The 283,756-nt window shown below is 58.7% G+C and overlaps 1 protein-coding gene across 1 annotated transcript; it reads right to left on the bottom strand.

Annotated features, from left to right (window-relative positions):
• Positions 1-110,162: 110,162 nt before the first annotated feature.
• On the bottom strand, positions 110,163-272,160 carry TAFA5 (TAFA chemokine like family member 5; the record flags this gene model as incomplete). The annotated part of the gene is made up of 5 exons (XM_082850477.1): positions 110,163-110,207; positions 110,336-110,494; positions 110,704-110,831; positions 150,288-150,437; positions 272,049-272,160. 5 exons carry the CDS (start codon positions 272,158-272,160, stop codon positions 110,163-110,165), a joined length of 594 nt encoding a protein of 197 aa, XP_082706603.1.
• Between the last annotated feature and the right edge of the window lie 11,596 nt (positions 272,161-283,756).

The following is a 283,756-nucleotide window of genomic DNA, read 5'->3' as shown; positions in this document are numbered from 1 at the left end:
ATGGCTGACCGTCAATGTCATAGCAGTCAGTTCTCTCTAGGGTCTGGAAGCCAATTCATACAGCGTCTCATGTCCACAGTTACTCATAGGCTCTTGGTCAAGGCTTTGGATGGGGTGGTCCTGTTCACACACACCCGCTCACACGTGCTTCGTTTCTTCCTTCAGCCAAGTCACCCACTTAAAAACTGTATTTCAGGGCTTCCCTGGTGGCGCAGTGGTTGAGAGTCCGCCTGCCGATGCAGGGGACACAGGTTCGTGTCCCGGTCCGGGAAGATCCCACATGCCGCGGAGCGGCTGGGCCCGTGAGCCATGGCCGCTGGGCCTGCGCGTCTGGAGCCTGTGCTCCGCAACGGGAGAGGCCGCAACAGTGAGAGGCCCGCGTACCGCAAAAAAAACAAAAACAAAAAACTGTATTTCAATTTCTTTCAAACTGATCCATTACCAATACATCCCCTAACTTCTATTACAAAAATAATCATCCCAAGCTCCATGAATCATGAACTTACAACGATCATGGCAATCACACAGGTAACTGGTGTTACATGGAGATGGATGGCCCCCTGATCACTGCAGCCTCTGTGAATGTCACGGTCCCTACAGATGACGCGCTCCAGGACTCGGGTTTGTCCAGCGCCTGCAGGGCCACCAGACAGAGGCCCGCCACGCCCAATGGTGAACCTGGGCCTCACGCCCTTCTCCTCCCCAACCCCCCAAAGCCCACCCGGCCACGCTGGGCCCACGGTTCCCATCTGGGCCGGAGCTCCAGGGGGGCGCGCTCTGCAAGGCTCCCAGGAGGCTGAGTGCCCTGGGCCGGCACCACGCCCCTGCCCGTCCCTGCCACCCCAGCACAAAGTGCACCTGCTGCCCCCTTTCTGCTTCTGGGTCGAATCTGCGCCTGGCCCGTCTCTACCGCCAGCAGTGTCCAAGGAGGGAAATTGTGCCCCAATTCAGCCAGAACAGCCTCTTCTTTCAGATGGTCCGAGCTGGAAGGGACCCTCCCACGTGGGCGGCAGCGGAGGGGAAGCTCTGGCGGGGCTGGTGTGGGTTGGGACCGGCCACGGGGGGCAGGGGCATGGGAAGACGCCAGCCCAGCGACGCTGGTTGCAAGGAGGTCACGGCCAGCTGGCTCTGTGCCTTCCGTGGGCTCTGCCATGGGAGTGCATACGCTCCACGGCCACCAAGCCTGTAATTTGGATGATGTGTTACGATATTAAAACCCTGTGATTTTATAGAACTCAGCCCAGTCAGAAGTGCGCGCCTCATACACTCAGCGCGGTTTCTAAGTCACTTGTAGAGGCTGACGGGGCTGTGGTCACTGCCACGAGAAGGGGGCTTCGGTGTTTCCATGAGGCTGCCTCCTCCCGCTGCAGAGGGTCCAGGATAGGATCAGGGGAGGTGCAGACTGTGGGGCAGAAGCCGGGGGATGCAGGGTAGTGAAGGGGAGAACCACGGGGCCCCGGGGGTCTCAGGACCAGGCTGTCGGGGCCTGCCGTGCCCACGTGGAACTGCTGAAGCCTTGCCCAATGCCATGAGGGTCTCGGCACAAACCAGACCCGTCCCTGAGGCTCAACACAGGCTCCCCGGGGAGAAAGCACGGGAGTGACTCAGAGACGCCAGGCTGAGCTGTGGCCCAGGAGGCCATCCTGCCTGCTTCCCTTTCCAGAGTGGGTCCTGCTGTCAGCGGAACCCTCCCGCCCACATACACCCTCTGCTGTCATGGCCCCGGGGCTGGGGTTCCGTGTGCACGTCGGTGGCCACCACCACTCACAGTGTCTGTCTGGGTCATTTCCGGCTGCTGTAGAAAATGCCACAGGCTGGCGGCTGACCCAACAGACACTCATTCTGTAATAGTCCTGGAGGCTGGGGGTCCGAGGTCAGGGTGCCCAATGGCCAGTTTCCGGGCGAGCCTTCCCTGTGTCCTCACCTCGCAGGGAGACGGCTCTGGCATCTCTCCTTATAAAGGCTCCCCCGTGTCCTGTTGGATGCGGCCCCACCCTTAGGACCTCCTCCTACCTGAGCTGCTTCCCTGCAGCCCCATCTCCACGTACAGTCACCTGGAGGGGCGGTCACAGCCCCTTCCGCGTCTCACACTCTACAGGCCCCGGGTGTCCACAGCCCCCCTTCCCCCTGGCAGTCATGATCTGCTCTGCATTTCAGAGAACGGCCCCACCAAGAGCCCCACTGTGTGCCCGGCACCGTGCCAACCTTCCCACGACCTCCCCTCCCTCGTCAGGTCAATGGCCCACGTGCCGGCCTGCTGCCCCGGAACAGGACGGGCATCCACCTCCCTCCCTCCGTGCCCTCGTCTCACCTGAACCCCTGCGATTTCCCCCTAGTGTGTCCACACCAGTCCTGGCCTGGCAGAGTCCCCCCTCACCAGACGGGTCTTTCATAAAGATGTGCTCATCTCACACCCCACGCAGCCCCTGGCGGGCTCCACTTCACCATTGGATCAAGTCCAACTCCCCAGCAAGACTGCTGAGGCCTCGAATGGTCTGACCCCGCCAGCTCCCCTTTGCTGTCCGTGGGCCCAGGTTCCTGCAGACGTTGCTTCTCTCAGACGCTTTCCCTCATCTTCACCTGATGTCTGCTAACCCTCAGTTCAGATCCAGGGAGGGAGGTGGCGCTTAACCCCGGGCAGGCGCGCAGGCTCACACGCACCCACCAGGGGCTCAGTCCTGAGGACGCCGCGAGTCGCTCCTGCTGAGCAGAGGACAGAAACCCCGTCCTCCGCCAGACCGCACAGCGCGTTGTCTCCTGGGGTGAGAGGCAGGGAGCCCCGACACCCAGGGGTCCCCTCGGCTGGGCCAGGGCCCCCTTGTCTTCCTGGTGCCCCGAGGGGCCGTGTGCTCTCAGGGAGCGGGCAGCGCAGGCAGGACCACCGGTCCGTGGTTGGGAGCAGGCAGCTGCCGCGGGCTGAGCCCCATTGTTCGACTGGCCACGGACAGCTGGGTCCTTTGGAGGAGCTCGGTGCGGTTCTCTCTGGGCTGACCCAGGACCTGGTCCAGGTGCCCCCCACCGCAGGGCCGGGCTCTGCTGGGTGCAAGGAGACCCACCCCCACTCTGCCACAACCGTGATGGGAAGACGGGCGCTTGATGAGGCCCCAGAGCTGCCAGTCTCGTCCCCACCTGCCCTAGAGGGTCTGGTTCCTGCTGGGCAAACCTCTGCGCAACATGGATGCCTTGGGCTTCAGGGGTGGCGCTGGAGGAGGGCTTTTCCTTCAGGAAATGCCTAAAGGAAGCTGTCAGGTCAGGAGATCTGGACCCTGGCTGGGACAGGAGCTGGGGAGGGAAGGTGGTAGGGATGCTTTTGGGGGACGAGCCCAGGCGCCCAGCAACGCCAGGGCCCTTTGCTGTACGCGCTCGGGGCTTGGCATGCCCTCCATGCACAACAGGGGCCAAGCTCCACGCAGTTCTGCCCTCTCCCCTCCACACTCCCCAGGAGGGCTGTGGGCCTCGTGGCTCGCCAAGAGGTCATGAGCAGTGGCCCCGTGTGGTCCTGGGTGCCCTCCGGTGGCCGGAACTGGCCTGGGGAGGGCTCTGCAGGCCCAGCTGGGCACGAGTCCCGGAGGAGAGACCACGTCCTGCTTTCCTCCCCACGCACCTTGCGCGCTTTGTCTAATCCCCGAGCTCCTCTCCTCTGTGTTTCGAAGAAGCCACAGGACACCTGCCCGACTGGCTGGAGGGCGCTGCCTGGCTGGGGTGATGTAGGGTGGGGTCTCTCCCGGTGAGGTCCCCCCGGGGAAGGGGGGTGGGGGGTCTGGGGGGCCATGAGTGGTCAGGGGCTGCCAGGTCCATCTGAGGGGTCTTCGGTCAGGGGCCTGTGAAGCTTTGAGGGGAAGCCCACCCCACGGAGGCCCTGGATGCCCTCTCCCTCCGGCGTCCCGGCCGCCATAACAATGGCGAGGAGACATTGATTTCTGCTGAAAGGACATTAAGATCTATTGACGGGGAGGTTTCCGTTGATTCACTGGGAAGCAAGGTCGGGGGGGCCTCCCCCCGCCAGGAGGTAAATCGGCCCCTCGCCTGAGGTTGGGGTCAATAGCTGCTCTTTTCAGGCTGTCACTACTGTCCATTCTCAAAGTTAGTCCAGTGAACGAGGCTGGGGTGGGGAGGCGCCAGCGAGAGAACAAAGCAGCTGCAGCCACGGCCACGAGAGCCAAGAACACAGGCCACGTGGGCGCCGGCGCCGGCGGCCGGCCCGCGGCAGACACAGCTGTGCTGGGCCCGGCTGGCGTGTCGTCTGCAACGCAAAGAAGCCCCTTTGGCGACCCCGACGTCCCTACCCCGTTGCCCTGCGCTCACTGCCCACCAGCTGAGCAGGCCCCGTGGCCACAGCCGACTCCGATGGCCGACTTCATGCCCACCTGCCCCCCTTAGGCCGGCACAGGGCCCTTCTACCCAGTCGGGGAGACGTGGCCGTCACCTCCCTCCGCCACTCCCATCACTCCCGTGGGACCCCTTGGGATGCTTGGGTGTGAAAGGAGAGGCGGCGGGTACGTGACGGTAGATGCGTGGCAGCAGGGCCTCAGAAACGTCCTCTCCTCCTCCCTTTCTCCGTCTGGGAGCAAGAGACCCCAAGGGAATAGTAGCCCCCTCCCTCCAGGGTGCGCCCGAGGCTGGGCCTATGAGACTGGGAGCGAGTGTGGGGACGGGCGGCCTGCGACAGGTCTAGCTGGACACCCCCCAAGACCAGGGGGCCCCTCCGCCCTGCTCCCCTCGCCCTGGGGCTCTTGGGCCCCCTCCCCTTGACTCACACAGGGGGGTCCCGCAGCCCTTCCCCCCCTCACAGTCTCCTGTGGCTTTTCACCCAGCCCACCTCTCTCCCCGAGCCCAGCATCCGGCAAGCGTGTCTGCTTTGGAAGTGTCACCCGCATCTCCAGCGTCCCACGTCTAAGATTCTCTCTCCACCTCTGCCCCTAACCGGCTCTGCTTCTGTCTTTCCTGTTACAATAAACACCCTTCCACCCACTCACCTGTTTAGCCACCGACCCAGGAGCTGCCTCCGCCTTCACCTCTGGCTCCACCACGGGGCTGCTGTTCTCGCTTCTGTCTCTGTCTCTGTCTCTGTCTCCCTCTCTGTCTCTTCCTCTCCCTTCCCTCCCTCCCTGCTTCTCTCTCTGTGTCTCTCAATGGCTTCCCCCTGCCACATCCCAGCCACTTTCTCAGACCTCTAACTATTCGTCCCTCTTCCTTTCTTTGGGGTCCCCGTGTTCTTTGCTGCCCAATACTTGTGGAGGCCAGCGCCCGGTAGCCCTTCTGAAGTTCTGGGCACCTTCCTGGAGAGGCCGCTCAGGGTCACCTTTCTGCACTGGGCACAGAACTCAACTCCCCAGCCGGCTGGTGGGGACAAGCCCGCACCTGCGCCTCGGGCCTCCCTGGACAGCACAGACTCCACAGCACGATGGCCCTGGGGCCCAGGGAGGCCAGTGCGCCCTCCTGGCCGTGAGCTGGTACCCGGCGTGGCTGCCTGCTCGCTCAGCTCTGCCGCTGATGCGATCCAGCCTCCTCCGCAGCCTGCGCACAAAACTCCCTGGGAAGAAGTGGATGCCCCAGCGCCTTCCCGGGACCGGCTCCAGAGCGTGTGGTGGGGTCAGAGCCTCTGGTGCTGCACCTGCGGGCACTCCCTCCAGCCCAGTGAGTCAGTGAGAAGGGGCTTAGTGGGTTAGCTGGCCCGACCCTGGGGTGGGCGCTGCTCGCCAGAACAAATGGACCAGATTGCACAGAAAACCCTGCTGGCCACAGCCGCTGGGGGCCGAGCCCTGGGGACCTGGGAGCCGGTGAGGCCAGGTGGGCACAGGGCTGCCTTTGGGTGCCGGGGGGGGGCAGCTGGGTTTCCCCACCCCTGCCTGGCTCGACTCCCGCCCAGCTTCGGGGCCTGAACGTCAGCGACCTTTCTCTTTGCTCGTCTGCCTGTAATTCTCCCCCCGTCCACGTTCCCCACACCCGGTCCACATCCCCTGCCAGCCCCCCGGGCACGTCACCCCCGGGGCCCCCGTCACACAGAGCCTCCTGCCCCCGCTCTGCCCTGTGCCTCCTACAGGCCCTGCTGTCCCCCCCGAGCGGCCCCAGGCTCCCCCGCCGGGGCCCCTTGGCCACCCTCCCCCCAGCACGGGGGCCCCTCCTGCCTGGCAGTGCTGCTGGCCACGTCTATCACCGCTGCCCTCCCTGAACGTGTGAGCCGCCTCTAACGGGGGCCCCCACGGGCACGATGCACACCCAGGTCCCGGCCCCCGCTGTGCTTCTCGGCTGCCCGCTCCGCGCCTCCTCCCCGGGAGCATGGGCTGCGCCCTCCCTCCCGCGGGCTTTGGGGAGGCTTGGATGCAGGAACCCACGTGCTTCCGGCGGCTGGCGGTTGGTTAGGCCTTTATGGATGGCTGCGCCCCCAGTGAGCCCACACCCACCTGTAACCCGCCCTGGAGGGTGGGAGGGACCCCAGGACCTCTTTAGACGTGGACGTCACCCCCGAGCCGAGGTCACAACAGGACGGGGGCTTCTGCTAGGCTCACGCCTGGGGTCGGCTGGGTGTCCAGGGCCAGAGGGAGCCCCAGGCCTCTAGCTGGCAGGGAGCTTGGAACCAGGCCCGCCCTCCAGGTGAAGCTTCAGATGAGACCGGGCTCAGCCACCCCAGGGTGGGGTGTGCGCAGGGCCGTGCCGACTCCCAGGTGGAAACGCAGGGGCCCTTTCACCCCACGAGTCCCGTCCTGGGAAGCAGACATGGGGTCCAGATGGAAGGACCGCGGTCTTCTGGCCCCAGGTCTTCCGCCACCTCCACGCTTGTCTCGGAGTCGCCCCGGGGCAACGAGCCCAGGGGAAGGGCTAGCGCAGGGAGCACGTGTGGCCCACGGACAGCCGCGCCATCCCCCTGCCGTCCCCCTGCCACCCCTCCGGACAGACTTGACCGGCCGGGAGCAGAGGTCAGCCCTGAGCACCCTGCCATGTCCCCGGGTCTCAGACGGGCCCATCTGGGGTACAGTGACCACACACACCCTCAGAGTGCATTAATGTGCCCAGAGGCCGCGTTCCCCGGATGAGCTGCGTTTCACTGCGGTGTTCTCCACGGAGCCATCTGGATGACAGGTGGACCAGGGCATGGAGGGAAGGAAGATGTCCCCGTGGCACGATAATAACCGCGCTCTCCCTGTGGCCTGGTGACAGCTCACAGCGCATCTCAGGCCTTAGTAACAGTGGATGAGAACCTAGCCCACGAGGCCAGACAGGCAAGGCTGCAGGGTTGCTGAGGGCGCCCGGCCCCAAGACACGGGGGGTGGGGTGCTGCAGGTGCTCCACAAGCATGGATGAGCGAAATCCTTGCAGAGACGGGCTCACCTTGGCCGAGAGCAGAGATGAGAGGATTCGCAGAGCAGACACACATCCTTACGCATCAAACGCACTATTTTGCCCCAACCCACCCGCCTCTGCTCTACAGTTCCTGACCCACGCGCTCACTGTGTGTCCTGCCCCACCCGGCGCCCAGCCTGGTTGGGGGGACCGGGGAGGGGGCTGCCTGGCCCCAGCAGGCACGCAAGAAGCCAGCGTCACGGGGGCTGGAGATGAGAGTGACGGGCGACGGTGGCCCAGCAGGTCCCGGGAGCGACTGGGCTGGTGCTGGGGTGGGAGAGACAGAGACAACGCGGCGAGGGGCTCGGCCGTATGGAAAGAGGAGGGGCTGGTGTGCGGACGGGTGTACACAGAGGAAGGCGCTCGTTTGCTGGTTTGGTCTTGAAGGTGGAAGAGATGCACGTCGGCTCAGCGTCTTGGAGGCACGAGGCACCAGAGTGGTCGGTTTGAAGACGTAGATTAGAAGACTGAGGAATGACCCCAGGAGACAGGACGGGGCGGGGCCAAGCCTGTGCCCTGGACTCGTCCTTCCTGGGAGGGCAGCCTCCACGCATGGGTAGGCCCTGGGCGCCCGGACAGCACGTAATCCAGCTCTGGTGGTTGGTGGGTGGGAAACCAGGCATGCGAGCCACAGGCCTGGTGCAGCAAGGCCCGCAGACGCTTAGGGATAGTGGGGGGGGGGGGGGGAGGGGGGAGGGGAGGGGTGGGGGCGGGGGAGGGGAGGGGAGGGGAGGGGGAGGGGGAAGGAGACCCTTGGTAAATGGAGCTTTGTTCAATGCGCCCTGGCTTTCAGGGAAGGAAGGAGCTACTTCTGCTTCAGCAACTTGCAAACACCTCTTGGGGAATCAGACACACTTTGTATGGAGAGGTGAGTGGGGGTCACAAACGTCAAGGAAGGCTCAGGACACCGAGGCTGCAGGACAGCTGGTCCACAGGCCTGGGGTCACTGAGACGACCTCTCCCTCCCAGATCATGTCCAGGATGGGCAGTGTGGCTGGAGTCTGGTGGGGAGAGGCCACCCAGCGTCCATATGGAGGACGGGCCAGGAAGGGTGAACCTGGACGCAGTGTGGCCCCTGCCCGGCCTGTCCCCCGGGAGGCACACAGCTGAACCCCTCGGGGTCTCCAAGGGCCAGCTCCTCCCACCCTGACCTCAGGGGAAGAGCTGTAGTCATGGTAACCTCTCCATCTTCTGACTAAATTTCGGAACTGGGAATATTTGAGTCATCAGGAAATTCAATCAGCGGAGTGACATTCTGTCACGCACGGCTCTGCACACTGATTCCCGCTTTCTGGGAGATAATTGGTGTATTTGTGAAAAGCTGCAGTTTAAGATTTATCAGCCACTGCTTTTCAGTAAATGAATACTCTGTTAAACTCCCTCCCCTAGTGACTCGGAGACGGGGTGGGCGAGTCCAGGAGCCCCTAGAGGCTCAGGGCCAGTCCCGACTCCCGTCCCCCCCCCGACCAGACCGAGGGAGCCTGTGTCCCTGAGACGAGGGGACGGGCAGCACCGGCTGGTCACCCCCAGGAAGGCTGGCGCCCAGGGGCGCGTCAAGGGCCCAAGGCCCAGCTCCCGCCCCGTCCCCCTCGTACCCGCTGCACTGAGAAAAAACTACCTGCTGACTCAGAGGCACAGAGAGGAGCCTCGGCCGGCAGGGGCGGGGTCAGGGCACCAGCTCCCAGTTATAAGGCGAGTTCTGGGCCCTAGTGCAGCCTGTGGACGATGGTTCATGTTTCTGTGCACGGACTTGACAGCATGGATCTTAAATGTTCTCCCCACACACACAGGAGCAACCACGAGAGGGTCATGAACTCGATCGTGGGGGTCCCTTCACGACAGCGCGCAGGTAGATCAGAGCGTCACTTTGCACGTGCTAAATCTATTGCAGTTTTATTCGTCAATTATCTCGTTATAAAGCTTGATAAAATAATAATAAAAATTCAAATCGCCGGTGGGCCGAAGACTGTGAGATCACCTCGTTTGCTAACGAGGTCCCTGGGGCTTCATACCCACTCCTGTTCCCCCTGCCCTGGGGCGGGAGCCCCCCAGGCCACTCCCACCCTGCATCCCTCAGCCCCATCTCTCCTCCACGGGGGTGGAGAGAGAGTGGGAGATTGGGATTGACATATATACACTAATAGGTATAAAACAGATAACTAACAAGAACCTGCTGTATAAAAATAAAATAAAATTCAAAGAAAAGAATAATTAATTAAATCAAAAAAAAAAAAAAAAGAACAAATCCGGACGTGAATGGGGGGAGACGTTATGCAAGTCTGTTACAGGAGAGAGGACACCTCCATCTCGGGATCCGCGAGCATACCAGCACCAACAGGAAGAGGCTTTCCCCGCAGGGGGAAGCCAGGCTCAGCAGAAACTTGTAGGGGGAGGTCGGCAGGCATGGATTTGGCCGACAGCAGGTGAGGGTCTCCGATTCTAAGGGGGTGCTCCCCACTCGGTCCCACCATGGCAACCCTGCATCTCCATGCTTTGCCTGGTTTTTGTTTTGCTTTTCTCTTGTTCCTACTGGGGAACCCCCCTGGATGTCCCCCGACATCCACCTGCCCAGTCGTCCTTCAAATCCAAACCCCGACACTGCCTGGGGGCGAGGAGGACAGCCTCCCCCCGGAATTCCCACGAGGTCACTTCCTCTGTATCTCCGTCTGATGGCCTGTTGCCCCAGTGAGTGTGCCCAGGTGTGTGCCTGGCCCCCAGTTCTGGAGGAAGGGAGGGAGTGGGGGGTCTCCCGTATCCCCCAAGTCCTGCTGCGCCCCCCATGGGCCCCTCAGAGCCTCCCTATCCCCCAGAGCTGTAGTGAGGGCCACACGCTCAGACACTCCTGTGATTCTCAATGTTCTAGGCGCCAAGTTAAGCAAAATTAAAGCAGAAACAGGTGAAGCAGACGTTACTGATGTCATTTTAAGCTAATGTAGTGTGCACTGTCATTTCAACATGTCAGCGGGGGGGAAGCATCGGGACAGCTCGCTGTTTTCACACTCGGTCTGAAGTCTGGTGTGTGTTTCACCTCCCGCATATCTCACTGTGGGCGTTTCAGACGCTCGTGAGCTGTGCGGTCGCAGAGGGTCAGCCTCCTGCCCTGCGAGGGCCGGTGTGGCTGGACGGTCCTGGCGGCCCTCCTCCCGCGCCGCGTCCTCAGGGCCGGGGACCCGTCCTTCTGTGTCACGTGCCCCCATGTGACATGCCCCGTCCTTACACGCACTCGGGTTTAGGCAGAAGGGACAGAATCTGTGCTCCACTGGCCTGTTTGCAGAAGTTCTGGCCCCAGGGTCCCAAGCCCCTTCCTGGGCAGAGGCCGGTTTTCCTGGGGCTGCTGTGAATCCCTCCGGAGTTGGCACCCAGCGGGCTGGCCCGGCCTGGCAGAGGCTGTGCCTTCCGCAGTGACATGGGGGAGACCGTGAGAGGCAGACCTGGCCTGGACGAGGGGCGCTGAGTGAGAGGGGCCTCCTCTGTCCCCACCCAGAGGCACGTCTGCTCCAGGCCCCTGTTCCCTGGAACCTGTATTTCCAGTTTCCCATCCCTGCCCTCCACTAGAACGAAGGCCCGCAGTGGTCAGGCCTTTCTCATTCCTGCTGGTGCAAGCCCAGCTGACACGAGGGGTCCAGGGCCAGGGAAGCGAGTCCCCCACCCCTCTATGCTAAGTCCCCAGGGACGCAGACCAGGACCGCTCCCGGCGTCCAGCCCAAGTGACCCTCAGGCATGGGGGGACACTAAGCGTTGTGAGTCCAGAAGTCCCCCCACCCTGCGCCCAGAGACGTTTAGTCACGAGAGCAGGACCCAGTCCATCAGGGACCCACCTGCTCTCATCAGACGAGGCTCCCAGGGAGCGGCGGACTCTCCCACCTGGGGGCCTCCCCCCGGGGCTATTCCACAGCCCCAAATCAGAAACAGTCATGGGAGGGGGCCCTCCAGAGTCATCTCCTCACTGAGCAGCTCCCTGAGATGGTGGCCCCAAAATGAGGGTGGGAGGCGGACAGGGTTAGGGGAGGGTGGGAACCCCAGGCTTCCCTGCCCGCTCCCCTCTGGAGTCACTTGTGTCTGCCCCGCTGGACCCTGGAAGCCCAGGAGGGGGCTGCCCAGCTCGGCAGAGAGGTGCCAGGACGACGTGCTGAACGAGTGAGCAGGTGAGGGGCTCCGAGGGTCCTTGGGCACCTGGGCCTCTGACGGCTGAGTCCTCCCAGGCAGCCTGGGGCTCCGAGTCTGCAGGTGGACGTCTGGGGCCTACAGCACCGGCTGTGCTGGCTTCAAATGCCGTTCTGGCTCCCGCCGTGGGCTTTCTGAGTCAGGATCGGCTGGAAATGCTCACCCGTGCCGGCCCAGGGATGCCAGGCCACAGGACCCTCACACAAGAGGGCAGGAAGACGGTGCACGGCGGACAGCCAAACGCCCTGGGCAGCTCTCAGCCCGCAGGGAAACTGCTGGTCCCTCCTGGAGCCTGCCCGTCCTGGTGAGAGGGCCACGGGGCAGGAAGCATCCCTGGGGGGCCCTTCTCCGCACAGCCAAGGCTCGGGGACCCGCTTGGGCGGCACCTGCTCTGCCCAAGGGCGGCCCGCAGGTGCCACTGCACAGACCTGAGGAGAGCAGACAGCTAGGGGCCTCGGGGCTGGAGGATGCTACAGCCGGGCTGGACTGAAGACAGTAAGACCTGCCGAGGGCCCACGGTAGAAGAGAAGGCAGGGGGTTGGGTTCTCTGCATTTTAGGAAAGCATGGACTGATCCACACTCAGAGCTAGGAGGGGCCGGTCCTGTTGGCCCGAGCCCCAGGGCAGCCCCTCTGTGGTCCCACAAGATGACCACCCAGCCCTGCAGACACCGCGGGGGTGGGGAGGCCTGCCTGCCTGGGCCCCTGCATCCTCTGCCGTCCTTTCCTCCTCTTTCAGGTACCGGGGGGGTGGTACCTGCCCCCAGCAAAACCCCGTCCCGCCCAGAGCCTGCCCTGCAGGCCCAAGTTGCCCTCGGGGCAGCCGGACGCAGGCCCCCACTGGCAGAGGGCTGAGCCCCAGCCTGGGCCCTCGGGTGCACAGGGGTCCCTCAGCACCCTAAGAGCAGGGTGCTTTCCTCAGCACTTCCGTTTGTTTCCAAAAGGCAGAAGCTCTGATGCGTCAAGCTTGTGTCTATTGTGTTTACTGTGTGTTTGGTGTGTGTCACTCACACTTTGTTGCAGAAATGCAACAACCAGGTCTCGTTAGCTATCACACCTTCTCTTTAATCCTATTGTCTCAGCTAATATCCGCCCGCCCCGAGAACAGGATTCCCAAGAACCTAGGACCATTTGTGGGGAAACGCGGACGGGCCACCATATGAGCTTGGACCCAACAGCCAACCACTGTGACTGCGGTCCGGGAGCACAGTGACCCAGGCAGGCACCACTGAGCCAGGCCACCCTCAGTCCCCGTCCTTACACGCACCACGATCCCCCCCCCCACATTGTTTCTAGACAAACCCCTAAGCGTCCCCAGGAGTGACTCCTAAGTCCTATTTTAAATGTGAGCCAGCGGTGACTCGGGGCCTGGGCCAGGTGGCAGGTGAGGACACCTGCCGGTGTCACCTGCAGGTGAGGGGCCCAGGACCAGGCAGCAGCTTCCTTACCTGCCAGTGGGGTAAGGAGGGGGCTCACCTCCGCCTCCCAGAGAGCAGGCAAGGCTGCCCCACGACTCGTGTCTGCAGCCGTCGTCACCACTGTTTGAAGAGAGCCGGCAGGCGTGAGCGGGAAGAAAACCACCAAGGGTCAGAGTCAGGCCGTCGAGCACCGCCACTGCCAATGCTGTTACTCTGTGTGGCTATAATCTACAATTTCACATCCTTCAAGTCTTAAAAGCAGCTTTAAACTCCCAGTTCCTGCAACCCTGGATGGGGCTCCCCTGTGGAAGTCCCACTGGAGATGGGGGCATCCCTGCAGTGGGACCGGGCTGTGTCAGGCAGGGCCACCCAGCCCTGGTGATAGCTCTGTGGAGGGACCACCTTCCTGGGGGGGAGAACGCTCAGCTCAGGGCAGCATTCAGAAGACGTTTTCTTTCAGAGCCTTTCCTGCACAGACAGGATGCAGAAAATGGAGAGAAAATGGATTTAGAGATTATCTACTTTAATTTAAGGAAAAAAACCTTAATTTTGCATAATTAACTGGTGTGCACAGAAGCGGTATAGCTGGCAGGGATTCTGGGCTCTGTTCAGGTGACTGAAAGGCCTGGAGGCCGAGAGCAGTATCTGTAGGGCTGGTGTCACCTGCGGCGCTAAGTGCCGTGACTCAGTGGCACTGCAGCTCGGAGGGAAGGTGGCTCGTGGAGGGCAAGTGCTCCTGTCTCACCCTGGAGGGGCAAGAACTGGCCCGGCGCCACTGAGACCTGGACAGGTGAATCTGGGTGTGTGTATGCCGGGCCCCCTTCTGCAGGGACACTCGGCAGCCGCCCCCTTGCAGCCTCCAGGGAGGGACGGAGATTCAGTCTCTATCGGATTTGAGTTTGTCCCTTCAGAACCCACTCCCTTTTCCACTCCTGCGTTTGTTTGTTCATTCAAATTTGGTCAACTGCAGAGCTGTGGTCTGAATGCTTGAGTCCCTCCCAAAGGTATATGTTGAAATCCTAACCCCAGTGTGATGGTATTGGGAGGTGATGAGGTCAGGAGTGTGGGGCGCCCGTGGAAGGGATTAGCGTCCTTATTACAGAGACCCCAGAGAGCTCTCTCTCCCCGTCCACCACCTGAGGACACAGCAGGAAGACGCTGGCTGTGAACCAGGAGGTGGGTTCTTCCCAGACACCCACCATTCTGGCACCATGATCTGGGGTTTCCAGCCTCCAGAGCTGTGGGAAATAAGTTTCTGTTGTTCATAAGCCCCCAGTCTTATGAGAGCCCAGGTACTCTCCTCCTTGGGAGGGTGCAGAGGGCCCGAACCCTACACAGGCCAGAATCCAGGGCTGGGGACAGGGGTCAGCGAGGACAGTGACGAGGATGGTGGGTAAGAGAGGGTCCACCGACGCCACTACCTGCCAAACAGCCAGCAGGACACGTGCCAGGCCAGTCCTTTGGGGTTCAGTGGCCAGAAGCCGCAAGACCACACAAGTCCCATTGCACCGTGGGGTGTCCCCAAACACCCAGTCATCACCTCATGAGGAGAGCAGAGGGAAACACATCTCAAAGCCTAAGAATTGGCCCCAGACAGTTTGCATTGCCCAAACCAGATGGCTTCAAATGGGACATTGCACTACTTAGTGTCTCTGCCACCAGGGAGGTGACATCCCCCAGAGAGGCTTTGCTGGTGACAAGAGGAGGAAGGAGCAGCTCCAGCTGTTAGGACCCCCGTGACCTGCTCCCAGCCTGTCCAGCCCTTTCCCCGACCCCTGCTCAGACCTGACCTTCCAGCGGAAGTGACCTGAGTGATGTGCCCTTGGGGAGTGGACGGATGTTCCCCAGGGCTCTGCTCCGGGCACCTTCAGAAATGGCGGGTGAGCTGGGTGGCTGGGACAGCGGGGACAGGGGCAGAACGGGGGCTGGAGGGGAGGGAAGACGGCTCAGAGCAGGACCCAGTGGAAAGGGAGCCAAACGCTTAGGCCTCTCCAAAGCCCCAGAGGAATGGAAAAGTGCAGCCACCAGCCGGCAGGGACAAGCGTGGGGTGGTGACAGATGGGACCCCCAGCACCATCAGTCTCCCAGGAAGGAGGGGGCTGCCGAGGGGAGGGCTGCAAGGGAAATGGGCTGGAATTGGATTTTCTGGCTGCGTTGACGTCTGAGAAGGAGGCAAACTGTTGAGAACATACGACAGGACGTACCAGCGAGGAAGCGGGTGAATCACGCGCATCACCGGTTTAGTGACGTAATAACCACTTTCTCCCAGTCACCCTATCTCACCGGTTCAGTGACGTAATAACCACTTTCTCCCAGTCACCCTATCACCACCCGAGGGGAATCAGACGGGGGTGCAAATCCGCCCATGGCACACCCTCCTCCACCCACGGGGGTGGCAGGCAGCGGTCTTCCCCTTGCTGACCATCAGGACCCCTGTCCCCTAGGGGCTCGGTCCCTGGAGATAGAGCCAAGGCGCCAGGCCCCCGTCACTGGGCACCTGCAGCAGAGGCCGTGTGACCTTGGCAACCACTCACCTCCCCTGGGAAAGCCAGACCCACCTCTGGGGCTGCTCGGGGGCCAGGGGAGCGCTTGCTGTGACAGGGGAGGGAGAAGCAGAAGCCTGTGTGTCTGCACCTGCTCCCAGGCGCGACCTTTGTCATCAGAGGGTGAAGACGGAGGCCCCCTGGTCTGGAGGTGCGAGGAGTTTGCTTGAGAAGGGTCACACACGTGCCGGGGGCCCTGGGACATCACCGTGGGGAGCCCCCAAGGTTCCTTCCAGCCCTCAGGGCACCAGCCCCTCTCCCCTTGTCTTTCCAGTGGTGGGTGACGCTGGTGCCAACGCTGGCCACAGGACACCAGCCTCCTGCAGCACCTCAGTGACTGTGCTTCTTGGCTGGACCCCCTCACTGGACCCATGTCTAGCCTGATGCACCGTGAGCCCCACGTGGGAACCAGGTGGCAGGCGGAAAGCGCGTGTGGAGAGCACAGTTCTGTGACCTCAGCTCACAGAGCACGAAGCCAGGAGCAGGGGGGGTGCGGGTCTGCTGTATCTAAGTCCAGGACCACGTCCAGAAGCGTTTTCCCTGTTAAGAGGGGCTGCAGCCGGACACCAGGAGGATGCAAGAGGGAGGAACCTCTTGAAGAAATCTGGTCCTGAAGCCCAGTGGGGCGGATGGCGTGAGAAAGCCCAGCAGCCAGCCGGGGGCACAGTGGTGGCCGAGGCTCATTTGCAAGGAGGCGAAAGAGATGAAATGCCCGTCATTAAATGTAACAGGGGGTATGCGAGACCAGCGGGAACAACGTTGAGACGCTCACGGAAAAAACAAAGTAAATCTGCGCAGATGGAAATAAACTTAGTACCACAAAGTCCCTTTATAAAGTCAGTACAATCACACACACAAAAATACTAATGGGTTGCTTTCTCCGGGATTAGCCAGGGATGTTTAAACATCATATGGGAATATACAAGCAGAAGCACCTGGAAAGACATATGGGAAGGAGGGCTGGCTAGCTCTGGTGACATCAAAGGAAACGTGAAGCCTCTGCCGCGATCTGCGTGGCCCTGGAGTAAGGGGACAGACAGAGGAGCAGAGCGGGGAGCACAGAAACAGACCAACAGAGCTGGGTGGGATGGGGATGGCCGAGACCAGAAGAGGCACCAGAAGTGTCCCCCAAACCGCACGTAGCCTTGTGTGTGTGTGTGTGTGTGTGTGCGTGCGTGCGTGCGTGTGTGTATACGTATGACCTTCCTCTGTGGGAAGGTCTCAGAGCCGTGTAACCCTGTGACAGGCAGCAACGTGGCCTTTGGGGAGGAGCTGAAACAGGCAACTCTGCACATGCTCAGCCGGCCTCGGGGAAGGGTCCCACCCCCTCCTGTGATGTCTGCCCCCGTAAGTACCGCAGAGCTGAGCCCGCAAGGAGCACATGGACCACCTAGTCCTTGCGGGATTAAACCTAAGTGAGCTCCTCCCACTACTTTGTCCGCAGGAGGAATTTGGGGAATGGACCGACAGGGCCCTGGGAGTTTGTGGCTCCTGGGCAGGAAGAGGTGACGTGAGGGATGCTGTGGTTTGGGGATAGAGGCGGCCAGGACCCCAGAGATGGAAAACTCCCACAGGCAAAGCATCGTCGGGCTGATGGAGAGCTCAGACGCCCAGAGCCTGACTGGTGCCCCACTGGGTGGAGCCGGGGAGGGGGCCATGAGTGGGAAGCAGAACAGGGGTTCAGGCGCCTCCCAGGCTGAGCCCTGGACCTTGGCCAACCCGCCCCACCAGCCCCGGTCCACCCAGGGCTTCCTTCCAGCCATGAGACCCTTCTACACACACTGGGCCTGAGCCCCCAACCCCACAGGCCTCCCGAGGACACGGGAGTGGACCGCACGAAGGGGCCAACACGTGTGAGCCCGAGCAGAAGGCAGGTACTTTGTTAGGTCAATTAAGAATAAGAAAATAAGTGTTTATTTTACCTTCACTTAGTCCTCTCTAATGTTCTTTTTGTTAGGTCAATTAAGAATAAGAAAATAAGTGTTTATTTTACCTTCACTTAGTCCTCTCTAATGTTCTTTCTTTAAACAGAGTTTCTGCACTACATCATTTCCTGTCTCTCTACAGAACTTGTTTTCATATTTCTCACCGGCATGTGTATTGACACTTCCCTCCCTGGTCCCTGCACATACACCGTGCTGGGGACAGCTTGTCCCCTCCTCCAGCCCCAAGTCACCCCGGGCTCACGAGGAACCACGCAGGGTCAGGGCACCTGAGCACAGTGCTGGGTGCGCAGGCACCCTCCCTGTGACCTCGGGTGCTGCCCTGGGGGGCGCCTGGCAGGGCCACTAACCCTTCACTTGCTCACCCTCCAAACCAATCAAGTCCCAGGTCACTGAAAACTGGAAACAAGGAAGGAAAAAATAAATAAAACTCAGAAGCAAGGAGCAGAGAGGAGCAGTCAGTCCAAGCTTTGCTTTTCCTGGAGGCGCCTGAGGCATCCCACATCCCAAGCCTCTCTTGCCCGTGTCTAAAGCACAGCGAGGAGACAGGAAACGGGGCAGCAGCAAAGGAATTCACTTCCTTGCCTCGTTTTGAATAATCCCTAGGAAAAGTTCTTGGAATGATGTGCGGGTTCTGATAATTGGCCAATACGTCCTTCAACAAAGGCACGGGGGTGCAGGAGGGTGCTGAGAAAGAAAAAAACCTTCTCTTTTAAAGTAATACCCTTGTTTGCGGAGCGGAATTAATATCTCGTTGATTGCTTTTGCTATTGTGTACCTGTCTCTCTCAATCCAGCTACAGGAGGTGACCTCCAAATAGAGTTAATTTAATCGGCAGAAATCACCCCGCAACTGACTTTCCAGAAACTGCTATTAGATGAAATCTCTATTCCAATGAGCCCGCCTGTCATTAACTATTCCCCGTGAAAAGCCTGAAGTACAGCATTTAAAACTCTCGCCTAATGTTGTCAGATTTCATAACAGCGCTCTTTTATTAAGGAATTAGCAACAAGGGCCATGGGACTTGGTGGTGAACAGACGGATCCCAGGCTCTTGCTCTGGACAGGTTCCTGTGGACTGAGGCCGTGAGTGGCGGCCAGCAGAGACCCCCAAGGCCACCTGCCCAGGGAGCAAGAAAGATGCGGGGACCCCAAGAGGCCGGCTCCCCTCTGAGCAGGCTTGGGGTCTCCACAAGGCAGGGACACCTGCCTTCCCCAAGGACACAGGAAGGACGTGACTGCCAGGTTCAGCCCGTTCACCTCACCTGCATTCTTGGCCGGAGCTTCATCACGTGGACGATGTGACCATGAACACATCCGTGTCTCACGTGTGTTCCTGCTTCCAAACTGGGGGCCCCTGGCGCCCTGCACATCCTCCAGGTGACTTTGCACGCATGTACTCCAGGGTGGGCGGGACGATTGATCTCTGACCCTAGTATACAAACCCGCTCTGCGTTCTCCAGGTTGGGGCGAGGGCGTCAAAGTCAAAGCTCTGACCTCGCTCCCCGTCTCTGTGCCCAGTGCCCACATCTGTAAACCGGCTCCATGCTGGTCCCTCCTTGTGGAGATGCTGGGATTCCCTGAGGCTACGCTGTAGGGACCCGTCTACCTTAGGCACAGGTGAAGGGCTTCCTCTTCCTGCACGTGACCCTGGATTGGCACTTTGATTAGTGCTTTCACCTCCTGTAGCCATAAGATGGGGGGTGGGCTTGTCCAGCGCCCTGTAACTCATCAGAGCCTGATGGGGGATGGGGCGGCCAGGCCACCCACTGGTTCCCAGTTCAACTGAGAATTACATCTGACTTCTCCTTGGAAACCATGCAAACAAGAAGGGAATGGCAAGACATCACTGATTTTTTTACACTTGCTGTGTGTCCTGCAACCTTGCTAGACTCATGTATTAGTTCTAGTAGAGCTTTGTATGCTGCAATGGATATCCTCCATAAATGATCATGTCATCTGTGAATGAAGACTTCCTCTCAAACAAAAAACAACAACAAAAAAAGAGAATGGCATGAAATATTCAAAGCGTTGAGAGAGAGAAAAAAACCTTAAAATTCTGAAACCTGAGTAATTATCCTTCAGAAGTGAAGGAAAAATAAAGCCTTTCTCAGATAAACAAAGTTTGAGGGAGTTTGTGTCAATATACATGCCTTGTGAGAAATATGAAAACAAGTTCTGTAGAGAGACAGGAAATGATGTAGTTCAGAAACTCTGTTTAAAGAAAGAAAGAGCATTAGAGAGGACTAAGCGAAGGAAAAATAAACATTTATCTTCTTGTTCTTAATTGATCTAACAAATGACAGTTAAAAATAATAATGCCAATGTATTTGATTATGTGTCCTTATGTATGTATCTTACGTACATCTATCTATGCTGATATACAAATAAAATGAGTGTCAGGATAATACAAGTGACAAGAGGGAGGAATTAGGATTGTCCGGTGATTATGAGGCACTTAAACTACCTGTTTAGTGGTACAGTATTAATTGAATGTGTATTTGGATTGGTTGTAAATGTAAGCTGCAAACTCTAGGCAATAAGTTTAAAACAAAGTTAAAAAAGAAACACAACTGATACACTAAGAAAGGAGATTATATTGGGCTTCCCTGGTGGCGCAGTGGTTGAGAGTCCGCCTGCCGATGCAGGGGACACGGGTTCGTGCCCCGGTCCGGGAAGATCCCACAGGCCGCGGAGTGGCGGGGCCCGTGAGCCATGGCCGCTGAGCCTGCGCGTCTGGAGCCTGTGCTCCGCAACGGAAGAGGCCACACAGTGAGAGGCCCGCGTACCGCAAGAAAGGAGATTATATAAAATGCGCAATTAAAACCACAAAAGGCAGAAAAAGTGTGGCAGACAAAAATAAGAACAAAGAACAAGGGCATCAGACAGAAAACAGGTTCAGTTTTGTAGAAGCTGAAAGATTATTCTAAAATGTATACAAAAATTCAGAGTCCATAATAAATAAGACGATCTGGAAAAAGAGCAAAGTGGCCGGACTTCTCCATTGGCTATCAAGACTTGCTGTTGAATACAAGCTCCAGTGATTAAGAGCGTGGTATTGGTGCAAGAAGAGTTGGATAGAAGTTGGATGGGACCCAAAAGTAGACCCTGCATACATGGAAACTGATTCATGACAGACTCCCAGGAAGCAGTGGGGAGAGGATGCCTTCAACAAGTGCAACTAGAGACGATCACACTAAGTGAAGTCAGTCAGAAAGAGAAAGACAAATACCATATGACGTCACTCATATGTGGAACCTCAAATACAACACAAGTGAACTTACCTGTGAAACAGAAACAGACTCACAGACAGAGAACAGACTTGTGGTTGCCAAGGGGGAGGAGGTTGGGAGAGGGGTGGAGTGGGAGGCTGGGATTCGTAGATGCAAAGTATTATATATAGGATGGGTGAAGAACAAGGTCCTACTCTATAGCACGGGGAACTGTATTCAATATCCAGTGATAAATTATAATGGAAAAGAGTTTTTTTTGTTTTTTTTTTTTTTTGCGGTACGCGGGCCTCTCACTGTCGTGGCCTCTCCCGTTGCGGAGCACAGGCTCCAGACGCGCAGGCCCAGCGGCCACGGCTCACGGGCCCAGCCGCTCCGCGGCACGCGGGATCCCCCCAGACCGGGGCACGAACCCGCGTCCCCCGCATCGGCAGGCGGACTCTCAACCACTGCGCCACCAGGGAAGCCCGGAAAAGAGTATTTTAAAAAAGAATATATATGTATAACCGAATTACTTTGTTGTACAGTAGAAATTAACACAACATTGTAAATCAACTCCACTTCAATAAAAAAATAAAATAAAAAAACAAACATGAAATCAGATGATGTTGGAACAATTATTTGTGAGGCAAAACAAACAATCGAACTCGAACCCTCGATCGCACCGCACATGAAATTGAGCCCAGGCGGATTGATAAACAGAGGAATCAACCTTCTAGAACATGACAGGGAAGCAAAGCTTCATGATTTGGAGAAGAATTTCTTGGCCACAAATACAAAAACCACAAACATTGGAGACTAAAATGATCGAATGCGGTACGTGGCGCCTTAATCCACATCTATTCACGGCACACACGCCGGCGCATACCGCAAACGTAGTTGTGAGAGAAAGAAGTGTAACACAAAACCACCCGTACTGCACAATCGTACGCCCTGTGCGACAGCGCCCAGGGCTGGTATTTAGGGGGTAAAGGACTCAGTGTTAAGAAGTAATTCAAGACTGTGGTTACCTTCAGGACAAGAGTAGAGTCTGGGGCTGGTGAGTGGGTCTGGAGGGTTTCAGAGAGCAAACAGGTTCTGGATGACCTGCTCTTGTGTACGTGGTGCTCATCTGATGAAATTGTAAATAGTTGCACAAATGCGATTTTCATGGTATTTCAGATGTTAAAACTATTAGGTTATTACTTCACATTTTTGCAACGGAATCTAAATATACAGCAATGGATACCAGGCATATGATTTTTAAAGACTTCAGTAAGTGCTGGGTTTAAGTTGAAACGGAAGCACTTAACTTTTACCTTCCTTTCATACAGTCATTCCAGCCCTCCATTAAATTGTAACCTAACATTTTATGCTTTCAGGGTTTTTGATCATCCTATCATAATTTCCTATTATAACATGGATAAATATGTATATAAATTGATAGTTTTTAATATCCAGGTGCCGCTGGGCTTTAAATGCTAAAATTTCTTCTAGGTTGAGTTATTGTTACAATTATTTTCGCAACACTAGATTAACAGCACATGAATGTAGTATACACTTTGACAAATGCTTAGCAAACATAAAAAGGTGTTTTAAATGCATCTCACCCACACATTTAAATCACACCCCCTTAGATGGTCTAATTGCTAGAATGAAGCGGCATTCAATTTTATTCCTACTTTTAATTTTAAAACTTTAATCTAAAGCACTGAGAACGTGCTCCTATAAATGAGGTGAGAATGAAGGGAATGTTTTCATTCGATGTACATCATTTCATTGAAGTTGGACATTGAGCTGTGTGCCAGTGAGCACACTGTCTGTGCTACCCACGTGTCCCCCGCCGTGATGCTGGACTCACTGTGTGATGTCGACAAGGGGTCCAGGCTCCCTTCCCTGGAAAATCTGCCGGCCTGGGGCTCTGTGACTCTGAGGCTGGACACGAAGGGGATATGTACTAACTCCTACCACGAAGATGGCTGATAGCGAAAATCCAGAGAGGAGCAGGTGTTTGGGAGAATGTGGAGGCTGCAGGCTGCAGTCCCAGCTGTGGTCCAGCCCAAGGCCCGTGTGAGTCAGCAGGTGCGTGAGTGAGGATGCCTTGAAGGTGGACTGCCTCCACCTGAGTGTCCGTGAGATACAGCTGCCTGCGCAGCCCGTCAACTGTGATGGACGGTAAGGACACGGCTGTCCCGGCTGTCCCAGGGCATGCAAACTCACCCTGGGTTTCCTTCCACAGTAACCTGGTCATGCCACGCCCACAAGAGGGATCTGGCATCAGATATTTTTTTTTTTTTTTTGCGGTAGGCGGGCCTCTCACTGTTGTGGCCTCTCCCGTTGCGGAGCACAGGCTCCGGACGCGCGGGCTCAGCGGCCATGGCTCACGGGCCCAGCCGCTCCGCAGCACGTGGGATCATCCCAGACCGGGGCACGAACCCGTGTCCCCTGCATCAGCAGGTGGACTCTCAACCACTGAGCCACCAGGGAAGCCCCCAGACATTATTTTAAATGATTATGACTTAAGCATTAAAATCAACATATGATTATCATTAAAAATAAACCGTTACTAGAATTACTTTACGTTTTAATAAGTTATGTGAGAGTCTGAGCTTAGTTGAAAGGAAAGAATTTAAAACCTACCTGAATTTGTAAAATCATCTGTTACCCAGTCATTGGAAATTCTCTTCCCCCCCCCCCAAATCAACGATAATTTGAATTGTCTTTTTGTTTAAAGCCCATTGTTTTAGAACAGAAAACTTCAGTCTATGGGCCAGATACAGCCTACAGCCTGTTTAGAATTTTTTGTATGACCCACCCCCTAAGAACGGATTTTTAAAGGGTCGTACTAACAACAACACGTGACGGAGGCTGCACGTGGCCGATGAGCCTAAGATGCTTACGACCTGGCCCTTTACAGCGCAAGTTGGGGCATCTCTGCTTCGGGAAATCCTTTTCCAGGGTTTTGGTGGTAAAGCCCCCATTTTTGTCTGAAAAACATTGTTTGCTTCCTTTTCTCTTGAACATTAGATGTAAAAGTATTGACTCATAATTTTTCTTCCGTCCTTCGGAGATATTATTCTACTATTTTTTCTTGCCTCTGCTGTTCCTGCCAAGGGTTCTGTTATTAGCACAGTCGGTGATCTTTGGAGGTGGCAGGTCTTTTCTCTCCGGCTACTTTTAAATTCTTACCTTTGGTCTGGCATCTTTCAGGTTGCTTTTCAGGGTTGTTCTCAGTGTGAAAGTCTTAGTGTTATACTCCTGTATTCATAATAAGTCTTCCATATGAGGATTCATGTCTGTCATCAATCTCACTCTCACTCTCACTCTCACTCTCACTCTCTCTGTGACTGCTGCCTCTCCCCAGCTTCCTCTAGTCTCTTTTTCTGGAACTACAATTAAACTATGGTGTTTATGGGTTTTGGTGTTTGTCCTTCAAGTTCTTTTCTGACTCTCTGGGAACTTATTCAGTTCTCCCTCCCATTTTTGCCAACTGTCTCTCTTTAAAAAAATAATGATTTTTTTTTCACTTCTTAAGGTTACTTTTTTTTTTTTTACTTTTCAGATATTCTTGGCATTCTTAATAGTTTTCTGATCTGCGCTGAGGTTTCTGATCTCCCTTTTTATTGATTAAACATTCAAAAATAAATGGGCTTTGTGGTCAGCATTTCACCCCCCAATTGTCCCAGGCGCTGAGGGTCTGCGTCTCCCGTCCCCATAGCACTCGTGGAGTGTTTTGTCCTTCGGGATGTAAGCTGCTCAGCAGGGCTTTGTCTGAGAATCTGCTCCACTAGGAGAAGTACCTGAATCTCTTTTCTTGTCATTTTTAGGATTGCAAACTATGCAGGTCGAGTTAATGCAAACCCAGCTGAGGACAGAGCCCTCAGGCTAATCCTTGTTCCCCTCATCCTTCACCGCCTTTAGAGCCTTGGAGGACCACTCCTCATTTCTTTGGGAGGGGTCTTCGTTCAGGGCTGCCTACCCCCATCCCAGGCGCACATCCTTGAAGACTCCAGCCAGGCCTCTTGGGGGCCAAGATGGACCAACGACCCTTCAGCCCTCACAACAGCCTCCTGTCTGCAGCCTCTCGGTCTTGTTCCTGAGACCTTCTCCACTTTCTCTAGAGCTTAGCTGTGCGTTGACAAGGATGTTTAATTTCTATATCCAGCTTTTCTATGTTTCTAGAAGGACAGGGTATGTGAGTCCACCTGTTGCTGCAAGGGGAAGCCCCACGATCGCTCTCAGACCCATAACTGGACATGCTGCCCCCAACAGACAGTCAATTACCGCCCCCCAGGATGGGGCAGGAGAATCTCCACTGGCCTGGAAGAAAGCCAAGGGCACGTGTGAGGAGGGGAGGGGCTTGGATGGGAGGAGCCCACCCGAACAGAGCTCGTGGCCTGGGGATACACGGCTACTGGGCACCTACTCTGTGCCAGGCCTTCCTCCAGGTGCTGTGGACACAAGAAGAGGAAAATAAACGCCGTAATTGACAAAGCGCGTTCTGAGTTAGTCGGCCGTGAGTGCCCCAGCCATGGTCTGTGTCTGTCTCCCCAGTTAAAACATTTGTCACGTGGTCTTCACCACCTGTCCCTCTGTCTGCCACGGCAGACACAAGCATCCGTGTCCCAGAGCGTCCAGACTCCGTTTTATTCAGGTCTGTACTTGGGCACGGGCCTGGTATCTGGCATAAAGCGAGGCTGGAATTACCTGGTGGAGGAGTAGCTTAGTTCAGCGAGTCAGGAAGTGGGTTTACTCAGGGACGTCTCGGGAATGGAAAGCCTTCATCGCCGTCACCCCGGCCAGCCGACAGCTCCGGTCTCCTGGGCGCATCCAGCTTGGTCCTGATGTAGTGCGGGGCAGGGCCCCACCCGCCACAGCTCCCTCGTGCGGCGCCAGGACGCGTACCCTCCACCACACCCTGGGCCTGGGTTCCAGCCGCCCTGAGGCTCCCACACAGGTGGTGCACCTGTAGTGCTGGGCCACGCCTGGGGAGCCTGGGGGCTGGCTGGGAGGGTGGGGGGTAGAAGGATGGCCTCCCGCTGCTGGTCCCCGGGCCTGGCTGACCCACGGCGGCGTCGGCAGGAGGCACCCCATCCCCCTGCTCAGCCCTCAGCTCCCCAACCTCGCGTGGCAGACCCAGCCTCTACAGAGCCTCAGAGGGACCCACGCTTGACAGGTGGAAGGGGCTGTCAGGTACATGCTGGGCTCCAGTGGGGGTCACGTTTCCTCTCACGTTCATCTGAACTGACGCCATCACCACCTGGCAGGGCCACTCGACCCAGGGCTCTGTGTCACTAGCTGGGGTCGCATCCTTTGACCTCCGGGTGCCAGGCGGCAATGCTGGGACTCTGTGCAGGCCCCCTGCACTCCTGACAAGCAGCGGGGGGCCCTGGGACCTGCTCCTTCACCTCGAACTCTTACCGGGCGCCCCTTTGACAGAACAGCTCTAGCCAGAGGGGTTGCCCGGCTGTGTGCAGAGCCCTCACCTGGGGGGGGTGCCAGGTGTATTGGGGCACGGCCGTGGCCAGGGCAGGGGCAGGGAGAGGCAGGTGGGGGACAGAGGGGCTGCCTCCCAGGGCCCTCCTCCCAGCTTTGAGGTCTGCAGGGAGGTCCAGGGCGGGGAGGGCCGAGGACCAGTGGGGTTTGGCCACAGGATGAGGACGGAGTAGCCTGAGGATGGGCTAGAGTGGAGAGGCAGCAGGTGCCGCGTAAATGGCCTCGCGGGGGTGGGGCATCCAGCTTGGGGAGGGGCAGACGAGGGGAGGCCGCGCGTGGAGCAGAGGCCCGGCTCTCCCAGGACTCCTCCAGGAAAAACAAAGACAGATATTAAGCAAAACGAATGTACCTTCTAACTCCTCTGTGCTCTTAAAGGCACTCAGAGGACAGGATTTCATTCCACGTTAAATAATTCACTGCGACACCACCACCACCAACCAGCGGCTGAACCCGCTGGGCTGGGAGACTCTTCCGCCTCCAGATGCCGGCCTCCGGCCCCCAAACCCCAGGCAAGCGCGGCCGCGGCCAGCGGGCCCTTCTGGGGAAGAAACGTCTGCGGTCGGGGGGAAAGAGGGCCAACAGAGCCCCAGCGAACGTTCGTCGGGTGCCCCGGCCCGGCCCGTTCTTTGATCGTGAGGCCCAAGTTTTCTCCATCAGTCTCGCGGGGTTTCGGCTCCGAGCAAGCCTGGGTCTCGCTGGGTGGAAACCGCTGCTGCAGATGGTGTAGAAACTCGGCTCGGGAGTCCGAAACCCAGGACATCCTCCAGCAGCTCTTCAAAAGGAATCCCGAGTTACTCCCGACCTGCCCAAGGGGCTCCTGGGTGATCCTGGCGTCTGTGCTCCCTCCCTGCGGGGTGCCCGGCCGCGAGATCAGGGCTTGGCCCCCAGGCAGCCCGTCCGCAGGCCTTAACCTCTGCATCCCCCAGCATCTTCTTTCCTTCAGCGAGACTGGGCCAAGCACTGGCTACGCTGGGGCTGGGGACCCAGTGGGCAGGGCCGACGGTCTGCAGGGCACAGAGGAGGGTCAACTGCTCCTGGAGAGACAGCACGCGACGGGGGAGAGGGCAGGGCTGCGCGGGGCCAGCAAGGGAAGCAGCTTCTGCGACGCCTCAGGACACCTGCCCGACAGGGGGAACAGGACCCCCAGAGCAGGGCCGGCGCGGGGCGCAGAGCTGGATGCGGACCAGAGGAGGACAAACCGAGAGAGAGGGTTGCCACGTGGAGCAGAGGTAACTCCTCACGGGCTCGGGGTCAGCCTGGCAGGTGTTAAACCTTCAGAACTGACCTGCGCAGCTGGGCGGCTGGAGAGATCGCTCCAGTGAATGAGGAGGGAACCGCGGGAGCAGACAGCAGCCCAGGCCCCATATGCCTGCCCTACTCCACACCCTATCACGGACCCTAGCCATCACCTGGGCCACACCTGTCCTCGCTCTGGTCCACAGCCCCTCCCCCCCCCGGAGACTCGTTGGCGTCCGCACCTCACTCTTCCCCATGCCCCACAGGGGGCTCCTTGCCCTGTCCCAGCTCCCATGGGGCCTGCCTCCAATCCCATCTGACAGCTGGTTGCTGGACCCAGAGCTGGGCATGATCTTTGTTTCTTCTTTCTCCTGCAGCCCGTCTCTGACCTCCAAATCCTGCCCATTTGAATGACCTCAAGGCACGTCCGGATCCAGCCCTCCTCAAGCTGTCTCCGCCAGCCTGCCCTGTAGCCCACCTGATTTCTGCAGGGAACCCCTGTCTACTCTCTGCATAGAAGCCAGTCAGGCCAGGCGTGCCCCGCCAGGACACCGGACGTCATCACGGTGTGGCCCCAGGACCCGCCTGCACCTGTCACCGCCCCCTCCCCCCACCTCCCTCCAGCCACCCGGACTTCTTGTCATCCATGCGAAAGAGCACGTTCCCCAAAGCCTCAGCGCTCTGTACGTCTGTGCCCTTTGTCCTGAGCTCTTCTCTCTCATCTAGCCACGTGACTTGCTCTTGCCTCTCCTTCAGGACTTTTCTCAAAAATCACCTCCTCAGAGAGGCCCTCCAGGACTGCAGTATCTAAGCCAACCCCTCTGTCTCCCCGCCCTCCCCTGATTTCTATTTCTTGCCAGAACCTGGCCTCCTTCCAGTCCTTGCTTATCCACTTCCTTGCTAGTCCACCTGCTTCCCTTTCTGCCCTGTAAGCTGCAGGAGTGCACGGGCATATCTGCCCTACTCGCCACCTCACTGGCAGCATTTACAGGGGGGGTAGCTGCCCACTACAGTTTTGAGAGGGTGAACTGAGCCCCTACTTGCCTTGGACCACACCAGGCGCCCTAGCTCATTAAACCGCACCAAGGAACCTGAGCCGTGCACTGCCCTGAGTCTACGGGGAGACCTGAGAGGCTCCGAGGGTCTGGAAGACCCTGTCCCCTGCACGCCTGGCCCAGGAGGCCGTGGGGACCTGGGTGAGGGGGGCGAGAAGCTCTGCGGTCCGAGGCTGCCCTGTGCCCCCAGTGACACATCTGTCTTCATGTTGCTTTGCCGACAGCAGCCCCGACGTGTCCCACAATGTAAGCACTGCCAGGGATGCAAACACTATGCCGTGTGTAATTGCTCCGTGAAATCTGTATCCTCTCCCTGACGTGCGTTTCACCCACTCAACTAATCATTAACCGACAGTTCGCTGCATGGAGATAATATTTCTAATATGTAATGCAATTTACAGAGTATAGAAAGTGCTTACCGTACAAAGCTGTTATTCGGGGTCGCGGACCTGAATGGAAATTGATGAAGGCTCTGGCTTGGGGGACAGAGGCGCCGAGTCTGACGGCTGGCAGTCCCAGTGGGTATTTGTCTATGCAGGAGACACATCTGCAATCAAGGAGAGGGGAAAATCAATGCATCTGCATCTTTTCTCTCTCAAAAGCCCACCACATGCGCTTTATTTAATGCGAGGCGCATTCGTCCTCCATCACTTGGGTGACACATATGGGTCGGGACCTACCAATAATTTCAATCTCCTAAAAGCACATTTCTATGCTAATTTTTAATTACAGTTAGTGCCAGTGTCAGCTGTCGGCTTTGGTGACTGACTTCACGATTTGCCCACGTTACACCCCCGGTGCAAGCTTCAGGGCGGCAGGGAGGGTGGGGCTTACTGGGAAAGGAGGTGTGGATTCTAAGCCAGATGACTTTAGGCACCGGCCGGGGATGCCTCGTGGAAAGACTGGTGCGCGCAGCTCAGCTCATACTGTCTCCGTGGGCTCTGACGGTCCCACCCCACCCTCCTGTGCTCCCCACCCCCGGCCAGTGCACATGGCGGGACCCTTCCTGGACTTTCCAGGAAGGCCCAGCTGCGGGTAGAATGAGTGCCAGGAACGACTGAGTTCCACGAGGTCCGACCAACAGAGAACAGCCTGGGCAACCTCCGGGGTTGTGAGAAATGCTAAACTGCCCTTGTGACAGGCCACAGAGTTTGTGGTGATTTGTCTCCTGACCATAGACAGAGCCTAAGAGTGACAGCCCGGGCTGGGGGCTTTGCCCCTCTGCCCAGCTACACAGAGGAAAACCCTTCAGTGAGAAGACTGGTCTCCTGGACTTCCCCTCCAGGACAGCAAGGCAGGGGGCAAGGAGGCTGCACCCAACTCTGCACAGAGCTTTGAGGGGTGGATGGAGAGGGTGGGGGGTGTCTGAGGCTGGAGGGGAGGAGAGCCAGCCGGGAGGTGGCAGGGGCCCTGCAGAGAGCCCCCATCCCCCGCAGCATACCACCCCCAGGCTGGGCCAGAGGGCCTCAGCTCCCACCCATGCTCCCTTCAGTAACTGCAGGGCCCCTTCGTAATGGAAGCTGACAGAATGCAAATGAGTTTCTAAACGGACCAGCAAAAGTGGCAATTTATCTCATTTAATCTTCAGATGAGCTGTCTGTCTCTGGGAGCACAGTCTCATTAGAATTCGGAGACTAATTTTGTCCATCAACATGAGATTATTGGTGTGAGGGGGGTTTGGGGAGTGTCCTCCTGGTGAGGCCCAGATGCAGCCCTCAGAGCTGTCCCCAACAGGCCTGCATGGCCCCTGGTGGCGCTGTCCACACTGGGAGGGGACCGCCACACCTGCAGGACAGACAGTGCAAAGCCATCTGAAAAAGAGGAGTCTGGGGTCTTAATTCCCGGCTGGACGTTTCCTCGTATGCAGAGGTTTCAGTCCCGTACTTCTCTAAGGACATCTTACAACTCAGAACCCATTGCCTTTCTGGGACCCTCAGAGCTAGGTCTGTGGAGCAAGGGAGGCCCTGCAGGTCCTGTGCACGGACCCCACCTCCAGGACCCCGGGTTGCTCCAAGGAGTGCTTCCTGCCCAGGAGGAGGGGAAGCCAGGGTCTGCAGCAAGCACAGTACTTCTATGGCCCCATCTCACCTCACAGGAGCCCTGAAGGATGGTATCAACCCATTTCACAGGTAGAAACACAGACTCAGACAGGAGCAGCCTGGCCAAGGGCTCTGGACTCTCAGCCATGCGACCAGCCGGGATTCGAGCCCGGGTCTACATGACTCCAAAAGGCACGTCCTCGGTCTTCCTCCCGGAAGGAGCCTACAAGAGGCAGGTCAGCAAGGTCAGAAGCCCATCTCGGACCCGTGGGTGTGGGAGGGCAGAGCCTGGAGGCAGAGTGCAAACTGACCACAGGGAGCCCCGTCGCCGCACCAGGAGCTGGGCTCCCGCACACACGCTGGGGCGCAGGCCATTGCCGCTCACAGGGTCACGGTGACCCCGCCCCTCCCTTGCCCTCTGCCCCCACCCGCAGAGGCCACCCCATCTGACAATCTGAGGCGGGGTCTCCACCTGCACTGAGACACCCATACACACCTGTGTCTGTGGGCAAAGCAAGACATTGCACAGATGATCCCCACTGGGAGCCAGGCAGGAAACCACCAGTGTGGGCAGTGAGGACCCACTGAGATGTGGGGACCACAGTGTCCCCCGAGGCTCCAAGGGGTGCGCCCGGGCGGTCAGGATTCAAGTCCAGGAAACAGGAGGGCTCTAGGAGTGATCACAGTGTTGACGCCGCACTTTCTATGTGACTGACGCTGTCTTTGGCTTTGGGAATGAAGCCATTCAATCCTGTGCTCCCTCCAGGGGAAATTCACATTTATCAGCCCAGCTTTACACAGGGGCGGCCCGGAGTTCCGGAACTAGGATGACCGAGCCAAGCAGGGCTGGGCAGTGGGCTGAAGACCCACCCCTTCAGCACCATCCGAAACCTCCTCCAGTGAGACGCCCTTTTCCAATAATAACAGGGGAAGAATCTGTCAGCGTGAGGCTGGGGTCCCCGCCCTGCCCCCCTATACTGGGACACCTCCCCTAAAACACAGGAACCTTGAGCTCACCTCAAATGAGCAAGAGAAAAGGACTGTGAAAAATCCACAAAAAGACACCTCGGTGGGAATCAAGACTGAAAGTGAGCTGACGGGGCGGCCAGTGCGGAGCCCCCGCTGGAGACTGGCCTCTGAGCACGTGCAGACTGGAGCCTAATGTAACAGAGACGCCCAGCGAAATTAAGAAAATGACTGGCCCGGGAGAGCACGCAGTAAGGAAGAAATAGAAAAGCTCAGGAATGAGCTGGCTAAGCAGGCAGGGGGTGGAAAGGACTGAACGAGTTTAGAAACAAATGGTTAAAGCAATGTCACCTCAGCAAGGAGAATCCAGGGGGTGCGCACACAAGAGTGGCCAGACCCCACTGGTACTGCAGTCAGGCCGTGCAAGAAAGAAAGGGGAAAAATGGAGAAGTGAACTAAAAAGTAACGGTTCTAAGGACAGTTATACAGTCACAGAATAGAAGCAAAGAAGCTTCAAGAAATGTGTGAATTGGGCTTCCCTGGTGGTGCAGTGGCTGGGAGTCTGCCTGCCAATGCAGGGGACACGGGTTTGAGCCCTGGTCCGGGAGGATCCCATATGCTGCGGAGCAACTGGGCCCGTGGGCCGCAGCTACTGAGCCTGTGCTCTGGAGCCCGCGAACCACAACTACTGAAGCCCGCGCGCCTAGAGCCCGTGCTCCGCGACGGGAGAGGCCACCACAATGAGAGGCCTGCGCGTGCGCACCGTAACGAAGAGTAGCCCCCACTCGCCGCAACAAGAGAAAGGCTGCACGCAGCAACGAAGACCCAACGCAGCCAAAAATAAATAAATAAAATTGAAAAAAAATAATAAAGAAATGTGTGAATGGAATCCCCCCAAGTTGGGGAGGGAAGCAGTGGGACAGAACAGGTGTCAACCATCCCCATGGAAGGAATCTTTCCTGAAACACAGAACGCTGTGGGAAGGGTGCGCTGTGATTCTGGGACAATCAGAAAGCATTCCTGAGCAATGTTCTAGTAAATACCGGTCTTTAAGGATGAAAGGAAATCTACTGGGGGCGACGTGGACAAAGAGAAAGCTATTGGTAAGTAGGGTGCTGATCTCGTTATCATCCAATCAGGGCAGCTTCTGAGACGAAGGCAGGGGTGTCGTACAGATTGTGTTTAGTACAGATTGTGTTTAGTGCACGATACGCACAGACCAGGACCCCTGGTGACCGTGCACCTGAGACAAGGACGGGATCGTCACCAGGACCCTTGACAGCACAAGAAAATGGAAAATCAGACTTAAGATACTCAAAGAAACAAAATGCAAGCAGAGGTTTTCTATGCTAACTGACCTTCAAGGATCACGACCACAGACAAGCCTCAGGAACAGGTGAGGACTCAAGCAGCCTGTCTATCTCCCCCGGCCCTTCCGGGACGTCACAGGAGAAGCTTCAGCGTGAGAGCTGTGCTGAACATACAACTGCAGAACCAACAGCAAACGACAAGTCACATAAATTATATGATAATCTACATGAGTTATGTGATAAAAGCCACATAAGGTATGTGACAACAAAATTATCTCAAAAGGGAAAAGTCCCCGATAGTTTGGAAACAACCTGAAAGAGGAAAACCTGACGGTACATCAAGTTAGTGATGCAGGCAGGAAGAGAAAACTATGGAAAGCGTAGTGGATTTGTGATGCTGAACCGATACGGGTGCTGCCGTGGGGAAAACCAACACTGTCAGCGTTTGTGGTAAAAAGACTTAAATTTGACCAGACGTTTGCATTGAAAGTCTTTGCATGAACGAGTGGCTTTGCCTGAGGAGGAAAAGAGGCAGTGAAAGCCAGCATGGACAGGCACCCCTGCTGCCCCGACATCAGGAAGGGTCTGCTCCAGGCTGCAGGTATGTCGTAGGTGGGACATAACGTAGCTCCCTGTGGGACTGACGAATCAATCCTCCAGGGTCTGCGTATTTTTGCGTCCCTCCTAATATACCATGCGTTCACCCCCATCCCGAAACCTCCCAAAGTCACGTGCAGTTAGGGCAGCAGGTTCGGATTCCAGGATCCCAGGGTCAGAGTGAGGACCAGGCTTGGCAGTGGAAATTCCCGGAAACCTCTAGCATTTTACACCCTTATGCTTTCATCAACATGGCACCAAAATGCATCAGGCAGAACGTGGTGCAAACGGGAAGGACGGACCAATCGACCAGGGAGCTGGAGGTTCAAATGATCTTGCAGAAACAAAGGCCAAAATGGCAAAGGGTATTTGAAGATGCGACTGGGAGCTCCCTTGCCGCGATGAACAGAAGTCGGATGGAGTACTAAGGAGGACTGCAGAACACTCCTGAAATGTGACAGTCACCTACGGCCCTGAAAGTGTGTGAATTACAGCTACACGCCCTAAAAACTAGATGTTGAGGGAAAGAAGCCATTCCCTTCAGAAAATAAACAGAGTGGCTCCATGTTATAAAGTTCAAGCTGGAGAAATGTCCGAGTTCGTCATGTAGGGTCGTATTTGCAGGTGGCATAACTGCAAACCTAAGAGATGGGCATCATTGAAGTCAGGGGACCGCTTCCTCTGGGTGAGGGGGGCTTGGAAGCCAGGAGGGGCGTGGGGCGTGCCCCGCCTTCACCTCACACGCAGCCTTATTCTAACTCTTACGTGTACGGATGTGTGCTGTTCACCCTCTCGTGCGTGTACAAGAAATGCACACGTTTACAAATCGGCATTGAAGCCGTAAGAAATGAAGACGGTGGAGTAAAGTCCATCCAGTGAGAGGAAGGTCGGACTGGAGAAGGTTTCTCAAAAGGCAGAGATGAGATTAGAGCCACGGCGGGGGAGAGAGATCGAGGACCCCTCTGGAGACCCAGCTGAGGAAGCGCTCCTGGGCTGGTGCTGGGTAAAGACCCCACCCCACGCCATGCCGCACCCGTGGAAGTTCTGGCCATCGTGCGTTTGGAGTCTGAGGTCATGGGGGCTTCGGGTTCCGGTCCTGGGCTTTCTCACTAAGCGCCTGGGACTCCCCGGTCACCTGGGCCCACGGGTCCCAGGGGAGAGGCCGCCGGCAGAGACGAACTCGCACCCACCCGTGCTCCAGCGAGCGCGAGAGCCTCAGCCACTATCGTGTCCCTCTCATCCTGTGGTGCGATGACGAATTCCCAGAGGAGAGCTGGAAAGCAGAAGAGAAAGTGAGGGGAACCTGGGCCGGACCTGAGACCGGCCATTGTCCAAACCTCTGTGAGGCCTGAGCCCGACCCCTGAAGCCTCGCCATCTGGGGACAACCGCAGCTGTGCCCACCACCTCCAGGACTGAGTAAACCTGTCCCGGACGGGAATGAACAGAACCAAACCCCTGCTGCTCCCTGCTGCCCACACATCGTGGCTCCCGATGCCAGAGGGACCCGTGTCAGCCATCGCCTCGCCCCTCTGCTCCCCGAGGAAGACGGCCGACACAGGCTCACCCGGGCTCCAGACTCCTCTGCTTTGCTCTGGGGCCCCTGCTGGGCCCTCCCCACAGCAGATCTCACCGCCCCCCCCCCATGTGATTCCAGCTCCCAGAATGTTCTTCTCTCCACCCCTGGACTCGGAAGGTGCTCGGCACTGAATCAATGGTTAGATGAGGCTAGATCTGCTTCCCAGCCTCGCTGAGAGCAGAGGCCGAGGCCTCAGGTGGCCCAGCAGCGGGTCCGTCCGCACGTCGATGGCAGGCCCCCACTTTGGCCGCTTACCTAACAGGCCCTCAGACCCCGACCTCCCAGCTCTGCCCTGGTGGCCCCGGGGCTGCAGGCGGCAGGAGCAAACTGCGCCCTCAACCCTCCCAGCCCCCGCATTCAACCAACACAACTAAATGCGCCTGATCGTGTCCCTAAGGGAAGCCCCGGCCCCATTTGCCGACACAGACGCTGTCACCACAGCCGGTTCCACTCTCCGGGTGCAGGCACGAGGCGAGAGGCCTCCCCGACCTGGGCAGATACCCACAAGGCCTCCATACCCAGAGAGGCCGTCCAGTCCCACCTGGGATGGAGGGCAGTCCGGCTGGCCAACGGGCTGCCTGGGGTTACGGTGACGATCAGTCTCACCCAGCTTTCGGAGGCCACCAAGACTCAAAAGACAGAAATCAGAGCAAAGCAGGGGCAAAGGCGAACAGGAAACCCTTGAGTGGGCAGGTGGGTCTGCCTGCTGCTCTCAAGGGTTTGCAGAATCCGGTTCCTGCCAGCCTGTCAAAGAACTCCCCGGCCCATTCAGGGCGCCCGAGGGTTTATTTTCCTGCGCTGATTCAACAAGGCACCTCTTCCCGGCTTGAAGCTTCGGCCGAGAGCTCGGATGGATGTTAATGGATGTCTCGAAGAAAAGATAATCTTCTAATGGCCTCCAAGAGGCCGCCCTGGAAACGTGCTTTATTAACACGCCTGAGGAGCTGAATCCCGGCTTATCCTCGGTTTAGAGAGTGATCAGAAGGGTCTGTGACGGGCTCTAGCGCGGGGCCCAGCAAGCCTAAACCCGGGTCTTGGTGGAGGAGGACGGGGCCGGCTTGGGGCCAGTGGCCCTGCAGCCCAGGCCGCGCTTGGGGTCCTGACCGACGCAGACCTGGCCCTGCAGGAGTGGAGGTGGGGCTTCTGGGTCCCAGCAAGGGTCCCTCCGGGAAGGACAAGGCACCTGGAGCACCCTGAGGCAGACGTGCCCCCAGCCGGGCTCTCCTCCGACTCTGAATGGGGAAACTGAGTCCCAGGAGTTCACGGCCCCCCACTCAAGCTGGAGCTGGAGCGCGGCGCATCTCAGCAGGCCCTGCTGGTCCCCTCCACTTGCCCTGGCCAGGCGGGGCTGCAAGCCTGGTCCTGTGCTCCGAGACTGTGGGCTGCCCGGCTCCAGGACACAGGCTCAGAAGGCAGACGGCCCTCACTGGCCACCGGGACCCTCAGAGGCGCAGGCACGGTCTGGGCATCCCACCGACACCCACTCCAGGTGCCTTTAACTCCTGGGAAGCTGAGTTTCTGACCTGAGTTGGGGGCATGGCCGTGAGGCCCTCACAGGACCAGGTGAGGGAATGAGTCACGTGAGCTGATACATGCAGGTGAGGGAAGCCTCCAGGAGGAGATGGCTTGGGGTGGGGGTAGAGGGGAGTACGGGACGGGCCCGTGCCGCTGGAGGAGGGTGTCAGAGGGCTCCTGGGCAGCCCGCCCCTCCTCTCGCCTTCCCGCCTGCATTTGCTTTCCGGGCAGGACTGCGGCATGTGGGGGCCCCCAGGGTGCAGGTGTCCAGACAGGCTCCCACCCAGACTGGTGGCGGGGAGGATTTAAGGACAACCAAGTGGGGATCCAGCAGAGGGAAGTGGCCAGGGCCGAGCTGGAGCTGGAGGAAACAGGAAGCGGGAGGGAGTTGCGGGGTCCAGCCGAGCTGGATTTTAATCCAGAAGCGCTGACTCGGGGAGGACCTTGCAGCATTTCTCTTTGTCCCCGAGCCCCCGCCTTGTCCCCTGACACACCTGCCCAACCACTGCCCTGAGCTCCCTCACAGCTCCCGGCCGCCCCACAGGGCCTGGTGCCCCCCGTGCAGGGACCCAGGCTGCTCCCCGCCCCCCGACAGCGGCCCCCTCCAGCCTCCCGGAGGCCCGTCTGCAGCTGGTCCGGAGCTTCAAGTGCACTTGGCCCCTGCCTGGGTGGAGACGGTGGACCACGGCCATCCACCTCGTTGATGAGCCCATTTGTCACGCGAGGGCCAGCACTGTTCACCCCCCTGGTGAACGGTCTCTTCCTGCTGGACGAGGGCCACCGGGCTCTGGTGTTGGGACACTGCAGGCCTGTCTAGGTGCTCAGTCTAGGCTGTGTTACCCAGGGGAAGTGGTCTGTCTGGGCCCCTCAGCTTGCTGTAGACCACGGGGTTTCTGAAGGTGCCCAGTGGGGATCTGTTGGGTCGTTTGTCCAGAAAGAGTGTGGTCTGACCGGTGGTCACACTCTCCCGACCCTGGGGGGAGGAGAAGCTGCCGTGTCCCCGCACAGAGTCTATTCCTGGCTGTCCTGGCCCAGGGCTTTGCTGACCTGTCTGGGACAGAGGGGGACAGTTGCCTGGTTGCCAGGTTACCAGCCACGGATCGGGGGCTGGTCCGACCCTCCTAAGGGGACAGGGTGAGAGGAGGCCCCTCGGTCCCACTGGGCTGCCCCACAGCTGAGCACCTTGGAGACGCCATCCAGCCTCCTCAATTCCTCCAGAAGCATCCAAAGGGCACAGTGGGTGCCCACCCTGACACAGTCAGCCCCTAGTGCCCAGCTCCTGGGGTGCCGAGATGCTGAGCTGTCAGCCCAGGTGAAGGGCTGTGTCCCTCATTGAGCTGTGAGTGACTCTGGGCTAGGGGCCACCCGAGCCGCAGATGAAAGCCCAGGGACACTTGTGTGAGGGCTTCTGTCCCCAGGGTCCTCAATGCAGGGCTCCTGGGCCCGTGCCAGGCGGTTCTACAGGGAGCCCCTGCCTGGCCCTGGGCCGGTGGGCTCGGAGGGAGCAAGGGAAGGCGAGGTCCGGGCGCTGCTGAGGGGGGCGGTGGCAGCCGGAGAAGCCCGCCCCCCAGCTGGCCCCAGGGGTGGGTAGGCGAGGGAAGACCCTGCCCGTATTGCCCAGCTCCCGCCTGCTCCAGGCAGGAACCCTCCTGCCCTCGACCCCTTCCCTTCCTGAGGGCAGCCAGGCCATCCCTGGGTGGGGGCAGCAGTGGGGAGGCGGGGCAGCACAGGCAGAGCCCCAAAAGGGGGGATTCAGGATGAAAAGAAACACACGTGTGCAGAGGCGCTGGGTGGCCCGGAGGGGCGCAGACCTGGTTTGGGTCCTAGCTTTGCTCAGCTGTCCTCCGAGGCCTGGGATCCACAGAGCAGGGTAATCCTCCTTCCCCCAGGGCAAGGCTTGGCCCAGGTCGCCCCAGGCTGGCCCCCAATTCCCGACTCCAGCAGGGTCCGTGAGGATGCCTCAGCCTCCCTGGAATTCCATGTTGACTCTTCCAAGTGTCCAGGGGTCTTCCTGGCACCACGGTAGCCTTGCATCCCGGTCCCTGTTAAACCCCGCATTGCAGGAGTGTCTTCAGTGCTACAAAGTCTCCTTTCCTAAGTCGGGTTTCCTCCCGACGCTTCACCACGGGACCCGTTGCACGCGTCTCTTGGCCCCGTCGGGATGCATCCCTGGTCCTGCAGCTCCTCGGGCGTAAGGTCTCTCCTCTCTTAGCAGCTGCTGCACTGCCCACAGCCGAGCTTGCATCAGCCTTTCAGTCTGGCTGTTTGAGGGGAGGGGTGGGCAGACCCCCGGTTCTGGCGGGGGCAGCCCGCTCCTGCCGGCAGCTCTGGGTCTGCAGCTCTGCTCCATGGCTCTTCCACCCCAGTCACACTGGACACCAGCCATTTCCCTCCCTTACATCAACGGCTTCTCCTCACAGGCAGGGCCCCACTTGCCCATCTCAGTTTCCCTGCATCTGTGAAGTCGGGGCCCCTCCCCACGGCTCTCCATCCCCGGGGCACCCACGGGGTGACGTCCAGCACTGGCTGGGGGCCCCTCCCAGTGGCGGTGGCCCTTCTCCACTTTGTCCCCCGCAGCCGCCCCTGGGCTCCAACCCCCGCTGCAGAGACTCCGATAAGTATTCCAAGCCGATCTCCCCACGGTCTCCCCACGGTCCTCTGACCTCGGAACGCAGACTGAGATGGCTCTTTTCTCCCGCTGGCAGCCTGGACCCAGAACCCCTAATCCGCCCGGTGCTCTCCCCCGAATCCCAAGTAGAGTCCTCCACACAGACATAACACAGCCACCGACTGTGGCTGGCAGCTGTGAAGAAACGATTACCAGGGCCCGCAGGAGTGAAAAGAGCCCGTTGCTTTCCCTAATGGTATTAGGGACGCTCGGAAGAGATGCTTCCTGTCCCACGGGCAGTGCAGGCTCCATGGTCACACTCCCCACTTCTGCCCTGCTCAGGGGGTCCCCTGTGACCTGGAGGGCCAGGCCATCAGTGCTAAGGGGTGACACCGACCTGCATCCCTGATGATACATTATCCCCTGATAATACCTCTCCATGTGCATGTCCAGCGACCTTCCAGACAAGGGGGCACAGACCCCCAATCCTCCTGGCACCCCAGACGCATTCCTCCCATCTCTCCAGCTCAGTTACTGGTGCTGTGGCCTCTGCCTGGGATCATTCTTGGTCCCCTCTTCCCCTGACCTGCATCCAATCCTCCCAGAAGCCCTGTGGACACTTCCTCCGAAACCAGTCAGAACCCCTCTCTTCCTCACGCCCCTGCTGGCTCTTGTCTGGGCGCCGCTCTGGGCCCCACTCACCCCCTACTCCCTCTCTGGGCCCTGCAGCCCATCTTCCCACGAGAACAAATCCTTTCGAACACCACAATGTAAGTCTGTTAAAGGCAAGCCCTGGCTAAGCGCTTCCACGCCCTGCCGCACATCCTGCATTCCAGCCTCATCGGGAGCTGACCTGCCCGCCTCAGAGCTCATCACACCCCGCCCTGCCGCAGTGCCTCTGACACCCAGCAGGAGGCGGGGCTCACCTGAGGGGGGGAACAGGTGTGATGGCCGGTAGGACTGCACAGAGGAGTGGGGGTGGGGAGAGCCGGCCACCAGGTGGCCTCACCCAGGGCTCTCTGTACCTGCAGGACAGCCCGCTGGGGCGAGGGGACGAAGTATCCCACTTCTATGTATTAGTGCTTATCTACACGTTGCCCTCGGGTACCACTTCTGCAGAGTAAGCTACCCCAGACACCAGTGTCCACCCCAAGCATCGCAGGAGAGCAGGTGTCTGTGAGGCCCGTCCCTCTTCCTGGCCCTACCTCCCCTCAGGTGACCGATAGCTGTCCTCTGTCACCAAGGGGAGACTCCGTGTTCTTGAACTTAGCGTAAGTGAACAGTTCTGTCCATGGGGAGGGATGAGCGCACACTTACAGCCCAGTGACCACCTACAGCCAAAGGCTGCAGGTCTCGGGCAGGAGGACAGAGGACAGGAGCTGCGCTGAAGGCCCCTTGGGAAATTCTCGGGTGGGAACCCGAAAGGAAGAGTCCCAAGGCCTGAGTCCCAGCTGCAGCTCTTCTGTGACAAGAGTGGAAACCCACCCACGTAGTGAAATTAACACAGCGGTCAAGGCAGTAGACATGAGTGCCTGGCCGAGGCCCAGGGCCAGACCCCAGAGCCTCGGGGTTGGGCAGGTGCCCGGCAGAGCCTGGTCACCACACAGCCCACGTGACACTCAGCTTGGCTCCCACGGCCCCTGGCCCCTTCTTTGTGGCCAAATTCAGAACTCGGGGCCAGGAATCTGGTCGGCCAGAGGTCTTTCCTGACAGACCATGTGTCTGGACAGCAGTGGGTGGAAAACGTGGTGCGGCCTGGGGACATGGGCCTGGGGCTGACGGAGCGGGGGGTAGTGCCCGGCTCCCCAGGGGGCCAGGATCTCCTGGGAGCCTCTGGACTCGCACTCCCCCACCCAGCTCCACCGCTGCCCCTACCAGTTGGTGCGGGTTCAGCAAGCAGGCCGTGTGACTTCCTATCTTTGCAGGCAGTGGGCGTGGCCTGACAAAGCCCCTCCCACCAGCCCTGGGAAAGCACGGCTTCCAGCCTGGAGTGACGGCTTTTCTTAGGCAAGAGCCATGAAAGGAGCACCTTTTCCCCGGTCATCCCTGGGCAATCATAATGCTGCCCTCATTGACCGTGTCCGGAGCTTCCTCCGGACCCTGTGCTGGGCGGCACTGGCCGCATGGCCTTGGAATGACGGTCAGCCAGCCGGGCAGTCCTGGGACCCTGCACTGTGCTTCCACTGAGGAGGCCAATCCCGGGACCCTGCTCAGCGCCGATCCACCAGGAGTTCAAGGAAGTGGTGTGGCAGCCGCCAGGCAGTGATGCACGGGCTTTGATGTAGTCTTCAAAGCACAAGGTGGAGGGTTCACAGGGGCAGCAAGGGTGGGGGACACAGAAGCCTAAATCAGGGTCCCCAGGGACCTCCCATCAGGCCAGACAGTGCTCTCCAGGGACCACGGTCTTCCCTTCCCCTTGGACACGTGCCTCCACCTGCAGGGCAGACAGACACAAAGACTGAAACGTAGATGGACAGACTCATGGGCCCTGCTGCGGACCGAGAGACCCACAGACAGTGGACGAGGCCAGCGCAGGGGTGGAGGCTGCGTCTGCATTTCTGTGTGACGCACAGGAAGTTGGCATCTCCAGGCGGCTCCGTCACAGCTAATTACCCATAATCAGAATCCCCTGAATGTGTCACCGTGTTCCCTGAAGAGAAGAAGAACCACTTGCCTGACATCATGGAGCTCGTCTAAGGCGACAATAGGTCGGATGCTCTTGGCAGGCACAGAGTTCAGTGTGTTTTACCCCATTAATATGCAGCTGTTCAGGCTTCCACTCGTGGGCTCAGTGACCAGGCCGACTGCCCCTGGTAACCCTGCCCCATGGACGCTGACCGGCCCCGGACACGGAGGAGAGACACGCCGTCTTCCTCATTTGGCCCCGTGAAGACAGACTCCAACTCCCTGAGGTCAGAGAGAGCGGAGGGGGCTTCTCTCTGTCAGAGACAATGGATTTCTCCAGCTTGGCCCCTGGAGCCCAGAACCCCAGTTCACCCAATCCTCCCCACCGAGTCCCACCGAGAACCCCTCACACATAAACTCACAGTCCCCCCTGGAAAACCACATCCCCTGGTGCATAATTTGAGCAGGACATCCACTTTATCCCTGGGGGACCCACTGAATCAAAGACTGTCCTTCCTGAGACTCTCGGGACTGCAGATACCTCCTGAGAGTTTTTCCCTGATTTCAAATGTCATGGGTTGAATTGTATCCCCCAAATTCATATGTTCAAGGTCTAATCCCTTGACCTAAGAATGTGACCTTATTTGGAAATAGGGTCATTGAAGATGCAGTTAGTTCAGTTAAGATGAGGTCACACAGGGACAGGGTGGACCCCCTCATCCAATATGACTGGTGACCACATACAAAAGGGGAATGTGGGCACAGAGACAGACACACAGGGAGAAGGACTGTGAAGATGGAGGCAGAGATCGGGAGCTGTGTCTACAGGCCAAGGACGCCAGAGATGGCAGCAAAGCCCCAGAAGATCCTGGAACAGATCTTTCCCTCACAGGCTCAAAAGAAACCAGCCCTGCCAACACCTTGATCTCCGACTTCTGACTTCCAAACTGTGAGGTTTCTGCTGCTTAAGCCTCCTGGATTTGGGTGCTGTGTTACGACAGCCAGGGGAAAGCGATGGACCAAATCTCTCCCCAGATGGCAGAGGGGTGTCCAAGCATCTCAGCTCAGCTTAGAGAGGTCACATTCTCCTTATAAAGAGGGCTTCCCTTCAGTGCAAAGCGTCCCTTTGTCAAGGCTTGCAACCCTGGTGTAGGTGTGCTTCCAGAACACAGAACTACCAAGCCACCAGACCCCCCCGCCAACCTGCTCAAGGTCGCCGCCCCCCTCCCCTGAGACTCTCGGCTGCCCCGTCTGTCCCTGTCCCAGTGGCCCCAGGGGCACTGGAGCTCGAAGCCAGGGCCAGGTACTCAGACAGGAACTCTATTAAAAGAGGTAATTAATAGAAAGAATGAGAGATCGATGATAGATAAAATAGATAAATGGATATTAGGTACAACAGGATTAAACAGATACGATACATAACTTAAAGGGATAAAATAAACGAACACAACAACATGATGGCCAGTTCTCAGAAGACACCAGCTTCATCAGCCAACAGAGCTGAGCCTCAGAATCTCCTGGGAAGATTTTAGAACACGATGCCACGCGGTCCCCCTCCCCATCCCTAATGCGGAGGTTCTGGTCCTGAGTCTGGGTTGCAGACGAGGTGATTCCATATTTCATAAGCGCCCCCGGTGATTCTGATGCACGGGGCTGGGAGCAGGGTCTGCAGGTGATGGTTCCTGCCAGCTACAACCCCAGCTGAAGAGCAGATGCGCTGAATGGGAGGAACCCCATCCCTGCATAGGAGATGCGCAGGCTCTGAGGCATCATCTGGAGAAACGCATCTCCCAGACCAGAATCTGTTTCCATAAGAATACCTTTCTAGGGGAACGTTTGCAAAAGTGAATAACAGAGCCAAACTGTGGTGTCATTCTGGCTGCAAAGAGAGGTGGCCTCGCATAGGCCTTCAGGGAAGGGGAGAGACAAGAGGGGCCCTCGCAGAAGTACTGGAGGACATAGGGAAGGTCCCCCCCGCCCGCCCGGTCCCCCCGCTAAAGAATGATTCCTCCATATCCGGCACTACCCACCCTCTCTGGGCACGACGTTGCTCAGATCTACCTGAGAGAGGTCTTCTGTCTGGGGCCCACACAGGTAGGGGGATGCTGGCATCTCCAGTGCTGCCTCTTCCAGCCTCTCTCTCAAGCTCCAGGAAATGTCTTTAGTTACCTGCGGATCTCCCTCGGGTGATCCTTCACATCCTCGCACTCAGCAGAGCTGTCGCCTGCACATTCGGTGTCCCCTGCTTCAACTATTGTCACCTGTCGAGGGCTCTCTTTGTTCACCGATCCACTCACCAAACACTAAACAAGTATTTACCAGCCTTCTCCTGTTTACCAGGTACTGTTCTAGACTCTGGGGATGCGGTAAACGAGAGACATAACAAGCTAGAAGCCTGACCTGCACGCCAAGCTGTGCTGGAGTAGCTTCTATTAGACCAACCCTCCCACCGAGGGCAACGGTAACAGCTTGATGAAGTTAAAAAAAAAAAAAAAGGCTGTTAAAGGACATCAAAGAGCGAACAAGGCAGCCGGAATTTGAGGAGCTAAGAGTCCCCCCAAAAAGGGACACACGTTGGGTGGCCCTGAATTTGTCCCCGATCTCCCTCCTCGGGGCAGCTGGCGTGCCAGCATGTGGAGCAGACCGTAAACGGGTCTCCCTGGGCTGGGAAGAGAGAGCGGGGATTCGGGGCTGCCGAGATGCCAGGACCCGAGACTCCAAAAATCCCAGAAGCAAGAGCTGGGAGGGAAGCGAGCCCGAAATTCTACACACAAGGTCCCCTCAAGGCACAGGCTGATTCCCAAGCTACGTGCCCGCCCGGAGGAGAGGCTGGGAAGACAGAATTCAACAGCTGGGACAACTGGAAAGGTAAGTGTCGCTTCAGCAAACCTCACAGGACAGGGAGGTAAAAACTGAGGGTTTCGGGGCTTCCATGGAAAAGGGGCCAAGGGAAGCCACCCGGCCAGCAGTTCATGAGATCTCAGAAGGAGGGAGGGTGAAGGAGACATAAAGGGGACACTCCTTAAAGGAGGAGAGAAGGAAGGGAGGCAGGAAGAAAGGAAGGAGGGAGGGAGGGGCCGCATGGTGAGAACAGGTCAGGGGACACAGGGCACCTGCGAGAGCCCCCAAGGTCAAAGCTGGAACCATTTGGGCATCACGAAGCAGTGATCTAGGACTACACCCAAAGTCTGAAATAAATCTCCACGAATTCATAGTGATATAAATTAATGATTGAATAGATACATAAAAGGGAGAAAAGAGACCAATCTGTGCAAAGCCATCGCAAATAGTGTTTGTAGACACTCTGCCCCTAGCAGCTGGGGCATGACCCCCGCCCCTGGGCTGTGGATTCCCTCCAAGGAGGGCAGAGGGAGGGGGGAAACAGGACCATACAGCAGAGAGCCTGACAGCACACCTCAGCCAGGTGACGAGGCCGGCGCCACGGCGATCCATCATGGTGACAGCACGTACCCTTGGTACGTCTCCTTCCAAAATAACCGTAACGGCAACAAGGGAAATACCAGACGAGCCCCAACAGAGGGGCCTTCTGCAAACACCTGCCCTGCCTCCCAGACGGTCACGGTCACAGAGGCAAGGAAAGCTGGAGAGACTGTCACAGCCGGAGGAGAAGCCCGAGGAGACCGGACGACTACACGTCACGTGGGGTCCTGGACAGGGTCCTGGGCAGAAAAAGGGCGTTGGATAAACCCCGAGGAATTTAGCGAAAAGCTAAGGCATTTTGAGTGATGTGTGGACTTCATCTCATAATTGTACAGCTAATATATCGATACTGCTTTATTCGTTGTAACAAATACACGAAGGTGGATGAGACCCTGGGGGGTGGGGGGAAGGGGAACTCTCTGAACTACCTTCACAGTTTTTCTGCAAATCTAAAACAGGTGTGAAAAATGAAGTCTACTTTTGAAAATTAAAGCAAAGTTCCGATAGAACAGCACCACGGTCTGCAGACCTCCCCACCCCCGTCGTGGCGGCCCTGACGCTAGCCTCTGGCCCTCACCAGCCCCCTCTGGCCTCTCTGCCCCGTCTAGCCCCTTCCAGCCTGTCCCCCTGCAGCCGGACCACATCTCTGAAACGTCGGAGCTTTCCCACCCCATCTCTATTACAAACCTTGTCACAGATCTTAGCTTCCCCCGCTGTCAGCTCTGAGCTGTTGACCACGAGGTCCGGGCTGCACTGTCCTCTGTTCTCAGCTCCCATGTCACTCCCTGGGGTAGCGCATCCTGTGGTTTCCTGCTTTCAGTGCGCTTTGATCACAACGTCCCACCCACCTAGGACTCTGTCCCGTTCCTGCCCAGGGGCGAACTCCTCTTCACACGCCAGTGCCCCCCCACCTTGGAAAACCTGCCCAGAGCTCCCCAAGCCAGGAGAGGGCAGACTGGTCACCTGGGGTCTCCGGGACCCGTGGGGATCACAGAACCCACATGCAGGTGTCCCTTTCAGAGAGAAATGACCAAGGGAGGGACCGTGAATAGGACCCTGGGGCGAGGCTGCCGCCCAGCGAGGGTGACACGGGGGCTTGGGACAGAGGGCCCGCTCGGGGGCTGGAGGTCTCACAAGGTGTCCTGGACCAGGAAGTGGGGGACACGGAGCCCACCCACAGGGTGTCAGGTATAGCAATCAGAGAAGCACGTCTTCAGAGACCCTGCGGGCCCCTCCCCACCGTGTCTGTGTCTGGAATGAGGCTGCCTCGTGAGGTCGATCTCATCCACAGAGACGGCTGTACGTTCCATCCTGTCTGCAAATCCCAGGGAACTGCAGCTCAGCACCCCACACACACCCCAACCCTGACCACCCGGGGCTCCGGGATAACAAGTGAAGCCTGGCCTCCCGCTGGAGGCCTGGCCCGCCTCAGGGTGCAGAAAACCAGGGTCCACTCGAGATCCTCCACCACCACCCCCAGCCCACCAGGACCTCTGCCATTTCTTCTAAATGCTGCCTAGTTCCTTCACCTGGCCTCCTCCCAGGCCCAGCACGATCCCCCCTGCCAGGATGGTGTCAGGAGCCCCCTAACTGCACGCTAACATCGTGGGGGAGGGTAAGTCACCTGTTTCCCGCCCCTCCCAGCACTTCCCGCCCAGCGTCCCTACCCCTGACACCCAGGCCTCTGTTCCCGAGTGCCCAGTCTCTGCCGCAGGACCTTTGAAGGGCTGCTGCCTCTGCCTGAGCTCAGCTCAGGTACCTGTGCAGCTCGGACAGGCAGTGGTCACAGGTGTTGGCAGGACGCCCACCTGCTGTCCTAAGAAGGACGCTCGCAGGGCTTCCCTGGTGGCGCAGTGGTTGAGAGTCCGCCTGCCGATGCAGGGGACAAGGGTTCGTGCCCCGGTCCGGGAAGATCCCACATGCCGCGGAGCGGCTGGGCCTGTGAGCCATGGCCGCTGAGCCTGCGCGTCCGGAGCCTGTGCTCTGCAACGGGAGAGGCCACAACGGTGAGAGGCCTGTGTACCGCAGAAATAAAGAAAGAAAGAAAGAAAGAAGGACGCTCGCCACTGTGTCCTCAGACCAACTCCAGAAGCAGTGTCCCTGCAGGAAGCACTGCATCCCACCTGACCGCCCAGCAGTGGTCTGGGCCGCCTCACAGACCCCACCTGAGCCGGCAAAGGCCAGGGAGGGGGCCAGCACGACCCCCACGGGGGCGTGCACCTGCGTTCTGAGGACGGGGTGGGGGGTCCCCATCCACCTCAGTGGCCCCAGATGTGTCCCCTCATCTGTGTCCGAGCACAGAGACCCCACGCCCACCAGCTCCCGGCTCCTGGGGCCGCCTGCATACCTGGACCCGCGTTACAGGAGGGGGGCCTTTGGGAGGCCCCTGCCCCCGAGACGGGGGGGCCTCGAGCATCTTGCAGCCTGCGCCGCATTCTGCCCGGTGGGGCTGGCCTGTGACTTCCCCGGACCCAGCCTGAGCCTTGGGGTCACTTGCCCCCAGGCCTGCTGGCAGCCCTCCTCAGCCTCCATTTGCCGGCTCCCGTCCCCTCCGTCCTGCAGGTCAGGCGCCCACTGGAGCTGGGAAGCTACTAAGCATAGCTAATTTACAGCAGCCACTCAGGCTGTGAAATGGACTTCAGAGGTGGGTGACAGAGCAGACGGATGCCCCTCCTGGAGGCACACTCCGCGTGGGGGCCCTCTGCTCTCCTGCCGGCGCCTGGAGAGTTCTCTCTAAGCAGCTCACCTTCAGTTCTGTAGGAAGGCCAGGCCGGCCAACGTGCAATTACGGAAAATCCTTATCTGGTACTTTTCTTCCGAGAGCACGTCTCCTGTCCTTGTAAATAATTAGCCGAGACCGGCTCCGGGCCACAGGTGACCAAGCTGGACGGCCGGGCGCTGCCACCAGCGCCACCCTCCTCCTGCCGGCCCCGCAGTGGGACAGAAGCCCCAAGCCCAGCAGAGCTTCCTCAGCACTGGCTAGCAGGCTCCTCCGTCCCTTCTGGGCTCGAGCGTCCAGCTGCCCAGCCCTGCCTCCCGGGGCTGGAGGCCTCCTGAAATCCCAGCTCCTGCAGAGCCCGGCCGGGCTTCAGGGGCCAGGGGTCGAAGGCACAGCCCTGCCCGAGAGCCTGCAGCAGGAGGGGCACTGGCTGGACGCCGACGAGGCTGCCCCGCGTGGGGCCAGGGGTCCTGGGGGCAGGGGTCGCTGACCTGATGGGCTTCCCCGGTTCTACCGCTCCCCCAGATCTAGAGGTCGGATCACGTGACCAGCTGGCCGCTCCCTCCTGCAGGAACTAACCCTGATGGGTGAGCGCCCATGGGTTGACTGAGGCCTCGACACCTCAGGCCGCGCATCTGCTGGGGGAAGCGCAAGCCTGGAATTTGTGGCGAGAGCTGCTGTTTAGGGACAAACGTGTGACTCCTGGTAAAGGAACTTCTCGTCCCTGCAGGGGATCCCCTGCGCCCTCCACACATGTGGGCAGAGGGGCTGCCCTGCCCCAGGCTGCCCTCCTGCTGGCTCAGCCCCTTCCTCTCCAGCTGGACTCTGCCCCCCCGGGAGGGGGTCCTTCCGGACCAACACCTTCCCCCAACCTGTGGGCCAACCGGCCCAGCCCTTCCCCGCAGCCCAACCCCCACCCAGACCCTGGGCTAACCCCACTGCCTGGCTACGCTTCCTGTGACTTCGCAAATTTCTCCCCCGACCACAGTGCCTGGGACCCCCGTGAATCCAGGAGAGAAGGCAGGACCCTGCCCGTCCCTGAGAACCATTTCGGGAAGGGCAGACACACACGACTCATCCAGCCGGGAAATTCAGGCTGACTCAGCGTCGGGCCTGGGCTCCTGGGTGGACGGGCGTCATTCACGGAAGTGGGGCTGCAGAGGGCAGAGCAGGTCTGGGGGAGGTGACACTGGGTTTAGGGTTCAGGGGGCGGGCCCCCTGGCAGCTGGTCTGGGGGTGTCCACCTGTCCTGGCTGAGTGGGGCAGTAGGAAGTCACCAGGAGGCGCGGGGGTCTGGCCTCACCCCTTTGGGCGGGGAGGCCTGGAAACATGATAGATGTTAGGAGCTCACACCCCCGATTCTGCAGACGCCTTCGGGGGATCCTCAGCCCCAGAGGCCTCTCGTGTCTGTGTCTGCAGGGTGGGGCGTCCTTGTGCAGAGTGAGGCCAGGACGGAGTCTGCGGCTCGTGGCTTCTGTCCCTTGATCAGCGCAGGCCACCGTGTACCAAACCGCACAGCACAGGCGGCTTCAAGCTCAGACACCTGTTTCTCAGTCCTGAAGGCCAGACACCAAAATCAAGGTGTCGGCAGGGCTGGTGTCTGGGGAGGACGGTCCTCCTGGCTTGCAGACGGCAGGCTTCTCGCTGTGCCTTTTCCTGGCAAAGAGCGAGCTCTGGTCTCTCTTATACGGACACCACCCTATAGGACCAGAGCCCGACCCCACGACCCCGTTCCACCTTAATTGTCACCCTGGGGGTCAGGGCCCCAGTGTGCGGCTTTGTGGGGGGCGGGTACATAACAGGCAGGAGGGCCAGGCGGAGGAGACGGCGACTGCAGACTGAGCGCCAGGAGGGAAGGTCTCGGTCAGAGAGGGGGTGTTGGAAGAGTCGAGGGGCTTCCGCCCTGCCCCCCGAGAACCCCAACCCTGGGAGTCAAGTGGATGCCACACACACCCCCTGCCCAGCACCAGGTGTGCCTGCCAGGTTAGAGTTTATTGTTGACTTTGAAATAATTTCAAGTTTATAGAAGAGCTGCACCGACAGCAGAAGTCAGTGCAGGGCATCCCCCCGCCCACCCCGCCCCAGGTTAGGACATGAGCCCCAGCCTGCACCTCCCCTCCACGTCCACGGGCCTCTCTGCCCTTCCGTTCTTCAGCGTGCATTTCCTGAGATCAGGAAACAGGGCACCATTAGCCACTTGGGGACATCCCACAGCGACACCAAAGCTCTTTTCTGATCTGCAGACCGCCCAGGTGGACCGAGGTCATCAGTGGGGGAGGGGCCGCAAGGCCCAGGCCCGCCCGGCCCCCTCCTTGCGCCTGTCCCTCCTCTTCCTGTGTCTCCCATCATGCTCTTTTCCGGTTGCTTTCCTAAGACCTTAATTTACGGTAAACCAGCATATCGGGCCCCATCTCCTCCGACGGTCTCAGACCCCGGGCCCCTGCGTGGATGTCGCCCAGAGGGCTGCCGCGCGTGCAGACCCGCGGCCCAGCAAAGCTGGGAAATGGGGGTTTCTGGGCGGGGGTCTGGGGAGCTCTACCTTATCAACCCCTGTTGATTGGAAAGCTACCTCCTTGGCCCTCACTGTGGTCTATGGCTGGGAATGATGGTCTCACAGGGGGTCCCCAGGACGTATTGATGGGACAGGTCGGGGAGAACCCTTAAAACCTGCAAGGTCCCCACAGAGCTGGGTCCACCACAGAGGGTCACGACCCCTCACCCACAGGGGCCACCAGGCAGTCTTCTCCAGGAGCAGGTCCTCCGGGATGGCCTCAGGCTCACCCGGACAGGTGAGGCCACCTCCAGGGCCAGACCGGACCCTGCACCGGGCCCTGCAACTGTAAACCCACCATCCTCAGATACCAGATGAGTTTTACGAGCAGACAATGCATTTCATTGCCTGATTATTATTTTTTAAATTTTGGAATTAATCATCCAAGATCCAGCTACGTTTTTTTTTTTTTTTTGCAGCACGCAGGCCTCTCACTGTTGTGACCTCTCCCGTTGCGGAGCACAGGCTCCGGACGTGCAGGCTCAGCGGCCATGGCTCACGGGCCCAGCTGCTCCGCGGCACGTGGGATCCTCCCGGACCGGGGCACGAAGCCGTGTTCCCTGCATCGGCAGGTGGACTCTCAACCACTGCGCCACGAGGGAAGCCCACACCCGGCTACATATTTTATGAAAAGTTCTATCTCCCATTTAATGAGCTCGATGCAACTAATCAGAAAATAAAATGTAAAATGTAGGATGATTTAGCTGGTGGAATGGAGAACAAAGGGTAGCAGATTAAGTTTAGGAGAGCTACCTGGGGCAGAGTTGACCTTGGGGACAGTTTAGGATGGGGGGGGGGTCCTTCCAAGGGAGGCTTTGCAGAGGCCAGAGCGGGGAGTGGTTCTGCTGGGCAGGAGCTGGCTGGGGCCCCGGTCCCACACACGGCTCACCTCTAGGACTCGGGGGACGGGTGCCCCTGACCCTGGGCACCTCCATGGGCAGGACGCGACTATGACTTCCTTGCCCAGGGACCACCCCTTCACCGGTGCACCCCGCCCTCCACCGTGGAGCAGACCAGGCAGGCGTGTTGGAAAGCACTGGCCACCATGTGTGCGTTTATTGTCGATTTAGCTTTTAAAGGCTGTTAAAGAGCTGAGCCCCCCAGAGCCCAGGTTGGGTTTTCAAATCTCTAGCCTGGAGCAGAGTTCCCTGTTAACGTGCAAACCTCTCTGAGCTGAGGCCTTGCCAAGCTGCTGTCATCCATCCACAGGACGGCGGAGCCCCGGGGGAGGCTGCTTGGGGCGCACGGCGGGAGTGGAGTGCAGCGTGGACATCCTTGGGGGCGGCTGGACGCCCTCTGAAGCAGGGTGACTGGCCCTGCTGGGGGGCGCCTCCCTGCCCTCCTCCTGCCCAGGGCCCCAGTCCTAGAGCCCCTGACGGAGGATTCAGCCGGGCATTTTTGAAGGCTTCAGGAATGTTAAGGACTTATTTACATAAATGGTCAATAAACATGTGAAAAGATATTCAAACTCAATAGTCATCACAGAATGCAAATCCAAACAACAAAGCCATTGACACCTTTTTGTGTTTAGCAAATTGGCAGAGATTAAAGAGAATATAATTCCTGGTGTGGGCGGCCCTCTCCCCGGTCAGTGGGCTTCTGAAGGCTTCCGATTTGCAGGGTGTGATCCTGCCACGTGCAGCAAATGTGCAAACTCACAGAGCTTTTCTACCCCTCACCTAACGATTTCCTAACGTTTAGGGTAGCGAATTATTAAATGAGTTGCAGGAGTTTTACATGAATATGTTCGCGGCAGCATCAATCCTCACAACACAAAGCAGAAAGTGGGCTGGATCAGTGTGACTGCAGAGGGGCTGCCGTCCCTGGAGGGACTCCGGGGCCCACATTTTAAGTAACAGGATGCATTTCTATTTATGGACGTGCAACAAGGCTTGGTCCTACCGACGTGACTGAGGAAAACAGTGTATAAAACACCGTGCATATAGTGTTCGTGCATTCATCCAGCAAACGTTGATTAAGCGCCTACCAGGTGCTTCGTCGACCGAAAAAAGAAATGCACACTGTGGGAGCTGTGAGTTAAGTTTTATTTGGGGCAAAATGAGGACTACAGCCAGGGAGACAGCATCTCAGATAGCTCTGAGGGACAGCTCCAAACAGGGGAGGGGAGGTCAGTATATAAGCGACTTTGGTGACGGGGGAGTACCTGCAATCCAGCACACGTTTTTGCAGAATGTTTCTGCTCGTCTCATGAAGGTTCCTGCTAGCCACAAGGAGCAGGCCTCACCATGAAGGATTTTAGTGCTTTTCTAGATACGAGGAGATGCAAGACTTGGGCTCATAAAATCGTCTCCTGAAAATATCTATCTGAAGACCTGCTCTGATGGTTTTTCCCAGAGCACAGAGGGCCTCCTTCCTGATCTCCACCCTGAGCTCCTTTCCGGGGGCGGGGTTGAAGGTCAGCAGGTGCAGTGGCTCAGGATCTGATCCTTGTAGGGGTGGCTGGCGAGTGCCAGTTTGTGGTGTGCAGCCTGGACGAAGCTGGGGATGAGCTTACAGAAGACAGCAAGACAAAGGTTTGCCCACGAAGAGCAAATACAGAAAGACGAGGGGGTGTTAGTCCCCAAGGGCTGCTGGGCAAATGATCACACGCTGGGTGGCTTATGCCACGGGAATGAATCGGCTCGAGGCTCTGGAGGCCAGAGGTCTCAAGGTGTGGGCAGGGCCCTGCTTCCTCAAGGGGCTCCAGGGGAGGAGCCTTGCACCCCTGGGCTTGTGGCCTGCATCAGCCATCCCTGCTTCCGTATGCACGGCCTCTCCCTGAGTCTCCACGTCTCCCACAAGGACCCCAGTCACCGCATGCAGCGCCCGCCCTACTCCAACACGACCAGGTCTTCACTTGACCACAGCTGCAAAGACCAACTAAGGCTGCATTCATGGGCGGGGGGAGGGGGGTTCAGAACTTCAGTGCATCCTTCTGGAGGACATAGTTCAATCCACACCAGATCACAGTCGTCCACTTCCGAATCCAGCATCTCCTCTGGTTGTCACGACAACCCTGAACAGCCCACTTTACCAATGGGGATGGTCAGCCAGGAGATCAGGAACTCGCCCAGGGTCGCAGAGCCGATGTGGAGGGTGGGTCAGCGTTCTAACTCACCCTCCGTCCCCATCCCCGGGGAGCAGAGCTGTGACAGCCCTGGGGAAGCCCCCATCACAAGTGCCCCCTCCCCTCTCTGGGCTGGCCGCCTTCCTGATCTCGAGTCAACCAGTCTCCTCAGTGTCATGGACATAACTTCCTTGTTTTTCTTTATGGTTTCACTGCCTGTGTCTACAGCCCTGAAACACAAGTGCGGTTTTGCCTTTTTTTGGGAACTTTATAAAAACAGAAGCATAGGCATGTGTCCTTTCAGTGCCCTGTGTCTCCCATGCAGCACGGCGGTCTCAGGATTAATCCCTGCTTTTCCCAGATTTGTGTTTAATTCCTTTTCACCACGAGCTATGGATTCATTTTGCTGTTAAGTTCCTCTGGCTTGTCCCTCGAGGCTGTAAAGAGCAGTGAGACGCAGTGCTGAGCCCCTGCAGCGAGGGTCCCCGAGGGGAGCAGGGCTGCCTGGGGGTCTCCAGGCTCACACGACGAACGCAGCCTCCACTGCCCTTGGAAAGGTCAGCCTGGCTCCCGGTGGCGCTGGACCAGGTCGGTCTTCATTTTCTCTTCTGTATTTTAGAGATCGCTTACATTTCTAAAAATTTACTGTTTGAATAATTAAATTATTTTGCAATAATGTTAAGAAAGAGAAAGTGTAAGGCATTGTGTAGAATTGTGTTGAAAGCTTGGACTCTGCAGCCAGTGGGACAGCCAGCGGCTGTGTGTCCCCGAACGACGCTGGGTGAACATCGCCACCCCTCTGGGCCTTGGGTCTTCACAGTGTTGCCTCGTGGGCAGAGGGGGATTGAAGAAATCACTGCCAGATGGGTTTGCTAGGATTGCTATTATCAGAGAGACAAAACCATTTTCATTTTGGAAAATGATAAAGCCACACAGAGAGCAGATGGACAGACGGCCCCATGCATGGAGCTGACATTCCTTGGAGGGCCCACCCCCAGTGCCACGGCCAGGGGACGAGGAGACTCCACCCCAGGTTCCACGGGGTCCGCGTCCTGCTCTGTCCCAGCCACACTGTCGGGGGGCGACTCCACCTTCTAGGGGCCTCGTGCCTCCAGGGACAGCCCTACCCCGTGAGTTAGACTGTGAAGCCACAGGTCAGGGTCAAGGTCCAGCGTCTGAAGATTTGCAGCCAGATTTTAGCTCAAGGTTTAGTGAGGGGACTTGGCTCCTGCATCCCCCAGACACCTCAAGGCAGCAGTGTCTGTACTTGGGCCTGCCCTTCACACTGACCTGCTACGGGGCTGAACTGTGTCCCCCAGAGTTTCATGTGTTTAAGTCCCCACCCCCAGGACCTCAGAACGTGACTGTATGTGGAGATAGGCCTTTAAAGAGGTGATGATGGTAAAATGAGCTTACACAGGTGGCCCCTGATCCAGCGTGACTGGGGTCCTTATAAGAAGAGGCCAGGATGCAGACACACACAGAGGAAAAACCACGTGAGGACACGGGGAGAAGACGGTGTCTACAAGCCAAGGAGAGAGGCCTCAGGAGGAACCAGCCCTGCCCACACCCTGACCTTGGACTTCCAGCCTCCAGGACGTGAGGAAGTAAAGATCTGATGTTCAAGCCGCCCAGGCTGGGGTGTTTGTTACACAGCTCTAGGGAACTGATACATCTGCACTGTCTGTCCCTTTCAAGCTCAGCCTGATTCTTAGGAAACTGTCTCCACAGTGGTTCCAAAAATGGTCCAACCTTTCCGTCTTCTTCTCTACCTTTCTCTTCCCCTCTCTTCCCCTCAAGTGTGTCCCCGGCCACCTTGTCGCGGTCACGGTTAGTTTTATGTGTCAGCTCAACCGGCCATGGGGGCCCTGACAGCTGACCAAATGCTAATCTGGGTGTGACTGCGTGGGTGGCTCTGGCCGAGATGGGCATTTGAACCAGTGGACGGAGTAAAGCAGGTCCCCTCCCCAGTGTGTGTGTGTGTGTGTGTGTGTGTGTGTGTTGGGGGGGTGAGGGTGTCATCCACTCCCTCGAGGCCGGGATAGCACAGAAAGGAGAGGAGGGGCAAACTCTCTCTCTGCGAGCTGAGACATCCATCTTCTCCTGCCCAGAGACATTGGGGACATCGGAGCTCCTGCTTCTAGGGCTTTGAGATCCACACTGGGACTAACCCTCCCATTCTCAGGCCTTCAGACTAGGGGGGGAGCTGCCCACTGGCCGTCCTGGGGCCCCAGCCTGCAAGAGGCACCTCTCAGGGTCTCTCAGCCTCCATCACCATGGGAGCTGATTCCTACAATGAATATCCTCTTCTGTTTATTGCTCTGTATCCCACTGGCTCCGTTCCTCTGATGACTCCTTACTGATATACCCAGAGAGGCCCAGGTAGAGTTTTGCCAGGAGGGGAAAGCATGGGTTCCAGCCTCTGCTGGAACCTCCCCACAGTCCCCTGACCGGGTGACACCCATGGCGCCCAGCCAGCTGCACGGCCTTCACGGGTCGGCAGCTCTCTCTGTGTCTCCTGTGCAAACAGGGAGCTGCCTGGGAGGCTGTTACTTGGATGAAACAAGATGAGGGTCCAGTCGGCCACACCGCCCACAGCGGCCAGTGCCCTTCCTCCATCCCTTCCTCTCTCCCTCTCCTCTGGTGAGACCGGCCCCCTCTGGCATCTCGTGGGTAAGGAGGGAAGCCCGGGATGCCCTGCATCAGCTTGTGTCGGGGTGCTCACCCTGCCCGTCCAGTGGCAACGGCTCCGGGGTGAGAGGAGGGGGACCCAGTGGGGCAGGAGCGTCACTGAGGCTGATGTTCAGGTAAATTTCAAGGAAGTTGCTCGGAGGGTTTTGCAATGTCCAAGGTTACAAGAAAACAAGGCCAGTGGCCCACTTCATGATTCTACATCAGCCTCCACCACATGGTAAGTGGGCACCTCGCCAGAGAGACAGATGCATCCACGCTGTCCTGCCTTGGAGACCAGCTCCCTGTCCTTTGCCTTTCCTGGGCCCTTCATCGCTGGTGGGGGCTGGCGTCGGGTCATGGGTCAGTGAGGGCAAGGGCCTGGCTCAGGGAACAGGGAACAGTCTTCGGGGCCTTCCCCACACGTGCATCGGCCCCCGCTCCCCCGCTCGGCTGTGCCGTCCCACCCTGGACCCAGTGCCCTGCTTCTGCCCTGGTCTCCCCACATCTGACGTCCCACAGCGGCCAGTGGGCCTGTGGACCCCAAGTCAGAGCTGCTGCTTCTCTGCTGAGAGCCCTGCCCTGATTCGGAGGAGCAGTGAGAGGCCCCAGGGGTCCCCAGGCCGCGGGATGCGGCTCTGTGGCTCCCTGGCCTCGACCCCCGCATCCCATGATCCCCGCATCCCTCCATTCCATCCCCGGCTGTACTTGGGGGCACAGAGGGCTCCCCCTCACACAGGCCTCCATGTCGTGTCTGCGCTTCTCACCCCGTATCCCCCAGGTCTCCTTCCCAAGCCCCTCAGGTCTTTGCATAAACACCCTCACCTCCCCCGGGAGGCCCTCCCCACCCCTCATCTGCTCTGGTCCCCACACGCCTTTGCCACCCGACAGAAATGTCAGCCTCAGTGGGGAGTGGGCTCCGGTCCCTGCAATCGGGCTGCTTCCTCGGAGCTGAGGATACGGTGGACAGAGCAGCGCTGAGCTCTCACCTCTCGGGAGAGTTCTGGGAGGTTCTGCTCAGGGCCAGTCCCCTGAGACACAAAACCACCTGGCTGTGAGTCACCATAACAGTGGGCTGACTTCTCTCATGATGCAGAGGAAAACAAGGAGGAGGGGTAGAAGTGGGAACCCTGCTCTCATCACTCTATAAAATCTAATCTCTGGGAGGTGTAGCAAGCCAGGCCAGGCCCTCCCACTTCTGCAGACCTAGGCGAAGCCACACAGCGCACACCTTTACCCAAGCACTCTCTGCGGGACACCTGCCCCCCTGACATGGGACAAAGAGGTGCCTGGGCTGGTTACACAGGCGTCCTTAAAACTCCTGACACGCAAAGGGTCAAACAATTGGGACGAACAAGGAAAAGCACAGACTGCCATCTTTGCAGGAGACGGTTAGTCCAACACATGATTGAAGAAAGGAATCCTGCCCATGAGAAGCAGCTTTGGAACCACCGACCTCCTGGGTGGAAGCTTAGTGTAGACCAACGTCAGACAATAGGCCACATGCATACCTGCATGCGCGCGCGCACACGCACACCCTGCATCGCACAGAGCTTAACTCTGAGTCAGAGGGAGAAGATGAGGTACCAGCCAGGGGCACACAAGTGCATTCCTCACCTTGTCTCTCTACCAATACCTGATCAGGAATGAGCCCTTCTCATTGAAATAAAAATAAGCGTAAGAGGAAAAAATCGGAATGATGTAGAGGAGGAGATTAAAAATATACAACAGAAAAAGTTGACCAGGGAGCTGTTAATAAAAAAATAGTATCCAGAAAAAAATAATATCTCACAGACCTAAAGGTCCTCATTTAGAATAAGTTGTAGTGAACCAGGAGCTTAGAGCCAAGACACAAGAGAACCATGAGGCTGATAAAACAGAAAAAAAGAGATGAAAATAAATTGCTAGACTTGGAAGGGAATGTCAGAGGGCAGCAAGGCTGTCACAGAAAAGTCCCCACTGGAAGCATCATGAGGACGGACAGCCATAGGCGGGGGTGAGGGCACGTGGAAACTTTGAACAAAATGAAAAATTTGGTTAAGTTTTCAAATACAAGAAAGAATGTGGCAGCCAGAAAAGAAAAAGATTTCTGCATGTATATGATTGTTTGCCCTAAAGAAGAGGAGGTGATATTCCTGGACTTGAAAGATAAAGAAATAATATTGTGAGAATCCACCTCTTGCCCCCAAACTTACTCCAATATTAGGGGGAGATGTTGGTCCATCTCAGGAATTTTCTGTCGGAACCTTCAATGTCGGAAGAGCGTAGAGGGATGTTTATAAAGGTTTGCGGGAAGAAAATGCCACTCAGTAGTTTTATACCCAGGTAAACTTGAGTACAAAGCAAAAAGATAGATCTCTTCTCGTATGTGAGAACACCCGTCACCTTCCTGAAGAATTTCCTAGAGGACGAAAGCCAGTCAGCTCCGAGCTTAATAAAAAAGCTGTAACAAGTGAACTGGCAGGGAGCTCATTATGGAACCTCATAAATTTAATACTCAGGCGGAACCAAGGGTAGAAATGATGGTTATGGAGCGAGCAATAAACATTATAGACTATAACACGTGTAAATAATGACATAACGAACTAAAGAGCGGGTGGGCGGGGAAGTACGCCGGGCGTTGGGTAAGCAAGGATCTTATCCTTCTCAGTACAGGTCAGCAGACACGGTTGAATGCTCCTAAATGAAATAATTGAAGTATGATTCTATTAAAGTGTATAAAGTTGACTACCAAGATGAATAAGAATACTTGTGAAGCCAGAAGTGTTGCTAGCTTACCTTGCCCGTCCAGCTCCCAAGTCCACTGGCTTGAAGTTGAATTTGGTCAATAGGGAGACTCAACAAGAGAGCGAGGAGAATGGACTCAGGGGTTTTCTTCCTCCGTGTGCTCCCCCAGGTCCCTTGGAGCTGCCGTGTCCTTTGACAGAAGGTCGCTGTTCCCTCCACCTGGCCAGCATTACCCACATTCCAGGAAACTCCTTCCACATTCCGGCAAACTCTCCTTCTCCTGGTGCCTTGGGGTGTAGAGCTGACTCTTCCTACATGAAAGGTACACCCACAGCCTGCTTTCAGGAGAAAGAAAAGAGAGGGGAAAAAAGTAAATAAATTCAGATAAGGCAGAAAAAACAGCACAACACCAAGCTGTACACACGTGAAAATATTCCAATATAATTAAGTATAGGAAATGAAGGATTTAAGAAAAGCAGTCATAGGACAAACACAAGAGACATGCCTACAACATAAGGAGACACTTTGCAAGCAAAGGAAGGGGCGAAGCCTTGGAAGCAGATGAAACAACAGCGTCTTGGAGCAGCTAATGTTAAACGTGGAGTATGAGTTACTGGAGACAAGGAGGGTGACTAGACGATGAAAAGCCAGATTCATCAGGGGAACGTTCAAAAGTCCAAATACGTATGCACATAGCATAGCTCCAAATCTTAGCATGCCAAAGTTAATAAAACTGCAAGCAGAAACAGACAAATCCACCACCAATCGGGAAGATTGTAATAGAGCTTTCAAAGGGAATCAAGAGAGCAAAACTATTTATAAGTATATGAAAGATTGAAACAACACAATTAACAAGTAGATCACATGAAAATACAGACTGTAGAGGTCTACACCTCAGAACTGCAGGGTCGACTTTCTGAGTATACGCAGAAGACTTATGGAAATTGGCCTGGATTAGACTATAAGTCAAATCTCAATGCGTTTCAATTCCAAAACCAGTTTTACCACAAAACAAAATATACTTTGTGAACATAATTATATTGCAAGTCAATGACAAGAAAATAACTTAAAAACCCATACCTTTAGAAGGTTAAGCAAACTGGCCCACCCACAGCATGGGACAGGAGTCAGCAATGAGGTAAACTAACTGTGCCCCTGCATATGCAGCTTCAGGGAATTATGTGGGGCAGAGACACAATGCTCAAGGCTACGTGGTGAGCGATTCTCCTTATATAACATTTTTAAATGACAAAGTTTTAGGAATGGAAGATGGATTAGTGTTTGCCGGAGGGTGGGGGTGGGGAGGTGAGAGGGTGATGGGTGTGGGAACTGTTTGGTATCGTAACTGCTGTTGGGTTCATGGGGATAACATTGTATAGGGCTTAATGCACGCACAGAAACATACATACACCTGCCTCACCACACACACACACACACACACACACACACACACACACACACACACACACGAGTCCAAGTAAAAACGGGGCAATCTGAATAAGATCGGTGAATGGTGCCACTTTGGTGTAATACCGTACTATAATTTTATGTGATGTTTGAATGGGGGAAAACAGGGTGACATGTGCATGGGATTCTCTCTATATTATTTCTTATACCTGCATGTGAATCTCCAATTATCTCAATAAAACTTTCAATTAGAAAACCTGTATATTAAAAACCTTTAAAATTAGTTGGGGTTTAAAGAATAAAGAGTAATCTTAACTATACTACAGTTATTTCTAAATAATAAAAAAATTCTATGCATCCAAACATGTTAGACACAGCTGATGCAAAACTAGAGAAAAGTTTACATCCTTAAATACATTCATTTGGGAAGAAGAATGACTGAAAATAAAGGGCTTGGCAGGTAACTTAAGAAGTTAGGAAAAATAAGAAAAACAAAAACAATAATGTAAATACCAAAAGATTAGAATGAAGGTAATAAAAAGAAAAGAGTAGAAATTAATAAAATTGAAACCAAACTAAAACTAGTGAATACCCCCAAAACTAAAAGTTAGACTTTGGTGGGGAAATAAAAATGATTAAAATTGACAATCCCCAAGAAATTTGTCTAGAAAAAACTTCCAAAAACTAAAAGTTCATTGCACTTCGAGGACAAATAAACCAATATCAGGGATGTAAAAGAGGCTGTAACTATAAATCTATCATGGTCATATTGTCTCCAAAGATAAGACAATTTCTAGATTAAGATTTTGCAAGTTCCCCAAAACTCCATTAATAAAAGAGAGAATTTTTTTTAACCTGAAAATCTTTTCAGAAGTTCTGAAAAGATGGGAGGGGGGAGGAATAAAAACTTTGAAGCTGAGAAACAAACCAATGAAACATGGCTAATAGAGTGAGTCTGAGAAATCTGAATTCCAATCAGCAAGCAGGAATATGGAGAACAAAACTGATTTAGAGAATTCAAAAGGAATGAGGGAGGGAGCGAGGAAAGGAGGGAGGGAGGGAGGGAAGGAGGGAAGGAGGGAAGGAGGGAGGGAGGGAGGGAGAGAGGGAAGGAGGGAGGGAGGGAGGGAGGGAAGGAGGGAGGGAGGGAGGGAGGGAGGGAGGGAAGGAAGAAAGATGCCCAGGACCTGGCAGCAAGAGCTTCAACTGCTGTTGGAGAGTGAGTGTGTTTCTAGCTTTTCTCCCCGACCTCACATCCCCTCCTCTACCCCTGCTGGAGTCTGGAGATGTATTTTCTACATTTGGCAAAACTGAGATGTGGGTACCATACGCAAAAGACTAAGACAACCTGGCAGGCAAACCTCACCTTTTAGGCGAGAAACAAAAGCAGTTTTCTGGGGAGTCAGGCCAACCAAAAAGAAAACACCTAAAGACACCTTGTGTCTCCAAGGTGAGGAGTTCCCACAAGAGGACCCATCCAAATGTCCTCATAGCAAAATTCAGAGTGGACCCATAGAAGGCTTGTAAATGTACTCCACCGTGAGCCATTGGCTCAGGATTGTCAAGTATAGGGACAGTTTCCAACGGGGGAGATAGAGGCCGGAGCTACAAACAGAGCAGTGCCACTTGGAGGGAACAAGGGCTTTTCAGAGAGCAGAAACTTTCCAAAAAGTCATTGAATACCCCAGAGAAATAAGGAAAATATTGCAATCATAAAAAAGAACAAGATGTTATCTATAACACAACAGGAAATTCAGAGAACAATAACAAAGTAGCGACTGGAAATTAAAAACATGGCGATCAAAATGAAAAACTCTATAGAAAGTCTGCAAGATAAAATTGAAACAATCTCATAGTGAGAAAATCTTACAAAAAGTTAGCAGAGCTAAAGGTGAAGGGATGAAAAACAGAAATAAAATTAGAAGACCAGTTCAGAAGGTCCAACACCCAAATAATAGATGTTGTAGAGGACAGAACTAAAAAAAATTAAATAGAAGAGATTCAATCATCAAAAAAAGTCAAGAAAATTTCTCAGAAATAAAGGGCTGATGGGTTAAAAAAGCTCTGTAAACATCTAAAACAGGAATGAAAATAGATGCACACCAAGGTCCTCATTGTGAAACTGCACAACAGAATAGAGACGATGCTAGAATCTTGCTTGTAGAAAAATTTGGCTAAAAGGATGGAGAATCAACAAGGCTTGGGGTTTCTCAGTAGCAACAGAGGAATCCGGAACACAGTGATGGGCTTCCTTCAAGTCAGAAGGAAAATGGTTGCCAACCAAAATTCTTTACCCAGCCAGACCCTTCGATATGTTTTAATATTCAACAACAAAGTAAAGTAGGTAGAATAAAATAAAAACCGCTTTGGATAGGCAGGGTCCAAGAACACTGCTTCCCTTGAACTCCTTCTCAAGAAAATCGGGAGGCTGCGCCCACCCAGCTGAGAGCAGGGGCCCACCAAGGGGGCTCAGGACACTGGAGATATGATGCAGGGGGCAGGACCACCACCCTCAGGAGGCTGGTGGAGGCCCCTCTGTGGACAGCCGTCCACAGGACGCAGAGGTTACCCCACCCAGATTGGAGTGCATCCCCACCGATGCGTGTGGAGGTTAACCCGGGGCCTCACCCCCACTGCATCAGCTGTTTGATCCAAGCTCGGTGCACCTGGGGTGCTGGCCGGGGTTCTTCTCTGTGCCTTACCTTGGCTGTGTGCTCCTCTCCATGCCGGGATCCTGGACCAGCTGAGGGTGTGCCTCCCACCGCACAGATGGAGCTGCTGTAATCCCAGGAACTGGAGGAGGACGTGCAGAGAGAGCAGCCCAGCTCCCGGTCTGCACGACAGTCCCTGAAGGGGCCCCAGCCAGGGCGAGCCCTTGGGTCCCTGCCTCACGCATGACCTGCTCAGGGAATTCTGCAGGAGGCTCCTGTAAACTCTCCAAGATGCTGAAACCAGGCTTCCCCACACGCTCTCTTGAGCTTGTTTTCTGTGGGTGCCTTCCCTAGGTGGCGGCCACAGTACTCTGACCTCATAAAGCTTGTTTTGTGTCTATTACTCCCACTGTAAACCCAATGATAGAACGTAAGGATGCATTCTTAGACTATCAACTCTTAAAAATGTGAGAAGATGATTTTCACAAAGTCAAGTAGATGATTAGTCTGGGGAGAGGGTGGTAGAGGGTGACGTTGTGAGGGCTTCAACAGGGCTGGTGAGGCTCTGACTCTTCACAGAGATGCTGGAAGGATGTGTGTTTCGTGTGTTACTATTGTTGGAACTGTTCACGTGCATCATTGAATGCACGATGCATTTCATAGTAAAGACATCAAAGATGAGAGAACTCTATAAATAAATTTGTCCTGATAAATGTGCAAATTTAAGTAATCTTGAAAAGTGCCTGGAAAAGCATAACTTCCAAAAAAATTACCCCAAAAGAAATGGCAAGCCTAAATAGACCTACTGGATCAGTATTATAAAGGCCACCCATGCTATATTTTCAATTTTAAAAGAGGTATGGATAGTTTTATGGGTGACTTCTACCAAATAGTCAATGAACAAATCATTCCAATTTCATAAAAATTTTCCACACAATAAAAAATGAAAAGACTTATTTTATGAGATGAGTATAATCTTGATCCCAAGCCAGTCAAGGACACTATAAGAAAAGAAAAGTGTAGGTCAATATAATTCATGAGCATAGATCTAAAAATCCATCAAAAATATTAACAATTCAAAGGCAGTAATCCATTAAAAATTATTCATAATCAAATTGGGTTTTCTTAGAAGTAAAAGGATGCATTACAATTTAAGTGGTGTATAATTCACCACTTGAAAAACATACAATTATTCCAATAGAGGCAAGAAAGTGCATTTAAAAAAATTTAACTCCATTATTGATAAAAGCTCTTAAAAAACTATGAATAGGAGAGTACTTCCTTAAGTTGATATAGGTTACCTATGAAAAATGACCACAAACAGCATACTTCAGTATAAAGCTTCCGGACACACTGTCTTTAAAATCTGGGACAAGTTAAGGATACTTTGATTTGGCAGAGTAAGACAAGATAAATAGTAAAATATATAAAGATTAAAAAGGAAAAGTTTGACACTATTGCCAGACAATTTTGTGGTTATCAACAGACATATTATTCAAAATAATAAGTGTAAAAACAAAAAGAATGAAGCCTTAATACATAAAAATCCGTCAAGCAGAAAATAATGCAATGATAGTAAAAGACAAGCAGAAGATCTGAATAAATGAAGAGATCTGTTATGTTCATTCACGTAAAGTCTCAATACCTGAAAAATGTCCATCTTCCCACATTATTCCATAAATTCAGTACACATCTCATCAAAATTCTAATAAGATTTGTGGTAGAGCTAGATAACTGAAATTAAAATGTATATGTTTAGATATGTGGTATTTATAAACGGTTGATATTTACAAGACACAAATGCAACATTTACCAGATACACATTTATTCGAATTAATATAGTACATTCACCATGATAGGTCATACAATGGCCATAAAACAAGGCTCAATAAATTTAAAAGGGTTGCAATCATACAGAATACTTTCTTTGGCCACAGTGCAACTTAGACATCAGTAACACTAAAATATCTAGAAAATCCCCAAATATTTAGAAGTTAAATAACACATTTCTGAACAATCCATGGATTGAAAAGAAATAACCAAGCAAATTAGAGAAATACTTTGAACAGGACGATAATGAAAATACAACAGACCCAAGTGTGTGCGATGCAGCAGAACCAATGCTTGGAGGGAGATTTACAGCTTTAAATGTTTATGTTAGAAAAGGAGAAAACCTAAAATGAGACATGCAGACTTTCATGTTAATAAGGCAGAGAACAGGAGGAGAGTAAGCCCAGAGCAGGAGGAAGAAAATGAGAAAGACAAGAGCACAGATCAATGGAGCAGAAAACAGACTGGGTAGGCAAGGAGGGACCAGAGGCTGCTTTGGGCTGGTGGGCATCTTCTTTATCTTGACTGTGGGTATTAGGAGCTGAATTGTGCCCCCTCAAAATTCCTATGTTGAAGTCCCAACCTCCAATGTGATGGTACTTTGGGAGGTATTTAGTGTTGGATGAGGTCATGAGGGTGGGGCCCTTGTCCTCTGGGATTGGCGCCCTTAGGAAGAGACACCAGAGTGCTCTTTCCCTGTCTCCCTGTCTCTCTCTACCTGTCTCTCTCTCTTTCCCTCCCTCACTCCCTCCTTCCCTCTCCCCACCCCATGAGTTCACAGTGAGGGGCAGGTGACCACCTGTAACCCCAGAGGAGAGCCTTCCCCAGGAACCCAATCAACCAGCACCTTGATCTTGGACTTTCCAGCCTCCAGGACTGTGAGAAATAAAACCCCCTTATCAAAGCCACTCTGTCCGTGGTATGTTGTTACAGCAGCCAGAGCAGACTGACAGTGGTGATGGTTTCAAGGGTGTGTGTACATGGCAGAATTCTGATGTGTTTGACAATAGTGTGCTTTAAATATGTGTGGTTAATTACACCTCAATCGTAATCCTGTAAAGCCGCTTTTTTTAAAATCAAGCTCTTGGTTTCATTGCTTTTATTACTTATTCACTTCTTACTTCACTGATATCTGCTCTTATATGTGTTATTTCCTTCCTCCTATTTACATTGAGTTTACTCAGCTCCTTTTTCTAGTGTCTTAAGGAGAAAGCTTAGATCAATCACTTCAGACCGTTTTCCCTCCCAATATAAGCTTCTCAAGCACTGCACTAGCTACATTGAAGAGATTTTCACCATAATGTGTTTTCTCATTCAAGTCAAAATATTTAAGTTAATTTAATTAAATCTGTAAAATTTAAATTTCTTTTTTTTTTCTTTTCTTCTTGCCTCATGGATTGTTTAGAAGGTATTTGCAAATATTCGGGAATTTTCCAGATATCATTTTCTGGTTGATTTCTAGTTTAATTCAGTTGTGGTCAGAGAACGTATATTATACGATTTTCATTCCTTGAAACTTTCTGAGATTTGCTTTTTGTCCAGCACTTGGTCTGTCTTGGTTCATCTTCCATGTGTCTTGAAAAGAGTGGGTGCAAAACTAATTCTATAGTATGGCTAAAATTAATAAAGACTGATCAGATAGGTATGGCCACTTTTGAATAGAGTTTAGCAATTTAAGAAAATATAAGCACGCAGCCCTACCATGGGTTCCAGCACTACGAGGGGTCCGCTCTTGGTTGGTGGAATATTCTAGAAATGTAATTAGGTATTGGCTGATCTTGTCTGGGTCCTCCATGGACTTACTGGTTTTGTATCTGTTTTATCAGTTACTGATGGCAGAGTAATGGAATCTTCATTCCTAATGGTTGTGGTCTCTGATTTTCCTTTCAGTGCTGTCCCTTTTGTTTCATGTACTTTGCATGTATTTTCAGGCACATATACATCTACTATTCTTTTATTTTCCTTCTATATTGCTCTATTTTCCTGCTATATTGACACTTTGTTATTATTAAATGTTCCTTTTTGTGGTACTATTCCTTGGCAGAAAGTCCATCTCGACTACTATTAGCAACACATCCCCTCTCAATTTCTCATGCCTATTGTCCGCATGGTATATGTTGTCCATTCTTTTACTGTGTGTGTCTTTGTGTTAGGGTTTGTCTGGGTAAAGCACATATTTTGTTCTTGCTATTTTATCCCATCTGCCAACTCTTGACTTTTGATTGGAGTTTCTTCTATTTGTATTGAATATAACCGTTGAGGTGCTTGGATTTGGGGGCCACCTCGCTCTTTCTTTTCCATGCTCTAATCTCATGTTTGTTTCTATAGCCCCTCTTTCCTGCCTACTCTGGGGTCATCACATATTTTTAGCATACCACTTCAATTCCACTTTCAGCTTTCTAGGTAAAACTGCATTATTTTCTAGAGGTCTGACTATGGATTACATTATGTTATCACACTCAATTTAAGGTTAATATTAAGTGATTTCTGAAAAAAAAATAGGAACCTCATCATATTTTCTGTTTGTACCACAATCTTTGGGCTATATGCCTTTATACAGAGATAAATAAAACCTCTGTACATTTTAAACCCAATAATATGTATTCTAAAGAAATTATGAGATTGTGTACACACGCATATTTGTTTTTATTTATAGAATACTTTAGCATTTCTTGCACTGCAGTACCACTACTGGCAGGGAATTTTCTCAGCTTTGTTTTACTGGAAATGTCTTGACGTCACATTCTATTTTGAGGAATAGTTTTTCTGGAAATAGAATCTTTAGTTGGCAGACACTTTTTCCCTTGGACACTTCAGATTGTCTCTGCAGAGTCTGGTGTCTCTGTTTTTTTTTTTTTTTTAAATTGAAGTATAGTTGATTTACAATGTTGTGTTAGTTTCACGTATACAGCAAATTGAGTCAATTGTATATATATATATGGGGGGAGTTTTTCAGATTATTTTCCCTTATAGGTTATTATAAAATATTGAGTATAGTTCCCTGTGCTATATAGTAGGTCCTTGTAGGTTATCTATTTTATAAATAGTAGTGTGTATATATTAATCCCAAACTCCTAATGTATTCCTCCCCCCTTTTCCCCTTTGGTAACCATAAATTTGTTTTCTATGTCTGTGCATCTATTTCTGTTTTGTAAATAGTTCATTTGTATCACTTTTTATATTGCACCTATAAGTGATAGCCTATGATATTTGTCTGTGTCTGACTTACTTCACTTAGTATGATCATCTCTAGGTGCACCCACAATGGCATTATTTCATTCTTTTTCATGGCTGAGTAGTATTCCATTGTATATATGTACCACAGTTCCTTTATCCACTCCTCTGTCGATGGCCTCACTGGTTTCTGTTGGGACATCAGCCATGAGTCCCATCACTGTACCCTCCATGAAATGCATCATTTTCTCTTACTGTTTTCAAGGATGTCTCTTTGTCTTCATCTTTCAGAGGTTTGAATACCATGTGCCTTGTTGTAGTTTCTTGTGTTTATTCTACTTTGGGTTGTTGATCTGATGGATCTGTATGTTAATGTTTTCACCAGATTTGGGGAGCCTTGGCCATTGTTCCTACAAATGCTGTTTCTATTCCACATTTTCTCTCCTCTCATTCCAGGGACCTAATTTCCACTGATACTGGGCAGGTTCATATTGTCCCCAAAAGTTTACGACTTTCTTCCATCATTTCTGTCCTTTTTTTTTTTTTTGCGGCACACAGGCCTCTCACTGTTGTGTCCTCTCGTGTTGCGGAGCACAGGCTCTGGATGTGCAGGCTCAGCGGCCATGGCTCACGGGCGCAGCCGCTCCGCGGCATGTGGGATCTTCCCGGACCGGGGCACGAACCCCTGTCCCCTGCATTGGCAGGCGGACTCTCAACCACTGCGCCACCAGGGAAGCCCCTGTCCGTTTTTCAGGTTGAGTCCTTTCACTGGTCTCTCTTCAGACTCACCAGCTTTCTCCTCTGCTGGCTGCAGTCTTCTGTTGAGCCCATCTGGTCAATTTTTCAATTTATTTCCTGATATTGTACTTTCCTCCTGTAGAACTGCTCTTCTGTTGTCTTAATTTCTTGCTGAAATTCTCTATCTATTTACTCCTGAATACCACATTGTCTTTTAACTATTTGGACATCTTTATAAGAGCTACTTGGAAGTCTTGCTAAATCCAACGGCAGGGCTGGCTCCGATTGGTTTCTACGTCTGAATTCTTTCCTGAGTACACATCACGCATTCCTGCTCCTTTGCATGCCTGCTAAATCTTGGTGGAAAGCTCGTTGTAAGTAGTATGTTGTGGGCACTCTGAAATGTCTGCTGTTTTTCTGAGGGTTGTCGGTTCTTGTTACAGTTGGCAATTACTTTGCCTGCCCTCAGAAACTGAGAAATCTGTCTTCCCCGAAGTGTGGAGCAGCTGAGGTTTCAGCTCAGGGCTTTGTTTTGTGTTGTTCTGGTTTCCAGCTGTGCTTATTTTCTCCTGACTCCACGTGTGCATCCTACACCCATGTGGTCTAGTGCTCACCTGAGGATTTGGGCAGAGTTCATTCTCAGGTTTGGGGGCTAGCCCACTTTCTGGGTCTCTGGTGTCTGTCTTCCTCGACCACCCCGTGTTCTTTCTTCTGACACCTCAAGCCGGAGACGCTCCTCTCTCGGCGGCCTGGACCGCGCAGGTTGGGGAATGTCCTCGGTCAAAGTCACGGCCTTCCTAAACACATCATCACGAATAATGTCTCCAGTTTCTGCCCCACGGTCCTGTGCTGCGTGGTCAGCCAGGCGCTCGGGCAAACCTGACGCTCAGCTTTGGATCTGGACCCATTGGTGCCCTTTGCTCACGAAGGTCCTCCTTACATTCCCTGCTGCCCTGCTGCCCCGAGCTACGTCACCTGCTGCCTCACGCGCCAAAGCTGTGTTTTCTATCACCAAACCTGGGGTTTGGGGAGCAGCCCCAGGAAGAAAGCCACAAAAATGCAGCTCTTACCTGATCAGCAGCGTTCTTTCAAAAGTAAATTCTTCGTCATTTCTTCCTGCCTTTATTCAGTGCTTTCAAAGGGCTGTGCTGGGGAACTGAATTCGGGCTGTGTAGTTGTTTTCTTGGGAAGAGTTGCTGAACCTTGCCATCCTACCATTACCAGCATCCCACCTCCCGCAGTCCTTGCTCCTTCCTGAACCTCCAAGCTTCCACCTGGGGTACTTTCTTTCCTGTCTCATCCCTTAGTATTTCCTGGAGTAAGCGTCTTTTAGCAGTGCATTCTCTCCGTTTTAATTTTTCTTCAAGTATCTTTATTTTGCCATTGTTTTCAAAGCGTACCTCTGCTAGACATAGAATTTTAAGTCGGAATGGTTGACTTTTCTCCCCCAGAACTTCCAAAGTAACCCACTGCTGTCTGGTTTGCACAGTCTTGTTCATCCATGGCCCTCGTGTGTCCAGCACATGGTCTGTCGGATGCTTCCTCTGCTGATCTCGGCTGGGCTCACGATGGTTGTCAGCTGGGCTTGGCTGGCCTCATGCGTTATTTCGTCCTCCTGTGGCATCACCTAGACTGGGTCACATGGTAATAGGATGTGACAGCATTAAGAGTGGGAAAATTCTAAGAAGCCGGTGCCTTTTAAACGTTTGCCTGCTTCACATTTGCTGTTGTTTGATTGGCCGAAAGGCGTCACATGACCAAGCTCAGCATCAGTGTGGGGACATGGGGGTGTGAGCCACGGTGGCTGTCATGGCAACGATCCACCATGGTGGCCCCGTGAGTCCCATCCCCAAAGTCTCCTTCCTTTAGGGCTCCAGCTCATGGTCCGGGGTCACCCTCTGTCCCCTGGTTGATTGTTCATCTGCATGTGTCCAGGGCAGGGCTTGCCGTACGGCTCCACTCTTGATGCTAACGGCTGTGATGCGTGTGCCATGGAACCTTCCAGAACCCACAAGCTGGCTGGGAAACTTAAGTACAGAGGAGTCAATCCACGTTGCTCACAGGGCTACCTCTCCTTCACCCAGGGCCTGGCCAGGGACTGCTGTACCCTCCCTTGGAGCCTCAGCTGACTGTCGCCTCCCCTTTCAAATAGGACCTTCGGAAGCATCCCAGCAGGCCACCCTCACATTCACACTGAGAGCCCCCAAGGCCCTGCGTGCAGACCCTCAGTTTATCCCACCAACATTTGAACATTCACTTAACGGGTGTGGTGAGAGTTGACGGTCACCAGGCTCTGCAGATGCAAGAAGAGATGCAGCCCCTTCCCATGGGTCTTTACGTCCAGGAGACTGGGGAGATGCACGTGACCCTTGGGCTGGGCAGAGGGCGGGGGAGGAGGACCCTTGGGGAGTCCACGTTTCAAGACGGGAAGAATCTTATTCCCTGAAAAGCCAAAAATGGAATCTGACCAGGAGAGTGAAGGCAGAGTTTAAAGCGGGCATCAGTCTGAGACACGTGAGGGGAAGCGGGACGGAAGCTGACACGTGTGGGGCTGTAGGCAGCTCCCCTTCACGGGGGCTCCGCGTCCTGAGGCTCGGCTGCGGCCGTGTCCTGGCCTTGATGCTCTCTCCACGCCTCTCCTTCTTCTTCTCCAGATGCTCCGGTGTGGCTCTGAACCCACAGGATGCAGGTTGATCCACATAGTCTCTGTGCTCTGCATGCCTGCACCAGGGAGTGGGTCCTCGGCCCTGGGGGCTCGGGGGGTCTGTGGCCGCCCTGATGCTCACAGGCCCACCACCCAGCTGGTGACCTGCTTGGGCCCGTCTCTTGGTGGCTGGGAGGATGGTCTTCTCTTGGAATTCCTCGTGCAGGCAGGTTGCCATTCACTTCATTAAGAAGGAAAGGGTTGAACAGAGGCCAGGAGACGGTGCTTTGAATGTGCATCTTGTTTCTGCCAGATGTGCTGGGTGTGTACAGCACAGGGCGTGGTGGTGATCCTGCAGGGGTGGCCATGGAAGGTCCGCCACGTGTCCTGTCTGTGCTCTGCGGGGGTGGGGAAGCGACCAGGGTCCGTGCCCCAAAGAAGTCACATCCAGTGCCGCCTGGCACGTCACGGTCTGGAGGCCATGCCGTGAGCCTCAGAGAAGCAGAGTGCAGGTCTAGACCGGCTTCTCAAAAAGCCTGAGTGGGAAGGAAAGCAAAGCAGAGACCCAAACTTCGAATTTCAACCAATCCTAAAAGAAGGCTACTCTGGTTCAAGGTTTGTCTCAATCAGATGAGGACAACTTAGTCGTGATGGGCCCTGACCCCCTCATCGAGCAGCGGGCCCCCCTCCCCTCCCCACGCTGACCCTGATGGAGACATTTACCCATCTGCTTGGTGGGGGGCTGCCTTCCCCGGGCCTCCCCCTACCCTGCAGCAGAGTCTGGACCCAGCAGGACCGACATTTCTTCTGCTCTGTTCCCCGCTGTCCCCCAGCGCCAGGGCTCAGCCACGCCGGGTGGGCTGCCGTGAAAGCGCAGGTGAGCGGGGACTGAGGGATTCCTGTCGTGGGGAGGGGAGTGCGGGGCATGCTGGTGAGAAGGGGCAGGCCCACCAGAGACGGCACCCAGGGGAGCGTCTGGGAGCGGGGATGGCCCCTTGGGGAGCGACGGCCACTGCGTTTGGCTCCCCTGTGCCTGTTCCCTACAGCATCTGTCCACCTTCTCACATTTTCTTTTCCTTTTTTGAAAAACCACAGTTTCTCTGGAAGTCCACGTCGGACGCTGCCATCCGTGCTCTGGGGCTGATTCCGTTGCCAGACGTTTCTGGGGTCCGGGCTCCTGGGTGCCCCTCTCTTTGTCTCTGGTCCATGGGACTCATGTTTGGGGGACACATCCCAGGAGGGCCCTGAGTGGCCGAGTGGAAGGTGTGTCCCTGCAGAGGGACGCTGGGCTTGTCTCTGCCACCCACCGTGCCAGGCCAGAAGAACTATTATGTCACTGAGCCCCCAGGGAACCCCTCCTCCCCGAAGACAGGCCAAGCTCAGGGTCTGGGCCCAGGATCCCTCCTCCTGTGGACAACAGATGGGGCCTGACACAGACACCAGGATAATGACACACATCATGGACACTGCCACAGACACACACACACACACAGACGTTCACACATGCACAGACACACGCAGACACCTCCGAGGATCAAACAACCGCTGGAAAGCTAATTTTGAAAACAAAAATTTCCCTGACAATCTGACAGAGTAGGACCCTGCTAACATACACCCCAATTTAGTGTCTGAACACAATTTTCACCCACTGCTCCGGCACATTTGCATTTGTATTGCTTCCCCAGCAGGTATTTCCCTGGAGCCTCACTGGAAGGACCTCGAGAACAGCGCTGACCGGCAAAGGGAGGAGAGGCCCTACTGCCGGGCTCTGGGAGCTTCCTCAGGACCTCACACCATCCCCACGTGGTGGAGCCTCAGGGCATCTGAGCCTGGCTGACACCCCCCCCGCCCCCCCCCCCCCCCCCCCGCCATGAACCCTCCCACACCCATTACACAGGCTACTTCCCCAAAGGGATGGGCCGCCTCCGGCCTCAACTCACCCCCCCATGACTGAAGGGCTCTCACAGTCCTAATTAAAGGGGAATTTTATGAACCCCAAGCAGAAACCTGTTTAATTATTCGAAAGTCAGAAGCTCTTTCTCTCTGGGCGACTCACGACAGTCGGCCTCCAGCCTCGGGGGTGAGATCGGCTCCGATTCGGGCATTAAACTGATAACGTGACCGAATCGATTTCCTTAATGGATCTGTCATCGTCGCAGTTCACGATGGGAGCTCGGCACCAGGAACTGACAATAGCCCTTGAGAAACTGGGCGGGGGAGAGTCCACCGAGCTGGCAGCCACGCACGTTAACGGTCCTGCCGCCGGGACCAGCTCTCCCCGCGGGCGGCGTCCGCCCTCTGGCCCTGGGTCCCCTGGGGTTGCTCTCGTCCTCCTGCGTGCAGGGGCCCAGAGACCCTGGAGGCATCTGGAGGACCCAGGGCACCTGCTCAGGGAGGGTGAGTCGCGGGGCCCCTGAGCATCAGGGGACTTTCCCGGTAGCGACACCAGCATCCTCCCAACGCGTACCGCATATGGAAGCTACTCCCGGACCACGTGGATCCTGGGGACTTGTGTCCCGCGTTCACGCTCCCGACTCCTAAGCCCTGAGGCTGCTCCGCCTCCTGCCTCCAGCCATGGGGCTGAAGGGAGGCTGCAAAGGGCTGATGGGGCTCCCGCCACTGTCTGTGTCAGCAGGAGCCCCGGGCCCTGGGCTTTCGGCCCCGACGTGGCCCCTCCCGCCTCGGCCCCGTCAGACTGTCTCCCAGTGGGCCGTGTGCCTGAGCGTGTTAGCTGACGTGGCTTTTCTGGGGCGAGACTGGGCAGGCACGTGGGTCCAGGACTCCGCACGTGGACATGGAAAGCCCGTCCAACTCTCTCGGGAGGGAGTCCAGGCCGCCTGTCTGCCCGGCTTGGTGAGGCCTTATCCCTCGGGAAAGGTCCTGGGGAGCCCCGGCAGTGGGGCCCCAGAACTGCAGAGGCAGCAGGGCCCATCCTTGGAATACGGGGGCCTGGGCCTGGACATGTCCGCTGGGCCACAGCCCGTCACTCAGGGCAGTGCAGCTGCACTCCCCGGACAGGGAGGGGAGGGCTTTGTTCCAGGGTTTACGGCCAACCTCTGACTGAGGGCTGACCCTGCCGAAGCCCGGGCAGCGTGAGACCCAGCTCCCAAGGAGCCTCTGAGGATGACTCTCCTCTCCCCTCTCCAAGGAGCGTCAGAACCCTGGCGGCGACCACGGGCTCAGCATGAGTCTCGGTGTCTCCCTGGCAACGGGAGCTTTCCCTTCCTCGGTCTTCCCAGAAGTGAGGCTGGGCTCAGACGGGAGGGTCGAGTTGTGAGGTTTGTGTGGAAGGCACCATTTCTACGCTTAGCGACAGCGCATGACCGAAACGCTCCCCTTGACCAGATTTTATCAGGCCCCCGGAGTCCTGCGCTCAGCCAGACCTGGCCTTGGGATCCCGTGTGCATTCTCGATGGGCCCCATCTTAGCTAGAGTCCTACTGAGTCAGTCTAGAGGGACCCCCACCTTCGCCAACGTGCCTACAGCAAGAACCCCCTGTGCCCGGCATCTCCGGTCCTGGTCTGCCGTCCACTCTGCTCCTTGGCTGTAAATCCCCAGCCGTCTGCTGCGTTGGGAGGGGAGCCTGACCTCCCCGTTGCCCTGGTCCTCCATGAAACCTTCCTGACCGTTTTCCTACGCGTCAGAGTCACTTTTCCTTAACGCTCACCCTCTGCAGAGCCGGTGGACTGTACGGTGGGGACACGTCCTCGGACGGCACCTATGCCGCTTCCCACGCTCACTTCCCACCTTTACGACGGGACTGGATGGCGCAGCTGGCCGAGACAGGCGACTTTCAGGCTCCTATTGCCCCAGGGACGAAGGGCGACATCACATGCAGGTCCATTGGGTGCTGCCCCAGCTGCAAGGGCCCCCTGCCCGCCACCCCACTAAGGAAAGAGACAGATTTCATCCCGGCAGCCCTGGTGGAAGGAATAAATGAGGTGACCTCTGTAAAAGCGGAAAATTAATATTATTTTAAAGCAATTCCATGACCCTGGGCACAGAAGGAAGAAACAAAAGACATCTCAGATGCAGCGTGCCCCAAAGATGCCAACAACTAAATGGAAAAATATGTATATGACCAGGAAACTAGACAGCCAGCCGGAAGGGCGGCACACGCGTCCTTCAGGACAACGAGACTGGGGAGACCAGCCCCATGTGCAGCAGGGACACCCGATGCCCAGGCTGGGACCCCAGGCAGAGTGGAGAGGTGGCGGCTCGTGTGCTGGGCGATCAGGCCCTGCCTTTGAGGCCTGGGGGGCGGCTGAGAGACAGAAAGGCACACAGACCTCTGGAGACAGACCAGGGGCTCTGATCACTCACCCCCCGGGCACAGCGGGGAGCACGGGGCAGCGCTGACTCACAGCCATCACCGCAGCTCCCGCACAGGCCTGCGCGCCGCCCCTCGTCTGGGAGCAGCGGAGCCCCGTGTCCACGTGGCAGTGCCCCTGGGGGCAGGGTGGAGGGCGTGAGCAGCACCCGGGGAGTGGGCGCCTGGGAACCTTCATCTTAGCGTGTGTGGGGGCGGCCAGCAGGTCCGGGTGGGCACAGGCGGGCACGTGTCTGCGGGGGCGGCTGCTGTCCCCAGCTGTCCTGAGGTCCTGCGCCTGCGCTGAGCAGCCCAGACGCCCGTCCCAGCCCCACGCCCACTTCCTCCCCCCCTCCCCATCTGCCTTCTGTAGCCCTTCCCCCGGGGCTCACCTGCCCCACCCTCTGCGGAAGCAGACAGGGGCCCCTCCTGCACCCCACTATGGACTTTCCCTGGGCCGGGCTGACCCAGACCACTAAGGGAGCAGGGCCAGTGTGCCGGGAGCCTTTCTCAGCCCTGAAGTGGGTCCTCTCCACACATGCAGGACACTGTCACTGGCCCTGCTGGGGGCACGGTGCCCACCGTCAGTCAGATCAGCAGGCCGGGCGGAGGCCACCACCGCTCCTCGCTGAGCCCAGCACCCTGGGAATCTTCGGGAACCTTCCGGTCCTCACGTTCCACGAGGGGGTTTCCAGAGAAGCACACTTTCTGTGGGCGCCAGCCTCTCTGGGCGATGGTCAGCTCAGGACAAGGATGGCAAAGGGGTCCCCTCCCAAAGGCCAACGTGACAAGTTACTGTGGCACGTGGGACATCAGCAGGAGAGGCCTCGGCAACATCGGGGCTGCAGCGTCCACTGGGGTCGACCCACCCCAGGTGCCCTCTGGACCGACACGACGCCTCTGGGCATGACCTGGGGCTCCTGGAGTTTCCTCCTCGGACCCCTGACTTCGAAAGTGCCCAGAACATAAAGGTGACCGTGAAAAAAACAGGCACGTGTACGCACACATGCACAAACCACCTACACAGGCTTGTACACACATCCTGTCTGGCCGGTCCCGGAACTGACCACGGAGGCTTCGCCTGGTCACTGTAGCAACGGTGACAGTGGGACCCACGAGGAAGCCCTGCTGGGACCCTGACCCAGAGCTGCACCTGCCCCACAGCCATTGCCTGCAGCCTGGGTTCACATTAACACCCTCGAAGAGGCAGAGCCAGGATGCAGGCCAACAGGTGGCCATGGAGACTAGCCGTTAAAGGTGGCCTCAGGACCGGGTTCTGAGAGATGGAGCAGTGCACCGGTGGCACTAATCACAGAGCCGCCCCTAAATAAACACGCCTCCCGTTCTCTAAGGACGCCGCCCCGCGCGCCAGGAGAGTCTCGAGCCGAACGAGAACGGTCTCCCTTGATCTTCAGGAAACCTGATGAACTCGGCCCAATTCCCTCTATTCCGCCAACGGGGAAACTGAGGCCCAGAGAATAGGCTTATCTCAGCTTTGCTGGCAGCTCAGATGGGACTGACGCCAGATTCCCACCCTTCCCATCACACAGCGGGGGGGGGGTGGGGGGGTGGGGGGGGTGGGGGCGGCCACGCCCAGGGCCAGGCCGTGTGCCGAAGTAACGCTGCCCTCGGGCAAGGCTGTCCTGTAGGGGCTGCGGGAGTGGCCAGCGGGCGGCAGTCGGGGAGGACGGTCTGAATCCTCCCCTTCCTGGGGGCAGCGACCGCGCCCGTCTCAGCCTCAGGTCACAGCAGGGCTGGGACGGGCCGTGGAGGGAGTGCGTGACCGTCCATCCCCCACACGGGGAGGTGGACCTCACGTCTCTTCCCCAGCCTGGAGGTGGGCAGCACCGATGCCTCTCGAATTCGGTGGGTCAGGAGACTGAGGCCAGCAGCTCAGGTCAGCGACCAGCAGACGCGCAGCTTCCACGGCAGAGCCAGACTCTCCCCAGACTTGGGACGTCGGGCGTGGCTGGGAGCAGAGGAGGTGCAGGCAGACGCCGCTGCCCGCAGAAGCCTCTGCAGGCGGCTCTGGGCGCTTGCGTGTCCCCCGATCACGGAGACGTCCCCAGCAGGCACACGGGCTTGGGGCGGGAGGGGAGAGCCCTGCTCAGGGGAACGCTGGACTTGGACAGGCGGACTGTTTGTTCCTGCAGCGCCACCCAGCCCATCCTGACCGGTACACACCCTTGGATCCGGTTGGAGACCCGTGTCCGCTTTTACGAGCCCTGGTGGCCCAGAAGCTCTTTTCTTTTCCCTAGCTTCATGATTTTGCTTTTCCCCCTGTTTTGCCCAGAAGTCTCCGGAGTAGCGGCTGTGCGTGCGGCTCTCCGGTAGGCTGCTTCACCTCCTGCACGTGAACCCCGGCCCCTTCCAGCTCGTTTCTCCGTGTGGACAGAGGGCGGAGGCGAGGGTGGGCCCCTCTCCCCATCAAGCTGCCCTGCCCCGTTTGGGCTCCATGGCAAAGCCCCCAAGCCGCTCCCTGAGGTATCCCCCCCGGGGAAGGCCCTTTCTGGCAAGGGCACCCAGGCCCCTTCGAGAGGGGAAGGGCCCACCTGGGGGTCCCTGTGGCAGCAGCTAGGCCTGCACTCTGTCCCTTTCCCTACCTCCCAGGACAAGCCCGGCTCTGTGCCAGTGGGCGGGGCTCTCCTTACTCCATGTAACAGCTCCAAAGGCCAGTGAGGTCTCCTTAAATACAGCACAGAACTCGAATGGCCCGCGGCCCGCCCCCCAGGCCACAGGTCCCAGGGCTGACATTTTATCAAGAGCAGCTGGAAGCAGACAGGCAAGGCCTCCCCCAATGCACACACGCCTGTAGGTGATGGACCCTGAACACGCCCAACAGTGCTCTCTGGGGGTCCGAGCGGATTTCCCGGGGTCCTTTAGACGAGGGTCTCCTTCTGGAGCCCTTGAGTGGGGTTCTGCTCCTGGAACTGGGGGCATGTGCGGGAAGGGCCTGGCTCACGGACCCTGGGGGTGGGCTGAGTGGATGTGGCTGTCAACTTCCCACTGGCTTGGCCAGGAGCACACGGCTTCCCAGGGGATAGTAGTTACGGGCCAGATGCTGTCTACGCGCCGGGGGCTGGGCTTCAGGGAGTATCCTTGGGGGTCCGGGAAAGCCTGGAGGGCTCCTGACTGTGCACCATCACGGTGGGCCTGCCTCCCGGGAACAGGCCCTGTCACCACCTGTGCCCTGGGCTCTGTCTCCACCAGCCACGCCGGCGACAGCCCTGTCCCAGGACACCGCGGCCAGCGAACAAAAGCCATGCTTATCAAAGGAGTTTTTCTTTATTTTCATAATTTAGCTGAATCGACACAAAACTGAATACTGTAAAACAAGGGAAAAAATGCTGTAACATCTCAAATCTCCCAACCTCTGCCCTCGGAAGGTGTCTACACCCACTGTCCAAAGAAACAGGCGAGGGTGGTGGTGGGGCTGCTGGCGGCTGCGCCGGGCGACCCTCCCGGGGCCTCCCTCGCTGCCCCCGGGGTGAGCCCGGGCCGCAGAGCTTGGGGCTGGCCAGCTCGGGACAGCACACTGCGCAGTTCGCCTCCTCTGTGATGCCAAACCCCAACCTCGGCCAGGCCTCTTACCCCAGGATACACGTACCCATAAATTTGTGGTGACTGAAGGTAAATTATATACTCGTGGACATTGAAATGGGTCTTAGATAAATGGATTTTCTCTCCTGTCTTTAGTCTGTGGGTGGCTAGAGCAGCTTCTATATAGTTTTTTTTTTCCTTTTTTTTTTTAGTAGCATAGACCTAGCATAATACTCCTGTTAATTGGACTCTTAGGTAGCATACTTAAGCTGAAACTCAGGAAAATAAAGGGACCTGGCACAGGGTGGACAGGGGAAGGTAAACCGTAACTGTCCCTTATTCGTGGAACCTGGTGACCCCGCCTTGCAGGAGGGAAGTGGGAAGACGGGGGCTCCCCCATCCCCCACTGTCTCCACCCTCTGACATGAAGACTGAGAAAGATAAGGGTGTCCGCTTGAGAAGATGAGGCCGGCCGCACACTGCCCTCAAGTTGCATGAACGGGAGAGGGGTAAGAAAAAGGGAAACAAAATCCGTTGGAAGAAGCGTGATCAAAGGACTGGCCACTCCCACAACAGAGCCCCAGGGGGCAGGGACCACCCAACCCAAACCCAGCAAAAGGCAACGGGGCCTCTCTGCTAGCACCGGCCGGCATGGCTGTGTCACCCCAGACCTGGTCCTCAGCTCGCTGCCCGCAGAGTCCTGCCCCTCGGCGGTGCCGGGCGCCCCGACGTCCGGGATGCCGGTCCCCCCCGCCCACCCCAGAGACTTCGGGAAGCCCCAGCCCCGGCCCACGTTTCACGACGGCCGGGGCTACCACATGAATTGTTATATAGGATTTTCTACAAATATACAACATATAAAAACTGTTAAATATATAACTTTCGGCTTTGCAAAATACATTTAATGATCTCTTTCAAACAAGTGTTACTTTCGCTTTCTTTAATTTGCTTTCTGGAGCTAAATGGTGATCGGATGAGACAGCAGTCATGGGAGACCCGACATGCTCTTGGCGAATCCTGGATTATCCCACTATCAGAATGGAGCTGCAGAGAGGCGTGTTTAACTGGTTAAAACAGAAAGGGATTTTAGTACGAGGAAGTCCATCTAAGTACAGAGGAGCAGGTGTGCACAGCGAGCTGTGCTCCCGGCCAGGCGCACCCGCGGGGTCCACGCGGGGACGTCGCTGGCCGTGTGTCCTCCGGCCGCATCCTCTGGCTGCTCGGGGGCCCCGCAGCGTTCGTGGGCTGTGCCTCTCCAGCGTGTCTCTGCCCCCGTGCCCCCCAGTCGAACCCAGGGACTCTGATGGTAAGTACGAGTCCGCGTTAAAATAGATTTTGCTCTTTGGTCTATTGAATATACTGAAAGGATAAGAAAATAAAAGCGATTCGGACAGTCTGGGGCACAAGGAGAGGCCACTTCTGCGCCCGAGACTCGGTCCTCCCCGGCCCGGCGCTGTCCTCCTCTCTCGGGCTGGCTGGGCTGCAGCTGCCTCCGCCTCCTCGTCTGCGGCCGGGAGGGTGGCCAGGCCAGGTTCCAGGGACGCCCGGTGGCGCAGCCCTGCTGTATGTCCCAGGACTGACTCCTCGGGAGGCCGGACAGACTCAGCTCAGGCAGCCGAGGAAGCAGGCTGTCCTTGACAGGCTAGAGAAGCGGAGGGCGGGCGGGTGGCAGAGGGTGGGTGGCATCCACGACCGACCGAGGATTGTGGCCTCTCCAGGGAGCCAAGGTCACTCCTGGGGCCCCTGTGGGGCTGCGTTTGTCAGGAGACCTGAGGGGCAGAGAAGAGAGCCGTCAGCCTCCGCAGACACCAAGGGTTCCCGTCGGGCATGGCGGGAACCCAGAGATTGTCCACGAGGCTGGCCTCGCCCGGACAGCACACTTAAAAGATGCCAGCAGACTTCCTCGAGGACAAAAACTAGATCTCGGGCCCCAGGGCTGGAGGAGAACCCTACGCCTGTCACAGAGGGCAGCCCGGGGGCACCCGCTTCCTCTGGGCTCTGGGTGGGACCCCGCCCTTGGCCATGATGGGGGCACTGGAGCTCCGTCAGCGGCCAGTGTGAGCTGCGTGTCCTCCGCCCTGTGCTGGCCAGGGCCTCGGGTCTGAGTTGCATCCAACTGTTTCCCTAACCGTGTCTCGCACTGTGCCCTGTACACAGCAGGTACTGCATAACTGCACGGAGCAGAGTGATGGAAACACGTGTGTCTCACCCCTACAGAGCCCCTGGGAGGCTGCAGAGCTGGGGTGTTCATGCTGGTTGATGAGGCCCGAAGCACCCACACCCAACACCCCAGAGTCCCAGGAGACGCGACACAACAGGCCAGCTCACAGCCGTGAGGTGATGTGAGGGTTCCAGCCTCTGCTCTGGGGCAGCGGAGGTATCACCTATAGAGTGACGGAGACAGGAAAGCAGGGAGTGTGGTTTCCACAGAGCATCACAGCCTCAGGTGGTGGGACCCGTGTCCAGCAGCCTCCCGTCCCATGTCCCCGCTGGACCACTGGCTCCCTCATCCCCTAGGGTGGCCCCAATTTGAGGCAGGGACCCCGAGGCCTGGGGTCCCACAGACAGGCAGGTGGCCACTGCCTTTTAGGACCCCACACCTGGGTCAGGCGCATGGGGCTGCCCTCCCTGTACCGACTCCCAGCAGGCCCAGCTCTGCAGGGAGTGGACGGTGTCCTGGGGGTCCCACACATGCCATGGGAATGGGACGCAGCGGGTGTGATGGCCCGGGAGGGGCCTCTCCAGATGTGCTGGGGGAGACCTCCCCCAGAAAGCCCCTCCCCTCTCCCTGCAGCTGCTCGTCCGCCTCCGGGCTGGTCCCGCGTCTACCCCATCCGGCCTGAGCCCCGGCCCTTTGCCACCTGCCTGCGGCCCTGGTCACACTCCCACCAGGCCCCGCCCACGTCGCAGGCCCCTGTCCCTGTCACGCGGACCACACCACGGCCTCCTGGCTCCTCCCGTGTCCTCAGCCGCCGGGCTGTGTGCAGGCTGTCGGGCTCACACGGGCCGCTCCCCAGGCCCCGCCCCGAGGGCCTCACGCTGCCCGTCCGTCCCGTCCTGCGCTGCAATTAGCCGCCGGGGGCCGCGAGCCGGGCAAGCGCTGCTCACATCTTCACTGTCTTCCATCGGTGGCCGGCTCGGGGGGAATGCGGACTGACTGCCTCCGGCCTGCCGTCCTCCAGGACAGACAAGGCCCCTCCCCAGGTGGCTGGGCTGCACATCCCACCCCAGCTCTGACAGCGCCTCGGCACTGCACTCAGAGCCCCTGCAGGGACCCTGCTCTCCACCTGCAGCTCCCAGACAGCAGCCAGGAGCCATGAGGAAGGGCACCTGCCGGGCAGGACTCAGCTTGGCCCCCCTCCTCCACGCCCGTGGTCCTGGGCACCTGCCGGACAGGACTCAGCTCGCCCCCCCCCCCCACGCCCGTGGTCCTGGGCACCTGCCGGGCAGGACTCAGCTTGGCCCCCCCCTCCTCCACGCCCGTGGTCCTGGAACCCCGAGGCCGGCACAGTGTTCCAAGGAGCAGCTCTGAGAACCTCAGGTTTCCCTGAGGCCCCGCCGGACCGTGCTGTCTCCTCCCCAGCTCTGTGTGGAGCCCGCACACGCGGGCGCCCCGAACGCGTCAGTGGTGAGGGGGTGTTAACTGGATTTAGGTGTTTCAGGCCCAAGGACACCTAGCAGGTTGATGGCAGAGCTGGACCAGAGCTGAGGGTGTCCAGGGAGGGTCAGAGCTCTCTGCCCCCAGCCCCAAGGGACTCAAGGCTGCCTGAGGCTCCAGGTGGACAGGCGCCCACTCTCTCGGCAGGACTAGGGCCCCCACGGGGCTGTGGAAGCAGGGCTGCTGTGGGACCCCAAGGCCGCGAGCACACGTCCGGGGGTGACAGGGGCCCGAGAGAACCTCCACGTGCGGTTGTGGGCGTGCGTGGGCTCAGCCCTCACTCCGTCTCCGCTGCCTGAAGCCCATCCCAGAAGCGGGAGGGCACGGGGAGCAGAGCCAGGGCACGAGGTATCTTTGGAGGGGGGGTCACCGTTCCGACCACAGCAGGGTCCTAGCTGCAGATCTCTCTCCACATCTGGCCAGCCACCTGATCTCGGCCCAGGGACCCTGACCCTGACCCCAGTGGACACGTCCAGCCCCAGCCTTCCCGAGTTTGGCAAAGGCCTCCTTGCACATGGCATGCTCGACCCAGGAGTCCAGGAGTGGTGGTGACCCTCGCCTCACTCGGACCTTGTAGGCCTGTCCGTCCAGGCCCATCACCCTGCTGACCATAGCACGTGGCAGCCATCCCCTCCCCGACCCGTCCAGCCACGTCCACGACAGAGACCGTCCAGCACAGTCACTCACCGGCACCTGAGGGGTTAACCAAGAAAGGATGCACTGATTCTACTTTTTCTACCTACAAAATTGTATAAATTCTTATTTGTAGAGAAACGGGGAAACACATGAGTATAAAAAGAAAACAAAAATCCATCCACGTTTCCATATCAGAAGATATTTGGTTAAATTTAGTGTACTTCCTTCACACCCTTTAGAACATATCCACGTGTACGATGAGGGTTGGGTTCTGCGTGAACGTTTGCACTGTTGGTGAGAGCAGGTCGGCAGCCTGGTCTGTGCGATCGGCAATCCCTGGGCTGCACACGTGCTCACGGGGCCCCCACTGGATGGACTCCCAGGGACCCGGGCTGTCTCAGTGCCCCCCGCGCCCCGCCTGGGGGGCTGCTTCTCGTCGTCTGCGAGCTGAGACGACAGAGGCTTCACGTCCGCCTTCATTCGACAGAAGAGAAGCAGGATTTGGTTAGGGCTCATCTTCACTTCTCCTGACGACCAGGAGTAGAATAATCTTGCCAACGCGGTCCCCGGCCACTCGCACCGGCCCGTCTTGTCAGTTCATCTGCTCAGGTCTTGTATTTCTTACTGATCCGAACAAGACCGCGTGTATAATCTCAGCTGCGCCCACGTGCGCAGGCCAGGGAGAGTCCCGGGCACGTTTACTGCAGGCCTATCTCCCAGCTCGGTCCACCCTTGGCTTTCATTCATGGCGCGTCACACACACGGAGGTTTTCGTGTGGGGGGAGTAAGCACGGCTGATGTTTCGCTAGGAAGCCCTCACGGCTTGAAGCGATGCAGTCACTACACACGTTCTAGTCATTTCTTACAGTCACAGGTGTTTGCCCCTGTAGGTCCCCCATCCTTGGGGGGGGGTCTCCACTTTCCTGCAGGCACCCTGGCCTCTGGCGCTTCCTGCCCCTGGTGGGTTGGGGGGGAGGGCTGGATACAGGCCCCTGTCTGCTCTGGCCAGTTCCCCCAGTCAGGCCAGCCTAGAGACAGAATCCCTGAGCCCAGCGGGTCTGGAGGGACACAGAGGCCCGTCCAGCTAACTTCCGAGCCCTGGATGTCTGCTGCCTTCTCCTACCAGGCCCAGGCTAAGTGGGGAGGGAGGCAGGCCCAGAGCTGCCCGGAGAGGGTGGGCTGTCACCGGACCCCCCCGGCCAGAGCTCAGACACTCTCTGAGGCCTTTGTTGTCAGACCCCGGGGCTGGCTGCCCCCGGCGCCTGCCTGGCCTTCAGGAACAGACAGGAGGCAGCCTGATGTCCGCAGCGGCTGTGCTCGGATGGGACCCAAGTCCCGACCCAGCCAACAGCCGAGTGCTGGCTGCCAGCTCGTCCCCAGGCCTCGGGACCAGAGAAGAGGCCTGGAAGTCGGGTTTGCAGCCCACAAAAGTAGTCAGAATGGCCAGGACGAGCTCCAGCAGAGCCACACAGGCTTTGCAGAAGCCAGCAGAGCCCTTCTGGCCTCAGAGAAGCGTTTCCAGCTGGGGAAGCACACGGCCGAGGCCCACCTCGGGCCTCACAGGGGTCCCCGCTCAGGGCCCTGGGCTGGTCCTCACAGCTCACTGGAAAATCAGCGCTGGGCTGGTCCCTGCAGGCGGCAGGACGTTCCCGTGCTGGGAAGCGGCCCACTGGTCTCCGGCGCCCTTCCCCAGGGAGCGTCTTCTCAAGACAATCGGCCAGACCCCCGGGGACACCCAGGAAGCAGCCCCTGCTCTCCTGCAGGCTGCCCCCCACCCCACCCGGGATCCTGAGCCCCAGGGATGACCCATGAGAAGTGAGTCATGTCTCATCCACGTGGCCCTTACCTCCCACCTGCTCAGGGACACGCAGGGCCAGTGACCAGGACCCCGGGCCTGGCGGGACCATGACAGCCACCTGGCCGGATGCTCGGGCTGTGTCATGAGGGCCCTGCCGGATCCCTGTCTCTGGAGAGGGCATCCAACCTGGGGTCCCCTCCCCATCCGTGCACCTGAGGGCCCAGGACGCTGCCCCAGGTCAGCAGGTGGTGTCCTTGTGGCCACGTCCTCCCCCTCCCTGGTGAAGGCTCCGTGTAGGGGTTTCCCTGCTCCACTGGCCCCCGGACAGTCCCACTAAGCAGCCCTGCGACCCCAACCCCGAGCTGAGCTTGGTCAAGAAACTCGACGTGGGCCCCGGCTCCCTGGAGGGCCCTGAGCTTTGCCAGAGCTGGCCTCCCGGAGGGCACCTGCGCGTCCTGGTTACACATTTCTCATGGGTCAGATCTGTCACTGCACTGGGGGTCTCCCCAAACCCCCGTGGGCTCCTTCAGGGCCGGGGTCACCTCCCTCCCCTCTGAACTGGGCAGTGACGCCCGCTCTGAGCCCCTGTCCTGCTGACCATGGCTCCGTACGCAACATCGCCCAGACACCCTTTGACCCCATGGCTTTAGGACCTTCTACCCCAGTGGGAACAGAGGCCCAGGGAGGCAAAGCGGCCGGTCCCAGGTGACTGACGAGGCTCCAACACCCCACTTTTGCTGCCAGGGAGCTGTCCTCAACTCTGCTCTCCCCCTCGAGGGGCTTTCTGGGAGCTGCACCCAGCTTCCTGAATCCCGGTGGTCAGTGCCGCTGCTCTCCTGGTGTGCGGAGATCCAGAGTGTCCTGGGGTCGCAGCCTCTGTGTGACCCCCTGGTGTCCCCGGGCCGGGAAAGCAGCCGGCACTCGGCGGGCTGCAGCTCTGCGCATGGCCGTCCAACACCCCAAGGTCATGGGCTGCGTCCTCGGGGTCTGCGGCCATTTCTCTGGGACTCCGCCCCCGAGGTGGACAGAGCTGGTCTCAGGGTCACCTCGCCTTGCACGCTGGACACAAGAGCCGGCCCAGCACTGCCCGCGTCCCCTGCGGTCACCGGGCTCAGGGGACAGAGCCTCTCAGTCAGTGGCGAGAGCCCCGGGAGTGTTTGGTCTGAGGACTGAGCTGTGGACACGGCCGAGGTTCCTGTCCAGGGCAGTCCTTCCCGCCGGGCAAGGAGGTGACGAGGAGGTTTTTCTTGGTATTTGGACGCTATAAAGCATCGTTTATAAAACAAAAGGAAACCTTCCAGCCCTGCGAGTCCCCTGAGTGATATTCCCTCTTCCTCTAAAAGTTTCCGTTTGCCTTTGGGGGCAGGCTGTCTTCTGTTTAAAGAGCATAATGTTCTGGGCTGAAAGCCCCGAACAAAAGTTTCTAACGGACCGTGGAGACGTAGAAACTGCGGGGCAGCGAGATGACCATGGCCTGCGTGAGAGAGCTTGACCATGAAGGCTGCTACCACGGAGAGAGTAAAAACAACCGGGGAGAAGCTTCTGGAAAGGCTGCGCATCATCCCATCCATGCCCAGCCACGTGATTGAGTTTCTGGGACCATTTCCTGATCTTATCCGGCCAGTTCACACCCGAGGAGTGTGGTTAACTGACTCCTGAGCCTGGGATGTCCCAGACGCCCGAGGAGGGAGGGCACACGATCGTCCGCAGAGGGGCCCTGGCTGCTCAGACACGTCCCCCTCTGCCCTGCTGTGAGGCAGGAGACGACCGGCCACCTGGAGACCCAAGGCCCTGTGAAAACTCGCACTGGCGTCTAGCGCGCAGGCGGGGAGACGGGACAGAGAGATGCGGCACCTCGAACGGCGGGTCCGGGGACAAAGTGGGGGCGGGCAGCACGAGGGCCAAGGCCTGGTCTGAGGATGCCCAGCGTGAGAGAGCAGGGCCCCAGTCCCTCCCCCGCCCCTCGAGCACCAGCCCAGCTGCCCCGGACGCACCTGTGTCTTGTCACTACGGCTGCTTCTAAGGACCTCTGCCCCCCACCCAATCTCCATCACTCCTCTGCCCCCATCTAGGGGCTGCTAAACGCCAAGAAGAATGACAACTACGCCACCTCCTGATACTTAGGGGTCCTTAGTAGGCAAGGAGTGGAGGGTCTCGTCTCCTGGAGCCCACAGCACAGCAAGGTCACGTGAACTGCCCCCAAACAGGGAGCACAGCCCTGATGACATGGAACATGCCCGGCCCATGACGCTCTGGGGAATCGGCAGGGCTGAGGGCTGCGGACAGTGCCTGGCGGGACCTTGCTGGGCCAGTTCTGAAGGGCCAGGCCACGACGGTGCCACGTAGGAGAGAAGCCGGGGAGGGGATGGAGCGGGGCAGGCGGACAGGGGAAGCCTGGGTGGGGTGCTGAGGGCCCTCTCAGCCGGAGGGGCAGTTCCGTCCCTGCCCTGTGGCCTCAGGACATGTCCCCTTGTGCTTAGGAAGCAGCGTGAAGTGGCGACCCCGGCCCTGCACCAGGCAGAGCAGACGGGCGCCTCTGTGCACCACTATCTTCGCGGCCCCGCCACGGCCCGAGTCTGGAAGCCCCAGGGCGGCACAGCCAACGGGGACGCGCGGGTCTGACCCCCTCCTTCCATCCTCACACCACAGCCCTTGGTGAGGGCTCGGGGGACCACATCTGCCCTGCAGCCTCAGCTCCGGCCGGAGTGGGTCTCTCCTCCTGGGGTCCCTCGCTAACAAGGCCTCCACCTGGCTTCGATCCCCCGAAGCCACTCATCTCCCAGGGCCTGAGGAGACAGACCGCAGCCCTTGCTGGGCTGACGGAGAGCCAGCAAAGGCCGGGAGGGCCGTCTGGAGCCAACTGTAAAGGGTCAGCACGTCTGGGTGCTCACTGGCCTCCCCCCGCAAAGCGGGCCCTGCGGGTCGGAGGACAGGAGCGGATTCAGTGCCCGCTCACCGGGGCGAGGCTGCTGCCACAGACCACAGGGTGACTGGGCCTCAGGGGATAAAGGGACAAGGGCGCAGCAAGTCAGACAGGGGCTCAGCGCCGGCATGGGGGTCCCAGCAGAACAAGAGGGAGAAGACCTGAGAGCAAGAGCTTAGGCTAAACGCGGGGGCGGCCAGACCACCGCAAGCCCCGCCCCGCCCCCGCCGTAAGCTGCTTCTCAGCCCGTATGCATCTGAGCAGGGGGCCCAAAGGCTGGGTGCGGCCGGGCTGCGCCAGGCATCTCACCTGTCCTCACCGTGAAAGCACCCGCCACTCAGTCACCGCTCGGATGCAGCACCTGCACGTGAGGGACCGGGGCCAGGCAGCAGGCTGCTCTAACCAGGGCATCAAGCGATGTGGGACGGCACAGACAGCGCAGCCCTTCTGCGCCACGAGGCAGAGAGCTGCGGGAGGATGGCGGGAGCTGCCGGGGCCCTCTGGGGGAAGGTTTGTGCTGTTCTGTTTAGCTATAGACACGCAGACTGGAGTGTCCTTACTTTAGGCAAGCTGACGGCTGTAATAATACAGATTTATTGTGTGGCTAAGTGGTCTAGCTTCTCTTTCTAATAAAAAACCTGTTTCTTGATTCTGATGTGGGAAAGTCATGTCTATCTTTAGAACCATTTATTTATTTTCTTTGGCTCATGACTCGTTCTTGGAGTCTGTCTTCTGAGAGAAGTTTCTAGAAAGTCTGCCCCAGGCTGCGTCCCAGCGTGGTGGGGTTCTGAGGGGGGCTGGTCCTCGTGGACCGCAGTTTCCATTTCTGTTGAGCTGCCTCATTATGGACAAGCTGTGTTGTTTCCTCCTCCGGGAGGGAAGGAAGCATCCTGGAGCCTCTGGTTTGGGGTCAGGAACGCTAGGATCCAGGTCCAATCCTGATACAAGGGGTGGCTCCGGTTATAAGGCCCCTGTAAAAGGAGGAGGGGTGACTGAGAGTTCATGCCACCAAAGCAAAATCGCCCCTGAGCCTCGAATTCCGAACAGGGGCAGATCAGGGGCCAAGCTGGGCTGTCCCTGTGATGAGATATTCACCCTTGGCTCTGAAGGGTGATCAGCACGTAGCCATTAAGGCAATGATCCGGACCCTGTTTACTGGAAGGTCCTGTGGTGAGTGACCGCCCAGCACACCCTTCATCAGGGGCTTTACCCTCTCCAAGGGCCTCGTTCCCCGCTTTTCTGTGATGAGGGGCCATATTGAAAAAAAGAGTTACAAAGGCCTCAGAGATGCCGGGGGTAGATTAAATGCCCAGTGATGCGAGGGTCCCAACAAAACTGACAGCAGCCTCCATGGGCATTTGAAAAAGAACGTCGATGCAAGTGTGTGCACGTGTGTGGAGATGTGTGCATGGGTGTGTCTGTGCATTTATGTCGATGTGTGTGCAGATGTGTGGAATTGTGTGCGTGTGTATGTGTACATGTGTGTGCACGTGTGTACCTGCCGGACAACTCCCTGCCCGGCCCTGGAGGCCTGTGGAGGGTCGTTCTGACTCAGGTCTCAGAGGGGGCGGAGGGCTGTGGTCCAGGACCCTGGCAGCAGCTGCCTCCCTGGGGCCACCCCAGTGTGCGTTTCCTGCCCCACCATTGCCCCCTCCCTACAGCCTGGGGTCTGTCACTGGTGAGATTTGGGGTCTTAGGAAGGACCCCACTGAGACAGGTCTGGGTTTGAATCTCAGCTGGGCTCTTCCTGTCCTGTGGCTTCAGGAAAGGGGCTTGGCTGCCACAGCCTCAGTTTCCACATCCACTAAATGGGAGCCTGAAACGGGAGCACCCAGGGGCACAGTTTCCCCCTTTTCACAGGAGTAGAGGCTGTGAGCAGAGCACGGCTGCCGTCCGACAGCCTCACCCAGGACCACGGCATCTTTTTCTGCATGGCGCCCGCATGTCTGCAGAACCAGGGCCTGACGGTACTTTGTCTAGGCTCCTCTGGGTTTATACGGCCTCTGAACAAATAAAGGGATACTGGTCTCCTCGTCCTAAATAAAGTGATGATGCTGGTAATGGGATTTCACCGAGAATATGGAGGTTTACTGAGGACATCCATCAGGTACTGCAAAGCCCCGCTGCAGCCCGGGCCTCCTTCTCTCAGGAAAACACCCCTCCACGGCCCAGGGCCCCCTCGAGCAGCCGTGGGTCTGTCCCCTGGCCGAGCAGCAGGCCCACACCGCACAGGGCAGCCAGCGAGATTATGGAAATAAACCACACGCCACGTGAGGACGGGCAGGCAAGATGAGATAAAGGATGCAGAGACAGACGACTCCCCAGACCTGGAAGGACTCTGCATTCACGGCGTCTCCTAAGTACCTGTAAGTTCTTACTCCACTTCCTACAAATGAAAGCAGAACACAGAGGTGGCGCCAGTGCAAGCATGTAAGGGGGGCCCCACCAGGGGGGCCGCGCTAGTGAAATGCAGCACAGCCACGAGGTGACACCGGGACGGAGGCCACAGGCCACCCTTAGAACCCACCCACCTCCCAGGGTCAGGGCACGGCCTGGCGAGGAGTGAGGTGACCTCTAGGGACAGCCGAGAGGAAACCGGCCTCAGCCCTATAGCACCAGGGACCTGAATTCCGCCATCAACCGAGTGAACCTGGGCGGGGCTCTTTCCCGGAGCCTCAGGTGAGACGCAGCCCGGCCCACACCTGGGTTTCTGCCCTGTGGGGCCTGGGCCGAGACCCCGGCCACGCGGTGCTGGTGTCTGACTGCTGAGCTGTGAGATGGCCAAGGCTCTCCGTCACCAAGTGCGCAGCAGCACAAAAAATTCATCCACCCCGAGCCAGGCTCCCGGGCCAGCCCCACACAGGGGCCTCCAGCTCCATCCACCCCGGAGGCGGGCGGGTGCCTGAGTCCTGGGTGAGGGAAGCGGCTGAGACCAGCCCGTGCCCCTCACGGGACACACGTGGTCCAGTCCAGCTCCACTCATGACCTTGACGCTGCCAGGGTCACGTCTCCCCGGCGGGCCAGCCTCAGCCCAGGCCCCCTCCAGCTCTGCAGGGGGCTGCCCTCGACCTCCCCACGGGCTCAACTGCGCTGGGAAGGGCCGGCTGGCCAGGCGGCTTTCCTAAAGGGAGTGTGGGTGGTGCGGGCCGGCCCCGGATCCCTGTCTGCTTTGTCTCCTGGCAGAGTCGGCCTCTGACGTCCCATCCACCCGCTCCGCCAATCCCAGCAGCTAGAGCCCGGCCGGCATCGCAGGATGACGGCCTCGGCCACCGCAGCTCGCGGCCGACCCACTGTCCCCAGTTCACAGGCGATGTCTGGCGATGACGGGGTTGGGGTGGGGTGGGTGGAGGTGTGTCCTCAGAGGTGTCATCAGACACGCTCTCCCCGACACCTGGCCGTCCACAGCGGCGAGGGAGGCCCCGTGTGCCCGGGAAGCTCAGGGTCAAACCCCTTCCCTGCGCTGCCTCCTGTGTCCACTTTCAGGGGCTGGGCAGGTCACCTGCTGGGCCCAGGCAGGCTCTTCACGGTGCCACACGTCGGCAGGGGGGGCGGTGGCCCCGCCAGGCCCCTGTCAGTCAGAGGAGTCCCAGGACCGGGCCGAGGGTAAACCCTTTCTTGTTCAAATATCCATCCACATCCATCTGCTAATAGCGGCTTCACGGAGGGAGAGCTCACAGCCCAGACCACGTGCCCCGCTACAGGGTCAAGTCAGTGGTTTGGCTCTATTCAGAGCTGTGCAACCATCACCACAGTCAACTTAGAACATTTCTATCCCCCCAAACCACACTCGTCAGCAGTGACGCCCCCATCCCACCCCGGGAATTCCCCCAGGAGAGGGATCGTGAGTCACACAGTAGCTCCGTGTCTCACTTTTTGAGCAAATGCCAGACTGTTTTCCAAAGGGTCTGAAACATCATTTCGGATTCTCTTGATGACACACTGCCCAGCACGTCCCAGAACGACTGGCAAATTCACATGCTTATAACCAGCGCCCTTCACGAGGCCTCAACATGAAGGTAAAGAAATGAACACCAACCACGGCGAGGCCCAGGGAGCGGCGCCCATTCGTGTTTCAGCTGCTGACCCCCGACGGAGAATCTCTCGCCACACCTTGTCCCCACTTCATGTTTCAGGAACTTTCCACCCCTGGGCTGTGTGCCTTTTCGTCTGCCTGCTGCCCCCAGCCCCAGGGTTAGAAACCAGCTCCTGCTGGGCGGGTCCCCCGACGCCCACCTTGCCATCTGCCTCTGTTCTCGGAAGGTGAGCTGGACTTTCAGAAGTTTGGGATACCAAGGCGAGGCAGGGCTGCCCCTTGAAGGCGGGCCTAGCGTGAGTCTCTCGGTCACTGGGTGGCCTGCAGAAGGCCTCAGTGTTCTCATCTGTAAAATGGGGTGGTAACAGAGCATGGCCCACGGTGGCCGTCAGCCTGAGCAGGTCGACCTGTGCACGTGCTCAGAACAGCCTAGGCGAGTGTCTGCGATCGTCACCGATTCTTACTATTTTCAGGCTCATGGACCGTTTCAGCATCCTTCCTCCCCCTGAACTCAGGTGTCCACCTGGACGTGTCCTTAACCATCTCATGGTTTCATGTGTCATAGTTTAGTCTGTAATCCCTAGGGAATTTAATTTGGAACATGGTGTGAGGTAAGGATGCAAGTTGAATTTCTCCCAAGTATGAAGCTGGTTTTCCCAGCATCTGCTGTTGGGGGCTGCCCCTTCCACACTGTACCCCCAGTCTGTGCTCACCAACACCCAGGTTCATCTCAGGACCACATGGTCTGGTTCATGGGTCAGAAAGAGCAGCAGAAGAGCCAACGTCTTCTCGGGTTTTAATTGTATCCTGGGCACTCGGCCAGACAGGGTCCGCTGTTAACTCGGGAGGGGGATGAGGGGCAGAACCAAGCACTGGCTGCATCGCCCAGGGCTGAGCTGCTCACAAAGCTCCCTTTACCCCCTTGTCCGTCCCCAGCAGGAGGCGGACACTGCGGCATGTCCCAAAGCCTTCCCACACACCGCGGACGAGTCCCACCCAATATAAAATGTGAAAGCATTTTGTAATGTTCCAGAAAAAACTCACTGGAGATTTGATTGAAACTGTATTAAATCTAAGCATCAAATTTGAAAGAAGAGACAACCTCATAACATCTAGACAATCCCTCACCTTATCAAAGTATGTGACGTCTTTCTATTAATTTATTCAAGTCTCTTTAAGTCTCCCATGGGGAGGTTTTGCCATTATCTTCATAGGTGCCTTTTCTTACCAAAGTTATTCCAAGTTATTTTATGTTTTCTTCTGCTACTAACAGAGCTCTCCCCTCTCTCTTTCTTACTTTTATTTCACTCATTTATTGTAATTAAATCATTACACATACTTGCTTGGAGTTGAGAACACACAGGCTTTCGTCCAGTCTCTCTTTCCTGAGTCAGCGGGCATGTTTCTTCCTTAAAGCTGCCTACAAATTTCACCTCCCGTTTTCACCTCCTAAATGACACTTGTGTTCAAGCTACTGCTGACTCCGTGCCCTGGCCCTCAGGGTTGAAAGCCTTTATTAATCTAGTCTGGGGTCGGCAAACTTGCGCTACCAGGGGCCGGGTAGTGTACATTTTCAGCTTTGCGGGCCATAGAAGTCTTTCTGCAAAGACTCAACTCTGCCATTGCAGTGTGAATGCATGCCTAGACAATATGTGAGTGAATAAGCAAGGCTGTGTGCCAATAAAACTTTATTTAAAAAATAGGTGGGGGGCCAGATTTGGCGAGCAGGCGGTAGTCGTCCGACCCCGGATCTAGACCAGAGCTTGTTTGTGTCTATGAAAGCTTACAGTTGAACACAAGTAGAGAAACTTCCATGTTCATAACTGGTCCAATTTAATAAATTCTCTAATTAGTTTTCAAGGCATTTCAGGTGATTCTCCAGAGTTTTGGAAATACCTGTTTATTTACCTTCTGTAAGTAATAATGATTGCGTTTTCTCATATCAAATAGTTGTGTGAGTTCATTTGCCAGAACTTCCAAAAAGTAACAAGTTCCCGGGTGGCTGCAGGCTAGCCTCACGAGGGTCAGGTATGGACAGGGCGGGGTCCATCTTCAGTGCAAGGGCAGCTTTGCTTTCGGGGGGAACATTGGGTTCCAGGGAGAGCCCACCTTCTCTTCCAGGTTAGCCTGGAGGTCTGTAACCATCGTTCTCTTGATATTTTTCTGAGGAATAAATACAGGGTCTGTCTGGTGCCTTTTTCTGCATCTTCTGAATCAGAACACACATTTTATTTCATCTCCGTATAGGGCTTTTCGTTCTACCTGATTCTGAAATATTAAAGTATATTTACATTTCTTACATAAAGCTACTGTGTGGTGGCCTTTTTTTTGGTTCTTTTAAAGGACTGCAGAAATCAGTCTGCTGTCATTTTATGCAGGTGCGGGTGACCTATGTCCCAATCACTACTTCCACCAGGGGGCAGCATCCTGAAAACAATGCCAGGTCCTGGAGGGCCTCGGGGTGCTTTGCTGAAGGATTTCTGTGCCTGGAAGGGCTCCCAGCCCACAGCACAGACTCAAAAGTCTTTATTGAACAAAATGACTTTCTGGGTATTTTTCTAATTCCAGCATCCGGGTTTCACTAGTTCCTAAAATGAACTGGGTAATTTTCCACATTTCCCAGTTGGCGGGGAAGAGACACCTGTACACTGAATGCTTTCAAGAACATGCCAGTTAAAACATCTCCGTCTGGAACTTTTACTGGAGAATATTAACATTTTTCTATGCCTTTATTTTTGGTAATCCCCCTTCCCCAGAAAATCATATCTTTAATCAGATTTCCATATGTAGTGATCAGCGGGCTAGCTATGCATGCACTCTTGAATAAGTTGAGGCCCCAACGCAGGCTGATTTTCCCTTCTTCCTTTCAGAACTATTTTCTAACATAAAAAAAATCTACACATGACAGAAGTAAAAATGCATTTTTATAGTTTTGCCAGCGATGCAAAGATTAATTCCATGCCTTTAAAAAAATCATTAATATTTCTTTTTCATCTTTACAGGTTTTCTCCAATCTTTTTGAAGGTGGCTTTTTCCATAGCTTGGTTTCTTCATTTTCATTCTTTCTGAGTTAAAAATAAAGTTATTTAAGACACAAGTATACCGACGAGTCCATCCTTCCCTGTACCCACAGGTGCACTCTCTTATTCTCGTCACATTTTAAATGAGATTTAACGGTCCGTCAGATGCGTACACTGTATCGTCCAGTAAGTGCTGGCCCGCGTGATGGTGTTAACATTCTAACTCCGTCAACCTTACAGCAGCCCTAGGAAGCAGGGAATAGCATTCTGCCCATTTTATAGATGTGGAGACGGAGGCACAGAGAGCAAGGTCACGTGTTCTGAGTTAAGCAGATCACAATTGTTTTGCCCGGGAGCGGAGCTGGAAAGACTGACCTCACACCTGCATGTGACTCGTGGGTTGGTCTGCATGTTTTATTTCATCCTTCAACCAACAAACTACAGGAAGGTTCTGGTTGCTAGTGTTAAGGTCATTATTTTGGGTATAGTTTTAAACATATTGCATTGTGGTTGGAAAAGAAAGTTGGCACATGCCTCCTCTTAGGTTGGTTAGTAACCTGGATTATGGATATTTTTGTAAATTTCATAAATAATAGAAAGTTAGAAGCAATCTATTTGTATGTTATAATGTTCACTATGTTGCTGCAAATTCAACCTTGGTAATTTCATTTTTCAAAAGATCTATGCCCTGGTTCTTTTTATTGTTGTTATCAGTGGTGTTTACTTGACCTTAACACAGATTTAAGAGCTGTTTAAATTCCAACTAAAAATTGTGTTTCTGATCACTTTGTTTATTTGTACTTGGGTTTGCTTCCTGTAAACTTACGTTAATCAGTACATAAAGGTTTCTGTGATACTTCTACTAGTTTGAACTGTCATGGATCAGTATGTGTCAATAACTATATACACACCTTAAATGTATCAATATATGCCACCATATTGTTCCAATTTAATCACTTTACCTACTGATTTCCTTTCCATTTCACTTGCCTAGTAACTTTATTATTTGCTTTTAAACTTTTTGGTTTGTTTGTAGCAGTGCCCTTAGAAGGCAACACATATTTGACTATTTAAAAAACCTGATTTGATAGTCTCTGCCTTTTAGAAGAGAAGGCTAACCCACTTACATTTATTGTCACCACTGAGGCTGCATTTCTGTCTTGATCAGCATGTTCCACACTGATTTCTGGTTCTGCTCCTTTCATGGTTCATTTCCTTACACACAGTTTTACTCGCTATTTCTTCCACTGTAGTTTAGGAGAAATCATGTTCTTGTTTCTATTAGTGGTGGCCTTTATGTTAATCAAATGCACTTTTAATGATTAAGCCATTTCCCTAGTGATGTAAGTTCTTTCTTTCCATGGAGACATTAAGTGACTCTTTTCTTCATCTGCAGCTGCCCCCCTGCAGCTGTTGTCAATTTAACTAGAAGTTACAAATCAGATTATACAAAAATAGTCTTCACAACATACAGAGTACATTAAACAACAGTGTCGCCAATTTTGTGTTCAACTGCATAACCACAGTTACAGGAATAATTTATATCTAAGCTCCATGTAGTTAATTGGTATCTAGTCACCACTGATCATCTTACATATGACCTATGACCTTTCCGAGGTCATCAGCCACTCATTCGTATTTCTTTGATTGGCTCCAGGGCATCTTTCATTGACTCTTTCAGGAAAGGTATGTGGGTGGTACACTTTCTAAATCCTTGCAAATTTAAAGCCATCCTGTTTACTCCCTGTGTCCAGACCAACAACCAGAAATAGGACTGAACTCACAAGTAAAAGCATTTTTTGACAAATCCCTGGAGATGGTCTGTCCTTCACTCTGGTTCTGGGTCTCCTGGGTTCAGAGGTGGCTTGTCTGTGCCTTCAGAGGTCTATGGACTTGTCCTCCTGCCTTAGTTTTTTCCTCCAGTACAACCTGGATGATTAGAAGTTTTCCTTCACTCTTCCGATTCACAGATACTGCCATGGGTGCTTGGGTCCCAGATGCTCTCATGCTGCTTTAATTGGGGGTCTCCCCTGGCTCAGGACAGCTTCTCGGCAACTCTCTCTTTTCACCTTAACGTGGTTATTCTTTGTTCTCGCCACGTGGCTCCCCGCAGCGGCATCCACTTTCCCAGGTTGGATTTCTGTCCTCTGTCTTCTGTACTTACAACATCTCTCTCTTTGGCTTCATTTTCTGGGTCTCCTATGAACTGCCTCTCGGTTTAAGGTTGGTTCACATCCCTGTGTTGATTCTCTGCAGTGACATGTCCATTATCTGCAGCTTCTGTACACATCTCAATCCACTCTGATGTTTGGGGTCCCACGGAGTTCAGCCTCTATTCGGCCCTGCAAACCTTTGGCCGTTTGCCTGCATTTCATCCCAGGCTGCCCTTCCTTCAGGCTTCTTGCTCTGGGGTCACAGAGGTCACAGCCTCTTTTAGCTCTGTGATGCCCACAAGCAGACGCTGACCAGAAGCCTCACGTTTACCGCAGGGGTTATTTCCAGAGCTGACCCTGCCTTTCGGTCTGCAGAAAGTGCTACTCTCCATAGACGGTGCCCATCCTTTCAGAGGCTCCTGCTTATATTTTGGCTGTGATACTTTTCTTATTCCCTTTTAAACAGGCAGAGGCCAATCCCGGCCAGGAACGAGCCAGCAGGCTCGGGGGAGGGAGTCTGCACCCTTCCTCTCAGTTCCAGGGGCTGTGGGAGGCTCCGCCTGACCCAGGCTGGCCCAGAGGTTTGGGGTGATGTGCAGAGACCCTCGATCTTCATGGGACCCAAAAGGCAGCTCTCAGTGGGGTCTGATCCCACCAGGGAGGTCAGGTTTTCTGTCTGAGCTGCAGAGTTTTGAGAACGGAAGACTGAGGGGGGACAACATGGCCTTGGTGAGCCCGTCATCTGGCTTCTCCTGCCCCAGGTGAGAAGCTCTTCCTGCTAACTCTGCCCCTTCCAGTGGAGCTCACCTCTGCGCTGGCATCTTTTCCTGGTCCTGCTAGAGCCGCGTATTCACAGAGGGAAGGGAGGCTCCACCTCTGCCTGATTGTTTTCTGACCACTGCAGGGGTCTCTAGGTCCGAAGGTTAGGTCCAGGCACCAGGAGGAGGCCCTGGGCTCTTTGTGCATCACAGAAGGTCTTAGAGCAGGGGCTCAGAGGATAAAAAAGCAGGGACATCCTAAGGTTTCTACCGTCCACTCTGGCAAAGCACCCAGCGGGGTCTTACCTGACCTCAGTGCACACTTCTCTTCTCTCCAAGTCATGATGCTATTGCCAGTTGTCCTTAGTTTCAAAGTCTTTTGAAATTGGAAGCTGGGCAGAGGCTGTTCAGCCAGTGTGATGAGTCTGTCACCCTAGTAATCCAGAAAGCCACGGCCACTTCTCCACAGACTTGGCACGAGGACCAGACTCTTCCTCTCTCCTCCAAAGGTCCGGGGAGCATGCCATCCTCGTGGCGTGGAAGGCACAGGTCATGGGGGAGAGGGAAAATGCAGGTCTCCACTTGTCTGTTCCTCGCCCATCACACGCCCATCTGTCCTATGAAACCCTGAAGCCTCATGGCCATGACCGCACAAGGCCAGGTGCAGCCCGGACACGCAGAGTGGAGAGACACACCCGGGGCCTGGGCGTCCCTGCTACAAGGCACCGAAGGCTTTCAGGAGGGAACGAGGGTGTGGCTTCATTCGGATGCAGCCATTGGGAACACGAGCACATATTCTGGAAGGTGCCACAGGAGGAAAGTCACCAACCTTTCACCTACAGAGACTCCCCTGGGGTTTAGAAATGCTTCTCATCCACTACTGCCCTTTCCCCAAACCCCAAGGACCTGTGACGTCAGCCTGGGGTCACGCTTACCCCTTCCACAGATGAGGAAACTGAGGCTCTGAGAGGTGAAAGTGACTCCCTTAAGGCCAGCCTCCCAGGTGTGCATTACACCTGCCAAGCCTGTAGGCGGCAGGGGCGGGGCAGGGGGCGGCCCTGTCCGGGGGCCCAGAGAACAGGGCTTGACACAACAGGGCAGTGTGGGGAGGTGCGATCCCACACGGGTCCAGGTGAGCCTGAGATGACGTTCTGGTTGGGGGAAGAGGGGACCCAGGGGCAGAACTGCAGAGACGACAATGCCGGCCTTGGTACCATCCCGACACTTACATCACCGGGTATATCAGTTTAATGGGGAGCTGGCATTTAAGGGGATTTAGATTGAGACACAAATCCCTCTATTTCATTTTTCAAGACTGATCTTTAACAAATGTCTACGCCAAATGCCGTATTTCACACCCTCTGCGGCGCCCAGAAGCCATCAGAGCTGCTCTGTGGGCGGAGGGGCTGGGCTGGGGACCGTGGGTCACACCCGGACCGCAGCGAGAGGGCCGAGCGCAAGACACAACCACAGAGAGAGGTTTGGGTGTCCAGACCCTGGGGCGTGAGGGGCAGGCTGGGGTGGGTGGAGCAGGTGCCAGGGGCCCGTTGTTCTGAATCAGAGCCAGAGCCGTGCGGGGTTAGGAAGCACATCACTGCCCTGGCGAGTTCTGCCGTGCTCGTGCTGACTTAACTTCCATCTCAAACATACGATCTGCCTTTTCACAGTAAAGAACCATCAGGTTTACCTTTGTCTTTCATGAAAAAATAAATCACTAGGTAATGAAATGTCACGTGTAAGATTACAAGGACGTAGTAAACCAACAGGACAAAACCATGTTCTCAGCAGCTTTGCCTGTCGTTCTGCCCAATTAGTTCATGAAACGTGGAATCAACAAAGAGTATCAACTCAAACAGCTCTGCTGGAAACCGGGGATGGCTCTGAACTTCGCGCCTCCTTAACGAAGGCTCACGTTGACACGCTGAGAACGCACTGCGTGCCTGCAGGACCACAGGGGCGCTCCCGGCCGTGCCACAGGGCCGGGGGGAGGTGGCAGGCCCCGGACAGCCCTGGCCGGCGTGGCGGGCTGGCTGAAATGGACAGCATGGTGGTAGCAATGTCTGCTCGCTCTAGAACGGCTGTCCTGATCAACAGCGCTGTCCTCTGAGGGTCCCCCTATGGGGACACATACCCCATCGAAGGTGGGGCCCCAGGCTTCCCTTAGGACTGCTGAGATCTGGGACTATTTGGAAAACTTGGATCCCAGGCACCCCCATCAGGCTGTAGGACTTGGGTACCTGGCCAGCATCCCCCTCTCACCGAGGTCCTGCAGAAAGCATTCTCTTCCATCTGGTCAGCAACTACCTGACCTCACGTGTTAAGTAATAGCCATCCTTGCAGCCCCCAAAGCGGCCCCTCCAGGGATTCTTCCGGTGTGAGATCTGGAGGCCACGAGTGCTTCATCTGTGCATCCCGGCATCCCACATGGAGCCAAAAAGGATGGAGGACAGGGGGGCAGGGGGGAGCGGAGGGAAGGGGGAGCTGGCAGTACTGATGTACTGATCACGTGACCCGGCTGCCCGTGCAGGGCCAAGGGGAAGGCCACCCCTAGGTACGGAAAAGCAGGTCAGAACTCTGCTGACCCTGACCCTGACCCTGACCTGGTCCTCTTGGTAGGCTGCCTGTCACCTCTGCGGTGTCAGGAACACCCGACCCCACTGTGGTGGCCCGTCCAGTGCCCACTGGCTTTCTCCACTGGACCCCTTTCCTCCTGTTTCAACCCTTTGCCATTTACAGATTTAAAATGATTCAAAGGACAACTGCTTTAAGGAAAATCGAGACTCACGCAGCACAATTACCGTAAACAGCCATCCGCGTGCCACGCCTCCTCTAACGAAACTGGCCGAAAGCGCCCATGGAAATATCGTGGGTTTCGTCAAACCCGCTTTTGTTTCCGGGCTCACTTCTGCCGAGAAGACGAAGAATGTCCGTGCTCGCGCTGCGCTGGTGCCGCACCAGCTACGTCTGTGTTTACACACAGAATCTATTAAAATGTCCAGCTATTATTGCCATGATGAATAGCAGTGATTCTAAAGCACACAATACGGATTGCAGACGGGGATCAGAGTCATGACGGGGTATTTTTCATCGCTTGTGAGGGAGAGAGAACTGGTGAGTGGCAGGTACCGAGGTTCTCCTGGAGGAGGACCCACTGTCCGCTGGTTCCTCCACGTTTATCCTGGAACCTCCTGCACAAAAGCCTCTCGCCCTTGGGAGCACGACGTGGGCACAGAGCATCCAGGCCCCTCCCGGGTGGTCCTTGGAAGACAGACGCAGGGGCTGGCTTGCCTGGGGCCCACCCGTCTCAGCCCCCTCAGTGGTGAGAGGGGGCGGTCCTCCCACCCACAGTGCTCCTTCCAGGCTTTTCCTCTCCCCAGCCCTCCTGCCGAGCTCACCCCTAGGCCCCAGGGCCCTGCTCTCTGCCCCCAGTTCAAGCTCCGAGCACCGTGTGGGCTCCAGCAAAACCCGCCATAAACACCATCCGATCAGATTCTAGAAGACAGACGGCAGCCTCCCAGCTCTGCCTGGGGGAAAACTCAGCCCCAGACCTCACGGTTCGGCCAGCTCCTCCTCTGTCCCTCCCATCCCCTCAAGGGGCAGACGTGGCCCCGAGCCCGATACCCAGCGCAGAGCCGGCATCCAGAACCGGGAGGGACCACGTAGGTCAAGGAGTCTTCCTGGAGAGACGGACTGGGCTGAGGCCCTGTTGCTCCCCGCCGGGCGGAGAGCTTCGCAGATGACAGGAGGCTGTGGCCTCACCCTGCGCCATTCCTGCAGCCTCCTGGCCAGGGCCCCACTGGGCATCATCTGTAGGAGGGGAAAGGCCTGGGCAGGGGCCGGAAGCACGGACCCCGTGGGCCCTCTCAGGGTGGGAGATCCCAGCAGATCCTCAGGACTGACCATCTCCTCCTCCCAAAGGGAACAGGAGAGACCGGGCAGAAGGCGGCCGACCGTGGCCTTGGATCGGAAGGGCACACACCACCTCATCCCGGCTCAGGACCAGTTTCCTTCTGTTGGTTTTCAGAGCAGGAAGCGGTAAGGGTCTGTAATAAACCTTTCTGCTTGCCGGGATCGCTCATTCGCTTGGGAGCAGAGAGGAACCACGCACCCCCCAAGTGTCCCCAGGCACCCCTGGCCTTCCCCACACCTGGCGTCGCGATAGTCCTGTCTGTGGGAACTCACACCCGGCAGGGAGGCTGGGGACCCCCGAAGCCCTGGGTCATGAAATGGACTGAGCGTGTGCTCCTCCACACGGGGGACGGAGCCCACGGTTCCCGGGGCCCAGGGCGGGTGCTGGCCTGAGCCCAAAGCGGACGGACGGCCAGATGGTGGAGGAGAGAAGGCCTTCGGCTGTGACGGGAGTGAGGCCTGGAGGACGCCGGTCAGGGGGAGTGACAACCGCACCAAAGCCTCCCCAAAGTCCTTGCCCTGGGGGAGGAGGCCCTGCCACCTTGGCCATGGAAGGAGCCACGTTCCCAGAGAAAGACAGAAGGACTCCCACGAGGGACAGCAAAGTGGGGGCGTGGCACCTCAGACACCGCAGAGCATCAGAAAAGGCTGCAGGAGCTCCTGGGTGGCCGCAGGCCTGGGAGGGAGCCTGGCAGGCTCAGGGGGCACCCCGCGGAGCCGAGGGGAACGCAGAGCCGGCCGGGCCAAGCTCTGGGAGAAAGACGAAGCACGGGCTCCCTGGTGAGGCTGGGAAGGGGGCAAAGGGCGCACAGTGGGCCCCACCGGACCTAAGCCGCCTCCTCCCCTCATTGGCCACGCGGCGTCGGCCACGCAGCAGCGGATCTCACCCGCCAGGACACCTCTGAGCTCCCCTCCAGGACCACGGCCCCTACCCCCGCTGCTGGGGGACCCACACAAACTGCTTCCACGTGGGTGCTGGGGGGCCGCCACATGGTCCCCCTTTGTCCTCAGCGAGTCCTGGCCCTTCCGACCTGGGTGCGGCCCTGGCCTGCTGCGTGTGGGCCAGGAGGGGTCAGGCCGGGGTCACCAGTCGTCCTGAGCCCCGCCTCTCCTCACCCCCCTGCACCCGCCGTGTGCAGCCGTGTCCCCTCCCTGGCACTGCAGGCACGTCAGGGTCCCACCGCTCCTGCCGAGACCTCAACATCTCACCTGCCGCCCCACCCGGCCTCAGACAGTGACCTGAACTCCACGCCCAAGCCCATCCCGGTGCCTCGACAGTCCCTCAGAAGCCGCTCAGGATGGACTCACACCTCGTACGGCCCCTGGGTCCCGCCTCACACGCTGCTGGTGATGCCTGGTCCCCTGAACTCCAAGGGCCGGCGCCTGGGGAGCTGGCTGCAGACAGGTCCTGACTTCCGGCTCGGTCAGCTCCCTGGGAAGTGGTGTCGACGACCCACGTGAGCTCTGCGAGGAAGCGCGTGTGTCCATCGCGCGAGGGGCCAGACCTCCCCGAGGGCAGCCGCGGTGCCTGACAGGTGACCGGGCGTGAGATCTCGATACACCTGCAGGACTGCGTCAGACCCGAGGCTCCCAGACATTCCCTGGAGCATCCTGGATGATTCCCCTTTTTCTGTTCCTGGGGAAGCTTCAGGGCATCCCACTGCCTGACTCCTCTGCATGTGGGGGTTGCCCACCACTTTCGGGGAGCATGTCCATCCAGTGCCCCTCCCTCGAGGAGCCTGTCCTGCCAGCGGGGGCCGTGCCGGGGGCTGGACCACTGCACGCACAGCCTCCTGAGGATGGGGCGCCCAGAGTGGGGAGCAGGGCCACGGCTGCCTGACCCCGGGAGGGCCGTCCCAGTTACTGACTTTAGGCTGGAGGACCCCTACCCCCACGGGCTGTTGGGCCGCGGCGCGGAATTCCAACGCATCCCAACTCGGCTGCTTTCTGGCTTGGAGCGCTTCAGCTGAGAAGCCAGATACACTCTGATGTCTGAGGCTTTGTATGTGACCTATTTTTTCCCTCTGAGTTTTTACAATGTTGTTTTCATCTCCAGTGGCCTGAAATTTCATGCTGATACGCCTCAGGATGGGTCTTTCTTCCTTCATTTCTGGCCCGTGGTGAGTCCTGGCACACAGGAAACCCGGGCTTTGAGTCCTGGGAATTTCTTTAGAAAACATGTCTTTGATAATTCCTTCTTCATTGGTCTCTATTTTGGGATCTTATATTCTTTAGGCCTCCTGAATCGGTCTTCTAATCTGTTTTTTTTTTCCTTTCCTACTCTTCCTACTTTTTTTTTAAGTTCTGCTCCTGGCTTTTTGAGATTTCCTCACTTTTATATCCCAAACGTTTGCTGGAGTTTTAACAAATTCTGTCACACACACACACACACACTCATACAGGTACATATTAAGTCTGCGAAGACATATACACACATCACGTGTGTGTGCACGTGTGTAATTTCCAGAAGTGCTTTCTTGTCTTCTTACAGCTCTTGAAATAAGTCTTCCTTCAAGGAAGCTACTGCCTTGAGACAGGCAGCCCCGACTCTGGGTGGGAGCTGGGGGTGAAGGTGACCTTGGGCAGCGAGCCTGGCGGGCTCGCCGTGCATCTCCGTGTCTGCACCACCTCCTCTCTGCTGCCTCTGCTGTCTGTCCCCGCTAAGCTCCTAACCCCTTTCCTTAGGTTTGTGTTTGTTTGTCATCTCTCTCTTCCCACCAGACGAGGATTCTGATGCTAGAAGCCCGGCGGGGGGATGGGGGTCTTCACAGAGGGGCCTCAGACTCCAGCTCACAGCGCCCAGGTTCTGCAACAGGCTTGGTTGGTAGGCTAGCAGGATACCCTCCCCCCAAACTCTTGTCCACCCGAAACCTCAGAATATGACCTTCTTCGGAATTGGGTCTTTGAAGATGCAATTAGTTAAGGACCTTGAGATGAAATCATCCCTCATGTAGGGCGGGCCCTAAATGAGATGCTGGCATCTCTGGAAGAGGAAAGAGGGAAGTTCAGATGCCCGGGGAGGAAGCCAGAGGCTGAGCCTGGTGGGACGTGGCCACAGTCCAGGAGGCCCCAGGACGGCAGGCAAACCCCAGAGGCTGGAAGAGTCAGGAAGGACCCTCCCCGAGGATGCAGAGGGAGCACGGCCGCACTGACCCCTCTGGACCTCTGGCCTCCACACTGCGAGGGGGTGATTTTTGTTCCTGGAAGTCACCCAGTGTGTGGTCACTTCCGACAGCAGCCGTGGGAAGCTCAGAGCCTAAGTTTCTCGGTAAAGAACCCCCCGTGTCCTGACCGCACCCTCTGGGAGTGGGTGGGTCTCACATCTCGGGACTTGGGTTTCTCTCCATCTCCAGGTTTTCAGGAAGTTCCCCTACACTTGGCGTTGGCCTTATGGGGTCCAGAGTTGTGAAGGTGTGATTCCTCCCCGGCGTGAGCCTCTGGGGGCTCCGGGCTCCTGCGGGGCACACAGGGGGCCCCAGCCACAGTCCGGGTAGGGAGGACCTGGGAGCCCTCCTGCAGCCTTTCCACCGGCCCCCTGTCAGCTCCACCTCCACTCCACATGCAGGGGGCCTGCACCCCAACTCCTGAGTCCTGGGGTCTGAGCGTGACCCTGCCGCTCCTCTGGGGTTCAGCTCCCCGTGACCTGCCGAGTGCAGCTGCCTCTCCCATTTGGCCTTGCTGTCGCCTCCTCTTCTATTCACTCCCCACACGTCCCCGCCACATCCAGGGGTTTCCCGCGGGCAGAAGTGGGAAACGTGTATTCTGTTCTTTACACCTGGGAGCCTGGTACAAGCACCTGCAAAGTGCCCCCTGACTGCCCTTCGAGAACATGAGCCCCAGCGTGAGGGGTCCAGTGCTCGGGGCTCCCGAGGCTCCTTCTGTGTGTCCAGCCCTGGGTGGGCACGTGGCACAAGGACCCTGGCTGAAGCGTGGAGGCCTGGGCCACGTGCTGGGTGAGCTCCTTGGACAGAAGGCCCCGGACAGCCTTTCTCAGGAATCTCGGTGGGAGGGGCCCACACTGGACACACACGAGGCCCTCGGGTAGTACATTTTGAATCCGGGAACGCAGAGGCCTCCAGGTCGGACCTAGGACTCCTCCCTCCGGAAGCTCCAAGCTTCCTGGGCGGGGCGGCACTGGGTCTGCGGGGGCAGCCCGGGTGAGGCCGGCCGGCCCTGGGACGGTGAGGACCGACGACCAGAAGGGGCACTGCTCCCTCCCCACCCCCTGCCCCGTACCGGGCTGGCTCTTCAATCCTGGACCAGCCACGTGGAGGATGGACACTCGGCACGGAGGAGCGACAGTAAGAGCCGCCTGGGCCTGGACGTGGGTCAGTGGGTCAGTGTGCGCAGTGCACGCTGGCCTAAGTGCCGGGCTGCCCGGCCCAAGCACGGCCAGTTCACACAAGATGCGGGAGGCAGGGGTGATGAGCCGCAGGCCTCCAGGCTTCAGGCGGAGCTGGGCACTCCTCCGTCCCTCCGGGGCCTAAGGGAGCCCCCCGGGGGCCCGTCCGCACCTCGCTGCTGTGCACTCCCAGGTCCAGGACACCTGGGCCTGGGCAGAATTTGGACTTCCTGGGGCAAAGGTGATCAGAGGCAGCTCCTGGGAAAGCGCTTCTCTTGTCATGAATTTCCATGACATCCAAGGTCCTGGAGTAGATTGTACAGACGCCCCCCAGAATACCCCTTGCCCCCCACGGTGGCGTGTCCACGCAGCACAGAATTAAAACGTAGGACTTAATCGTGCATCTGAGAGACGGATTCAACCAGGTGGTTTGCTCTGGTCCAGGAGGTATTCATTACAGCAGCTACGTGGACCATCTTTAACACAGAAGCACTGTACGTGGCAGATGGAGCGTGTATCCGACTGTCCTGAGCGCCACTAAAGCCCGGGCGCCGCCCCAGCTGCTCATATCTGGACAGAAGCCGAGGGTGGGCAGGACGGCGCTCTGCTCGCGGGGGCCTCACGCCTACCCGGGGCCTGGCCTTTTCCTTCCCCTCTGCCTGCCCGGTCAGCTCTGCTCTAAGGGGCCGCGAGAGGGCCAAGGAGGGGATGCTGTTTGCGACCTCGGGGAGGGCCTGTGAGGTCCACCTGCTCAACTTGCCCGGTGCCGACCGACGTCACAGGCAGCCCTCGGAACAGGGATCGCGGGAGCCACAGATGCCAGGTCCCCCCCGCCGCCCTGAGTACCTCCGGGATGCCGGGTCCCCAGCTCTTCACTGCAACCTGTCCTGGTACCCGCGTGACCTCACCTGTGACCCTGTGTGCGCTTCATGAAGCAGCTTTTGCCCTCAAGACACAGATGCTTCTTCCTCTTTCTTTAAAACGCTGATCACGAGCCACTAAATTAACTTCACGACCCACTAATGGGGTGACGACCTGCACCTTGAAAAGAGGTGATGTAGGAGATGCAAACGTCAGCATGTGCCTGGGGTCTGGGCTCTGCTAGTCCATTAGTCAATTTATCACACGGATGTACGGGAGCCCCGAAAGAGGGACCGGGGCTGGCGGGACCACAAGGCCTGCGCCTGCCCTCAGGCAGCTCATGGTCTGCTGGGGACACAGAGAAGGGAGCAGAGAAGGGGGTGGGGCGTGACCAGGCAGTGGTGGGGGGGTGACAGCCACTTCCGGACGTGGTCCTGGCTGCAGGGGCGCTGGGCTGAGACCCTGGCACCTGGGATGAGTTAGCAGTTCTGTGGCCAAGCAATCCTGAGGTGTCTTACAGCCCCCCTCACGGAAAACCAATTTATGCTAAAATGTGAAACCCCACAGTGCTAACCTGCCGTCTGTAAGAGGCCCGAGATGCAATCGTGGAAGGGGATTATGTGCTCCAATTATAAGGTGTTTGGGTCAAGAGCTCAAGTAAGCTTTTAAGAAAGCTTTGAAAATAGGTCTCCGCACGCAGGCCAGGGTCACCTCTGCAGACACTTGGGACGATGACAGAGCTCGCTGGTCCCCTAGGGTCATCTCAGCGGGATCTGCCAACCCAAGCACCCGGGATCCACTTCCCCGGTGGGGATGTGACCCTGCGGGCCAGCACATAGGCGGGAGGTCACTGTCACAGAACACGTCCGGCCACTCGGCCGTATCTCCAAGTGTGAGCGCCTCCCGCCGGGGGAGTGAAGGGGCCCTGAGCGGGTGCACCCCTCCCTGACCTGCCCCAGGTGTGGCGGGGCCTCCCTGCCTGGACCGTGAGCTTCTCCTGATGCACCTGTTCCAGCACGAGGCGCTCTCCAGGGCGGGCTGATCTCAGGATGCGCGCATCAGAGACTGTCTTCTCACCTGGAAGACACGTGGGCCTTCTGCAGCGCCAAGGCCGCGTCTGAGTTGGGCAGACCCACCTCCACGGCTCACTGAGCCCCGGCCGTGGCCTCCCTCAGCCACCCCAGCTGCAGTTTTCACGGCTGGAAACCCGAGGTGATGGTTCTGAGCTCCGAGACCCGTGAGTCCGAAGAAAACGACTGTCTGCACCTTCTCAGCAAACGTCTTAGAGCAACTTAAGGACCTGAGGCCGCGCTTGCAGGGATAGGGTGCTAGGGCTGCCAAAGGGGCGCCCTTTGCACATAGAGGCCCCCCAGAACCTCTGAGGGGTGGGGGCGCAGGGCGTCGGGAGCCGGGACGGGCTCGGGGGCTTGATGGGAGGAGACGCCCTGATTCACCGTGAGGAGACTGAGGGGTGCTGCCTGGGGCCACGCGACCTGGAGGGCAGGCCTGACCCCGCATCCATGCACAGCCAGGCCCGCCACGGAGGGCGGGTGGCCCGGAGCCCCCTCCAAGCCTCACCTCCTGTGTGTGTTCATTCAAAAGACCCCCGACGCAGCACCTCCCGCACCAGGGCTGGCCCGGGCCCCCTGCACATCCACACGCTGACCCCGGGCCCCACGGATCTGGGGGCGGTGGCCCCGGGGGTCCAGGGGTCTGCTTGTCCCCCAGTCTCCACCTTTCGGGAAACCTGGAAAGGTCAGCTGCTTCCTAGACGGTCGGGGAGGCAGCGGCCCCACCTCCGAAGCCCTTCCGCTCCCGGCAAGGTCAGCTGCTTCCTAGACGGTCGGGGAGGCAGCGGCCCCACCTCAGAGGCCCTTCCGCTCCCGGAAAGGTCAGCTGCTTCCTAGACGGTCGGGGAGGCAGCGGCCCCACCTCAGAGGCCCTTCCGCTCCCAGAGCAGTGAGGCAGGTGGCAGGTGAGGAGCTGGCACACCCGCACACTTGCCAGGTGTGACGACAGATCCCTCGCTTCCGTGCTGCACGTGCGTGAACAAGCACGGCCGACGCTCAGACAAGCGCGCGGCTGCGGCTTCAACGACTGGAGACCCGGGGGCGCCCGCTGCAGCCCAGCCCAGCGCTCCTCGTGGGCGGCCCTGCTCGGGACGGGCCCCCAGGCCTGCAAGGGGAGGCTGCAGGCAGGGCCCCCCTGCCTGAACTCCCGCCAACACAAGAGGCCTCCGAGACCTCTGATGGGCTGCCTGGGTACAGCTGGGGCCCGCGTCTCCACTCGACAGCCCCGTCCTGTCCTCAGAATGTGCCCCCGGAGGCCTGGCTTGTCCCCACCCGACCTCCCTGCCGGCGATGGGACCAGGGCGTCTGTGTCTCATCTCGGAGCAGCTACACCTAATTGGCCTCTTAAGGACGTTGCTGAAACAGCCCATCTGACTTCTCCAGCGGAGCCTGCAAGGGCAGGAAGGGGTGGGTTTTCCTCTAGACTAATTCCTGAGGGGCCGTGGCCCCCGCTTCTCTGCCATGGATGCCAGGGGAGAACTCCAGATCCTTCCATGAGACCCCAGACCTCCCTGACATAACGTCCCCCAGCATCGAGGCGGGACTTTTGGCCAGGAGCCATAGCCCACCCCAGTCCTCCGCTGTCTACGTCAATGTCACGAGGAAGAGCCCGGATGAGGGGTGAAAATTGGCTGGCGGAGTCCAACACTGTGCGGGCCCAGCGTACGGAGCACCAGAACCGTCCCTGTGGCCCCGGCCAGGCAGCCCCGCTCCCCTGGCCCACACCATCCCAGCCTGTGCTTAATGAGTTTTCCTTTGGGAAAGGAATCTCAGAGCAAAGAGCCCCAAAGCCACTTTGCCGCCCTCTGCCTCCCAGCCTGCGGGAGACCAGCCTGGGGAGCCCAGAGTCCACAACTGTCCCTCTCGGTGGGATCCAGGAGGGACAGAGGCACCCTCAGGGGCTCTCGGGGTCTGTGCTGCAAACAGCCACCATGCCTGCCTGGGGGGCGAGGGGATGGCCTGGACGAGGCCCACGGCCCCTCCCCAATCCTTTTGCTTTAAAGGCCCTTCGTTCCGAGGCCCTTCTGTGGGTTCTAACCTTCCCCCCCAGCCTGGAGCTGGGAGTACATCGCCCAGAAACAGGACAACTTCACCGGCAATGTCGTGTGGGCTGACCGGCCTGGAGGGGGGTCTGTCCAGCCTCTCGGGCCGCTGGGCACTCAGTGACCGTGTGATGGGTCTGAGCAGCCCGAGGACATACTGATCCGGCCGCAGAGCAGGGAGGTTCTGGAGGAGGCGGGGTTGGCAGGCTGTCTGTCCGTCCTGTCATCGTGCGTGTGGGGTGCACCCCGCCCCAGTGTGCTCTGCTGCCTGAGGCTCCCGCACCCCCCGCATTTGTCCGTCCTGTCATCGCGCGTGTGGGGTGCACCCCGCCCCAGTGTGCTCTGCTGCCTGAGGCCCCCGCACCCCCCGCACAGCCAACGCCGCGCACCTACCGTGGTGGTCTTTATCCGCCCGCCGGGCTGCGTGCACGTCCAGCCTGACCGGTTGATCAACAAGTCACAGCCTTCCCCCTCCAGACAAGGGAGCATGTCACACCACTGCTTTGTTTTGATGATTCGTGCTGCGGAGAGAAGAGAGAGCTGTCAGCGCTGGCCTGGGGCTTGAGCCGTACCTACGCAGCCCGATTCCCGGCACCGGAATTCAGGGACGGGACGGTCCAGTGGGCAGCGCCTGGTGTCAATCAGGGTGGCCTGGCCAGACTGCTGCCCCCTCCCTGGCCTCGCAGTCAATCGCTCACTGCCCACCACCAGCTCTGCCATTGGCCACTCAGTAAGTAGTGACTGAGGGCGCTGGGGACAGTTTCAAGGACCTCCCTTCCCGGAGGCAACAATGTACTTCTCTCCTTTGTCTGGAATCTGCGTGGGAGCCAGAAAGGACAGCAGTGGGCGGGGGTGGGGGTAGGTCTCCCGGTCAGGACCCCCCTCAGATGCAGTGGGGACTGCCCGACTGCAGGCCGCAATCCTGGGGCCTGGGTGGGTGCTAGGAGGGAGGTGGGCAGGGGGAGGGTGGGGACTCCTGGCAGATCGTACGGAGGCCACGGCCCTCCAGGGGCCTCATCCACAAAGGGGACCCCTCCCCCCGAGGACGTCCCAGGGCTGGTGACATCAGGACTCGAGTCCTTGTCATTGTCAGATGGGGTGGGGAAGATAGACCCCGTGGCCGCTAAGCACTGATGACTCCAAACCCACGCTTCCGGGCAGATGGGGGCTGCGTCCCTCTCTTCCTGGGGAACCCACCACCTTTCTGTGGCAGTGGCGGGAGGGCCTGGGAACCCATATGTGACGGAGACCCTGGAAGGAGGGACTCTGTGATGGAGAGAACACCGACTGTATGCATGGGACTGTTCAAGGAACCTGGGAACTACGGGTCGTTTTGAATTAGGACGGAGTGATGCGCGTCCTTTTAAAGCAGGTTCGACTGCTTTGGCGGCTGCAGCGGCCCCCACGGCCCCACCCTGCTCTTCCTGCATCTTGAAATTCTTAATAACTTTTAAAGGGTCCCAGCATTTCCACTTTGCATGCGGGCCGCCAATCACACCACCAGTCCTGCAGGCGGTGACTGTCCCTACAAAGGCGATAGGGGACCTGGGAGGGGCCTCACCCCGTGGGGGCCTGGGCCTTGGGGGCCCTGCAGGGGAGGGTGACTCGGTGAGTCTTAACAAAGGGTGGGCTGGGAGGTGGTCTGGAAAACAGACAAGGATGGCCTCCCAGGTGACCCCTTGCTGCCAATTCTGACAAAGAAGCGGGAGCTGCCTGAGCGCAGCGGGGAGTGTCCTGGGATCGATGGGCAGGCAGAGGGCCCTGTGGGTAGTGTGCTGCCCACCTGACCCACACCAAGCATCTCTCTACCCACAGCCAGCTGGTCATCCTGAGACCGGCTCCTTTCTAGGCCGAGCTACGGACGGAGCTGTGACCCCCGCCCCCTGCAGTCGCAGGATGAAGTCCTGACCCCAGAGTGGCTGGACTTGGAAACAGGGCCTTTACAGAAGTACCTGAGGTTAAATGAGGTCATAAGGGTGGGGCCTCACCCCACAGCATTGGTGCCCTTATAGGAACTGACCTCAGAGAGCTCAGCCTCTCCCACGTGGGATGCAGTGCAGGCGGCGGTCTGTGGGCCAGGAGGGGGTCCCCACCAGTCAGCCGCACCTGCATCGCAACCTCCTCGCCTCTGGACTTCGAGAAAATGAATTTCTGCTGTTCGAGACCTACAGCCTATGGTGCTTTGTGACCGCAGCCTGAGCTAAGATGGCCCGGAAGACCTCACAGTGCAGAAATGCCCCGCAGCCAACCGAAGTCAGAGCGGAAAAACACTCCAGCCGAGCGTCAGCGTGGTTCCCACGGAAGAGGAGACGCGGCTCTGCTCTCACGGCAGGTGTCGGGGACGGGCCCTCTCGCTGCCCAGAAACGTCTCTAGGCCACGGCAGGCCCGGCTCCAGCCGCGCCTTGTGCTCCACGTGGCCCTGTCAGGACCCGCGGGCCACAGGCGGCTGCATTCCCCAGCACATCCCCTCGGGACTCTTCCTCATCCGCTCATCGTTCCGGCAGAAGTCCCCGGAGCAGCCCCGCCGTCCCTGGTGCACCATTTTGGTGACAGTAAATGACAACACAAAAACCTCATCGCACACCAACAAATGCAAACCGTAAACCCATGAGGCAGCGACAGGATTGCAATACACACCCCGCCGAGCCCCGGAAACCCTGTGTGCGTGGCTTAGAGACGGTCATGACGAATTAAAGAAAGAAGGGAGGGTTTCTCTGGGGTCATCCAGGACAGACGGCGTGGGAAGAGGCTCAAGAGTGGCTAAAAAAAATCTGGACCTGTGCTCCTGTCTGTCTCCTGGGCTGCACCCAGGGAAATGCTGTCAGCGTACTGTGCCTGTCACCACGGGGCGGGGGGACCCAGACCCCAGCTGTGCCCAGGGAGCGGAGGCAAGAGCAGGAACGTGGCCTCCTCAGGTGACAGACCTGCCCTCAGATGCAAGAGGGAAATGCAGTTCTGGAGGCAGGGAGGCCGAGGCGAGGCCCCATACAGAGATACTGGAGCCCAGAAGGGCACTGGCCCAGACCAGCGGGGCAGGGCAGCATGGGCCACGTCAGAGGCCTGGTTCTGATACCCACGCTTCCCTGGCTAGCCTGCAGGACAAGACAGCAGAGGAGGGAAGGGTTCAATCCTGCACTGCTGTGCCAGCAGAGGACGAGCCAGCAGTGCTTCCCGTGGGCTCCGTCCTCCCCGGGAAGCTTGGCGACCAAGGGGACAGAGAAGAAGCTGCAAGTGGAGTACCTGGCCCAGGGATTGGCCCGTCCATGTGTAAAACACACACCCTTCATGGTCAGGTGAGGAAATAAGCCACTCTTGGCCACCGACCGTGGGGCTAGAGACGGGAGACGGACACTGGAGAGACCGAGCCAGCCTCCAAGCATGCACGGGGCTGGGATGCCGGCGGGTCTCCTGAGGCTCCGCCCCCGGCCGCAGCTCAGCTGCGCTCCAGGCCCCTGGTCGAGGACACGGGCCGGTTCCTTCCCCTTCCCCAAAGCACGGGGCGTGTCACCAAGCCTTCATCCCTCTGCTCTGTCCCACACGCAGTGCTGAGAGGCGGGGCGACGGCGGTGGGGGAATACGCACCCCCCATTCTCCTGGGGGGAGCCCCACAAACATAACGGGACAACATGTGAGGGTCAGTCAAGAAGAGGGAGGAAAGCTTGAGGGGCAGGGCCCACAGAGCCTGGCCACACACGTTCACACACACGTACACACGTGTGCACATGCACAGGAATGCAGAGGTCACACATGCCCACGTGCAGACACATGCACACACGTAAACACCCACAAAGGCATGCACACCACACCCACACGTGTGAAACAGCACACACGTGTACACCACGGACATACACACAGATACGTGCACACGTTCACAGGCACGCTCACTGCCATACTTGTGGGACCACTTCATGGGCTGGCCTGGCGCACAGCAGTCGTGTGGGTGTGTCTGCAAAACAAACAGGCAGACCTGCTGCCTGGCCCCCGCCCTGTCCCCACCTGGCGCGGTGGCCCGGGCGTGCGGGTGCCGGCCCTGAGGAGGGCACTGGCCGGCCAGGCTGATCACTCAGCGCCTTTCGTTGGCCGCGGGAGCTTGGCTCACTCAGCCCCAGCCCACTTCCTGCTGGGGGCGGACGGAGGCGCAGGGCTGGGCCACCACGTCCCAGGGACAAAGGGGCCTTTCGTGCCCACACGTCACCACCTCCTCTCCTCTGGCCCCAGCGTTGTGGCAGCTCCCAGCGGGGGAGGGCATCACCCAGGGCTGGGGGTGCTGAGGGGGCAGAGGGATGGCAGCTGACGGATGTGGACAGCGGTCCAGCCTGTTCCTGTGTCACAACCACGGGGCCCTCGGCCCGTGCAGGCCAGGGGCGTGGATCTCCCGCTGGCCACGCGCCCAGTGCCTGTCCCGGGCCTCGGGGCCCAGCGTGGACCAGCTCTGCAAGCTCGAGCCTCTGAGAGGAAGCGGAAGCCCTGGGACCCGGCCTGGCCCACACGCCTCTCCCTCCGCCTCGCACGTACACACGCCCACACGCACACACATCCACCGTGTGCACGTGTGGACGTCGGCCTGCAGGGTCCCCATCTCTCCAGCAGCCAGTGCTGGGGCCTTGGGATGGAGAGGCTGGGTCCCTTCTCTCCGAATCCCCCTCTGCGAGGACACCCGGGTGATTCCAGGTCCGGAGGGGCTCATTCCCGGCTGCCGCCCCCCAAGGAAGCCGCCCCTGCAGCCCAGCTGCTCGTGACGGACGGACAGAAGGCCTCTCGGGACACAGAGGGCGCCGGGCCAAGCTCTCAGGCAGGCAGGGGCCTGGTGGCTGGGAGGGGTGCAGGGCAGGGCCCAGGGCGTCCAGGGGGCTGAGAAGGCCTCTCGGGACACAGAGGGCGCCGGGCCAAGCTCTCAGGCAGGCAGGGGCCTGGTGGCTGGGAGGGGAGCAGGGCAGGGCCCAGGGCGTCCAGGGGGCTGAGAAGCGGGGGGCCCGGCAGGGGTGCAGGTCCTGGACACGATCGGACTGCTTCAGGTGGGTCTGGGTCAATCGACTGAAGGGCCAACTTGCCAAAATTGTGGGGCAAACTGTGCCTGGAGTCGAAGACACATCCTGGCAGCTTCAGGGTGACAAGGGCCACAGAAGGGGGCTGTGGGGACACAGCCAAGAGGAGACGGAGTGATGTGCATTCAGGGGACAGGACGGCTCTTCCCAGGTGAGCAGGGCGGCGCTGCAGCCCACGAAGAACCCAGGAGGACCCTCACGACAGGTGCGCTCACCAGGGGTCCTAACAGGGACATAGCTCATCTGCCTTGGGGCCCTGCCTGGGGGACCAGCTCCTTCCTCCTTAAGAGACAGAAGGAGCCCGGCCCCTGTGGTCCCCACTCTGAAAACCAGCCACCTGGCATCAGAGGGATTCCAGGCTAAATTCACTCAGATCTGACAGCCAGCGGAGGGAGGCTGAGCTCACTTACACCCCAAAAAGCTAATGGTGCTTTACATGTGCAATTTCTCAGGAGCCTGCAAAACCTTCAGAGCTGGTCTCCAACAGCGGAGACCAGCAGCATCTTTCTCCGGAAGGCCCATGAGACAAAGCTGTTTTTCTTATCTGCTCACACTTCCTGAGCCCTTGCCCTCACCAGGCCCCGTGAGGGCCTCTGGCTGGCTTAGCCCTGGAGCTGCAGTGTCCACCCTCCAGGGCCAATGCTCTGGAATTTTCCATCTCGGGAAAAAGATGACCCACGTGAGGCAGGGAAAACGTGGGAAGGGCCAGGACGGAAGGCAGAAGCTGGAGGGCCTCAGAGTTCAGACTTGCCCTGTTCAAAGGGGACACTTAGCGCTGTGGCTTCTCCCCGGTGCTCTCCTCGACTGGGCTAAGCACCCCTATTGATTCCTTTCAACCTTCCTGCTCAGCATCCCGAGGAGGTACAGAGGGTCTGAGTGGACCCCAGTTCAATCAGCTCACCAGCCACGGGAGCCTCCTACGGCCAAGAGCCTGTGTGCCCAGCTGTTGATCCTGTGTGTGTGTGTGTACATGTGTGCGTGTGTGCACACACCTGTATGTTGTGTGCGCAGGTGCACGCACAAATATTTGTGTGTGGGTATGTCCCCGTGTGACGTCTGAAATTCTATTCTAGTGACTGAGCCGCACATGTGTGGGGACCCTGCCGCCAGCAACACCCTCTCCCCACCGTGGTGCCCATGACGCCGGGACACCCTCTTTGTTTACCAGCACAAACAAGCTCCAAAGATGTGGAAGCGCAGAAACACGCCCCTGCACGATGCCCTCGCCCACCCCCCAAACCTAAGGATGGGACAACAGGACGACCTTGAAGCCGTCCGGGGTCTGGTGGACAGCACGCCTGCTCAGACAGCAACGGCAGCGGCCAGCGCGCTGCTCGCTTGCGTCTGGACAGATGGACGGGGGTCGCGGAGACCATCTCGCTCCGCTCAACGCCTGCGCCCTTTGCTCCTCGTAAATTGCATGGGTCCCTTCGGAATAAACTGTTTCTTCATTTCCATTAACACGAGTCTGCTTACTTTACTGAACAGCTTGGAAAAATGAGTCGTCCAGAACAAAACCAGTGGGATTCCAGAAATCTCCGGCCACATTCTCAGATACAGCCATAAATGGACCCTGTCCGTCGCAGACGGGGAGGCCACTGTCTCTGGAAGCATCTGACCCAGAGGTATCTGTCCCCAAAGTCCCCCGGATCTTGCTGGTGACAGAGGGGTGAGGCCACATCCACACCCTTGAGGAGAGGGGCGGCTGGCATTTAATATAAGCATATAGATATTAATTACACACACACACGGGACTCAAATATAACTGGGATGTATCAAGGGTTCTGGAAGAATCTATCGCGTGAAGGGCTGACACAGGCCCTGAGGATGTAGTCCATTTGCTACTGCTGCAGGGAACGTTTCGAGGACCCCAGGAGGGCCCTGGGCTCCCATCTCTGTGCTCCTCAGGATGGCACGTCGAGGCCCCTCCCAGGAGCAGTTACCGGCGGAGGCAGGAAGGCCCGTGGGGCTGGGAGGTCAGAGGGCACCCTGGGTAGCCCCCGAGCTATCCTTAGAGGACCTTCCCGGCAACAGCCACTCTCATGCCGTCCCTCCCTGGCAGCCTGGCCCCGGGGACGGGAGGAAGCAGAGGTGTAGCGCTCTGGAGGAGGGCACAGCGATGGTGGGAGGGCAGGTGAGCCCACGGGAGGCCCCGCAAGGCCTGGGGAGGGCCGGCAGCTGTGTGGAGATGACCCAGCACACCTGGGCCTCCCTGCCTGGCGGGCTCTGGTCTCCCCCTGACCCAACCAGGCGATCGGTGGCCTTGGGCTTGGGAAAACGCAAACAACCGGAGCATCTGCTGGGACACCCCATGATTCCGGGAGAAATCCACTTTGCCCTTACACACCCAGGGGAAGCTTCTGCATTTTACAGACTCCCATTTGAAACGTCAATGCCCAAACACACCAGGTGAGCACACCTGGCGGGACTGAGCAGGCCAGGTGGCTCCTGGGGGCTCTGAACCAAGCTGCTGGGCCGTGCAGGCAGCTGCCGGCCATGGGGACCGGCTTGCTAATCCTCACGGGGAGTCCTGTGCTCCTTTATCGATAGACTGACTATTGGTTGTTACTTACGAGGAATCAGTTCGCCTGATCTTCACATCACACATGGGGACAAGGAAGCTCAGAGAGGTTAGGAGATTTCCACATTCACACAGCAGCCGGAAGGGGACGATGCGAGGGCTTGAGCCCGGCCAGCCTGACCAGGGTCCCCCACGCTCCCTGATTCCACGCGGCCGTGCACAGGAACGGGCTCCCAGAGGCAGCAAGAGGATACGCAGGCAGGGCCCGGCCGGCAGGAGAAACCGTGGCTCGACCAGGGAGGAGAGGAGGCCAGGGTGGCGTCTGGAGCTCGAGCCCTTGGGGTCCGAGTCCCCGTGTGCCGCTGCTCACAGCTGGGCCCTCGGGTCAGGCGCCTGCCCTCTCTGTGCCTCGGTTTTCTCACCTGTGGATGGGATGAAGGCCGCTGTGTCGGGGCAGGGTAGGGCGCTGATGCAAGGACAGAGCTGATGTAAGAGCCAGTCAGAACGGCCGCGGCTGAGGGAAGCCCCCGCCCCACCACTGTTCATTCTCTCAGCATCATTATGGGCTAGGACGGCGCAAGGGATGCTGGGGCGCGAAATGCGCGTGTCCCCCAGCACCAGCTGCTCTGCTACAGGCTGGTGGCTGGCCCTGCAGTTGGTGTGGGACACAGGCCTTCGGTCCCAGCATCCTGAGCTCTGGAGGCCAGCAAGGGACAGCACAACCACACCGAGGACCAGTGCCAGGGCCACTGAGGGGACAGGGAGGTGACCCTCCCCTGGGGCAGCCCCAGCCCCCAGACTCTGTTAAAGGGCCCTTGTGTAGCCGCCGCCTGCCCCGTCCTTCTCCATCTCCGGGTCCGCTAGGCCCTCCACGCTGCTCCACAGCTACACCCCCAGCTGCACGGGACCAACTCAGGCTCCTGTGGTCCACCATGCTGTCCCGAGACGGGCATCTCCGCTGTTTGCGCTTTCCAGCTCAGCTGTGCTATCAACATGCCTTTCGTCTTCTTTTGAATTATCTTCTCAGGACATATTTCCGGGAGAGGAATTACGGAGTCAGAGGGTCTGAGCATCTCCACGGCCCTGGACGCATCCCGCCAGGCTGCCCGCCAAGTGGATCAGACCCCGACCACGGCCAATCATGTGTCCTCAGTCATCTGCCCCCAGGGGAGTTGGCACCGGGTCCCGTCCTGCAGGCGACTCTGTGACCATCAGTAGGTGGGTCAGAGGGCAGCTTTCCGACAGTCTTGGGCCTGAATAACTCTCTCCTACAGACATTTATTCTGTGCACGTTAGGCCAGTGAGCCTGCGTTCTGAGAGCTGCAGGTAGAGATGGCATTTCCCGTCCTCCCTGGAGAAGCTGCTCCGTCCCCGAGACGCCCCAGGCCGGAGTCACAGTGCTCTGGAGGAGGGGCGGGGTCTCAGCAGCGGCCACGGGAGACTCCAGGAGGCCTGGGTGGTGGCTTGTCCCAGCCCCTCTCTGTCCCCAGAAGCATCTGGCAGGTAGAGGATGGATGGGGTCCTGGGGCTCCCACCGCGCTGGACCCACAAGACCACCCAGCAGCAGCCCAGCCCCCGAGGGGCCTCCAAGCTGGCTCCAGAGGCCTGGCTGTCAGCTCTGGGCTGCTCTGGCCTGGGACCGGCTGGGTCTGCAGTCAGCAGCCCGGGGACAGGGAGCTGCTTCCCATTCTGACGCGCCGGGGCTGTGCTCCGCCTACAGCCCCCTGCCGCCCCCCACAGGGCTGTCTAACATAGACACAGGTATACGTCTATTCACGCGTGTATTAGGAGCTTCCACGTGCTCACACGTTTTGCTTGGTTCCCCATAATCAGAGTACACTGCACGCACGTGTCTGCCCTACCTGCGATTTCAGGGAGGGCTGTGCTGACATTCGTCAGTTTATAGGGTTAGCTTCATCCCCTCAACCTCCCCCCAGCACCAGGCTGTGCCGACCCCTCTTGTAGGAACTGGGTACATAGAATGGCCTCCAACGGTCCCAAAATATGCTTCGGGGCTTTGCCATAGCTGATTGCAGCGGACAGCCGGGAAGGGGGGCCTGTGACGGCAGCGGGGCCTTGAATCACAGCAGCTCCTGGCTGCCCACCTGTGTTCCGGGGGCCCCAGACGTCCCAGCTGAGAGCGTGGTGTGGATTCTCACAGCAGCCTCAGACGGGCACAGGGCCGTGGGGAGAAGGAACACAGACCCTGAAGTCCCGGTAAGGAGCTGCCCGGGTAGAGGGGGGGGGGAGGGAGGGAGGGAGGGAGGGAGGGGCTCCGTGCAGAGAAGCCCCCATGCAGGGCTGGCCCTGTGCTCCAGCTCCCAGCTCTGAGGCCCACTTGGTGACAGGCGGACTTCATCCCAGGATGGAGGGACGTAGGGTCCGTCATCTGTGGACCCTGTTGGTGAGGCTTAGTGGGCTCAGCTGGAAAAGGTGTGAGGAGACGCAGGCCTAACAGGGCGTCCTGGGCAGACACACGTGGCCACTGACCCTACGTCCGCACTGGTCCAGGTGATAGTTTAAAAGCTCGTTGCGCTGCGGCGCAGGGGTAGTGCACGGAAAAGGGGGTCCACGAGGTTGCTGGGGGGATGGAGCAGGTGGTCCTGGATACACAGGTGAGCGTCGGGCCAGGAGAAGGGTGCCAGGGACGAAGAGCCTCCCTATCCCGGCTTTCCGGAACCTTCTCTGACCCTGCCCGGCTTCTGCTCCTGGTCTGGGGTGGGTGGCTTGTTACCGCTACCATGGCCCCCACTGTTCCTGGGGTCACGGGGCCTGACGCTCAGCACCGTGTGCGGGTCACGTACCTGTCCCCCCTCACTGGTTTGGTCATCGCCCCTCCCCCACCCCCACCCTCACTCAAGACGGGCAGGACAGTAAGGCCAAAACGCCAACAGGAAGAGCTGCGTCAGTACAGGGTCCCGAAGACCCCATCCCATTCCATCCTCACCAGGCCAGAGCAGGAAGGGGGGTCCCAGCCAGCAGACTAGGGACGGGCTCCGAGGGGCAGCCCCCCGCACCCCTGCACCACCCCCAAGCCAGCCGGGGCCTGGCTCTGCGGTCCAGGGGTGGCCTCTGTGCCCGACCTGGCCGGGGAGCCCGGGGCTCAGGGACTTCTTGGGAGCAGCCCGCCTCCTCTTTGAGGGGGGCCACCCCAGGGGTCTGGCTCCGGGCTCCCTGAACTTCTCTGGTCTCCTTGGTCACTTGGGATGGACAGACGTCAGTGACCCAGCCCAAACTGCAAAACCTCTGTGAGTCGCACCTTCCTCCTTCGCAGGCACGGCAGCTGTCAGTTTTCTGGAGTCTTCTCAGATGTTCTGAACACGCCGGGGCCAAGCACGGGAGGCCCCCGTCCGCCCTTGGTACCGGGATTAACCCATCAGGGAAGCGAGTGGGATGGGAGTGGGCACAGCTCAGCCGCTGGGACCCCTGAGCTCAAGGGGCCTGTCAACCCCTACCTCCCGGGCACAGAGGGCCATGGTCACTCACTCAGGCTGCACTCACCCCAAGCCATGGGGCACGCCCAGCTCAAGGATGTGGGCCTGTTCTCAGGACCAAGGGGCAGGCGGGGAGACCCACTTTCCCTGGAGAAGCCTGGGGTCCAGTGACCCCAAGGCCATGCACGTTCCCGGGTGGGGTCTGTGGTGGAGGCCAAGGCCGGGGGCCCCACCAGACTGGCACACGTCACACTCAAGACCCGACAATTCGGGAAGAAAAGGCACATCCTCCTCCTGCTCATTCATGCCGAATCCTTTAATCACTCAGAAAAGAAAACTCTGCAAAACCCAGATGACATTTTAAAATTAGACAAAATTTTCTTTCGACAACTTCTAGACAGCATAATTTAGCGAGAACAGTCTCGATAATTATTTTTTCTTTAAATAGTTGCAGTAGAATGGATTGATTTTTGAGACGGTTCCCTGATTAGTGAGGTTCATTAGCTGCCGGGGACCTGTCCCCAACAGAGCTCGAGAATGGAGACGTTCCCCTGTATGACTGGTTAGCGTCCTGCGCCCGTGGAAAACACTCCAGATTTGGGTAAGCAAATTGGATCGAGAGAGAGAAACCCCAGTTGTCATGAGCTGCCTGTCTCGCTATTTCACTAGGATTAAGAAATGTAAGTAGAGGGGAAAAGAAAAACACTCCAATCATTTTTCTTGGGCAAATTCCCGTGAATTGACAGAAGCTCCTCGAGAGGGTAGACAGGAGATGCAACCGGCTTTTCATTTTAACCTGAGGCAGGAAAGCATCTCCCTGGTTCCGGGAGGTGGCAGGGCTCCTGGGGGGCAGCAGGGGAGCGTCACGGCCTCACCGTGTGGAGACCCTGCACATCCCTTCGTAGAGAGCTGGGACACACTTTCATTTAGGGAGGTCACTTGTGGCAGCCGGGCGCCCATGGGGGTGGGGGCTGTGTTGTGGGTCAGTCTCCCAGGAAGCGATGAGGGCCATGGTCCAGGGGCGTGCTCTTGCCTGCATGGGGGAGACGCTGGACAGGACAGAGGGGCACTGAGGCTGAGAGCACCGGCTGCTTTCAGGGAATCCAGGACCCCACTAGGACGCAGACCTATCAAGCCCTCACAGAACGTTTCACTGTGAGGTGCGTGAGACACTTAGAAAACGGTCCTCTGTCCACTCATTTCTCCTGTTCACCTGCCCATCCATCCAGTCACCCACCCCTCCATTCACCTATCTACCCATCCACCCATCCACCCATCCACCCATCCATCCATCCACCCATCCACTCATCCATCCATCCACCCACCCATCCACTCAGCCACTCATCCATCCATCCATCCATCCATCCATCCGCCCACTCATCCATCCATCCATCCACCCACCCATCCATTCATCCATCCATCCATCCACCCACCCACTCACCATCCACCCATCCGTCCATCCATCCATCCACCCACCCATCCACCCATCCATCCATCCATCCATCCACCCATCCATCCATCCATCCACCCATCCACACATCCATCCACTCAAACCCTTGGTGTTCAGAGCACTCGTAAAACCCTGAACTTGACTTCCTTCCCGCAATAGTCAGAGATGCCTGGTAGCATCACACAGTGTCATGCGTACTGGGAAGGGCCAAGGACCCCACTGCTCAGGGACCCCTCTGTCCTCCTTCCCCCTGGAGCAAACTTCAGAAGGAGGAGGGAGGGAAGGGGTGGCATCGGTGGCTGTGTTGACCCCACCCTGCCTCCCTCTGACTCCTGAGGCATGCATGGCCAATGCATAGTCAACAGGAGGCATTCTGGGCTTCCCACCTCCCCCCCTCCTGCGTCCATGGGGAAGGTCAGCCGGCAGTGATGGAAGAAGCCAGGGACAGCCCATGGGCTCCAAGGCCTCTGCCCAAGCTCTTCCTGACTGGCTCAGAGAGGAACTGTAAAGAAGCAACCTGTGACCACCTCTCGAGAAGTAAACAGTGGGGCAGACGGGCGGAGGTGGGGGCTTGGGGTCACCATTGTAAGTGGGGAACCATCGAGTTTCCACCCACGGAACTAGAGGGGCCAGCGGCTCTTGGAGGGTGTTCTCCAGACCAACCTCCCCCTCCTCCAGCAGCTCTGCGCTCTCCTCCCCAACACGGGCACCTGCCAGTTGGCCCTGATGGCCTCAGAGACCCCAACCCCTTACCCCTGCAGGAAGGGAGGTTGTGAGGCCTGTGGAAAGATATCGATAGGGAGATGCTGGCCCAGGAGGAGGCTGGTGCCTCCCGGGGATGAAGGTGGACACATCACTCCAGTCTCTACCTCCATCAACACATGGCCTGCTCCCCAGGTGCCTCTGTCTTAATGTGGTATTTCCTCCTCCTATAAGGACCCCAGTCAATGGATCAGAGCCCACCTTGATGACCTCATCTTAACCTGATTATATCTGATTACATTTCCACCTAAGGCCACATTCACAGGCACATGGATTAGAACTTCAACACATCTCTCTGTTGAATCCAACCCACCACAGACGCCCTCCCTGGGGCACAGAAAACAGGGTACAGGTCAGGGGGCAGGCCACATCCCACGTTCCATGTCCCACACTCAGGATTGACTAGCACAAGGCCCCCTGGCCCCTGGGAAGTGGACTGAACTGTGGGCAGGTTGCGTGAACTCAGCACGGAGCCTGGGAAATGAGGGGCACGGGTGTTTGATCAAGTACCAGGGAGAGGCTGTGTTTGGACACCACAGCAGAACCTATCGTGTTTGCAAGAAGGATACACTGCTTCCAACCAATCAAACAGCTTTGCACGCGTGTTTTATCTTACAATCTGGGAAAGGTGTTTCTGACGGAAGCTTCTTGCCTGTGCTGTAAGATTTACGAAGCTTGATTTAAAGTAATGGGAAGGAAGTCTTTCCTGACGGTCTGTTTATTCGCTCGACGGTTTGAGCCCCTCGTGTTCTGAGAGGCTCCAAAATGGGACAAACTGGGCCTGGACATTCGGATCCGGTTTCCTTGGTTACTGCCTTGATCTGCCTCCCCAAGACTCCCCATAACCCCGAGCTCAGGTCTGGTCGAAGCACAGGGCCCTGCCCGGCATCACTATCTTCCTGCTGAAATCCCCAGAGGCTGGACTGTGCCAGGGTAACAGCAGGACCTGCCAACCACCCGAGTGAAGGTGCTGAATCAGAAGGCAAGGGCCCTGGGGGGTGAAACGCCCACTGGAGACACAGGAATCTAAGAGCCTCAGTTCAAGGGCTGGAGTCTTCTGGAAGCACTGGGGGTGGCACGCTGAAATGGGCTCGGTGCCCCGCCCAGGGATGCCCAGCCCTTCCTACTTGGGAGGTGGGGCTGATGCAGTCCCGGTGCCTGGGGGTCTCCGCGTATCGCACTCATGGGGCTGCTGCTGGATGCAGGATGCGGCAGGATGAGTCCGGGCGTCTCCCAGCAGTTTGGGAAAGCCACCAGCCCTCGGCTTACCTGTACCCCTCGTGCCCTGTGCTCCCTGGTCCCGGGGCTGCTTTCCTTCACTGCCGGGGGCTGCCCGGCCCCACTCAGTGCAGGGGGCACCCTGCCGCCTCGGGGCGCCCACGGGTTGAAGGGAAGGAAGTGCTCAGGGCCACAGGAGGGAGGCTCCAGGCTGTGGTGGGCTGGAAGCTAAGCCCTCTCTCTGAATCTCTCCCTTTTTCTGTTCCAAGAATCCAGCAACAGCTGGTGGCCACCTGGGCAGCAGGATGAATGGCTCCCCTGCCTGGTGTCCACAGAGCTGCAAATTGGGGGTTATTTATAGCTCTGCCTCCACTAAAAGCACAGGCTGGAGCCAGGGTTGGGGTCTGGGGAATGGGGCCTGTGGGCCTATAGCTTTAGAAATGAAGTCCCATCCACAGCCCGGCTGCACCAAGGCTTCCTCTGGGGCAAAGGCGGCACCAACCCGGCTACAGAGGCAAGGCCGGCTCGGGGCTGGGAGTTGGCCAGAGGGCTCTGTCTGGGCTCCCTGCGGCCCCCGTGACTCCTGGGGACAGAGCCGTCCTCCCCGCTTACAAGGGGGGGCCAAGGTCCCAGGGAGCCAGCCCAAGGCCTTGGGGGACTGCGCAGGTGTGGGGCCAGGTGTTCAGAGCCAACCTCTGACCCGTGAGGCGCATCCTCTGCTCTTTCCATCTGCCCCATGACACGGAGCTACGTAAACCTACACGTGTTTTTTTGTCCTGTTGCTTCTTTTCTTTCTTTCTAATTCAACCTTTAGTGTTGCTTCCGTGTCGTGACATCTGTCTCCGGCATCTTGTCACTGAGCACAGGATTCCATCCCGTGGGCCATGCCGGATACCCTTTCTGACTGTGGACCAAACCACCCTGCCCATGCCCACTGGCCGCCTGCCTGCAGCCTTTCCCCCACCCTTGCCCTCGCTGCAGGGGGTCCACTGTCCCAACGCCCTTCTCCACGCCTCTCAAGCCTGACCCAGACCTCCCCCGCGATGGAGGCCTCTCTCCTGCCCCTTCCGCTGACCACAGGCCCCAGGGTCTCCCTCGGGTGCCCTGACCCTTCACGAGGCCAGTGACACATGAATTTGAGTGTGGATTTGTGGAGTCTGAGCCCCACAAAAGGTCAGCTCCGTGACAGTGGGGCCCCGCCTGCTCGATCCCCTGCTGTACACCCGGCACAGCATCTTGTGCATAGAAGGTTCTGGAAATATGCACTAGAGGGGGGAGGGAGGGAGGGACAGATAGAGACAGGCAGCACTGCGCCCCCGGCTGGGCTCAGGCTGCCTGCTGCCAAGCGCGAGAAGCCCCTGCCCGGACGTCGTCTGCCTCATGAGGGTCCTTCCCAACCAGGGCTCTGTGCCCCCTGGGCCCTCGCAGCTCAGAGGGTGGGCAGGCATCGCTGGGGAGGGGGAGGGGAGGGGACGGGAGGAGACCGGGGTCTGGGCCATCGCACGTCGCTGCCTCATCTGCCCTGCTTGGTGCGTCCGGAGGAGGCCCAGCCTGGCGCCCAGCACCTCTGCCACCCCACCCGGGCAGTTCAGCAAACACCCAGCGGGCGGACCGCCGCGGTGGGGCAGCAGGAGTAGCCTTAGCCCTGGGTCACCCACCACACACACACCTGGGAGCCAGGCAGGACCAGGCCCGGCGAGAGGTGTGGGCTCTGTGCCATCAGACGGGGCTGCAGGGCAGCAGCAGCAAGATGGGGGCTCTGGGCGCAGCCCCTCAATATCGGCAGCGGCGCTGCTGCGTGGGCCAGCGTCCCCATCCCGCTCGAGTGGTCCTGGTCACCCTCGCCGCCCCCGTGAGCGCTGGCATGCCCGTCTCCAGAGCCACGCTCCCGAGGCCAGCACTGGGCCCACCTCGTGAGGACGATCTGTGCCGGCCCCTGTTCGGTCCCGAGGTGGCTGTGACGCGAGGAGCCCGACCCGGGCTGGCGGCAGGACAATGAGATCCTTCGGTCCCTCAGCCTTCCCGCTGGAGGCTTGGGAGCGGCTGCATTCAGTGCAGCGTGATTGTACTGGCCACTGCTTTCTGTCCAGGACACAGGAGAGAAGTCGGACAGATGTGTCTTAATATGGGTTTGTTGACACGGCCGCGGGTGGCGAGGATGCTGAGAAGGGCCTTCCGGCTGAGCGCCAGGCGGGCGTCCCTCCACGGGGATGACGGGGGCTTCCTGCGAGCCTCGGAGCCCTGGCCGGGGGCCCTGCCCCGGGTGCCGCCCCAGGCGCCACTGGTGACCAAAGCTGTCAGTGGTGGCCGAGGCCTCCCAGGCTGGGCGGGGGCCACACACACTCTAAGCATCTCTTGCTCCACAGCCCTGGGGGCTGGAGCTGCAGCGTCCCCTCCTTCCAAAGATGACACGGGCTCAGAGAAGCCCCCTGACGCCCTCCAGGTCAGCAGCCTGGGGTGGAAAGACAAAGCCTGGAGCTCGGGCTTGTCCCTCAGCCCCAGGGATGACCGGTACACACGGTCCTGGCCGCAGCGTCCACACCAGTAAATCAAGGCTGGAACGAGGGTCCCTCTAGTCACTCCAGCTTGTGCAGTTGGCATCCGGGTCCAGTGCCCTTCCCCGTGTGGGGTCCACTCACACCCCGGGTGGGAGCGGATGTACCTGGAGGGCCCCAGCACTCGGCTCCTGGACCGTCACCCAACCAGCCCTGCAGAAGAATGCACGGTGGCGAAAAGGCTGGCTCTGGGTGCTCCTCGGGAGGGGGTGACCACAGGGGAGAGGCAGCAGGGATGGGATCCAGTCACCTCCAGTCCATCCTCCCATGTCCCCAGCGAGCCCCCAGAGGTACCGCTGCCACCCAGCCCCTCCCCCAGGACGCTGCCCACCCTCTTCGCCCCCGGAGCCCCTGAATCTTCTCCTGTCACCCGCACCCCGACCCCTAACACGCGGGGCACGGCAGGTCCCTCCCTCCTCCCGGAGCTGAGGCCGGTGTGGGGGAGGGGTGCCGCTCCAGGCTCCCTGCTCTTTCAGAACTTTCCATTTCCTTCTACCACCAGGCACGGACAGGGCCTGCTCATCGAGCCTGGCTGCCGTGGCCCCGTGAGTCGAGTTTATGCTCCTGGCCTGTATCTCATTGCCAAGCTTCTAAGGATGTGTCCGGCTTCCGCGGCCCCATCGCCGCCCCGTCAGGCAGCCACCTTCGGTGTTCAGAGGCAGAAGCAGCTTCCGGTCGTGGACAAGAGCAAGCTTTGGCCACGGGGGGGCATGGGGTCAGCCTGCCATGCCTGGGGTCACTGCCGCCAGGAGGGTCAGCAGGGATGTTTGGGAAGTTTCTGGGTTTAGACAGAACTCAAGGCGGGGGCAATCTTCCCACCACGTCAGGTGGGCGATGCCTTTTCTGCCCCCAGTGTCCCAGGAACGTGGAGCAAAGCCCACCGGGCACTGGTCTGCCCCTCCAGGGACATCTGCGGACCAGGGCACCTGCACGTCCTCGAGCCTGTGCCGAGGGCAGGTGGTGTGGGTGGAGGAGGGCAGGTGTCGGGCCTCGGGCTGCAGGGCCAGGGCTCCCAGGACACACCGGCTCAGAGCCCAGGGAGGACGACCCGGCTCCGTGCTCCCAACAGCGTCAGAGAAAAGGGGCCAGATTCCCTCCCAAGGGACGGCCCATCACCCCTACCCTCTTCCTGGGCTTCCGAAGGCTCTGGGTTAATCCACCCCCAATCCCCTGATGGTGTCACTCGGAGATGCCCCGGCTGTGGGGTCCACTGGCTTGGGACAAAGTTCCCCAAACCCATTTCCTCCTTTTTCTGCACGTGTAACTAGAATGAACTTCCCAGGATCCTGCAAGGAGGTGGTGGCCCGGCCAGCGGACCTCAGGGAAGCCGAGAGGCCCTTTCCAGGCCCAGACCAGACGGCACCTGCCCTTCCCAGCTACACGGCAGCTCCTGCTGGGCACGGGGGATCCCGGGCCAGCAAAATGGGGAAAGACCCATTTTTTTTTGGCCGCGAGACATGTGGGATCCTAGCTCCGTGACCAGGGATTGAACCCACACCCTCTGCATTAGAAGGTGAAGTCTTAACCGCTGGACCGCCAGGGAAGTCCCGGGAAAGGCCCATTTTGATCTTTATAGGAATAAAACAAAATTTTATCGAAGGCTTGGTCATCAGCAAACTTTTCCTTAAAACGCCAGAAAGTCTTCCAGCTTTGCGGCTGGGCAGGCCGTCTCACAGCTGAGGCCCAAACGCGGCCCTGATGCCTCCCGGATGCTGGGTGTGGAGGTGACCCCATGAAACTCTGCAAAGCCGGGCCTGCTCTGAACGGGGCAGAGGCCTTCACAGAGCCAGACTCCTCTCAGGCTCAGGGCCACTGCCCAGCAGGCGTGGGGAGGAGGGGTGTGGAGGCCCTTCTCCTGTAGCCTTTCTCTGCTGCACGGGGGGCTCTGCAGGGAAGCCAGCTGACAGGAGACCCCCAGCCTGTCCCTGATCCGGGAGTTGGGGTGGAGCGAGGCCAGGGGAGGCACAGCAGGCAAAGATGCAGGGCCCAGCGCTGGAGGCCTGCAGCTGGCAGGTGACACAGGAACCTTGGGGTCCTGGCTCCGCCCCCCACAGTCTGTGTACGAGTCTCATCGAGAGCACGCACCCCACAAAACCCCTCATGATGGGTGGCAGGAGGTTTCCAACATCAGGCACTTGGTCAGGCCCCCACCTGGGCTTCTAGGGAAGCTCTGGTGGGAGGGCCAGGTCTGGGATGGTCCAGGGCCCTGGGGAGGGCGGCATCGCGGCCCCTGTTCCCTGCAGCCCTGTTTCCCTGTGTCCAGGTCCTCCCACCCCCTGGGCCAGGCGCCCTCTCAGGCAGACCGTGATCAAGGCCCGGGACGCAGTGTCTTCACTGCATTAACCTGGATCAGCCCGAACATGGATGCTGACCCAGCACAGTGCGCAAAGCACGCCCTTCAGTCCGTAAAGCCACGACGGCCTTTGTGGGACCTGGAATCACGCTCTGAGGAAGGATGCACTGCAAGGTCACACGTGGGCCTGAAATCCGCCCCCATGTGCCTCGGCCGCGGGCCGGAGAGAGCGCGGTGGGCAGGGCGCTCCGTCCCAGCTGGGGCAGGAGAGGCAATCGACCATAAATAAATACCCGAGAGGCACCATTTTATTTGCTCCCTGGTGCTCACAGCGCTGGGCTGGCGTCCTGGGAAGCGAGAACAGAGGAAGCCATGCCCCCAGGTCCACGCCAGGGCTGAGAGTTACCTTCCCACGCTGTCCTGGAACATCATGACGGCCCACTCGCTTGAGAGTGGCCAGCCCTCCAACCCGTGCCCGGCACCCGCGGAGCACCCGCTGTAGCAGTGAGCCCCAGGTCAAGCCAGGAAGATGTGTCCTTAAATGGCCTGTGGGCTGCACACACAGGCTTGGGGAGGCGGAGGCACGTCTGGTGGAGGATTCCAAAAAGGCGTCGTCGGAGCCTGAAATACCGCGGGCCCTCGGCAAGCCCGCCTTTCCGCACCCCTTCCCCGCCGTCTCACGAACAAGCACAGCCTTTCGGCTCAGGGGCTACAGACAAGGAGAGGCCGCCCTGCCCGGGCAGTGACAGGGCGCTGACTCCCCAGCCTGGCACCCGAGGCCTGTCCTACTCCCCGCTGTGGGACAGAGGCTGCTGCAGACACAGAGGACCCCAAGCTGCCCACCTGCTCAGTCACCCAGTTGTCCTGCTTCAGAAGAGGCAGAGCAGCCAGGGGTGGCCTGGGAGGGAAGCCACAGCCCTGGGAGCAGCAGACGCCACGGCCAGCCCACCTCAAGGGTCCCCTCAGACAGCCACCTGGACTCGGCTTGTGTGAAACGAGAGTGGATTTTGGCGACAGGGAAGGAAGCAAGGAGACAGCAGTAGAGCTCTCAGGAGTTGCAAGCGGGACTGTGGGGACAGAGGAAGGAAGGACAGAAGGGCCCCAGCACGAACAGCCGCTAGTGCCCTGGTCCCTACGTGACCGTCCCCAACACCCCCGGGCCTGGGTGTCCAGGTTCTGCTCCCCATTGAGAGCAACTGTTCTATCAGGAAAGAACACAGGTTGGGGGGAGGTGATCAGAGATCGTACGGACACATTCCCAGCAAAGCTGGAGTCCCCATTCCAAGTGCCCGCCGAATGTCAGCACACCTGGCTGTAACCCATGGAGGCTTCTGAGTGTGGACGTTCCAAAGAAAGTTTCAAAAGGCTCTGGGGTGGGAGGGGAAGAAGGGTGTCCAGGGCACGGGAGGTCACTGATGTCAGGACACACAGCCATCACGGGCGTTAGAGGCCACGTGAATGTGAGCGACGCCTTGGAAGCCCTGACGGGAAGCGAACATGAGCTGCCATTCTATACCCAGCCGAGGAATCACATGGCACGAACCGTGTTCACAGGAAATGTGCACCTGACCTTCAGCCACGTCTTCCACCCATGGGCTTTTGTTCCCTGATACACAAGAGAAAAATGAGTCCTTTCAAAGAAGCTATGAAAAAAAATACTTCCATCTTCTTCTTACATTATCTTTTCCCTCCTGTCCAAATCACCTACCACAAATAATTAATACTTAGGGCTAGTTTTAAAGGTAAGTGTTAAAGGGACGATTGTATCACAGGCCGAGGTAGGCAGCAGAAGCTCCCGCAAACCAACCCTCCCAGAGTTCATCAGTTACAGCCTAATAACCGGTGCTGAAATACAAGGGAAGGCTCTGAGTGTTTGCAGTCAAGGTCCAGGAGAGGGAAGTTCATGGGATGAAAGACGTCACATGAGCTGAGGCGATAAACAAAACGCAATAATCGCTACCCCTACTCATGTTGGCTCTGGTCCTTGAAGCCGGCATTGTACCCATTTTACAGATGAGAAAGCAGACTCGGGGAGGCTAAGGGGTTTCTTCAAAGACACACCGTTACTCAGTGAAAGACTCATGATTGGAACCCAGGTAACGAGATCCACGCCCTGGGCTCACTCCCCAGTTGTCGGACATCGTTCAGGTCTTGGAGACAGGCAGCTTCCCTCTTCCTGCGAGCCTGGCCGGGGCTGCAGCAGGAGCCGGGCTGAGTCGCAGGTGAGGCTCCCTCCAGCTGTTTTGGGGGAGGGGCCACAGTCTTGCCTGCACGTACAGGGTGCCCGTGGGGCTTGCGGGGCCTGGGCGATCCCCTGACAAACCTGCCAGCTCGTGTGGGGTGCGCTGCGGACGGCAGGTCCCCTTGGACACGGCTCTGCCCCGACAGCAGGGCTAGCAGGAGACACCAAAGGCCTCGCACTCCTGGTTCAGTTGGGCTGGATGTTCTGACTTCCCTGCAGGAGTGGAGGCCCTCCCCACCCCGCTGAGGATGTCTGTGCTTCGCCATGGAGCACCTCAGGTCGGGGAGCAAGGCAGCCTCCCCAGAGACGCACTGGGTGGCTGGGGTCTCCAGTGCGGGAGAAGGCCTCGGTCCTGCGGCGCCGGGCGGATGGTGGGGGGAGCCACCTGTCAGGAGCTGTCCCCCTGCTGAGTCTCCTCCCGCTCTGGCCCGTTCCTGGGGAGCCCTTGACGGCCGCTGCCGTCACCGAGGTCATGGCTCTCCCGGCTTCTGCGCTGCGACAAGGAACCAACCGCGTGATTTAAGAAGTGTGTCCAAGTGGCGTGCTCTGGTCCTCCTGGGCTTACCGCATCCCTGGAATACGAAAATCTCTAGTGCTTCCCGGTAGATACACGTTGGGTGATGTCCCCCCGGCCTCCTAATTTATGGGTAACGAGGGATGACAGTTTGACTCCACGAGGTTTAGGGTTTTCATGCAAACAGGTCAGTCAGGACTGACTGTCCCGGCCTTTGGAGACGGTGCTTCCCTGCCGTATTTATTACACAGAATATAGTCACCGGAGGCCGGTAAAGCCTGCTGCGGAGAAGCCGCCGTTAATCATCGTCTCCATCATGTAAAATCGCCCTCATCCAACACCGGAGGTGCCTCGTCGCCGTCAGGGCCGTGACAAAATGCCTCGACCCCGCGTTTCCCACATCCTGATGAGCTGGCAAGTTTACAGGGTCGTTACCCAGGGGCTCCGAACCGGCTCCGTCCTGCTGGGGGCTTTGACCTTGGGCCCCGTTCTGCCCAGGCCGCCCCCAGCAGACCCCCCTCCATCCTCGGCCCTCGAGCCTCCTCTGCAGGGTCAGGCAGGGTGGGGGGCTGGCCTGAGCCAGTGCTCTCCTGGGTCTGAGCTGACAGCGGCCACAGGCTTGGCCGCGTGAGTTCAACAGAGCGCGTGGGGGCGCGTTTATCGAGTGCGCACTGGATGGGCCTCCCAGCACCTTCTGAGTGGTCTGTCCACAGAGCCTTGTTCCAGCGAGACCCTCCATTAAAGAGAGCTCCAAACCTCTCCGTGTGCCAAACCGTAACGACCTCTGCAGGGCACGAACACCCTCCATGAAGGAGTGGTAACAGATACCGCATTTATTTATCACGAAAGCCACAATTAAGGGAGGCCATCCCGAGAAGCAGCAAGTTACGGGACTGGGGGCCGCAGGCGCCAGCCCCGCGGCGCGTTCACAGCCCAGAGCCGCCCCCTCCGACAGGATTTAAACGCACAACCCAAGACCGGGTTATCTGGCTCCTAAAGTCCGTCCTTCATCTTTCCGTGATTCGCACAGGCTTGGACAGCTGACCAGGGCAGCCTGCCAGACGGAGGAGGGGCCGGAGGTCCCGATTTTCCATTCCCGATGAGCTGAACTGAGGCTAGCTCAGGCAGGAGGTAGCCCCGCGTGGGCGTCTGCGGGATCTGAGCTCTGTGATGTCCTGTTATTCGGCCACTGGTGAGCATGGACTCCCCTTGTGCAAAGTCCAGGAGGGACAGGGCTGGGGAGGTGCCCGAGGGCAGGTGCTTCACCTGCCACAGAGCAGGTGCTCCGGAACGATGCCACAGCCCACAGTGCCCAGTTCTGGACCATTTAAACTGTCCTTGTTCAGAAAGAGAGGCCACGGTGCTAAACTGCTCCTGGGAGGGACTCCAAAAGGACCCTTTCTCGTAGGTTCTTCTCCAAGGAACCTGCCACCTGGAGCCTTGGGAATCCCTGCTGGCCTGGGGCAGGTCAGTAATGCTCACTCCTCAGAGGTGACCTGAGGCTCACGGGCAGCTAGTGACCCAGGTCAGGTTGAGGACGGGCTCCCTCCCCTCCTGGGGGTGGCGCCAGCGTGAAGGTCCACCTGGAGGGAGACAGACGCACGCTGTCCTGCCCGACACGACTTGTCCTGATGGAGGAATGCAAGTGACTAGGCTTGAATCAGGGACCCAGAGGTGCCTTTAGCCTGAATGGGTCTCCGTGGCTCCCACTCTCCTTTTTTAAGGGTTTTGGAGATGAAGCCATGCCCAGTTAGATCACTTGGGCTTTTGCTGTCATCTCGATTAATCCATTGAAGTTGAAGACGGGACCTCCTCTGCCCCGTTGGGCTGGGAATCAGGGCAGCAGGGGGTGTTGGGGGCTCTGCCCATCCCGAGAACGAGGCGTGCAGCCCTCTCAGGCCGGGGACATCGGGGACACCTGGAGACTCAGCTCTCGGTGGGAACTGCAGCTCTGGCAGCCAAACGCCGATTACTTTTGTCAGCGGAGTGAGAACACAAGAGAAATTGAATTAAGTGGGCGGCGGGTTACAGTGCAGTGCTGGCGCGCGGAGCAGCCTCACTATTCCAGCAAAGCCCGCGAGAGAAACAAACACCGACAGGAGAGAGCAGCCCGGGACCCGGGTGCAGGACGAACGCGGGAGACGTCGCTAATGTGTGTGTGGTACCCGTGTCAGAACCAATATGGTGGCGGGCGCATCACCATCACGGTCACGGCTACTTCAGGAAATGCAATTTTATTAGAAGGTTTCCAGCCTCTCCCCTCGCCTTCTGCCTCCTGACTCTCGGGGGCCGCCGTCCCTCTCACTGCAGCATGCGCTCATGTCCTGGGTGGAAGGCACGAGGCAGATGGACGATTACGCCGTTCGACGGCGGTAACCAGGCTGGGAAGGGGCGATTCTGGCTCCCAGGCTGGCCCTCTTAGGCCCCAGGGCACTGGGCCTGGCTGCACGGGGTGCCGGCTCTGGGCCCCCTCCTCAGATCTCCTCGCGGGGCACCCAGCACCTGCCTTCCAGAAGCCCTACTAGCTCTTCTGGGCAAAACAGGGACCGTGCCCTGCTGCCCTCTGCCCCCCAATCCTCAGGGTCCCCGTCTGGGTTTCCCCAGACAGACAGGGCCGCCAGTGTGGACGGAAGCCTCTCTGGAAGCGGCCGGCCCAGGGATCTCTGCAGCTTGGAACCACAGAAGCCTCTCCAGCCGGGCAGGAGGTGGGCACAGGAAAGAGTGGGTGCTCTGGGGGAGGGGAGCAGGAAGCCCAGGCTCCACCTTTGGGGTTCAGTCTCACCCCACCCCGCCATGGCTGGCAGGTGCTCCGCCGGGTCTCTGGACGCACTGGGTCCCCCTTCCATGGGCGTCCTGCTCTGACTCTGGCCTGGCGACAGCACAGATCCAGGCCCCCCGATGACGGCTGCCCCCCCGGCGCTGGATCCTCCGTGGGGCCGGGCTCTGGGAGGGTGGGCTGCCCTTGGGAGCACAGGCGTGGCTCCCCTCCCAGCTCACCATCAGACTGGCTTCCTGGCATGAGGGGGAAGAAGCAGCCGCATTCTGGCCTCCCTGCTGACCTCCAGGGGCATGATGCCGGCCTCGGGGCTGCCCTGCATGGAGCCAGGCCTCGGGGCCCGGCCAGGGGGCAGGGGCAGGCATACCCAGGTACCAGCTCCCTCCCACCTGCCACAGGGAACCCCCCATCTCAGGGAACGGCCCCCGAGCGTTGTGTAATGCCAGCTAGCTCCAACAGCAGGCTCGAGGGCAGTGCAACTATTTTGTGTGATACCGTCCCCGACACAGTCCCTGACATGACATATTTGGCAAAACCCAGACACCGCGCAACACAGAGATGGAACCTGATGTGAATGGTGGACTTTGGCTAATAACAGTGTATCACTGTCGGCCCCTCACTTGCAACAAATGCACTAACAATGCCATCATTAATGTTAACAATGGGAACATGGGGGGCACGTGGGAACACTCTGTACTTTCTGCTCTGTTTCTCTGTGAACCGAAAACTTCTCTAAAAATAACACCTATTAATTAAAATCAAACAGACGAAGGAAAAACACCCGATCCGGCCAGACAATGTGGAAGAAGTCATGTGGCCCAGTCTTCAGCAGGACAAGAGATCGGCCTATCTCCCCAGAGCACAGAGCTGGGAGAACCGGGACGTGAGGTCCTCTGCCGGCTGCCGGACCACGCCAGAGAGAAGAGATCCCCCCACCGTCTGCGGGTGCAGCGTGGCCCACCATCGGGCACAAGGACCCACCCCAGGCCGACAGCTCCGGATGGAGGAGCAGGCCGGACCCCTCTTCTGCCTGTCCGTCTGTCCTGCCCTCACGGCAACAGTGCAAGGCCAGCATCCTCACCCTGTGGAGCCCCGCCCTGCGCCCATGTGGGAGGACCCACAAGGCCAGGGCTGGGTGGACGCAGAGCGGGGGCATCTGGGGGGGGAATGTGGGGAGAATCAGCTGTCACTTCCTCCTGCCAACTCCAGCCTGAGATGCTCAGGAAGGTGGAAAAGGAAACAGGAAAACAGAGATTCCATGACCTTGTTAGCGTTCCAGGCCGGCGGGGGTGGGGTGCGTTAAGTATATATAGCAATCCACGGGCGAGCTCAGCCCCAGCTCTCAGCTGATTAGACAGTAGGACATAATTAGCTAACTAGGCATCACATAATCAGGGAAAGGACCCAGCTCTCCCATTCTGCTTCAAAATCACGTTTCAGAACTTTACCTACAATTGTTATGAGCTTGAAAGGTTAGAACTTTTCAATAGCGATGCTGGAAATGAGATCTGAGATCCGTCTGAGACCACGTAAAATATCAATAAGAATTGGATCACAGACCCGCATTGTGACGTGGACGACAGAGCTCGTGGGAGGACACGAGGGACCAGCCCCCGACCAGCAGAACACATGACGTAAGAGAAGAGACCGGTAAATTAGACCTAGTTAAAATTGGGGATTTCTGTTCATCCAAACACACCAGTAAGCCAGTGACCACACCAGCCTGGGAGAAGATGTTAGCAGTACAAGCCCCCAGTGCAGGACTCAGACTCAGAATAAAGAAAGCGCTCCTGGGAATAAACAAACCGCCCAGTCCTTTGACAGATGCTTCACGAGAGATGCTTTCCACCTGCCCAGTAAGCCTGGGGAATCACACTTGTTATTAACCGCTCAACAGAGAGATGCACGTCGACACCCAAGCAAGCTGCCACACTACCCCCAACAGGGCGGCTAAACTAAAAAGACCAACGACAACAGGTGCTGATTAGAACAGAGCAAATGGCACGCCATACACTGCTGCGGGCAGCTCCAATGGTACAGGCACTTTGAGAACCGCTTCGGGCGGACCTACCATAGCTGATGTGCATCTGTGCCACTGCTGGGTATACGTACGCCCACAATTAATGAGTGTGCATGTCTACGAAAAGACACACGCACATGTTCACAGCCACGGCACTCATAATAACTGAAAATTCAAAATAACCCAAACACCCATCTTCTTTAGGACAGACAGATAAATTACGGTACAGCCAGGCGATGGAATTTCACACAGCAATAAAAATAACAAGATGTCGCTTCACACAACAAGGTTGATCTCACAGACACGGTGAGTGAGAGAAGCCAGACACAGAGGTCTATGTACTGTCTGATTCCATTAACGTGAGGTTCCAGAAGACGGGGCACTAGTAACGGGAGGGGGTAGGACTGGGGTGGGGGGTGAGGCATCCAGGCTCCGGCGGGCGAGTAGTGCAAGCCTGCGCGTGTTACATCTCAATTAAAGTATTTTGTAAAAGAATAAACACTTATTTTGGACTTCCACATCCTAGGCAAGGTCATGAAATCGTTTCTGAACTTGCCTACACGGGCATCGTTATGAATCTGTAACTGTATAGACTTGGATTCCCACGGCCACCAGGGATGCCTGATGCTGGAGGGAAAGCCTTTCAGTGAGGAAGGGCTGCATTTGTTTTCTTCTCCCTGGTGCTACTGTTCAGGTGTCAGAGGCACATTCACATTCAGAAGCGATGATGCATCTCTTTAAAACCACACGGGAACATATGTATATGTATAACTGATTCACTTTGTTATAAAGCAGAAACTAACACACCACTGTAAAGCAATTATACCCCAATATAGATGTTAAAAAAAAAACCAAAAACCAAAAAAACAACACACCTGCATCTTTGGTTTGCTGCCCCAGGAGGCTGTGCAGCCCAGTCCCCTAGGAAACACGGATCGCTGGGTCCAGGGTCCTGCAGTTTGCCCTTTGCCCTTACGTCCACCCTGGAGGGACCCTTGGTGCTCAGGGTGGAGGTGACGGCCAAGGTCATGTGGGCAGCTGGGCACTGGACCTGCAAGGACTCGGGTACTTAACCCCCGTATGGGGGCCCCGACTCTGACATTCACGGGCGGCACCCCGCTCCCGAAGCTGTGGACCCAGGACGTGAACACCAGACCTTCCCCAGTTACCGGTAAGATCTGCGTTAGATCAGCTGCTCGACTACCAGCCGAGGACACTTAACATGAGGACAGTAAAGCTACACCAGAAGCAGCTAAGGCACAGGTGAGGAGGGCCCTCCGGCTGGTGCAGGGAACCGTCCTCACGGGGTCGCACTGACCCGAAGGGCCACGCCCCTCCCAGGGCTCCTCCGACCGCCAGGCCCCGGGCTCCGGCGGCAAACGAGGCTGCGTCTCGCCCATCAGGCAGGCGGGCTGTGCCGATCCTGCCGGCATCTGAACAATTACAGGGACACTTTCACTCACCTCTGCAGCTCCCTGCTGCGGGGGCCTCCTTCCTTCCCCCCATCCCCCAGTACAGCCCTGGAGAGCAAGGAAGGGGACGCTGACATCGCCGCCCTGCCGGACGCTGCCGTCCCTCCCCCAGCCTGGGCTCTGAGCGGCGGTCGCGGCCTGGAGCCCGGCCGCCTGGCCAGGAGCCGTATGCCTGTCCTGAGCTTCCTCCCTGCTGACCTCACTCCCCTTCACACCACCCAGGGGAGCCCCTGGACCTGCCTCCAGGCCCCTGTCGGGCACATGCTCCCTGGCCCACAGGTGAGCCACACCTGCCGCGGGACAGCGCTCAGGCCGCGCCCAGGGCCCCCTCGGTCGGCACAGACACCTCTCTGCACTGTGCTCAGGCCGCGCCCAGGGCCGGGCTCAGAGCTTCTCCGTCCAGTTTCTCCACAGCCCCACGGTGTGTGCCACCCCCCGGCCTCCTGACTCGCCTGTCCACCGTCACTGCCGCTTCCATCACCAGCCTGACCTCTGCCAGCACCCAGTGCCCTGACTTTCCTGTCCAGAGAGCAGGGCAGAGATCTTCCAAAAGGCCGTCAGACACCGCCCGTGCTCCCAGCAGGTGGGGATCAGCCCCTGCCCCCCCCACGGCCTGAGGAGCTGGTCAAAGGGCCCGGCCCCTCCCGCCTCCCCAAGCCCTACCTGGAAGGCTGCGCAGGCGCTCCCTCCACGCGGGTCCTGAAAGCGACCAGAGCTGCCCGCGCCCATGCCGGAGCCAGCAGGACATGGGGGCAGGCCGGCTCCCTGGATTAAAATGCAATTGTTTTGTCGACAATTTCCCTGGTTTTGATTTGGTTTTTACCACGCTACCTAACTGAGTTTGAAATTTCAAATCACATGAAAGAGCATGAGCTTCCCTCAAAGAAGGGCCTCCCTGGGAGGTACAGAGCCCCAGGGCCCGCGCTCAGCCCCCAGGGAAGCCACTCCTCGCCAGGAGGCCCGGGAGGGATGCCTTCCCAGCCCCGGGTGGGCGCAGCCGCTCCGGAGCGCAGAGGAAAGCCGCAGGGGCCTCGCCTAACGAGGCCGGCAATTTCGGCGGGAAGGAGAGGCTAGTAAAGGATGCCAGGTCCCACCCTCCTCCCAGAGGGGTCCCTACCACACCCCACTTCCTGGGCCTGCCCTGAAACTAACGGTGCCAGGGTCTGTCTGCTCTACAGAAGCTGGACTCCCTGAAAAGGGGCTGGACTCGCTGGGAGCGACGGGACCCGTGGTGTCCAGCTCCTGTGACCTCCACCCTCGGGAGTGGACGTGACCAGCATGGCAGGCGGGCTGCACCCACTCTCTCCCTCCACAAGGTCGACCCCCAGGCAGGGCCCCCCGGCGCTAGGCCGCGGCGGCTGGGGTATCTCCCTCTGCGGGCCCAGAGCCGGGCGATGGACTGGGGCCAAGGACGGCCCTGCCACCAGGCTGAGCACCAGTGTGACCCTGTGCTGGCACGTGTGAACGTGAGCAAGGTGTGGACGAGAGAGAGGGGCCGCTGCCTCCCTCCTCTGTGGCCGCCAGCCCAGGAAGGAAGGGGGACTCAACCACGGGTTCTGACGGGCACTGTGTCCTCAGCACGGCTCTCAGAGACTCTGCCCGTGACGGTACCCACTGCCCAGCAGCCAGCAAGCACCCTGGTTTGCTGCCCGCTGACGCCCACCTGCTCCGGGCAGCCGTGGCCCAGTGATGTGCACTGGTGTCACCTCTTGCAGGAAGTCTTCCCAGGTAGCCGCGGCCTGAGTCCACAGTTTCCTCTCCTGGGGTCTCGTGCTTCCTCCACTCCCCCACACATCTCAGGACACAGTCAGGACCTTTTGTCCCGTCTTCCCCGGGGTCCTCGCTGAGGCCAACAGCCTGGGCTGCTCTCATTCTGCACCCAGGTCTGGGCCTCTCAGCGCTGCCGGGTGTTTCCCAGAGGGCACTGCGGCTTCCTGGGGGGCACTGAAACCCAGGGGCCTCCAGGCTGCAGCTGACCACTTGGGGCAAGCTCCACGCCCCTTGTGGCCCAGTCTCCAGTCTTTAAAGGGGGGCAGATAAGAGTGCTTCCCTCAATGGGCGTCTGTGGAGATAAAACCAGCGATTCATTTAAAGCCTTCAGCAAGGCCCTGGTGACCATGTAAACCTGCACACGCTGGCCTTTAGGAACTGTTCGCAAAGCTCTGACGCGCCCACGTCAACTGCAGCTTTGCTTGGGGGGTCCTGAAAAAGTCCAAATTTAAACTCCGCCCAGGGTCGGGGGCTCCGGAGCTGAGCGCCCCCTCTGCCCTCCTTCCTGAAGGAGACAGAGGATCAACAGTCTCAGGGAGGGGGACCTGCCTGCATCGGCCCGGACAGGGCCTGGGGACTCGCAGGGGACCCTGGGCAGAGCCCTGTGTAACAGGGTCTCACGCACGCCCCCGCCACGACGAGTGTCTGCGATGTCCCTGAGCTACAGGCGCGGGACGGGAGGCAGGCGGCCTGCAGATCTGTCTGCTGATCAGCGCAGAGCCCCCTGCACCCTTCTCTGAATAATGTCACAAGTGTCCCTGCTAACGGCTGCAATCAGAGCACGAGGGTTCCCAACACACGCTGGGGCACATCAGCTCCTGGTTCCTGGAGAGACTCTCCTCCCAGACGCTGCACAGATATTTCTTCTCTACACGCTGACAATCCTCAAATGCTGATTAAAATGTGTCAGATGAGGGCGGCGACGTTATTAGCTTTCTGTTTTATAGCTTTCAGTGCACGAGCCTGGCACATCTGCTGAATTTCTTTTTGAGTATTTCATTCTTCCTGAAGCTACTGCAAGTGGAATTATTTTCTTGAGATCATTTTCAGATTGTTCCCTACCATTGTGGAGAAATTCCATTGAGTTTTGTGTACTGACCTTGTATCCTGCAACCTTGCAAAACTCCTTTATTCCTTTTAAGTGTGTACGTGGATTCCTTCAGATTTTCTCTGCAGAAGATCACATCATCTGTGAACAGATAGCTTTACTTCTTCCTTTCCCATCAGGATGACTTCTGTTTACGTCTCTCCCAGCTGCCCTGGCCATGCTGCCTGGACAATGCTGAACTGAGTGGCCAGAGGAGACATCCTCGTCTTGTTCCTGATCTTAGGGGAAAAGCGTCCAGTCTTCCCACTGAGTACGATGCTGCCCGGTGGCTTTTCATAGATGCCCTTTGTCACGTTGAAACGTTCCCTTTTGTTTCTAGTTTGCTGAGTGTTTTTATCTTGGAAGGATGTTGGATTTTGTTAAATGCTTCTTCTGCAACTATTGGCACGATCATGTGACTTTTGACCTTTATTCTATTAATACCATATGTCACAGCTACCGATTTTCTTATGTTTATCCACTCTTGCACCCTTGAGATAAATCCTCCTTGGTCGTGACGTACAATCCTTTCCACACTCTCCTGGACTCAGTGTGTTAGTGTTTTGTGGAGGAGTTCTGCATCTGTATCTATAAGGTCTGTAGTTTCCTTGTAATGCCTCTTCCTGATACTTTTGCTATTGGGGTAAACCCAGCCTCGTGGAGTGAGTCAAGAAGTGTTTTGTTTGGAAGAGTTCGAGAAGAATTGACATTAGTTCTTCTCTAAATTCGGTAGAATTCACCAGTGGAACCATCTGGTCCCGGGCTTTTCTTGCTAGGATGTTATTAGATTATTAACTCACTGTCTTGACTTGTCATGGGTCTACTCAGACTTTCTATTTCTTCTTAAGTCAGTTTGTGTGTTTCTAGGAAGGGGTCCCTTTCGTCCAAGTTACCTAATGTGTTGGCACACAGCGGTTTATAGTATTCCTTTCCACCCTTTGTGTTTCTGTGAAGGATAGGAAAAATAAAGAGGGTGGTCCTCCTTTAGTTTCTGATTTAGTAATTTGAGCCTTTTCTCTCTCTCTTTCTCTGATCAGTCTAGTTAAAAATAAAGTTTCGACATTTTTGTTTATCTTTCAAATAATTCACTTTTGGTTTAGCTGATGTCCGCTGTTTATTCTAGTCTCTCTTTTATTTATTTCCATTCTAAGTTTTGTTATTTTCTTCCTTCTACTCGATTTGGGTTTAGCTTGTTCTTTTTTTAGAGGCTTAAGGTGGATATCTTTCTTTTTAATATAATTTATGTACAGGTAAGGTTAAATAACTTACTTTTTACTAATGGCTGTATATAGCAGTCAGCTAACAAAATTTCTGGAAATTTAACACGACTCTTGCAAGTCACTGCAAGCCTGCTCGGCCCACCACGGGGGGCAGGTCTAGCAGACTCCAGAGAGCAGGTGACACAGATAAAGGGTGGTGCAGGAGGCCAGGCAGGGCTGGACCCTCACTCACACCTCTGCTGCTCCTCTACCCACAGCTCGCAGAGCTTAGCCGAACTGCTGGAGGCCACTCAGCTGCATAAAGGGCACACACAGGTTTCTAAATATGCATACTCACTTTTCCAAGTATTAAAACACCTAAAAGCTTTTGCCCCCAAAGACGGAGGCCTGCTGTCCACTCTGAATCCTGTCCTCTTTCCTCTCAAAGAATGGAGTCTGGGGTCTGGACGTGGCTGTGGGGTGACCACTCATTCAAGTCTGCTGCCAAAGGACACTCTGGGAGTTCAAGGGCACGACCGGGGCCATGGAGCAATGCAGGTGGGCGTGGCCACCCCCGTGGGACACAGGGCTCAGCTCCTCCAGGAAGCCTTCTGGGGTTTTTGCTACCGCATCTGCCCGGTTCAGCCCCCATCAGGTTTGTGCTGCCCGTGACGGCCCCCTCCTCTCATCTCATGCTTCTGCCTCTGCACCCACCCTAGCGCTGCTGCAATGGCCCTGGGGAGAAGCAGGGTGATCCAGGTGAGGCTGCAGAGCCGGATGCTGAAACACCAAGGCCCCCACCTGATGGAGAACTAAGGGCCACCCAGGCATGGGCCTTTGAGTTCCGTCCAGTCCTCACAGCGGGGAGCTGCCCGTCCCCTGAGGCAGCCCTGGGCCCCTAACCCCTAACACCCTTCTGGGAATTTCCAGCCACTCCCAGCTTCTCCGTTCCTCTCCGTTGCCTCGTTCTCTCCACCAGCATCTAAAGGCCTCACGTTTCCTTCCCTTTCGCTTCTGAGCCTCAAAGCCAGGTCCCAGCCTCCCTGCCCCTTCACAGGACCTTGGGGTGGGGTGGGGGGGGGGCTGCAGACCGTGCTGCTGAGGCCACGGCCCACGATGCTCCTTACGCCGCGAGGCCAGTGTGACACAGAGGGGCCGTCCAGGCTCTGCTGGATCGAACACAAAGCAGACTTCGACTCAAACGCTCTCTGAAATTTTGTTTCCCAGTTATGTGATTTTTACCGTATCCTGCAAAACAGACGCCGGGCGCTGCCATCAGAGCTTAAGGAACGGTGGTCTACACTCGCCTCCCCTGTCAGACCTTCTCCAACCTGAGCTCCAACCCAACCAGCTGTAGAACAGCCCGCGTCCTGACCCCTGGTCCTCGCTGCTCAGGGGTGACTGGAGTGCCGGCCCCGCCCCCTGCCTCGCGCAAGGCCCCCCCACCCCGCCTTCCCAGTTCACCCCCCTCATCAGCTCTGTGCATGTGTGTGGGCTTTGCCTCAATTCACACACCTTACGATTCACGATTTAAAAGGGCATCATTCAGTGGTTTCAGTGCGTCCAGAGCCGTGCATCCATTGCGTCAGTTTTAGGGCCTCTTCATCCCCCCAAAAGAAAGCCCGTTCCCCTACCTATCCCTCCCCAGCCCCTGGGAGCCACTAATCTGCTGTCTCTCCGGATCTGCCTGTCCCACGTAAACAGAATCACATACCGCGTGCCCTCTGGGCCTGGCTTCCTCCCTGAGCGTCCTGCTTTCCAGGTTCGTCCAGTTGAACGTGTGTCAATCCTCGTTCTTTTGTACAGCTCGGTAACGTTCCATTGTACGGACACACTACGCTCCGTTTACCCCTCTGTCCACTGATGGACGTCTGGGCTGTTTCCACCTTCTGTCCATCAGGGCAGATGCTGCTGTGAATGTGTGTGGACAAGTTTCTGAGCTGCCAGCTACAAATTGGCACTCGTTGACCTTCAGCCCCGCCCTGAAAGGAGTTCAGGGTGGAGATCAGGAAACAGGCTCTCTGTGCTCCGGGAGAGACTGGCAGCACAGGCCTTCGGATAGTTAGATCTTCTCAGGAGATTTTATGAGCCCAATTCTTGCATCTCCTCTTATGTAGGGAAGCACTAAAATCCTTCATGGTGACGTCTGCTCCTCGTGACTTGCAGAAACCTTCTGCAGAAAATATGTGCTTGACTGCATGGACTCCCCCTTCACCAAAATCTCATATATGCTGGCCTTCCCCCCACCTCTTTGGAGCGGTCCCTCAGAGCTCTCTGAGATGCTGTCTCCTGGGCTGGAGTCCTCACTGTGCCCCAGATAAAACTTAACTGCCAACGCTCACGTTGTGCCGTTTTTTTCAGTCGACAGAGTGGATGTATGTTTTCATTCCTCCTGGGGAATACCTAGGATTCCATTCGGAGTGGAACTGTTAGATCACAGGATAGCTCTTGTTTAATCAAGATCACTTTTCCAAAACAGCTGCTCCCTTTTACAGTCCCACCAGCAGTGTAGGAGGGTTCCGATGTTTCCACACCCTCGGGAACAGTTGTTGTCATCTGACGTTTGGAGTCTAAGCCATGCTTTCCAGCATCTTATTGTGTGCTTAATTTGCATTTTCCTGCTGACTCATGAGAGCTGGCATCTGGTTATTCACGTCTATCTTCTTTGAAGAAATGTCTACTCAGATCCTCCGACAATTTTAAAATTGTGTTAATTGTCTTCTCATTTTTGAGTTGGAGGAGTCCTTTATATATTCTAGATAAAGGTCCCTTATCAGATCCACAATTTGCAAATATGTTCTCCCATTCTGTGGGCTGTCTTTTCACTTTCTTGATGGTGTCTTCTGAGGCACCAAAGTTCTTCATTTTGGTGAAGTCCCATTTCTCCATTTTCCTCTTGTTGCTTGTGCGTTTGGTGTCATGTGTAAGAATCCTTTGGCAAATCCAAGGTCATAAAGAGTTACCCCGTCTTCTGCTACAAGTTTCATCATTTTAGCCCTTAACATTAGGTCTTTGATCCACGTTGAGGTTGCTGGCATATATATGGCATGAGGCAGGGATCCAACCTCGTTCTTTGGCACATGGAAATCCAGATGTCCCAGTGCCACTTGTTGACAAGACTACTGCTTCCCCATTGGTCTTGGCGCCCTTGATGAACACCAGCTGATGCGATGCAGGGTTTATTTCTGCACCCTCAACTCCCTGCATCTACTAATGAGGTGCCTCTTCTGGGTCTTCACTTCCTCCCTGGCGGGGACCCAGACTCACCCCAGACCACAGCAGCCATCTGCACACAGACCCCTCTCAAACAGCCATCCCTGCTCCCGCTTCCTCAGCAGAGTCCCTCAGAGGCCATGTCTGGAACATGCATGTCTCACACATGGCTGGGAAGAATGTAAATGGTGGACGGGTGGTTCCCTAGGTTGGTACATCAGTTCAGAGAGAGCCTCTGAGCATCACACCTCCTCTCACTCTAAGAGGAGTGTGGTGACGCCCAGCTGTTACCCAATCTGTGCGCACAGCTGGTGAGCACCCAGGAGGCCTGGGGCCACGGCTTTCCACCCAACACCCTGGGCCCTGTCTGCATCCCAGGCTCCCCGGAAAGGAAAGGTGTATTACGAGATCTGACCCTGATGTTCAGGGATGTGACCTGGATGCATTAGTTCCCTGCTCAGGAATACAAAGGCATGTTGGCGAGAAGACAGGCCAGCTCCCAGCAGGTGCCAGGGGTCAACAGCATCAGCCAGGAGGTCCTGGCAGGGACTCCGGAGAGCCTGGCAGGCCATACACAGGAGGACCCTCTCCAGACTGGACTGTACCAGCCTAGGCTGCGACCTCCTCCTCAGGGCCGCAGCGGCCCTCACAACAGGCCTGTGCGGAACTCCGCCTGCCCGCCACACCCCGTGGCTCCCAGGAACCCTGCCGGGCCCGGCCTAAGACCCCTGCCCTCACGCCCACCCCCGCACCACGGCTGGGGCAGCGCCACTCCGGAAACAACCCTCTCTTCTCCCGCCCGACTGCCCGTGCCCGGCCCCTGGGCACCACGCCGCTTTCTTTACTTTGCTCTCTTCCAAGAGAGTTTCACGAGGGTTCCGCTGATGGGAGGAAGAGCCTCCCTTTATAAAGAAAGAGGCCACTTCAGGGAGAGTGGAGCTGCCTGTGGGTGACCTGCTGTGTACTGGGCGGGGCGGGGCGGGGCCTGGGGACTGGGCCTCGGTCCTCTCAGCGGTGCTGCAGGGGCGTCGGGGCCACGCGCATTTCCACCGGTGGAGAGGGGCCCTCGGAGCCTTCCAGAGCTGCAGTGCCGGCGGAGGAGGCTTTTAGCCGAGGTGTCCACGACCAGCGGCAGCCCCGAGGGTAGGTGCCGTTCTGTGTTTGTGTGTAAGGGCGTGGAGCCTCGCAGGGATAGTGGGGCTTGTTTGAGAAACTCTCTCGCCGATGGTTCCATGAGTTGGAAAGACCCTAGGCAGGTTAGGGTTAGGGTCCAGGCTGCGGGGGGGAGGGGGTTGCAGTTTACCCAGAAACACGGCCAGGAACTCCCCTCTCACCACCAGCCCCCTCGTTTTACAAAGAGATACTTTCTTGGTGAGCTCCTATTCATCCTTTGGTACCCTGCTCAAATGCCCCCTTGAAGATGCAACTTTGCTAAGGTCCTGGACAGGAAGTGACGGCTGTACTCTGGGGTCCCCCAGCCCCTGCCCCACAGTCTGGACCCTAGCCCCCCAGCGCTGCATGTTCTAGGTACTAGGTACCCTAAGAGTCAATCTCCCCTTCCAGCTCTCCTCCACCCAGGAGCAAACACCTTATTTGATCAAACGAATGAGTGAGGGGGCAAATGAATGAACGATAAGTTAATAAATAAATGAATAAACACGTGAACAGATGCAGCTGGGCTCTAGTACTTCAAGCCCACGTATTTACCAAACATGACAGGGTCAGCACAAACCGTCCCAATTTAAGGCCCGTTCCTCCGGAATTCCAAGCAAGCCATGCAACCCGAGTTTCCTCTTTAGCAGCACAGTTCACACTTGAGGAAACATTATGTGCACAGAGCAAGAACACAGAAAGGCAAAAATTAAATTAGACGGCAGCCTGGAAATGCCCGCTGTGCAAAAAATGCCAGCTAACTGATTTGTACGGCCTCCCCGGAAAACGGCCGGGTTTTAATTTGGGTCTCTGGGACCCAGCTCCTGACGCGCGGGGAGGCTCGCAGGAGAGGGGTGAGAACGCGGTTTCGGATGAGCAGACCCAGATTCAATTAGTAATCAGTTCTGACCTGACGCTCCCGAAGGCTCCCAGAGCTAATGACCAGAGGGGAGGGGAGCGGGCCCGCACCTCCCCCTCCCTCCCTCCTGGCCGGGAAGAATCCATCCATGTCAGCCCAGAAGGCGCTCTGGCCGCTTCTAGTTACAGGAGCTGCAGATGGGGATGCGGTGGCTTAGCCCAGCTCACTGGGGGTCAAGGCGGTCCACCGGCGACCCACTGGGCAGACAGAGTCTAGGGTCAGTGGAGCGGCCTCGGAGCAGCTAGGCCTTTCCTCTCTGTAAAGACTGTCTGTTTCTGAGGATGGCCCCCAGAGGCAAGGACGTTAGCACTGCGCATGGACATCTGGCTGTCCAATCACACCCCGTCCGTGGGATGCCGATGGCTAGACGTTCTTAACAAGGACAGACAACAGCTTCTTAGAAACAGAACTGACGCCAGCACGGGTGCTTCCTTGCCCCAGATCCTCAAAAGGCACCAGCTGTCTCAGCATCCTTCCACTAGCCTCCAGCCCCCGCCACGGCACAGTCCTTTCCCACCATCTCCCAGGTGCCCCCGACATTCCCAGAGAGCCCTTCCGGGCTGGCAGCACAAGGCAGGTAGCACGTGGCCGAGGGGCCTGAGGGAAGCAAGGCAGGTCCCGGGGGCGGCCGGGTGGTCCTGGAGCCCCGTGCACCTCCAGGGTGCTTCTGGGCACCCCAAGCTCCGTGGGTGAGGCTCCCGCAGCCAGCTCAGCCCCAAAGGTGCACAGGACATCGGGGCCTGGAGTGGTGAGGGCCGGGCCTGCTCCCTCGGGCCAAGAGCCCAGGCCCATCCCTGACTCCTTCCCTGTCCTGCTGGAGGCCATGTGGGGCTAGAGCTCCAGGCCCCGGGCCCCGAGCAGACTCACTGCCCCGGCCAGGTCCCCGGACAGTCCTGGACAGGCTCACTGGTGACACTGACCCGGGGCCCTGAATCAGCCCCATCCCCGAAGGGCCCTTCCCTGGGGGCCTTTCTCCCTTTGGGGGCTGCACTGGGACCCACCCGGCTTGTCAGAAAGCCTCCGCCTCAGGGATGATGTGTCCTCGCTCCTGATGCAGCCCTACCAGCACTGCTGGTGAGCCTCCCAGAGTGGCCAGGAGCTCACGATGCCCCAGCCCTGTGCTCAGCACGCCCGTCACCTCTCCCGTGACCTTCGCCAGCACCGCCTGCAGCAGGCAAAGTGGTTCTCCCCACGTCCTAGGTCAGAGCAGGGGAGCCGGTGGGACTCCCTGGCGGAGGCAGCAGATTGAACCAGGGAGCTGGGCCCCCAGAGCCCGTGCAGAGGCTGGAGGGGAGGGGAGGGACCGACCAGAAGAGCTAGGGTCCAAGTCCAGCTCTGGGCGACCCTGTGCATCCCTGCCGCCCCCACGGGATGGACCGGCTGATACCTTGGACCCTCCACCTTGACCACGGTGACCGCGACTCCTCCAGCCGCCCCGCACCCCTGCATGGGGCCATCCGCCCCAAGGAGCCTGGACCAACACAGGCAGCTGCCAGCCAGGCCCACGGGAGCCCCCAGGCCGCCCAGAAAAGGGGTGTCCCCCCTGCTCTAGTCCTGGGGCTGGGCAGGGTTCCGGACTGGCTCCAACGCCACCTCCCCCACTCGCCCGCTGGCCCCGCCCCAGACCCCTGCTGGGCCCCGTTGCGTCCGGCCTTGGGATGCCCAGGTCCCCTGCAGAGCACCCACGGCGTCTCCTGCACCAGGGGACGCGCCCACGTCGGTGCCCTAATGGAAGCCGCAGGGACTCCTCCCCGCTTCGTAAAGGCGGCTTGTGGGTCTGTTTCTGAGGACGGTCTCCAAAGGCACCACCTCCCACAAGGTGCCTGAGCATCAGCTCAGCGAGAACGTTAACAGGACGTGTGTCGCCCCCGAGCCGGCTCAGCCTCAGTGGTGCCACCAGCCTACCCGACGGGCGCATCTCGTCGGCTGTCCTGGGAGCCTGTGGCGGCCCCGCTGCACGTCACGAAGCCTGGGGCACCTGCCACCTGCCAGACCCGCAGGCACCTCAGACAGAGACCACACGGGCATCAGGGCCATCTCGCTGGTGTCACCGCCTCCACCCCTCTGCCCGCAGCAAGCCTGACTGGCCAAGAAATGCCCTCTGGCCCCCTGGGCACCCGGCTCCCCGGCAGCCTGCACTCCACGCCCACGGCCAGCAGGCAGCCCTCAGATGCATGACCGGCAACGCCGGGGGTGGCGGTCCCGTGCAGCCCGAGGCCTCGCCCAGCGAGCAGGGCGCCTCGGTGGAATGTTCTGGGGGCTGGGGGCATCTCGTGGACCCTGGGCACGCAGCCTCTTGTGGCCCCCGACGGCCGCCCGGGCCGGGGCTCTTACCGTCCACGCAGGCGGGCCTGGCTCTGGTGGTGCCCGCGATCTGCCCCTTCCTGCACGCGCAGCGAGCCGTCTGCCGGGCAATCGTCCTCCGCGGCTGGCTGCTGTCGCGGTCCAGCGTCACAATCTCACAGGTGCCGGCGGCCAGCTGACCTGCAAGAGAGGCACAGATGGGGCTGAGTGGACGCGCCTGGAGACCAGCCGTCCCAGCACCACACGAGTGCCCACCTGGCGCCCGCCTGCAGAGGGACCCAGAGGGACATCTGAACCCCCCAGACGACGCTGTCAGACCCACCCCGCAAAGCCAAGGCGCCGGGTCAGGCCAGCGCCCTCCACGCTTCGGCAGCGCGGCTCTGGCAGCCTTGCCTGGGCGACAGGACGCTCGACGTGCCCCATCCCAGCCACTCCTGGAAGTGAAGGGCTGAGTCACAGGCGAAGGGCCCCCGGTCACGAGTCAGGACCCGGGCTGCACAGGGCTCCGTGCTGGGAGGCCAGGCTGGCCTGGAGCGGCCTCGGTCTGTGTCTGGACCGGCCCAACCTGCCGAGAAGGGACCCGTCTCGTTTGCAGGTGATGACTCCATGGGTTTCACTGGCTTCCTCACCCCCCACGTGACTCCTAAACCCAGGGAGGGCACGACGGCTCTGAGGAGCTGAGGGGGCCAGCATCCCAGCAGAGGGACATGCCTGCCTGTAAACCAGGATGCCCTGAAGAGTCACACCGACCAGACAGGCAGCGCTGGCTCCGGACGGCGGGTGCCGACGCGGGAAGCCTGGCCGCTGGCCCCAGGGAAGCTGCAGGTCCTCCCCGGGCCTGGCTGGTGCCCCACCGGTCATCCCCGAGCTGTGAGCCTAGATCTCTTGGTGACACCGGGTGGCCCCTCGGTGTGGCCACACAGCCACAGCCTCCACCGCGGCGTCCACTCACTGCCTCACTTTCCTTCCCTCAGCAAACAATAAGCACCACTGTATGCCGCCCTCTGCGTTGGGCCCTGGGACCACAGTGCGAGAAAGCGGATGGTGCTCTGCCCCTGAAGGTCCCTCCCAGCTCGAGGATACGGCCCCGTACAGATCCCAGCCCACCGCTATGCAGGGTGTCGGCAGGGAGAGAGGATGGGGGTGCCGGCCGCAGCTCCAAACAAGGGAACGACGAGGAGGTGACACCCAGGAGACGGGCCCCACGTGCAGGGGAGGAGGGCGGCAGGGTCCACCCCACACAGGAAAAGCTGGCAGCTCCCTGGGGCTCCCAGGCAGCCGTTTCTTCAGCCCTGGGTGTCCTTCCTCATACACTGCTGTCACCCCTGGCCCCCTCCTCCAGGCAGCCCCCGGGTCCTCCAGGCGGCTCACTGCACAGGACTGCCCTGCCTTTTTGTCACTGATGTCACCTCTGGGTGCCCAGCCCGGCCTGGGGCCAGGCTGGCAGGATACAGTGCATGGAGTAGCCACCGGCTCCATCAGCCCAGAGCTGCCCAGGCCACCCTGACCCGGGGGAAGCCACGTCAGGGTGTGACCGACCCAAGAGGCAACGGGGTGTCTGCAGTGGGTGCCAGACATGCCCGGCCCAGGGCCTGAAGGGAGCTGTGCACGGGGACCCCAAGCCAGCCGCCAGAGCCCGTCACGGACGGCTCACGGGAGACCCACACAGGTGTGGGAGGAAGGATGTGGGCCCCGGGCCCCTCGTCCTCGACCTGCTGGGACCCCCCTCCCCTTGCTGAGCAGAGCCTGTTCCATGGCCAACACCCGAGTGCCGCCTCCCTGAAGGCTTTGGCTGTGATTGAACGTGCACTAACTAATTACACGCAAAATTATATACTGCGCTAAGAACCAGCAAAAACAGACAGACGCGTAAATAACGAAGTAGATAAACAACTGCAGCAAAGGGAAGAGCGTCGTGGATAGTGAGGTGTGCGTTTCTGGTGACAACAGTGGTTAGAGCCTTAAAGACAGACGTGATTACGGGCAACCGTGCATCTGAGGGGGTCCAGGAGCTCACGGCAAAGATGCTGAGACTCGTGGGCTGGTCCGACTCTGCGACGTGCGGTCGGGCAGCTGCGTGGGTTCTGTCCCGGCTGTTATTTTAAGCTCTGCGTGTTGCCGTGGGGCTGCTCCGGCGCTCTCGGTCCTCGCTGCCGCCCACCCTGACCCCAGACACCTTCGGCTGACGTCAGTGGCCGGCAGAGGCCCGTCTCCTCGGAACCTGAGCCCTGGTCAGTAACTAACAAAGCAACTGACCGACCAGCCATGGGAACCCCCTGACCCAGGCACATCGCGCCTCCGGAGCCTGGACCCTCGTTTGTAAGGGGGTGGCCGGGCAAGGTCTCCGCCGGGGGTCTGAGGGCTTCTACGTCCAGTGCACCTCTCACACGGCAGCCGGCAGCCTCACGTCGTCATCCCCCCCAGGTGCCACGATTCCGGACCACGCCCCGTAGACCAGTGGCGCTGGGGTAGGGAAGGACAAGGCGGCCAAGGGCCCCCCAATTCCTCTGCATGTGTACCCACGTGGAGATGAGGCGGACAGAAGGTGTCCTGGACTGTAGCCAGTGCCCAGGGGCGGCCGTAAAGAGGCGTCACAGCCTGGGGGCCTAACCCCCAGCATATTCACCCATAGCCTGGCGGCTGCAAGTCTGAAATGGAGGCCGCGGCAGGGCCGGCTCTCTCAGGGTGGCCGTGGAGGGGGGGCCTTCCTGCCTCTCGTGGGTCCTGGTGGCCGTTCCTCGCCTTGTAGCCTCATCAGTCCCGTCGTCACAGACCTCCTGGTGTCTCCTCTTCTCACAAGGTCACTGGTCACGTTGACCAGGGTTCACTTAGTGGCTTCATCTTAACTGCAGCTGCAAAGCCCCTATTTCCAATTAAGGCCATCGTCCCAGGTAACAGGGCTGGGACCTGAATGTATCTTTCGGGGACACCATCAATCTATGAAAGGAAGAAAACCAACCTCTGCCTGGGAGTGTGGAAAAGCCGAAAGGGAACGAGCCAGCACCGGGGCGCACAGGCCCAGGCCATGCACGGCTCCGCGTGCCTTCGGGACACCATGGGTCCCGGTTCATGAATTTATTACCAGCTCACAGCCTAGGCGCCCAGCCCGGCCCCTCTCCATCCCTCCACACCGTGTTTCCTCGGCTGCCCTGGCCGCCCCTTCTGGGGTTTCCAGCCCTCAATTCCGTGTTGGGGGTTGGTTGTCTGCAGACTCGGGTCTCTTCCCGGGCTTTCATCCCAGGACCTTCACGTGGTCCTCGCCCTGTGCCGTGACCATCCTCCCCGGGCGGGGCTGGGTCTCGGATGTTGTCCCCGACCCCTGGAGGAGCTCATGGATAAACGCTCCCATCCCCGGCTGCCTCGCCCCCAGGCTCCACCGCGCTGTCCTTAGCTCAGGCGCCCCGCACCTCTGACAAGGCTGGCAAACGGCAGTACGTGAACGGCTCCCATGGGCAGGTCCAGGGCTCCTGGAAGCAAGCAGCCAGGTGAAGGGCAAGGGGACGGGGACAGGGTGGCAGCGCATCACAGGGGCTCAGAATATAGGCTCAAGAGGTGCTCGGCGAGCTCGGAAGCGGCGGCGTCCCAAGACACCAGGTGGCTCTCCCCGCGGGTCACACAGCTGAACACGGAGTTCAGGCAGGAGAGGGGTGGTCCACCCGCACCGTGAGGTCGCCTGGTGTCGAGGAGAAGACTGCCCAGCCCCGCCCACGCTGTCGGTTCTGCTCTGGGGGTCGACAGTGAACTTGGGCTGCGCAGTTAACACACAGTACTTAGAACTTGACCACGTGCTCGGAACTCACCGGACTCGCCATGGACTCAGCGGATCTCTCCTCCAAGGCGCTGGTCCGTCCCTGTCTGCCCACACCTGACCTGGAGCTCCCAGGCCCCCCCGCCAGCTGCCCAGGAACCCACAGCACCTCATTCAACCTGCATCCAAGTGTGGGGCACAGGGCAGGGGGGAGGACAGGCAGCCAGCTGGCCCTGGGCCCCCGGGGGACCACACTGGCTGCCTTAACTGGGGCTGACGTCCTGGACACCCCCTGTGGCACTCGGGGGGGGGGTCTTCTCAAGCCAGCTCCAGGCAGGCGCCCACCCTGCACTTGGAAACCTCTCTGGTCCACTCAGATTTCTGGTTTGTTGTGAAAATGTCACCACCTCGCACTTCAGCCCCGGTGTCCTCTGACCAGGCCAGCGGCTTCGTGACGACGGGTATCTCAGCCACAGGGCCGAAGGCCGGCCGGGACCCCCTGGGAGCCTACTGCCCCCAGGAATGACCCTCCCCAGGTCCTGCCGTGCCCGCCCTTCATTCCCCGCTCCTGAAGCTTGAGGAACCAGGGACCCCAGGGTCTGGGACAGCACCGCGGTTACAGCCGGGAGCACACGTGGGACACGGGCCTCCGAGAGGAGTGGGGAGGCCTGCAACGGGCCAGGCCAGTCCCCACACGCCTCCCGGTGGGCCCTCCTCCTCTGGGAGAGGGCAGCCAGGAAGATTCTAGAGTCTGGGCTCCCCCTTCCCTCCTTCCCTTGTCTCACCTCTGCTCTCTCTCTGTGTCACACACACAGACACACACACCAACACACAAGACGTGGTCGGCGTTTTCTTCGGGGGGGCGGGTGGGATTATAATTCTTATTGTCTTCCCCCAGGTATTTTTGTTACAAAGAACTTGTATTACTTTTAAAACCAGAAAGAAAAAAAAATGCTTCAAAAATAAAACAAACAAGAAATCACAATTCCTTCCCCAACAGCTGCTCCCACCATGCACGCGGCCCACACCTGACCACGTCCTCCTCTGCAGTGGGGACACAGGCCGGGCCTCCCTGCAGCTGCCCCCCAAGCCCAGCCTGGCGCCTGGACCCACAGGCCCTGCCGGGGCCCAGGGAGGAGAGTGTCCACGCGTGCACACGTGTGTGCCTGAGGGGTGATGGGCGGCTGCCATGAAGACGGAAAGAAACAAAACTCCAGGGAGTCTTCTTAGGAGAAAGGCAGCAACATAAGCGTTTAACAAAAGCCAGATGCCGTAGAGAGACGTGTAAGAAAAGAAAGAGATGCTCACTTTCCCCCAGAGACAGACCTGCAGCTTCTCACTAGACGGCGGAGGTCAGGGTGCGCGTGGGTGGTCACGCAAACCCCCAGTTCTATGGTCTGATTCTGTCCCCTGACACTCGTGGCAACGTCACTGCATGTAAACAGCTGGCCACGCTCCCCCTGGACGCTGTCACCTCTGCCTGCAGCTGGGGGTCCCGCGGGAGAGCAGGAAACACCCCCCCAGGAGAGGTCAGGTCCATCACCTCTCACCCCCATCCTGGCCACCCATTAGGAGGCAGCCTTGCCCAGCCGGGGATTCAGATGTACCGTGACCTACAGGGCTGGGATCTGCAGGGCCCCGTCCCTGCTGCTGGGACCCGTCCCTGCTGCTGGGACGGGGGAGGATGCGTGCCACGCCTGCCTAGCTGGTGGTGGCTGAGCCCGTGGAGGGGACCCCGGCTTGGGAGCGGACCCCGGCTTGGGAGCGGACCCCCAAGGGGCTCACTGCCTCGCTGCCTCAGTGATCCAGGCCGCTGAATGTGCCCCAGGACCAGGGGCCGGGGGCTCCTACCACCCATGCAGCCCCAGAGGCTAGGAGTGCAGAGCTACCCCCAGCGACAGCACTGGTCCCTGAGGGGCCGGGCCAGACTCGGTGGGGGGCCACACCACGCCCTCAACGCTTCCCCATCAAGGCAAGTACCACCGTCCCTGTTTCTTCAGAGTTTCCACAAGCGGCTCACAGAGGTTCCTCCCATGCCCAAGAGATCCTGACTGGGGGTCTGGGGCTCGGGGAAGGGGCGCTGTGGCAAGTTCCTGTGGAACACGCACCCTCCCGGTCCCCGGGCCCCGCAGGCTGGGAGCGGAGGGCAGCTGCATCCCGAGTGCTCACGGGCACAGTCCCCGCTGCGACGCTTTGGCTGAGCCAAGCTTTGCCAAGTTTCATTTATTGCCTGAGCCGGACCAGGCAGGATGGCCGGACACCAGCCCCTCAGCATCCCCTGCACGGCCCCCAACCAGGGCGGCCGCCAGCCCGACCCTGAGCAAGGGCACTGGGGGGGCCGAGGGGCCCAAACTCCCGCTCAGGCGCCATTTCTCAGCGAAGAGAACGGCCTGCAACCTGGGTGTAGGTTCCAGGAGGGCACGGCCCAGGCCCCCCCCACCCCCCACCCCCGGCTCCAGATGGATGGATACCAAAGGATGGCTCTGGGCAGCCGGTGCCCCGTGGCCTCCCGGGTGGGAAGAGGCCCTGGGGCGACTCAGCTGGGCCTGGCCCTCAGGCAGCCCCCGCCCCGATCCCGGGAAGGCACCACAGCCATTTAATCCCGTCTGTGCCGACATCCATCTGGGAGGAGGTCTGACAGAATAAAGGCACTCAGAGGGGATGGCATTTAGCAGTCACGAGTGTCAGCCCTGTGCCTGGATGAGAACGAAACCTGGGCAGCCCAGGAGGCCAGCAGGGCCTGAGGCCAGCACGGGGCCCGGAGCTGACCACAGGCTGGGTCACCTCCAGGCACATGCGTGACCAGGAAGATGGGGGCCCGGGCAGGTCCCCAACAGGAGGGAAAAGACCCAGACGAGAAGGCGGCTCTGCCCTCGGGGAGGGTCCAGGCCATGTAGGTGCGGACATGGAGACCCACACGGGGACCAGGAGGTGGGAGCCACAAGGCCTGTGGAGTTTGTGGTGGGAGGACCCGGGGGCCCTGGCTTGTCTCTGGCTGGGCCTGAGGCATCACACCGCACCTGTAAGCGGGGGGCCTGCACTCTGGTCGGAAGGGCTGCAGGCGTTCTGTCTCCCACAGAATGGGGGGTCTGGGGATGCACTTAGCATCTGCACGTGCCCCATGGCCAGCGTGGGTCAGGGCCTTGCCGTGAGTGTCCTGGGCCTCACAGGGCCCTTTGGGAGACGGGCGATGGTTGGTGGTTACAGGGAAGCAGTTTAAGCTCAAGGAGAACGCATGACAACAGCCGTGACCTAAACCAAACCCTCATCCTCGTCACCTCTGGGTCCAGAACAAGCTGCTCCCAGCTAGGGACGCCCAGGACGCCTCTAAACGAGAGCAGGCTTCGTCCTGCGAGGCGTGGAGGGCGGTGAGATGCGCGGTTATGAAATCCTGCGTCAGGACCTGCCAATCCCTGTGAAACCCAAGGACGGCACTTGATAAAGTCAAGTCCCAGGCGCAGTACACGTGCTGTAAAACGCGCCCGCTGTACGCGCGCGGGCCGTGCAGGCGCCCACCCAGGCAAACCCACTGCCCCCGACCTGCAGGGTCTCCCGTCTCCCAGAAAGTCCCGCACACCCTTCGCTGCTGATTCCTGCACCCCTGGCTGTGAGCCACCACAGGTCAGCTTTCGGGACAGGAGCCCGGGGGCTGCGGGACTTGGTCGGGGGGGACACAGCACAGGATGGCAGCTGTGTGTTCCCGGCTGCTGCGTACAATTGCTTTTAACCAGGATTTACGGTCCAGGACGTTGTAACCCACCAGCCTAAATGACCTGGAGCTTCTTCCTCGTCCCGTGGCCCCGTGGTCCAGCCTGGACTGGCCCTGCTGTTCCTGCAGGTGAGGCCACACCAGTGACGGCAACACATCCAAGAGGTCCAGTGGGCCCACGTGGTAGACACACTCAAATCGCCCCCGGGGTAGGCAGGGCCCTTGTTTTCTGGGCTGGGGGGTGGCCCACTGGCCTCAAGAAGGTCTCAGATGGCCTTTCCACGTGTGTCCTGAGTACACGGGGGGCTGCCAGCTGGGGGGATGGAGCTGGGGTGGCGGGGTGTCCCAAGTCTGGAGCCAAGTGGCTGGCACCTAAACCCCTCCAGCAAACCTCTCCCCACTGGCCTCAACAGGACTTCCTGGGATGCTGGGTGTAGGTCGGGGTGCAAGACTGCTCCCCAACCCTCTCCCTCGAGGGACCAGGTCCCACCGCAGGGCCCGCCTGCCGCTTTGATTTGGGGTGTCGTCCCGGACCTCACAGACACACACAGGACGTGGAGCTGTTGCGCTCCTGAGCCGGGAGCTTCAGTTCCCACACCCCCCGGGCTGCAGAGAAGGGCTGCGGGGTCGGTCCTGGGCCGGCCCCTCGCCTCGGCAGACGCCTCCCCCATAAGATGGGCAAGGCAACTCCTCCCCCCGGAGAGGCCAGGGGCAGGCGGCTCCTCGCAGGAGAAATCAGACACCAGTGAGGACCAGACTCTCCAGTCCCATCAGTCCCGCCAGCAACCGAGGAGCACGCAGCCCTCGGTGGGACCTGTGCGGGGTGAGGGGCGCTCAGCGCCGAGACCCTAAAATGCCACCTGCCTTCACCCTCGGAGTGGACCTGTAAGGGTCCGCCTAGGCGGGAGAGGAAGACGCCAGCAATCGGCGTGTCGCCGCGCGTCGCCGCGACAAACCAGAGAACACGGAGAGCCCCGCCTGGCACACGGGGATGTGGCCTTGGCCACTGGAAATCGTGGTGTGGACGGCCTCTCACGCCCCGGGACGCGTCCCTCCGCGGCGCGGGGTTTCCATTCTGCACGCAGGGCCCCCTTGTGCTGTGCTCTCATGGTCCTCACCATGTCCTCGGGCCACCACTTCGTCCACGGTCACCCTGAACAGGCATCCTCGGGGCGCACGTCCCCGAATCTGCGCTTGGCTCATTGCCAAAGTGTCGCACAATGAGAAAATACTATTGGCACCATCAGGAGGAGGGAAGAGTTAAGGAATCGCTAGGGGTAACGGGGGGCGGGAGCTGGTGACAGCGGGGAGTGGGCGGCAGTGTGGATGCCACTGTCACTGCCGCCGGTTGGAGACGGTGGTGGGAGGAGGACCTCACCTCATGCTCTCTAGCGTACGTGGAACATGTCACCATGGATTTAAACAGCACTGGACGAAAACAGAGCTCAAGGAGGGAGCGAGGCAGCTCTGGTAACCCAGGCAAAGGCGCACGCGGACTCTGAGTCATCCAAGGAGATGACTATCCCTACTGCCTTTACTGTGGGTTAAACTCACCAGCCAGTTCGGCCCGAGGCCAAGAGACAAGGTAAAGGGGAGGCGGACGGGGGGGACGGAGCAGCTCGCAGGCTGAAGGCCTCAGAGGGAGGGGGGAGGCTGGGAGACCCCCCACACCCGGCTCTGTGTCTCTGCGGTCAGGACACCCACAGGGGTGCTCAGGACACCCCCTGCGGAGCCCTGCCCCGACTTCCTTAGAAGGACTTCAAGGAGCTGCACCTGCAGCTCCCGTTTGCAAAGGGCTTTCTTCACCTGCCCCTCAGCCACGAGCCCCTCACCTCCCAGCTGCGACTCTGAGCTGCCCGCTGCCCCGGCCCAGCACTCCCCTCTCCTGCTGCCCTTGGAACCCGGCTCCAGCCCCCACCCGCACTAGTCCTGCCCCCAAACCACAGGCTGCAGCCCTCCATCTTCAGCCCGGGGGTGATGGGGGGGCCAGGGCCCCGACGTCAGCAGGAGGCAGCGCGGAGAGCAGAAGCCCCGGCTTCCTCATCCACAGCCCGCCTCTCCCGGACAAAGCGAGAGCCACTTTGGAGCTGAAGCTAACTGCCGGGGCCCTGGACGCTCAGACTAAGGCAGCCATGTTTAGTTCCACCCCTAACTAGACAGACATTAGCGCGAGGGTTCAAAAGACCAGAAAAGAACGCCTTTTACAATCAGACAGAGCATCAGTCTCGATATCTGAGCTACACTGAAATCCAGTCTGTGCTGAAAGCCGAGTGTGGCCTTCCGGATCGCCGCTCACCTTCCACTTCAACACGGGTGGCCTGTCCCCAAGTCCAGGTCCCCGTGGAAGGGTGTGGAGACCAGCCAAGGGTGATCTCTGCACGGGCTGGGGGTGTGAGGGAGACAGAGAAGTCGAGGGAAACCGGCGCCTCACAGAAGGCCCCTCCCGTGGCCCGGCACAGGGGACCAGCCCCGGCCGCTCTGCGGCTCAGGCCTCGACGGGGCGGTGGCCCGACCCGTTAAGCTGCGGCGCCGTCCCTGACCTTTTGGGCGGCAGGACTGGGTCCCTGGAGTCGAGGCCCCCCCAGCAGCGACCCTGCCTGGTGATGCCTCACGGGTACCCTGTCTGGAGGGACCGGGGAGGGGAGCTGAACTTGGGATAATCGAGAGGGGCAGGTCACCTTCGCAGATAGATGGTCCTCACGGCTCAGAGCACGGCTCCCGCCTTCTCCCAACTTAAAGACAAGCTTTTGAACGCACCTGCTCCGTAAATTAGCCCCTGGCTGTCCCCAATGACACGACTGTGAAATAGAATTACGGCCTGCCCAGCAAAGTCACAGATCTTCTCATGCAAACCTCCCAGAATCCAGCTGGCTGGTCCCAGCCTGCTCCTGCCCTGTCACCGCCATTCCTGTCCACGGCCGCGCCCTCTCCTACCCTGGGCTGTCCCGTCCTCCCACCCGGGCCACGTCCTCCTCCCAAGCCCAGAAGCAGGATGGGCTGGGAGGAGAGGGGCAGGGGGCAGCCCCCTGCCACGGCCGGGCGCCCCCTCTGGAACCTTGTCCCTGCCCACTGCCTGGCTCGTCCCGCAGCCTCCTGTAAGTCTGCAGACGTGGGAAGGGTCCCAGGAAAGCACGGGGGAGAGAGGAGAGAGTCCGCTTGTGGCCACCAGCTCAGCGAGAGGCCTCTGCTTAGAGACGCCCGCCCAGCAGGCCCTTCCGAGAGAGGCTCGCCTGGGCTATCTGAGAGCCTGGCTTTTTCATCTGGATAAGAGCAGGTGGAGGGAACTGTGATAAAAAGGAAAAGAATAATGGCTGTGATTACGGCAATGGAGCAGGCTTTCCAGGGTCTCTTGGAACCGAGACCAAAGCCTCTCTAGTTAAGTTCCCTGCAGCGGCTCCACTGCAGCCTTAACATCAAATTAGCGTCCCGCCCCCTCGGCCGAGCACCCCTTTTCCCCTCCTCCCCAGGCTCACCCAGGCTGCACAGAGAAAGCTGCAGGGTGGGCCGCAGAGATGCCAGGTGACCTGAGCTAGCAGAAGCCACCGCGTGGCGGTCGGGGACCTCCCCCTGCTGTCACTGCCACTGTCGTCAACCCACGGAGGGCAGGGTAGTGCCCAGAGGCGGGACGCTCGTCCTTGAGATGTGAGATTTCAGAGCTGGCTGCCAACTGAGCTTCAAGTTGGAAACACAGGGACAGATCAAGAGCCCCTGAAACACCCTCTGCCGCCGGCACCTGGGGAGACACACGCCTCCCGCGAGGAGCAGCTGTTTGTGGCCGGTTCTGGGCCCTCAGTCTGGGGAGGGGAAGGTCATGAGAGGCGGCCCAGGCCAGGCTTGCAGAGGGCAGAGGGGTCTGGGGTTGCGTGTGACCTTGTGGGGCTGTGTGCCCTGGAGAAGGCTGGACGGGGACAGATTCCTCAGGACACACAGGCCCAGAGCTGCCCCTCCACCTGCCCGGCATCACCCGCCATCCCTGGGCCCCTGGCCTGTCCTCCCTGGTACCTGCTGTCAGAGCCCGGCTACCCTGGGCTGTGCGCCCTCCCCCGCTCAGGTCCACAAGGGCCCCTCCCCACTCATGCCCTCAGACCCCTACTGAAAGGACACCTGTTGGGGTGCACCGGGCCACCACACCTTTCAGTCCTTTTCCTCTAGCTGGGAGGGACAGGGCCAGTGAGGATGCTGGTGGCCACGCGGATCACCCCCCAAGTTAGCGCGGTCCCGCTGCCTCCCCAGACTCCACAGAGGGGCGAGGCCTGCAGGGTCGGGGCTGGACAGCTCCGCCCGGGAGGCCCTGTGACCTCTCCATCTGGAGGGGGCCATCTGAGCCTGGACCACAGCGGCCTGGCCTTGCTGTCGGGGACCCTGGGCCCCTCGGGCGGGTCCTCGTCCTCTGTGCCCTGGTCTGCACGCTGAGCCAGGGAGACCCCAAGCCCTCCACTCCATGCTGCCCTGCGAGCCTGCAGGGCCCAGGCGGGGTCACCAGCCTTGTCGGTCAGGCCCCCCTGCTCTGCAGAACCAACCCAGGCCTCCAGAATCCCCATCGGTGACTCCACCCAGGCCCACCTCTGCCTGGAGCTGCACGGCCAGCATCCCAGAGGCCGTGTCCTCTCTGCTGTGGTCACAGGGGGAACAGATTCACCACTGCAGCCAACCCCGTTCCGGCCACCAAGCCAAGGCAGATCCCCCAGCAGTGGGTGCCCAGGCCCCTCCTGACCAGAGAACTCGCCAGGCTCTGCCAGCACCCAGCACAGGGTGAGGGCTCCAGAGACGGATCTACCAGACCCCTAGGTGCAACCGCCCCCGGGACGGCACACGGAGCTGGGGGCGGAGAGGCTGCACCCCGACTCGGAGCGCCGGCCACTGTCCCTCTACACGTCGCTACGTGCCGGGACAGCCTGAAGGTGTGAGATTTCCCCAGGGCCTCTCACTGGGGGAGCGGGAAAGAGGCTCGGGTCCCCGCACAGAGTCCAGTCCATTCACCGTGCGGTGGGCGCAGCTCCGAGGAGCCGGGCAGGGCTGGGTAACGAGGCCGTAAGGGGCTGTGGCCTGCGGGGCTTTGTCTGACCGCACGGCTCAGGGTCCCGGCGTGGTCGCAAGGATAGTGTCAGGCGAGGGAGCCCGGGGCCAGCTGGCCAGTGAACACGGCCCACGCGGCCCCCCACTCTGGGCTTTGTTGGGGACGTCAGAGGAACAGGGACCCCACGTCTGGGTCCTGGAGGGCTCCCTCCCTGCCTAGGCGGCCGTTCCAGGCCCGCTGCCTCCTGGAAACGCAGGGGGTGGGGGGCTGGCCAGCCCCGCCCATAAGGGGGACGGTGTCGGGATGCTGCTGCCCACCGGGAGCCACACACCTGTGCTGGGTGCCCACCTGCCAGGCGCCCGAGGCTGCGGCTTCACCCCCGCCCCGGCGGCAGAGGGGCCAAGACCCCAGAGGCGGCCGACGGCGCCCTGGCAGGTCTCGTCCACAGCAGCTGGGCTCACCTGACCTTCAGGAGCCCTGTCGGGGAGCAAAGCGGGGTGCAGACCCTCCCCGGGTGTCCCTGACGGCGAGCGCACGCCCCGTCGGGATCCCAAGCACGGGCCCCGGACGCCGCAGGGCTCCGGTCCTCCCCGACCCCTCCCACAGCCTGCCGCCGGCGGTGCCTCAGTCTCTCAGCGAGGGGGAAGTGGGCCCTCGGGCCGCTGCGTGGCTCGGGCTGACGAGCAACGAGCCGAGAGCGCCCGCCCCAGCAGACGGCACTGCCTGCCCCGTCCTGGGCGTGGGCCCCGGGCCCGCTCCTGCACTGACGCGCGGGCGTTTATGACGCGCCAGTGAGGCGGATAGAACGCTTTTATTGTTCTCCCTGAGGCAGCAAGTGCTGCCCCGAAACGGCCCTCACGGAGCCCCGGCCCGTCCAGCTGGCTCCCCGCCAGCTGCCCCGCGACAGTGTCTGTGAATGAGGCGAGCGTGGCTGGAGGCTCCGCGGCCCGGGGCCCGGCCCGAGCGCACTGGAACGCTGTTAGCACAACTCTGTGGACACGGGGTGATTATGCTGCAGTTTACGACTTCGCAGAAGTCAATAAAAGGCAGCCGGCATCACCCTGCTCCGCGCCCGGCTGGCCTGCGCCAGAGATGCCAGAAAACCGGGCACACCCTTGCCTCCGGGCCCCGTGCTCCCCAGACCTCGCCCGCTCCAGCCCGCATGGTACCCTGTGCTGCTCAGAGCCACGGCCTGGAGACGGGCCCTGGGCAGCAGCCTCCCTCAGCTAGAAAGAGCCCAGCGCCGTTCTGCCAGCTGAGCCCCTGTTGGAGAATCTGGCATCTGCTGTGTCAGCAGCACAGAGGAGACCCTGGGTCGGCCTCCCAGGCTCCTGCCTCCATCCCCACCCCGGACCCCCAGGCACCTGGAGCCCAGAGGAGTCACCAGGTCGTGGTGGGCCATCTCCTGGATGGGGCATGGTGTCCACACGGGGCCAGTCCAGACCTTCCCTTGTGAGCAGGGGCCACCCCTGCCCTGCACGTCTGGGACACTCCTGGCCCAGTTCTCAGTCTCATGACCCAGCATCACTGTTAGCAGTGACACCCCTGGTGACCAGAAATGTCCCTGGCAGGCGACGGGAGGAGGGGCCATTTGGGACATGACGTCCCCGAAGGGCTGTCTGCCCCCTCCCGTCGGGTGGCTTGAACCCAGGGCTTCTGCCCGGGGCAAGGTGGATGTTTGGGGGGGTGGTCCTATGCTCTGAAGGGTGTCCCCCACCCCTGGGCTCCCCCGAGACGTGGAGACCAGACATGACTCCAAGACCAGCCAGATTCCCCGGGGCCAGAACCACCGATGAGAACCCGACTTGTAACCAAATCATGACCCTGCTTTTTCAGACACTCATTTCAATCTGAAGGGAGTTCATCTGACCTTCAGCCCATTACTGGGCCCTGGGGGTGCAGGATGAGCCAGGGCCAAGGGGCTGGGCGCCGGCAGGAGCGGGTGGGGCAGGGGGCCGAGCCGAGCTGCTGGGCCTCAGTCGTCGGCACCGGGCTCCACGCGCTTCCTGAGCTGCCAGAGGGGCCGAGAGGTGGGCTGCTCCCAGCTGCCTTTCAGGATGTGCGGGAATTGACCCCCGCAGGATGACAGTGATGGTGGAGAAAACCTGCTTTCCCTTCACGAGGGGACTCAAAGGCTTCGGTGTCCCGGGGTTGGGGCCGAGTGCCCTGAGGCTGAGGGCATCAGGGCAGAGCCCTCGGCAGGGACAGCTGAGGCGGAGGCCACTGTCGGGGGAGCCAGCCCGGGACCCCGTCAACGCCCCGTGGCCACCAGTCTCGAGTGTTTCCTCTTCCAGGAGGGGCACCTGCAGGCCAGGCTGGCAGGGACGAGCCCCCCTTCCCAAGGTGCTGGGAGTCCTGGGCAGACCCTCGGCTGCCGCTTCCCTGCACCTTATCTCAGGAGACGGCGCCCCTCGGTAGCGTCCCCGATGGACGAGGACACGTGTGACCGTCAGCTGGGCACGGGGAGCCCTCTGCCTTCCCTGGCCTCCAGCACCAGGGGGACAGGAGGTGGCCCAGGCAGGGCGTGGGGACAGTGGCTTGGCCTCCAGTGGGCGCAGCCCTCCAGAGGAGGCAGTCTGGGGGTATCTGTCCGCACACCCTTCGCCCGCCTACCAGGGAGGACACAGGGCTGGCACCTGCAGCTTGTCCGGCTTGGACGGGACATCTGGGGACAGACCTCTCACCTGTATCGGCAGAAGGCCTGGGGAGGTTTCCTGGGCTGCAGAGGGGACCAGGCCCCATCCCGCCCTCCCTGGCTGACCGGCTTCCTGGCTGGGGCACCTGAAGGAGGCTGATGGCCTTGGTGGCTGCAGGCAAGGAGCCGTCCCCTGGGCGGGGGCCGGGCGGGCAGTGGGGGGAAGGGCTGGAGGCTGAGGGGGGTTCCACGCTGACGCCCCAGCAGCCGGGGGCCCGGTGGGGTAGCGACCACCCTGTCTGGCATCCCGATAGTCCTTGCCTGGGTGGATGTGAAGTGGAATATGGTAACCTGTGCTAACAAGTGCCCCTCCCCATCGTCCCAGCCGGGTGTTACCTCCCAGGCTGACCTTGACCCCTCTGACCCTGCCAGGACCTTCAGGCCAGACCGAGTCAGGTGGCAGTCACTTCCTGTCCCCGTGCCCATCCCAGTCCAGCCTCCGGGACCACAGGCTCCGGCCTGGCCGAGGTGCCCACCGTCTCAGAGCCTCGGTTTCCCAGCCTGGGCTCAGTGGGCAGCCTCCCTACCCTGCACCCCATGGGGTCCCTCAGGCGCCCCCTCCGTCACCTGCAGCCTCCTCGCCAGTTAGAGTGGGACAGGGCTGGCCTCTGGGGTCCTGCCTCAGCAAGACCCAGGGTGTGGTCCTCCCAGGTGGGATAAGCCAGGTGGGATAAGCCCAGGCAGAGGGTCTCAGACAACAGAGACGGAATTCTGATTCTGCGGCTTTACTCCCGAGGGTAAGATAGCACCTCTGTGAGCTCGTGGAGAGTGGGGTGGGAAACGCAGCGGGCCGGCTGTCCTAACCATCTCAGGGGACACCGTCAGCAGCGCCACGGGGACAGAGGGCAGACCCTGGCCCAGCCCGCGCTGACAAAGGTAGACAAAGGCCATTTCACCCGCCCTGGGGCACACGGAAGCCGCCTCTGCCTGGGACTGCCAGCTGCGCGGCATGAGCCCACTGCAGGACCGGGTGATGGAGAAGCTGTCCCGACGGCCCTGCCGCCCACAGCCCCATCTTGGGAGGCCTCGGGCTCGGGAGACCCAGGGTGGTTCGGAAGAGCCCAACCACAGTCTGACTGGCTCTGGTGCGCTTTTTTAGGCAGGCGCGGTGGAGCCCAGGCCAGGGTGCTGATTGCAAAGTCCTGTTTCCCCGTTTCAGGGTGCATCGTTGTGGATTGCAGGAAGCGCGGGGTTGGTGGGGTCGCCGCCTCAGAGGGCTGTCTGGTGCTGTCTGCGCCGAAGGAGCTTAGCCCCACGCCCTAAAATGCAGACGGGAGCCCCCGGGGAAAACCAGTCCCCGACGAAGGAGCACAGGTGACCCTGTGGAGGAAAGATCGTCTTCCCACAGAAACTGCTGGAAAAACCGGAAACGTGAAAAGCGCATCTGGACTCGGACTTCCCACCCTCCACGAAAAGAAGCTTAAATGGGGTCCAAATAAACACAGCAATGTAAAACTTCTAGAAGAAAAGAGGAGAGTCTACGGGACCTGAGTTGTTAGATAGATTGGACACGGAAAGCACGACCCAGGAAAGACAAGAATTGATGAACTTGGCATTGGCAACACTAAAAGCTTCCATTCTCGAAAGAGGGAGTGAATGCACAAGCCACAGATGGGAGAAAATACTTGCCAACTACACATCTGACAAAGGACTTGTATCCAAGATGTACACGAACACTGAAAACTCCACGCTAAGGAAACAAACAACCCAACTGAAAAGTGGGGAAACGATCTGAACAGACTCCTCCCCCAAAATGGCGAATAAGAGATGAAAAAATACCCAACGTCACTTCTCATCAAGAGATTTCAAATTAAAACAACAGTGAGATACCACGCACGCCTATTAGAATGGCCCAGATCTGAGACGCTAACATCGCCAAATGCTGGTGAGGATGCAGAGCAACGGGAACGCTCGTCCATTACAGGTAGGGATGCAGGACGGCGCAGCCACTTTGCAACGCTGTCAGTTTCTTACAGAACCAAACACTCTTACGAGCCAGAAATCATGCTTCCAGGTATTTACCCTTATTTATTTTAAAGCTCATGTACACACACACACACACGCACACACCACACACACACACACACTACACACGAATGTTTACAGTAGCTTTTTACTCCTAATCACCCCAAACTGGAAGCAACCATGATGCCCTTTAGCTGTGAGTAAATAAACAAACTGTGGTCCATCGAGACAACGGAATATTACTCAGTACTGGAGAGAAATGAACTACTGAGCTCAAAACGACACGGAGGAACCCTAAACGCATGTGACCTAGCAAAGACACCCAACGCGAAAGGGCTACCTTCTGTATGGTTCCAAGTATTCTGGAAAAGACAACGCCACGGAGACAGTAAAAAGATCAGTGGTTGCCAGGGGTTTGGGGAAGAGAGGACAGGAAACAGGAGGGGACAGGAGAGCAGACGGGAGGGAGGGAGGGAGGGCGCAGGGGAACTTCGGGCCAGTAAATCTCTTCTGGGTGACGCTGTGAAGGAGAATACACGGCATTATGCGTTTCTCAGAATCAGCACCACTTCACAACACAGAGTGGCCCTTAATGTACACAAGCGAGTCATTTAGGAGGTCGGGGGATCTCCAGAAGGTGTTCAGGCGGCATCAGGAGCATCTAACCTGTTGGAAATGTGTGACCCCACCTCCATGGAAGAGCTGGGGGGAAGGTGCTGCCCTATGTCACCATGGAAATGCTGGAGTCTGCGGGAAGAGAGGCACAAGGAGGGGGGTGCACATTGCTCTGTCCCGGCTGCTGGAGTCATTCCCGTGGGATACAGAAGGACAAGTGACGCTGCTACACATCTACCCCTGAACCGACGATTAGGTAAAGGTGGGTGATGGAGCCAGGTCCTCGGTGTTGCCTCGGGTGAGCGAGGTCAGACCCGCAAGGGGAGGAGGCCGGGGTGGTCCAGACGGTGACGGCTCAGAGCTGAAGGCACGTTCAGCCTAAGGCAGAGGCAGGTGCTTACCTGCAGACGTGCATGTACACAGGTGAGTGCACACAGGTGTTTCCTGGCTGTCAGGGGAGAGGGCCCAGGAGCAACAGGGGCACCCGACACCCCGATTTTGTTCTCTAACTCCACTGTCCCCTAAAGGAACCGGGACTCCTTGGAGAAATGGCTCATTTCAGGATTGGGTAGGAGATACAGCCTGGAGTATCTTGTACTGCCAAGAAGGAAGAAAGTGCTCAAAAAAGAAACAAAATCACTGGTTGGGGAGCGGGTGTCAAAGGCACACAAGAGCTCCCAGTGGCCAAAGCTGAACAGGTGAATAACCAGATACGTGACGCAAAAGCAGGTATGAGAGTCCGTGAGTCCACGCTGACACCCGGAGGTGACAGGGTCAGTTAACATATGGAGAGCAGGTGCCCGTTTCCAGGGCTGAAGAATCCCCTGTAATGAATGTAGGTGCACTGCCCGACCTGAAGCGGGTGGGCGTGACTCCCCACTCCTGAGTCCTGGGCTGTGCGGAGCGACTTCCTCCAGAAGAGAACAGGAAGACGGGGAGGAAAACGAGGAACCTCAGAGGGAGAAGCCTCAGAGGGAGAAGCCTCAGAGGGAGAAGCCTCAGAGGGAGAAGCCTCAACCAGGTGACCAGCGTCAGCGTCACAGCGATCAGTCTCGCTGACAGCGTGAGCCCTGAGGTGACGGGACAGGACAGTTACCTCACCTTCCCCCAAACCCACAACCCAGTCTAATCATGAGGAAAACGCCAGACAAAACCTAACAGACGGCCTTCTACAAAGCATGTGACCCGCTCCCCCAAACTGTCGAGATCATCAAAAACTGCGCAACTGTCAGCTGGGAGGAGCCCAAGGAGACAGGATGCCTAACTGTGAAGTGGGGTCCTGGATAGCAAAGGGACGCGAGGTAAAAACTAAGGACGTCTGAGCACATACGGACTTTAGCTAATGATGACATACGATAGTGGCTCCTTCACCGTAACAAATGCCCCAAACTATCCTAAGATGTTAATAACAGAGAAAAGTGCACACGAGACATATGGGAACTTTCTGAACTATCTTCACAACTCCTCCATAAATCTAATACTGAAAACACGAGTTCTATGGAAATACCTGTGGAAATGACGAAGGAAATTAAGCCCCTATGGCGCAGATGCTGAGAAGCCCTCAGACGCTCTCCGAGGCCGGGCCAGCATCTGATGTGGGAAGTGGGTCATGCTGGCCTCGCTGGTCTGTCCCCACCCCCGACACACACACCTGTCTCCAGGCTTCCTGAGGACTATGCTGAGTCCTGGGATTCTGAGGTCAGCCTTTCGCTCAGCGAGAACGACCTTGTTCTCTTTACCCGGGGACGTGATTCACGCACCTTCTGGTCAAAGCATGGCACCCATGAGATACACGCCACGACTAAGTGAGAGTGACAGGCCCCGAGGGAGCAGGTGAACAGCGTGCGGATCCTGCCCACCTCCATCAGGGCTTCTGTCAAGGTCAAAGGGGACAGCTCTAGTGGGAGCCCCCCCCAGCCACCTTGTAGCAGCTGTCCTGCATTCATACCACCTCCTGCAGGAAGCCTCCCATGACTGCACCCTTCCCCAAGCATCCACAGCCTTGCAGGCACCACAGCACGCGATGACTCCTTCCTTGCCCAAACTTAGGTCAGGTTCCGCTGAGACCTCTTCTGCTCCAGACCTTGGCCTTGGCCTGCTGAGCCCAGTTTGGGCAAAGAGTCCTGCTAAGCCAGTTTATCTGGACTCCTCCCCACACCTGGTACCTAACTGTTCCTCTTAGTAAGTTTCCACCCACTCCCTCCCACTCCCTCCTCACTGCACAGGAGCTGAGTTCATGCTAACCTGTTACAATAGCCCCGAATAAAGACTTCCTCGTCCTTTATAACAAGGGCCCACGAGCGTCATGGGCTGGAGTCCTGGGGCCGTATGGGCAGAGGATGGGCCGGCTCCCTGCGAGGCCACCAAGGGTGGGGGCCGCATTTGGCCTGGGGGGTCTGGGAGTAAAGGGGGGACGTGGGGCAGGGGTGCCCCCCATCCCCACTACCCAGCTCTGCTCCTCAGAGAAGACCCACAGGCTGCCAGGACCATGTGGCCATCAGCGGTCATAGCTCAGGTGGCCAGGGGGCCCCAGCCCTGCCCTGCACAGGCAGGACCCCTGGACGGCTCGTCAGTCAATCAGAAGAAGGCCCACCCCGCTCCCCCAGGCTCCCACTGCGGGGTCCCACGTGCTAAGCAATATGGGCAGGTTGGGAGGTCCTCCCGGAAGGTCCTGCCCTCAGCAGAGGCCATGATTCTCCATCCCAGCTCCGGACACAGGGCTGGTGAGGGTTTGTTGAATGACTGCGTGAAGGTGCCACGGTCCAGACCTTTTCTAGTGCTTCTTCTGGCACCCTCGACTCCCACACCCTAGGGGGCCCAAGGTCCACAGTGGGCACTCGTCAGAGGAGCCGCCAACCTACGTGCACTGACCCCCTGCAGTGCCGGGTGAGGGGCAGCCACTCTCAGGGCAGCATCAGTGGCCGAGGACTCCCTGTAGCAGGGCCCGGACGGTACTTCAGAAAAGCAAGGGTGGGAGTTTGCGACAGGGCCTGGGAGGCTGATCTGGACCCACTGGACAGAACTTTCTGGAACCTGGGCGCTGGGCTCAGGCCCCAGATGTCCGGTTCTTGGGGTAGCCTGAGCCATCAGTCATGGGACGAGATCCAGTCTCCAGGGCTGGGTGCAGGCACAGGGCAGCAATGCTGCCGTCGGGGATGGGACGGGAGCTTCTCTCCTTCCATCCTCCAGCCTGACCACCCGCAACTCAGGCTCACGCCCCTTCCTTTCCTTTCTTCCTTTCCTATTGGATTTGACATTGGCATTTCAATAAGATGCCTGCAGCTCTGCACCCCATAAACACCCAGGTTGTAGTGCCCAGAGCCTGGGACTGGCTGTGTGCAGCTCAGAGACACGGGAAGTGGGTTTTGACCTCGGAGACAAAGCGCTCCCCCATCCGCAGTGTGCAGCCGGGCTGGCGCTGAGGCCGTGTCTCCGTCCTGATGCCACCACTCAGGTGGACGCTGGGGCTGCCGGTCCCTGTGCAACCATCAGTCCCCGAATTGTAATGTGAGGGTCAGCCTAAGTCACCAAAGTCCTCCTTGAATGGGGGGCCTAGGACTCTGGGGTCCAGCTGCATCCTGCACCCCTGGGAGCACCTGGCCAGCAACTGTGGGAGAGATGGTACCCCCAACACAGGGTCCAGGGCTCCCAGGGCTCATGCCAGGGCTGGATCTAGGAAGAACATGGGCCAGAAAGCCCCAGCTCTCACTAGGAGTGAGGACACTCAGGCTGAAGGCAGGTCACTGCCTCGGGAAGTCAAGCAGCTCACGTGTTCGTCCATCCCATCCACCACTCCTCCGCTCTGCAAAGGTCAGCAGAGCCGCTCCTCGGGCAACTCCAAGCGCACCGCCCTCACGGGCAGGGGCAGGGGAACAGGACGGGTGTGAAGGAGCTTCGCGAGCAAAGGGGCCCGGACGCCCCCCTCGCCAACCAGGGGGACGGGCCTCCGAGCCCACGTGGCCCAGCTCCCCACGCTGCCAGGCGCCCGAGCGGCCTGACTGCCAACGACGATCGTTAAGCCGGCCGAGCGATCACCCAGCACCGGGCAGCGCCGTCCGGGGCGTCTCTAGGAGCAAGTAAACCCCATAAAGCATCTGCGAGGCCTCGTCTCAAAAGTGCGCGGGCGGCCTTTTCTAATTCAGTCGGCGCTGCAGGGGTGAATACGAAGACGCGAGAACGGGGACGCGACACGGAACGCCACGCGTGGACACGGTGCCCGCTCGCAAAGCCCAGGGCCCACGCGGTGGGGGCAGTGCCGAGGCCGGCAGAGGAAGCCCACGCCCACTGAGCCCCGTCAGAAACGCCGGAGCTCCCTCCGCCACGTCTGCTTCCACGCAGCCTGGAGGTTACGCGCGCAGGCCAGACTCCCTGGGTTCGAAGCCTGGCTCTGCCTCGGTCTCCCTACCTGAGAAATGGGCAGAAATAGCACCCACGGGGTGCGGCTCTCAGGAACTTGGGTGTGTGCAGCTCAGAGACACGGGAAGTGGGTTTTGACCTTGGAGACAAAGGGCCCAGGAGACAAAGGGCTCCCCCCGGCAGTGTGCAGCCGGGCTGGTGCGGAGGCCCTATCTCCTGGGGCCTGACTCTCCTGGGTCAGCGATCTCACTCCTAGTAAGAACTGGGACTTTCTGGCCCATGTTGCACAGGGACCTGGGCCGAGGTGTTCACTCACCAGGTGTTCAGGGCAGGGCACGCCCCCTCGAGTGGGCTGGCCCAGGACGTGCCCTTCCCACAGGCCCGCATGACCCCAGCTACAGTGTCGATGGACACGCACCGCAGACACTCAGCAGGGAATGGGGCAGACTCTTGACCACGCAGCCCGTCCTGGGGGGTGTTTCCTGAACGCCAGCCTCCCTTCTGAGGTCGGGGGGGCCACCATGCTGCACAGTGCCATCCCCCAGCTGCTCTAACGGTCACTCAGCCTGAGGGGCGATGGCAGTGAGCCAGCAGGGCGGGCGCGGGCCCAGGTCGGTTGCACCTGCAGGCCTCTTACGAACTGCCTGTGGCTCCTGCAACAGATGTCACCTCCGACGGGCTGGTCTCCAGCAACGCAGAGAGCAGTGCCCAGCCCCAGAGACTGACGGGGGCCTGCGGGGCTCAGGCCAGGGTGGGCAGCTTCCGGGGGTCGTGCCCGACTTGCCGGCTTCTGGAGGCTCCCGCCCCTTCTCCACTAAACTCAGACCTCTGCCTCTGCCATCACGCCTCCTACTTTCTCTCTGACCTCCCTGAGCCCCTTATAAGGACCCACACGGAGGACCCAGGGGTGGAGCAGCTGGCCAAGGTCACGGATCAGCACAGGACCAGAGCTGGTCTCGCTCCGCGTCCCCCTGCCAGGCCCCCTGGCCTCGTCGTGGCTGCAGCCAGCTGTGCTCTTGGGTATCAGGCGGACCGCCTGCATTACAGAGTGAATGCCACTCGGCCTTCCCCAGACTCCGCCAACTCAAGCTCCGAGGTGGGTGAGGAAGCTGAGGCTGTCTTTCCATCAGTGACGGCCCTCTCCACACGTTGAGTCATCACCACTTTGGCTTGGGGACCCGAAGGCCTTTCCTGGAGCGAAGACGGCAAAGGTCCCTGACTCTGCAGCCATGGGCCCCCCTGACAGCTGCTCACTGCAGACTGTGCGGCCCAGAAAACCACAGACAGAAGACGTGGGGTGCTCGCCCCCCGACACTGTGATTTGAATTTCATGAGCTGTTCTCTTTAAGTGTGTTCAAACATTTCAAGGTGTAAACAACAGTTCTTATCTCGGGAGCCCCGCATGGAGGGTCCACCCTCGCAGCCTCGGCCGCGCTCCTGGGGGGCGGGCGGGGGGCCTGCAGCTCCTGCTCCCTTTCAGGGATGCCCTCGCCTCCAACGCCCATCAAACGGACGCCCCTCAACACAGCAGGATTTACTGAGGGCACTTCCGCATTCCCGGTGGTGGGCTTATAATTTTCGGATAACGGCACTCGACGTCTTGTCCGTGCTGGGGGTCACACACGAGCCATCAACAAGTGCCCCTCCCTCCAGGACCCCCGCCGGACACCTTCTTGTTCTTTTCTGAAGGATGGCGGGGGGGGGGGAGGGAGAGTCTCAAGTTCGCTGCTCAAGGGGCGACCCAACCCCAGCAGGTCTCCAGTGCCCACCTGTTTGGGAGTGACGCTGCCCTGAGGTCAGTAGACCCTCTGCCTCATGGCCTCACTGCATGGGGCCCCCTGGTCCTCTGCTCCTCTTTCTGGATCAGCTTGGAGGTCACCTCCACCAGGCAGCCCCCCACCCTGGCCCCAAACCCAGATCAGCTCTGTGCTGCTAGCGCCTGTGTTCCTGCTTCAGCGATCTGTGAAACCAGATGTGCAAAGGTCCACCCCCTGGGAGAGAGGGTCTCCGTGGAGGAGGTACCTGCCATCCATCTATGACTCAAACCCAGAGTCTGAGAAGAAGACCTCAGGCTTATGCTGGAGAAGATGCGTTTTTACTGGACAGAGAAGTGACCACTGCAGTGGTGAGCGGCACGTGGGGCTGCCCCAGGAGGCCTCCAATGTCCAGGAGGGCGGGAGGCGCCCGGGAGCCCTGACCCGCACCTGCTGCCACCCAAGGGCGGGGGTGGGCGGCGGGCACCTGTGCTCACCGCGGGGCCAGTGAGGACGTGTATCCATGTTCCCTTGACCCAGCGGGGCCTCCGTGTCCAGCCCGGAAATGCCCTGGCCTGGGCCACCCCTCCTGGGTTCCCCGGGTGCTCCGGGCAGGAACGTCGTGAGCCTTGTAGTCCGTCCTGATTCACCCGTGCCCTGCAGGGGCCCCTCTTGCGGTGCCCGTGTTGCGAGGCGGAGGGGCAGAGCGTCCACCCTCACAGCCTTGGCCTCCGCATGGGAAGGCGCCTCCCACTCAGGAGGCATTAGCCGCCTGCAGCCCCGCGCCCATCGCCGCGCTTCTGGAGGTGCTGCTTCAAGAGAAGAGGGACTGACACCCGTGACAGCAGCTGGGGGCTTACCACGGCTCCCCACCATTCCCCGGGATCCGAATCCACTTTCCCCATGATGACAAGTGCCTGCCAGCGCCTCTCCGAGGAGCGTCGAAACCAGGGCAAGAGGCCGTGATACTCACGCAGCTGTGGCTCGGGGCCCCGCACCCAGACCGCGGGAAGCTGGGCCATCGGGCCCAGAGCCCTGGGCGCTGGGAGGCTTCCGTCTGCCCGAGGGAGGTCCCGCCTTGAGTCACAGGAGCACGGAAAGGCTGGAGGGCTTCTGGAGAGGGGGCCCTGCCCTGCGCTTTGTCACACAACTCACAGCAGCGCCACCGCCCCCCCTCCACACACACACACACACACACACACACACACAGAGGAAAGGGCCCCGTCCCCGGACAGGCCCCCCAGAGAACTCTGCTCTAAAATGCATGCGCCTCGCCCTCTGCAGGGTGCGGGTGAATCACGACGGACTACAAGGCTCACGACGTTCCTGCCCAGCATCTGCTCCTGGCAAAGAACACAACTAACTAACGCCCCCAGGACCCCTAGACGCAGCTCCCCTGGGGCTGGGAGTGCATCTGGGACTCTCCGCCCCCTCACCCCAGCCCAGGGCACCTGCTGTCCAGGCAGCATCATCTCAGGCCAGCACCTAAGACTCAGGCCAGTGGGCCTCATGGTGGCGCCCACCGAGGTGCGGGGAGGCTGGGTCACAGGGGCACACAGACCCCACGGGGAGCCTCCGGGTTCACAGACAGGGAGGACCCACCGTCACCCCACAGCCACCCAGGGCCCCCCCAAGCTGAGAGGGGCCTGCTGTACCCCACTAGCAGGAGAAAGGCTTGGGGGGCTGAGGGGACCCCGTGCACCCATGGGTCTGTGGGCACACAGACGTGCCTCTCTGGGAAGAGGCCCCTCCTCCAGCTAGTTGGTTAGTTTTTATTCTGGTGAAATGCCCATAACAATATTCACTTTCTCAGCCATTTTAAGTGCACAGCTCAGCAGCACTGAGTCCATTCACACTTTCGTGCGACCACCACCACCAGAACTTTCTCATCTTCCCAAACGGAAACCCTGCCCCCAATTACACACTGACTCCCCCCTCCCCCTCCCCCAGACCCTGGCCCCACCGTCTACTTTCTGTGCCTGAGGCTCTGAGGGCTCCAGGGACCTCACACGAGTGGAATCACAGTATCTGTCCTGTGTCTGGCTTATTCCCTGAGTGTGCTGTCCTTGAAGCTCAACCACATGACAGAATTTCCCCCCGTTTTAAGACCCACTAATGATGGGCTGTACAGATGGCCCACACTGTGTTGAAGAAGGGGCCCTCCTGCATCAGACTCTCAAGGGACCGTTCCATCTAAAAGGGCCAGGACGGGTGGGCTGGGGAGGGGCTGTCCTTGCCACGGGAGATGAGATCCCAGGTCAGGAGGAGAAGAGGAGGACAGCAGGGGATTTGGGAGGACGCGCTGGCCTGGCTGGGGCACTGGAGCGGGCAGCCTGTGGGGAAGGCGGGTGGAAGGCAGAGCTGTCCAACGGGGGCCACGCTGGCCCTGGGGCGCTCACGACATGGAGGGCAGCAGCCGAACAGGTGGTCTGGCCTCCAAGGTGGGCAGAGGTCCCGCGTGCACACCTGCCCCCATGACACAGCCACCTGCGCCACGCCTGACACCACATCCCACCTCAGTGGGCACCTGGACCAGCGTGCCTGCGTGAGGGGCCACTGTGTGGGTCCCCAAGCTTGCATCCGCATCCTGCCACCCTCAGGGCACAGGGGTGGCATCAAACCACCTCAGTAGAAGGGATGCAGGACCTGGGTTCTTTCTGCCTGGGGAGATGCCACCAGCGGGGACTGCGTGTGCCTCGGGCCACGGGGACGCCTGGGTCACAGCCAGGGCTCATGCACGAGCCCAGCATCGGTCCAGAGCAGTAAACCATCGCCATGCCCCCCCCCCACGTGTCTGCGTCCGCTCAGGTGCACAGGTAAGAGGCAGGGCGGAGGGGTGACCCTCCCCTTGGGAACTCGATGGCCAACCCCAGAGCAGAGGCGGCAGTTAATGTGCTTTTTAATGATGTGCTTTTGCACATAAAAGTAAATGTGATTTTTACACAAAAACAAGAATATCAGAGAAGAGAGAAAATACATTTCATGGAAAATCGCGCCACCCAGGGAAGCCGCCAAGGTGAGCTCTCCAGCACGTGCTCCCCCCGGTGTTTCCTCTCCGTGTGTCTCACATAAACACCTATGCTTACAAACACGGAACTCCAGGGTAACAGGGGGAGCTTTGTACGTACAGTGTAAGCCTGCTTTTCTTCATTTTTGAAAGTATCACTCATGTTCCCACCTCGGTGGCTGGGGGTACTGTCCACATTGGAGATGCCGGGAGACCCTCGCCATCTGCCCCGGGACAAGCTCCCCAGTCCCTCCCCACACGATTTCGTCAGATCCCAGGATAGCTCTCCGTGTGTCCCAGGACAAGCTCCCCGAGGTGGGATTTCTGGGTGCAAGTACCCTTGAGACCAGAGGGCACACATGTCCCAGAAGCTGAGCCCGGGGATCTGCAGCTGAGTCTGCAAAGGGTGATCTGGGGCCGCCCAGACGTCACCCAGCAGGACAAGAGCTCTGAGGCCTCCTAAGGTCTGACCCTGTGCAGACTCGCTGGGCTCACGGGGCTGAGTCCCCCGCAATCACCACCTTGTCCTGTCCTCCATATGCAGAGCCCAGCATCCTCCTTTGGAGGGAGGCCGCCCTGTCACACTGCCCAGGGCTGTGAACCCAGAACCCGAGCCATGCGGGGCTCGGGGCTCCCTAGGCCTGACCCCATGGGCACCTTCAGCCCTGGGTTAGCAATGCCCACCCCAGCTGTGGGCAGGGGCCAGGACAGCCATGCCTGGATATTGACCCCTCAGCCCTCAGGGCTCCAGACGCCGGCAGCCTCTCTTGCTACTCAGGCCAACGCAACAAACAGATCGTAATTATTTCCACTGTGTGCCTTGGAGTGACAAAGGCAGGGCCCGATTCTGGAATCAGTCAGTCTCGAGTTTACACCTGAGGTCGACCAGAGCACTCGTGTTGGGTCACCTCTAAAATCTCAAAAATCTCACGTGTAAAATGGAGGTAATACCTGCCTTCAACCTACGAGGGCTGTTAGGGTTAGAGAAGGTGGTGGATGTAAGACACCGAAACATAGAGATTGGTTCCCACCACCACCACCATCACCACCACAACCATCACCTCCACCATCGCTGTCATCACAATGACCACCTCCGCCATCACCACTACCACAGACACGCACTTGCTGGCTGAGCCGGGTGCCACTGGGCCTCTCCTCCCTCAGGGCTCTGCTCCCCGCCCCTCTCTTCCCCAAATGGCCCGCCTCCACCCTTGCCGGGAGCCCCACCTGTTTCCTCACAGGTGTACCGCTTCCCCACCCGGCCTTCCCTCCACCCTTCACTCACGTGCCACCCTAGGGCAGGGGCTCACGGTGTCTCCGCTGGACAGGCCCCAGCTCACGGTGCTGTCAGCACAGAGGGGAGCAGGAGGGGAAAAGAAGGGGGCCTCTGCCTGGAAACCACCCAGCCCAGGCCCAAAGGCTCCAGAGCCAAAGCCTCCTCCAGCCCCACATGCATGTCATGTCTCCATGACAACCCTGGGCAGCTTGCCACTGAGGAACGCCCAGCGGGCACCACGTGGATGGGGACGGCTGTTGGTGCCAGACGGGTGCCCAGTCCCCAGGGCCTCAACCTACGGGACCAGGTGCCACGTCCCGGTACCTTCAGTGAGAAGACAGAAGGAAGGTGCAGGGACTTTCCTGTGCACCCCAGGGATGCCCTTGGGCACATCCAAACTGTATCACGACCCTGACTGACAGCAGATCCCCTAGTAAGCCAAGGACCCCCAAAGCTGGGTGACCTCTGGCCTTCTGTGACCCCAGCAGCCCACAGGCAGAGGGGCCTGGCCTTGAGTTATCCCACCCCACAATGCATTCTCCCAAAGTGACCTCTGGAGGCCGTCCATCACTATGGCTGAGGGCCCCACTTCCTGGCAGGCGAGCCCATCGCTGACCGTCTGGGAAGCTGAGTCATTACAGTAAAAATCGCTTGTTGGAAGAGGCAACAACTGGCGGGACTGCGGCCATCTGCCTGGGCGCCCCCATGCCCCGCCATGTCCTGAGACGCCAGACATGGAGCCAGGGTCCTCCGTGCCCCGAGCCCCTCGAGTCCCGCCTGCTGCTCAGACAGGCTGCCCGGCTACAGGAAGAGCCGCGAGAGAGGCTGGAGCCAAGAACGAAAACTGTGATAAAAGCTATTTTTTAGGAAATGAAACCTCCCACCCAGGAGAACAGAGAGGCCGGCATGCCTGCGAGCTGGTATGCGTCAGCTCTGTGCCTTCCGTCGCGGTGCACCTGCACCAGGCTTGGGCACCTCGAGGGCACAGGCTGGCAGCCCTTCCTCCGAACACTGTGCGACGTAAAGGCGCTACCTACACCGGTAAATCACCTGCTCTCACACGCACGCACACACACACACACACACACACACCCCATAATAAAGAGATGCATGCACACGTGTACACACACACATGTGCACTTTAAAAAGGTGAAAACCAAGAGTGGACGTGCCTCGCTGGGCAGGACAAACGTGGCCACACAGCTGCCAACAGCCCCTTTCACCTCCCAGAGCCTTCGAGGGGCCTCTGCTCTGAAGCTCGGTGGTGGGTGCCCGGGGCCCCACTTGCTGGTCCTGCCGGGACCCCACCCTGGGCTGCCACCTTCCCGGGGGCCCCACGTCCCTACACACACCCCACCGGCTCCCCCGGCTCTGGGCTGTCCGAACAAGGCCCTCGCCAGGCCTCCTGGCCCCCCGCCCATTCCCCAGGGGTGTCGCATAGTTACCAAGGTGGGGCACATGTCCACGGCTGTTATATCTTAGCTGGAGTCTGGAGCTCTAGCAGAAATGGGGCACAACAGGGCCACCCCAAAATGAAGATCAGGTGACAGAGGGAGAGCCTCAGGCATGGGCCGCAGGACAGCAAGGCCTGGATGGCCAGCGGGCGAGCGGCCCACCTGTGCTCTGGGCTGTGGGCTCCCGCACCCCCAGCCAGAGGTTCTTAGCCCGGAGAGGCGAGCAGGGCGCCTCAGGCAAGGCCTGCAGATTGGTGAGCGGCTGCCACCGGCCCTGAGGGGCGGGGCTCGGGCTTTCAGCCGCGATGACAGGACGGCCCTGAAAGAACACCAGCCCCGAGCAGGAGGAGACACAGCGCATCTGCACCAGGCGGCCGCGGGGGCTCCCTCCCCCAGAAGACGGACGCCTCTGGGGACCACCTGCTGAGCATGCCGTCCTGGCAGGCGCGGGGTCTAGAGCTGCCCGCCACGCCACGCCCCTCTCCTGGGCTTTCAAGGGGCACCCAGCCATCAAACAGTCCACAGGCTGGGTGTCCTCAGCAGTGCCCATAAGCCCAAGATCACCTGTCCCTGAGCCCTGCCGGGCCCTGACCCCTGCTGACCCCTGACCCCTGCTGACCCCTGAGCCCTGCCGGGCCCTGACACCTGCTGACCCCTGACACCTGCTGAGCCCTGACACCTGCTGAGCCCTGAGCCCTGCCGGGCCCTGACGCCTGCTGACCCCTGACACCTGCTGACCCCTGACACCTGCTGGCCTTCCCTGAGGGCATCCTGCACACCTGCCCAAGGACAAGCCTGCCACCAGGCTCGGTGGATCTCGTTTGGAGACCTCGTCTATCCATTCATCTGTGCATATGCACATCTGGAACATGCCTTTGAAGGGAGCCAGCGAGGCTGCTGTCCCCTCCTCCCCGGCCGTGTCCCCAGAGCCCAGTGCCAGACCTGGCCCTCGGTGCCCAGCTGGGAAGGCTGGCCTGGGCCCTCTGAGGCCATGTCGTCTCCACATCCCCTGGCCTCTGAAACAACCTTATCTCAGTAACTTTCAGGAAAACAACACCTTTTTTTTTTTTTAATGAGATGAAAAAAAATCTACTGGCACACGACCAAAATACCTACAGATTAGCGGGCTTTGGAACCCCTTGCACTCACTCCCTTGTTAAACCCAGGAAACTAGGCGTTGCTTTCAAGATACATTTCAAAAGCTTTGCAAGATGCTTTCTTAACACAAAAGTTAAGATTTAAACAGTAATACCACTAATTCCCCTGCAAGCGAGCTTAAACAGAGCCCAATGGGAGATAACGAACGTTCTGGAGGAATTTCACGGAAAGGTGCATTATCAAACTTAACGATTTTTTTTGCATAATCTTGCCACTTAATAAGGCTACAGACAGCATGCTGGAGAAGTTTTAATGTATTCGGCTTGGAATTCAGCTGTTGTTGAAGATGGTCTCTGTTCTTAAAGGATTAGTGTCTGGTGATGTTAGGGGCCCCGCAGACAATAATTAACCAACAAGGGGTGGGGCGGACCTCGCTGGGCTCCCAGGGGTCCACGGCGGCGATGCGGAGCCCCCCGCCCAGCTCCTCGCGCCCAGGACACACTGCCATGGCCTCTGCGGCCCCTGCTTGTCTGGATTTGGCCTGGAGAGCTGCTTCCGGCTCCCCTGCCCTGGAGGCCCTCATTCCTGCCAGTGGGGACCGCTTGATCCTCAGAACAAAATGCATCCATGTCCCCAGCTTCTTCTGTGCGGCCGGTCAGCGCCATGCCATCAGCTGCCCTCGCTCCCGGCATATGCCAGCTGGAGCTGATGGCACGGCACTGACCACCGCTACCCTGGGGGCTGGAGACACAGAGGAGCCTGGGGGCGACCGCTTGGGGGACAGGGAGTCCCCCTGAGTTGGAGCCGGTCTCCTTGCAAGACCCCAGGGCTGTACCACACCCCCCAGACAGGAAGGCGTTAGGAGGACCCCTCTGTGGTCAGGGCAGCGAAGCCCGGAGACGTGGTTGCACAGCTGCAAATACGCTCGGAGCGCCAACTCCGAGTGCGACGCGGGCTCACCGCTCACTGGAGCACGGGGCTCAAGGGACACTTCATTCCAGACTCGCTGATGTGTGGCTCTGTGTGCCCAGGGCCGTGGGGACAGCTATTCCGGACAGTCTTGCAGCCGAGAGTCTCCTATGGACGAGGGATCACCCTCAGGCCGGGGTCCAAAGGGCTCCTGTGTGCAGAACACAGACACGCACAGGAGGGGGCTCGGCCCACACGCCAGCTCCACCCTGAGGCTCGGTGACAAGCTGGTGCACGTTTCCACGGTCTCGGTGGCCAGAGCTCCACGCCATCTGCCTGGCCATCTACGCTGCACTGTCCACCAGCAGGTGGCTGACGGGAATGGGGGACCCACACAGGAGCCCCTGACTACTGTGAGGGAGCCACGTGACCCCAGGCACCGGCGTGTGTTCAGATCGACACGTGCTCGGCGCTGGCAGCAAACCAAGAGGTTCCCCGCACGTGTACGGCCCGCGAGGCCCCCTCGGGTGCTCCCGGCCCATCCCAGCGGCCCTCTTGAGGGGGTCAGACACACAGACGTCTGCCATCTCCTGCGCAACCCACGGCCCCAAGCCCGGCCGGGCCCTGGCTGCACCCCGAGGCTGGGGCAGCTCTGCCGGCCAAGAGCAGCCCCCGGACCCCCAGGGTCGTCCCTGTGAGTCCCCGAGAGACACAGACATCACTCCAGGAATGGAGAAAGCACAGCTTCGAGGGCCTGGAGGGTCTGCAGGCCCCCGCACAGGGGCTGGTAAGAGGCCTCTGTTTCCTGGCATTTGTCACGATCAGCCTCCTAGGAAACCATGGCTCTGTAAGAGCTACGTCTTGAGTAACAAGAAAAGCAACAAAAATAGCTCAAAGGAATAGCCTCGCGGACCGAGGGCTTCCGAGGTGCGGGCACCGCGCTATGAGCTGCCCACGCCCCCTCCCCACAATCTCGGGGGCCCTTCATCACCGTATCGCAGCCGGGGCAGGGCGGCCAGGAGCACCCCGACTTTACAGACTGGGAAGGGGAGGCCCAGGAGGGCAAGGCCACGGCCACAGCTGGCCAGTGCCCCGGCTGGCTGGTGGCGAGGATTCCACGGTGCCCTGTGGTCAGACCCCCAGCTTGCAGAGCACGCCGCCCTGGAGATGGTGCAGGCGGTGGGGGGGGGGGGGGCTTGGGAATAAAAGTGCCGTTTCCAGCAGTTGGTCACTTGAGATGATGATCAGAGGGTCAGGTGGAATGTTTCTCTCGACTAAATAACTAGCCAGACGCAGCCCTGCAGGCCCCAGGCCCCGCCATCGGCCCCATCAGCCCAGCTGCGCAGGCCTCCAGCCTGCTCCGCTCCGAGCCCCCACCTGCTGTGGAGGGATGGCCCCTGTGAGCCTTCGGCCAGACCCATCTCCCCACCTGAAAATCCACTTCCCTGACATCTGCCCATGTCATTCGCTGAGCCCCACGCGGCCTTGGGCAAGTCCCTCTCCCACCGGGCCTCAGTGTGCCCGGTACGAGGAAGCCGTCACACCAGACGCTTTCCCACCGCCTCCATCTCCAGCAGTTCTGAGTCTGAGTCTCCTTTTAAAACAAACCCCAAGGCCTGCCAGTGACACGAGTGTGGGCCCAGGCCGGCCTGTGCACACGGCGTCACCCCGGGAAATTCGGCAGGTGATGCTCTGAACGCTGTGGGGACCAGCCACTTGGGCCCACTATGGCTCCTGCCTGGGTCCACGCGGACACCCCCTCCCGCGGCTGCAGGCAACTCGGTCGTCCTGTCTCCCTTCCCTCACTCAGCAAGCTCCGAGGAAGCCCCTGTGCCCAGGACGTCAAGGGCTGGATCTCCATCACATGGACCAGACTTCACACATGATCCGCCCCAGGGGCCCCGCCCGGCGAGTCCCACGGCCTCCCCTGAACCTCCCAAGTTCAGTCCCAGAAAACATATGGGCGTCGGGGGAGCACCACGAACGCTCCCTTCGCTGTGTCAACCGCTACGTTTTCCAGGAAATTCTGTTGACACTGCCGCTCCCACGCCCCAGAGCCCCGGGGGGCCGAGCCCAGCCTTTCGGCACCCAAAGTGCATCCACACGAGGACAGGACGGGAAGGCGGGAAGAAGCTGCAGACACCAGCCCGCCTGCCCGCGGCTGTGTCGAGAACCTTCAGCCCAAGGCAGCGGCTGGGAGGCGGGAGGCACGGACCCCGGGCCCGGGCAGGGTGGAAGGGCAGCCTCGCCCACACACGCTGTCCGAAAGGCAAGGGATGCTCTAGCGGCGCCTGCTGGCCTAACCGCCGTCCCCGGCCCCCACTGCCCTCCGGTCCAGGCACGAAGGACACAAGTCCTCAAGGTCGTAGACGGTGAGCCCAGACTGCACCGAGAGACCACGGGCTCCCAGGACTGTCACCTAGGATGGGGGGAGGGGCTCAGCGACTGATGGGACGGGACGAGCTGGTCCCTAGAAGGACGTTGGCTCAGGACCCACAGACTCCCAGGGCAGCACTCCCACCTCCCAGGGAGCCCCCGCCACGTGTGCAGGCAGACACCAGCTGCTCCTGGACCACGTGCTGCACCACACCTCCAGTCACTTCTCCAGCGGCTGAAGGGAGCTTCCGGCCACGAGGCTCGGCTGCGCTCCCGTGGGAAGGGTGTCCTTTTTGAGACAGAGGGTGGCATGTCCCGGGCCATCGAGAAACACGCCTGCGGAGGACAACGCCCACTGACGGCTTCATCAAGCCCCCCGCCCCCTTCAGCCACCTCGCCCTCCTCACCTCTGACCTCTGGGGAACCGCATGTGAGTGGACAAGTGTCCAGCATCCAGGGAGACGACCCCTCACCTTGCAGCACAGGTGTGGGAGCTGCCATGCCTGCCAAGGGCACAGGGAGGCCACTGGCCCAGCAGGCCACCTCCAGGCGCTCTTGGTCTGTCCCCCACCTTCTGATTCCACTGCCTGGGCACACGCTGGCCCTCCCTCACCTGGACCTCCCCACGGCCACCTCTCGTGTCCCTGTCTCCTCCCCAAACCAGCAAGAGGCCTCTGTCCACAGTGAGGCCGCCCTCAGGACCTCCCAACACCTCTGCGCCCTCCCCCACAGTCAAACCTCAAGGCATCACAGGCCGCCCTCCAGGTGGCTGGCCGCATCAGATGCCCTCCCACGACAGGCCGGGGAAGCAGGATCCCGACGGGAAGGCTGCAATGGGGCCTGGGGGCTGCTCTCCTGCTCCCCGAATATCTGGCTCTCATGGTGCTTTCCACCCAAGAGGAACCACCTTCCATTCTAGAAGATTCCTCAGGGAAAGCACCCCCTCTTTCCTGCCTACACCTTCCCAGCCACAGTGGGAAATTAACTCAATACCCAGAATCCTGCATTTCGCTCTCGTCGCCAAGCCACACACTTCATGAAAAAGAAATATGCGAGGTTCAACCAACATGAGTCAACACATCAGGATGACTTGGGAATCAAAAGAATAAACGTTACAAACACATTTTTAATAACGTGCTGGGTAACTGTTAAGTTGGCAACAGACTACTCCAAATGGAATCCAACGTGCCTTGGGGGAGGCCAGGCACCAATGCCAAAGTGGCTTTCACAAATTTCTTTAAAAAAAGAGAGAAAGAAAAAAAACAAATAACTTTCAAATGGACACGTGCCGTCCACGAGCAGAAGCAGCGTCCTGGTCCCGTGCGGTTAGCTCAGCCTGCAGACGGCAGGCACAGTGGGGGTGGGACAACAGGACCTCCAAATGCAGGATGCAGGGGTCTCCCAGGGCTGCCCCTTCCATCAGGGATCAACGGGGTTCAGGGGGGGAGGAAGCCCTGCTCCACTCCACACTCCTACAAACTGTACTGACCCCCAGCCCCCGGGAGAACCCCAAACACGGGCAAGACCCAGACTGGAAGGAAGCTGGTGCTTGTGGCTCTAAGATCTGCAAGCCCTCTGGCCCTGCTGATGGTGTTAGTGCCCAGGCACAGGGGCGCATCCTCTTCCACCCCACCATGGGGTGAGCGGAACAGTGGACCCCAAAGATGGGTCTACCCAGAACCTCAGAACGTGGTTTTATCTGGAATAAATGTCCTTGCAGATACAGTGAAGGCTCTCAGGATGCGATCATCTGGACCTGGGTGGGGCCTAAATCCAAGGACCAGGGTCCTGATAAGAGAGACGAAGATCTGAGACACAGGGAGAACGACACGTGACAGCAGGCAGGGACTGGAGTGATGGGGCCACAAGCCCAGGAAAGTCAGGGTCGTTTGGAGCCACCAGAAGTGGGAAAGAGGCCTGGAAGGAACCCACCCTGCGACGTCCTGACCTGGACTTCTGGCCTCCAGAAGGAGAAGACAATACATGTCCGTTCTTCAAGCACCCCCACCCCGCCTCCGGTCACGGTCCTTTGTGACGGCAGCCCCAGGAAGCTGACCGCCCACCTCTCCATGACAGGGCCCACCGTGGAGTCCACGTCCCACATCTGAGGGAGGCCCCTTCGTCCTCAGCTGGCCTGGACACCGAGGAAGTGACCACAATTCCTGGAGCGCAGGCCTGCGATGACCCCCACGCGCCCGCACAACTTTCCGGAGCCCCTGCTGCCTGCACAGCCTCAGACCCGCGCCCACCAGCCTCCCGCGCCCCACTCCTTGCCTCAGCCTGTTCGCCAGGGCAGGCACTTAGTCGGTGCTTAATAAACACGCATCCCAGCAGCTCAGCATTTCCACCGCAGCCCACCACACAGAAGGTCCCTATGCAGCTGGAAAGGAGCTGTCCTGCTCCTGTACGTGGGAAGGCAGAGCCACGGCCGTAAATAGAAGGTAACCATAAAAATATACACACGACCATTAAAATGAAAAATGCCCACCAAGCCCAAATAAAGCCATCTCGTATGCACAAAGTACGTGCCCTGGCTTTGGGAAACGCTGATTTATGGACGGAGGCGCATTGAGAACTTCCGGGCCCCCACCCCCAGCCCCACCGCCGGGGGACTCAGCTTCTGCTTCAACCTGAAACTCAGTGGCCGTCACACCCGTGGGTTCAGGTGCCAGGTGGGAAACCGTATCTTTGCCGGAACGCTGATGGAGCACCTGCCCGTCCAGGCCTCCTCGGGACACAAGGTGGAGGTGAGACCCCTGCACCCCTGGCACAGGTGGCACAGGTGATTCAGCTCCTCCTGGCCGGTGCTCCCTCCATCACCCCTGTGTGGCCTGTCGGGTTCCTGTGGTCACCGTAAAAATGATCGCAAACCACAGAAATTCATTCTCCCAAGTCCTGGAAGCCATAGGTTCAAGGTCACGGTGTGGGCAGGGTCATGCTCTCTCTGGAGGCTGTGGGGGAGGGCTCTGCCCACTTCCTGCGGCCTTGGGAGGCTGCGAGCCTCCCTGGGCTTGTGGACACATCACCTGTCTCTGCCTCCATCTTCACGTGGCCTCTCCCTGCATCTCTTCTAAGGACACTTGTCCTTGGATAGAGGGTAGACCTGGATCCAGGACAATCTCATCTGGAGAATCTGACCTTCACTACACCTGCAGAGACCCTGCTTCTGAATCTGGCCACGTCCACAGGTTCTGGGTGGACGTGTCCTTAGGGGGCCACCACTCGACCCCTCAGCTGTGCATTTCTCAGAGGGCACACACTGGAGCTTCTGCTCTGCTCCTCACATATATGGTCCCACCGGACCCGCCAGCCCCAGCACAGCCCGTGCCCGGCATACAGCAGGCGCTCGATACGTGCACCACACTGTGTGGGCGTGTCTAGCCAGGCCGTCGCCCAGGCAACTGGCCCCAGGAGCTCCCTGGGGAGGGAGGGCTCAGGAGGAGGCTGTGGGTTTGCAAAGCACAGCTATTTATCAGCGAGGTCCGGGCTGCTGTCAGTGAAGCACATCGGAGGGCCTGCTTGGCCGCTCCTGTGATCAGAGAAGAAGAGAGGTAATTGGCTAATAAAATCCGCCTTCTCTAGGCACAAGCTGACTTTGAAAAGAGTGTGTGTTTTAAAGTCTGCACACCCTCCTCCAGAATCGCAGGGGAGAGCACAGGGCCAAGGGCGGACGTGTGTGTTAGGCCTCGGGCTTCGGCAGGGTCCTCAGGGAGAGTCCCAGAGGGCAGCATGCTTGTCCGAGCCCGGAGCCTTCCAGAACACAGCCTCCTGCCCAAACCAGGGGCCCTGGAGGCTGGGGGCCAGTGGCAGAGGGGGCCGCCCTCGACAGGTCCAGCCTCAGGCCCCTGCGGGACTCTGCTGTCACACCAGGAGACCAGGGCCCAGAGCCAGCCACTGGCACCCAGAGGCCACAGCTCAATCCCTGCGGTCTCACCCCAAGTCAGTGCAGGGTGGGGAACACAGGGGCCGACGGTCAATGTTGAGGATGGTGCCCACCCTGCCTGAGACCTCGGATGGCCCCCAAGCCAGGGAGCTGGTGCCCGAGGTACCCGCCAGGGCCGTGAGCTGATGGACGGAGGCCTCCGGGGCTGCCCTCGGGGTGACCACCCTGTGCCCTCCAAGGCCCGAGCCATCACTGACCAGAAGTCCACGGAGGTCAGTGCAGTGAAGGCCACAGTGGCCCTTCCAGCACCCGCTGTGCTCCCCCAAAGCCTGCCCAAGGCGCCATTTGAGTGTCCCTGGGTCACAGCTGCCTTCGAGGCGGCCAGCACGCGGCTGGAGAGGCACCACCCTGACCGTCCCGTCCCGCCCCTGGGAAGGCCCGAGACTGTCCAGGTTCTCCCAGCCCGTCTCAGCCACCGAGAGCATCTGGGCTTGGACGCCACAGGTCACGTCACACCTGCAGGGTTTTCATCTGACAGAGCAGTTAGACTCGCACGTGCCCCTGGGGGAAGGAAAGGGGAGCAAATAGACATGGGCCTGGGGACGGGAAAGGCCGGACCCGGGGTCGCCCACCCCCAAGGGTGGGCCGTGAGGACCACCAGGTGCACCCACACCCCGAGGCCTGGCCTGGCCACAGCCGTGTGACTCCATCCACGGGGCTGGGGTCTCAGCCACGACGCCCCACTCAAGTCCCCGGAGCAGTGATCTGAGTCTGTGACCTGCTTTCTCCAAGGACATTCATGCTGAAAGGGAACACGGAGGTGGTCTGGGCAGTGAACCCCGAGCTCCCCCGGCGGCCAGAGGGGCTGGGGCACAGGGCAGGCCTCCCTCCCGCTCCCTGAAAAGTTGTGTTTGGACAAAGCGGTGGCGTGACCCATGGAGGACCTTATGGCAATCACCGTGGACACCATCAAGGTCACACAGCTGGGCGTGGCAGCGTGCACGCAGGGCGGCCTCGGAGACACCACCGGACGGTGCGACCAAGCACGTGGCCCGGCTTCCGCCCTGGGCCGTCTGGGCATCGTGGGCAGCCAGTGGCAGAAGCAGCCGCCCGTCACGTGGGCTGCAGGAAGAGGATGTCCAGCAGGGCCAAGCTCTTCTGGGGGTGCTCCCCTCCTGCAAACGTGTGCCCAACCCCCTCCAGAGGGGTGGTCCCGCGTCCAGGCCCCCAGCCCTTCACCCACACAAAGACACACCAGCGCCTGGAAGCAAGGGGCTGGTCCTTCTTGCCACCCGGGTCACGGCTGGGGAACAGGGTCGGCCGAGAGCAACATCCCTCCACCGCCAGCCCCTGTGCTGCCAGCCCAGCAGAGGTCCGGTGAGCCCCCGCTCCCCGCAGCTGTGGGCCACCCGCGCGGACAGCATCTCGGCCCCACACCACCGGCACAAGTCAGCCCGCCGTCAGGCCTAAGTAACGCAGAGGAAGTGGGCAGGTCCCAGCCTTCCTGCCCCTGACTCTCCAGGGCCACTCGGAGATGGAAACTCCGTCAGGGAGGGCAGGGCTTCAGTCAAGCCTGGTCAGTGAACTCCAAACCCCGGCAGGCCCCCGGCCACCCCTGCCCACCAGGCTCTCAGGGCCCAGGCTTGCTTCTGGCTCTTTCCTGGGCCATCTCCCCCAGGAACACGGCCCAGGCCCTCAGTCTGATGGGTCCCAGAGGGGTCCTGCAGGGGCTGGGCTCGTCCCCCACCCCTTCAGCTGTCCTGGGCTCCCCCTTCTTTTTGGGAGGCCCTCTCTGTGGAGATGGTTCTGAAGAGCCTGCCACTCTGCTCAGAGAGAGGGCACAGGTTGGGCCGGCAGTCAGAGCCCTCGGTAGGGAGGGACGGACGGAGGGCCCTGCCCTTCCCCGAGGACTCCTTGGACCCAGGGCCCAGCGTCCCAGAAAGCGCTGGCGGCCACAGCCGAGGCCTCCCAGGCTGGGTCAGCTGGAGGACGAATCTCCGGGGGGCAGGGAGTGGGGTGTGGACCCAGGCCGAGGCTCGAGCCCCTGGTGGCGATTCCACCCGAGATCAGCAAACGTCCTTCTCAGCTAAGCGAGTCTGGGTGGAGTGGCCCGTCTGTCCATGTCAGATCACCCAGAGCAACAGTTTCTACGATCCTTTCCCGCCTGCCGAGGAGGAGACTGAGGGTCCCAGTGGCCCAGTGACTTGCCTGATACCACACTGCCACCCGGCTTCCTAATCCCACAGGCCATCTGCACAAGCACATGTGAGCCACTGGCCAGGCGCTGAGTCGGCGAGGCAGGCATCAGGGTGTGTGAGGGGAGATGGATGTAAGACCGGCTGCCACTTGCCCCCGGATCCAAGCAGAGAAAAAGTGAGCCCATACGTCGGCCCACGTCCCCTTGACCTCTGTGACCTGCGCCTGTCCTTGGACGTCGCCAGGCCTCGCCTGCTTCATCTGTGAAAATAAAGAACAGCACGTGGTCGCTCTGGAAGGCACCCTGCAGGGTGTCGGGTGCAGGGACAGGACCGCAGGGGCCAGGAAGCGGAGGTGGAGGCCTTACCCTCTGCTCCCCGCCTCCAGGCTGGGGGCTGCATCACACGTGTGTGTGTGTGTGTGTGTGTGTGTGTGTGTGTGTGTGTCCATTCACACCTGTGTGCCTGTCCATGTGTGCATGTGTTTACGTTTGTATGTTACATGTGTGTGTGCCTGTGTGTGCACACAGGAACAGACTTGATGAAAGGAAAGATGAAAGGAAAACGTCACAGGAGGGCAAGCTGGTCACCACTACAGTAGGGCAGTGACTGCAGGGGTCATCAACGTGCATCTCAAAGGAGCCCTAAGTCCATTTATTAAATGTGTGTGTGAACAACAGCACGTGTTACTAACAGATGCATAATTACTTACTTTACATCATCCGTTACATAGGTTCATATTATACTCCATGCCTTTCCTGTAACGATTTACTGACGTGTAAGTGCAGGGATACAGGGACGCCTCTGATTCTAGATCAAGTTCACTGAATTGATTCTAGATCAAGTTCACAACGTATCTCACCTACTTCACGTGCCGAAGGGCATCACGTATAATGCACGTGAGAGTTTAGCGAACGTCACCACATCCATGCACACATTCACACACAGGAAACGTCAGCAGTGTTCCATGCATCGCCAGGAATCCACCACGACCCGCCTCCTCCAGGCCCTGGCGGCCCTCCACCAGGGAGGGGGCCTGGCCATCGCACTGCCCCCTCTCTGCTGGTGCCCTGCACAGGGCTGCGTCCCCAGGATGGGCAGACACCCTGGTGTCAGACCCCTGAGCTGGTACTCGCGTGGTCCCCTGCACGGCTCCCCAACGTCCTCAGGGCGGAAGCCAGGCGGGGCCTGAAGAACGTCCAGAGCTGCGGTGGGGGCGTCAGGCTAACAGCCGCCCTCCTGAGTGTGCACGCGTGTGCCCAGGCCCTGGGGAGTGTGACAGCAGCCGCGCCACGCCGCAGGGGCCCCTCACGCCTGAACAGTCGCCTCTGTGTCCAGTCCCTTTCTGCTTTCACTTTTGCGGCTGTCAGGCACTCAGCAACGAGGCTCCCATTACGGCGAGTGTGGGTTTTATGCAGATCCTTCGTCATGGAAATGGTAGTAAATGATGATAAAGGAGCTGGGCTATTTTTCACGCCTTTTCGATGCCACCCCGCCTCCCCGGCAACCAGTCCCACTCACCTGGCCTCGCAAATAAACTCTGCTTGGGGGCAGGGGAGGAAGCCTGATCAGCTCCCTCCGCATGCGGCCCAGAGACTCAGGCCGGGCACCCCGCAGCCGGCAGGGAGGTCTGGGTGGGTGGCCGGAAGACCTGGAACGCAGGCCCCAAGCATCTGTCCCCGACTCTCCTCCCCTATCACAGCCTCTGAGAATGATCTGGGTGTAGCCTGGGCCCCAAAACTGCTCCCATTCTCAGAAGCTTGACATGGGGTCCACAGCCCTAGCCCACAGTGGGCGACCCGCACACACCTGCCCCCTTGTGCCCCTGGGACCCCCATACGTGTTACAACTGGGATGATCTTTGGATCCAGCAAACATTTCCGATGGACTCCAAGGTGCCAGGAACTCTGCTATGTCAGTCCTAAGACCTCTGTCCACATCTTAAACTCACAGATGTAACAGACACAGTACACAGTAACATTGTACTAACTACTGATCTCGTAACGACTACAGCAATTAATGACCAGCGCGCAGAGCCATGACAGTTAACAGAAGACCGTGAAGGGACTGTACGTGGTTAAGCGTGCTCCTTCCCAGCCGCCGGGTCCCAGAATTCCGCTTCACTTCCAGAATGAAGAGCTAACTAAATAAATAAAAGTCGAATCCTGTTTGCTCAACAGTTGGCCCTCAGAGCAGCTGTCCAATTCAGAAGGCAGCGGCGATTCAGAAAGGACCTCTGGAATCGAGGCCGGGTCCCCTGCAAGGGCAGCCAGACATACATGCTCGTCTCCCGAAACACGTTCTCAATAGGAACACGCGAAGGCTGTGAACAACACGCCCACCGCCTCCCAGGCTCCCCTGCCCCCAAAAGGAGTGAAGGAGACAGACAGACCTCAGGTCCTCACCTCCAGGAACAAGCCAAATGGCCCATCGCCCTGCCTCTCTGTGGAGTGCTTACTGCTCTTGTTCCATCAGCAGCAACGTGAAAGCTGTCATCTGTGCAGTAACTGAAAGGCTTGGAGAAAAATATCTTAAAGTCTATGGTAGAGGGAGATGGAAAATATTTTTTCTAATTCTGGCCGTTTCCTTAAGGCTGTGTTCTGAGACCAAGTGCAGTTAGGGAGAGAAAAGGGTGTCTCTCCTCTGCCCTCTCCCAGTGCACCACCACGCCGATGCTCTGCCCCCAACCCCGATTAAGAGGCTGTATTTGAAATCCGGTTGCCCAGACTGCCCCCTCCCGCCCCACCTGGACTGTAGTTCCCAAGCACAGGGCATGTCAGGCTGCATCCGAACGCAAAGGACGGCTCTGGCTTTCCAGAGGAGGGTCAGGGTGTCCCGAGCGGCGAGCAGCAGAAGGAACTACCCTGGTCCTTGAGCTCCCACACCCCACGCCGTGGCCGTGGCCGTGACCGGGGCCTTTCTCACCAGCCCTCCAGCCACCCAGGCCAGGCCCGATGCAGCAGGCAGGACGCTCTCACAAAGACCGGCCCAGCCAAGGCTGCAACTAGGGACCACAATACGCCTCTCTCTCGTCCACAGCCCTATTCATCTTCACCAACAGTGGGAGACAGACTGGCCAGAGGGGGACGGATTAGCCACGGGGTGACCCGCATCTCCGCACAAAAGGCAAAGTGTGGAAAAACGGCTCCCTGGGTCCCCCATTCTTCACCTCTGAAAAAACCTGATTCAAGGAAATGGCTATTTAAACAGCCCTTTCCCACTCGTCCACAGACAACAAGTCACAATTGTCCGTCCGCCCGCCTCGCTGCCTCGCTCCCTCCCTCCCTCCCTCCCTCCCTCCCTCCCGCTGGCCAGCACACCACTGGAAGGAAGTGGCCTGGAACCTGCAGCCTCCAGCCGGGAAGGGCCTGTGTCTCCCCTGCACCCAGGGTGGGCCCGCCACCCTCCCAGTGCCTGCCCCGGGGCTCCTGACCCCAAAGGGCGGGAAGGGCAGCTCAGAGAGGACAGGGATACTCTCCAGGTCTGGCCTTTCATCAGAGGCACGCAACAAAGGGCACTGCATCCCAGAAAGCAAGTACGTGACGTTGCAGGGTGGGCCCCATCCCGGGAAGCACGGACATGACATTTCAGGGCGGACGCACGGCACTTCCAAGAATCCCAGAGAGCTGTGCAAACACTCAGACTTCCCCTGAGCACCGCCAGAACGCGTACCTGCTCCCGGCCCCGTGTCCCACCTTCCTGTCTCCACACCGTCTTCAAGAACATTGGGGAGCCTCTAGCCCCTCCAGAGCAAACGCTGAGGTTTCCGTGCAGGGCTCTCCAATAGCCCATCACAGAAAACACCACACTCCCAGAGCAAGCCTAGTCTCTAATACGCTGGCCTGCCCCACACACAGATTCTTCAAATCCAAGACATAAACACTCTTTTCTCTTCACCAAAACGTACGTCTTGACCTTAAGATGCGGGGCCTCAGGAGGACGGCAGTGCCCTGTAGAGACAGCAGGAGCGGTCAGCTCCCAGCAGGCGAGCAGAAGGGAACAGTCCAGCCCCAGGCTGTCAGGGCTCCACTCCCTTGCTAAGGCAGCTTGAAAATCAGGGAAGATGCCCCTCATCACAGGAACTCCCACAGAGCCAGGCCCTTTCGACCTTAGCAGCAGTGAACACAGGAGTCCCCCTTTCAAAATGAATTCCCCCCGAGAGGAAAGATCAGCGGGAGGGAAGGGTGAGGGCCTGCGGCCCAAGAAGGCTCAGCTGGGCAGGGACCCCCGGCCACCTGACAGAGGACACAGCCAAGATCAGACCTTAGGAGGCTTGCCAGCCCCAGGGGACCAGCCACCCCCAGGAGAACTGTCCTCTCCTGAAGCAAGTCAGCAAGCCGGTCGGTGGTGGACGGCTGGCCTCCAGCTCAGCGGAAACACCAGGCCCTCTCAGGGCAGGCCAGGCCTGCAGCAGCCCCTGGGACAGTCCCCTCTCCATTCAGGGCCTGGACTCAAAATCAAGGGAAGGAAAAGGACACCGGGCCAACGGAGCAGGTGACGGACCGAGGCTGGCCTCCTACACCTACCTGCTTCCCCAGGAAGCCAGAGGCAGCTCATTAGCTAGTCAGGGAAGCAGCTGAATGTTGCCAACCCTTCCTTTGTAAGAGCCACGAGCTAATGAGGATCTGCCCACACTCCAGGCCACACCAGCTCTGAGCTCGGCCGGTGTTCCCTCATGGCCAGGGGCAGCAGCAGGCAGCGCTGGGGGCAAGGTGCCTGCGGGCAAGGGCACTGCTAGCTGCAGGCAGGAAGTGGGTGCTGCCTGGGCCGTGAGTGCCTAGGTCGGCTGTTCCAGAAAGGCCAGCCAGGCTGAGCCCACGGTGCACCAGGGTAGCCCTCCTCCAGGAGAGCTGGCCTTCGAGCCAGGAAGTTTCCAGGAGTGCCCAGGGTACTCGGGCAGCCACCCACCACGACCATACCAGCCCGCGTACTCCTGCCCTGGAACCCTGAGGCAGGGCTACCCCTCCCACAGATTCCTCCAGTTGCGCCGGTCCCACTATCAACTTACACGACTCAAGCAAGTCCCAAGAACGGGATCCTAAAGAGCGCCCCGCTCTCAAGCAGGCACCGGGAGGGCAGGGGGGCCGGACTTGGTGCGGGGCCAGCTGCTCTGGCTGTCAAGTCCCTGCTCCTAGAGCCCGCGGGTCCTGGACTCGTCCGGAAGGCGGCGTGGAGAGCGGGATGCGGGCGCGCAGGCCTCGCCCTGGGCTCCCGCCGCCCGGGCCCCGAGTCAGGCCCGCCAGGATGGAGCGCGGGTGCCATCTACCGAAGGCCCGCGGAGAGCGGCCGGGCGCCGCTGCCAACGAGCCGTGCGGGGCAGGGGACGGCACAGCAGCCCGGGAACGGGCCGGAGCCCCGGCGGCGCGAGAGCCACCGAGGTCGCCGCGCCAAAACCCCGCCGCGCGCCACCTCGGACCCCCGATGTGAGCGGAGCGGCAGGGCCCGTGCCGGCCGCCCGGGCCCCGCAGTAGCGCCAGGCCGGCCGGGCCGAGAGCGGCGGCGGTGGCGGCGGAACGTGCTGGAAGCCAGGCGCGCGGGGGACAATTACCTTCTTTCAGGAACTGCGCGTGAATCACCAGGACGAGGAAGCAGCAGAGCGCGGCCCCCGCGAGTGCCCAGAGCGCCTTCAAGAGCTGCATCGCGGAGCGCCCACTCGGCCGACGCCCCCCTAGTCGAGCAGCGAAGGTCCAGGCGCCGCATCAGCGCCCCGCTGGGTGCAGCCGCCGCGGCCGCCCGCTCGCGCCCTCCATCCGCGCCAACGCCGCGCTCCGCCGCGACTGGAGGCGCCGCTCCGGGAGCCAGGCTGTGTCTTTTTGGGCAGGGGGAGGGGAGGGGAGCGGGCGGGGGCGCGGGGAGGGGGCGGGCGGGGCGGGGAGGTTAGCACCGAGGCTCTGGCCGCGGCGGCCGCCCGGCCACCATCGCGGGCTGCGGGGCGCCGGGGGCCCGGGCGCGGGGGGACGGCCGCCGCGGCCCCATGAATCAGCCCCGCCGTCGCCCCCGGAGCCGCGCCGCCGGCAGGGCCCGGACGGCGGGCCGCAGATTGCGCAACGGCCCGGCCGCTGGCCGCCTGTCGCCTCCCGCCGCTGCCCGGCGTCGCCTTCCTCTCCAAAGCCGCCGCCGCCGCGCTCGCTCCGGCCCGGGGCTCAGGGGGCCGCGCCGCCGCCGCGGAAAACCGGGCGCGGGGCCAGGGCTGCGCGCAGGGCGCGGGGCCGCCGCACCATCGCCGCCGCCGGGGCCCGCGCGGCCGGGCCCAGCCCGCAGGGAGAGAACTTGCGCGGCCCGGTCGCCCTCGGACGGTGCCGGCCTCCGCGCTCCGGGAGCCCGCGCCTCCGCCTCGGTGGCCGGTTGAGACCGGGCCGGCGCTCCCGCGGGCCGCCCGCCCGGCTGGCGTTGCCGGGGGCCGGGGCCGAGGCCGGGGCCGGTGGCGCCCGCGCCGACAGGTGGGGCCGGCGAGAATGCGCGCCTCGCCCACGGGATGCCGCCGCTCCGGCCCTCGGCGCGTGCCCACTGCCCGCTCAGCTCGGCCCTTCTGGGAAGGCGGCGGGAGGGGCAGCGCGGCGCTCGGACTCCGGCCCGCGCCCGCCGCCCTCTGCGCTCCGCCCGGCCCGCCGAGCAGCCGATGCGTACTGGGCCGCGGAGGGGACCCGGGGGACCCCCGCCGCCCTGCAGCGCCCCCGCCTGGCGCGCCGGCGGGTCAGGCGAGGCCGGTCCGGCCGAAAACCGCGGGTCGGGCTCCACCTAGGCGCGCAGGGGCCTCACTGCAGAGGCGGCCGCGGCGGGGGCTGGAGCGGGTATCGCGCGGCCTCCGGTGCGCCCAGCCCCCCGCGCTCTACGGCCCCAGGAGGCAGGGGAACCCGGCCCAGGCGTCGCCACTGCCCGGGACTGCCCTGCGAGGGCTTCTGAATAAACGGCCCCTCGGCCTGGAAACACGCTCACTCCACATCCCGGCCCTAGTCTGTGCCATCCCCCAGGCCAGCGGCCGCCCCGCGTGCGTGGGCGCACAGTCAATGCGGGGGGCGGCTCCACGTGCAACAGCGGGCCCCTTCCTGGCCTGGCCTCCTCCGGCCTTTGGGAAGGGCCGGTATTCGCCTGAGCCCCAGAGCTGAGGCATCTGGGTCCTGTTTAGAGTCGCCCCAGAGGCCAGTATCTAGGCCTCAAGGCAGTTTTTTCCTGCATTGAATTTCCAATTCAATTCCAAATGCCCAGCAAAGAGCTTTGGCTGGGGGTGAGGGTGGAAGCCTCTGGCTGAACCTAACCCCACCGTGTGGGGTGGGTGGAGGACGGGACGGGACCCACCCTCAGAGGGCCCTGGTGAGCGTCGGGCCTGGAGAGCAGGCCCAAGGGTGCACATGAAAGCTGCTTCCTTCCTGCACAGACATTTAAGTGCCGGGAAGGGAAAGAGGCCGGTCCTGGGAGGGCTCCTAGAGGTCAGACGGGTCAAGGCCCTCCGTGTACGCTTGGGCACACTGACACCAGGTCCTCCAGGACCAGTTCCAAGCTTGCCTGGCCTGAGGTGCTGTGCCAGCCCCAGGTCAGAGGGGAGGCCAGCCCAGAAGCGATTCCACACTCCAGCTGCATCATGTCCATGAGACGGGAACGCCGGGTCCGAGACCCCGCCTGGAGAAGGGGCCGTAGCCTCCCACAGGCCAAGCAGCTCAGGCCCTGCCCTGGTTGGGGGCTCTCTCCCCTTGCACAGCCCGTCAGAGCCCCATGTCCTGTAACAGCCACACCCTGGTCCTTGGCCCTCCCCGCCAGGCACTTTGTAGGAAACCCCACCTGCGCAGCCTCTGAAGAGCCACCCTTCCTGACACAACAGAGCCTGACCTCCACCAAGGTCACTGGCGGTCAGTCCTCACCCGGTGCAGAGCTCTCCTCCTCAGAAGGCTTCAGGGTCACCCAGTGCTTATTACATACGCACACCCGGGACCTCAAGGAGGAAACAAGGCCAGCCTCTGACATCCACTGGGCCCTGATCCGGGGCCTTCTACTTGAAATTTTGAAAATTTAAAGTATTCTAAATTCCCCAGGGGAACTTTTACAAACAAACTAACCATTTGGAGGATCCTGCTATAAAGGGAATTAAGAAAAGAAAGTTTGTAAGGAGAAACGTGGTGTAAATCTATTTTCAACAAGTGCAACAGGAGGTGCTATGCCGTGGGGACCGGAGCATCCTCCTCTGGCTCTGAGACCTTCTGCAAGGAAACGTGTGTGGCGTAGCTTGTGCCCTTAGAAGAGGTAACAGGTGACAACCGGGGGGCCCCGTGGCTGGTGCCCACAGGAGTGCGTTAGCTGTGCACACCATGGAGGCCCATGGTGCCACTGGGAAGCGAGTTTAAGATGGCAGAGTGAGCACCACATGTACCTCGGGAGGGGACAGCCAGGGTCTGATCAGAGAGATGCTTAAAAATAATAAAGCCATAATGGTGTCGGGAATCAAAATGAGGGCAATCTGCAGGCCAGGAAGGGTGGGGAGTCCTGGGGCCACAGTTGCTGGAGGGAAGAGGAGGGGCTGCAGCCAGAGACGTTGGAAGGAGGCCCAGGTCCTCCAGCGTCAGCACCTGTGACTCCAAAGGGGAGGCAATGCCTCCAAGAGGTACAGGCCCGGTGCTCACGGGGGGCATCGTGGAGACAGCTGTTGTCAGGCGGCTTTAGCTCAGGCCAGAGCCAGAAGAATGCTGTCCAAAAAGGGAGGGGTCTTCTGCCTGGGGACAGTCCCCAGAGGGCTGGAGGTAAGGACCAGATGGGGCAAATGTGCCTTTGTTTAATGTGTCTTTAACTGAAGTTTGACACTCCCTTCAAGTGAGCATTCAGGCTCACAAGAGTTAGGTGTAACTGTGATTTTTGTCACTACCAGAAATTGCAGGGATCTTCATATCACATTACAGCTCTTGCAGACAGCTTGAAATATCACCCTGACTTCAAATTATGGTTGTCCCACCGCCAGACATTTTTATGTAATGTTTTAATAAAGAAGCAAACATATTACTATATCAAAATAGGTTTCCCAACATTTGAAATTGCATTTTGGTGTAACTGGTTTCCTTAGTAATCTTATATATTTTTATGGTGTTCTGAGAAAGGTTTCACAGGCATCGCCAGATTGCCAAAAAGGCCTCTGGCACAAGCAAGGCCTGGAGTCCCCTGCTCTTCTGAGAAAGTGAGAGCAGGAGAGAGACAGAGCAGGGCAGAGTGGAGATCTTTGGCCACCCATAGCAAGCAGGGATGGAGGTCAGAGGCAGGACCGTCCCCCAGGGGGGAGGTGGACGAACATCCCCAGGTTATAGCCAGCCAGCATCAGGGTAGCCTGGGACCTCGCTTCCCCACCAGCTCCCCTGCTTCTTCCAGGGATGCCCATCTGTCCATACACCCTGCCTGTTCCCAGAGAACCTACGGTCAACTCTCCTGGTTAAGCAGGAAGCCAGCTGCTACCCAGGACAAGGGTGACTCACACTGACCAGTGCCTGTACTCACATCACCCCTTATTCCTGTACAGAGAGGACCTGGCAGGCAGGGCCACCAGGTGTTTACAGAAAGAGAAGGAAGACCCAGGACAGGTATACTCTAACACTTAACCCTTAGGAGGCAGAAATCAGTAATGACTCAGGGAAAAGTAAGGTAATAATAAGAATTCTAAATAACATCTTTCTCAAAGGAATTTGAGAGAATGTGGCACCAGTAAAAAAAAAAATAAGGTACCATGAAAAAAAAGGGAACCAGGAGAACAAGAAGAAAGTCTTGGGAATCAACAGGACTAACCGATTTTAGGCTCCAGGGGATGCCCTGAGGAGTAAAATGGGCATGACTGGAAACAGGGGTGTGTGGAAAGTAAAGGACACTTCCCAGACAGAGAGCACATGGAGAGAGAGATGGGAAGGTTGGTACAAACCGAAACATGCAGGGCATATCCTGGGCATCAAACTTTCACTTATAGAAATTCTAAAGGAGAAGGAAAAATGCAACACAGAGGAGAAAACTCAGACGACTGAGCACACACACGCGGATTGCAGCCCCCAGACTCAGAGTAGGTTGAACAGACAGACCGAGACCCAAGAGATGCAAGGAACTCTGAGAAGCTGGCAGAATAAAAAGAACCAATAAGGTGTGTTTTGTGAAGTCAGAAACAGATGGAGACGCCAGGGTTTCCATTAGCAACACTGCTTCTAGAAGACACTGGAGCAGGTCGTTGGGGGCTAAAGGGAAAAGTTTCAGCATCTAGAATTTTATACCCAGCTAGACTGCCAACACAGTTTCCCACTTAAGGGCACACAAGGGTTCAGTTGACTGGCCATGCACCTGAGACAAAAGTTGACCTGGAGTGCCACTCCAGCAGAGAAAGGAATCAAGGAATCAGATGTGGGAATATGGGATAAAAGAAAATCTAGCATCTTTGACTCTAGAAATGAAATAAGCTGTGAAGAATGTGCTTAAAAACACATTAGGCCCTCACACTTGGAAGAATCTACGACCGGTAAAACCTTCGCTGTAAAATGTTATATCTCTTTCTTCATAGTTCTGGTCACAAATCCAGTACCTTTGCTGAACAATATTTATGGAGTAGTATTGTAAACGCCATTGATTTCTTTATAAGTTTTTAAATCCACAAGTAGACAAAGTGCAGAAAAATGTTTATAGTAGAAAGATAAATACACATTCTTAAACCTTGATTTTTTTTTTTTTTTTTAAATTACGTGGAACAAAGGAAGGTATGGTGTTGAAGCAGCCCTTCTGCTTTCTTCCGGCTCAGAGTGAGGGGTGCTGAGGCCCTGACCAGGCTGATCAGAGGTGGTGGGTCAAGGAATAACATTGAAGTCAGCACTTACAGCCACAGCACTGGGTAAAAATAAATAAATAAAATTTACAGCAGGAAGGACCAGATGATGAACAGTCTAGTCTCTGGGGAAAAGGTCAGGGTGTGGGGAAGACAGGCAGAATCTTGCTTTTCATTTTGAACCCTCATTTGTTATTTGATTTTTCTTCTAACGTGAGCCATTTAAGCTCTGTGATTTGAGAAAACCTAGTATCATAAAAATACTGTAAATAAATTGTGTTTTGTCCATATAATAGTCTGCACTTGTTGAAGAGAACGAGGCAGTAATATTTATCTAGAAAGATAAAGATACAAACAAAATAAAGGCTGTCACAGCTATGTTTTTAATTAAGTGTCACACTCTGACAACCAAAGGCCATGACAGCAGAAGGGGTAGGAGTGTTGGCCCTGGCTGATAGGGAGAAGTCACCCAAGTGGAAGAGAATCAGTGGAGTGTCCCAGGAGGGGGTAGGACCAGGAAGATGCAGCAGGTGGGGACCCAGCTGGCAGGCTCAGGGGACTGGAGTCTAGGGTTCTCAGAGAGGACCGATTTGCTGGTGAGCATGGCACGAGGCCTGCAGCCTCCTGGAGGCCTCAGGCACGGGAAGCCACGAGGGGGAGGAGTTGGGATCTAGACCTGGGGCAAATCCAGTGCAGCCTTGGGGGCTGCAGATGCCCTGGGAAGGACCAGGACACTGGGCCACAGCTCTGCCTCTTCCTGGGTGTGGGCGAGGAGAACAGGCCTGCAGGGCAGCCCCGGAGCTGCGGGCCTCACCCTCACGGGGATCAAAGCGAGGGCTGTGGGGACGGCTGGAAAGCGCCCACCACCATTTACCTGGATGAGCCTGCGTCTGCAGGTCACTTTAGAGGACCTCCCCTACCATCAGCAAGAATAATTAACTAACGTGACAAGTAAGCAGGGCCTGACACTGGGAAACACAGAGGAGAGGCTCCCTGGGAGCTGCAGACGCACACCTGGGACAGGAGGGCTGGGCGCCCCCCTGAGCTTGACTGCCTCCCCACTACGGTCCTAGCGTCCTTGGAAGGTTCCAGCTTCACCCCCAGACAAGCCATCCCAGAGGCCACAAAACAGAAGGGCACCCAGACCAAACCGTGATGCTCAAATTGCATGGTTGCCTGAATTGGCCAAGAGCACATAGAAGGGGCAAGGGGTGAAATGGGGCAGGTTAGCAAGGATAGGACGGGCGGAGGAAGGGCCACTCCCGGGGATCCCAGGCTCAGCCATCGTGCTGCCGAATCCACAGGCCTCTGTGCTCACGGCTGAACCGCAGCAAAGCTCGAATGCGACCAGGGTGGGTGTCCTAAAGAGAAGAGACCATCGGCTCACCAGGGAGGATGCAGGGGGGCCGCTCAGGTAACCGACAGTCCAGACGACCGGGGATACCGGGGGGGAGTCACTCGGAAGCGGTCAGACACGGGTAACGGTTTAGAGATAGTTATGGAAAGACCCACAGGAGGCTGGATACTGGCGAGCAGACGTGTGAGGGGCTGGCTGTTGGGAGCGGGTGGAGTGTCTGGTTTCAGACAAGCTCAGTTTGGGGCCAACTATAGGCATCTAAGGGGAGATGGGAGTGGGCAGATGGCAGGGTCTGGAAATGATGGAGGAGACCTGGGCGGGGGACAACGTGGGGGCCCCCCATGGGGGCTTTTGAGGCTGAGACACCACACGACATCGCTTGGGTCCAGAGGGGGTCGGTTGAGAAAAGATCTGGGGTGGGTTCCAGGAGGCGCCAGGGAGGATAAGGCAGAGTAGGCAGAGGCCAAGGAGGGAGGGGAGACCTCAGCAGACGGCTCACCTGGTGGGGGTCAGCGAGGAAAGGACGGCCCCCGGTCCCCCTGGCGGGTGCTGGCAGCTCCCAGGCCACTCTCCCAGCACCTGAGTCACCCCCAGAACGGCCTTGTCTGGAGTCACCCCCAGGACGGCTGACAGGACAGCCAGCTCTGTCATCCTGCAGCCCGGACGGAGCCCACCTCCTGGAGCTCTAGATCCTGCGTGGAAGCCGGGTCCATGTGTGCCCGAGGCAGGGTCTTGCTTGCGGCGCCCTTGTGCCCCCCCCCCCCCCAGTGACTGCAGGCCCCCGTCACCCACAGGCATCACTTCAGGCATCGGGCTGGGCCAGGCCCTGTGGTTGCCAGGAACTCCTAGGACTGCAAGTCCCCACAATCCTCTGAGCTCGGCCACATGCCCACTGATTCCCCACGACGACCCCTCCCTGAGTACCTGCCCCACCCTGAGTCCTCACCACGTCCCGGGACTGTGCTAAGTGCTGCGCACACAGCAGCAGGGGTCCCCACCCCCCAGATGGGAAAGCTGAGCGCTGAGGGCAGGGCTGTCTGTTATCAGTGCCCACTCAGTTATGCACCTGGGGGTCAAGCGGGGATGGACCCTACGCCCAGGCTGCGTCTCCTTCAGGCTGACTGGGACTCAGGATACACGGAGCCACCCGTGGCCCCATCCCCGAGAGCAGGAGGGTGGGTCCCCAGCACTGCCGCACGGTTGAAGGAGATCAGAGAGGGCAACGGGGCCAGGGGAAGGGGTCCAACCAGCAGCCAGCAGCGGCCTGAGGTTAAGAAAAGGGCTAGGGGGCTTCCCTGGTGGCGCAGTGGTTGAGAGTCCGCCTGCCGATGCAGGGGACACGGGTTCGTGCCCCGGTCCGGGAAGGTCCCACATGCCGCCAGGCGGCTGGGCCCGTGAGCCATGGCCGCTGAGCCTGCGCGTCCGGAGCCTGTGCTCCGCGACGGGAGAGGCCACAACAGTGAGAGGCCCGCGTACCGCCAAAAAAAAAAAAAAAAGAAAAAGGAAAGGGCTAGGGCTCTGGCTGGAGGGCCACAGCCCCAGGCCCAGCTCAGCGCTGGCCGGCCGTGTGACTGCTGGCCTGCTGTCAGTCCCTGTGCCCCTCGATCCCTCATGAGAGCTTGGACTTGGGTCGGAGCTAATCAGGCAGCGGGCACTGCACAGAGTTGGCCCCAGCAACGTCTTCTTCCCTCCGCTCCCTCTGGAAGGGGCAGCACCCAAACCCCAGGGAGGTCGGGGGCGGGGCTCATCGTGTGGCAGCCCTTGCCTGAAGTCACCCCCAGAACAGCATCTTTGAGCTCAAGTTTTGATTCTGTGTAAAGGGTAAAGGGCAGATTCCCTGGCAGGGCTCACTCCTCCATTAGCCCTTTACATCCAGCGCTGGGGTGGGGGGAGTGAGTTCCAGACCGTCTCTCTCCTCTCTCTGGAGCAGAAGGAGAGAGCAGAGCAGATGCCCGGGCGGCGATGGAGGATGCGGTGGACGGCAAGGCCGCTAGTGGAGGGAGCGTGACCGGAACGCTGGGGCTGGGGCTGGGGGCGGGCGTGCGGGTCAGTTTCTCTCACCACCAGCTGTGCTTCAGGACGTCTGAGGCCAGAGGGAGGGTCAGCCTCAGACGCAGACAGACCCGCACGGCAGGAGTGTTTGCTCTTTCGCTCTCACTTCTCCTGTGGGCCCCTCCAGCACCCCCAGGAGAAAGGTGATGAACTCAGCAAAGCCCACCAGCCGGTGCCGAACCGCCCTGCCCGACACTCACAGCTGCCATTGCTGAGCCCTCGTCTCCCTGCTCTGGGACCACCTTGCCGGTTCCTGGAGCTCACCATCCGGCCAGGTTCAGGCAGCAGCCACGTACTGAGCCCGCCTCCTGGCACCCCGTCCCCGCCCGCACCCCGACAGCCATGGCCCGGGCCTCCAAGCGAGCAGGGCTGCGTCTGGGAGCTTTGCACCCAGAGGACCTCGCCCGCCCAGAGGGTGTGATGCCGGGTGAGGACTGAGTGAGGGGTGGGCAAGGCGAGCGGGGGCTTCGTGGAGGAGCAGACGTGCCGCCCCAGGCCAGCCTCCTGGGGGCCGGCGGCTTCCCCTCACCTGGCCGGCTCGCCTGCCCCACTAGCCCACCTGCGCAGCTCTCTGCCCCAGCCGCTGCTGCCCTGCCCTCCCCTGTGAAATCAAGCAGTAAATCACACTCTCACACTTTAGGTGAACTTGATACCTCCCGTCCGCTCAAAGTGTCTCCTAAGGAGCCTGGGAGGGAACCGCTGCCCGCGGCGGGCAGCCGATGCTCCCAGCCCCTGAAACAGCTGTGCACGCGCTGCCCTCCTGCGCACCTCGGGGGCAGCGAAGGGCAGGATGCCCGCAGCCGGCTCGTATCATCCCAGTGAGGGTTCACCTGCCCCTCCGGGAAGCAAACATGGAGATTCCGGTGTTGTTTAAAAACAGTGATTTCCTGTTGAAGAGTCCTTGAGGAAATAGAGTCAAATTCAAGATGTCCCCGCCCTACATCTGAAAGTCGCATCCTCAGAACATGCCCAGAGCAGGCTGCAGGCGCAGAACAAAGCCCTTCACACGTGACTCAGGGCAGCTTCTTTGTAGCAAAACCTTCGAAACAATGGGAGCCCCTTCCTACGGGGAAGGGCGATGGCTAACGCGGAACCATGGGAGGGGACACCGCGGGACAGAGGGAAAGGAAGGAACTAGACCCACTGTGTCAACACGCATGAGCCCCCAGACCACTGAGGTGAGCAGAAGAGCAGGCAGGGCGGCCCCTGCGCACAAGCACCGGGCTGTGATCAGGGCTGGAGCTCTGCCCTGCACTGCCCATCACAGGTGGTCCTCACAGCGACCTCCTGAGGCAGAGGTTCCCACTTGCTTCTGAGGAAACGGAGGCTCAGGGAGCTCAGGGTCTGCCTAGAGTCAGGCAAGGAAGGGCTGGGCTAGGGCTGGGTCCACCTGCCAGTCCTCGCTACCCAGAGGCTATACCATTCTCAGAGCTACTTCATCTCTTCACCCATCCATCATCCATCTGTCCATCCATCAGTCCACCATCCACCATCCATCTATCTATCCACTCATGATCCCTCCACCTGTCCACCCACCCATCCATCCGTCCATCCATCCATTTGTCCATGCAGCCATCCATCCACCCATCCATGATTCATTATCCATACATCCTCCATCCATCCATCCATCCATCCATCCATCCACCTACCCATCTTTCCTTCCATCTACCCAACCGTACATCCATCCATCCGTCATCTATTCGTCCATCTGTACATCCGTCATACATCTATTCATCCATCCATTCATCTACCCATCCACCCATCCATCCATCTATATATCTTTCCATTCTTCTATCCACCCAGCTGTACATCCATCTATCCCCTACCTATGCCTAGCTCTGGTCCAAGCAAGGAGCATTCAGGAGGGAGAAAGACCCAGACCCATTCTCCTGAGCCTGTGCTTGGAGGGAACGAACGCTGCTCCTGGGCAGTCCCAGCCCCATGAGGCACATGCTGTGATTGGGGCCAATAGGGGCTTCCTGAGGGCTGAACAGGGGGCTGGGTGGGTGGCAAGATGGAGGTCTAACGTGGCAGAGGACTTCCCAAAGCTAAGACCTGAGAATTACAAGCCTTCTATGCAGACATTGCAAGGCCTCCATCTGAGGGAGAAAAATGCCAGATTCTGCTCAAAGCAGGCAAAGAAAGCCAGGTTGAGCCAGGCAGAGCCAGAAATGGTGAAAGACTGGCGGCCCCACAGCCTTCTGAACATTCCTGTAAATGCTGCTACGATTGAGCATCTTGTGCTTTTCAAGCTAGAGCCGGAGGCTTCCCCACAGCTGCTGTTGTAATAGGAACCGGATCTGGGGACATCTGTGTTCCTGTTCTACTATCCACATCTGGGAGAGCTCGCCGGTCCCCTGCGCCGGCACCCGAGGAGGGCCACGCCCGCTCTGTGTTCTCGGCCCCAAGCCCCTGCCCAGCACTTGGCCTTGAGTGAGCCCTCACGTGTTCCCAGGCCCACCCCAAGCCTGAGGCTGTGGGCCCTCCAGGGGCTCCAGCCAGCCTCCCACCCGCCCCGACCATGGCCAGTGTCCCCCAGAGAAGTTCCAGGCTGGCAGGCTCTGGTTCCTGCTCTCCCCATCTCGCCACTGCAGGCCCCAACCCCTGTCGTCCGTCCTGCCCCGGCCACTAGGAGGCAGGTGGCATTGTACGGACACTGGCCAGACCACACGTGACGAGGGAACTCTGACCCCCAGCCCACCTTACAGCTATCAGCCCAGACGCTCAGCATGTGGGCAGCGACCCCCAGCTTCCCTTGTTTCTTTCCCTGATCCTAACGCAGGACCACCCGGGAGAAGCCAAACATGCCCTTAGCGAGTCACAGGGACGCCCTGCTCTGGTTGGCGGCCCAGCCTCCCCAGGCCCAGCCTCTGCCAGGCACCTGGAACCCAGCCTCCGTTCTCCGGTACAGCTGCCTCCCCGGCCCCCCGCCGTGCCCCAGTCTCCGGGTAACAGTCTCTGCTTATTCTCCTGTGGGCAGCCTTCCTCTGCTCCCACCAGGGCAGAGCCCAGCTGCCCACAGCGGGGACTTGAGACCACCCTCCCCGCGCCATTCACTGCCCCCACCAACTCCCGAAGCCCGTCCTCACAGCCATTCCCTCCACTCACTCCCAAACACCACCTGCAGGCCCGGCCTCATCTCAGGCTGCTTTGGGGAGCCCAGGCCGAGGCACCCTTTACATCCAGGGCACCCTTTCTAAAGAGAACAGCTGGGGAGCAGTCTACGCTGCCCTCCCAGAGTGGCTGGGTTCAGGAGGGACAGTCCTAGGCAAGGAGCCCGACGTGGTCCTGGGGGCACTGCCCAAGACAGGTGGGTGGGAGAGCAGCCTTCGCTCGCGGCAGGGCAGTCAGGATGCCAGCCAGCAGCTCCCCCGGGGCCCCTGATCCAGCCTCCAGGACCTGCAGAAGCTGTCCATCCAGGAGCCGGTACTCCCGCAACCCTGCTCGGTGAGCTGGAAGCAAACCAAATGCGCCGTGACCACTGCCCCTCGGAGGGCGGCCACTCCTGCTGCGGGTGAGGCCCGCTCCAGTAATGGGTGCAAGAGGCGGAGGGAGCCGGGCATCCCTCAGTCCCGGGAGCAGCTCCTTCGGGCACGCGCTGACCTGCCAGGGCAGCAAGATCTCCTCACCTGAGCAGAGGTGCAGGCTGCCTCCGGGGACCAGGCCTCCCAGAGGGAGACGCTGGGAGCATCGCCGCCCACCGTTCCGCATCCAGGGACTCAGATGTCTGGGCCAGCTTCTCCCATCCCCTCAAGAGCTCCGTGCTCACCCCCCCCACGCTGCTGGCGAGGCCAGACAGACCATTCAAGACTCAGGACACTATCCCTTTGTCCTTCCAGCCTAAATGCCCACGGCCATTCCCTCTGGAGAAATGCACAAACGAGCCCCAGGGTGAGGATTGGCCACTCGTCTGCAGGAATCCTCACGGGGTCCACACAAGGGCCCGGCTGAGAACCGAGAAGGAGGTGGCAGCTGGCCCTGTTTGCTAAATGTCAGAGAAAGGGCTGAAGGTCGGGGGCTGTGGCCTGGCTGCAGGGGAGCAGGAGGCCAGACCCAGCCCAGCATCGGGCCTGGAGGCAGCCCTGCCCGCTGGGCATGGAGCCGTCCCAGGTGCTGGCCTGGGGTCCACCCAGGGCCCCACCCCCAGCACCACTCCCTATACAGAGGGGCATCCGCCCTCGGGCGTGGCCCCAGTGGGTCTGGGGAATGCTGCAGATCTTGCGAGTGACCCCTCTCCCTGTGGAGAAGGGGTCAGGCCCTGTGCTGACCCCCAGTGACCAGACACACGCCAGCTGGGGAAGAACCAGAAGTGGGGGCACCATGGCCCTCGAGGCTGTGACCTGGCCCTGGGGTTCCCCAGCCAGGGTGCAGGCCACCCCTCCTCGGGTGTGATGGCCACCCTTGGGGGGACGCCAGGCCTCCCACTGAGATGTGGCCACCCCACCAGAGTCAGGGGCCACGCTGTGGGGTCCCCAGTGCTGCTGGGGAGTATCCCACGCACCCCACTTTCCAGAAAGGGGCTTGGGAGTGAGGATTTGGGGATATTAACAGTAGTGGCAGCGGGAGCGACATGCTGACCTTTACTGGGCACTTCCTGTGTGTCCAGAACTGATCCAGTCCCTGCCTCGGCCCTAAGAGGTAGTTACTATCACTAATCCCTGATAAAAAGAAATGGATGCTGTGCAGGGCGGGACCCCCAGAGGCCATTCACTGGAGCCCACCCTGAGGCTCTCCCGGGCCCCCAGCAGGAATGCTGGGCCTTGGTGTCACCGTCCCCACCTCGGTAATAACAAAAGTCCATCATCTCGGCCCCGGCCATCCTGCAAGCTACTGACAGGAGTGAATAAGAAAGTGGGTGTAAACTTTTTATAAACTGTCAGGTTTATAAACTGGCAAAGCTCACACGTTCTCATCCATGGCCCCCAGTCCCCGGAGGCCACGGCCAGGTGCCCAGGAGCCCCGAGGGGCGGGCACGTCAGCAGAGCAGGGGTGGAGGCCCCGCGGAGAGCCATCTGGCGTGGACACCAGGACCTCTTCACACAGCGGAAAGCACGCCTGAGACCCGAGGTGAAAACCGCAGTCATGAACCAGAACAAGGCCATAAATGACAACGTGGGTGCCCTTGAGGGCCTGGGCAGACAGGGCACCGAGAGTTTGGGTGCATTTTTCACCTAAACGCGGTAGAAACCCCCCCACTGCTGCCTGCTGGGTGCTGACAGCAGCAGCCCCAGCTCACTTCCGGATCAGCCTCACGGTCCCCAGAGCAGACAGAAGACTCCCACATCCGGCCTGGGACCACAGGGATCCAGGCAGGAGGCTCCTGCAGCCGCACAGAAGGGGAGGGCTCTGCTCTCCGAGTGCTGTGTCATTCCCACCTTTAACATGGGAAGGATGCTCTGAGCGCCTGTGGCGGGCGCACCCGGCCAGGCACCGAGCGGCACAAACATCCCACAGGACCACACAGCAGGAGCAGGTGGACCCTCATGACCTGGTCAGGCCAGCAGCCCTGCGGCCACGCCGGCAAGACAGCTTTCCTGATGGACCAGGCGGGTGAGGTATCCTCTGTCATCATCACACGTGCACCTTCCCGTCCACTCCTCCTGTCCCCGGGAACCCAGGACCCCCAGGACCCCACACCTGACGGCTGCTCCAAGCTTGAGAAGCAGGGCCCTGCGATGGCCACGCCCACAGGAGCCCAGTGTTTCCCACAACACGGACCTTCCCCCGGGGACGCAGGGGCAGGCACAGCACGGAATCCGTGCATCCAGGAACCACGGAGAACGGCCAGCTGCCAGCATGGCTTTCACGGCTGCCTCGGGTCTCAGGCGTGCTTTCTGCTGCGTGATGAGGGCCTGGTGTCCGTGCCGGACTCCGGCTCTCCCCTAGGCCACCGCCCCTGCTCTGCTGATGCGTCCGTCCCTCTGGGCTCCTGGGCACCCAGCCATGGCCTCCAGCGACTGGGGGCTGTGGATGAGAAGACGGGTGCTTTGTCGGGGTCCCGACGGATCAGTGTTGAAGAGCCGGCCCGGCACCAACCCAGAGGCTCACGAGGACACGGCCCCAGGAAGCAACGGGGCCAGAACTACAGACATGGCTTCCTGCTGAGACGATGGGGATGCCCCTCCCATGGAGACACAGTTCCTGCATCCTGACTGCAAAGGCACTGTGGCCTGGAAGCTTCAGCGTCCCAGGAAAGAAGACGGTGGCCGTCGGCTGCTACCCAGACACTCATCTGCGAGGCTGAGACGCTGCGTACCTCCTGAAGCCCCGAGGCACTGTGCCCCCCCCAGCCAGCCCCCTCCTCGGGACCTCGCTTCTGTCACCCCCAGGGCTCCAGTCACACCGCACCCACACACACATCCACAGCCCTGCTCACACCGTGCCCTCGCCCGGACCCCGCCCGGGGCTCCTTACTCCTCCTGAAGGCTCAGCTCAGACCAGCCCCGGTTGCCTGGACAAGTCAGTCTTCCCCAAGTTGTCGGCCCCAGAAGACCCATCTGTGGTCTGCGGGGACCACAGCAAGAGGCCCTGAGAACCTGGGAGTGAGAAGAGGACATCGCCTTCCTTCGGACCCCACTCCTGGCACGGTTCCATCCTGCCACAGAGCCGGGGTCAGCCACCACAAGGCCATGGGAGGGCCATGGTCAGGAGGGGCTGGGGGGGAGGGGTCGCAGAGGCTCCGAGGGCCAGTCACCCGCTCGCCCGGGGGCTATCAGGACAACCCTCCTCAAAGCATCCCTGGCAGCCCTCCATCCTCATCGGCTTCAGAACAGATCCGCTGCTGGGGGCCCACGTCGGGTAACGGGGTGTCCGCTGCCCTGCTTAGCCGGGCTGCGGGACAAACAGCACAGACAGAGGCTGAAACAGCAGACCTTCCTTTCTCACAGCTCTGGAGACGGGACGTCCAGGATCCAGGCACTGCTGGCTCGGTTTCTGGAGGCAGTTCTCCTCCTGGGTCTCCTGCGGCTGCAGATGCCCGTCTTCTTTTTCCCTTAGTCCCCCTACGGGGGCCCCACTTTGTGACCTAATCACCTCCCAGCGCCATCACACTGGGGGTTAGGGCTGCAGCCTATGAATTTGGGGACGTGACTCAGTCCACATACAACACCTGCTAATTGTATACTTAGCGCTGAGCGTCTGTTCACATGCCCTCCCTTGGAGCCCTGGTGGCCGTGAGTGGATGCCCGCAGGTGGACCATGCTTCTCCTGTCACTCTGGCTCACAGGCACTCAGGGTCTGTCTGGGCCTCCTGAGTGGCCACAGCCCGCCCAGTGCACCTGCTCACACCTCGGTCCACAGTGTCCAGTCCGCGTGCCCACTGGGGCTCGCCTGCCCGCGGCTCCTGGACCCCATCTCCAGGTTCCTGTCTCCCAGTGGCTGCACACTGACCACGCTCAGGACACGTGTCCTGGTCGGCCACATGGATTAAGACACACAGGGACAGAGAGACTTCTCCCCAACCGCCACTGCTCCCAAAGTGTACCCTCAGACTGGCCCTGGCAGGGGCGCGGCAAAAACCCATACGGGCCCTGACTCCACCTGATAACTTCATTATTGGCTTTGAGGCTGCGTCCCTGTAAGTAATTGGCTGCCTTGAAGATGCAGGTGATCCCAGCTCCAGCACCCTGAAAGGTGCGATGGCTGTTAACACACATGATGTCAGCTCCGGAGAGGGACGCCTTCAGACCGAGACTTAATTTGTCTGGGGGGAAAACGCGCGACTTTAAGAAACACCCAGGGCCAGTAGCAAATGAGTGCGTGCTGCAGAGAGGCAGCCGGCGATTTGGCAGCTCCCGGCAAAGTGAACATAAGCTCCCATTACAATGCAGCCACAGAAAGCGAAAACACGGTAATGACCACATTGGGATGGCGGGAAGGCGGCACGTGGCGAGAATGAACTGGCACCGGCCCGGCCGCCGTCCATCTGGGAGCTCCCGTCGCCTTCCCCGTCCCCCAGGAGCTTGTGCTGACCCTTCCGATGGGCAGGTGGCCCTCCCTCCACCCTCTGCCCTGGGGAGGTTAGAGATGGGGCACCGCTGCTGGGGGTGTGGGGGGCGAATCTCCCATTCGGGCGCCACGGACCAGATGGGGTGGCCTAAACCACAGACACTTACTGTCTCCCAGTCGTAGAGGCTAGAATCTGAGATCCAGGTGTCTCAGGGCTGGTTTCTCCCAAGGCCTCTCTCCTGGACTGTAGACGCCGTCCTCCCCCCATGTCCTCACGTGGTTGTCCGTGTGTGTGAGTCTGTGTCTTAATCTCCTCTAATAAGGACACCAGTCCTGTGGGACTGAGGTCACCCCTGTGACCTCATTTTACCTTAATCGCCTCTGTAAAGACCCACCTCCAACAGAGGTGCTGGGGGATTAGGGCTTCCACACATGAGTCTGGGGGACAGAGTCAGTCCACGACACCCCTCCCATGTCATTTCTGCTGTTGTCACCTGGCCCGGACCCCACAGCTGGGCGCTCGCCCCTGGTCCCTGCAACCGTGGGTGCAGGTGCCACACCGGCTCTGTGTGTGCTGTCTTCCTCCGTCCGAGGACCAGTTCACTGTGTCATCCTCTGCTTTTCCCCCAGGACAGAGCAGGGAGTGCATGCACGACCCTGTGAGCCGGTGTCGGACGCTCGGTGGGAGGAAGCATCTCCCCGACCCGCTCCCCCAGGCCCGGGGGGACCGACGGCTCCCTCTGAGCCCGCTGGGTGGGCCTCCCTAACCCCGTCCCAGTAGCCTTCCCCAGGCCCGTGAGGGAGCCCCTCCATCCCCAGGACTCGCTCCAGGAAGGCGCTGGCCGTGCTCGGAGCTCCCCTAGTGCCCACGGGCGGGAAAGGTCACTCTGCAAGGTCACAGTGAGGAGTCAACAGGAGGATGTGGGTCCAGGTCTGGCCTCCCCCACGACTGTGCAGGGGTGCAGGACAGAGAGGGGTCAGGAGGTGCCCAGGCAGAGTCCTCAGAATGGCGCTCCCCAGGGGGGCAGCCAGAACAGGCTCTGGGCCAGCTCCGCCCTCACCAGATAAAAGGCCTCCAGGTAAACTCTGGGGCCTGCTACCCAGGGCCCACGCGGGATGCACAGGGACGACCCAGGGGGCCAGCGCCACACGACAGCCCCCCACAGACACTCCCCTCTCCCCTTCTGCTGCTGATAGCATGCACAGATTCCCCATGGCCGCCTCTAGAGGGAGACACTCCTAATGGGTTTTGGCTGTTTTATGAGATTTTAAGTCACACCTTGAGTCTGGGACCCCAGGTTCCTCCCGAGGCATCAGGGGTCTCTCTCACACCAATCTCCCCATCTAGAGACCCTCAGAATGGGGATGTTACAGCAAACACGCGGCAGCCTTTTTGTCCAGAGGATCTGGTTCTCAAAGAAGCCCCAGACTCCAGGCATGCAGGGCTCCTTCCAGAGTACCGCACACCCTGCACCCCGCACCCTGCAGGCTGGCCTGGGAGCTCCCCAGCTTCTCTGCACTGCTCAGCCCTTCCCGCCTTACCTACAGAGCACCTGATGGCTGCAGGGGCTGGGTGGGGACACAGCTGATCCGGCCCCCGAGGAAAGAGCTCGTGATCTAACCGGGGGCACGGCAGGGCCCAAGGCACTGTCCAGCATCAGGGCTTAGGGAAGAGACAGCGGGCACCATGGGGTGCGATGAGGTGCTGACCCCACACAGCTGGCAGAGGGCGAGCAGGGGAGGGGGGCAGGAGATGGAAACGCCCCTCAGGGGGCAGGGCTGCTGGCACTGAATCCTCTTAGCACGTTCTGGGGAGCAAGCAGGAGCCCAGAAACTGCCTGTGAACAACCAGCCATGGGACCCAAGGGGGTGCCGAGTCCCCGGCCCATGCTGCCCTCACCCCCAGGCCCCCATCAACAGAGAGTGATGACCACGGCCTTCGCAGCAAACACCCCCCCACTTCAAAGGTGGGCAGGACCCTCAGACTCAGACGCTGTCCGCCTGGCGCCAGCAGAGCCTCCGGCAGCACAGACTGACACTGCGGTCCAGGGCCAGCCGTGAGGTCCAGGGGAGGCCGTGGCTGCGCCCGCGTTAGCCGCACGTGCCTGGGCTGGCCGCTCGGAAGGGAGACCCACACGCCAGGCTCTGGAAGCTAACCGGTGTCTGGGCCGCAGGAAGTTGCGTGCGTCCTTTTAGGGCCTGTGGCTCCTTCCGGGCAGTGACCAGCACCCAGAGGTGGGATGTGGGCAGAGGACGGAGGCTGAGAACCAGCTGCCCGAGATGCTTCCTGTCAGATCCTAATGTGAGGCCCCTGTGGCTGCACCCGGAGCCGGGACCAGCAAGGGGCCCGGCTGCAGCCCGACCAGGCGAGGGCAGGTGCCCCCGTGTCCCTGTGGCTCGTCTCACCGGGGATCTATCCCCCACCAGGAGCACCTCCGAGGGACCTGCATCCGTGTCCCCCCGCCGGACTCTGCACCCCACCTGGCCATCTGAGGGAGCCGCATCCAATGGTCCAGGGCCACAGCCCCATCACACCCGCCGGGGATCTGGCTCTGTGGTCCCCCCATGCCCTGCTGCCCTGGCCCCTCTCGGGATTCCCAGCTTTCCTCTCACAAACCAAAGGTGTCCCAGCGTGGGCCTGCCTGGGACGCGTCCCTCCCCGGGTGAATACAGATGGCAGAGGCCGATTTAAATATATCTATTAATTATCCGCAGCTTAGCCTGTGTGTGTATGTGTGTGAGCTGCAGCTCCTAAATAATGTAATTTCGGAAGCCTCAGCATCTATTGCATTTAATTACTTCTCCCTGTGTTACGCGGAATCTAGACGCACAGATAGCCACGCTGCCCCACCAAACCCCAGGGGGCTGCTCCGTGGCAGGGGCTGGCCGGCTCCCCCCAGCCTCCATGCAGCCCAGGGACGGGGGGCTGGGGGCAGGGGCTGGGGAGCACGTCATCCGAGGGACCCCACCTCTTCCCCCAGGCCCCTTGGAGCCCCCCACTGGCCAAGATAGACTCACCTCCTCTGCCCGGGACTTCCCTCTGTGCCACTCCCAAGTCCCATGGGTGGTCCCCTAGGTCACCCTTTCTAAACTACCAACACATCTGACTGCCCCGAGGAACAGCCTTCAGAGATTGAGGTCTTAGCCAGGACACGAGTCCCAGGCACCAGCACACCCAGCTTGGAGAGCTCTCGGGCAAGGAGAGTGGAGGTCCGGCCTGGCGGTGGGGGGTGTCTCAGACCAGCCCCACTGGCCGTCCGGGGGCCTCAGTCTGGGAGGACGCTGCTCCTGCCCCTGGAGAGATGGACATGACCCCGGGCCCTCAGCCTTGGGCCCTCGGGCAGGTCTCCCGCAGCCCCAGCCCCTGCCTCCTCAGCCATGGGGGAGGGGCTCAAGCAAGGTGCCCCAGCAAAGGCCACCCCTCCTCTAAGCCCTTTGGAGAGGGGCCACCTGGCTGCAGGAGGCCTCAGTCCACCGGGTGCCCACAGCCTGGGGGTGCTCCAGGGTCCCCGGGCACTTCCGGGGTTAACTATCCCCTTCTGCCTGTCTCCTTTCCTCCCTCCGTCCTTCTGAAGACACAGATGCCCTCGAACTTCCGCCGCCTGAAGGTAAATACGCCACACAAGGCCGTGGGGTGAGCTAGCGGTGGCGCCCCTGCCCCGGAGCAATGCCCCAAAGGCCGCAGAAGGGCAGGGCCTGGGCCCCTGGCACTGCGGGAGCAGAGGGGGCTGCTCCGGCCTCGCAGGAGGGGCGCGCCACCCATGCGGGCGGGATGAGCCCAGGAGGCCAGCCACACCGCGGGGCCACGCACAGCACTGGCCCCACAGTCACCCCGTGCCGCCAGCTTGCACTCCACCCTCAGACACTCACAGAGCCCCCGCCCCACCTGCCACGTGCCAGGCACCACGCCCTGGGCCGTGCCCCGGAGTCAGCAGTGAGCGGAAGGCGACAGGCTGCCCAAGGGCGTGGGTCCCACGACGGGGCGACTCCATCCCCCTCCTCTCCCTCTGATGCTGGCGGCTACCTGAGCGCCCCCCGGCCTCCACCCCCGCTGACCCTGAGTCCTGGCCGCCACGGCCACATGGCCCCCTGGGGCCCACTCCCCAACAGCACTGTCCAGACACCTCCTCAGACACAGAGGAGCCCCTGAGAGGGGGCAGGACCACGGGTGGGTGACACGCCCGCCCACAGCATCTCCGCAGAGCCCATTCCCGCAAACTCTGACATCTGGGGACACATGCGCACACCCCTTTGTGAGGATGAACACGTGCAGGAGGGGATTCCAGGTGTGAAGGGGATCCCAGCATTTACTAATTCTTAAATCATACCCCGAACACCTGGGAAAGTTTGAAATAACAATAATTCGGAGGTCTAATCTGTTAAAACAATAGCTTTTAACATTCACTTGTTACTGGCAATAAGTGGGCATAATGATTTGATGATTAAGCCGCTGTGACCTTCACTGAACCTTAACAATTCTCATTTGCATTCTCATTAAAATGACAGTTTCAGTCTCATTCTTTGAAATCCGTAATACTCTCCTTCCCAGAATTTCCAAAGCCTCCCTAAAGAGTAATTAACTCATGTGATTAAACATGTAATATGGAGGGAACATTTCTAACTTAGGAAGGTACCAGGTTAAAAGTTTTCATATGCACTGTATTCACCATAAATCATTTTGATTAAAAAAAAAACCCTCCCAGAACGAGAAGTAAATGGGAAAGCTTCATTGTCAATGTTGGATTATGATAATTTCTTTCCTATCCTAATTTTTATTAATGGAAAAAGTGATGAACTAAACTAACTCGTCAAACTTCTGCCCCTTCAAAGACGTAGCCCAGGCTCCCGGGCACCTTCCCCAGAGAAGAGACCTGGCATGCGGCCCTTTCAGACTATCTGGGAGATGAGCCTCTTCCCGACTCCTCAAAGGTCCCTCCCAGCCCCCCGGGGGTACCTCTGAGCAGCCCCCCGAGGACAAGGACCAGCTCTGGGGCACCAAACAAGGGGAGCACGCTGCGTGCCCCGTATTGGGGCTATTTCCCCATCCCCCCTGATGCTCACATTCGGAAGACAGCGGCCTGGAGAACATGACCGTCCCCACCCGGCAGGGAAGGAAACGGGAGCCGGGCAGGTTAAGTGTGTCCACCTACAGGCCTTGCCACCTGCTAAGCGCCAAGTTCTCGGCCAGGTGCCATGACCCTGAGATGCCTCTGAGCAAGGATGCCTGAGCAGAGAAGGAGGCGCTGCGGTCCAGGCCATTCCGCTCGGGGTCTCCTCTCCCCGTCTGCCTGACTACTGTCACACCCTGACACACCTGCAGCCTGGCGGCCCCCACCCAGAGCGGCTCTGGATATCTCTCCTGTCCCAGCACAGGGCCTGGCAGACTAGGTTCTTGGGGATGTTAAGTGAATGCGTGAACGAGTGAAGGAGGCATGAAGGGCAGCCCTGAGCAGCAACGCAGGACCGGCAGCCTCCCCCAGGGGCGCGGGCCGACCTTGGGCCCCAGGCCCCAGTTCTCAGCCTCTTCCCTCAGGGCCGAGCCCGGGGTGGGGGGGTGGGCCCAAGAGGGTGCCGTGTGGCTGCTGCATCTATTTCCCAGGAGCCCGGAGCCCCCCCTGTGCTCACTAAAGATTTATTTAAGGTTTTTCCAGTTGTCAGCGCGGTAAACGGACCCTTGACGAAATCAATGGATCAAGTAAGCCGAGTTAATCTACAGGAGACCCTCCTGAGGGCGTGTCCCACTCTGCCTGCCACTCAGAGCACAGAGAAGAGGTGACGGTGAGCTTCCCGATCATGCCCAGAGCCGGGCACCGCGGGCTCCAGGCACTGGGCTGAGAGGCAAGTCCCCATACAGGGCAAGGATCAGGCAAAGGGACAGGGCCCGGGACGGGGTCCATTGTGAACAGGTGCTCAGGAATGGGGAGATTCCACTCATAGGGCGACGCCCTGCAAAGGACCAGCTGCCGGCAGGAGGTGATCCCAGGCTGGCCGGGTGGGGCAGAGCCGTGGGGCATCAGGGCTGCGGTCATATAGACGCAGAGTCAGGAAGACCCCGGTAGACTTGTCCATGAAGGTACCCCCGGGCAGGGGCTGAGTTTGGGGCCCAAACCTCACCTAAACCTGCCTTCCTCTGTAGAAGGCCAAGCTGAGTTCAGTTAATTTCCAACCAACTCAGTTAAATCAACACAATTTGGTGGAAAACCATGCAATCTGATTTACAGATTTAAAAAAATCCCTCCAGTGCATTCCCTTCTCCAGACCCAGCGACGCTGTCACCTCGGTGGAACCCCCGGCAGCCCCCGGAATGAGCTGACTGTCCGCTCCCTGTGGCCACACTGGCCCCTCAGGTGCTTCTGTACAGAATTGAATACACCCGTCCCCTCGTGCCCCCACTGGACCACGGCCGCTTCTTGTAAATAAAGGTTAACGGGCACAGGGATGCGCCTTGCCCCTTGCCGGCAGCGGGAAGCAGTTGGATGGGGGCTGTGGACTGCCAAGCCAAAACTGTTTCCCATCTGGCTGGACAGGAGGGTCGGCTGACCCGCGGGCTGCACCCCGGGCCCCTCTATCCCCGAAGGGCCCTCAGCTCTGTGCCACTGTCTCCCAGGCCCGGGGCCAGCAGGACCCGTGCACATCCCCCAGCCCCAGCATCCGGCCAGAACTCGGAATCCTGAGCTGTTCGAGAGCCTGGCCTAATGGGGGGGTCTCTGGGGTGGGGACCTGTGACCCCAGCGGCCCACGATGACGCAGGACCCCCACGCGGGCCCTCCTGGGAGCAGAAGCCGGGCACTGTGCCTCCCTGCAGGCACGGTGACCTGAGGAGCCATTGGCAGGTGACAAACATTAAAGGGGCCGCCGTGTGCGCCCAAATCCGTCCTAGGAGTCGAGGGGTGTTAAGGCCTTGCCCTGACCTGGGGCGACAGAGTGGGGCACCGAGACCCAGCACGGAGAGGTCCCCCAGTGCCAGACGTGGAGCTGAGGGCCCGGGAAGTCCAGCCTTTGTGGGGGGCGGGGAGCAGGGAGGACACGGACTTCTGAGGAGCACCCCGAGACTGGCCAGCCTGTATGTGGCCGCTCTCCAGACACCGCCGTCCCAGGAGAGGGGGGTCCTGGTGCGTCCCGGCACCCAGCATGGTCCTGAGACTGGAGCAAGCCGACCCTCTCAGCCTGCCCACACCCCGTGAGCCGGGCCTCCGGCAGCTGAGACCTCACGCGGTAAAGGATCAGGTTCCATACAGACGGGCCGGCGGCGCCCCGTTCCCGGGACCACGCCCCCCCACCACCACCGCAGAGGCTGCACTGGCCTGGCTGGCCTCTGGGTCCCCCACCTGGTGGCAGAGAGCATCCCACGGTGGCCCCGCTGGGACTGAAGGTGGCGAGAAAAGTCACGAAGAGCTGGTGAATCCCTGGAACCCCCGGTTTCCAGCTGCGGGAACTCGGAGAGCGGTCCCCAGGGGTCGGGGCCCTCCACCGGCCCAGGCCAAGCTCAGATGCGCAGCGAGCACAGGCCAGGTGCCCCGGGCAGTGCAGGGTCCTGGCCGTGGCCCTGGGGAGGCCTGTGAGCCAGAGGCCCCTCTGATGGAGGGAGCGCGGGCTGGCCCTCTCGGGGACCCTCCCAGGATGGGACGCAGACGAGCGGGCACTCTTGGCACGGCGGCCAGCACGCAGCCCCCGGACACACGGCCCTTGCGGGCTGCGGCCACGAGAACCCTCCCTGCCCCAGTGACCCCATTCGGCTGTCAGCTAGACAGTCGGAGCGTTTCGTTTCCTCCAGTTTCCTCAAGGGGCGCTGCCTTCCCACAGGGGCCTCGTGCTCTTAACTACTGCCCACTCACCGTCCACTCCAGCTTCCTCGACTGGCCCAGAAGCCCCTGATCCTGCAGCTCTGCCCCGACAGCTTCCACCTGAGCAGAGGTGGGTGGGGTCGGCTGCGGCGGGGTCACTCCAGCCTGGGGAGCCGGCGAGGCTGTGGCCTGGCTCTGCTGGACCAGCATCTTCAGAAGGGCCACACGGGGGAGGGTCCTGCCCCTGGGGCCTCTGACGCGGGTGTCTCTCTCCTTGTAAGATGCTGCAGAACGCGTGTGAGAAAGATGTACAAGCACTACCTGCCTGCCACTACACCACGCACGTGATCACACCCACACGCACGTGATCACACACACACGCACGTGATCACACACACACCCAGAAACAACACGTGGGGACGCAGCCCAGTGGGTCTATATTTAGAGCTGAACTTTAAGTCAAATATCAAGGAGTTATGGAACGGAATTCTTGATGGGCTCGTCCACCCAGCGTGTGCTTAGAAAACGAGTGAGGTTGCTGTCCCCTGCCCCACCTCTCGGGGGGGCCTTCAGCTGTTCCTCCATCTGCGAAGCCCCACACTGGACTGTCCCCTGTCTGTCCCTGGGGGTGAGAGGAGAGGGGAAGCCCGTCCTTCCACTAGGAGGCCCTCAAGCCAGAGGGGGCACCTTCTGCTCGCCGAGACCCCTGCATCCCGGGGTGTGGAGGGCTTAGAATGACACTGTACAGGGACCCAGAGCAGCCCCAGTGGCCGCAGGGGACAGTGGGCCAGCAATGCACGTGGACCCACCTCACGAAGGCCCGAGGCAGGAACACCGGCTAAGACTTGAGGGGCCGTTTTCAACAACAGCAATTTTCTGCACAAACAGAAGTGAGTCTGCTGGTTCTGGACACACATTGGTCTGCAAGATTCTGCTTCAGTCCCAGGAGGGAGAAGGTCAGAGAAGGTGTTCCCGTCAAATCAGAGGGCCCTGGACCAGGACCCAGTGGTCCAGGCTCCAGGGCCCCGTCAAGGCCTCCATCCACACGGAGGGCCCAAGGCATCCAAGTCCAGAAGGCATTGGAACGGTGAGGGACCATTGGGGTGGGTCTCCCTGGGGTAAGACCCTGCTTTCGAGCTGACTGTGTAAGTCAGGAGGGGAGGTCTCCCCGGTGCGTCCCTTCGTCAGATGCATTTCTCCTTCCAACAGAGCAGGAGGGCGGGAGAGCCCAGACCTCGGCTGCTGACCCAGAACTCAGCAGAAGGCGGGAAGGGACTGGTGGCGCCCCGCGTCCTCCCCGAGGCCTCCCCGCCAAGGCCCCCTTCTCCCACCAGGGCACACGGGCTAGCGCCGCACCCGCATCAGCCCCCTCAGTCCAGGACAAGAGGAACAGTGTGGACAGATGGAAAACGCCCAACGCCCAGCACCGCCGGCCTCAGCACTGCGGATGGTGGGGGAAGAGCCAGGGCTGACGCTCAACCTTCCCATGACTTTCGCCCCAGACCTGCTCCCTCCACCCGGCTGGGCCACTGGGCAGCTCCCAGCTCTCAGAGGTCAGAACCTGCACGCCACGCGACCTTGACAACCTCATCCTGACTCCAGGGTGCTGTCCTGGGTCCTGGACCCACCTGCCTGCTGCCCTGAAATAGCAAAGGCTCCCAGGTGATTCTCCTGGCCTGTGCCCACGGCAGACATCGCTAATCCTTCTCCTGCCAGGCCCAGAAGGTTCCAGAACCCTTCTCAAGAGAGCCTGGCAGGCATCTGAGACGAGACAATTGGTGGCTGCACGAGATAAGCGTGCGCCATCCCTGGACACCATCACCAACCCACTGCGTCCTCTTGTCCACCACTTCCTCTCCCCCCACCCCTTGCCCCGTGGTATGTGTGTGTGTGTGTGTGTCCTGCTACAAAAAGCCAAAATCGATCGTGCCCTCCCCTGGCACGGCCTGGCACCCTCCCACTCAGCATGGGCAGGCTGTGGCCATCCGTCAATCCAGAAATGGCCGTTGAGGCCGCTCTGGGCCCACGGTCGCTGCCTGCGATTGGAACAGCCCACAGAGGCGTCTGCGTCTGTCCGCTAGGGCACACTCAGGCCAGAGCTTTTCTGACAACTTGGACTGGGAAGTCTGAAGTCCTGATTCCGGGACTCCCAGGCTAGTGAGAGACAGCGTGAGTTTTCAGAGGGTTCTGTTCCTGCAGCCCACCCGGAGGGGGAACGGACACTCGGGGAGGTCTCCTTAGGCTGAGATGGCTCTCCTTTATTCCAACAGTCTCTGGTGGGGGGGGGGGTCTGGCCTCCCGGGGCTTGGACCACAGGACACCATGTAGAGAAGCATCCGCTCCTGACATCAGGAAGCACCCAGGTCTTTCACTCACCCCAGGCTGGCCGAGCCCCTACTAAGTGTCAGGTCCTATGCTGGCCCTGGGGACGCAGCCTTGCTTGGGGATGCCCTTGAGCCGTTCGAAGAGGACACGAGGCGGGCACATAACCCCAGGTGTGTGGTTCCCACTGCTGTGTGGTTCCCACTGCTGTGTGTGTGGTGTCAGGGAAGGCGGGGAGGTCCAGAGAAGTCACTGTCCCAGCAGCAGTGGACCCTGTGGGCAACCTCACAGCGTTGGCACCAAAGTGCCCGGCTTCTGAGATCAGTGGGCCAGGTGCTCGGGGTGTCTCAACGCTCTGTGGCTCCGTTCCTCCTCGGGAGAAGCGGGACCGTGATAGCACCTCATGGGGCGTGGCAGCCGTGAGTCACCGCTTGTAAACCACCTGGACCGGCGCCTGGTGCAGACTGAGCTGCCAGGGAGCAACCAGATCGGAGCCTGAGCGGCCAGCAGTGGGCCTGGCGCTGCCAGTCTGTGGTTGAGTCCAGTTCTTACACCTGAGGCTCGTCCACTTCTCAAGGCCACGTGGGCAGTGAGGGCCAGAGACAGATCCCGATACCACGCAGTGGCCCCAGAGCTGCCCTGCTCCTGCCACATCCCTCCCCAGAGGCTGTCACTTCCAGAAGAGTGGACAGACGGGACAAGGGCCAGCCCGAGCCCTCTGTGGTACCATGTTGCTTGAGTCCCTGTAGCCTGCTTGGTAAGGCCGCGGGTCCCCTTCTCCAAATGCCACCGCATGAATACAATGAATAAGATTTAAATTCGAATGAGGGCCCCTCTCCGAAACGCATGCAGAATCACTGCCACACCACAAGTTCAGGATTAGCGTGGAGCTGGAACTACAAGCCCACCTCAAGCTCTGGGACGACGAGGGACACACCCACCCGAGGTTCACACTGTTCCCGGCGTCACTGATGGTCCCCGGGGTGCCAGCGTGCCGGCGTGTGGGCTTCGACCTCAGGCCCGCCTGCGAGGACAGAACCTCCACCAACCCCAGACAACTCAGCAGTGAGTCTCAGAGGCAGAGGAATGGATAATGGATCCTGCATTTGCCTGAAAGGGTTATAGCCCAGTTCTACTCGGGAAAGGAGGGCTGCGTGTCTACTCTTCGTATTTCCATTTCGGAGACAATTTACGACGAGACGGACGGTGCCCTTTCATGCTGATTAATTTACATTTTACATTTGAAAACTCTTCTTTGGGTCAATTTGATTTCTATAAAGAAGGTCTCTTTGGCCAAAAGCCTCAGCGTGGGTGTGATGGCATCACATAATCTCATTCCCAGAAAGACAATGAATTCAGTGAAAACAACTGACTGCAGGCCAGCAAGCAGGGGGCCTGCATTCAACACCGGCTGTACAACAGGCCTTACAGGGGACGGGACAGAGGAGCAAGGAGACTGGGACAGTGATGGACGGTGGGGGAAACACCCGCACGCTGCGCGGGGTGCTTTAGGCAGTGGGACGTAGTGACGGGCAGGGGCAGGAGTGACCAGGGGCCTGGCGTGGGCCTCTGAGGTTGGGCCCTGGTGCTTCACACACAGAGCAGCCCAGAACCCTGGGCCCAGCCCACTGAGACCGGCAGAAGCCCAGGGGATCCACAGCCCTGTCTTGAAGCCCGGGTCTGCGTCTAGGTTAGCCCTGCTGTAGCTGAGCCCAGACCTGTGGCCAGAGCCACCCAGCTGACCCACGGACCCCTGCCTGCCACACTGACCACTGAGCGGCCGGCTTGTTACACAGCGCCGCACGGCCGCAGCTGACTGGAGCAGGCCCTTAATTTCGAACGGAGGCTGGCTGAGAATCAAGCCCGGCTGACCTGAAGAACGGTCAGCTTACTGTCCGTGGCGGGAGGCGGGGAGGCAGGGAGGCAGGGAGAGTGGGGAAGCAAGTGGCATTTCAAAGCATCTCCGGAGACTTAGCTACATCCCCAAGATCTTCCTCAATACTTTTCACTAAAAGCAAGAGCCTGCCCGCCAGGGATCAACATCCCAGGGGCGCGGGTGGGTTCGGGGAAACCTCCAGTAGCCGCTATTGACGCCTCCTCCACTTGGAAGCCGCCCTTGCAGTCGCAGCCCCAGTGGCCACGTCATCCCTGGGACTGGGGACTTCAGGGTCCCCACCCGTCCTGGGGCATGGAAGAATCCAGAAGGGAGAGCATGTGGTGTGGGCGTGGCCCATGGCAAGGCGCCTGGCTCGGCTCTGTAATGAGCAGACTTATCTTTGCTCCTGTTTCTGTCACTGACGAGACGTCAGATGTCAGGCAAGTTAGTTAGATGCCAAATATCAACTTTCTCAATTCTCCCCACTTAGAAGACGGGGTGGGGGGCACATTATCCACCGCGGAGCAGCGGCTTCCAAACGTGCACGTGCACCAGACCCCCTGGAGAAAGACGGAACGAGTCCCACGATTCAGGGGGTCTGGGATGGGCCCAGAATCTGCTTTTCTAACTGGCTCCCAGGCGAGGCCAACGCCCCGCTCTGAGAACCACCCGCTTAGAAGAGGTCATGAAGGTTCTGGGAGGTGGTACCTGTGAAGTGGCAGGCGGGCCACCAGGCGACACCGAGCCTCCTGAGGAAGGTTGCTGCCGCCTCCACCGTGATCACTTAAGCGAAGTTCTCCGCACCACCCAGGTGCAGTTGAGTGACCAGGGCCAAGTTCAAGGTCCCCTCTGCCCGCCCCCAACCATTGCACTTCTGTCCAGGGCTGACATCTCAGCGCCTTGAATGGCACGGGCACGTCTCGAAAGGCAAAGACCTGGGATGCCAAGGGGAGGTCTGGGACATGGGGGACCCCAAACCCAAGGTCTCCCCGACAGGCCCAACCTCCCACGAACACCTCGGGGACCCGTCACAGTCCCGCCCAGCAGACGAAGGGATTCCGACCGGCACGAAGTGCAGGAGGCAAGGTGGCTCAGGCCGCAAGGGGCTCGGCTGGGGGACTCACTGCCTTTTCATCTGAAGAGAGATGCCATCAGACGCTTTGATCTTTCTGTTTCTGTGTCTACGCCTCAATTTTGGCAGTCCTCTCCTGGGAGCTGGGGGAGAAACACATTTTCTCTACCATTTTTCATCTTCTTTTATTTATCAAACTTAGCTTCTCTTTTGGTGGATTAAAACAGACTTGGACAGAGTCTGGAAAAACAAACTCTTCTGAAACAAGACGAAGACTGAGTCTGGCCAAGTGGCTATTCGTAGCCTTCGTGAGCTGCTGGTCGGAACAGCCCGCTGCAGGTAGCCCCGGCCCTCCCCCATGAGGCTGGGGGGCTTCCCGGGAGCCTCCAGGGCCACAGCGTCCTGGAACCAGCCAGCCTGACACCGGCACCGCCGGGGGGTCTTTCAGAACCACAGAGAAGCCTCCGGTTGGGGGATGGGCATGCTGCTCGCCGGGCTTTGGGCAATGAGCGTGGCCCTGCAGCCCACGGACGGACCTAAGGAACCAGAACAAGAGACCGCGTGGCTCCCCTTCCCCTCCCGGGCCTGTAGGATGCCCCAGGCAGGAAGGATCTCATCCCAGGTGCCTCTTCCTCTGAGAGCTCCGAGGGCGGGCGGTGGGTGCAGCGGGGTCTCCAGGGGCCGTCCATGTGCACGACAAGGGTTTGTGAGTGAACCACTTTGCACGCCTGACTGGAGCACCCACAACCTGGGACAGGTGAGCACAAAATGAGGAAAGAAAGCACCCTGATGCTGAGCACAGGGGCTGTCAGTGAGGACCGAGGACGGAGGCCTGAGTAGAGGACACACAGGTGCAGAGGAAGTGCTGAGGACAGAGCGGGGAGAGGCAGGAGGGAGCCCGGCCCACTGGCCCATGGGGGACAGTCCGCGCCCGGCGGCCCGGGCCAGCCCTCCTCCCTGCCTGCTGCGCCCGCAGCCCTGGGTCCTCCAGGTGCCCACCTGAGCTGCTCCAGGGACTGACGGAGGGCCCAGGTCTGCCCTGGTGCCCCAGGGTGGCACCTGCTCTCCCCACCCTCACACTGGCCGGGCTTCCAGGAGCCTCCGGAACGGCTCCCTAGGGTAGGACCTGCTGGCCCACAGACCAGGAGCCACCCACCCGCAATCCAACACGTGACATGGGGCACCCACTCACCGCCCCCGTTCAGCAGACACTGCGGGCCTCGGCCCGGCCAGATTTGGGGTGGCACCCCAGGACAAAGCGCCTCTAACAGGGACAGGCAGCAAGGATGGTGCTCTGGGCTCTTTCGGGGCCAGCACAGCAGCCTGGGTGGGGCTCTGGTCCCTGCAGCTCCGCCCGCTCCTCTGCAGGCCCGGCCAGATCTCCTCGCCCGGTGGCAGCTCTCTGCACAGCTACCTGCCTGGCCCCCTGCGTCCCTAGCAGCCCCCCTGGATCCGGTGCGTGATCAGTTCTGGGTGTCGGCCCTGTGTCTCCGAGAGACCTCTGGGGAGCAGGGGAGACTGTGAAGCCCTGATCCTCTGCCAGTGTCAGCACAGAGGCGTCCGTGATGCCCAAGCTGGCTCCAGAGACTGAGAGGCACGGCCTGGGCTGCCTGAGCCCTGGAGCTCCACAAACGTGCATTGAGCACCTACTGTGCGCTGTGCACTGGGCTGACCACTGGGCCTCAGGGCCTCAGGGCTGCTGTCCTCTTGGGTGTCCCACTCTAGTCACGGAGTAAGTAACACCAGGGAGAATAAACCGCAGTGCGTCAGGGAGGAATTTGCAGGCCCCGAGGCAGGGCTGCCAGGACGCTTGCGCAGGAGGGCGGGGGGGACCAAGAGTACGATCCCGGAGAACCCTGAAACCCAGAGGCCTTCAGCAGCGTGCTGGCCGTGGCCACGGCTGCGGTTGTGTGTAGGGCGATGGGGGTCAGCGCGCAGATGGAAAGGCGGGGGCGAGGGTGGAGAGAGAAAGGCACATCCGGAAACATAACAAATCCTTAGGACTTGCAAACGCTTGTGGAACCCAAGTGTTCAGGAATGTCTGGAGGAGGCGAGTCATCGCTTCTGGGAGTCTTTTCTCTGCCGTCTGACCCGCTGGGGGCTGGGTGGGCTGCACCCGCTCAGAGGAGATGTCACTCTCGGGGCAGCTCTTGCCAGTTGAAAGTGAGCCTCTAACCTCCATCCCGTTCACTCCGTGCATTACCCTTTAGGGCCGGGGGGAGGGTGGGGGGAGGTTTGGGCTATCAGCTCTGTGCCTGACCTCCTCCCGGACACCCCCAGAGCTCTCTCTCACCTGGATTTCAACCTGAGACCCCACACTCGCCCCGTCTGGGCTGCTCGATGACGCCCTGGTGGCCATAAAAGCGGGAACTCAGGGCTTTGGACACGCAGGTCTCCCCAAGGCCCGGAGGGGCGACGGGGCCACGGGCTTCTCATCTGCACAAGGCACAGGACAACCCAAAGTGTGGGACGCACACGGACGTGGCAAATCCTCCACGCGGGGGCTTAGTGCAAGTCGGAGCTCTAAGGAAAGCGGGTAGGGATGCGGCCACGGAAGCACAGCTGGGCCCGCTCTCTGCAGCCCGGGGGGAGCTGGCGTGATGTTAACGCAATGAACGCCGAGTGCACCCTCACCCCTGGCGCCGCCGCTCATTGGAGCAAAGCCCACAGCTGCATTCGGCGCAGAGGTCTGCGTACATTAACGAAACGCTGCCCGCTCAGATGTCACCTCCACTGAGGGCCGAGGGAGTCCCCGGCAAACCCTCCAGGAAAGTGGGCGGGGGTGCGGGGGGTGCCCCCCAGCCCTGACGGGTCCCCCAGGGCGAAGCACAGAAGCAGCTGTCGGGGGCAGGGCCGGGAGTTCTGGGGAAAGTTGGGGACCCGGAGGTGCTAGGTACGTCTCGGGACCCACGGGGAGCCCTTCCTGTAGGAGACTCCCCCTCACTGGCCACGCCACCACAGTCGGATGCCCCCTGGTGTGGGCCACCTGGGCGGGGCCTCCCAGTGTCCACAGGCCACGGCTGGCCGGATCCCAGCCCCCTCAAGTGTCAGGTCCTGGCATCTCAGGTGAGCCATGCCTGGCTGCTAAGGGAGCAGCTCCCACTGTGACACTCGGCCCCGCTTCCCTGCAGCTCCAGGTCGGCTGGAGTCCTGGGGGCCACTCCAACCCCTCCTGGCGGTGCGGGGGCGTGGTCTCATTAGCCAGGACACGCCTGGAGGGAAGCCACCCTCCTGGCCCAGATCCTGCCAGTCTAGCCCCCAGCCGAGGGCAGGGTCTGAGTAAACCCCACCTGGCCCAGACCTCAGAGTCAGGGGCTCTGCCCAGATGGGACCACCGTCCCCCTAGGAAGGCAGGAACACAGCCGGCCAGCGATGGGAAGGGCAGAGAGGTCAGAGTGCCAGACTCCCTGTTCGTAGCACAGATTCTGTCTCCGTCCAGACATCTCTCAGTCGCAGAGGCAGCGTCTGGCAGGGTGGCCTCAGGTCAGGGCTCGCCTGGCAGGAAGGCTCTCCTCGGACATCAGACCCCACCGCCCCCTCTCTTGGGTGACATTTCCTCCAGAGTAACTGGAAAGGTCACCTCCCGTCCACTCAGGCCGGCTTCACAGCCAGGATTACATTTTATGATCCTTTTATGAACATTTTGTCTTAACGTTCCACAAATGCTATTGCAAAAAATGACTCGGGCCCGACCTCCCGCTCTGGGGAGGGTGCGTGTCTTGACTGATGGAATTTGGTATTTGGTAATCAGAGTTAACACCGTTCAAAATCCTAACGTGCAGCAGAGCCGAAGGAGGGATCGAAAACAGGTAGACGCGACCCCGATCGCTTCCCTGGAAAGAGTGGACACGGGTGGGTGCCAGGCGCCAGGCCTGGGCTTGGGAGGTGGGGCCGCTCACCCGAGGCTCGCGGGCGCTGGGTCTGCGGAGGGGCCAGGACGCGCCGCCTCCTGCTTGCCTCCCAGGCAGGGATGCACGGTGGCGGGCACAGGGTCACTCCTGGGCGCCCCGCAAAGCAGGACGGAGACGTGCCGTCCACGCAGCGCTCCCAGCGGCCCCACCTCAGAGGTCAGGGTGGGGCTCTGCCCCCTCCCTGCTCCCGCTCCGTAGTTCCCACAGCCCCTCCATCTAGCCCTTGCACGCGAGCCTAGCTCCACGTGGTGGGGTTGTCCTCTCCTAGAGCGGAAGGGACTGGAGGAAGGGATCGTCCACCCTCCCTGGAGCACGGCCAAGCCTCCCCGCTCCGTGTCCCTCAAGGCCCTTTCCCCTCCCGAGGCCGTCCTGACCTCCCTTCTCCCCTCCTGGCCCAGAGCATCACAGACCCACCAGGACCACACTTACCTCCATGCCCTGAGGCCAGGGTCCCACTGAGCTCCTGGCAGTGGGGTTGCTGGGATAGCAGCTGCTTCCCTGGTCTGCTCATAGGGGAACCCCGCACCCTGGGGGGGTGGGAAGCAGGGCCCAGTCCCTGTCCCCCGGTCACACTGGGTTGATACTAACCACCAGGTGGGTCAGCTCTGTCTGAAAATAATAGACGTCTCCTTCCAAAATGCACCTACGTCACCTCTCAACAACCAGAAAGGGCAGCGCTGGATGAGGAAACCGGGTGCAGAGACGTCAGCCCACCTTTATGGGTTGAACTGTATCCCCTAAAAAAGAAATGTTCAAGTCCAGACCCTCAGAAACCTCCAGAGCCCAAATGTCCTTATTTGGATACAGGGCTGCTGCAGACAATTAGTGAAGATGAAGCCTTACCAGAGTGGGCTGGGGCCCGGATCCAATGAGCGACGCAGAGACAGAGACGTCCCTGTGAGGACGGCGGCAGACACTGGAGTGACGCAGCCACAGGTAAGGAGCCTCCAGAAGCTGGGAGAGAACGGACGCCTCCTCGGGGAACCAGCCCTGCCTCTCAGGCTTCTGCCTCTCAGCCTCCAGAAGCTGGGAGAGAACGGACGCCTCCTCGGGGAAACAGTCCTGCCTCTCAGGCTTCTGGCATCTTCTCTGACAGCGGGGCAGCAAATGCCTGCTGTCTGAAGCCACCCCGTTTGCGGTGCTTTGTTACAGAGGCCCCGGGAAGCCCACGTGGCGCCCAAGGCCACCGGAAACAGCTGGAGACAGTGGGCCGGGAAGGACACTCGGGCAACCTGAACAAGCAGGGCTGAGCCGGGGATGCTTCCCTGCCTGTGAACCCGGGGCTGTGGGCCCCACCAGGCTGCCCAAGGCACAGGGAGCAGCTCCCCAAGCCCCGAGCTGCAGGGCTGCAGGCCCGGCCGGCCGCTTGTCCCTAGGAACAAGAGCCCCACTGTGAAGGGTTCGGAGCCCGGGGCCAAGACGAGGGGCGAGCTGAGTCCCCAGCACAGGCCGCCGCCAGGGCCCCTCCATCTCACAGCACAGAGGGGGGCCACCCACAGTCCCTGTGGCCGACAGGTAAGTGTGACCAGCTGGACCAGACAAGCCGCCAGACTTTACAGCTGGGCCAGAGACGGGCCAGGCCTCAAGCACAATTCTGGGTCTCTGCATACACACCCATAAGGCACAGGGTAATGGGATCCCTGGGTCCCTGCACACACCCAGGAAGCACGGGCAGGGTCCCTGTCCCTGTGCACACACCCAGGAAGCACGGGCAGGGTCCCTGCCCCTGTGCACACACCCCAGGAAGCACAGGCAGGGTCCCTGTCCCTGTGCACACACCCCAGGAAGCACGGGCAGGGTCCCTGTCCCTGTGCACACACCCCAGGAAGCGCCGGCGGGGGAAGGGCTGCAGGTGGGCCGCATACGCTGGGCCTGCCCCCTGCCCCTGCGTCTCCCTGGCTGAGGGTCCTGCGCACATCCCTCAGCCCTGGGCCCCTCTTTCCCCGTGGGAGATGCTTTCCAGGGTTCCTTTGAGGACCAGAGCTTCACACCCACAGATAAATCACCCGTCCAGCCCGGCACTACCTGGCCGGCCTTTAATAAATGTCTGCTTTTATTACTGGTGATGAAACATGGTCCGACAGCAAACACCGAGCAAACCCACACCCCGAGCGCCACAAATCTTCGTCCAGGCGTCGGAGCGAAGCCGGAACCAAGGCCACGTGCTCACAGGCGTGAGTGGCTAAATCCTGAGTAACACCATTTTGTAAAGAAGGAATCGGTGAGTTATGAGGCGATTTTAGCTCGGTAACCTGAGCGCTGAAAGCAACACATCAAGGCTTGGATTCACGGGAAGAACAAAGGGCATGTTTGAGGCCACATGGGCACCCCAGGAAACGGACTCTGTCAGGCAGCGTCTACCTCCCCAGCTGCTCCTGGTGTCTATAGGTTTCCCCCTGCGGCCATGCCCCTGCCCGGGCAGCCGTGGTCCAGGGCAGCTGTCCATCCCCGGGGGCGGCCCTACCATCTTCAGCCCCTCAGCATCCTCCATTTCCCACCCTCAGTCCGAGGTTCAAGACGGGGTTTGTGTCCCTCGCTGGTCCAGCCAGGACACACCCCGGCCTCCCCAGGTCCAGGCCCAGTGCTGGGAGGGAAGGCACAGCTCTGGCTGCGTCTGGCAAGCTCGTTGGAGCCGCGAGGGAGCCACCTGAGAGGGGCAGGGGTACCAGCAGCCCACCTGCCTCTGGACTCGGACGCTCCCCCATTCCGGGAGCCAATGGCCCCTTTGCTGTTTAAGCCGGTTTGAGTTAAGCTCGTTGTCACCTGTGACCCATAACGTCTCAGATGCTACGACCTCCTGGGGCTCAGCTCCAACGGGCATCACACTGCCCTGAGCAGGGCTGGGGTGAAGTGGCACGGACCCAGCAGGGCCCCCTTCTCCCCCACCCAAGCACCGCCATCTGCCCTGTTTCCTCCGCCTCCCCAGTGGCCCACGTTCCACTCCCCACCCCCCAATCCACGACTGCCAGCAGCCACAGGAGCCTTTAGTGGGCTGGATCAGACTGTGTTCCTCCAGAGGTTCCGTCACCCATGGAACCAAACCAGAGCCCTCTCCTGGCCCCTTGGCCCCAGGACTGCCTGCCCGCACCCCTGGCTACACAGTGACAGGGGCTCCCTGCCCATGCCCTCCTGGGACGTGTGCACAGGCACCCAGAGATCCAATGCCCGTGCTCTGCGGGGCTGTGTGCAGGGCCCCAGAACTTTGCTTGATGTCTGTGTGTTTTTCTGGCCGGAAGATGCAGGATCTGGGACCTCGGAAGCTGCCGCTCTCAATGAACTTGCTCCTGGACTCACGGAGTGTTTAGGACTTAGCCGTGTCCCCATGGAAGACCACTCCCGGCTTCTCGTCATCCAGCGCTCACTAAAATGTCACCTACGGGGAGCGGCCCTCCCTGACCACCCGCCCTCTGCAGCTTCCCCGCCACCATCGAGCTCCACTGTCGCAACTCTCTGAAGGGGCCATGCAGCCGCCGGATGTACCTGCCGCGTACTTAGTTATTTGCTTTCGGCTTCTCCATGGACCAGGGCTCCAGTGCCGGCTGGCACGGCCATGGGTGCTGGAGCTCCGGGCTTTACAAGAGCACTGGCACCGACGGGGCTCTCGGGCACCTCTGCCCACGTCACGGCGACAGGGATGGCGAGCCCAGGCCCAGACAGCCTGGCAGTCGGCACGGAACCACGCGCCGCGCCGCCTCCCCAGAATGCTCGTTATTCTTCGTTCCTGATTGCTGCCTAACGCGCTCGCATCCTTCATAAACGCTGTGCTGGCTCGAAACACAAAGGCAGAAGATGGGAGAGAAGAGCTGCATCGACGGACTACACCCGTCCCGACGCCACGCTGTCTCTGGGAAGTCAACACAGTAATTCTCTTTGCTTCAGACCAGGTGCCCAAAGGGAAATCAAATAGCTTTTCTTGCCTGGGAAACTGCAGCAGCCACTTTGGAGGGAGGCCACGCGCCCTCGCTCGTCCCGCCAGGCCGTCCCGCGGGGGCCCGACCGCGCACAGTCTACACAGGAGCCCGTGTCCTATTATGGCGCCTAGCTGCCTCTGATTACCTGGCAAATAAGCCAATTTGGGGGCCCACTGGGGTCTTTCTGGCCACCTCGCCTTCATTACCATAGAGCCGGCATCCGCCGTGAGACAGAGAAATGTCATTACGCACCAGGAAAGCAGGGTCTGAAAACAGCAATTACCTGGCAGGTCACAGGAGGCCCCGGGGTGCTTATCTCAGTGGAATCCGGCCTGGCCTGATCGGAGCTGCTGCTTCAGTCCAGGACCCTCCGAACCTCCGGGCACTGGCATCTGATCAGTTTCCCAAAATGAGTGTGTCCCCCCAAATGTGTATGTATACATGTCTGAGCATTTAAATCTACTGCACACTTCACAAAACATACACTAAAAAAAGAGACATAAAAAAGGAGATAAACATGAAGGACCTCTCTTTGTGGACCCCAGTGGCTCGTCTCCACGGCACCTAGAGGCCACCCCAAAACCAGGAGTCAGGTCGTGCGGGTCACACACCGTCCCTGTTGCTTCACACATTTTTCTTTTTTGTTGTGGTTATAACCCTTTAAGAATGTAAAACCTGGACTTCCCTGGTGGCACAGTGGTTAAGAATACGCCTGCCAATGCAGGGGACACGGGTTCGAGCCCTGGTCCGGGAAGATCCCACATGCCGCGGAGCAACTAAGCCCACGCGGCACAACTACTGAGCCTGCGCTCCACAACAAGAGAAGCCACCGCAATGAGAAGCCCGCGCGCCACAGCAAAGAGTAGCCCCCACTTGCCACAACTAGAGAAAGCCCGCGTGCAGCAAAGAAGACCCAACGCAGCCAAAAATAAATAAATAAATTTAAAAAAAGAGACTGTAAAACCCATTCTTAGCTCCCTGTAAATATAAAAGCTGGCCACGGGCAGAAGTACCACGCAGTAGGTGACAATGACATCTGTGTGCTGCCCGGAAACCACGGGGCGCCCACAAAGACGCCGCTGTAACCATCCTCATCTCCGCTCCCTGCCCCCAGCAAGCCTGCCCTCGTGGGCCTCGCCCACCATGCCCAAGACTCACCGAATGATCTACCGTTTGGGAAGTGGAGGGTGCCAAGCCTCTGCCACCCCGTCCTGATTCCCCAGCCCTGACACCGCCATGAGGAGCTTCTCAGAACCAGCAAGCCCCCGGCTCTGCTCCCCGCTCCCCTGGCCACGTTCACCCACTCAGGCAGCGGCTGTCACTGAGGACAGGACGCTGTTGCCATGGAGACCCAAAGTTAACAACTCCTCGGCAGGTTTTCAAAATGTCACATGTTGATAATCAGGCTGGAGTCATGTTCCTCCAGTAAAGCGCTGGGCACAGCAAGCTCGGCCACGGATCCCTGCCAACGGGTCACGCTGGCGCACACGGGCTCTGTATCTGTTCGCGGGCAGGCGCGCCGTCCCCGGGGGCTCCCTGGGCTGACACGCCGTCAGCACCACAAGGACAGCTGCTGGGCAGGCTCCCCTGTCGTGGACCTGAACTTGCAGGCGAACAAAGGAAACCACTTGTTTCCTGGCTCGAGGAAGGGAAAGCCCTGGGACGGACAAGTCTCTGTGCGTCCCAACATAGCCTGGGCTGCCCGCCTGCCCTGAGCCGGGGGCGCCCAGGTCCGTGCACGGGTGTGCATGCACAGGGGTGTGCAGGATACACAGACACAGTGCTGCACCCACCTATGGACGCTGCCTCTGCCGAGCGTCAAGAGAAAACACCACCGGATGCTGCAAAACGCGGCCGGCCCAGGGTCAGCCTCACGGCGTGGATCAGTGAGCAGGGGGCCTCCCTCCCCAGCAGGGTGTGCGCATGCGTGTGCACACGTGTGGCCCGCTGTGTGTGTGCATGGGGGTCAGCAGGCACTCACACACGGTGCAGTCGAGCAGCCTTTGCACGTGTGTCTCTGATACACGTCTGAGATGTACACACACCCAGGTGGCACTGAGGTCAGAGAGCTCATCTCCACACAAAGGTGGCCCCATGCTCTTTGCTCTTATTATAAGTGCACCGGACCCGTAAATGTGTATCTTCTATACCCCCCCCCCATACGCACACATGTTACATAATGCGGAATACGTATGTGTGTGTAGAAGACACTTTTCTGAGTCATATGCAGGTAGAGTAGGCCTGTCATTGTCACACGATCCTATAGAAACGTCCCATCTTCTCAGGAGTCATGCACTTACACACACACACGCACAACCAGAACCAGAACATTCCATGAGAAAGGTTCTGCCTTCACCCCCCCGACCACCACCATCAGCTCCACCAGGCCCTGGAGACTGGCCAGCGGTGTCCCTGCCCGGGACACACGCTCAGGGGGTGGGAGCCCCACACCCAGCAGCCCAGGGGCAGGGGAGGGGCTGCCTGGGACGGAGGAGGGGAGACTCCCAGACCTAAGGACAGGGGCAGCATCTTCACGCCTGCCCCCCCTCCTCCCTGGCAGGTAGAGAAACAGCACCGCCTTCTCCGAGGTCAGACAGCTTCCTCTGGACACACGGACAACCACGTCTCCCAGCCAGCCTTGCGTGGAGCTGGACCTGGGAGTCACTCTGGGGGAAGGAGTGTGGCCGGAGGGCATGTGGCTCTGCCCGCCTGGCCTCCTCTCCCACGCGTCCTCCTTTGCTCCGCCCCCTTCTGTGGGGACCATGTTGGATGGCGGCCTCACAGCCTCACCAGACGGCATGAGAGGGTCCCTGGGGCTGCCTTGGCCATGGGCCCCGTGACCCTCTCTGGGCTGGGAAGGGAGCAGAAACCCACTGGGATCAGGCTGAGCCACTGAGCGGGAGGCACCTGTGACCGCCAGCCCGTGAATGCGGATGGAGATTTGATCGTCTGCCACTCACCCTCCTCAAGGCAGAGAGCAGTCTCCGGCCCCCCTTCCCTGAACTAGCCAGTGGCACTTAGGGCATAATCGTCGCCTTGGCCCCAAAGTCATCCTTTTAACCCCTGAAACTGAAACCCCAAAGAGACTGTCCTGGAAACACAAGCAGTGCCTGTGAGCATGTGCCCAGCGTGGGGCTGGAGAGAGGGACATGGTCTCCTGGAAAACGCAGCACCTGTTTCCCCAGGGGAAGCCCTACCCAGAGACGAGCCCCCACAGGAGCCGCCCGGACAGCCCACGGCCCAAAAGGGGCCACGAAGCAGAAGGATGTAAATACTTGAAGGTTCGGTTTCTATCCTGCGAGCCTCCTGGAGCTCTGGCCCCAGTGCCCAGGCTGGGGTGCTGGCAGTAGCATCCGCGTGGACAATCCCCGCGGGGCCGAGCTTACAGCCTTTCTGACAGAAAGAAAAGGGGAGGGGACCCTCCCCTTCATAGGGAGCAGAGGGCATGACAGGAGGGGCCTCAGAGGACAGGCAGGAGGGGAGGGGTGCAGGCAGGCCCGGGCCGGCCTCCAGCGGAAAGGCACCGCCCACCACAGCCCACCGGCCGGCCCGCTGCTGTGCGGCCTTGCTCTCCCTGCCCTGCGGACGGACGGGCTCCTTCCCGGGATTGGAGGCCCCTGGTCTCCTCCTCTCCAGGTTCCGTCGCCCCCGGGTCTCCCCAGGGGACATGAGTCCTCGGGCAGGCCTGGACAGCCTGGGGGTGCTCACCCCTTCCTGTGCCCAAGTGTTCCTGGCAGCCTAGTGGGCTCAAGTGCAAAGTCGAGGGCTTAGCGTCCAGGCCCTCGGCAGGCTCGTCCCCTTGCCCCTGCACAGCGGCCGGAGGGAAGTCCCACTCTGACCCCTGGGGACAGGGTAGAAGCCGCAGGTCCAGGGCACCTGACGCAGTGATGGACCCGAGCAACTGCCCCATGAGCGCACCTGCTCAGGACTCCCAAGGTCGCCCCGTCCCAGGAGCAGCACGCCGGCTGGAGAAAAGGCGCCAGCCAAGGGCCCTGGGGGTTCTCGGCCCACCTGTGAGCAGGGCGAGGAGACGGGAGGCCCCTGCCGCCCTGGAGTCGGCCCTGGCCCTCAGCTTCTCTCTGTAATATGGCAGCAGGTTGAACCAGGTGACGCCCGGGCCCACGTCTCCCCAGGAGGGCGCAGCGCGGGGAGTGCACGGCTCTCCACTGCCTGCTGCTCAGGCGGGCCGCGTGCACGTGGACGTCACGTCAGAGGAGCCTCGCGGCACTGCTGCTGCTGCAGGAATGCGGGTGCAGCCCCGCCTCCCCCTCAGGTCTCCATGGCGACCGAGGTGGCTGCAGGGCCACCGACACAAGAGGGGGCTGTGGCTCCCCTGCCTGACGGCCGGCCACGCGTGGAAGCCGGCCCAGTCCGTCCTAGCTGACCGCTCACCCCGGCCACGCTTCCTTCCAGAGTCCCCCGCCCATGCGCCCCGTGCAGGCTCACTGTGAGGTGGGCCGTCACCCTGGCATCACCCACGGCTCCTCCCCGCACCCCTCACCCAACCTACTCACATGGTCCAGCCTGGCGGACGGCCCTCACCTCCTGCCTGCACCACCTCTGCTGCCCCTCTTCCCACAGCCATGCCCTGGTCTGACTTCTGGAGGGTTCCGGCGTCCAAGGCCAGGGTGGCCAATCCTCCAGGCAGAAGGGATGGCCTGTGGGCTGCTGGGAGCGGCCATCCCACCTCTGCTCGGAGCCCCGGCCCGGGTCGGCGTGCTGCCCTCCTTGCTCTGGGACCCCCTCGGCCTCTGGGATCCTGGGATCTTCCCAGGAGAAGATTCTGGGTGAAAGCCTCCACGATGGGATGGACCAGGGAGCTCTGTCCTCTGCCGTGGAGCCCGACACCGGAAGAGCGTGTCCTCCATGAGGCTTTCTCGGAAAGAATATGTCTGCGCACGACGGCTCCCGGGGACCCCAGGCCAGAGGCCACAGCTCCCCCGGCGGCCCCGCATTCACTGACTCATTCATCCGTTCATCCATTCGCTGGTTCACCAACTGATGCAGACACACATCCGTCTCCACGAAACACACATGCATCCGTTCCTCCGCTCTTGTGTCCTCAGAGGGAGGACTTGGCCGGGCTGCGAAACACAGCGCTCTCAGATGAGAATTAGCAGGGCAAGTCGTCAGCACAGCCCAGCCCGGGGCCCACGTTCCCCCAGGGCTGGACCCGGGCCCACACTGGGGGGCAGGAAGGAGGCTGGCGCGGAGCCTGGGAGGGGCCCTGGGGCCCGCCTGCCCCTTCGCAGCACCTTATCTCTGAGTTCCCCAAACACACACACCTGACTTTCACAAAATGAATACCCAAGTTAGGATGGGCATTCATCACATGAGATATAATATTTAAAGGCAAAGAAATCATTTTTAAAAAATGACAAGGACAACTCAACGCCTCCCTTTCAGTGGAGCGCAGCCCATCTCCCAGTTGATGTCATTGTTAATTTTTTCTAATGACACATTCAAGAGACAAAGCAAAACAAAAGAACCATCAACTCAGCATTTAGAGCAACATATTTTGACAGCATATTTTTAAGCGAATTCCCCTCTTCCAATGAAAGCGCCTTCTCGCCGTCTTTTAAAGTCTGTTCAGTGTGTACCAACGTGATTGCCTCATTCTTCTCATCATAAAGACTCTCAGACACGTAATGGCAGCACGATCAACATGCAAATGCATGTGTTCACGGGACATCGTCTCCTCCCGCGGGGACCAGGAAGGAGGAGCATGGGGAGATGCTCCCCCGGGAGCTCCGCGCAGCGGGCGCCCTACACAGTCCGCTGTGCAAAGCCGGCACGCACAGAGTTAATGGGCGTGAGTGGCGCTCAGATGTCCGTTCCTTCCCTTAGGACCAAAGCTCTGGGATCGGGGTCCGGGGGCTCACAGGCTCTGCACAGCCACCCCCAGACGGGGCTGCGAGCGGCAGCTCTCAGAAGGCTTGGCCGCTGCACCTCCTTCCACTCTGCCCACGGAGGATGTTGGAGTCAGTCGTCCCTACATATAAGGGCCCTGCGGTGGGAGCTGCCCTAGGATCCTGCAAGGGTGCAGGGACCTCCCCACTGGTGCACACACAGCCGGTGTCCCCGTCACCTGGGCCCTCACAGGTGTGCCCTGTTTCCCACCTGTACCGGGAGGCTGGCAGCATGGAGCCCTCACACCCACCAGCCACAGGAAGGCTGGTGCAGGGGTCCCCGAAAACCTCCAGGGCCGGCAGCCAGGCGTGCCTGCCCCCGGGCTCCACGGGGGTGGCCTGGTGCCCTCGTCCATCCGTGATCTGAGCTTAGCCAGAACAAGCATCCTCAGGAGAACCTAGCTGACGGCAGGCACGGGCTCAGGACGCAGGGAAACTTATGGAATGCCTGTCATTAACCCAAGGACTGGCGCCCCACGAGCACAATAAAGGAAAACGCGTTGTGGCTTTAAAATGTCTGCATCCACCCTGAGCGGGAAGGTTTCTGCTTCTGAGGCCGGTCACCCGCTGAGACCTCAGGGGGCAAGGGGCCCCCAAAAGACAGTCCCCCCCACCGGAGGAAAGGTTTGTGGGCCGTCCAACAGCTGAAAGGCAGCTCTCCGTCAACCAACGTCGGGAGGCTGCCAGGGGCTTGCAGGTCAGGTGGACAAACACGAGAGGTGGCAGCCGGTGGCTGTGCCTCTGGCCGAGGTGGCTGGATGCCAGGTCTCCACTGCCAGCTTCACCTCCCATGTGCGTGTGCGTGTGTGTGTGTGTGTGTGTGTCGAGGGTAAACGTCAGGATGGGTACATGCATGGCGCTCGCACGTGCGTCGGTTTGTGCCCACACGGGTGCGCACTGTGTCGTGCGTTGCAGGCATGAATGTCCCTCCTGTCTTGCTGATTTCTGGCCGGTCAGGGAGTGGTTCTGGCCGCCTCCTGCCTTCCGCCCGTGACCCCTGTGCTCTACGTCCCCCCCGGCCCTCGGTCTGTGCTGACCCCCAGCCCTGTCTCTGCTCCCCAGGCCCTGCCTCGTGGCTCTCAGGGTGCTGACTCGGAACGCACCCTGTGCCCCGAGCCCTTCTCCACTCACCCCGGCAGGCTGGCACCTAGCCAACTGCCCAGGGCGGCTCCGGGTGGAGGGTCAGGGTCAGCCCTTCCCACAGCAGGGCAGACGGGGCAGAGTCACTCGCCGGAAATAACCCGTGGAGATGTCGGGGCCGGCCGAGCGGAGAAGCTGTGCCGGGCACTGCGGGGCCCTCAAAGCTTTCACGTATTTCTGATCTTTAGAGAAAGCGCGTGCGGTGCCCGCTTCCAGACGTGAGCAGGTGAGCGGTTCTGGGCAGAAGCATGGTGAGGGCGGGGTGGCAAGGAGCAGCTGGGAGTCCTGGTGGGCGGGGTGGGGGAATCCGAGTGCTGGAAGGAGGGCATAAGGGGGCGCTCCACGGCAGAGGGCAGAGGGGGCCCCAGGCTGGAGGGAGCCGGGTACAGAGAAGCAGGAAGAAGGAGAGGGGTTCAGAGGGCAAGGGCGGAGGCAGGTCACGGCGATGCCCGGCCCAGGACACCCGTGAGCTGCCCACCTCTGATCTGTGATTACCCCTGGACCCCCGGGCGGGCAGGCGGACAGTGCTGCAGAATCATCTGTGGAACGAGCATCTTCAAGGACAACGTGGCCCAGTGCCAGGAGAGCCTCAGGTCACAGGGGACTTGGCCCCCCTTGAGTTCCCGCTCGTATCTTGTTTATTAGGGAGCTGTGATCCCACTCTCCCCCCCCAACTCCCCACTTACGGCTCAATCACACAAGCTCCGTCCTCCCTCCCAGGCAGACCCTACAGCATCCACGTCTCAAAGGAAACCGGGTTTGAAGGAACACGGTGGCTCAAACACGGGAAGCGGCCATGCTCCGGGTGTCCAGGGAAACCCTGAGGGCTGGCGCCCCCCCGCCCTTCTGGGCCCTGTACTCGCAGCCCTGTGCCCCGCCCCGCCCGAGGCCAGTGCACAGCAAACAGCCGGACCCCTGGAGAAACGGCAGTGTGTGTGCCCGCAAAACCCCGCACACTAATGTTCACAGCAGCTCATTCCAATGGCCCCGAGTGGAGGCAGCTAGATGCCCTGCGGTGGGCGAACAGCCCAGGCACCCACGCGGAACCTCCTTGGCCAGAGAGAGGCGTGCCCTCTGCGCAGGTGCACTGACCTCCCACGGTTATGCTCGGTGGAGCAGCGGCCGCGCAGACGGCACGACGTGGATCCCAGAAAAGGCAAACTGTGGGAACCAAGAACAGATCGGTGGTCAGCGCACCTGCGCAGAGGCCCCCCCAGGGTATGCTCTGGGGTGGGAGGCACCCTCTGTGTCCCGTTTGTGGTCTCCACAAAGACCTATGCGTGGGCCAAACCTCACAGAGCTGCAGGCCACACAAGGGAGTCTGATTCTGAGTAAATATTTTACATTATTAAAGATGACCCCAGCCCACCAGATTGATTCAACATCAAGAAAGGGTCACGAGCCACAGTTTGAGAAATGCTGGGCTGAGCGGGTCCTAGAGCCTGCAGAGGAGGGACTCCTGGGAGGGGCAGGGAGGGACTGAATCTGTGGGGTTCTCCTCAAGCCTACGGGCCAAGGTCCCTAGACGGGAAGACTCTGGGTGCTGTGGGGGCCAATGGTGATGATGAGAGAGACAGAGGGACAGAGAGACAGAGAGGGGGAGAGAGACAGGGAGAGAGGCCAGCTTTTCATCTACGGAAAGATGTTTGGTGCAAAGGCTGATGCCCTGCGTCTCCCACAGGTGGGCTGCACCCCTGAGACTCCCCCGGGGGACGGCTGAGGGCTAGGCCACGAGACCACATGTGGGCATCACGGCCCGGCCGGGGCGAGTGAGTCCCCAACCTGGGTCCACCATGCCAGCCCGGCCTGGGCCCAGGTACTCCATCACCCTCTCCATCCGGACCCCTTGCCAGCCCCGCCTACAACACGAGCTGCTTTAACTCACTGTCACACGTTCCTTCGTCCCCACCACAGCGCTAATGGGTTGTCGGCTGGGGAGTCTTCAGTGACTGCCTTCCAGGCACCACTGCCTGAGCACAGGGCGGAAACGGGCCTAAAGCCAACGCTGCCCCCTGCGGAGGTGCTCAGACCCCTCCTACCTGAAACCCGCAGGCTCTAAGCCCCACCCTGAACGAGCCCACCCAGTGCCCTAGGCCACAGTCACTTTCCCGGCTGTGATGGCCCGCGGCTCATAGGAGACCCCTGGCCATGGCCACTGCTGTCCCAGGACAACTGGACCCCGGGCCTGTGTTGGGTCAACCAGGGGTCGACCTGAGCAGTTCCGGAACATGAGCTTCAGAGAACTAGATGGAGACCCTGGAGCTGGGGATCTCAGCTCTGGGGTGACCTGCGGTTCAGGGGCTGAAGCGCTGCCCCTAGGCTGTCACGTCCAGCCCCAGCCATCCTCTGTGAGGACCTGCCAGCTCTAGGTCTCCTTCTGGAAGGAGGTGGCCCTCCAGCCCCTCCTGGGGTCTCTGGCACCTGAGCCACCTGAGGCTGCTCCTGGTGGCCCGAGGCAGCCCTGTGGTCCATCCCCTAGGACAGGCCGGACACCAGGCGGGTCCCAGGGGTCACTGAAGGGCGCTCCCTGCCTCACCAGGCCCCCTGCTTGCTCTGGTCTCAGTGCCACGAAATCACCTGGGGTGACTAGAATATGCCCCCTGAACTGCACCAGGTCACCCACAATAAGTGGACATGGAGTCCAAGGCAGGACACCCCAACGGAACGGACTTGGTTTCCAGGGCGCCCTCCTGCGCCCTGCGCATCTCTGGGCATCCCCAAGCATCTCACCTTCCCTGGGACTTGGAGGCGTGGCGTCCCCAGGCAGACGTGGGCTCACCCGCCTGGCGTGACTGGGCCCTACCCCACCCCGCACCGGCCCCCACGCGTCCCAAGAGCATCATTTCAGCAAACGGAGAAGGGAGCGCGGCACGCCACAGGCCGGGGCCCGTGCTGTTGGGAGCCGGCCACCAAGACAGGGGACTGGGGACCCAGAGGGCTCAAGGGTGGAGCGGCTCCAGTGGCCTGGGGGGTAGCGGGGGCTGCCTGCACTGACCCGCCCCGAGCCAGACGTGAGGGGCGGACGGGTCTCGTCTTCTTAACCCCGTCAGCCCCGTGTCGGCTCTGGGCTGCTCACCCCGCTTCTTCGTGCGAAAGCCTAAACTCCGGCGTTGACACCAATGCTGGTCAGATGCCTGCTCCTCCCTAAGGAAGGCGGCAGCCAGTGACAGGAGCCAGGGAAGACGCAGAGCGGCCCCTGCGCAGCCTGGGCCCCGTCTCTGGAACAGAGTTTCCCTCCAGATGGGTCCCAGTCCCCTCTGAGGCCAAGCTCACGGCCCCGCTTTGCTCCGAGCAGAAGCAGAGCACAGCGGGTGGAGCAAACACAGACCCTCCTCCTCTAACGCCATCCTGCCATCCCGAGTTCACAGACGCAGGCCAAGGCCACCCGGCAATGAGCGCGCTGCTTAATGACAAACCCGATACCGCCGGGGCCGCTCCAAGCGGCGACGTTACCTCCTCGCGCGTCTACCATCAGGCCTGACGGTCCGGAGCCACGCAGCCACGCTGGCTCCCCCTCGACCCCACGGGGCCGCCCTGGGTCCCCGAAACCCCACATGTGTAACAAACCCCGTTCATCCAAGACACAACGCCCATCCTGGCAACAGAGCTTCAGAACAGCTTTGCTTTTATCTTCAACTTAATGATGACTCATGCCTGGGTGATTATCTCGTGCTCTTTTTACCTGGCACCGGGAACAAACGATACCATTAGCACCACAGAACAGGAGAGAAAACGGGAGACAGAGGCAGAGGGGATGGAGTCTGGCGTCGGGTGGAGACAAGATCGGGGAGAGTCTGCACGCTTAACCCCGGGGGGCCTCCCCGCAGGCCTTGATCTGGAACCTTCCATTCCTCACTGTCTGATGTTGCAAAATAAAACAAGCCCAAATCGCGGAAGAGAGTTCCTGAGACGCACTAACATTACTTTTCAAAAGTGCCCAGAAGCGCACTTAAGAGCTGCATCCCGCTGGGTAAGTAAAGCCAGAGGACGGCGAGGAGGCAGTAACTGGTGAAACGGGCCAAAGAAAACCCATTTACAGCCTTGTTTCCACGCCCTGGATTCTGCACTGTTGCAGCCGAGGCGGGAAGAATTCAGCAGGCATTAATTTCCAAAGAAAATTCCATCCACACTCACGTTCCCCCGCAAACAGACGTCCTCGCGAGTGTAAGGTCCCCAACCCCCGACCCCGCCAGGTTCTTCCAGCACTGTGGGCGGGGCTGCATGCTGAGAGTGTGGACGCTCCTCCCACACTGCTCTGTGGGGGGCCCCGCTCCGCCCCGCCCTTGGGTCTGCCCTGGCGTTTGGGATCCGATGCAGCAAAGGCAGGCCGGTCCTGAGGGAAACGTCCAGACCCAGGGCGTCTGTTCGCTCCTTTGAGCTGCATCCTGCCCACCTCTCCCTGGCCATCCAGAAAGCTCTGTGTAGCCCTGCAGCTGGGCCTCCCCCTGCGGTCACTCAGCAGCCCTGGGCCATCTGAAGAGACCATTCCCGCTGCTCCCTCCTCTGACGAAGCTCAGGGCGGGGGCCCAGGCTGGCTGAGGCCAGGGGGGTCAGTGGGGGGCCCGGACATGTTGGCACACCCCAGCCCACCAGGCTCTCCCATCTCTGTGCTCCGGCCCGGGCGCCCTCCCGAGCCTGTCCAGCCACCCACATCCTGCAGTGAAGCCCTGTGTCGCTTCAGGTCCTCCCGCGGGATCAGCCTCAAAGCATGGTTTCATCTCCAGGGATAAGCCGCACTCCCAGAGGGAGAGGCTCCGGCTCTGATTCCCTCTTCACAGTGATGCTGTCTGCCTGGCGTCCCATCCCGGACACGTCCTCACGACGTGCTGTCTCACTCTCCAGGACGGGGTGCGGGCGGTCACTCCACCGACCAGAACACGAGCTGTGCTTGCTGGCATGCCCTGCCCCACGTCCTGCTCCCCGGCATTCAGATGTGGGGCAGGCACTCAGAGCAGAGCTGTGACTGGCCGTGGCCGTGGGCAGGAGGGGATGGAGATGGTGAGTCGGGAAAACGGAGCAGGGATGCAGCCAAAGCGTCCGCGATGCTGCCTGGGGCCAGGCCTGGTCTCCCGGCCACACACAGGAGCACATGCTCAGGGCACCCTCACGCCGACCCCAGGCGTGTGCATCTGCCCCTGGGGCAGACGACACAGCGGACGTTCATCCTCTCACGTGAGATCAGGGAGTCGGCACATCTCGTTCCCTCTGCGGCCTCTCCCCTGGCTTCCGGTGTTTCCCAGCATCCTTGGCGTCCCATGGCTTGCAGAGGCGTCACTCTCATTTCTGCCTCAGCTGTCACGTGGCTTCTCCCTGTGTCTCTGTGTCCACTCCTCTTTTTACAAGGACCCCCAGTTACTGGGTTTAGGGCCACCCTTCTCCAGTATGACTGCATCTTAACAATTACATCTGCAAACACCCTATTTCCAAATAGTCATGTTTTGAGGTCCCGGCTAGATACGAATTTTTGAGAGGATGCTACTCAGCCTGTAAGAGTGGTAATCTCTGTGTCAGGGAGGAGAGCATGCCCAGACAGGTTGAGCAACTGGTCCGAGGTTGCACAGCTGTTACGTGGTCGAGCCAAGACCAGTCCCTGGCAGGACACTTGGAGCCTGGCGCTTGTCCTCACTGTCACGGGAGTCCAGCCACTCAACGGTCCACGTTGCAGATGAGGAGACAGAGCTTAGAGGGTGCTGCTTGCCTGTGGTCTCACCACGTTTGGGCCGAGCGGCTCCAGGGACCGGGGTCTCCAGCCTGCCTCCCCTGGGACTGCCGGGCTGTGCTCAGTCCCCTGCGCAGCTGCCCTTCGAGACTCAGGCCTGTTTCACAGACATCATCACCCCTGCTACATGATTGCATAATAAACAGATTAGGGCCTTAGGCACCAGAGTTATTAAAAGTGAGAGATCCTCCAAGAGAAGGCGAGGGATGCGTGGCGCCGCCATCGCCTACAAATATGTAATGAAATTTAAATTGAATCTGGTTTGAAATCATTTACCTTTTGACATCACGAATCAGTGCGCTAAGCTTCGGCTGAGAAAGCAAATAACCTCTCAAGCAGAATGAAAAATTACTCTGTCTCTTTTGATTTCATGTTAATTTTCAAATGTAAACGACCCTAAAGCTCTCTGCCTGGGGTCAGCCCCTCAGAGCCTGCACTTGCACGAGGTCCGGGCCATCACGGGCACCCTCCCGGCCGGCCCTGCAGATGTGGGAGCAGGTTGGGCTTCCGTGCAGGTGAAAACTGCTCCAGGGGAGGAGGTGAGGGCCCTTGCCCGACCAGAGTGACCGTCCACACACTGCTTGGGGGACACTGGGCAGGACACCCCTCAGCATTATGGTGCCCCGGGGTCATCATTTTCTGCTGGGAGCCTCGGTCTTCTCATTCATCTACACAGTGGCCACCATCGCCCAGCTCAGCTGGCCTCCGGAGGACCCTCGAAGCTGTAGGAGTTCCCAGGCGGGACCTCGTGGGGACACGCAGGATGCCTGTCGGGCAGGAGGGGTCCCAGGGCCATCCCGTCCACAGCCAGGTATCCTCGCCGGGACCCCACGTCCGGTAAGGTTACTGGTGGTGATGGAGTTGATGGGGACACGGCTGAGCTGCCATTCAGGTGGGAGGGGGCGTTGTGAGGCCCTCACTCACCTATGTCAGCCCGCTGAGGCCAGGCAACGAGCCTCGGGGGTGGGTGCTCCTGCGTTCCTGCTCCCATTACACAGACCAGTAAACCGAGGCCCCAGAGGCCGAGCAGCTTGCCTGGTCCCGTCACTGCGTGTCCAAGCCGAGACCTGGACCAGCTTCCGTGAGTCTGCGGGTCGTGGGGCCTGAACGCCAGAGCCAGTGCGGCATCCGTCGGATTCTCTGAGGTTGGAAGTCTTTCGTATCGAAGCAAATCAGAACCTGTCAGCTCATCCTCAGCTTTGGCCGTGACTGGAGTGGGGCGAGCACAGTGGGGCTCCCTGGGCCGGCCCTCCGTGCTGGGCACCGCCCTGCTGCTCCCAGACGACACGGCAGGAGGTGGGAGCCCAGCAACCGTCACGGATCCCGGGTGAGCCTTGCATGGAGTCTCCGGTCCCTGTCCCTGGGGCCACACTGGCTGTGCAGACGGGAGCGTGACGGGCGCCCAGGTGGGCAGGGAGACGGCACGCCAGGTGCCACTTCAGACGACCCTGCAGCCGGTGCGGAGACGGCGGCCCATTAGGGGACCCGGGCCTTGGTGTGCTCAGCGAGGGCCTGGAAGCAGCCTCTGCCCTGTGGACTCAGCAGCGCGTCTGCCCTGTTTCACAGAGAGGAGAGTGAAGCCTCAGACGCTGTGTGCTGCTGGGCTCCCAGCACAGACGAAGCAGCAGCCTTGGATCCTGGGCCTCTTCCCAGGGCCACGTCAGCTTCCCCGACTCGGAGGGGCAGCATGCTGACTGCGGCCCAGAGGCCCCCCGGGGCTGGTGGGACGCTCGGTTGGGCCTGGAAGGTCTTCCTGGAATCCCACTCAACTCCTGGATGTGCCTGTCCAGCCCCTCGGGACCCTGGCTGCTGTCCAGAGAGGACCTGGGCCTGGGCCCCTTTTGGGGCTGCTGTTATTTCTTAATTAGCCCGGCCAGACAAAGGGGCTTTTCACGGGCACTGTCCCCTGGGCTGTCACGTGTGGGCACCACTGGGCTGGAAAACAGAGTGGGCTTTGCCAGGACTTCACCCCCACCGTGCCTGCCCAGAGAAGATGGGCAGGGAGGAGAGGCCGGGGAGGGAGGCCGGCCTGGCCCCCCCAGGCTGGCTGCAGCAGAGGACCCTGGTCCCGGGAATCACGCCTCCGGTCACACTGCTGCCACCAGGTGAAGGGATCCAGGTGTCCAGGCAGCAGGAGGCCAGGGTCTGCTGCTCCCTGGCGAGGGGCTGCTTTCCACTGGACACAATTCAGGGCCCCCAGGTGGCCCAGAGCCAAGCCCTCGGGCAGAAGCCCCGGATGTCAGTGTGCTGGGCTCATCAGCGAGGCAGAGCCTCGGGGCCCGATGCAGGGCCCAGGGCCGGTCGGAGCTCGTGGCAGCTCCGTCACCTGGATCCCGGGCCTCAACCTCTGGGGAAGGGGGTCAGGAAGCAGGCGGGGGCGACCGTCCCCGGGGCGCGTGGAGTGCAGGGATGCTTCTACTGTGTGCCTGCCGCCCGCGGGCAGCCCGTGCTCACCCCCCCGGGAGAGCAGCCACGCCGATGCGACACCGGCCTGTTGAATGTCGCTAGCACCACTGTGCCCAGGAGTTTCTCCCTAGGTCACCGGGGGAGCCTGGCAGCCGGGACAAAGCCAGGATCTTTGTGTTCCTTCTCGTCAACCTCCACCTGAGAGGAACTGAGGGGTCTCTGGGCCTTTGCTTCACGAAGGTTGTGAGTCTGGGAGTTTCTGGGGTGGGCGGAGGGAGTGACAGGCAGTGACTGCTTAAGGCATCTGGGGTTTCCTCTTGGGGTGATGAAAATGAGAACGTGATGGTGACAGTGGTTGTAGGACACTGTGAACCTGCTAAATGCCGACAAAATGCACACTTAAAAATGGGTCGTTGTGCTCTGTGAGTCTCACCTCTATAAAAAAATCAAACAAGAAAACTTTTAAAAGGGCTGTCGGAGCTGCCAGGCTCTCCCTGAAAAAGCAGGAGTGAGGTCCCCTGGCCCAGAGATCAGGCCTAGACAAGGAGCACGCACTTCCCCGGAGCCCCCAAGGCCGCCCCCCAACCGCCCCGCACACCAGGGCACAATCCCTGGGGCCGCACTGGGTGGGGGCTCAGCAGGGGCCTGGCCGGGGCTGCAGCCACCATCCTCCCAGAAAGCACTAGCCTCCGGCGGGGGGCGGCCTCCCCTCCATCCCGGGCTGGGCACCAGCACCGCCTGAGCCCAAAGCCCCCCAGCCAGGGACTCAAGAAGAAAACAGGACAACGTACGTGCACAGGGATGCCTGACAAGTGGTCCAGGCGGTCAGCACATCGCCATGGAGATGGTCATCTGTGGGGTCCCTGGGCCCCAGCCGGGAAATGCCCACCGGCTCCCAATGAGGGTGGGGGGTTGGCGTCCGTGCCCTCAGCCAGATGCCACCCGCAGCGGTGACGTCGGCACCGAATATGCTGCTGGCTTAAATTAAGGCCGAACCAGGGGGCCCCGAGGTTTCGGCAACAGGAGAACGGGAGCAACCAGGATTAAGCGGCGCGAGAGGAGATCTGTGCCGAGATCACCAGGAAGGGCGCTCAGAAGAGCCGGTAAGATGTACTTAAAGAATTCTTCACCTCCACCAGCATATGCCTTTCCACCTAATTTCGATCAACTTAAATGTAAAAACATCTCTGTGCCTCTGCTTGGGTTTTGCCGCCATCTGGTTTAATTAGTCCTTGGGTAGCGCGCCGCCGAGTTAATGACAGAACACGCCGGGCTGATTGCGGCAGCTGCTGGGGCCGCATCGCACCTCGTCCTTTCTCCTTGACCCGACGGCGGGGGTCGAGGCTGTGGTGGCCGAGGACGCGGCGGTGGATGCGGGTGGTGGGCCCGGAGGTGGACTGGGCGCTGGCAGGACGGCTGCCAGGGTCGCCCTGGGCAGGGAGGGGTCTCTTGCGTTCAGACCCCTAGAGGATGGACTCCTGCCCACAGGCTGATGGAGGCCTCCGGTGGCCCCGGATTCGCTTCCCCCATCAGGATGGAAGCCAGTGCCTAGCAGGGGGTGAGCAGCGCTCCGTGAACAGATGACAGAGACACCATCCCAGAGGAATGAGGTGGGCAGGACACAGGCCAGGACCAGCCTGTGGGCGAGGAGATGGGGAGAAGACCTCAGAAGACCTCGCGGCTGGCAACTGTGATGGTGACTTTTTTTTTTTTTTTGCGGTACGCGGGCCTCTCACCGCGGTGGCCTCTCCCGTTGCGGAGCACAGGCTCCGGACGCACAGGCTCAGCGGCCATGGCTCATGGGCCCAGCCGCTCCGCGGCATGTGGGATCTTCCCGGACCGGGGCACGAATCCGCGTCCCCTGCATCGGCAGGCGGACTCTCAACCACTGCGCCACCAGGGAAGCCCTGTGATGGTGACTTTGACAAGTGTGATCCTGGGAAAGGAGGGAACAGAGCCACGGGAAAGCGGGCGTGATGCCTGCACGAGAAGGCAGGAGAGGGCAGGTGCAGGGAGCTGAGAGGTCCACTGGTCCGAGGCCAAGGTGCCAGAGGAGGGAGAGGTGGAGATGACCGGGAGAAGAGGTCATCGGGCAGGGCTCAGGCAAGACCAGCACCCCAAAGCCCCCTTTTGCAGGACAGGAAGCTGCAGTCTGGCAGGTCCAGCCCCATGAAGTTCCCACTGCCGGCCCTGTGCTGGGGCCTCACCGACCCAGGGCAGCTCTGCACCACTGCTCCCCACCCTGCGAGGGCCCGGCCCCGCTCTCAGGGTCACGACCACCCTGCCACATGGGGGGTCTGGGCCTCTCGGGTTTCACCCTAAAAATGGAAATGACAGTGCCTACCTCGCCTGGTTTTGGAGGTTGAAGATGATTCGTCGAGGTGCCAGGACAGCCAGAGTCAGTATTTCTGCTGGTGTCATTTCAACCTTCTGAGATGAGTCCTTAACAGACACTGAGAGCCTTACACCCAGTGGATCTTCCCTTTTTGCCTTGTCTGCCAGGAAGCTCAGAGCTAAGCTCTGTGCTCAGTTTCAGGAGCTCCCTCTGTCTGGGCTGGTAATTCTCAGCTGGGATGAGGCACCTGGCTGACAGGTGAGGGGACTGGCCCTGCAGGCTCTAGCTCTGCCCAGCACAGAAGCCACCTGGGGAGATCCAAGGGGCCCTCCCCATGCAGCCTCGAGACCCTGAGCCATGTCCGTGGAAAGGTAACTGACAAAACTGTCCCCTTGGCTCCAGTTCACTTCTGCGGGACAACAGATGGCTGCCACGCCAGCTCACGGGCACACCGCTGACGCCCAGAGAGCCCACCCTTGAAAGTCATAGGAAAGTTATCCCCAACTACCCAAATTCAACGTATTAAGAGGCAACGGGTTTTTAGAGAATTTATTAATCAATTTGACAATGCCTGGGGATTGTAATATAAAAATAATCAGTTGGCCTTCTCACCAACGTGAGACGCCAAGAAGGTGTCATTTAACTTTCCAATGCCGACTGCCACCTTTCCAAACTTATTGTTACATTAACTGAGATGAAAATTTTGCAATTGGGAACTTCAGAAGAGCATGTGCTCATTCCGTCTGGAGCCTGTGCGCACAGACAGGCAGCGACTTGGTGGTCCGCACCGGATTCCACTCCCGGGACGCGGGGAAGACCCTGAGGCCGGCTGTCACCACGGGCCAACAAGGAGCGTCCAAGATGGAGCAGGTTCCCACAGGAGACCTGAGCCTCACAAAAGGGAAGGGAAGGGAAGGAGGGCTGGGTCTTCCCTCTGTCCCGTGCCACCCGGCAGCCGTGAGCCCTTGCCCACACCAAGGCCACCTGGACCGGGCATCCCTACCTGACTGCTCCCTATAGCATCCCTGGGGAGGAAGCCAGCAGACAGACGAAACTGCACAGCGAGTCCCCAACAAGACTAAAGGGCGCCACACGTAGGACACACGTGGCCCCCGGGGCAGAGGCAGCGCCAGAGGTTGCAGAGACGGGCCAAAGCCAGGCGCCCCGGCACAGCGACAGCGTGGACTTGGCTCCAGAGTCAGGCCCGGTCAGGGCCTCGGCCTCTCTCGGCCAAGCTCTGCTCTGAGGCCCCAAGCTGCCTCGGGCAGCCTCTGGTTCTCGTGTCCGCAATGGAGGCTGAGCCCTGATGACCCACCACGAGGGAAGAGAAGCACATTGAGAGGAGTTACGTTCGAACGTACACTTGTGCGCGTACACACGCACGCACGCGCGCACACACACACACACACACACACACCCTACAAACCGTCTAGGTGTTGGTATTGTCCTCATTTCGGACTTTGTTATTTTCCTTTAGTTTTTGCCTAAAGTCTTTAAAATTACCATCTGTCTCCGGGGCAGAGCAGAAGGGGGCTATTTCCTGACTGGAGTGAGGCCGTGACAGTGAGAGGGAGTTGAGGGCAGGGGGCTCTGGTCACCTTGCCTCCTGGGCCAACAGATGCAGGCGCGTGTGCAACGTGGGCCCTAGCCACCCTCCCCGCGTCCCACCTGCGCCGTGGCCAGCACCCCTGGGCTGGCTGCTCGCTGCCTGCATGCCACGCTGTGCCCCAGGGACCCGTCACACCCATCACCAGCTGCAGCCTGGGGAGGCCCAGCAGACGCCCCTCTCCCTGCCCTGAGTAGCATGCAAGGAGGGAGGAGAGCCCACCCAGCTTGGGGAGACCCCACAGAGCCCTGGGGGAGGAGGCACACGGAAGCAGGCTTCCCCTTCCCCCTCCCACCCACCCAGCAGATCAGCCCCTGGGTGCGTGCACGGGGAGGAGCCGTCCCCACCGGCCACGTGAGGAGTCCACGACACCCACACGCAGGCCTGCACAAGCCAGCCTCAGGGAATGGCCCTTCAGAGCTTCAGGTGTCCGGCTGGTCCAGCAAAGGGGCTGGAAGGGCAGAGCCTGGGAGGCAAGCACTGCGTTTGACTCGGTCTCTGCAAGTGTGTTTTGTAAAATCAAAACTCACGATGAAACGGCTTCTCTGCAGACCCAGATGCGGCTGAATGAAGGGCATTTTCCAAAAGGAAGGCGCGCAGGCCTTTGTCAACTGCCTCCCAGGGTGGGCGGGCCTCTGGGGGCTAAAGGAGCCCAGGAGGGCTGGACCCTGGAAGGCACCAGCGAGGACGACGCTCCCACCTCCTGGAAGCCTGAGCCACCCCCGGCCAGGTTGGCCCAAGCAGGAGCCAAAGAGGTCAGGCCATCCACAGGCGCAAAACTAAAGCACCCAGAGGGGTGATGGGGCCCCGTGGAGTACCAAGCACAGCACAAGCCCCGAGGCTACCTGCTGACCAGCTCACGCCCTAGCGGGGCGCCCCGGCTGCCCCCAGCTCCCGAGACTCTGCACCTCTGGCTCCCAGACCAGCCCTGTGCTGTGAATTTCAGGGTCCTGGCCACGCCTAAAAGTGCAGCGTGTCACCCCACACCAGATGACAGCAGTGCCCGTGCTGGCCAGGACGCACACGGCAACACCCCCTGCACCCAGGTCAGGGGAGGATGGTCCCTCAGGACTGGGGATTTTCTTCTTTGTTTATAGAATTTTAAGGGTTACATTCCATTTACACTTATTACAAAACATTGGCTCTATTCCCCGTGTTGTACAATACGTCCTTGAGCTTATCTTATACCCGATAGTTTGTACCTCCCACCTCTCCCGGCCCTGTAGTGCCCCTCCCCCTTCCCTCTCCCCACTGGTAACCATTAGTTTGTTCTTTGTATTCTCTATATGTTTTTTTTTAGATTCCACATAAAAGTGATATCATACAGTATTTGTCTTTCTCTGTCTGACTTATTCCACTTAACATAGCACCCTCCAAGTCCATCCATGTTGCTGCAAATGACAATATTTCATTCATTTATATGGCTGAGTAATATTCCATTATGTATAAATGTACCACATCTTCTTTATCCCTTGGTCTACCGATGGACACTTAAGATGCTTCCATACCTTGGCAATTATAAATGATGTTCCTATGAACATTAGGGCACATGTATCTTTTTGAATTAGTGTTTTTTTTTTTTCCAGATATATACCCAGGAGTGGGATTACTGGGTCATATGGTAGTTCTATTTTTAGTTTTTTGAGAAACCGCCACACCGTTTTCCACAGTGGCTGCACAAATTTACATACACCAACATTGTACCAGGGTTCCCTTTGCTTCACATGCTCGCCAACCATTGTTATTTGTGTTCTTTTTGATGTTAGCCTTTCTGACAGGTGTGAGGTGATATCTCATTTTGGTGTGGATTTGAGTTTCCCTGATGATTAGTGATGTTGAGTATCTTTTCATTTGCCTGTTGACTGTCTGCATTTCCTCTTTGGAAAAATGTCTATACAGTTCTTCTACCCATTTTTCAATCAGGTTTTTTTGATGTTGAGTTGTAGGAGCTGTTTATATATATTGGTTATTAATCCCTTATTGATCATATCACTTGCAAATATTTTCTCCCGTTCAGTAGGTTGCCTTTTCATTTTGTCAATGGTTTCCTTTGCTGTACAAAAGCTTTTAGGTTTAATTAGGTCCCATTTGTTTATTTTTGCTTTCATTTCCTTTACTTTAGGAGACGGATCCAAAGAGATCGTGCTGTGATTTATGTCACAGTGTCCTGCCTATGTTTTCCTCTAGGAGTTTTACAGTATCCAGTCTTACATTTAGGTGTTCGATCCTTTTTGAGTTTACATTTGTATATGATGTAGAGAATGTTCTAGTTTCATTTTTCTTACCTGTAGCTGCCTAGAGTTCTCAGCACCACTCATTGAAGAGAATGTCTTTTCTCCATTGTATATTCTTGCCTCCTTTGTCGCAAATTGACCGTAAGTATGTGGGTTTATTTCTGGGCTCTCTCTCCTGTTCCACTGATCTATGTGTCTGTTTTTGTGCCAGTACCATGTTGTTTTGATGACTGTAGCTTTGTACTATAGTCTGAAGTCAGGGAGGGTGATTCCTCCAGCTCTGTTCTTTTTTCTCAAGATTGTTTTGGCTATTCTGGGTCTTTTATGTTTCCATACAAATTTCAAAATGACTTGTTCTAGTTCTGTGAAAACTTCCATTGGCATTTTGATAGGGATTGCATTGAATCTGCAGGCTGCCTTGAGTAGTATGGTCATCTTAACAATATTAATTCTTCCAATCCAAGAACACGGTATATCTTTCCATCTGTTTGTGTCATCTTCAATTTCTTTCTTCAGCATCTTATAGTTTTCTAAGCACAGGTCTTTTGCCTCCTTAGGTAGGTTTATTCCTAGGTATTTTATTCTTTTTGGTTCAATGGTAAATGGGACTGCTTCCTTAATTTCTTTTTCTGATACTTCATTGTTAGTGTATAGAAATGCAACAGATTTCTGTATATTAATTTTGTAACCTGCAACTTTACCAAATTCATTGATGAGCTCTAGTCATTTTCTGGTAGCATCTTTAGGATTTTCTATGTATAGTATTGTGTCATCTGCAAACAGGGACAGTTTAACTTCTTTTCCAAGTTGGATTCCTTTTATTTCTTTTTCTTCTCTGATTGCTGTGGCTAGGACCTCCAAAACTATGTCGAATAAAAGTGGCGAGTGTGGGCATCCTTGTCTCATGCCTGATCTTAGAGGAAATACTTTCAGCTTTTCACCATTGAGTATGATTTTGGCTGTGGGTTTGTCACTTACAGCCTTTATTATGTTGAGGTAAGTTCCCTCTAAGCCTGCTTTCTGGAGAGTTTTTATCATACATAGATGTTAAATTTTATCAAAAGCTTTTTCTGCATCTATTGAGATGACCATATGGTTTTTATTTATTCAATTTGTTAATGTGGTGTATCACATTGATCGATCTGCAGATATTGAAAAATGTTTGCACCCCTGGAATAAATCCCACTTGACAGTGGTGTAGGATCCTTTTATTGTATTGTTGGAGTCAGTTTGCTAGTATTTTGTTGAGGATTTCTGCAAATATGTTCATCATGTTGACCTGTAGTTTTCTCTTTTTTGTGTGATATCTTTGTCTGGTTTTGGTATCAGGGTGGCGCTGGCCTCACAGAATGAGTTCGGAAAGTGTTCCTTCCTCTGAAAATTTTTGGAATAGCTTCAGGATAGGTGTTAGCTCTTCTCTAAATGTTTCGTAGAATTTACCTGTGGAGCCATCTGGTCCTGGACTTTTGTTTGTTGCAAGTTTTAAAATTACTGATTCAACTTTATTACCGGCAATTGGTCAGTTCCTATTTTCTATTTCTTCCTGGTTTGGGTCTAGGGGACTGGAGCCTACCCACCAAGGGACCCCCAATAGCCACCTTGGGCCCCAGGGCTCAGGGGCGTGCCCCTGCTTGGTGACACTCCACAGGCTGTCACACGTCCTCACTGGGGAACTAAGTACCATCTGTGCCACCCCCTGGGGCCTGGAGCTCATGCCTGGTGTCTCCTGGAGACTGTGTCTCCGTGAACCTCTCTCTTTTGCCAATTTAATCTCCTTTCAGTCTAACAAACCATCCCCGAGACTGTCACAGCTTTTCTGAATCAGACAGTGGTCTCACAGACCCTGACCCACGGGCGGTGGCAATGGTCTGCACTGGGTGTGCTTAGGATGACGTTTCTGTAGACATAGCGCCAACTGCCAAGGCTGTCCGGATGCCTTTGGGTAAACATTCTTCCTCAGTCCCCAGACAGACATCACCATAGCCTGCAGGCAGTGCTCTGCGTGTCACAGCCCTGGTCGGCCAGATGGTGACCACGCGATTCCACACTCCCAGGGGGCAGTGGGTGTTTCACAAGGTTAATGGCAGGATCCAGAGCTGAAGAGGCCAGCAGCCATGTTCAAATCCTAGCTCATCACACTTGGGGAAGACAGGGAGACACTGTGGGCCTCTGAGACCCTCAGTTTCTTCTTCTATAAAAAGGGAATCATATATCCCGTCTCCTGCTAAGAAGACTCAATGCCACAAAGTACAAGAAGTGCCTGGCACCTGACTGGCACCCAGCAGTGGTTCAAGAAATGTCCTCTCGGGGAGTCCCCTGGTGGCACAGTGGTCAAGAATCCACCTGCCAATGAAGGGGACATGGGTTCGAGCCCTGGTCCGGGAAGATCCCACATGCCGCGGAGCAACTAAGCCCGTACACCCCAACTACTGAGCCTGCGCTCTAGAGCCCACAAACCACAACTGCTGAAGCCCGCGGGCTTAGAGCCTGCGCTCCGCAGCAAGAGAAGCCACCGCAATGAGAAGCCCGTGCACCACAACGAAGAGCAGCCCCCGCTCGTTCGCTGCAACTGGAGAAAGCCGGCATGCAGCAATGAAGACCCAATGCAGTCAAAAAAAAAACAAGATTAGAAAAAAGAATAAGTCACTGAAACAAAACTTAAAAAAAAAAAAAAAAGAAATGTCCTCTCTGGGAGGGCTACAGGCTTTTGTGTGGGTTCCTGAGCACGGGAGCATTCCGGATGCAACTGGTTCAATCCCAAAGGCAAATAATGTGTGTCCCACCTGCAGGCAGACACGCCCACAGTGGGGGACAGTGTCCACGACTGCCCTGCCCAGAGCGCTCACAAGGAGGCTTGGGTGGGGTGGAGTATGGAAGGCACCCAAGCACCCGAAGTCCCCCCAGTGCAGACCCCTGGCTGCACCCCGCCAGCTGAAGGGACCCCGCAGTGGCCTCTGAGATCCATTCGGGAGCCCCACCCTGTGACTGTACCTCTTTCTCTCCCCCGTCCCCTCCTTCCCTTCCCCACCTCCTTCCCTCTCCCCTCCTCCTCTCCTCCTTCCCTCCTCCATCCCCTCTTTCTCTCCCCTCTCTTTTTAAAGTTGCGATTGCAACTTAACTTGGAAACAGCAGATACATCACCAGTAGGCCCCCACAACTTGTCCAGACCCTGAAGTCCAAGACCCACCTGCCCCTCCTGGCGTGGTGTCTGAACCATCCCCTGCTGCCCCTAAGGCTGGCTGCAAGGCCCATCACGGGTCTCCTCTCCAAGCCTCCCAAACCCCTCAGGACCAGGCTGGGGCCCCAGAAGACGGCCTGGCTTTGTTTCCACGTCTCCCACCAGGAACCCTGCGCGCGTCCCCTGCCTTCCCTGAGCCTCACTTCCCTCTACAATGAAAAGAAAACAAACACTGAGCTGGGAGGGTTGCCGTGAAGATCTAGGAGCAAGTGGACATGGTTTGCTGGGCGCCTGGCAGGATGCCCATCCACCAGGACTGCAGCTGAGTGACACAGCAGGGTCAGCGCCCACCTCTCCAAGGATGGCCCGCGTGGACAGGGAAGCACCACTGCATGGACAAGCCCTGGGGTGACAGCACATGTCTGTCTGGGCAGCAGATCCAGCCGTGGTCACCAAAGCCCCGAGACGGGGAGTCTGCCAGGGCTGGGGAATATGGGGGCTTCAATCGGGACCCTGGAGGCAGGATTCCAGAACGACGTGGGGACTCGCGGTGGGACAGGAGCGAGAGGCGCCCCAGAGGGGAGACTCCTGGGGCAAACAAGGCCGTCGTCTGGGTTATAGTTGGGCAGGAAAACAAGGCGCTGGCCGCAAGGACCCCGCGGCCTGGACGACCTGTCTCCTTTTGGAACTTTGGTGGGTTCGCAAGTTGCTAAAGGCCCTTCCGCCACCCAGGTGAAAACACTTGCCGGAGGCAGTCTTCCAAGTCAGGGTCGAATGGGCAGGTCACCCCATACCCACCCCACCCTGTCAGCCGAATCAGCATCAGAGCCTTTTTCACACACGTGTGTAAACGGCTGACAGCAGCAGTAATCCTGGGTTACCTCATCTGCGGCACCTGCCCTTCGCAGGCCCTGACCCAGCCGACGGGACCAAGCTGACAGTGGGAGGCCCAGGTCCTGCCCCAGAGGGGCTCCCATCCCTGGGTGAACGCAGGGCCACACGGCATGGAGCTGGCAGGCCCACAGCCCCCCACTTCCGGGGGAGCTCCAGTGAATGGAGACGTCCCCAACTTCCAGGTGTGCACAGGTCACAGGAACGAGGCCTGGGCCCTCCCACATGTGGCCACGCTCAGCAAACGCTGGCCTGGAGGGCCCTGAGTCCAAGGCCACGAAGCCCTGCAGGGCCTGGGCTGGCTCCTGACCCTCCCACACGGCGTCCACCTGAGTCCCTGGAGAGGACGTGCTAAGGCTTCGGCCGCCCTGATGGGAACCTGGCTGGCGAAGGCTCTGGGCACCCAATGCCAAAGCGGCATCCCGCCCGGCTCCGGCAGTGGGCAAGGCTGTGTGGAGTGTCCGCCGTCACAGGTGGCCTGGCCCGCCCCAGGGAACTTTCCAGGCCCCGCGGACTCCCACTAGGGACACTCCAGTACGTGTCACGTCTGCTCCATGGCACGGAATCGGCTCCCCTGTTTCTCAGGAGCGTCCCACCCCACTGCTGGCCCCAAGAACAGAGCTTGAGCAAACCGGGTTATCAGGTTGGAGGGGGCAAACCCAGGTCTGGCGTGACACTGGGAGGAAGGTCCCAGGCCCCAAGGGTCCTGGCCCCTCCAGCAGGCTCACCGCCCCACATCCTCCAGGTCACAGTGGGTGGGGCTGGCATGCTGAGTGGACAGAGGCCTCTGGGTATCCTGCCCACTTCCCAGGATCTAACAGACAGAAACCTCCTGACCACCTGAGACAGTGGGGGTGACTGGAGCATCTTGCAAAATCTCCATGACGACAGCGTCCAATGGAGCCGTCTGCACCCTCCCCATACGCACGGGGCTTAGGAGCTGCAGGTGGCCGTTGGCCACCCGGCTGTGCCGCGTGGGCCCCTGCTGCTCCTGTCTTGAAAATCTGTCCCTTTTTCATGCTGGAACCTTACGGTGAAGACGGAGCTGAAACACACTGAACTCTGGCCACACTCAGCAAAGGCATTTCTGTTGGCCACGGGGCACTGATTTTGACTAAAGCAAAGTTCTTGTAAAGAAGCACGTGGGTTGCCACGCGACAGTGGCCTGTGTCTCACAAGGCCTAAGCCTGCCAGAAGGTTTCAGAAGTCCTTGGTGCCCACGTCCGATGTCCCAGATGCTGACGGTGAGAAGTTTTGCTATTTTCTTAGCTTGAGAGCTCACGTCTCACTGTGGTGGGGTTCAGAAACCTCCCCAAGTTCATTAACGCACACCTGCCCCCAGGTCTGGGTCCTGACCATTTTTAATGTGTGGAATGCATGTTGTTTGGGCCGACCAGGACGCCAGAGCAAAGGTCTCCGGGGGTCACAACGCGGTGGCTCCCGACAGAGCTGGCCCGACTCAGACGCGTGTTTCCAGAACCCAGTGAGCTCTGGAAACACACGCCACCCCCGCGGTCATCTCCAGGTGACCGTCTCCCTAGACGCCGCCCCTGCCCTCCCGCGCTGAGGGAGCAGAGGCCTGTCCTCTCCAGCTTTTGCAGACATGCATGTGATAGGTCCTCCGAAACACAGCCCAGACGGCCAGCCTCTGCCTCCCTGCAGGGTTCACTCCTACGGCCACAGAGCCTAACACGAGCCGGGGAAGAAAAGAGGCACGAAAAGAGACACAGGGAAATGCACGGAAGACCCAGCGTGGCTCCGTGGCTGGCCTCCTTCAGCCACTGCAGCGAGGACCATAAATTAGCATCAATTGATTAGCAACGAGTCCTATCAACCCATTAATGGCATTCAGCTATGCCCGGGGAAGTGCTATTAGGTAATGGAACTGCTATGGAGAAGAATAATTTAGAAACAGAGCCAGAGAGAGGCCTCTCCCCTGCATCCAGTGGCATTCAGGGAGGCGTGAAGGCACTAGCATTTTAACCGTGCGACGTCCTGATAGGAAAGCCCTCCAGAGAACTGTCCGGATACCCCTCCCCGAACCACAAGGCTTCAGGCAACGGGTGTGCTTTAAAACTGCCTTCCTCAACGCTCAGTTAAAATCAGATGCGAGGCAGGTCTTGGAAAACTAGCAACGCCCTGCCCCGCGATGTCACCCAGGTACCTGACAGCAGGAGACCACGGCCTAGCCCGGCTCCAGCCGACTTGTTCACGGTCCGGTCAAGCAGGCCAGGAAGACTCCGCCGTCACCTCATCATCGGTGGATTTTAGTAACAAGTACGGAAGCTCAGAGACGTTCGCAATGTTGGTACTGACCTTCCTAAACATCAGGTGAAACCCTCCGAATAGAACTTAGGAGAAAGCGGCCCATCACAGGCCGTCAGCAAGGGCACCGGGAGAGCCTGCCCGGCTGTATTAATCATCCCCTCTTGCTGGACATTCAAGACACCAAGACAAGGCAGGTGGGGACGACTTGGGGAAGGGAGTGTCCTGAAAAGTTCAGGGCCCTGGCTACCCCGCTCCCATCTCTGCAGGGACTCGATTCTGTCTGTCCTTTTGGAAAACCATTCCGGAGCCATCAGTAAAGCAGGGGTGCTGTGCTTGGGGCCCTGCCCTGGAGAGGCCCATGCCGTGGACCCAGCACAACTGTGACCCCGACAGCAAGGGTCTGCGGTGAGTCCACAGCCCCAGACCCGGGGGCACAGAGAGGGGCCATGAGAACGGGGCCACACACACCCTGCTCAGCCCTCCTCCAGCTCATGCCTGGGCCTCCCGGGGGAGAAAGGAGACCCTCGCAGGGCCCCCGGCTCTGTCCCCATCCAGGCCCACGACATCCTCCCACCTACGGACACCACTCACAGTGCGCAGGCCCGGTGGCCCGTCAGGCTCCGCTGGCCGCCCTGCTAGAACTGTCAGGGCCTGTGAGCCCGGGTCAGAGGCAGAGGGCCTCCTTCATGCGGCGAGTGTTTACGTGCGCCCGTGAGGTGTATCCATCCCCTCTCTCCAGCCACAGCCCCGGACCCCCGGGAGGATTCGCGGGGTCAGAACGGCAAGGTCAGCAGAGTTCAGCCCTCCGAGGCGGCTGTCTCCCCCTGCCCGGCCCCGTGTCTGCCTCGCCCCGCCCTGGGCACCCCAGGCACCCCCTCCTCTGGAGAGATGAGTCTGGACCACAGGGGTGTTCGGGCAGCCAGAGCATCTCCTGAGCACACTCAGCTGCCGGACCTGGCAGCCAGGGCGGAGGATCTGAGCGCAGGCGAACAGGCCAGGGGGAACCCACGGTTGGGGCAGGAGGCAGGCCCCGGGCGAGGACACCCCTCGGATCAATCCGTGCGTTTCCTCCCCAGCAGCTCCCCATATGCAGAACGTGAGCCTGTCCGGCAGGGGGCGGCCCCAGGATGGAGGCCGAGCAAACCAGGCAGGGGCTGTGGGCTTGAGGCGGCTGGAGGGGGCGGGGTCTTTCTTTTCTAGTCTCTGTTGAAGCAGAGTTGCTGTACAGGGCTGTATACATGGCAAAGTGGATGCGTCATGCGTACCCGTCTATCCCCTCCGTTTCCGACTCTGTTCCCATACAGGCCATTACAGGGTACTGAGTGGAGCTCCCTGTGCCCTACAGCACGGCCTTATTAGCTACCTGTTTTATGTACGGCAGTGTGTGTATGTCAGTGTCCCAATCTCCCAGTTTACCCTCCCCCCGACCCCTTTGGTAACCATAAGTTTGCTGTCCACATCTGTGACTCTGTTTCAACAGTGTGGCCTCGAGAGTTCACGGTTGCTCTGAACGTCCGGAGGGTGGGTGCAAGGCCAGGCTGTGGCCAAGGGGCTGGCAATGGGGGTAGGGCTGAGTCCTGGAAGCTCAGGAGCCGGGGGCGCCCTAGGCGTCGGGGAGGAGGTCAGAGGGAATGTGGCACCAAAAGAAGGGGCCTTAGGAAGCCCGTGGGCGGGGAAGGTGAGGCTGGCCCTTCCGGGCTGTTCCCCTGCCAGGACCCCAAGTGTGAGTCCCCAGCTGTCCTCCACCCTCACCCCGCGCGGGGCGACCGGCACACCCACCGCCTGCCCACCCGCTGACCTCCCCCAGCCCTGTCTGCCGTGGGCGCCCTGAGGTGCTGTGGCAGGTGGCTCCGGGATGTGGGAGGATGTCAGCCTGGGGAGGGACCAGGGGAGGCGGAACCCAGCCCCCGAGTTCACTGCCAGCCGGGTCCCAGGGACTCACTGCTCAACCGGCAAGGTCCTTGCAGGCCCGCTCGGTGTCAGGGGGTGTCCTGATAGGTTTGCTCTCCGGCTCAGCCGCGATGGAAGCGGGCACAGCAGCAAACCTTCCGCAGTCCCTGCTCTGCATGGAGGGCCCCCCACCCCACGGACGAGGCCGCACGCTCCCTGTGCTCAGGGACACCTGGTCATCAGGCCCAGCCCACCAGGCACCAGGCGGCCCGAGCAACCCACGCCCTCTTTGCAAGTGCACTCGAGGTGTCTGTCCAGCGATATTGCAACTTCCTTGTGTGAACTACAGCGAGATCTCACTGGCCCTTCAGCCCAAGGATCCCAAGTCCAGGCGAGCGGACGCTGCCCTCTGTCACCCTGGGATGAGCGGGTCCTGGGATCGCAGGTCGGATCCCTGCAAAGTACCAGACTCACTCCCTTCTGATCCTCGTGGTGTCTGGGGCCTGGAAAGACCATTAGCGCCATCACCCTCTGGTGCAGAGACAGAGGCCCCAAACCAGAAGGGATGCGTGTCTGTGGCGTGTGTACACACGTGCGTGCACAAAACCAGGGACACGGCATGAAGGGCCGGGGAAGTGGAAGCAGCCGGCACAGGGAGGGGAGCCCTGAGCTCTGTCCGCTCCTGCTCTCCAGTGCGTGGTCCCCAGGCCTGTAACCTCCAGGGAAGCCGCCAGGCCACACCTGTGCATCCCACTTCTCTGGTTAAAAAGGAACCGGTGAGGAAAAGCTCTAGGGATAGTCAAGTCCCCAGCCACCCCATCCCCGTGCTGCCCTGGGCGCACCACCTGGGGTCTCCCGGGACTAGGACTCTGGCGGGGCCGTCAGTGGCTTTGGCTCATGACACGCGAGTCTGAGACTGAAAAGCAACCTGCAGGCCGGGGCTGGGGGCTGCGGGGAGACCCGCACAAGCGTGCGTGTGTGCGTGCGTGCGTGTGCAGGAGTGCTGCCTGATACGGTGGGATGTGCATCTTCACGAGCTGCACCCACATACACAGCAGCACATCCCTGCCGCCCCACGGTCACAGATGGCATGAGGAAGGCGCTGGGGTAGGGCTCCCGAAGGAAGGCGGCAACAGGCTGCCCAGGGACTAGAACACGCTGCCTATTGGGGAGGGGGGTGGGCAGGGGCACATCCTGAGGCATAGGGGGTCTGCATGCTCCCCCTGCCGGCACAGGCCGGCTGACCCCGGGCACCATCCCCGTGCAGGGGCTCCTAGGGCCCAGCCAGGGCCCAGTGACAAGGCTGGCGGGCACAGGCCGGAACAGAAAGAGCCTGGCGCAGCCCTGTCAGGGATACAGGCAGCAGGCTCTGGCGTCCCCCAAAAAGGACTGAGTAAAGGCGGCTTCCAGGCAGCCAAGGTCCCGCCAAGGGCAGCAGAACTTTTGGAGGGAATGGCGTTTATGAATTTGTTCCAACGGGCTCTAGACAGAAATCTCCAAAATCATGCCTCTTGAAAAGGTGAGCATCGTCACGCCGGTGGGTAGATGACGGACAGGTAGTGGGCGGGCTGCCCTGTCCCGTTGGATCAGGAATGTTTCATTGCCTCTAAATGGCTTGATCACCATAAGCAATAAAGTTACATGTGAGATATGGAGAAATCAGGATGTGGAGAAGAATCTGAGACCAGCCTCAAGCCCTAAGGCTGGTTCCAAGCTCTGCAGACAGAAGCGTGGGGAGACACTGTCCCCGCCCAGCAGACAGCCCTTCCCACAGCCCAGCCGGTCTGGGCACGACTGGGGAGATGCACCTGCCAGAGAAGGCGACCGGCTTAATGTCCTCCCACCCCTGTGTTGGCTGTTGAGCTACAGACGCGGTCACGAGGTTGTCACGCTGCTGGCACTAAGCCCCAGGACCAGAGTCCCGACTCAACGAAACCAGGAAATGCCAGAACAAGCCTGTGGACTGCGGACCCACAAACTAAGTCAGAGGCCCCAGCGATGGGGGGATTCTACCCCCCAGGGGACACACAACAAGGGCTCGGTTATCACCCCGGGGCGGGGGCGGGTGGAGACTACTGGCACCGAGGGGGTGGTGGCCAGGGATGTTGCCCAACACCCCACCATGAGGGAAGTTCACCCTGGAGAGCAACCTGGTCCCAACGTCCACAGTGCTACGGGGAAGAAACCCCAGGGATGTCATGAGAAAGCAAGTATTCAAGGAAAATAAGGATGGAGTAGAAGCTAAGGAAAGGAGGCGAGGCTGCTGGGAGGGTCTGGAGAGCTCTCCACTCCGGCAGTGTGAAAGGCCCACCAAGGACGCTTTGAAAACAGTGAACGTTTCATCGAGATTCCACACAGTTTTCTTTCTTCTCCTTTTCAATCAGACGGTGTTAGAACCAGATTTGATACTCCGGATCCAACAACTTCAATTTTCACAAGACATCTCTCCGGCCCCGCCCCCAGTCCCTTGGCCACACCCAGACCCTCAGCCCGCCTTGCCCCCAGACCTTCGGGGCACCCCAAGTCCTTAGGGTCCAGACCTGCAGCCCCGCCCCGGGCACAGCTCACTGCCCAGGGCACCAGGATCAACGAGTGTTTTCTCAGAGAATGGGGCAGTCACTGCCCGAAGGCCCAGAGCCGTGCCAGCCGGCATCCAGGTGAACACACAGAGCGCTGGAGAGGGAAAGGAAGCGGTGCATTCAGGGGAGGCTTCCTGGAAGAGGAGGTTCTCCACCACTGGGGTCAGGGCATGTTCTGGAGACCAGTCCAGCTCAGGGTTCCCTCGCTGCATTCAGCAGAACTGTGGGGGAGTTGCCGTGCGAGGGACCCCGCGGGCAGTGGGGTATCTAAGTGAGTAATACCAGGGCATGCAGGAGAGAGCGGGCACACGCATCACATTCCCATGAAGGGAGCCCTGGGGTGCCGGCCCCGGGCCGAACTCCGCCAGCCAGCACAGAGGATGGAGAGGGCCACCGGGGCAGGAAAGATGGGCTTTAGTGAGGCCCTGAGTGACGTGAGCGGGGAGGCGGCGAGACGGGGAGGAGAGGACTGGTGCCGGCTCCATTCTAAGGGAAGCCACGCGTGGGGATCTCCCGTCGGCCAGCCTGGAGGCAGAGGGGCCACCAAGGACGATGCTGATGTATGCAGGAGGGACTCGGGTGACGGTGGGGAAGACAGGGTGGAGGATGGCTAGGTGTGTTTTGGAGAAGGACTCCCAGGAGGCTGGGCACAGGGACAGAGCTGGAGGCTGCCTGCAATGCAGAGGCCCTGGCGAAGGCCAGGCAGGGCAAGAGGAGGCTCCAGGGCTGGAAGGGGATTCAGGGCCAGACCCTGGGCCGAGAGTTTGGGGCAGGCGGTGACCTGAGAGAAGGCAGCCAGGACCCCAGCAGAACAGGGTGCTGGGCCCAGCTGGGGGCCCCGTCCTCTACTGCCTTTGCTTTGTGCTAACCGTCCAGCACCCCCACACTGGGACGCAAGCGGTCTTGCCCATCTCTGTGTCCCCAGGCTTCCTAATTCCTCATCACACGAACAAGCTGAGGCACAGACGCCAGCGGCCGGCTCTGCACCGCTCTTGCCTCCAGCGCACTTAGAAGGAGGGCCAGGTCCCCAGGTGGGACCCCACAGAGGCCAGCCCCTCCACGGGGGAGGCCGACTCCACAGCAGGTGACACACCAGGGCCCAGGACCGGGAGGCGGGAACATCGGAAGATGAGTGGGGTCTTCCCCAGGTGACGTCTCACCAAGCAGCCACTGTCCCACCGGGCCTAGACCCACCATTCCTGAGGACGCCGCAGGCACGCCAACTTGGAGCTGGGCCTCCCGAGAGCCACGAGGACCAGGGGATGCCGGAGGAGTCCCGCCGGCCTAGTTGGAGACAAAAGTGATTCCACACTCGACTCCTGCCAGCCATTGGAATAAATAAGTAAATGTTACAAAGCCTGCGGGAGCCCTCCACCACGTCTGCAGGGTGAAGGAGAGACGGGGCGACTTGCCCAGATCTGCCGCCAGCTGCCGCCGGCTCGTGCTGCCTGCTGGGAGCTTCCGTTAGCACCACGCCAGGGCCCAGATACGGAAACCGTGGGGAGGGGGACGTGGAAGGAGGAGCAGGCCATTGCTGGACGCTTCCGCAGAAGCCGTGGGAGCCCCGGGGCAGCCCGGGCAGCCGGAGCTCGGCTCTGGGGTTCACGGAGGGCGTGCAAGGTTGCCTGCAGAAAGGGACACCACCAGGCACTCTCAGCCCCGTGTGCCAGCCCCGGCCCCTGAGAGGACAGCCAGTGACAATCCCCCAAACAAATAAAGTCCAGCAGATCCAGCGGCCAGCCCCCTCTGCCACCAGCATCCGACTGATCCCGTCATGCAGGAACCCTGACCCACATCCTCCTTGTCAACCCATCTCCTCCCCAGCACTCAGCGGGCACCCACGGCTCTAGGTGACAGGTGGCGTTCTGTAGAGGTCATTAACTCCAGAGCACCACATTTTAATGCAAAAATGAGCCCTTGTAAATCAGCGCAGCTGCGAAGCTATATAAAGAAATGGGGATGTTAATGTTTTGCTTTTCTTCCCATTTCTCTTGCCACATTATCATAACATTTTCCCGTAATCACACCCATAAAAGTCACCTGAAAATACTTCATGCCACAAAAGCTGATCTCCATATCTCCTCCCGGGGGATGTCAAGTGGCAGGTCCTGAGCGAGAAATTCCAGGGTGGAATTCAGCCCAGACGCCTGGTACCGAAGACCCGGCCAGCTGAGTTATAGCACACAGCCCCCGTTTGGGAGGTGCTATCCTCTGGCCTCGCAGCGAAGAGTGAGTTGCCAGGGGAGTCCTGGAGGGCGTGGCCCCTCTTGGCGGTGTCTGGGCTGGTGGGGGGAGGGGTGTGGGGCTCGCGGGGGTGGGGGGGCACCAATCAGTCTGTCTGGCTTCCAGGGGCATAACCTCCCCCAGCTCGCCGATCCCTGGGCGTGGAGTTCCACCAATACAAATCCCACAAACAGGCAACCTATCTCCTTATGTTGTTGAAAGAAACACACAGCACATCTTCTCCGGCCAGAAATTCATCAAATGAAAAACACAGTAGGAGAAAAAAAAAAAAGATGAGAAATAAACTTCTGAATGTCATCACTTCATTCAGTTTCCAGTATTTCCAATTTCACCTCTTGGAAAACCCCAGAAATCAAATTTGAACAGCAGGAAAGTGGCATATTCTGATCTCTCCTAAATATGCAATAAATTGTATTTATAAGGAAAATGCAGCATCAGAAAGCCTGCACTTCTTTAGTATTCTAATGGATTAAAAAACAATTCCGAAGTTGTTTGTAATTTCTTCTCGTAGTTGCATGAGGTCTATGGCATGAGATTTAACTTAAAGCTGCCATTCAATTTTGATGAGATTTATTTGAAAAAAAAACAAGTCGACAACGGAGTCACACTGCCTCTCGCACCCTACTCCCTGGTACTTTCAAATATAAGACTTTCCTCCCACCCACCGTTTACTTGCCAGGAGCAGCTGTCCACCAAGCCCGTCCAAAGAGGAGACGGGCAATCTACGTGAACGCACAGCCTTCTCGGACTTCGAAATAAACACCGTGCACGGTGTCAAGTCACAGCTTAGTGTCCTAAGGCCGCCACTAGCTCATCATTCTCTCCACCTCCCTCACGGTTTATTACAGCCAGTATGTTGTAAGCCAGCACAGCAGACTGCATCTTCGGGGTCTCGGGGTTGAGCACAGCACACAGGCAAACCACTATGGTCTCGCCAGAGCTGTCCCACTCCATCCAAGAACCAGGTCCAGGCAGAACTCTCCTCTCCAGATACGCTAGGGGGAAGATGATCTAACTCAGCGTTTTCCAAGCCATGAGGACAGAGGTTTCCCCAGACCAGAGAGAAGGAGAGTTTCAATTTTCTCATCGGAGCTCATCACCTCCCCAAGATAAGTCTTTACCAAGCGTCCATCCCTGCTGTAATGGGAACGTACACAGAGATGGAGTCTGCATCTCTAAAGAAAGCCATCAAGGGCCCCCTTCCTCTTTCTGTGTCTCCTGTCAATTGTTCCCCAATAGGAGAAAAATGACAAGGCTCTGTCACTATAGCAACTAACTTAATTGGTGGACTGCAGGTCTTTCTCCAGCCAGAGGGTGGAGCCCATCTCCTTAAATATGAATCTCAGCGGCGGCAAGGAAGGGAGGGCTTCCACGGGGCCAAGAACAGGAGAACACCCCTGACCCAAAACGACGCCAAGAAAGATTCCAGTTTGCTTCCAGCAGCGCCAGAAAGTGAACATCTTTTGTGCTGCAGAGAAATGCACAGATTTAACAGGCAGGATAACTGAATCCTGTATGACATTTATCAGTCTCCCTAACTAATGACACAAATAGATCTGCTCCAAAACACAAAAACATTTTGGGTAATAAAAATCCTTACCGATAACAGAAACAATTTACAGACATGGGTGCTATAACTATTCTTCTTCATCCCAGATATACTGGAATAGAGAATGAAATCACAGGGACTGTTCCATTTGCATTTTATTTGCTTTATCAATTCTAAAAAAAAAGAAGTTCTTTTTTCTCTAGGGCTGATGTTCCAAGCTATCGATTATTATTATGTCTAGTTCGCATTTTAGTGTTTTCATTCCTCCAAGTGCATATGTCTACTTTGTATATTAGTGAAATGTTTTAATTTCTCCAAGTGCCTTTCTGGTGTAATGGGGTGTGTCCAAAAACGTTATCTTATTGTCAGTTATTCCGTTCCATGGAGGTGGAAACAACCATAAAAATGTGGTTAACCCAAGCTTCGGCTATTAATGATTTCCGCCATTCTGGAGTAGATGGGTTTTTTTTTTTTTTACCAAATGTCGTCGTCCTGGTGGAAGAGCTGTTTCCAGAATGCCAGGGAGGCCTCCGCAAAGCAGCCTGAGTGTCCAATGGGATCTCAGGTTCCACCAAGTGTCTGAGCAGCGGGCAGGCCCCGGACCGCCACCTGGAGCAGGCAGCAGTCTGGCAAAGGTGTGAGTGTCAGGACAGACATAGCGGGTCCCCCTTCAGGTTCAGGAGGTGCTGGGGGGAGGGGGGGGGCGTGGAGTGAGCAGAGACTGCACACAGAAGGTGAGAAAGGAAGGCCCGGGCTGGCGCACCTGGGGTGGGAAGTGTTGAAGCCACAGGGCAGGGCGGAGGTGTCATGTACTTAACAACAATTAGCAGTTGCTCCTCTCTGTACCCGGAGGGCTGCCTCCCCAGCCAGCCTGTTGTTGCCGGGTTCTCGCCTTGGCACCAACGATGTTGTCCCCAGAGCCGGGGAGGGACAGCAGCCTGGGGACTTGGGGCACAACAACCCCCTTCCCAAACACTGCTGGATGAGCCCCCCTCCCATGCTGCCACCAGGAAGTGCATTTAAATGACACCTCCTGGGTGAGCCCCGAGTTTACCTGCCTTTCACCTGTTCCCCATGGCCAAGGAAGCCGGCTGAGGCTCTTCTCTGGAACCCTGGGAACGCTGCCCCAGGGCCCCGAGATGGCCGCGAGGAGCTGGGGAGAGGGCACAGACCTCGCTCAAACCCCCAGAACAGCCCCCCTCCAGGCAGCCAGCGCAGGAACGCATTCGGAGGAGCAGGCAGGGTGCAGCCGGGATGGCGGTGCCAGTCTGGGCAGTCGGGCTTGCGGCCCCACGGGGAACCTTCCCGCTCGGAGACCCCTCCCCACGCGTCCCCACGCGTCGCCAGCAACTGCAGCGAAATGCACAACCCGGCTGAGACCAGCAGCACGACTCCTGCTCTGAGCACCGGGTTTCCCCCGCCATTCGGGGAGGATGAGGGGGGGCTGGGCTGTCCCAGGACTCCGCGACCGCGCGCGCCCCGCGTCTCCATGGCCCGCCGCAGTCCCATTTTGGAGAGAGCGAAGGCTCGGGCTGGGAGCTAGGTGGCCGAGAGCTGCGAGGTGGTGGCGGGGAGCGAGGCTCCGCGCCGGCCTCTCTCTCTCTCTCTCCCTCTCCCTCTCTCTCCCTCAATTTTTTTTTTTTTTTTTTTTGGTAAAGAATCCATATTTTTCCATCGCCCATGGCAATTCTCCATGACAGGTGTTCCTCAGCGCCCGTCCTTTCCTCCCGCTGGGATAGGAAGGGACCCGGACCCTGTGCCAGGCGGTCGGCCGGGGAGCCCACCTGCCCGCGCCATCCCGGCCCGGAGCCTGTGCCCGGGACGCTGACCACTCCCCACCCATCCAACCAGCCGCGAACCCGTGTCCGGAGCATTGACCATCCACTCCCACCGCAGTCCCTAGGCTGTGCCCAGCGTCCCACCAGCCCCCATTCCCCCAGCCCCCAGCCTGTGCCCCGGGCGCAGCACCCCCGACACACCCAGGCAGACCCCGACCCTGCTCCCGGTCCCCCAGCCCCCAGCCTGTGCCCCGGGCGCCCGCCAGCCCGCGCCACCCCAGCCCCGAGCCCGTGGCCCCGCGCCAGACCCACTGGTTCACCGGCTCGGGTCCTCGGACCCTACTCGCGAAATGCCGGTGGAAGCGGCGAGCCCTCTCCGGGCACCCCAGCCCTCACTTATCTTTTTTAGGAAAGCGCCGGCGAGCCTGCTTCCCGGGAAGGCAGAAGCTCCAGCCGCGCGACCTAACCCGAGCCCCGCTCCTGCCCCAGGCGCCCCGCTCCGGACTCGGCCGCCGCGTCCCCCGCCGGAGTGTCGCCAGCGGAAAGCTCAGGGCAAGGCGCTCCACCGACAGCCCAGGCAGCGCTGCCCGCCCGCCCCGGACCTGCCGCCGCCTCTGGAGCGCGCGGCTCGGCTCGACCGGGAAGCCGCCGGCTCGGCTCGGATCGCGGGCCTGGGCCGGGAGTGGCGGCGGCACGCCGGGCAGCCGCGGGCATCGCCGCGCAGGGACGCGCCGCGCCACCCGGGGCCTGGTGCCCGGGCCCTGCCCCGGAGTCGGAGGAGGGAGGCTCAGCGGTGGCGCCGGCCTCCGAAGTGCCGGCCCCTCGCCCTCCCGGCCCAGCGCAGGACCGGCGGGGACCCGGGGGACGGCGCGCCCCGAGCTCGCAACTCCTCACGGACTCCGGGCGGCCCGCGGGGCGCCCCGCCGGAGCCGCGGCCCGGGAACGGGGAACGGGCGCCGGGGCCGGGACCGGAGGGCCGGCCGAGGACCCGGGCCGCGCGGTACTCACTGCAGTAGGCGATGAGCAGGCTGGCCAGGATCATGAACGCCCAAAAAGTTGAGGACATGCTGGGCAGGGCGGTCGCATCTTGCCGGCTGCTGGTCCTGGGCGATGGCGCCATTGAAGCCGCGGCGCCCGCGCGGGGGGCAGCAGCGCGTCTCAGCAGCCGGCCCTGCCCGCGCCCCCGCGCCGGCCTCCACGTGTGGGCCCCGCGCGCGCCATCCTCCACCGCCGCCGCCGCCGCCGCCGCCGCCGCCGCCGCCGCCGCGCCCGGGCTCCGGCCCACAGCGCCCTGCGCCGGCCCGCCCCGCGCCGCGCGCGCCCGCGCCCGCCGAGCCCGGGGACGCCGGCCCTGCCGCTCTGGGCGTCGCTGCGCGCCCGGGCTCGGCGCGCCGGCCACCAATGCGAGGGGCGCCCCCAGTGCGCGTGCCCGGCTCCGCGGGGGCCCCGCGGGGGCCCAGGTGCTGGCTGGGGAGGCCGGCGGCGGCCGAGCGGACGAAGCGCCGGAACCGCGCCTCTGGATGGCGACAGAGACGGCCCGGCGCGCCCGCGGCCTGGGCACCTCGCGGGGGGGACGGGCCGGCCAGCGTGAAGTTTGTGTACTGGGGCTGTGTGGTCCGCAGGCCCTTGGCGCCTACATCCTTTCCCCGCCACTGCCTACAACGCTGGGTCCCAGACCTTGCCTGGGCTGGGGTTACCAGAGTTTATTCCAAGTATAGGGGGCTTTGGACCCTTTACGCGGATGGGCCTTGTCATCCCTGTTCTGGGTTTTTTGTTGGCGTCCTCAAACCCCTGGAGAGCACAGCCTTGGACCCGCGCAGAGTCAGCTGAGCACCCAGAAAAGGCTGCTCCTTTCCCCAGGCCGGGCACTGCCAGGCCAGGACACACGTCCCAGGAGCCCTGTCCTCGGCCCCTCTGCAGTGCCTCCACCCCTACCTACTGTCCTGGCCTCGGTGAGCGGTCTCCGCGCGCACCATTCACAAGGCTCCAGTCTTGTGTCTCTAAATTCCCCACCCGGGACTGGTCTCCTGTGTTAATGCCGAGGACGGAGAAAGTGCGTCCTCTGAGGTCACTTCCCCCATCCCCACTCCTCCCTCTCCTGTCCCCTCGGCAAGACAGCTCCCAAGTCCAGGTGCTGACCAGATGGTCCAGCTACCCGGGGAGGCTCTGACCCTGCGGTGCCCAGACACACCGTCCGCCTGAGCACTGCCTCCCTGCCGGCTCGTGGACACGCCATAGAAACGCATCCTTCCCAATTCAGGGGTTCTTCCGGATTCTGCGTGAGGACGGGGAGCTGGGGACCCGTGAGGTACTGTTGGAGCTGGGGACCCTTTCTCAGGAGCCACTAGAGGGCCTGAGCGCTGATTGAATAGCTGGGAGAAGCAGAGATGGAAGAAGTTCACTCATGTCCCTCCTTTCGCCTGAGTCCTGGCTGGGGAGGCCCCTGAGGAACCAGGGAGACTGGCGTGAGGGCGTGAGGGGACAGCTCTCCCAGGAGCACGCACACGTGCACATCACACACATGTGCACATCGCATATACGCACACACACAACATACATGCATATACGCGCGCGCGCGCACACACACACACACACACACACAGTGGGGGAAGCGAGCACGCAGAGAGCAGAAGACGCAGGCCAGGTGGTCTGTCTGGACCCAGGGGTCGGCTCCGTGGGCGCCTTGGCCAGGGGCTCGGACAGGGCTGGTGTTGTAATATGGTTGTATCTAGGCTGATCTTCTTCATACATTTTCTGGTCCTGTTTAATTACAGTCCTCTGACTTCCCGTCTCAGTGTCTTCCCAACTGCGGCTGCCCGTCTCCCATGGCTGGCAGGGAGGTGCTGCAGAACCTGGACCCCTGAGAACTGGCGGGGGTGGGTGGGCAAGAGGGTAGGACCCCTTGTCCCCTCTGCCTCTGGCTCAGGGAGGGGCGCCTCAACCGGAGTACATGGAGCCGCCCTGGATGCCTGCATCGCCTTCACAATTCATTCATTTGATTTCATCCTGTTAAAAGGATGTACCTTGTAAAAACGTTACACCTTGCATTTCATCCTGTGCATTGTTCTGGGCATTCATTTACTCAACGTCAATTTACTGAGCACCTACGAGATGCCAGGTGCTGGAGGAGGGAAAGTGGACCAGGCATGCACTTTCTGTCCCCTGGAAATGTGTGGCTCTTTTAGGAAACCAGCCACTACAGTGCAGTGTGGCCGGTGCTGTGAAGGGGGGAGGGCCGTTAGATAGCCCGCTGGGGCAGAGGAGAGGAGAGTTGGCCCAAATCAGGTTGTGGGGTTCCATAAGGGCGTCCCAGGGAAGCTTCCAGTGGTTTTCAAACATTTTTGGTGCCATCCTTAAGACACACACACACACACACACACACACACACACACACACACAGGCAGACAAACACTTGAAAGTTTCACAGAACAATACTTATACCCTCAATACCCTCTGATATGTTCGATTCTATCCTAATTCATTTCTTAAAGTGCTGGTTGGCCACCCAATAATTTTTGCTCACTGTAATTTCCTTTGCTTGACAAACACTGTTCTACAGAGAGACGTGGTCTGTGTTGAACTTGGACGGATAGATCGGGGCTGTCCTGCGAAGGATGCAGGAGATGGTGATGGTGGATGTTTGGGGAGGGTGGTCTGAGCAGAAGGAGGGGACACGCTGAATGGAACAGTCTCCTTCATCCTGAAACTCAGGCCAGGAGATTTTTGTGGCCGCAATGTCAGGAGTTTGACATGTATTAAAAAAAAGAAAATTCAGTGACGCTTGTTGAAGACGGTAAGGCAGACTCTATTCAGAACCATCATGATGTGTACAGGGAGCACTGGGATAGGATTTTGCAGTGGGGGAAACAGACTGGGCTCAACCCCGCCTGCCGCATGGGTGAGTGGACATTTATGGCCAAGGAGCAGGTGAGAGTCAGTGGATGGAAAATGAATAACAGGAAACATCAGGGGTGGGGGGGTGGGAGGGCTTCCGGCGAAGCCGACCCGACAGGATTCTTGCTGCAGGCAGGCCAGGTGGTCAGAGGTCACCTGGGGGAGTGGGGGAGGGCAAGGAGCCTGATCAGGTTCTGAATAAACAGACTTAGCAGCATTCTTGGTAAAAGTGGATCCTACAAGGAAGTAGGGCCTAGAGAAGGTTCTGGAGCCTGACTGAAGATTGCTCGAGCAAAGAACCTTTGTCAGGTGGAAAACTTCAGGAAGTCGGAGTGGATCGACTAGTTCATGCCCTGTACTGAAAACTCTCACCAGAGAGAGGAAGAATAATGGAGTTCTTGGTGCTTATGACTCGAATCCAGGGACATGGAGAGCTGGAAACCCAGTGAGGCCGGAAGGGGTAAGGTGGTGGGAAAAGAGACAAGGCTGGGGCCTCCTGACCGGAGGCCGCCGATCCTGACCTGATCACAGCGGCACAGCCAGGAGGCAGCCCAGAAGTAGGGACAGACACCGGTGGTTCCTGGAGGCCCCGTGAGGGACCAAGATGGAAACAGGATGGGGATGAGCAGAGCGCTGAAGTCTGTTGCTAGGCAACAGAAAGCCAGCTCTGGATCCAGGCATACTACCCAGTGACAGTTTGTTGTTGTTGAGTGGCTGGTTTTGATTACTAGCCAGAACTGATAGAACGTGAAATTTTGAAACTCGGGTGAGTTTATTAGAGAATCACACCACCACCTTCACTTCAAGCCTAGGAAACAAGGGATGGAAGTGTTCAACCCCGAGGAAATCCTTGGGTCTCACCCCACATCAAGTGGATAGTCACAGGGCTGCTGAGACCTGGCCCGGGGAGGGGCGCCCTGCACTGTGGACGGCTCAGGTGGCCACGGAGGCAGGAATGGACAGACCCCGTAGAGGAGGCGTGGCTCGTGAGGGTGGGTCCTCACGACTCCTTCCAAGTCTGGGCAGGAAATCTTGGCTCGTCTTCGAGATAAGCGTGCCTCATTTTCCCCGCTCTGCTTCTGAAAACAGGAATATTGGTTGTGGTTTTCCCATTTGCTTTTTCTCCTCCATACTGAATGTCATATTTGTCACTCTGTCATGGGCTGCCAGGCTCCCTGGCAGCTCCCAGAGCTCCTGAACTGAGCAGGATGTTTTAACTGGGTGAGATGGGATGTCTCCACTGGGACAACGGGGAGGGACTTTGTTATGAAAAAGCAGGTCCCCTTTTATGAAAAATACACGTGGGTCTAGGTAGCAGGCAGCTAAAGGGCTGGACTGTGGTGGGCCTGGCTGCCCCTCCTCTGGAAACACGGCCGGTTTCCCTTTGAGGGCTGGCACCCTCGTCTCCCGTGTGCGTTTGGAAAGACATCACTTCCAAAGTGAGTGCAGGGGGAGGGTGGGGGAGGGGAGGCAGGACAGCAGTCAGTCGGCAGCAGGTGTGCAAGTCCATGTGAGAGGCGGGCTGGCCGCTTCTCTGGGAGAGAGGGGATGAGGGGACACAGGTGCACTCAGGAGCTGTTCGGGAGACGGGATTGACCGGCCATGGGAAATGGGAAGGGGGGGACCAGGATGGAGGTGTCCTGAGTGACTCCAAGATTCTGACTAGAAAACTGGGAAGAGGGTAGCAGTGTCTCCTTGCAGACAGCAAATAAGTGAGGTCAGCCGCTTCCTCTGTGAGCTTTCAGGCTGATGGGGAAGCTGCAGCCCAGAAGGAAGTATCAAAGGGCAGAAGATACAGAAGCAGGAGTGGGAAGTTTAGGCAGGTGCAGGCTGTGATCTCCAAGGAGATGGAGAGCAACCTGGTGGAACTCTCAGCCCCTGCAACAGTGCTTTCCAGGGACTTGGTAGAGGGAATCTATGTGTCATTTTTATGAACAATTACCCATTTTATCGATTCAGTCTTCCTGATGATAAGTGGTGCTTTTTCTGTCCTGTGTGCCAGGCTCTATTCCATGTTCTGGGCAGGTAGAGACGGTTGACTCAGCCTTCAGAACCATCCCCTGAAGCGCTCCGTTTCTGAATTTACAAGTGGGACAGCTGGGGCGGGAAGGAGGTAAGGGGGCCGCTGCAGTATTTTTAGCTGGTGAGGGCCAGCAGAGGCCGGACCCAGGGAGTCTGACTCCAGACAGGGTGCTTTCCAGCCCTGTTGCTCCCCTGCCTCTCATTACGCAGTTAAGTTCACTTACAGAAAAATTTGTAAAACGGACAGATAAGCAAAAAGAAAATCAAATGTTCCTTCCTTCCACCCCTCAGTTAACCACACTTGGCATTTTGTTAGTAACTTTACACTTCTTTTGGCACATTCACTCTGTACATCTTTATTTTGTCTTATTTTTGTATCAGCTTAATTGAAATATAATTTACATTATATTTGGGTATGGGTATGATTCACCCATTTAAATAGTGTATAATACAATAATTGTAAACACCTGTGCAATCATCACAATCAATTTTAGAACATTTTTATCACCCCCCCCAAAAACAAACCCCAGACCCTCTGTTACCCCAGAGCCCTCCATACCACCCTGGCAAGCCCTAGACAGCCACTGATCTACTTTCTGATTTATAGATTTCTTTATAGATTTGCCTAATCTGGACGTTTCCTATAAATGAAATCATGGAATATGTGGTCTCTTGTGACTGGCTTCTCTCTTTTAGCGTAATGTTTTCAAGGTTCATCCATGTTGTAGGCTGGCATCAATGCTACTCTCCTTTTAATGGCTGAGTAATATTCCATGTATGGCTTGACCCCTCTTGTTTATTCATTCATTAATTCATAGATATTGGGTTCCTTCTGCCATTTGGCTATTATGAATAATGCTGTTAGTCACATTATGAACAAGTTTTTGTGTAGACATATGTTTTCATTACTCTCAGAGACATACCTAGGCGTGAAATTGCTGGGTCCATAACTCTTGTAACCAGGCTCTTTATATGTAGTGGACGTTATTTCACGACACCACATACTCTTCCAGAACGTTGTTTCCATGCAGTCTGAAATTCTGTAATGCATAAATACCACCTTTTTTTTAATCAATCATTTTTTGGGGACATTTAGACTATTTCTAAGCATTTAGAAAGCATTTAGACTATTTAAGGATTTCAGCAATGAACACACTTGTACTTAAATCATTTCCTGTAGTTATGGTTATTTGTGGAAAAATATCATAGAACTAGAATTGTTAGGTCAAAACAAGGACACTGGTTTAAGGTCTTGCTATATATTACTAAATGAATTTCCAAATAATGTTATATTAATTTACATTTCTCCAGACAGTACCTGACAGTAACCATTTCAGTCAACCCATAGCAGCCTGGTTATTATTACTGACTCAAGTAACTTGGACAATTACTTGGTTGATAAAAAGTTCTTATTATTTTTTCCATTTGCGTTTATTTGCTCTAATGAAGATTAACATGTATATGTCATTTTAACATCTTTTGTGAATCAACTGTTTATATCCTTTGCCAAGTTTTCTCCTGGTGTTTTGTCTTTTCATGATTGATGAGTAAGAACTCTTTTAACTTTGCAATTAATTTCTTTCAATTTTTTGAAATGTAAAAAATACAGAAAGGTATAAATAAGACAACAGTAGGTATTACCAGTCTTTCACCTATATTATAAATCTTTTTTTTTCAGCTGTTGAATGGATCATGGGACAATTTTTCCATTTGTAATTTTAAATATGCTGTCAATGGGAATATGGGTTTTCATCTTTTGTATCTTTTGATATTTATAACAGCTTTACAGAGGTGTATTAGTCGGGGTTCTCCAGAGAAACACAACCAATGAGAGAGAGAGAGGCAGAGAGAGAGAGAGAGAGAGAGAGAGAGAGAGAGAAAGATTGATTTAAGGAATGGGTCATGCAAGTGTAGAGGCTGGCAAGTCCAGAATTTGCAGGACAAGGCAGGCTGGAGACCCAGGGAAGAGGTGAGGTCAAGCTGGAGTCCAAAGTCCATCCAGAGGCAGAATTCCCTCTTCTTGGGAGACATCGGAGTGTTTTCTCTTAAGGCCTTCAAGTGATTGGATGAGGCCCACCCATGTAACGGAAGGTCATCTATTTCCTCAAAGTCTGCTGTTTTAAATGTTAATCATACCTTAAAAATAACTTCACAGCAATATTTAGACAGGTGTTTGACCAAACAACTGGGGACCATAGTCCAGCCAAGTGGACATGAAATTAACCATCACAAGAGAAGTAATTGTCATACAATAAAAAGCACACATTTGAAGTGGACATTTTTAATAAATTTTGGCGTGTGTGTGCCTGTGAAAACATCACCACAATCAAGAGAAAGAACGTATTCACATCCATCTCCTGAAACTATTTCCACTGGCCCTTTGCAATTCCTCCATCCACACCTCCCTGCCCAATCCAACCATGGTTTCTGTCATGATACGTTAGTTGGCATTTCCTAGATACCTATAAAAATGGACTTATAGACAGTATATCCTCCTTTTTTTCTGGCTTGTTTCACTCAGTAAAATTATTTTGAGATTCATCCACGTTACTGAAGAGATCAATAAATAGTTCATTCCTTTTTACTGCTGCGTAATGTTCCGTTGCATGGATACAACTGTTTTTCCTGAATTCACCTGTTGATGGACATTTGGGTTGCCTACAGTTTGGGCTGTCACACATCAAGCTGCTGTGAACATTCATGTGTAGTTTTTGTATAAGCACATGTTTTCATTTCCTGTGGGTCAATATTAAGGAGTAGAATGGCTGGATCATATCACAGCTACAAACTTAACTTTGTATGAAATGGCGAACTCTTTTCCAACATGACTGTCCCACCTTACATCTGCACCAGCAGTGTATAAGAGTTCTATGTGCTGCATATTCTCACATCCTGGGGTCTTTTTTATTGGCATCATCCTATTGGGTATAAAGCAGTATCTCATGTGGTTTTATTTTGCATTTCCCTAACGACTAATAATGTTAAGAATGGGCTTACTTGCATATGGGCAAATAAACACTTCTGTGGAAAGTACCCACAATTTTTTACTGAGTTGTTGGCTTTCTTGATTTTTGATAGTTCTTTATATATTCCAGACACAATCTTTTATCAGACATGTAATTTGCAAATATTTACTCCCAGTCTGTGATTTGCCATTTCATTCTCTGAACAGTGTCACTTGAAGAGCACAAGTGTTTAATTTTGATGAAGTCCTGTACATCAGTTTGCTCTATAAAGTACATATTTGGGTGTCCTATTTAAGAAATTTTTGCCTAGCCCCAGACCAAAAATGTTTCAGACATGTTTTCTTCTAGAACTTTTATAGTTTTAGGTTTTTCATTTAGATCTATGATTCATTTTGAGGTAATTTTGTACGTGGTGTGAGTTACACATACAAGCTTATGTTTTTGAATACGAATACTTCAATTGTTCTGGCACCATTTGTTTGAAAGACTGTCCTTTCTCCACTGAATTTTCTCTGCAGCTTTGTGAAAAACTGGCTGACAGCATTTGCGTGGCTCTATTTCTAAACTCTCCACTCTGCACCACTCATCTATTTATCTGTCTTTATGCGCTGATTTGATTACTGTAGCTTTACAGAAGGTCTTGAAATGAAATAGTGTTAGTTCTCCATTTTTTTCTTTTAACTTTCCTAGATTATTTGCATTTCCATATGAATTTTAGAATCAGTTTAGGATGTAATTGTCAACTTAACAGTTTTGAGTCTACTGAGCCATGGACACTGTGTATCTTTCCATTCAGATCTTATTTAATTTTTCTCAGCAATATTTTGTAGTTTTCAGTATACAGATCTTCCCACCTTTTGCCATATTTATCATATTTTTGGTACAAAATGATATTTTATTAATTTTTAAAATAACTTTTATTTCAATTTTTGATTGTTCCTACTTTACAGAGTTTCATTCGACTTTTTATATTGATCTTATATCCTGCAAACTTGATAAACTCGGGTATCAGATCTATTATCTTTTTGTTGATTCCATCAAGTTCCTTCAGAATCCTAACTTCTGTGAATAAAGACAGTTTTACTTCTTCCTTTCTAATCTGGATGGCTTTTATTTCTTTTTCTTACTTTATTGCATTGGCCAGAAATGCCAACACAATGTTGAATGTAAGTAGTTGGAATGAACATCATTGTCTTATTTCTGATCTTAGAAGTCAACCTTTCAGTCTTTTCCATTATGCCTGTTGTTAGCTGAAGTCTTTGCACAGGTGCTCTTTCAGGTTGAGGAAGTTCCCTTCCATGCCCAGATTTTGGAGGGTTTTGTCAGAAATGGATATTAAATTTTCTAAATATTGTTTCTGTGTTTACTGAGACAATCACATCATCACTTCCTTCAATTACTATTTTAGTTGTGTTTTCATTTCCATTCAGTCCAAAATACTCTCTCATTTCCCTTTTAATTTCTTCTTTGAACCATAAGTTATTTGGAAGGGGGTCATTTAGCCTCTAACCATTCAGAAGATTTTCTAGAGATTTTCTTTTATTGATTTCTAATTTAGTTTTGTTGACAAAGAACATAGTTTGCCTGACTTGAGTCCTTTAAAATAATCTGAGACATGTTTTATGCCTAGAATATGGTCTATCATGGTAAATATTTCATTTGTCCTTGATAAGAATGGAACACTGCTCTTGTTGGGCGGGATGTTGAACAAACTTCTGTCACATTGAGTAAGTTTTCAGCGTTATTCATATCATCTGTATCTTTACTGATCTGTCTACTTGTTCTATCAGTTACTGAGAGTCATCGCAGTCTTTGCCTATAACTGTGGATTTCTATTTATCCTTGCAGTTCTATCAGTTTTTACCTCAAGTATCATATTGTGAAATTCTGTAATTAAGTACATGACCACTTAGGATTGTTGTGTCCTCTTGATAAATTGATCCTTCTATCATTACAAAATGGCCATACTTATTCCCAATAATAGTTTGCTATGAAATCTATTCTGCCTGAAATTAACATATCCACCCTATTAATATAGCATATCTCATTACTTTTTACTTATTTGTGTCTTTATTTTGGGGGTGAGTTACTTCAAAACAGTACACTGTTGGACCTCACTTTTCTATCCAGTCTGACAATATCCGCTTTTCAGTGGGCATTTAGATAATTTACATTTAATGTGAATATTTATTAGTTAGATTTTAAACTACCACACTGGCAGATGTTTTCTATTTTTCTCAGCTGTTCTTTTTTTCCCATTACTCTCTTTTTCTGCCTTCCTATGGATTAATTGAATATTTTTATGGTTCAGTTTTATGGTTTTTTTCAGCTTCAACTCTGTTTTATTATATTAGTGTCTGCTTCTCACAGTGTAGCTTTATTATACCACACTGAAGGTATATTATCACACCACTTCATTTACAGTATGAGTAACACACATACCTGCTATTTCTGATGTCCTTATTTGAGTAGATCAATTCTTCCATTTAGTATTATTTCATTCTGCTCGAAGTACTCCTTTTACCATATCTTACAGAGCAGATCTGTAATAGATTCTTTCATCTCTTGAATGTCTTAAAAAACATTTATTTCACCTCCATTCTTGAATAATATTTTTTAAGTATAGAGCTCTATGTTTACTGATATTTGCTTATTTATGTGTTTTCTTTTAGCACCTTAAAGATGTTTTGTCACTATCTTCCCTCCTACATTGTTTCCAACAAGAAGTCTGTTGTCTTTCTTACACGTGTTCCTCTGTATGTAACGTATATTTGTTTCTGGCTGCTTTGGGGATGTTCCCTTTAACAGTGGTTTTAGCAAACTGATTATTATGTGTCTTGGTGTAGTTTCCTTGTGCTTGGAGTTCTCTGAGCCTCCTGGATTTACACATTCACAGTTTTCCTCAAATTTGCCAATGGTTTAGCCGTGATTTCTTTAAATATCTCTTCTATTCATATTCCTTGAGGATCACCATTACACACCACCTAAAGTTAGCCCACAGCTTGATAATGCTCTAATTTTAAAACAGTTTTCCCTCTGTTTCCTTTTGAATAGTTTCTATGCTATGTCTTCAAATTCATTAACCTTTTTTTCTTAATTTGTAATCTACCATTAATCCCACTGGTGTAATTTTCATCTCAGACATTATAGTTTTATCTCTGGAATTTCCTTTTGGGTCTTTTCAAAATATCTTCCATGTCTCCGCTTAGCTTTGTGGCCATATGCCTTACTGTCTCAACAACTTTTAAAATGCTCTGTCTGCTAGTTCTCACACCTGTGTCAGTTCTGGCGTGGTTTCAATTGATTGATATACCTCCTCCTGATGTCCTCTGTTGAAATGTCCTCTACATAGAAGTCCTGGAGATTTTTAACTGGACAACAGACATTATGGGTTTTCCTTGTCGGGTGCTGGATAGTTTTGTGTTTCTGTGAATATTCTCGAGTTTTGTTCCAGGTTGCAGTGAATTTACTTGGAAGCAGTTTGATCCTTTTGGGTCTCGCTTTTGGAGATTATTTGGGGTGGGGGGCAAGAGCAGTACATAGTCAAGAAGTAATGATTTTCCACTATTAAGGCAAGTCCCAGATTTTGAGCACTCAACCCATTGCCCCATGAACCTTGACGTTCTGTCTGGGACAAAGTAATAGGAACAAGCACTAATATTGGGCCCTGTGTGAACAATGGGAACCATTACCTCTGATCCTCCTGTGGTTCTTTCTCTGGCCTGAGGCAGTTTCCACCCACATGAACTGGCTAATTCTCAGCTGAGAGGGGGGATGCTCTGTCGATCTTGGGTTCTCTCTCTGGGCAGATCTCTCCTCCTAGGCATTCTGTGG

Source organism: Leucopleurus acutus (assembly GCF_964270905.1).
Source record: "Leucopleurus acutus genome assembly, chromosome: 11".
NCBI classification, from domain to species: domain Eukaryota; kingdom Metazoa; phylum Chordata; class Mammalia; order Artiodactyla; family Delphinidae; genus Leucopleurus; species Leucopleurus acutus.
This window is presented reverse-complemented; position numbering and strand designations above follow the sequence as displayed.